The sequence below is a fragment of the Notamacropus eugenii genome, chromosome 1, assembly GCF_028372415.1.
Source record: "Notamacropus eugenii isolate mMacEug1 chromosome 1, mMacEug1.pri_v2, whole genome shotgun sequence".
Taxonomy (NCBI): Eukaryota; Metazoa; Chordata; class Mammalia; order Diprotodontia; family Macropodidae; genus Notamacropus; species Notamacropus eugenii.
The window spans coordinates 212,835,225-213,057,190 of NC_092872.1; the positions used below are offsets into that span (position 1 = coordinate 212,835,225).

Genomic DNA, 221,966 nt, shown 5'->3' on the forward strand with positions numbered 1-221,966 from the left:
GTGTTAGTGGAAGTGGTTTTGGAATAAATTATCCTTTGTGGCTTATAGAACAATGGCAGAGTTGATGTTTTTTCTTTTTTATTAAATAACTTAAAAAGTCTGGGCCTTATTGGTGTGTGTGTGTGTGTGTGTGTGTGTGTGTGTGTGTGTGTGTGTGTGCATCCTTCACCAACCTTGGCTGCCATCCTTCTGTGCCTTAGCAAATGTTTCCATGAGTTTCTGTAGGCAAAAACAATTCACTTTTGGTAGCCAATCTTTTGTGATGATGCTTTTTGATCTTAAGTCCTCTAATAACAGACACAGAGTAGGTTAATGGATCTAAACTTGAAGCATTTTCATCTCAGAAGAACTCACCAGAATTTGTTGCCAAGAACCCAAGGTTAACTCCATTCCATGGTATGGCATCAAACAAAGATTTTAATAGGAATTCTTCTTATATATTGTAGCAAAAATATAACTAATTTAATTTCAAGGTACTAGCCCATAGTTTCTTTCCTCCCACATTCTTAGTTATTTCATATATAATATCGGAGCTGGAAGGGACCTTACAGGTTCTGTTGGTCCTGTTTTATAGATGAGGAAACTGAGGTGCTGAGAGGTGAGTGAGTGATATTGTGGAGTAGAAAGAACACTTGATTAAGATAAATAATAGTTCCAGTTCATCCAGTAGTTATGTAACCTTGGGTGAGTCATTTCATCTTCCAAGGCTTCCCTTTATTTGTAAAATGAGGTGGTTAGACAAGATAATCTCTAAGGACCATTTGGCTAAAAAAATTTCTACAATTCTAAGTGATTTGCTCAAAGGGTTGGCATCATAGCCAAGACTAAAATCTATTCATTGTTGTTGTTATTGTAGCCACGGTGACTTATCTGCTTTCTCCCTCCTCCCCTGGTTCTTTTCTTTTAATGGTGAGCCCTTCCCAAAACCACCTCCATTTTGAGGAAGGGCCTAGAAAAGCCATCCTCATTTTTTGGACTTCACCACCATGTTGCTGGCAGGTTCTTCCCTTGCACCCTACCTCACCCCTCCTTCCTTCAGTTCCCTTTTATGTTGTTGTTCAGTTGTTTTGGCCACATCTTAGTCTTCGTGAACCCATTTGGAGTTCTTTTGGCAGACATACTGGAGTGGTTTGCCATTTCCTTCTCCAGATCATCTTACAGATGAGGAAACTGAAGCAAAGCGGGTTAAGCGACTTGCCCAGGATCACATAGCTAGTAAATGTCTGAAGCCAGATTTGAACTCAAGAAGGGGAGTCTTCCTGACAGAAGGATCAGTACTTTATTCACTGTGCCACCTTTTTATATTTTGTCTTCCAAATATTGCTTGCCTAGCATTGCTTGGAACATACGATGTACTTTTAAAAAATGGTAGTTGAATAGAACCTATGTGAGATTGTACTCTATCTCAGGGAGGGAGTGGGAAGGGAAAGGGGAATGGGGGGTAGGGAGGGGAAAAAAAAAATCTAAGATATATGGAAGTGATTGTCAAACACTGAAAACAAGTAAAATAATTCAATTTTAAAAAAATGGTAGTTGACTTGCATATAACTCACCAATTTGCCTTAGTTCTAGGTAGAAGAATGTCATTAAAATATTCCTATCCTCTTTTATAGCTTACTGCCATGATACTATTTCCTTCCTAGGTCCCAAATCAATTCAAGATAGATTCAGAAATGAAGTCATTATGTTTTCAGAATATTTTGCTATACATGTTTTTCTAAATTTTCATGGTCATATGCTTATTATATTAAACGAAATAATTTATACCACTCTGGCTCTCATTGATTGGTCAACAGTAGGACCCAGGTCAAGCCCTACTCGGTCTTGGTTTGGGCCCTGGTTAGCTCAGAATGAATGTATCTAGCAATTGTTTCCCTTTTGGCCAGAAACCCTGAGGGTCTTCCCCTCCCAGATAGTTTTTTTTTTTTTAACTAGGTGAAGAAGCCATTCTCTGCCTTATTTCATATTAATCCTTAATCACTGAATGAGTATTTCCTCAATCATTCTGAGGCCTGTAACTTGAAAAGGCCAAGGTCCTCCATTGCATCTTGGGTCATCTCCAGTTCTCCTAATTTAGATCAGGCCTCACCACCCAGTTGTCTTGGGAGGAGAGAGTAAGGCTAGTGACTTTACACAGCCCTCTCTCACTTAAATCCAATCCACTTACATGTCATGGTGCTCTTGGAGAATGAAGGACAAATAACAACAAAGTGCTTTATAGTTTAAAGCACCATATAAATGCTATTTTTATATCCAGATGTCTTCTTTTTGCTCATTTTTAATTTTTTTAATTTTTATTTTTTTTACATTTTCAACTTAGTCAAGTTGCATAGAAGAATTAAAATGAATGGGAGAAATCATAAAACAAACCAAAACGTAATACAAAAGAAAATGATCTGCTACATTCTGTGGTCAAATTCCATAGTTCTTTCTCTGGATGTGGAAGGCATTTTGCCTTAAGAGACCACTGGGAATATTTTAAGTCCTTGCATTGCAATGAAATTCTAAGTCTTCCAGAAAAAATCCTCACACTGTGGTTGTTGCTATGTATAAAGTTTTCCTGGTTCTGCTCCTTTCACTCAGCATCAGTTCATATAAGTCTTTCCAAGCTTCTCTGAAGTCTTCCTGTTCATCATTTCTTACAGCACAATACTATTCCATTACATTCACATACCACAATTTATTCAGCTACTCCCCAATTGATGGGCATCCTCTTGATTTCCAGTTTTTGGCTACCACAAAGAGTGCTGCTATAAATACTTTTGTACATATGGGACCCTTTCCCATTTTTATGATCTCTTGGGGATACAATCCCAGAAGTGATATTGATGGGTCAAAGGGTATGCACATTTTTTGTAGCCCTTTGGGCATAATTCCAAATTGCTCTCCAGAATGGCTGGACCAGCTCACAGCTCCACCAGCAATGAATGTGTTCCAACTCTCCCACATCTTCTCCAACATTTATCATCTTCCTGTTTTGTCATGTTAGCCAATGTGGTAGGTGTGATGTGGTATCTCAGAGTTGTTTTGATCTGCATCTCTCTAATCAATAGTGATTTAGAGCAATTTTCATATGACAATAGATAGCTTTAATTTCTTCCTCTGAAAACTGCCTGTTCACATCCTTTGACCATTTATCAACTGGGGGTTTTTGCTCATATTTAACCAGCAATTCTCTATCCCTTTGTTTTCATGAATATGTTTTGAGGGGGGGTATAAGTATTTGATTCCAGATTCACATAATGGAGTTAATAATGTCTATTATCTTCAAGTAAAATTAGACTTTTTAATTGGAAAACATTCATATCATAGGATTATGAATTTTAGAACTGGAAGAGATTATGGAGGCTATTTAATCCAGTCAACTCTTTTTACATATGAGAAAATGGAAGCCCAGGGTAAAGGGCCTTGGCTAAAGTCACACTAGTAGTGGGAAGAGGCAGTATTTGGATCCTTGGTGCTCTTTTGCACTCAGATTATGAGACACTTTAGGTTGATATATTGCAATGGATTACATATTGTTTTAACGTCATTTAGATTTTATGCAACTAATTCATTAGAATTTTACTTCTAGCTAGTATATACAGGACCATTTTAGAGCTCCTTGGCTAAGAGCCAGCTGCAGTTCAAACCATAGAAATGGTTATAGCCCTAAGGTGGGGTGGGTGAGTAGGTGGGAATGGGGGGGGTGGGTGGGGTGGGAGCTGGGGAAAATAATCTTCAGACTCTTGTTGAGTAGATCAGTCCCACAGATGTCTTCTAACTATTTACTAGGGACTTGGTACCTTTCTGTTATCAACGAGACAGTCAGTCCACAATTATTTGAGTAAAACTGATAGTACAAATCCCAGGCTTTCCATACACTTCAAAGGAAAATAATGCATTTACTGTCTCTAAACTAGTGACAGTATCTGAGAAGACATCTTTATGTGACTCAGTAAATCTAGCAAGAGAATACCTGCAGCAATGATAGTTGAGCAAGTTTGACTGCTTTAGTCTTCAAGAATCCTATAATCAGTGGGTAGAACGTAATAATATAGCATATTTTAATATGGATCATTATACTCTAATACGCAGTAGTGTATGTGTGTGTAACCAAGCACAAATTCTTTGCCTATATGCTCAGTCTTTCTCGCAATTGTTTGGTGTGGGGCATTTAAATGCAAAAACGACACTTTGGAAGTTTATGAGTTCAGATTCCTAATTGTTTGTTTTTTTTTAATTTTTTAGGACAAGGTAGAATTCCTTTCCTCCCTCCTCCTTTTCTGAGTCCGTATGGTCAAAATGATAATGAAAACTAATTGGACAACAAGTCTATTATATGCATTTTGGGGGTTTTATTTTTTTCCAGGAATGCCTCTAATGGGTAAAATGAGGTCAGTTAGCACAGCTGCTTTTGGCATCTGATAGAACGTAGGAAAGAGGACGTATGGGTCATTAAAAGCCCCCGGATAATAACTGTTTACATTTAGTGTGCTTTCTTCAAGACAACTTTTTGAGGCAGACCTGGCAAGTACTATCCCGACTCTACCAAGGGTCAGAGGAGTCCGGAGAGCTGGTTAGCTTGTCAGGTCCCAGGTCTGGGAGCCGCAGAGCCAGCCCTCGGGGTCCAAGGTTGCTACATTGTCTACAACGCTTGCAACAATTTCACTTCCATCCGCACAAGCACTACGCCCCGGGTACCGGGTCCGGACCTTCTCCACGCTCTCCTGGGCTGGGGACTGGACTTAATCTAGGGAACGTGGGCTGAAAGATCTTGAATTCCTTGAGCCCCAGGACAAGTCGAGTCCAGAGGTGTTTATGCAGGGCCTACTTCGTGCCAGGCACAGGGAATCAAAATGCAAATGCCCGGTCCCTGCCCTCAGGAAGGTCAGTTGTTCGGGGAGATAACCTAGAGAACTATGCACATACTAGATATAGACGGCTATACCTCTAGCTCATCTATCATCATTCCAGGCATGGGAGGTAATCTCAAGGCGAAGGCTCCAGCTTTGGGGGGTGGGGGGTAGGGGAAGGGGCGGAAGCTTTGGGGTGGGGGTCCGAAGGTCCCTACTCTGCCTAGCGCGCTGCCAGCTTCGGGGATGGGTTTTGGAACGTGCCCGATGACAGGGCGGTTTGAGAGCTCCCCAGAACGGAGGCGCCGGGGGTGGGGGCGACCCCCCATCAACCCGGGCACACCTGCGCCCTCGGGTTCATCCCTGCACCTCTGGGTGAGCAAGGACACGGCAAGGACGACCGTTTCCTTCTCAGTCTCGCTGGCAGACACAAAGAAAGAGAAGAGGCATGGCTGCGGCTCTGCAGCTCACGGGGGCTCGCTGCCGCGCGAGGCCCCGGGGCACGGCCCAGCCCAGCTCACCCCAGCTCAGCCCAGCCCCGCAGCGAGGAGGGCTCTCTCAGCAGGGGGCCCCCGTTCGGCGGCCGCGGGCCCCAGGCTGAGTCCAGGGGCCTCTTCGGCCTCCGTCCCCCTCCGCCGCTCTCCACCCCCCCCCCCTCAGGTGCTGTGCGTATCCCTCCGCCGCGGCGAGCTTTCCCTGTATGTAGCCCTAGGATCGAGCTTGTCGGCAATACCCGGATGGAAGGGTTATGGCCGCCATCGGGGACTCGCCCGCCATGGAGCTCACGCCAGGTATTTTCCCCAAGCCGAGGCGGCAGGGTCTCCGCGAGACGCGGGGGCTTTTGAGGGGGGGGACACTCGGGGGTCTTGAGGAGGAGTCGGCGGGGCTGCGGGGCCCCTGGAGCCGACCTGGAGGCTGTTCAAGACCAAGAGTCCGTCAAATAGTTCCCGCTTCCGTGTAACTCGTCACAAACTTAATTTAAAAAAAATTTCTTTTTGGAAATTAATTCCCCAGTAGAGTTTCGAGGCAGCGGCAAGGCCGGTCTCGGAGTCTCCGGTCTCCCCCCATCCCATTCTCGCTCTACAGACCCCCAGGAAGGCGGGCGGACTGGGCGCGGCGGCCTATGCACTGTGTGCCTCCGCGCGGACGAGCCCCAGGGGGTCCGGGGCGGGGGGGGGGGGGGGGTTGGCTCTCCCGAGGTCTCCCCGGACGCCCCGCGGCCCGCGCAGCGGCCACAGGGGAGGCAACGCGCCCCGCCGCCCGGCGGCCGTTCTCCGCAGGGCCAGGGGGCTTCGGGGAACCCCGAATTGCCGCCGCCTTGAACTTGGGCGCGCTCCTCCCCGAAGCCCCTGGCGGCGCGCTGGCGCCCCCTCCCCCTTCCCGGCTCCCGGGGTGTCTGCACAGCCCCGGCTGCTTGTCAGGTGCGGCCGCGGCCGGGCCCTGGCGGCTCTTTAGGCGCTTGGGGAGGAGTTTGGGGGGCGCGCCTGGGCGCCCCGGGTCATGCGCCGGGTGGTCCATCCGCCCCCTAGCGCCAGGGCCGCCGGGACCGCTGGAAGGTCGTCTCCGAGGGGTCTTCCCCAAGCCTGGGGTGGGTGAGCGCCGGGCTTTAAGGGGGGCCGTGTGGTTGTCCTTGGAGGACTAGTGAAGGGAAGCCTCCTGAGGGCAGGGCAGCCCGCCGCTGGGAGCGCGGTGCCCGGTCAGCGCCCCCTGGGTGCCGGGCTCGGGCCGAGGGCCAGGCCTTCCGAAACCCCCCGCTTCCCCCCAAAACAAAAACATATGGGGAATTGAATTGTGCGCTTAGCCTTTTCAGTACCACCAACGGGCCTACCAACCCATTTAGACCGAATGGGAAGATGGCCGAAATCTGAAGGCGCCGAGCGGTCACGTGGGGACAAAGGTTGAATTTGGGACTCCATAAAGCTGGCTTTTACCGTGGTGGGAATTCAGAGACTCCACCCGGGGCGAGCCCTGCCCTCCGGAGCTTGTCTTCTCCATCCGGTGACTGTGGGGACGCGCCGGCCGGCGTCCGAGCGGGCCCCGGAGCCCTGCGTGTTGGGCGGGTGGCGTGTGTGCGGCCGGGCCGAGGAGAGGGCCGGGGACGGACGGGGGACGGACAGGGGACGGCCAGACCTGGCCAGACCTGGCTCGTCCTGCTGGGCCTGGAGGCCTTTCCCCAGCCACGCCGGACTTGTGTAATAACATTTTGTAATGTTCCGGTGCCCAGCGTGCGGATGAGAGTAAACGGGTTCCGAGACTTGGGTTTGACTTGTTTTCCGTTGGGGAGAATGCTTTGTTTGGAGTCAGACACACGATGTTAACTTGGGTTAAGTCACTTAGCCTCTCGTGTAAGATGAAAGCGTTGGACTGGGTGTCGTGTGAGGGTCTTACCAGCCTTAAACGATCTCAGGATCCTGTTTTCTTAAATGGTAACCAAGGCTTGAGTTGGTGTTAATATCTTGACCCAAGATAAACCTGAACCGTATACAGTATATTTGTGTTTCTGTATGAATGTAAAGAGATTGAGTCTTTGGGAACATCATATCAGTTGATTTTTTTTAACATATATTTTATTTTTTCCAATTACATACAAAAATTAACATTCATTTTTAAAAAAATACTGAGTTCCAAATTCTTTCCCTTCTTTCCCTCCCTCTTCCTTGAGAAGGCAAGCGATTTGATATGGATTATACATATAGTCATATAAAACATATATCCATATTAGCTATATGAGGAGGAAGGAAACAGACCAGAAAAATCCCAAGAAAAATAAAATTTAAGAGAAAGTGTATTTTGATGTGCGTTCAGACCCCCATTAGTTCTTTCTCTAGAGGTGAATGGCAGTTTTCATCCTAAGTCCTTCAGAATTGTCTTGGGTGTTGTGTTGCTGAGAAGAGCTACGTCTTTCACAGTTGGTCATCACGCAGTGTCTTCCTGGTTCTGCTCCTGTCACTGCATCAGTTTATAGAAGTCTTCCCAGGCTTTTCCTTTAGTTGGTTTTGACTTCACTGAACTCTTACAGGTGAAATTAGTTGGTCCTAAGAAAGCTATAAAAGTAAATCCTGAGCTTCGAGGGTGTGAGGGCATAGATTTTAGAGCTAGAACAGGATTTAGAGTGGTTCAAGTCCAGTGCCTTAATTTTTTTTTTTTTTTAATGCAGATGAGCCCCAGAGGGGAAGTGACTTGTCTAACATAGGTAGTTTAGTAACTGGTAGAATTGAAATTTGAATTCAGTCTCCCTGACTGCAGATCCAGGATTCTTTCCATTATACTCTTAAAAAGATAATACAGTCTCATTGTACAGAATTTGGCAGTTGATTGAGCACCTAGGACAAAATTACTTTAAAAAAAAATCAAATATTTGAGTACCTACCATTTGTAAAGTGCAATAAGAATGAAGTAGAAAGTGTGTTGAAAAGGATAATCTTATGAAATATGGAGTATTCTTACTACCACATTTCAGGTCAAATCATATACCTTATCTTAATAGCATATTTGTCAGTATAATACAAAAAGTTCATGAAGAGATTATGCACATCTTTCTAATTTGGTATAAAACTTAACATACAAATGTTTTTGTACATGTTGAATATTTTTTACTCATTTGGAATTTTGTTTATTGTCCCTATTTCCATTGGAATACTTAATTAGTATTAATTGGTTGTGAAAGACTTCCCTGATGCATACATCTCAAAAAGCTACTACTGAAACGCTTTGGACAAAGTATTATGATTAAGATAGTAACTTTTAATTAGCAGAACTAATGAGTTATTAAAATATGAACAGCTTATTCTCAATATTGCCTTCATACTGAATAATGTGAGATACTTGATTATCAGTGAAAAATTAAGATATTTTTTGCTAGGTAAGAAGTGATTCAGGTTTTTTAGATATCTTAATTTTATATTATGCATATAAATATTTCTTAATTGGTTTCTTGTTTTAAATATTAAGTATAATAATGTCAACAGTGTAAAAACATTTTGTTGCCTTTTGGGATTCATAATTTTTAAACTCTGATCTTTGTTTCCAGATTTCATCTCTTCTTTTGGTCAGTGTTCCTGATTGTGGCTTTTTTTCAAGCATTGTATTGTGTGCCTTTTGTTCCTCGAAGAAGAGGGGTGCTAAAGATTGAAGTACTGGAGTATAGTCTTTCCTTAAATAGTAAGTTAATAGTTTTATTACTGATCTAAGTAAAATGAACAAGTTGTTTAACCTAAAATGAAAACATGGAGAATTGGAAAAAATGCACATTTGAAAATGTTTAAGTAAAATAATGACATGGAAGAGAAATTTCCAATGCTATCCCCAGGTTTGTAAATGACATTAAGGTTTATGAATAATGAAATTCTAAGATAGAAATAGCAAGAGACTAAACTGTAATGAGAATGCCTTCCCAGATTATATTATGAACAGAAAAATGATGATGAATTTTATTGTGCACAAGTTCAAGGTGATGTTCTCAGGGGAAAAAACCCAATATACTATAGATGTATGGACTCTGAGCTACTAGTTATAACTCAACAAAAGGATTTGGAAGTTATTGTAGAGTTATATAGACCAGTGGTGTCCAACTCAAATAGAAACAGATTCCTGTGGGCTAAATTTTTACTTAGAAAACCACAATTTAATGTTATCTGTGATCGTGTATTTTGTTAAACATTTCCCAATTGCATTTTAATCTGGTTTGGGCACTCTCAAGATTGCACCTGCAAATTTGATACCTCTGGTATAGGCCATTCCAGAAGAAGGGAATCTTACGATATTCTGCTGTGGGCCAACAGAGTGTAAGTATTAGAAACAATAAAAACTAACCTTTCCAAACAAAACCATGGGCCATCCACTTCTAGAATACTATATTTGATTTTTGTCACTGTAATTCAAGAAGGCATTAATAGAACTGGAAGAGGTCCAAAGAAGTATAACTAAAATGACTCAGGAGGTGGAACTGTTTACTGTATGAAGAGAGATTAAAAAAGATTATGGCTCTTTTAGTCAGCAAGGTTGAGAGAAGATAGGATTGAAGTCTATAAAATTATGAATAGTGCAGGTAAGGTGAACCCATCTCAAAATTAGAGAGAGACTCCGTGAAACTTGGAATAAGGTAAGTTTAAGACAAAAAAAGGGAGTACTTGTTTCCATAGTTGATAGTAAACTGAAAGAACTCACTCCCTCTTCTGGGATGGACTGAAAATATAAATTTAAAATATTTATATAAATTCAAGGACAGCAGGCCTGTGGTAGGTTAGTAAGTGAAGCTAACATGTTTTGGAATGTGTTCCTAACCTTTAAAGTTGACTAGAAAATGGTAAATGTAATGTATTATTTTTATATATACATATACATACAAAAATGTGAATAATTAAATGTTAAATATAAAATGTATACTTTTAATATGAAACGTACATATATTGGTATGTTTCATAGACTTATATATGATAAAATTTCAATATACACATGTGTATGTATATAAGGATGCATACATACATGTGTGAACATTTATGTATATACTACAAGCGATCCAGGAAATGCCTGTATCCAGATACGTATATATCACTCATTTATTAAGTGCCTAGTATGTGTCAGGCATTGTGCAAAGTGCTAGGGATACCAAAAGCGGCAAAAGACAATTTTAGCTTTCAACAAGTTGATAGTCTGACAGGAGAGAGACATCAAATAAATATATACCAATAAGCTATGTACAGGATACGTAGGAAATAATTAGCAGAAGGAGACACTAGAATTAACAAGTGTGGGAAAGGATCTTGTTGGGACTTAAAAGAAGTCAGGGGCAGCTGTGTGTGTGTCTGTGTGTCTTGTGTGTCCTTTCCCTATCCCTTATATAACTTCAGTCATTCCCCTCCTTCCCATCTTCAACTCTGTGTCTATATCCTCCTTCCCTGTTGCCTTTAAACATGACCAAGTCTCTTCCATCCTTAAAATTTCATCCTTTGCTAGACCTTACTTTATGCTCAAGCCATTGTCCCATGTACCTTCTTCCCTTCTCAGTCACTCTTCTAGAAAAGTTGTCTGTGCTGCATCTACATCCTTTCCTCTCATACACCTTCATTTTTTTTTATTCTGGAAAAAATAGCAGAACACAGGATGCTCTATGAAACCATGGAATTGTTTCATACTACTTAATTTTATAAAAAAGATGTAAAAGGTTCTCCCATAACTTCCAAAACACTCATGCTTGTTTGTGGTTCCTTTTGAATTTTTTTCTCTTCTCTTTTTTGGGAAGTTTGGAGAGGGCCATCACTCTTACTAACCTTCCCCTTTTGTTCCCTTTCCTTTCAAGAAATAGTAAGATCCATTCCTTTCTTCCTTTCTATTTCAGTGTATTCCTTTAATCCCCCCTTTTTTTCCCTCAAAACTCTCAGAACAGAACCAATCCACTGCTAGGTCCTGGGTTTTTCTTACTAACTTCCTTAATATCTTTTGTCCTGAAGAGACATTTATTTCCTTATTCCATCAGAGAAGGAATTAATTAACACTACATTATCATACAGTCTCTTCTACTTCTCAAATAAATTTATTTTTCTAGATTTTTGTGGACTCTTGTGTTTGTATTATAAAGTTCCTATTTGAATCTGGCCTCTTTTATCAGAAATATTTGTAAGTATCGTATTCCGTTAAATATCCATTTTATCCCAGTGAGCTTATACTCAACTTTGATGGGGAAATTATTCTTTATTGTGTAATCCTATCTTTTTTGCTTTTTGGAATATTGTATTCCAATATCTTCTCATTTAGAGTGGAAGTTGTGGGGTCTTACGTGATCCCCACTGTGATTCTTTGGTACTTAACTACTTCACTGTAGATGCTTAGAGTACTTGTGCCTTGATTTGGTAGTTCCAGATTTTGGCTAGATCATTCCTTGAACTTTTTCTTTTGGGGTTTCTTTCAAGAAAGGATGAATGCATTCTTTCTTTACTTTGCCTTCTGTCTCTAATTGGTTTTGTTTATGGTTTTTTGAAATATAGTATGCAGAATTTGAAGGTGAAAATTTTTATTTAAAAAAATTGTTTTTTATTCTTCAGTAAAACAAACCATTAGTTGCATGATTTGTAAAAAAAAAAAAAGAAAACTAAATTACCAGTGTGGAAAATGAAAAATTATTTCACAATTAATGAAAAAGAAATAAAAGTGATTATTAATAGCTGTTCTGCCCAACAAAAAGTCAGTAAGACTAGCAATTTACTATTTACCAAAAATAAAAAGTAGAACAAAGCATAAATGAGGTCCCAAGGAAAATACCCCAGAACCATATTGATTTTACAAGTGAATTCTACCAGACATTTAAAAAATTACTCTAATACTTCACAAACTGTTTGAAAAAAATAGGTGAAAAATGGATCTTACCAAATTCATTCTATGAAACAAATATTATCTTAATACTTAAATCAGGAAAAGTCAAGACAGAAAGTAGAACACCATCCTTAATGAATATTCATGTAAAATTTTAGATTAAACACTATTGAGACCACAATATAAGTGCAAAGGTTTTTACACAAGGACCAAACTGGGTTTACACCAGGTATTCAGGAATGGTTCAGTTTTAGGGAAACTGAATACAGTTGGCCATAGTAATAATAAAAACATTAAAATTTATATGATTGTATAAATTCAGAAAAGCTTTTGATATGATATAATACCCATTCCTATTAAAAACACTAGAAATTCTAGGAATGGAGCTTTCTTTAAAAACAAGAATAAGCATTATCTGTAATGGGGATCAAGGAGAGGCTTTTCCAGTAATATCAAGAGTAAAGCAAGGATGTCCATTATTACTTTTACTATTCAGTATCGTACGAGAAAACGTTAGGAGATAGAGTAACGAGACAAGAAAAAGAAATGGAAGGAATAAGCAAAGAAGAAACAGAATTTTCATTGATGATATGATTGTTTACTTAAGAACTTTAGTCAGCCAGAAAAACTAAAATAATTTTCAACATCAGCAAAGTTTCAGAATATAAAATAAGCCCACACCAATGATTTATAATTTTTTATATTACCAGCAAAGTCCAGCAAAAGAGAAATAGAAATTCCTTTTAAGATAACTGCAGACATCATAAAAAATACTTGGGAGTCTGCCTACCAAGATACACACAAAAACTATGTGAACATAATTACAAATCACTTTACACAAATAAAAATATCCAATTGCTTATGAGTAGACTGAGGCAGTATAATAAAGATGAAAACATCTTAGTTTACTTATTTTTTTTACCATACTAATCAAATTACCAAAGGATTATTTTGTTAAAGAGCTAGAAAAAATTATAACAACTCCTCTGGAGGAACAAAAGTCAAGAATATCAAGGAAATCAATGAAAAAAAGGGAAGAAGAGGGACTAGAAACATCAAATCTCATACTCTTCTACACAGCCATAATTGTCTCAACAGTTTGGTGATGGTTCAGAAATAGATTGATCAGTGGAACAGATTAGGTGCCCAATATACAGAAGCAAATGAGTGCAATAGCCTAGTGTTTGTTTGTTTTAGCATGTTTTGTATGTATGGCCCTTTTCCTCTTTTATTTCTTTGGGATTTAGACCTAGTAGCCATGTAGCTGGGTTAAAGAGTATGCACAGTTTAATACTTTTTTTTTTAATAGGTCTACTGTCTCTGAATTTAATAGCTTTTTAAAAATAGCTTTAATAGCTTTTTGAGGAGAGGAGATGATGTAGATGCAACAGCATAGACAACTTTTTCTAGGAGTGTAACTGAGAAAGGCAGAAAATACATAGGACAGTGGCTTGAGCAGAAAGTAAGGTCTAGCAGAAAGTAGTTCCAAATTGCTTTCCAGAATGGTTGGAATAGTTCATAGTTCTGCTAGTAGTGCTTTCGTGTACCTTTAAGCATTTGTCATTTTCATTTCTATCATCTTAGCCAGTCCTGATGGGTGTAAGGTGATATCTCAAAATTATTTTAATTTACATTCCTCTAATCATTCGGGATGTGGAGCACTTTTTCACATGACTACATAGCTTGGATTTCTTGCTCTGAGAATTGCCTGTTCATATTCTTTGATCATTTATTAACTGAGGAATAGCTCTTATAAATTTAACTCAGTTCCCTGTTCATTTTTAAATGAGACCTTTATTTGAGAAACTTGTGATGAAGGATCTTTTTTTTCCTTCCAGTTCCATGGTTTTCTTTTAATTTTACCTGCATTGGTCTTATTAGTGCAAAAACTTTTAAATTTTATGTAATCAGAATTACTCATTTTACTTCTGTGACACTATCTGTTTGGTCTTAAACTCTTCCCTTTTTTCTAAATCTGATAAATAATCTCTTCCATGTTCCTTTGAGCTACTTAAGATATCATCCTTTATGTCAAAATTATGTATCCATTTTGAACTTATCTTGGTCTACGTTGTGAGATATTGGTCTATATATAGTTTCTCCCAGATTACTTTCTAGTTTTCCTAACAATTTTTGTCAGATAATGAATTCTTTCCCCAGTAGCTAGGTTTCTGTGCTCATTTGCTTTTGTATATTATGTACTTAATTTTTCCATCAATGAACTTCTCTATTTCTTGCCCAATTCCAAATTGTTTTGATGATTGTGGCTTTGTAGTAATGTTTTGAGATCTGGCATTGCTAGTTGCCTTTCCCATTTTTTTCATTAATTGTTTTGATGTTCTTGACCTTTTTGTTCTCATGGATTTGGTTGTTTTTTTCTAGCTCTACAAAATAATTCTTTGGTAATTTGATTATCTCATCATTAAATAAGTAAATTTTTTTAGGTAGAATTTTCATTTTAATTGTCTTAGCTTTTTGTTGTTTTTGTTCAGTCATTTTCAGTTGTGTCCGACTCTTCGTGACCAGTTTGGGGTTTTCTTAGCAAAGATACTGCAATGGTTTGCTGTTTCCTTCACTAGATCATCTTACTGATGAGAAAACTGAGGCAAACAGGGTTAAATGATTTGCCAGGGGTCACACAGCTAGTGTCTGAGGCTGGATTTGAACTTAGATTTTCCTTATTCCAGGGCTGGGATTCTATCCACTGCACCACCAGCTGTCCCCTGTTTCAGCCTACTCATTAGCAAATTAATACTTCTCTAGATATTGAGAGCTATCTTAATTTGCATGTTGAGCATTTTGTAATTATGTTCATATAGTTTCTGTGTGTGTCCTGGCAGGTTGACTTCCCAGTCCTTCATACAGTCTGTAGTTATTACAAATTAAATTTCTCTTTCTATCTCTTCCTGTTGGGTTTTGTGAGTCTATTTTAGCGATTGCAGTTTTATTGAAGTTGTTAGTTGTTTAGATTAGTTTTTGAATTGACTCAGAGGTTCTTTAAGTAAATCATGATATCTATGTGGTGATTAAAAAGATGTGAGAGACATAGTTTCTAGGTAATTTAATCATTTTATTAGTAATGCCAGCTTTTAAATAAAAGAATGGTCATTTGCTCGTACTCTTTTAGATCAAAGACAGTCATGGCCAGGGGTTCACAGCTTATATGCCCATATTCCCAAGGGTAGCAATTAACTCTGATTGGTTCACAATTATTGAGAGAATGAATATTGCAATGAGTGGTTGTACCTGAACTTGGATTATGTCGTTTATTTGTAAGTTAGCCCCAACTCTTATGTTTATTAAATAGTCATTGTTTCTCTTTTACCCAGGAACCCCGAGGGTCTTCCCCTCCCAGTTTGATTTTTTTTTTTTTTAAGGAGCCATCCCTGGAATAACTACTTAAAGAAGCCTATTCATTGAATGGGATCTCACTGAAAGTGAGAATGTGATAAGGCCTTAGCCTGAAAGGGGCCACGTCTCATACTGCATCCTGGGCTGTCTCCAGTCTTCCTGATGAATATCAGGCCACTGGACCCAGATGGCTCTGGAGGAGAGAGTGAGGCTGGTGACTTTGCACAGCACCCCCTCACTGAAATCAAAGTCAACTGCAAGTCATGCCATCATCTTGATGTCATGGTCCTCTTAAGGACAAACACAGCTCCAGCCTTGGACAATCTATTAAAAATATTTATCCCCACCCATATCTGAGTAGAGCAAAATGATTGCCCCACCTGGGTGGGGTCTGGATAGAGGAGAAAGTTAGCCCAACCTTCACAGACTGAGGTCTTGAAATGAGGATAAAAGAAAAAATCTCCTCAAATCATTGGTTATTAATAATCATATCTCTCATCTGCAGAGAGTATAGTTTTGTTTCCTCATTCTTTAAGATTATTCCTTTAATATCTTTTGTCTTAATTGTTAGAATTAACATTTCTAAGTATGTTGTTAAATAGTAATGATGGTAATGGACCTTGCTTTGTTGCTTATCTTATTGAAAAGCTTTCTAGCTAATCCCCATTATAGATAATGCTTGATCGTGGTTTAAGATAGATACTTAATCATTTTAAGGAAAATTTCATTTATACCCGTGTTTTCTAAATTTTTTTAAAAACAAGAATAATAGGTGTTGTATTTTGTCAAAAGCTTTTTCTGCCTCTGTTGAATTTAATCATGATTTTTCTTGTTAATGTTATCAGTTAGACTTAGAATTTTCCTAATATTGAACCAGCCCTGCATTCCTGGTATAAAACCAGTCTGGTCATAATGTGTGATCTTTCTGATATATTACTGTAACTGCCTTGCTACTGTTTTATTTAAATTTTTTGCATCAGTATTCATTAGGCAAATTGGGATCTGGTTTTCTTTCTGTTTTCTCTCCCTGATTAAGGTATGAAGACCATATTTGTCTCAGAGAAGAAATTTGATAGCGTTCCTTCTTTTTTACCTAATTTTTCAAAGAGCTTATGTAGCATTGAAATTAATTGTTCTTTGAATGTTTGGGAAAATTTATTTGTAAATCCATCTGGTTCTGGGGTTTTTTTTTTTTTTTAGGGAGTTTATTTATGGCTTGTTCAATTTCTTTTTCTAAAATAGAATTATTCTATTTTGTGGTCTGTTAATATGGGCAATTTATATTTTTGTAAATATTCATTAATTTTATTTAGATTATCAATTTTATTGACATTTAATTGGGCAATATACTTTCCAACAATTGCTTTTATTTCTTCATTGGTTGTGAATTCGTCTTTTTTATTTTTTATATTGGTAATTTGATTTGCTTTTTTCTTTTTAAAGTCCAGTCAATGTTTCACCTATTTTATTGTAAAGATTTTCCTTCTGGGGGGTAGGGAGACTCTTTAGATTTGTAATAACTTTTGATATTGTTCGATGTTTTCTTTGGCTTAGTTTTTTAACTCATCAGTTTTAGTTATTAAATTGGGCTTTGTTCCACAATCAGGTTCTTCCCCTTGCTCTGCTTTTAGATGGGATTGTCTGCTTCCTCTCACCCTGTATCATCTGAATTCATACTCTGACATCCACCTTCTGGGATTATGCTTCCTTGAATCTTTAAGGTTGAGTGCTGGAGATTTCAAACCGCTTTCTGACATCTCAGGAGAGATTGCTAAGGCTCTCTGGACCCCTGGGCCTGGGGTGCCTTGGTTTGAGCCTTACTGTACTGTGCAGTAGTTGCTGCTGCTTCCTAGTGCTGTTCCTGGACACTTCTAGAGTCCCTACTCTAGGACTTTGTAAACTGCTATGTATCCCTGGAAATATCTGGTTATGCTGAGGGCTAGAATGTGCTGGCAGGCCCCCTTCCCAATTACTGTTGAATTTCCAAATGAAAAGAGCCACTGTAGTTTCTCATTGGATTTCTTGAACATTATTTGGTCTGGTGTGTGCTTCAGGGTAGAGTAGATATATTGGAATTGGGTGATACTCTGTCTCCTTAGGCAGCCATCTTGGCAGTAAATACTCTCACCCTTTCCTTGACCCTTTGCAATTCCAAGCTCCCATGGTTATAATTATTGTTTCTATGCTGTTAACTCCCAAATCTTCATATCCAGTCTCAGTCTCTCCTCTGTTCTTCAGTACTGCATCACCAATTACCAGTATTGTATATTTTATACTGAATGTCCCAGACACATTTCAAATAATAAACTCTTTACTTTTCCCTATCTCATATCTAATCATTTGTTAAATCTTTCTGTATCTACTTCTACAACATACCTCTTGGCCTTTTCTCTCTACTCAAAACAGCTCCCTCTTTGGTTTGGGACTGTCATGTCTCTCTAGGTTACTACAGTGCTTTCCCTTATTGGTCTTCCTGCCTCAGGTCTCTCTCCACTTTAGTCCCTCCTCCACAGTGCTGCCAAAGTTCTATTCCTTAATTACAAATAGAGCATGTCACTAGCTTACCTGATAAACCTTTCTGACTGCCAGTTGATTCTGGAATCAAATGTACGGGTCAACAATCAGCAAACATTTAAAAACCCTTTAATATGTACTAAATATGGTAGGTGGTGCTGGGGATATAAGGATAGGAAAAAGGCCCTTCATAACCTTGCACCAACTCATTTTTCCAGCCATATTGTCCAGTCCTCTTCCTCCTATACTCTTTGATCTATCCCAGATGTCTCATACGTGATTTCTTATCTCCTTTCTCCATTCTTTGTACTGGCTATCTCTTGTGCCTGGAATGCACTCTCTCCTCAGTCCCTCTTAATAGAATCCCTCTTTCTTTCACATGCAGTTCAAGGACTACCTTCTCCACATAGCCTTCCCTGATTTTCTTATGTCCTACTAGTATCCTCTTAATCTACTCTAACTACTTTTAAGTTAAACTCTTAACTACTTTCCAATTATTTGTAGTTACGTGTCCTTATTGCCTGCCATATTACAATATAAGCTCTTCACATTTAGAAATTGTTTTATTTGTTGCTTTGGTTTCCCTGATACCTGGCACATTGCCTGGCACATAGTGAGTGCTTAATAAAATTTTAGATAGTACAATGCCATCTGTAACTAAGGCCGTTGAGAGAACATCACTATTACTGAGCTTAAAGGATTCGTACTGCAAGTGCTTCTGTAACTTAGAGAAGAAAGAGATTAAGAAGACTGAAATAGTTACATGGAGGACATAGGACTGGAGGGGTAGTCTTAAAGAATGGATCAGATTTGGATAGGAAAAGGAGGGACATCACTGAAGGCCTGGAATCTGGTATGACCATAGCTTTCTCAGGTAGTGAAGAGACTGGCTTGATTTGAAGAGATGGTAGAGGTTGGGCAGTAATGAGAAAAAAGGTAAAACAGTTAAGTTGTAGCTAGGTTTTGTAATACCTTGAAAGGTGGGAGGGGAATTTTATTTTTTATTATAATTCTTTTAACAAAATTTTGGGTTTTTCTTGTATGGAAAACATTTTCATGTACTATGTGATCAAAAGTTAATGGTTTAAAGTAGATAACTTAGTGGAATCAACTAGATTAAATACCTTAATAGCAACAATAATATCATCTTACATTTATTTAATGCTATGTTGTTAATAGAACACCTGTACATATATTATGTTTTCATGGTACGTTTACTAGAAACCTGTAGTAACCAGCATCCTGACACATCCAGGATGACCTACTAGCACAGGTTCTTAGATCTGCTTTTCTAAAAGGAAAGCAACTTTTGAGGAGTCAACAATATTGTTTAATCACATATACCAACAGAGAAAATGCAAACAGAGAAATAAAGACCAATAGACAGAGTTTCTGTCTGACCATAGGCAATACATACATCACAGATCAACAGACAGATCCAGCCACCTGACCATACAGTTACCAGAGAGAGAAGCACCAACATCTGGGTTTTCAAAGGAGGGTAGGGGGGAGCAGCTCCTTAGGGGGCTTCCCAGAGTCTCATCTGGCACATGAACCTTGTTCCAAAGAGCAAGCCCCTAAGGCAGACCCTCACCTCAGAGTATTTATACACTTTTCAGAGCTGGAGGGTCGCCTCATGACTCAGTGCCTCATTAGAAATTAACAAAAGGTGTGGGCTTTTCTTCAAAACAAGCCTCCCCTAATCAAGCTTCCCTTAATGGGCTCCACCTAAGGCCTATTAATGGGAGGGGGGGAGAAGCTTTACAATACCGAACCACACAGCTGTTTTGACAGATTCAACTTTCACTACTTTGAGAAGCAGGGTGTTTAACTTTGAAAATAATTTGGAAAGGTCATCCCTGGGCTATAAACTTTGTATTTACCACAGCTACATGCCTAGCTCTCTCACATCTTTCCTAGTCTTCCTTGGAATACTTCAATTTCAGTGGCATGCCTGTGCTAAGATTAATAGTCAATTAAAATAGAATAAGATAATAGATATAAAAAACACTGAGTCAAAAACATTGATCTGATATATAAGGCAGTATACATTAATCTGAATGATATCTGCCCATAGAATATTAATTTCTCTGCTATTCCTTTTTACTCTGCCGGATAAATATTTTGTCATACACATAATGCATTTCCCCAGGTCTCTCTCTCTAGAGCATGAGACAAGTGGCTAATCACAGATACATTAGAATCATCAAAATATTCCCTGAGACCTTAGGGTAGAATTTCTAGAAGGAGATTAAGGAGCTCTGGTTCAGTGCTAAATAATTGACTACTCAACAAGAGGATATACCTTTTGGGGTTATGGTGTGTTAGGGATGTTGAGAGGCACTGAGAAGTGTTAATGCTGTAAATGGAAATACAAAGTACAGGATAGTGCCCAGGTATGGAACTGCGGCACAATTGTTTCCTTACCCATTCCAAACACGCAATACTGCTTAACCTAATAATGTCTTGCCTAAAAACCACAGCCGGTGTCAAAATCTACAATAATATATCCTGTTCCTTAGAGAACTCTGATAAAACTTTTCTGGATAAAGAGGAAATAACTTCTTAAAAACCAAGAGACTGGACAAAGGACCAAATTATTTCTTTATTGGAATAAATCAGGGGTTCTAAATCTGGGATCTGTGAACTTAAAAAATATTTTTGATAGCCTTATTTCAGTATAATTAATTGGTTTCTATTGTAATCCTGTGTATTTTATTTTATGTACTCAAAGATATTCTGAGAAGGAATATATTAGTTTCACCAGACTGCTAAAGAGGGTGGGTGAGTCTGTGATACAAAGAAGGTTAAGAACCCCTAGAATAGTCTACCAAATAAGAGTTCCACTTGACTGGTTCTGATGAGATGTATTCTTTGCAACTTGCCAATATAACAGTTTCTCATTATGACCAAGGACCTGATAACAGACACAGAATCTGAGTCGTGAGGGACCTCAGAAGCCATAATACCTGATGGAAAATTCCCTCTGTAACATTATTGACAAGTGATCATCTGGATTCCATCTGATTTCCGTTGAGAGGAAATCCACTACCTAGTAAGGCAGTTCATTCTACTTTCCTACAGCTTTAGTTGCCAGGTTTTTCATTACATTTTACCTTATTAATATGTGTCTCTACAGCTTCTAGCACTTGATTTTAGGTCTGCCCTCTGAAGCAAAGTAGAGCAAACCTAATTTTTCTTCCATATGATGCCTCTTCAGATACTTGGACAGTTATCACGTTCTTCCCTTTTTACTTCCTTATGATTCTTCTTTGAGCTAAACACCTGAAAGGAACTAAACTTCTTTAACTGATTCTGGTATGTAATGATTTCCAGTTTCTTCACCATCTGGATCACTCATTTTTGGATATTCATCTTTCACCCAGAATTTAACACAGCACTCGAAAGGTCTGACTGTGGTACAGTACAAAAGAACTGTTACTCTCCCCTTTCTGTAGGTTATACATCTTTTAATGCAGCTTGGAATTGCATAAATTTGTTTCCTGCCATGCCATACTATTTCTTCTTATTCTTATTTCAATTCCTGAATCTATTTCACAGGCAGTATCCTATACTTGTGAAATTGATTTTTTTTTCAAACCAAAGTGTAGAATCTTATTTGTTACCTAATCATTTTTGTCGTATTAAATTTGGTCTATCCTCGTAACCTGTCAAAATTCTTTTGGATGTTGACTGTCATCTAATGTTTTAAGTGTCCCCATCAATTTAATGTCATCTGTAGATTTGACTAATTTGACTTACCAGGTCATTGAGAAAAATCTTGAAGAGTTTAGGGCCATGGGCAGCTATCTGCTGCATTCCACTAAGATTTATCTATTGACAGTGACCCATTAATGATTACACTTTACATTTGATAATTCATTGAATTCCGAATCTTCTTGTTTTGTAATTTAGCCTACATTTTTCTCTTTTCCATAAAATCTAGTTTTATTATTTTTACAGTATTTCCTAAGTACTCTTTCAAAAAAGGAAACGAGTTTGTTTTGGTTTGGTATGACCTCCTGAAGTAAGCCATACTGAACTTTATTTATCACTGCTTTCTTTAATAATATACTGTTTTGTCAAGAAATTGAAGTCATACTTATTATCCTGTATTTTGATACTCTCCCTTTTTCCTGTGGCATCTCTACTCTTAGTGTTTTAAAGACCACTGGTAGCAATGCAGGAATGATATCTGCCAGTTCTTTTAATACCCAAGATATAGCTTGTTCAGGTCTGGGGACTTTGCTGCCATCTACTCATTTACCTTGAATTTAGCGAATGTTTTGTTTTTCGTTGTTCAAATATTATTCACATTGTAAGAAAACAAAAGAAATAGAATACAAATCATCATTCAGCTTTCTCATTTTAATTCATTGTTATCCCATCAGTCCTAGGTAGTGTGGTTTTATTCCTTCTCTGAGCCTCCTCTTGTCCCCAGATAGCTAGTGGGAAGCCCTCTTTTTGTTGTCCTTAGCATTCATCACCTGCCTTGACCATTCTGGGCTTTAGCTCCCTGACGTAATTTTTACAGAACTGGGGTATTGTTTTTTATTTATCTTGAGTTCCTCCTATTGTTTAAACCTTCTATTCATGTCTTAAAAATCTGAAATAATCTCTAGGCATCTTCCTCTTTTTCTTTACTTTGGAAAGATTGGTGTTTTATATTTTAATAGAGATGAGAAGGAACTGAGCTGATATCCATCATCAAATAACATTTATGGATTGGTTTTCCTGTCGTTTTCATAAGTAGTTCCATTCTTAAAGTAGCTGATTTCATTGCTGTGAGTCTTCCTTAATATAGAGTATAACCTTTGTGTAAAGCTGTAGGTGACCAAAAAAATTAATGTACCTCATATTGTGCCTCTCCAAACTTAGCTAGTTTGGGCTTTGGATAACAGCTGTACAATTCATCACTGGGTTTAGTGCTCTTCTCTGAAGCATTTCCAGCTTGTAGGATTGACTACAGCTTGAGCTCTGCTGAAATTGTATGTTCAAGAACCCAGGGTCACCTTCATGCCGTGATGAAGCATCAAAATATTGATACATAGCTATGTAGGAGGTAGTGTATGTTTCAGAAAACACATTTCTGATTAAAATCACAGCAAGATTATTTAAAGATACCTATGAATGAATGGGAAGAGGGAGGAAGGCAGAAGATCTATGTGCATGTATATAACGTTTCTCCAGCTATTGGATTTAAGAGCACTAGGCTTAACTTTGAATAAGTAGAATATTAGTTTCATCTCCAAAATTTATAGATTAATAATGTCCTTTAGCAATGTATTAACTTTTTAACGGAATTCCTTTTCAGTGAAACTTTTGACTCATGGAATTGATTAAAGAAGGATTTTAATCAGTAGTGTCAGTTTGTCTAGATATTTGAGCAAAACTAGAATTAAGTCATCCGTAAATATTTAGGCATTAGTGCTCAGTAAATACTGAAGACGAAAGTAGTAACTTCTTGTTTAGTAAACAAGGAACGTACTAAACAATTCAAAAACTTCACTCAGAGAAACTATAGATACTGTTAGTGTATCTTCAGGAGCCAAATAGATTGTTGAAAAAAGCGGTTTAACTAACAGTGTTGAAGTGATGTTTGAAAAAAATTTTTCATACTGCTGTACTTCATACAAAATTAGGGAGAAAGTGTGTGTTTGTGACTTTTGGTCCTTGGTGATTTATGAAGAAGCTGAAATGTTCTTCCCTGTGATTACTAATAGGACAAAGTAAAAGAGCTGATATAGAAACTGAAGTTAGCTCTGATCTTCAAAAACATGAGTAGAATGAGGGGTGTAATTGTGTTTGAGAAATAGAGACATCTACTGTTATATTGAGGGAGTCTTCTCACTGACTGTGGTCTTCCTCGTAGTCAAAATATTGTATCTATATTTTAATGTTTATTACAGATTTCATTTGTTAATAATGTGTATAGAATAGTGATAGAGATTAGACCTATAACTTCTTTGATATATAGGTTATTTCCCTGCTTCTTTCATATACATTCAGGAAATTGAGATTTTTGCCTATGTAGAAAAATAACAGCTACTATTGTGAATTATTGAGAATTACTATCTCAGTTACTATTAAAGAATGAGTTTTCTCTTATTCACTAAATAATATTCAGGGGGGCTCTAGCTAATTAGTTTAAAAGATTACAGTTTTATTAATGAGAAAGAAAATATTCAGATAGATCATTTGCTTTTTCTAGAGAACCAGAGAATAAAAATTGAGAGAAAAGGGGTCAGGGTAGGTTGAGGGGGTGACAATTTTAAGTGTTCACAACCCTCATAAAGCCTTGCTACACATGAGGGACCACCTTCATGTACTTTTCTACACAAGTTAGAAGATATTTCCGTATTCTAAGAGTGTACTATATAGTTTGACCAAAAATATTGAAATAATAAAAGATATAATACAAACTCTCACAACCAAATATGGCAATCTAGTAAGTTTTCCCTCAAAATTTGTTTGGTTGAACATTAGATTTTCTAATGGGCACTTCTCCCTCTCCATATTTCCTAGCTTGTCTGTGTTCTTTGTCCTGCTTTTCTTTTAGTGACTTGGGAACAGAAGAGAAGTGAGGAAGGAAAAGTTTTCAGTTACTGTCCAGTTTAGCCCTAAACCAAATATATAATTAAAGTACATACATAATAAGGTACCTGAATTGTTTAATGATCATAATTGGGAATATATTGAGCATTCAGTGGATCACAAAATCCCTAAGTTGCAAGGACACTGGAAACCATCTAGTCTAATGTGCATCTGAATAAGAATTCCTTACTACACTGTGCGTCTTCAGTGGTCATCTAGCCTTTCTTTGGGGAAAATCCCTTTCCTCTTGAGGAGGCCTGATCCACTTTTGGGTAATTCTCATTCTGAGGATGTTTTTCCTTACATCAAGGCTAAGTTTGTCTCTTTGCAGCTTCTACCTGTTGTTCTTATTTCTGTCCATAGGGCCAAGTAGAAAAAATCTAATCCCCTTTCTGTATGGCAGTTCTTTAGATACGTTACTATATCTATGGTATTTTAGGTTTTAACTTTTTCTAGGCTAAACATCCCTAATTCAATCAGTCAATCAACTAACATTTAAGTTCCTTAAGTCAATCCTTGTATCTCATGAAGATCAATCTCTTCACCATTCTTGATGCACTCATGTGGATGCTGTTCTGCCTGTTAATTTCCTCCTTCAGATGTGTTGCCCAGAAGTGAGTGCAGCATTTCAGGTATGGTCTGATGAGGGCAGATAACAGTGAAATTCTCTCCCTAGTCCTGGACCTATACTTCTTTCAGTGTAGCGAAAATTATGTTAGCTGTTTTGTCTGCCATGTCACACTCATATTGAATATATTTAATAAAACTCCCATAGCTTTCTGATCAATAGTAATAATAATAAGTAAGAATAGCTAGTAATTATACAGTGCTTGCACAGTTTGTAAAGTGGTTTGCAAATATGCCACTCTATCTTCACAACAACACTAGAAGGCAGGTGCTGTTATACTCCCATTTTGCAGATGAAGAAATGACAGAGGTAAAATGACTTGCTCAGGGACATACAGCTAGTGTCGAAGTTTGGGTTTGAATTCATGTCTTTCTCATTCCAGGTCTAGCATGTTATCCACTGTACTACCTAACTGCTGTCAAGTTCTCTTAAGTTGAATTTTGGAAACCAAATGTAAGACTTCACATTTATTCCTATTATGTAGGATAATGGTTCATCTCAGTGATCTTGCCTATGAAGATATTTTTGAATTCTTACTTCATTATTGAGTGTGTGAGCTATCTCTCCCAGCTATGTGTCTTCCTCACATTTGATGAAGATGGTGGACTTGATGAAGATGGTGGACTTATGTGTATGACTGGTTAAGATGACCAAGTGAAAGCAGTGGAGCTCAATGATTTTGAAAGATCACTAGATTGAAAAATGACCCCCAGAAGTCAAGATTTTTTTTCTTTCAGTAAGCTCCTTTATCTACCCCAGGACTGATTAAAAAGAACCAGAAGCTGTGGAAACTGGAAAAAGGATCTTGCCAAAGAAGCTGGCACAATGACTGGGAAAACCCCAGGGGAGGAGTATTAGTGCATGGCAGTGCCTTGACTGGGGACAACTAACCTCAGAGAAATGGTGATGGAACTGGAGCTTTCTAGGACTCTTGAATTCAGACACACAAAGTGTGGAAGTCAATGCCAGGAAGACCAAATAGGCTATAGTCAACCCATTTAAGATTGTCACAAGGCAAAGATTGAGGCTGAAACTGACATAACTCTAAAATCAGGAACTGAGACTAAAGATAGGAGAAAATAGGAAGACATTGAAGACTATGAAGAAATATGAGTCGAGTCACCCAAGAGAAAAACTACAAAGAAGGAAGTAATTTCCCAATAACTGTAGGCAAGAGCGTCAGGAAGAAAAAAAAGCCATCACCATAAGAAATGAAAGAATTCTTGGAAGAAATTAAGCAAAATATAAAAAATGAAGTTAAAGCTTTGAAGGGAAAATTGGAGCTTGAAACAACCTAGAATGGAAAGTGAAAGTATTATCCAAGTACTGGACTCCCTGAAAATCAAAATGAACCAGATAGAATTCAGTAACTCCATGAAGTGAGAGAACAACTTTTTTTAAATTGAAAAAAGCTCCAAGAAAATATATGTACTATCAAAAAACAATTTGACCTGGAAAATAAGGAGAGACACTTTTCAGAATCATAATAATCCCTGTAAACAATGACTAGAATAAAAGCCTGGACACAAAAGTTTGAGAAATCTCATGAAAATTGTTCTGATTTATTAAAACCAGATGACAGGATGAAAATGGAAAAATTTTGCCTCTTAAAAGAAACCCAAAGTGAGAATTTGTAGAATGTTACAGCTAAAATCCACAGCTCCCAATTCAAATAAAAAATTCTTTAAACACTCAGAAAAAAAGTACCAAGGAATTGAAATGGGATTAGATAAGATCTGGTAGTTGTTACTTAGAACAAAGGAGAGAAAATACTGGAACACAATATTCCTGGAAGCAAAAGAAAAAGCTTGCAGTCAAGAAACAACTTTCCCTAAAAAACTGCATTTTAGTCCCCCGTGGGAGGAAAAATGGATCTGTAATGGAATTAAAGACTTTTAAGCATTCCTTATGAAAAGGCCCAAGCTAAATAGAAATGTTTTAATTTAGTGAGTCAGTTAAGCATTTAAGTACTTAAAATGTTTAAGTACCTAGAGCACATTGTAAGTATTTAAATGTTTAACAACTAACTCACTGAATAAGTGGAGGTATAAGGTGTAGGAAGACTAGAAAGGAGGGATCCAAGTTACAAAAAACTTTGCATGCCAAATAGAAGATTTCTGTTTGATCTTGGAGGTGATAGGGAGCCACTGGAGTTTATTGATTAGGAGGGTGATTGCTTTGATAGCTGAGTGGAGGATAGACTGAAGCAGAGAGAGATGTACATTAGGCAGACCAACCAGCAGTCTATGGCAATAATCCTAGAGTGAGAAGATGAGGGCATGAACCAGGGTGATGTTAATATCAGAGGAAGAAAGGAGAGCATTATTCAACAGATGTTATAAAGATAAATTTGACAGGTAATCCTTGGTAACAGGATTGGACATGGAGTGTGAGAGAGTGAGAAGTCAAGAATGACCCTTAAGTTGTAAGCTTGGTGGTTTGGGGAAAGACAGTGAGTTCACTTTTGGCTATGCTGAGTTAAAATGTCCAAAGGACACATAATTTGAAATATCTAACAGGCAGTTGGAGGTGTAAAACTAGAGAGAGATTAGAGTTGGATAAGTAGATTTGAGAATCATCAGCTTAGTACATTTCATGAGACTTGTAGTTAGATTTTTTTTTTTTAATGAGGTTACAGAAGAAATGCAGTCATGGTCAAAGTTTCCCCTAAAACATACTAAACTGAAAGTTAATATTCTGATCTTGGATCTCCATCTATGTGGAAGTGTGACCTTGACCAGATTAACCTCTCTAGATCTCATTTGAGAGAATTCAAGTAGATGATCTCTAGAATTGCACAATTCAAAGCTGTATGCACATGTATCAGTATTTAAAAAATTACTCCATCACAAACCTTTTGATGCTCCTCCCTGAGAATAGGTTTTAGATTTTTGTGTACTTTACCCACTCTCATTCTCTGTGTTTGGTTCATTTCTTCCCTCTCATTAAGCAGAGGTGTTCAGAAGTCTTAGCGAAGTTTCACAATGCTAAAACTTCTCAAGTTTCAAACTCTTTACTCTCTCTTTTTGACTCCCACCTTCTTGTTTGTTGTTTCTCCTACTGTGCTACTCATGTGAAACCTAACTCTTTGCCCACATTAGAATCTCTGTCATTTAACTGTTTTTTGTTCCGTCAATTCCTCCTTATTTTAACCCTCTGTGCAGCATATACTTCATGATTGGTCACTTTAGTTTCACCCTTACTTGATTAATTCTTGATTTTTCAATCCCTTCTATTAAATATTTTCTCTCTTTTCTTCCTGAAACTGTAAAGATTTAAGAATTTCAAGTTTCTGATTTCACTTGGGACCCTCCTATTAACTTTTGTTGACTTTTATAATGAATTTTCTTAGTAGTAGATTTCCAGGCATCTTCCTTTCTCCCTAGACTTCAAGTGTCTAGTGCCACCATCCTTTGATCCACTTACCCTCAACAGATGGCCTTATTTTTGAATTTAAAACGAGTTACATTTACACCTTGACTTACAGTGTACTTGCACATAGGTTTTAATCCCCACCCTAGTCCTGTGAGGGAGATGCTGCATGTGTAGTTGTATCTTCATATTACAGATGAGGAAACAGACTGAGAGAAGGCAAGTGATTGCAACAAGACTCAAATGCAGGTATTTCCAAACCCAGTGCTTTTTCTCTTGCACCATGTCATGAATTTCTGCATTTACCCTTGCCTGCAGCTTGAGCTATCTTTGTCTAAGTCTTTTCTCTGATCCTTTCACTTTGAAGCTCTACTTTGTTTTCTCTTAAGCTAACTCCACTAACTGAGCCCCTATCCTACCCTTTTAATAGTGTCATAGGAATTTTGCTCTTTAATTCTAGCTTTATTACTCCTGCATTGGTTTCTTCAAACGTGTAATTCTCTCTCTCTTTTTCTGACAAATCTCTGTCAAACCCTGTTGATCCTTCAATGACTGACCTATTTTCCTGTTCTTTTCTCCACTGAAGTTCTCAAAAGAACGAATCTATCGCTTCAAATAACTTCTATTTGTTCAAGGAAGTATAAACATAAACGGGCAACTATAAGCAAAATTATGGAGTTTGCTTTCCTACAAAATTTTTTTGTAATAAATAAGATATTTTGTAATCATTTTAGTAAAGGAATGTGTAGTGTTAAGATTATGGATCAATTCTAGGAAAAACTGGAAAAATTGTATATGTGTAGATTTAGCTAATACTTAATAGTATGGTCTTGAACTTATCAGTTAAGGAAAAGGGACTTAGAAATCATTGGAATGTAGATTGTACCCAGAAGACATTTTTCTAGGGTAAGGGTGGGGAACCTGCAGCCTCAAAGCCACATGTAGCCCTCTAGGTCTTTAAGTTCAGCCCGTGAAGTTTAGATTCAGTCAAAGGGCCACACTTGAGGATTTAGAGGGCCACATGTAGCCTCGAGGCCACAGGTTCCCCTAGTAGGATGCTACTATAGCCTGAATATCCAATAAAATGCAAGGAATAATCAAAGATATTCAAAATAAAAAACCCCAAACATTCTTGTACCAAACTATGTGCTGTTTCTACACTTGTAAATCTGTGTTTAGTCTAGTTTTAGCACTTTAAGAGAGGAATTGTAGTGATTCTGCCCCAGAAAATTAATTGTGATTTCAGGGAGTGATGTATAGATACTTTTTATTTTCTCCCATGAGGTATGCTGGTATTCTGAGTAGTGTCCACTGAGTAGTATCCACTTGTAGAGAGTGGTCTGTGCTAAAAGTCGAACAAATAGTAAAGTTTATTCAGGAGTGGACGATGGGGGTGAATATGAAGGGACTAGTTCATATCGTTACTTTTTTTCAAAGAAATGTTTAGATAACACATATTCTTATTTTTTCTTTTCCTTACAAAGTAGGATTCTTGAGGGTAGGGAATCTGTCTTGTTGATATGTGTTAAACACATATAAAATATATAGCAGTATGCAATCTTGGTATGCTTCAGTGAATTTACGTTCTCATTGATTAGGGTTACATTCTCATTTTTGCTGGTGCTGCATGTAGTCAATCTGTTATAGAAGTTCTACCTGAAATGCGTTAGAACCCTTATTTTGTTTTTTGTAATATTTTGGTACCACATTAAAGCATGGGCAGTCTGCCTTCTGTGGTTCTTTGTTTTTTCTACATGACATTTTTCATCCTATTTTCCGTTTATACGTAGCTTTGGTTCTTAATACTGCTTGTTGCTTGGAAGTGATCGTTGACAGTATACTCAATATTCATATATCCTTTTATGCTTTTTCAATGCCGTTGACAATACAGTTTTGATCCTTATATCATGACTTTTTATGATTCATAGCCATATGACATCACCAGGATTCTATTAGCATTAAAAAGATGAACTTTGGAGGAGTAGGCAACTTGGAATCATTGAAAGCCTTTTCACCATTTCAATATTCCCAGCAAGTGATCTTCTTCCCCTTACTGTGCCTTTATAGATGTTAGGTCAGTATCTTTTGAATGATTAGTGATTTCATTTAACAAATCCTGTAGGATTTTGTAGAGGCAGTGTGGCATAGGGGATAGAGAACTGGCTCCCACAGACAACAAGAGTTGAGTTCAAGTCCCTCCTTTGACCCATCCTGGCTATGTGACCCTAGGCATGTCCTTTAACCTCTTACAATTCTAGGCAGCTTTGTAGGAGTATAGGTTGTGCAGAAGGTGCTGACCTGCATTTGGACTTTTTACCTTGCATTTCCTTTTCTCTTTTTCTTAAACTGTTCTGTTATCTTTGCTTCTACGAGGTTCAGTTTCTTGTCCATTTGATTTTCTCTCAAGATAGTTTTGTCTTTATATATCACAAAGGAAAATTATTTTTCTTTTGGAAAATACTACACAAAAAGTTAAAGAAAAATTTCAATTGTTGAAAAATTCTAATTATTTGTAATTGTTATTGAGTTACTTCATTTTTTAAAATTCGAAGTTTTTTAAACCAGTTTATTATATTGTACTTGACAATATGAATGATACGGAAATATAACAGGTATTGTGGTACTTTTTAACTTTTAAAGATTGTTTAACTTTGAGTTATATACATTTCACATTAAAATATATCAAGTAGCATGTTGATATAACCTTTCTCTGTTATGAACCTGTGCCAGCAGATCATACCCACATTGAGATTTGACATGTACTAAGTCAAATTTGACCTCTTCTGCATATACATTATTAATTAATTGTGCTTCATTCAGTGTCAGTTGGTGAATTTTCTGTGTTTTTTTTTTTGACTCTGATTTGAATGTTGTTTTCATTGAGAAAAAAGTTATTTTTATGCAGAAGTTATATAAAATATATCAAGTAATTTTGACTGCTCTATCCTTCCCCACTTTCCTCTCGCTACTTCTTGCGCCATTTGGAAAACTTTTGTTTTACTATGACTTGTGAACAGAAGGCTCAAAGAAATCAAACACTTAAAAAAATCTGGTTGATGAAGATAAGCTACTAATTTGGGTCAACTTATGTTTATTCACATTACTTTCTAGTCTTCTTTTACAATTCTTTTTGAAAAGAAAGTCCTTTTGACAGTAGTTCTTAAGTTTTTGAAAGCTAAGTTTCTGTGTTTGCTTATAAACCTTGCATATGCAGCCTAATCCAGCCTATTTCTCTTTCTCAAATGATCTTCTGTTGGGGAACCCACCTTCAATATTAATGAAGAGGGGACTGGTGTGGTATTATGGGGGGAAAGAGTTCCGTATCTAACGTCACTGGGTTCAGCTCCTACTTGCCTTGCCCTTTCCCCCACTACCTCTCTGTCTTGATGTCAGATCATTTTGCCTTCATTTCTTGAATTTATTTATTTTTTATATGTTTTTCCAGAGGTTCTTGAAGAATCTTCCTTTGGCATTTTTGGGGCGTCTTGAAGAGTTTATTAGAAAATTTTCTTCTTCCTTGGAGATTTTCAACTTGAATTTGACTCTGAACTGCTTATTCAGTTTTGGGACTTCTTTTGTAGCTTGTTCATTTTTCATGAACCTCTGTTGATCCTTCATGCAGTTGGATGAGTCCTAAGAGGTAGGATTCCTTTTCAGAAAAACATCTTCTGTAGATAACTCTTGTTCCCTATTATGAAGGTCATTGCAATACTTATTATTCCCTCTCCCCTTTCTTTTCTCTCCTTCTCATCCTGGCACCATATACTGTAGTGCCCCAGAACATTCTTCCTCCATGGAAAGACCTAACCCCAGTTCCCCTCTTTAACTGGGATCTTGTCCCTATTCTCTGAACTCCCTGAATCTCTTAAGACAGGAAGATATTAAAAAAAACATTTATTTTTCCTTTAGTCTTGGCCAGATGGTGATATTTAACCTGGTATTCCATGGTATTCTCTTCTACTGTCCCTGGGTTTTCACTGTACTAACCTACTCCCCCAAATACTGATTTATTAATGAGGGAGCATAGTTTTTTGTTTTTAGAAATAGTAATTCACTTCTTCCTTCTTGAGATGTTTATTTTTTTACTCTTTAACTCTTGCCCCTTATATTCTTTGTGTACAGTTGCCCTCTCTAGTTTCTCTATATTCCAAATGATATGATAGTTTTTAAGAGAAAAAAAGTGCACAAACAATATCAATGTCTAACCCTATGGACATGAACACATTGTTTGCACTTTCTAGTCTTTTTCTCACCAAATTTGCCTATTTACCTTTCTTATATATCTTTTGTTTGTTAAGATTGCATGATACACATCTTGCTTACGTTGATTTTTGTTGATAGAATTTCTTGAATTCTTCCCTTTTGTTGAAACTCCATCTTTTTTCATTGGTGACTAAATTCAGTTTTGCTGAATATGTTACTTCAGAGTACAGTTTGGTCTCTCTTCAATTCCAAACTGTCATATTGAAATATTTTACTAGGTTTCTAATAAACAAGAAGTAGTCTTTTGGTATTCTGATTGATTTTCTATGGCACGTGGAAGATTTTCTCTTGTCTGTGTTATTTGTTGTTCACTGTATTTCTAAAGTTTGATATTTCTTAATGAGATACACTTGAGTTGTCTGTTTTTCACCTCCTTCCAATAATTGTAGGCATGGTGGTTTTTTAAAAATGATTTTAAGTACAGTATTTCAAATTTTGTTGTCATTGTTGAGTTTTTCTGGGAAACATAAACCTTTGATTATTCCCTCACAGCCTGTCTTCAGTGCTTTGAGTCTCTTCCCTACTCCAGTTCTTGACTCTTCCCAAAATGATTTTTCTAAAGCACAAGTTTTGACTGTGTCAGCCCTCTACTCAGTAATCTCCAGTGGTTCCCGATTACATCTAGTATCTCTGGTGTATTCTTATAATTATAGATAAAATTGTAACAAGCCCCATATTTCTGGGCCTTTCCCTCTTCTATATAGTCTCCCATTTTTCTTCTGTCCTGACTCGTCAAGTACATAGACTTCACCTCACTAAGGAAATGTGTATTGGAAGGATAGGGGGAATCCAGGGTCCATTTAAAGACACTATTTGTCGAGACTGATAATAGGGCAAGGACAGTGAGACTGTCTATGAGGGGAGAATGTTGTTGGTGTTTGTATTTTGGTGTTGTCTATTTCTTATAAGATTACTTTGTGGTAACTTGTTTTCTTCTCTTTTTTACTCCACCTATTTTTTCTTACATCACTTCATGCCATTCTTGTTTAGAGGAGGTGAGGGAAGATACTAAGGTCATTGTCTCACTTCACCATTTTGTTGAAATTCCTTTCTTTCAAACTCATTAATAAAGCCATATGATTCAGCATTCTGTATCAACTTCTCTAAAAAAGGCCTGTCTTCCTCAGTGAACAATTATATTCAACTGCACTAAAATCAGTTGATCTTTATTATCCATAGAAAAATATCGTTCATATGTGGTAATACAAAACTTACCAAGGGTTAGGTTTTACCACAAGGTATAACAGTTTCTTAGTGGTGCCTAATATTTTTCAGGTAAGCTAAATTTAGAAAAATACAATTTATTCTTCCTGCTCACGTGTATTTGTGTTCTCCTTAATTATTTCAGTGAACCCAAGAGCTCATCAATATGGATACTTTTCATTGGTGCTGATCTAGCCCATCCACACTTTCTCATCATGTGTGATGGTTGTTTGTATTCTTCCATAAATCATCTCCAGGGATTTCTCACACTATACCAGCCATTTTCTAGATATCATGACCTTATGTCAAATCAAGTCAACAAGCATTTGTTAAGCACCTACTCTATGTCAGGCACTTTCTATCCTAAGGAATGACAATCCAAAAAAAGGCACAGACTCCAAAAAAACCCTACCAGTTCTTGCTCTCAAGGAGCTTACACTCTTAATGGGTAGGGGGACAGGGGGAAACTTGTAAACAGCTATGTACAAACAAGACAGACTAAATGAGAGATAATCTTAGATGGTAAACATTTGCATTAAGGGAGATTGGGAAAGGCATGTTGCAGAAGGTAGGATTTTATTTTATTTGTAATTATTTTGTTTTCAGTTTTCTACAATAACTTGTATATATCTTAGATTTTTTCTCCTCCCTTCCCCTCTTTCTCCCCTCCCTCCCCACTCTCTCTCCACTCCCTCTCCAAGACATTGTGCAGTCTTATATAGTTTCTATACATACATTCTTATTAAATACACTGTCACCTTAGTCATGTTACATAGAAAAATTAAAATGAATGAGAAAGCATAAAATATAACATGAGAGAAAATGGTCTGCTTCATTCTGTGATCCAGTTCCATAGTTCTTTCTGTGGATGTGGAAGGCATTTTGCCTCAGGAGCCCATTGGGAATTTTTTAGGTCCTTGCATTGCTATGAAGGGCTAAAACTACCAGGAAATTCCTCACACACTGTGGTTGTTGCTGTGTACAAAGTTCTCCTTGTTCTGCTCCTTTCACTCAGCATCAGTTCATATAAGTCTTTCCAGGCCTCTCTGAAGTCTTCCTGTTCATCATTTCTTGTAACACAATAGTATGACATTCATATACCACAACTTGTTCAGCCATTCCCCAATTGATGGGCATCCCCTTGACTTCCAGTTCTTGGCCACCACAAAAAGAGCTGCTATAAATATTTTTGTACATGTGAGACTCTTTCCCATTTTTATTATCTCTTTGGGATACAGTTTGAAGGTGGGATTTTGTGTGTGTGTGTGTGTGTGTGTGTGTGTGTGTGTATGTGTGTATGTGTTTGCCCTTCGTTGCCGAAGAAGACCATGCCATCAGAGAAATGGTGACATGACTTGCACTTGACTTTGTTTTGAGTGAGAGAGGGCTGTGCAGGTCACCAGCCTCACTTCTCCTCCAGAGCCATCTGAATCCAGTGACCAGATATTCATCAGGATGACTGGAGATGGCCCAGGATGAGGCAGTTGGGGTTAAGTGACTTGCCCAAGGTCACACAGCTAGTGAGTGTCAAGTGTTTGAGGTGAGATTTGAACTCAGGTCCTCCTGACTCCTGCACTGGTGCTCTATCCTCTGCACCACCTAGCTGCCCCAGAAGGTGAGATTTTAGCTGGAATCTGAAGGAGGTCTAGGAAGCCAGAAGCCAGATAAGGAGGGAGACCATTCTAGGCTTGAGGTAATTGCCTGTGAAAACAACCAGTCAACTTGTATGAACTGATGCTGAGTGAAAGGAGCAGAACTAGGAGAACTTTGTACATGGCAACAACCACGGTGTGCAAGGAATTTTTCTGGTTTAGTTCTTCATAGCTATGCAAGGACGTAAAAAATTGCCAATGGACTCTTGAGGCAAAACACCTTCCACATCCAGAGAAAGAACTATGGAATTGGATTGCAGAATGAAGCAGACTATTCTCTTTTGTGTTCTGTTACATTATGTTGTGTTATGTTTTGCTGTATTTTAAATTCATTTTAATTCTTCTATGCAACATGGCCAAGTTGAAAGTGTATTTAATAGGAATGTATGTGGTAGAACCTATATAAGATTGCATACCTTCTCGGGGAGGGAGTGGGGAGGGAAGGGAGGAGGGGGAGGGAGGAGAAAAAATCTAAGATATATGGAAATGATTGTAAAACACTGAAAACAAAGTAATTTAAGAAAGAAAACAAAATAACCAGTCAGAAGTTATTGTGTGGGAAGAGGAAAAAGTTATTCAGTGTCACTGGTATATCATGGGGTGAGGAGAGTAAGGTGGAAGGGGTTTAAAAGCCAAACACAGGATTTTATATTTGATCTTTATATTGGAGGCCTAGAGCTTATTGAATGGGAGGAGGGAGGGGCGGGCAATGTGTGACATTGTTAGAGTGCTGCTTTAGTAAGCTCTTTGAGAGCTGAACAGAGGGTAAACTGAAATGGAGAGAAGCTTGAGACAGGGAGACCAATAAGCAGAATATTGTAGTGGTCTAGTCATGAAATAATGAGGTCCTGTACCAGGGTCATGGCAGTGTCAGAAGAGAGAAGGGGGCATATACCTGTGAAGGCAGAATCGATAGGACTTGATAACTGATTGGATATGGGGGGAATGGGGGACAGTGAGAGTAAGGAGTTGAGGATGATGCCTGAGTGACTGGGAGGATGGTAGGACCCTCAGTAGTAATAAGGCAGTTAGGAAGAAGGGAGGATTTTAGGGGAGGGGGAGGAAATAATGTTGAATTTTTTATAGGACATATAGTTAGAAATATCCAGTTGGCATTTGGAGACATATGAATGGAGATGATAATTGAATAAATGGGCATCAGTTAGATCACCAAGCAAATTAATATTGAGGGAGAAGAGAAGAGGGCCCAGGACAGATCCTTGTGGGACTTCTACTATTAGCAGGTATTGCCTGGTAAGAAGATCCTGCAAAAAGAGACTGAGAAGGATCAGTCAGACCAGGCAAGAAGAGAACTTTAAAAAATACAATACAACATTGGTAATGTTAATTTATAGTTTTCTAAAACAGTATGCAGCTGCACGGACCTTCAGTGTCAGAGGCTGTAGAGAGGTCAAGAAGGATAAAGACTGAGAATTTTTGGTAATGAGATCATCAGTAACTTTGGAGAGAGCTATTTCAATTGAATGATGACATTAAAAGCTAGATTACAGAGAGTTAGGGAGGGAGAGGAAAGGAAATAAAGACTGTGCTTATAGATAGCCTTCTCAAAGAATTTAGCCATGAAAGGGAGGAAAAATATAAGACAATAATGAGGATGGATGGATCAAATGAGAGGCTTTTTGTGGAGGGGGGATACATTAGCATGTTTGTAGGCAGTAGAGAAGCAATCAGTAGACAGAGATTGAAGATTAGTGAGAGTGTGGGGATTATTATTTTTTAAAATTTTTTTATTATTTTATTAAGAAAGTGAGGATTATAAAGTGGCAATCTGTTGGTAGAAGATGGGATGAAATGAGATCTCTTGTAGGGGTGGAGGGGTTTGCCTTAGTAAGGAAAAGGACCACTTTATGGAAAATGGTTGAAGAAGGAGAGAGTAGCAGGACAGCATCTGAGTGAGATGAGAAACAGGAGAGAAGAGGCCTTGATTTCTGTAGTGAAACATGAGGCAAAGTTCTCAGCTGAGAAGGTGAGGGGAGGGGAAGTTGTGGGAGGTTTGGGAAGTGATGAAAAGGTTGGGAAAAGCTGCTATGGTGAGTGGGAGAGTGAATCAATAGGGGAATTGTAAAAATGTTACCTTACCAAGTTAGGAACCAGTTGAGATTATTTAATATAAACTCAGAGGGGACCCAGTCATTGTGATGTGATTTTTCTTTCCCCTAGTTTCATTCAGCAGCATTTGGGTAGAAGTGAAGATGGTGGATGGAGGTAATAATCCACGGTTGGGGTTTTATAGGGCAAAAGTAAAGGGTCAGGGGACTTAGAGCACAATGTAGAGTTGAACTTGTTTAAACAAGGGTTGAACATGGAGAAGGGAAGAGAGTGTTGCCAGTATAGGGATGATGGACCTGTCATACAACTAAAGGGTGAAAAGATTGGAGCTTGCAGTGAGGACAGAGAAATAGGATTAGGGGATGCAAGGCAGAGGGGGAGAGGCGGTATGACAACAGATTATGATCATCACATAAAGGAATTTCAGAGTTCATAAACATGGATACGGAGCAATTATGGGTGATGGCATAATCAAAGGTATGACCAGGGAATATTCTAGTAAACATTTAACAAGTGGCTCTCTGAAGAAAACCAAAAATAAAAAGAATGCCACATGCGGTTTTCAGTTATAACGTTTCTACCCTTATTTTGTTAAGTCTGGATAATCCATAAAACAGTGAGTCAAGCCCTGGTTTACTAGTTTCTGAGGTATAAATGCTTATAAAGTAGTGAGGAAAAAAATGTTCAGAATAAAAACAAGTTTGTTACTTACGGAATGGACATGGAGGTTTTAGAGTGGGACTTTGGAGAGGTAGGGGGTTTAGATTGAAGGGGGAAATTGGAATAAGGGAGTAGTCAATGGTAGATAGAGAATGGGGCTTGAATAATGACAGCTGTTCAGACTCATTGGATGAGAGAATATGATGGAATGGAAATATTTTAATCATGGATAATAAGTTCAGGTAGGTTTTCATCTTCCTATGTGTTTGGCTTAACTTGCTTCTCTCTCCCAGTCTTTTCTCTTCTTACCACCCCACCCCCAACCCTGCCCCAAACTAACACATTCCCACATGTGACCCTCTAGGTCCTCAAGTGCGACCGTTTGACTGAATCCAAGCTTCATAGAACAGATCCCCTTGATAAAAGGATTTTCCTGTAACACTTGGGCACAGTCTAAAGGGTAACACTAGGGCACAGTCTAAAGGCTGCACCCAAGGACCTAGAAGGCCACATGTTGGCCTCAAGGCCCTTCCCTGGTATAGTGGATTGAGGGAATGGCCTTGGAATTAAGGAAAACTACACATACCAGCTGTGTGATCATGGGTAAAATAACTTAATCTTTTAGTGGTACGATCAAATTCTATGTAAATACTATAAATTATTGATGAGTTTCTGCTTTCTGCCAGTGGGGGGATTTCCCATATTGTGAGTCCCTTGAATTGATGAAATCACAGTTATGAATTGTCATCCACCAAAAAGAACAAAATTCTGGTGTGACTTCCTTTGTTTCCTTAAGTGTTCCTATTCTGGAAACAGATAATTCAGAAGCTATGGAAGTTAGTTCTTGGGTTGAATGGATAATCCACATTTCCATAATCATGACTTACCTTTTCCTGTGGCTATTTTGCTGAATTTTAAAAAAAGTTTTATTAAAAATTTTTGAAGTAGCAACTTAACAAATCATAAGATCTTCAGAGTGTAAAGGAATCTTAGAGGTCAGATTAGTTAATTGCAGATTAGTGAAAATTAGAAACCTTATCCTTTACTTGGCTATAGTTTCTTCAGTTTTAAAATGAAAGAGTTGGACTCAGTAATTTTCCTAGGTATTTTATTAAAAAATATCTACTTTGTACTGTTTTAAAATACAAAGTTCATATATATTTAATGATGATAATTTCAGTTCTTTCTTTAATTTTAGGTAAGTTAAAGTGGGGAAAATTCTGGAGTTTTGAAGATGTCTCAGCACAGTATTCTAGTTTTCTGCATATGACTTCAAGAATTTGCTGAATAGAGGACACCAGGATCAGTTTTTCAAATCATGCCATCTGAACAGAAGCATTTTTGTTGTGATGAAAAACCAACTACTTTAGAAAAAGATTATGATGTGGAAGATATAATAGTTATTGATGCTGTAGAGTCAGAAGAACCAAGAATTTTAGAAGATAATTTTCCTTTTGAACTGAAAAATGTGAAAGTCGATTTACCCAAGATAAGTATTCCAGATGAAGCCCTGCTGACTCATGAAGTTGACATATATAGACAATTATTTGAGAGTAAACCACAAACTGCCAGAAAATCTGTTGGCAAAGAGAAAGTAGAAGAAAGTCCTTTAAACTGTATAGAGGAGTGTAATTTGTGGCATAAACCCAATATAGGATATGAAGAAGAAGGAATGAAAATGTCTGCAAAAATACTTAATTTCAGCTGTACAAAATGTAGAGACAATGTTCGATATAGCCCGAATGATTTGCAGAAACATTTTCAGCTTTTGCACTGTGGAGAGTTACCTTTATATCCTTGTGAAATGTGCAGTTTTTCTGCAAATGACTTTCAGTCATTTAAACAACACAGACTTATCCACCGAAGCACTTTAGTAAAATGTGACGTTTGTAATGATGAGAATGTGTATTCTTTATTAGACTTAACAAAGCATTTTTCAATTAAACATTGTGTTAATGGTAATTTTCAATGTGAAAAATGCAAGTTCTCTACCAAGGATGTTGGCACATTTGTTCAGCATATTCACAGACATAATGAGATTCACTATAAATGTAGTAAATGTCATCATATAAGTTTCACCAAAGGAGAGTTTCAGCAGCATCTCTTTGTTCATTCCACTACTTTTCCCTTCAGTTGTCAATATTGTAACTATAGTGCTGCTGGGAAGGACCAACTTCTAAAACATGTTATAGCTTTGCACAAAGATCAATTATATGCAAAAGATAAACTGGAAAAGGAAAAATGTGAAAACAGGATAGTAAAGACTACAGCTGGACTAAAGCTAATATTAAGACGATACAAAATAGGAACATCAAGAAAAACACTTTGGAGACAGAAGAAAGAGAACAGTGGAAATGACAACTATGTAGAAAAAAACACACAGGTGCTTAAAAATATTAATAAAATTCAGATTAAGTCTGAAGAACAGAATAATGTAGGGGAGCATTTGAATGAAGATAAGGATGAAATTGTACATATTGAAAAGCAAACTCAGAAGCAAGATGAGTCAGAATCAGAAACAAGAAACCTCTTACCTACCGGTCAGTGTAGTAGACCTGAAGAGGGATCAAGTTCTAGTTTTGGAGTTTTAAAGAATGCTATACAAGGACCCACAGTGCTGATGATGAAAAATAATAAAATATCAGTTCCTGCCAACTACAGTGCTAAGTTCATGGGGTTCAAGATGGTAGACGGAAAACAACACATAGTTATTAAATTGTTGCCTACCAATAAATTGAATTCATGTTCTCCAGGTCTACAGCCAGATATAACAAAGGACAACACTACTGATTTGCAGCATCATACAGCTGAAACCACTGGATTATCTACAGGTGCTACACTGCATACATCTGATTTAAATAACACAGTTTGCACTAACACATCTAATTCATTATCATTTTCTACTCCTCTGTTTTCAGGAATTGCAACATCAGAAAAAGAAAAAGCTGCCTTGGCTCAAGCTAGGAATAAATCTCAGACAGTAGGTGCTGAGAAAAGTACACCTCACTTATCAGCAAATTCAGAATTGACTGCAGCTCCTTTGAATTTGACCACTAAAGTTAGAATAAGTAATAATGTTGGAGCATGGGCAAGTTGTGTTACTCAAAGTCATCCTCAGGTATTGTGTGCCACAGTTAAGAATGCAGCTAACTTGGAATCTGTTGAAGTAAGTTCTGTTGAATCAAAAGCACAACATAGTGGAATGTTGAATAACAGCAGTATTAATGATCTCAGCTATGTGCCATCCTTTAATCAAGGATCATTACCTTTTCATAATTACTCAAAAATGGACATTTTCGATAACTCATGCAGTGTTTCAGTGACAGCACATAAAAACTCTGAAGACTCTTCATCAAGCAAAACAGCTATACACCAGTATAGTTTGAGAAGTGAATCAGACTTGTCATCAGTGGGGAAGAAAACAAATCCAAATCTCCATCAAACATCTCCATCAAAGATTTGTCAAACTTGTTGCTCTTTAAACACTAAAGATACTTTTGAATCTTTGAAAAACCAATGTGAAGTTGACAGAGAAATGTTAGAAACAGTACAAAATATTGATACACCGAATCTTCATACTAATATAAATCAAGACTTAGAAAATGTAGCTGAGAAATCAGATTGGGAGGATGTCTCATCTTCTGATTCATTCACAATGCCTAAAATCACATCTGTTTTCTCACTACAGAGTGAACAGGCTTCTGATTTTTTGTCACCTGAAGAAAACCAGTTATTACAAGATGTGTTGAATGAAAAATCAAGTGTGGAAAAAGACTCTGATATGATGCCAAGTAAAAGAGCACAACTTCATGATGAGCCATTTTTGAAAAATGAGGAAAAGAGCAACATAACTGAATGTTGTAAAGGTTCAGAAGGTCCATGCACTTTACCCATTTTATCTAGTAATATGGATTTTGGTGTACATACAAAAGATCTCGGTGCCAGCAACTGTACAACAAATATGGAAATAGATTGTGGGAAAGAAAAACAAGTACTGTCAACACCAAATGATTTGGGAGACTTTGAGAAAATACCCAGAATTGCTAGTGTTGGCACATTAGTTAAAACTCACTCTGATGGAATAACTCAGCAGCTTGTAAAAGACAAAATACAAGCTACTCCAGAAAATTCTAATGGCCTAGGTTCTTTTCATGTTCAGAGCCCACCAATAAATCCTGAACCAAAAAAAACAATTTTAGTTCAGTCATCTCCAAAAGGGTTTATTTTACCTTTGCATCTTGCTAGCAAATCTGGATTACAGCTTGTTTCAGGAAGAAGTCTTTCATCAACTAATCCACCAGGTATTTATATGACTCAAGGTGTACCTTCATCTCTCCTTTTAAACAAGAAACCTGGAATGATTCTAAGGATAAGTAATGGAGTGCTTGGAAGTGTTACCAACATCACAGGTGAGAGTTCTCAAGTTTTTGGTGGAGCTGCAGCTAAGGAGCATGACAGAATACCTGTAAGGGCAGAATTGAAAAAGGATAATCCAGCAAGTATAATTTGCCCCTCCACGTTTGATAGTAGGCCTGAAATGACAGTTAGTTCAGAAAATAGTGTGCCGTTTAAAGGATCATATATTATTAGAAACCCAGTAGAGTCTTCATTCAATAGAATTTCTTCTCAAAATCTACAGCCTGGATGTCAAGGCACTATATCACGTACTTTGGGTTCAGTAAAACAGCCAACTGATACGCAGCAGAAACAGTCTCTTTATGCACTGTTGCCTGATGGCCGGCAGGCAGTTCTCCTAAGATGTATTGCTCCCAATAAGTCACAAGTAGGGCCATCTGATTTATCACAGAGTAGCACTTACAATCTTCAAAATCATCAACCAAAGAAAACTGGAGCAACACAGCAAAAAATACTGCTGAAAATTATTAAGAACCCTGCTTTTGATAACAGCCAGTCAGTAAATAGTCCTAAGTCTTCATTACAGTTAGATATCATACAGCCTCATCAAACTTCCATAGCAAAGGAGAAGCAACCAGTCTCTTCTAGTGATGCCTTACTCTTAACAGATAGATTGATGCCAGCAACTGCAACTATCGCAACCTCTACAACAATATGCCCTGTACCTACTCAAGGGACAGGATGTACCACCAACCAACCAGAGACACAGCTATTAAGGTGTCAAACTGATTGTTCATTTAGGAGCGGCTTCAGTAATAGAAAGTCTACCAGAAGACAGATTTCAAAAATAAAAACTCACATAAGACATAAAACTTCTGAACCTATGATTACATATAAAAACAGGAACTTTGGACCAAAATGGAGAGGGAATTTCCAGGAATGGCCTAGAAAGAAAGTAATGTTGCATAGGAAGAGTAAAAGAAAAACTAAATCTGAAGATTTTCGCAACACATTTGACCTTTACAGACCAAGGTTTCCTAAGCATATAGTTAGGACTTTGCGACTTTTCCCTTTCAGTTCTACACAGCTTGTAAAATGCCCTAGAAGAAATCAGCCAGTTGTGGTTTTAAACCATCCTGATGCAGATGCTCCAGAAGTGGTAAATGTAATGAAAACTATTGCTAAGTTTAAAGGGCATGTACTCAAGGTTTCATTGTCAAAAAGAACAATTCAGGCGCTTTTGGAACCAGCATATTGTAACATTTCTAAAGCAATTACTGTTGACTTTTCTGCCAAGAGGCATAAAGTACTTAAACCTGTGAAAGAAAGATTTGTGTTAAAATTAACGCTTAAAAAGACAAGCAAAAATAATTATCAGATTGTGAAAACTACCTCTGATAATACTCTGAAGGCAAAGTTTAACTGCTGGTATTGTGGTAGAATTTTTGACAATCAGGATGCTTGGGTGGGTCATGGACAGCGACATTTAATGGAAGCTACTCGGGATTGGCATATGTTAGAATAATTTACCTTGATTATTAAAAAATAAAATTATTTTAAGAATGAATCAAAATACGATATGCAGATGTTTTCTATTTCAGTGTAGTACCAGAAGTTAAGCTTTTAAATGTTGTTTTTCAAGCTGGTTATATTTTAATGGAAAAACAGAATTGCGGCATTTGAAAATGCAACCGTAACATGCATGCATTTAAAAATTATAGCACAGATGTACTTTGTTTTGTGTTGGGCTTTTTTTTTTTCAAGAATATGTCCTGGAAAGTTAGGTTAACAGGAAAAATTTTGAAAAGTAAATCTTTTTCCTCAGTAAGTTATGTTGAAAAATTATTTGGGAATGTGTATTACAGTGGAGGTTGGCATCTCCATCAACACACACTGCTTTGGCTGTTACCAGTCCTGTAAAATCTGGTAAGTATTTACCCTCTAAGTATGGCACCAGCCTCCCACCAAGAAGCTAAAATTTCTCTTCCTGGTTTCCTTTCCAGGATGTTTATCCTCAGTTCATATTATTCAGCATAGAGAGGCATAGAGAGGAGTATAATCCTCTAGGCAGCGTGGGCCAGTTTAGCACTGATTTGGAGTCAGAGATCCTATTCTCCAATGTCAGCTCTGCTGCCATTTTATGTCTGTGTGACTTTGGGCAAGTCACTGCGGACTTCAGGTTGCTCATTTGTATAATGAGAGTGGAACTGATCATGACCCCTAAGGTCCTTTTCAGTTCCAATCTATGATCCCTCTGAAGGAAATAGGTTGGATAGTATATTTGACTTACAGTTAACTCATTGCAATTAGCATACCACTGAGTACCTCACTTTTGTAGAAAAGATATCTCTGAATAGATAAGTAAAGCAAATCACTAATTTCTTTTCCTTTTAAGGTTTACATTACTGAGATGTGCCCTGTAATGGGTGAAGGTTGATACTACCTTTAGAGGTTGATGATTTAAAGGCCAGTATTGGGCTGTATAGGAAGGCTGGAACAGAAACAAGGAAATGACTTTTTTAGGCCAACTTTAGAGAATCTTGTTGCAGAGCTGGTGGCAGATTTCTTTAGATAAATGCATTTTCCAGAGTGTCCAGGGAGCTTTTTTACTTGCCTGATTTAGATGCCCTCTGCCATTCTGTTTTTCTTCTGGATGTAAAATCTACAAGTAGGCACTTCTCAGGGAAAATTGGTTTTTCTACTTGATTAAAAAAAAAAAATATACACACAGCAACAATCTGGTAATCTCAAAGCTCTGGGAAAAAAATGGCCCCATTTCCATGACTAACAAAACATCATTCCACATCTTTCACACATGCCTTCAGTGGAAGTGGCTTTCATAATATTTAGTGGACTGAAAATCCAAAGCAAAACAGCCAATTGATGTCAGGGAGGTAGAGAAAGACAGCAGGAACAGAACTTTAATCAGTGGCAGAACTCAGGACAGCTCTCTAGTGGATGCCTCAATATGAACAGACTTAAAATGATGTTGCTGCACAGAAGAATCAGACAAAATTTCTGCTTTATAAATGTGGTTTGACTTTTATTGGGTCTTTGTATAATGGAGCTCATTTGTACTATAAAATTACATGATCTAAGGTTTTTTTGTTACATGGTTACTCTAAGTATTATATATTTTTATTGATTGGAATAAATCTTCAGGGCTTCTCTTCTGTACATAATTAAGATTTTAGACGTGTACATATTTTTGTATATGGCTTATTTGCTATAAACCCTGCACAGAAATTTTTTGGCCTAAAAAGTATGTTTTTAGTTCTGGGCATGCACTAATAAAACTGGTTGTAAACTTTAATACACACACACACACACACACACACACACACACACACACACAGAGCTTTTACCAGCATTATTTTCTTGGTTTTAATTTTAGTTTTATTAAATTTTTTTTGTACATTTGTTTTTCAGGGATATGAACACTATTGTTAGCAAGTGCCTAAAAGATGTGAAAACAGTTTACATATATATCAATTGTAACAAAAGGTCCAAAATGGGCCATTTCCCCAAGAGGTTTATTTTAAAGAAAGCCATATGTAGATGCTTTAAGCTATCTTGCTATGCACATGACACTTGTACTATTTCTGTGCAGTTTGTCTACTTTCTTAGTGAAGTATTTTTCATATAAATAAAACGTTACAATTGTGTTTATTAAATTGAGCCTAAGAATGGAATCAATTGGAAACATATAATATATATCCATAATGCGTAATGGTGTTAATTCAAGAATGGTAAGCATTGCTAATTTCTGTAATGACTTTCTCTTTAATATTAAATTTATCTTAAATTGTGTTTACACAACAGTCTTAGTCTACTGTATTAATATCTAATGACAACTTAATGTTGTGCATTTTTAAAGACTTAGTTTTTAAAATCTTCTATGTCAGTACCCTATACATAATAAAGTATGATTTATTCTAAAGATTAGAAATTTATCTCAGAGTGGTATGTGACTTTACCTCCATTTGCTAGGGTTATTTTGCTAGGGCAAACTTTGTAAAGCTCCTGTTACTTAATAGGCTAGGCAATATGCTTACCATTCCATTAGCTGCCACCAAAGTGATTAATCTTGGGATTATTCCAGTGATAGATAATTGGAGAGGTAAAAGCACAGCCCAGTTAACATTCCTTTTCTTCAGTTGGTCACTGTTAAAATCTGTATAAATTTCTTAAATGCTTAAGAAAGTGATAATAAATATAAAAAGTTGTGAGATCTAAGAAATCTGTCATGTCGGTGCTCTTCTGCTCTAGGTTGTCTTCCCTGGCCAAAGTTGGAAACTGCCCTGACTCCCTCCCGTGTCAGAAGTTTCTTTGCTCAGACAAGTGTCTTAAAGATTTGTCCTTTTGGGTGGGAAACATCTTTAGCCTAATGGGGCCATTTGTGCTTGGGAGCTCAGCTATTACTGTGTCTGGGATTATTACTCTCACTGGCAAATCTTTTTGGAGCTTTCCTTCACAATTGAAGCAGAAAGTCCCCTTTTGTCCTTTTTGCTCACCTTGTGGCTCAGACTGAAGCAGGTACAGTCACACTTTCAGGACAATCTTCAAGTTAGAAGAATTTGTATTTTTGTCAACAGTTACTAACTCCTCATACATCTTTTGATGTTCAATGAATGAGCCTCAGAAGCATTTTGGCTTTTTTCCATCCCCATTTTTAAAAAAACCTCCTTTGTAACAATTTAAACATAGAACAGTTTTTTTAAAGTCTGATGGTTTTGTCATAATATGATGTAATAATTCATGCTCATAAATTCTCAAATTATCAAAACATTTTTAAGCCCCAAATTGTGTGCAGTACTGTGATATGCTAAGACTGCAAAATAAAACTGCTATGCATAAACAGGTACAAGATAGAGAAAAAAAGTGAATGAAGAGTAAATTCCATTCACACCAGGGTAGGGAGGAATTTCCTTGTTGTAGTACAATTAGGCTAAACTGAGTGTGGGAGTCAGCACTACTAAGGATTTTACCATAACTCTGCCACTAGCTGTGTGACATTGATCATTGTCTCTAGGCCTCAGTTTTATGTAAAAGGAGGGAGTTGAAGTTCATTGTCTTTAAGGTGCCTTCCAGCTCTAAAAAATCATTTAATTTTCCAGTGAATGTCTTCTGTTTTCACTCCCACTAAAATGTAATTGAGGAAGAGAGTAGGATTTGGGCAGATGGCAAATAATTGGGTTTTACAGGTTGTGTTAGGATGGAACAACTATAATTTGACAACACTTATTAAGAGAACTGGAATTTTTAGGACTTTTTGAAATGAGTTGAAATAAAAAGGGAGGTAAGAAACTTTCAGATGAAGATAGAGCTATATATGTGTGTATAAAATAGATAATGTGAATGTGTATGCCCCCCCCCCCCCCACACACACACAATGCAGAAAAACTTTCCTGCATATGGATTATTTTAATTAAGAACTCAACAGCAGGAAATCTTCCTTTCTAGATTTGATTTACCTTGGGATAATGATCCTCATATCCCTAAAGAATTTGGTACTTTTAGGCAAAAGACCTTGGCATCCACTTGGGCTTATGGCATTTTAGAGATTTCAACAGAACCTATTCTCAGCTAAGTGGTCAGGCTTCTGGAAGAAGCCTAAATGGTTTTACCCCAAATGGTTTTACCCCAATTCAACATGCATATACTTATATTATGGTACTAAACACTGGAGATATGAAAATGAAACAGTTCTTGACTTGGAAGAGCTTACATTCTACTGGTTTCTTCACAATGGAGAACAGGACTACATGCCCATGGCAGCTAAGTAGATTGGTTTTTGTTTTGTAATTGTTGGTGTCATTGTTTCCTTGCACTAAAACTGGTATTTGAGAAGTGATGAATCACTCCAGTAAAACTGTTGGTGAAATGGATTTTTCTTATCTCTGTTTATTTATTAAATACCCTGAATTTCGGAACATAACTATTTTCTTCAAAAAAAAATAAAATTAATTTTGATATTTGTTTAAGTCATGTTTTTTAATTAAGAAATATGGAAAGTATGACTGGTTTTTCTAGAGTCTCCATACATCCTTTTTAACATTAAGGTTAAAAAGTTCTACAAATGTAACAAAGCAGCATCGTATAAAAATAATTTTATTCTAGTTTATTAAAGTGTTTGCATGTTTTCCAGTGAATTAAAACATTCTACATGTGATTTTTTTTCCCTAGTAGAGGAAAACACTTTTTAAAAAATAATTCATTTTATTTCTAGAACACATTTACCTCAAGAAAGAATTTGGTCACAAAAGTCTCAAACCTTTATAAATTCACTGGAGTTTTTTCTTGGAGGGAGGTGGCGATGCAATTGGGCTTAAGTGACTTGCTCAAGGTCACACAGCTAGTAGGTGTCAAGGGTCTGATGTAATATTTCAACTCAGGTCCTCCTGACTCCAGGGCTGGTGCTCTATTCACCTAGCTGCCCCAAGGGTTTTTAATTTGGGGCTATTTTATGAAACTTAGCCTCTGAGAGTCTAAAAACTATAGTAATCTATATTCACTGAACCAAAAGCCTTAGAAGTCTACAACAGCCAGATTTGGAAGTAACTAAAGCTGTGATTTTGAAAAGGGAAAAGAGTAAGATAAGAGGTGAAGGAAGATTGGAGAACAGAAAGGGCTGGTGGGCATTAAATGACATCATTTGTACTAAAACAAATGTTTATTAAGCTCCTGTTATATATAATAAATGCACTTTGGTCCTGAGGAAACAACTCTTCGAGATAGTTTTTGCCTTTGCCTGAGTTGACCGTTTTTCCCTCTCTTGCTCTAGACCCTTTTTTGTGGATGTCATGGACTCCTTAAAAATAGTCTATATTTACAATTGAAGGACATGGTAATTTTCAGCTAGATGACAGTGAAAATCAAGATACTAGTCTCCCGTCCAAGTTCTTGGATCTCTTGGTCTGTGGACCCCAGATTAAGAGCCCTTATGGTTTAATCAGTGTAGGAAAATCCTTATGCGAAAGTTCCATTTACTAATGCAGACCAGCAGGTTGTCTTCAATGTGAAGTCCCAGAGTTGTCTGGAATGCTGAGGGGTGACACAGACTGGACCATAACCTCAAAGCTAGCTTGGGTCAGAGGTGGAACTGGAATCATCTTTCTGGAGCTGCGCTTCTATCCACTGCACCAGTAGAATCAAACTCAAAATAGAAGCATCCCTATGGCTGTGCCCAGTGACTTGGAAAACTGCTAATGAACATTATGTTGTATTTTTGTTAAACTTTTCCCAATTACGTTGCAAGTTCTTTGGGGCAGTGTTTGATACCAGGGCTGCTTGATGCCACCTCACTCCAGTGGTAGAAATAATTATAGGATAAATCTGATATTTGTAGACATAAGCATAATAACGTGCTGTGAATAAAAATATCCAAAAGAATTTCTGGCAGGGGGTTGGGAATCAAGGGAAACCATGGAGGAACAGATATTTGAATTGGACCTCAACAGGTAGCATTTCAACAGATAAATGATGTATGTGAAAATCCTTTGTAAACTGAAGAGTTACATGAATGTAAGATTATTTCCCCTTTTGTTGCCTCCTTTGCTCACTATTCACTAGAATATGCTGCCATTTTGTTATTGCAGATGCAGTTAGGAAGTATCTTGGTGCACTGAGGATAGCACAGCAAAAGACAAAATGATTCTGGGGAACTGCGCCCTCTATAATTATGTATACCCTATATACAGCTGGCATCACATACTCTGCAGGTAGAGGGAAGAAAGCAGCTGGGTCTGTGAGGGTGGCCCTTACTGAAGATGGCTCCATGTATTTGAGGAAATAAGTGGATTGCTAGGGAGAGATTCATAGCACAACTCAAATGCTGAGAAGTATGAAAAGGGTTTCCATTTGTATGAGGGTAATTATAAAGAAGTAATGACTAATTTGAAGAAAAATCTTTGGAAAAATGCATGCTAAATATGGTTTAACAACAGAAAACTACTGTGGAAAGCCTATTTTCCTGTAATGTTTAAAAATGGAAGACACCATCTCCCTAGATAAATGCAGGTGCCTCATGAGACCCGTGGTGTTCTCACACATCTCTGTCTCTTTACTCACAGTGCTACCACCTTGGTTCTGGGTCTTCTCCCCTCTCAGATTACTATTGTAGCCTCCTAACTAGTCTCAAGCCTTCCCTTTCCAATTCATCCTCCATACTGCTGCCGAAGTGATTTTTCTAAAGTGGAAGTTCAACTTGACTCCACCCTAAATCAAATGCAATCCTTTCTACTTGTCTTTTTCAGCCCTTCACAGCAAAGGCTCCAGCCTTATCCCTTCATGTGGTCTGCAGCTTAAACTGGCCTTACCGTTCCTGTTACCTTCAAAAATATACTCTCCTTGCCTTCTCTAGCTAATGGCGTCTCTCCCCACACATGCCTGTACACACAGATTCATAAGATAGATGATTAGAATGGGAAGGGATCTCAGAGGCAATCTAGTCGATCCAATCCAATCCAGACCAGATACACTGAAGTGATTGCCCAAGGTTGGTTAATAAGTGTCTGGTGGGATTTGAACCCTAGTCCTCTGACTTCAGGGCCAGTTATACGAACGCTGCCTCCATGTTGCCCATTTGGCTCTAATGAGGGAAGGCAGGGACTGTTTATTTATTTTTTTCTTTCTCCTTAGTGCCCTGCTCAATGGCTGTCACATTTTAAGCACTTAAAACTTGCTTGATTCATGTGTTGTAAAGAAGTAACATTCCAGAGGAATTTAATTTCTTTATTTCACACTACATCATATTTATTTAATTCTTTTCCCTTCCCATCCTAACATTTCTTTCTATTGGAACAGCTATACACATAAACCACATGTATAACAATTTTTTAAAACGGTAATCTCTTGCCTTTAGTGTAGGGGATCTTCAAACCTAAGTGAACCCCAGAAATCTTTACATTAATCTCTAGATACTTGGTAGCCAGCAGCTCTTTTGTCCCCTAACCCGCTCCCACACCCTACACCCCCCAGCCAACTTCTAAAATTAGAAACAAAGTTCTATTGCAGCTAATTGAGGTGAAAACTAAAGGCCTTTGCATCTTGGCTGTGACATTGGTGTAGATCTGAGACATCCCGCGATACTTTTAAGTAGATAGAGGAACTAGATTTGGGGCACAGACTTTACTTCTCTGGTGCTGGAACCAGTTTGACTCCCATTTCCCTCTTTAGTAGCCTGTCCGAGCAGCCCAGCAAGATCCCAAACCCCAGCTTGTACAATTTTTTTGACGAAGACAAACTGAAGATTTTCCCAGGCTCCCACCTGCTTTGGTGGGGCCAATACTCCAGGACAAAAGTGTTAAACACAGGACCCACCGAATGTCTCAGAATTAGATTAAAATGGAATTGGGAAATATTTAAATAAAACTATGACAAAACAGATAACATTGCATTTTAAAATTATATCAATATACAGCCTGCAGAGATCCTTATGTGCAGATTGATGACCCCCATTTCTATTTGAGTGACACCACTGCTCTAAAATGTCTAAGGTACAGAGGCGGGGGAAGATCAAGGGAGATCTCTTTTTAATCTCTGGAGAGCCAGATCTTTCAGTAGGTTGAAGGTTCATGTCCTAGGAGTTAGACCTGGAAGGGACCTTAGAAGTCATCAAATCCAAATTCATTATACAGATGAGGAAAACGAGGCCCAAAGATGTTAGTTTACCCAAGGTCATATAGCTAATGACTAAGACAGGATTTTAATTTAGTCTTTGTGACTCCCAAGTCTATCAGTTAGAAACCGAGGGCCAATCGACTTTGCTGCCATTATTAATCTTTATTAATAAGACCCTTTTGTTATCGACAGTGAAAAGACAAACTTTAGTGGTCCAGGTCAGGTTGTCACAGATTCAGACTTAATGAGATTTTACTGCATAGAAACAACCTTACTTAGAAAACTGAAATGATTGGTGTGGGGTAGATGGTTGATTGGGAAGGAGAGGATTCGTAATTCACATTAGGAAAGGACTTTGCTTAAAAAACTTTAAACCAAGAATTTCCTTACCTGGTGAACCTCTCTGCTGGATTACACCAAGGATGCTCAAAAATTCAGAAACATGTTAATAATATTTAGAGCAAAGTCAATAGGCATTAACCATAGCAGGAAAATGTATGAAAATTAAGACATCTTATTAAAAGATAGTTATTTTCAGTGGTGAGTTGCCAGTTTCTAAATAATCACTGTCCAATTTTGATTGTCACAACCCCTCCTCACCCCCTTACTGGGGAACTAATCATATCTCTAGGAGAAGGTTTGCTGTGAACTTGCTGTTTCATTCATCCTGCTTTTGGGTCCAGCAATAGACACATGCATGAGGAATGACTATCTCTTTAATGAGTAAAACAACCCCAAGCCAACCCTGAAGTGAACAATGATTTCTTAGAAAGCTGACCCCATGATTCAGGTACATCCACACTATGGTCCTGCATGCCCTGTGGGAGGAACTGAGTGTTGACAGGTGATAGCAACTGCCCAATCATGCATGACTGCTATATATGGTCTAGAACATATCATAACATTTTAATCTTTTTTTCTTTTACATTAAAAGTTTAATCAAGAATTGATTGTCAGGGTTTGAGAAAAGATGCCCGGGATGTCTCAGCCATGTAAGTTTTAGTGCTTTCTTCCCAGCCTCAGTTCTTAGCAACCTTGTTTGCTACATGGTTTTGTTTTCTTCTGCTGAAAACAGATCAGTAGAAGAGAATTTATAATGGAATGATTGAAAATACTCATTGTCTAACTGCTTCTTGCAGTCTAGTTTGGAGTCTATTACAACAATGGTGATAACATCTCAACCTCGCTGTAAATAACAGCATTATCTTCAGAAATGACAGACAGCACAATCTCCATGATCTCCTTCTAAAGGAATGGTGTCTTCTGTGCCAACTGCCTCAGTCCATGGTGCATGAGCTGTGATCCAAGAGTGGCCTTGAGAATGTTTCTCATGTCACTAAAAAAGTGGGGAATTGGGGACATCTGAGGCAACTATACTAATCTTGTTTCACTTCTTGCTTCCTATGAAACTTTAACAGCATATTTCAGTCTAGTGGAATCTTTGGTGTTGTTCTGACTGTCGATAAGAACCAGAGGTGTATGTTGGTGATTCTTTATTATATCAGCCACGCTGTTAAAGTGCTGGAGGAAGAAAACAGAGACACATTAAAGCTAAACTTGAATTCTGTATGAGAACCCAGTCCAAGCCCCGTCTCTTTTACAGCAACTTGTACAAGTGAACTCTTGTTCCAACACAAGTACTATCCTTATGAATTTCTTCTAAAAAGATCACTTGCCTACAAACTGGAGGACTTGGATTTTAGTCTCAACTCTTCAGCTGTCTTAATGTGTGACTTCTGAGAATTCACTTTATCTCTCTGGACTTTGGCTTCCTCATCTGTGTGGTTGGACTAGGTGACCATTAAGTTTCTTTCCATAGTTCTAACATTCTTTGATTTTATGATTTCTACTTGATATTTCATTGAATTAGACCACAAAGTGTCCCAGAAGGTAGGGAACAATAAATATCTCTATTATACTTGCAGATTAGATAGGCTGGAGAAAGAAGCCATGTTCCTAGCATAGTGCCTTACTGGGAGTAAGACTTGTTCATTCAGTGAGTCAGTCAGCTAGCATTTAAGCGCCTACTATGTGCCAGGTACTGTGAAAAACTTTGGAGATACAAAAAAGGAACAAAAACAGGCCTTTTCTCAAGTATCTCCTAGTCTAGTGGAGGAGACAGTAGGCAAATAATTATATCCAAACAAGTCCTACACAGGATAAATTGGGGATAATCTCAGAGAGAAGACACTAGCATTAAGGGGAATTGGGAAAAGGCTTCTTGAAGAAGATAGGATTTTAGCTTTGCCATGAGGGAAAGCTAGGAAGCCTAGATGAAGGAGGAAGAGCATTCTAGGCATAGGGGACAGCTAGTGAAAATGCTTGATGTCTGGAGACGGTGTGTCTTGTGGGAGGAACAGTAAAGGGGCCCATGTCACAATCTAGATGTGATATGGCTGTTATTTAAGAGCCTTAAAGAAGGTTCCCAGGTAAGTGACAGGTCTTCAGAGTCAGACTGGAGAGAGACTCAGTCTTCCAGAAATGTTTACAACTCCTGACTGATTACACAGCCCACATTACATTTACATAGCCTTCAGTTGGTTAGTCTGGAATCACTTTAAAAAAAAAAAAAGGTAATAAGTCCATTTTACCCTTTGATTTCTACCTATTTACCTTTACAGTTTGGAGCTAAAGTTAGAGGACAATAGAAGCCCCCAGCCACTCTTCTCAAAGAACAAGATCATAGCTGGGGTGTGTGTGTGTGTGTGTATAAATAAAACATTCATATATATATATAAAACATTCAAAAGCAACTCCCAGAGAGAGAGAGAAGAGCCTGAAGAGATGTCTAGAACAAAGCTGGAGAGAGAGGAGAGAAGGAGCAAAGAGGAACATGGTACACATGGGTCTCCTGAAAGCTCAGACAGATAGAAACCTGAGATCCTCCTGAAGATCATGGGCTTAATAAATAGCATTTTTAAAAACCTTGCTATGACTTGTTATGTTATAAAAGTATTTCCTTCCCAAAGTTATATAAATTTCAGCAATAAAGTGGATTGGTTTACCAGAAAAGAGGTTTTTTTCTGAATTTCCTTAAGATTTACCAAGAACTACAAGAGTTTCAAAACGCTTTTCATTTAGAATGCTACCAGATGAAATAAATGAGAGCCTGAAGGAGTGGGAATGAGTCAGATGTAGCATTCTGAGCACTCCTTGCAAGACCTCCAGGACCATGGACAGTTGAATGGAAATATTTAGACTGGATTAGAAGAGACTTAGGGGAAACCTGATAGCCAAGTTGCTTTCAAGACTGCCATGTGGAAAGGGGGCTGGATTTGTACCCAGATGATAGAACTAAGAACAAGGGGCAGAAACTGCAATGAGGCAGATACAAGCCCTTTAAGAAAAGCTTCCTAATGATTGGTACTATCTCAGATTGGAAGAGGGAGCTGCCTCAAGGAGCAGTGGATCGCCCCTCAGGACTAGGATGGATGACCAATTGTAGAGGATACTGTAGAAAAAGGAGTCTTGTTCTGCTAAGGGGTGGGTTAGAAAGCACCTCAGGACCATGTCCACTTTGAGATTCTGTGATTCATTTCTCTGGGACTTTTTCAAAAAGAAATGGACAATGTGAAATGGAGTCCATGGTCACTAAATTTTCTAGATCTAACATGTCAAGGGCACTTATGCCATCTAGTGGTCAAGCTAAGGAAATGCTGTAGAAGTAGAGATGAGTTCACAAGGTCATCTCATGGCCAAACTGGCAATGTCCTTAGAAGGAGCTGAGATTTGGTGAAAGTCTGATGAACTGCAAAATTACTTTTATAATTTCTATGATGAAATTTTGAAGGAATTACATTATATCACATGCAGACTAGCTGCCTTCATTTGTTTGACGTCTGATCACATAAAGGGAAAGGCATATTTACTGGGACTGTTGATCCAGAAGGCAAAATCACAACCAGTGGATGGAAGTTACTTGAAGAAAGCTTTCAGATTAACATATGGAAAAACATTTTGTTACTTAGAACTACCTAGCAGGAAATGAGCTACTTTGAAAAGTAGCGAGCTCTTGGTCCCTGGTAGTGTCTCAGCAGAAGCAACAAATGACCACAACTTTATGTCCATATAAATTTTATCTAACACCCTTCAGATCACATTCTGGCTCCTCCATGCATTTTTTTCTTAGTGTTCCAAGTCTGTGGTGATCTTTCGGTGAGAAAGCAGATTAGATAAGCAAATAGGAATGAAGCTTTAACACTTTGTCCAGATTGCAAAGGAATTAAGACAGTTTTGACCCTGTGTTTAGGCCCTCCAGTTGTTCCCTTCCTGACACCAGTTTGGCAAAAAGACCTTCAGTATTTCTGCACAGGCTCTGAGAACTTGAGCTCTGTGTTTCCAACCTTGTCCTGGTAATTCAATTTCTTGCCTTGCCTAATTAGCTTTTTGGAATTTGGATCTTGAATTTTGTGTTTCTGGTCCAGAATTATATCCCTGACTTGAATGAACTTCATCATCACCCTTGTCCTAGTCTGACCTTGGCCTTTATGTCTCTTGTTCCTGACTGCCAATAGAATCTGTAGCACAAGAATATCGTCCTTTGGTTCTCTAATTATGTCATATCTAAGTTGTTTCCAGGACAAGACTGTAACTCTCCTGAGGTCTGGGGCAGGACTTGAACAGTGCCTATGTTTACTTCTTTGATATACCCTAGAGCACCTTATACAGGGCTAAACTGCAGCGCAGTTGAGTTGAACGGAAGGAATTACTCACCTCTTCACCATTTTTCTTACTTCCCAAAGCATATTGTTTTGTTGATTCAATATATCGCACAGGGATGTTATAAACCCTTCTGTTATAGAATACAACTAATGTATATGGCTGCTTGGAGTTGTGACCCGAACTTTTCCTTATAAGAAAAGATCCATCCTAGTTATAGAAGAAAATAAAAAAAAAAACATTATGGTTAGTATTGCTGTGGGAAATAGAAAATCACCTTTAAGGATAACTAAAGAAAAGTATTCATGACCTTTGGATATCTTTCCATTGGGAAGGGCACTGGACTGCTCAGGAAACCTGGTTTCCAATTTTGGCTCTTTCAATTAGGATCACAAATTTGGGGGCTGAAAAAGACTTTGGAATTCTAGTCCAACCCCTTCATTTTACAAATAAAGAAACTGAAGCCCAGAGGGATGGTATAACTACCAGTATCACATAGCTAATAAGTGCCCGGGATAGAAACTGAATCTAGGTCCTTTAATTCCAAGTGTAGTATGCTTTCTGCTGCTGACTGTGTGACCTGGAGCTAGTCACTTAACCTCTGTTTCCTTATCTATAAATTGGGGATGCTGCTGCTCCCATCCCTACCTCACATGGTCATTGTGAGGGTCAAATAAAATTAGGTGTGTGGATATAATTTGTAAATTGTAAAACACTATTGAAATGTGAAAAATTATGAGAATTTATGGTCTACCATTTTCAACAGCATTCCAGTGTGGTATAATGGATAGAGAGGTGGCCTTGAATTTAGGAAGACTTGGGTGAAAGCCTCCCCTCTTGTATATACTAGCTACGCAACCCTGGGCAAATATGATTTAAACTGAGTGTCCTGGGCATCCTTTTAGGACATTGGTAGAGGATATTTCCTCATCTGAGAATACTAATGAAATAAAAAATATCAATCCTAATGAAGTCACAGGTCCCTATATTTGGTATCAGTTGAATACAAAGTGAAACTGGAGGGGCCTAGAATCATATATCAAATGGCTACACACACACACACACACACACACACATACACACACACACACACATGTGCTTTTCAGATCTTAAAGTCCTAATGAAATGGAAGCTATTGTCATTGTAACTAAAGAGAACCTAGAGGTCATTTGGTCACTCCCTCAGTTTACAGAGAGGGAGACTAAGATGTAGAAAGAGGGAATGACTTTTCTAAGGCTATTCACATAGTGAAGTTCTGGAGGTGGGTTTTACTCTAGAACTTCTGGTTCTACCTTTTATTATCTTTCCATGGTACCACGGTGTTATAAACTGATGGAAGTAAATAGAACAATTTGGTTATAGGAATAGTAAACATGCATGAAAGAATGTATTAATATTGTCTCTAAATATTTTTAAAAAGATGTCTTAAAATTTTCATTTCCTGTAACATAAAGTCAATATAATTTATTTAAAAAAAAAACATTTTGTAAAAATCAGCCAGGCATTATATTGCCTCAAAATGATTTCTAGTCTCTTTTTACAAAGAATGAAACCTTGAAACCTTAGAGTAGGGGTAGGCCAGATGGATACCTCTTCTGTGTGCTTTCTCATTCTTGCCCCCATTTCTCCTAGGAATCCTCATTACCAAAAAGGGGAAGAAGACCTATCAGAATTCAAGATGTAGAGCTCTAGTCAAACTGCTACCATCTGCCTCTGGTCTACAGAAGTCTCTGTTCCCTCCTCTTCCTTTCTCAGGGTCTAGAAACAGCACTGAATGCTCTGAGGATGAGGCATTCTGGTTCATAAGTAAAGCCTGAAGAAACTTCTGAGTGGACATGTTTCACTTAAATAGGATGTGGTGAAATATGAAACAACAGAATATTAGAAAGTATATGAGAACAGAGGAAGCAACTGCTCTCTGGTATCAGCACCTATCCATTACCAGGAATGGATAAAATTTTATATAAGGTGGAACAAGAGAACAGGCTAGAGGAATTAAATAGAACAGAGGTAAAGGAAACTATTTCCATGGGTTTTTTTTTTTTTTTTGGTCTCATCTGCATCCTATACAGTCCATCCTGGTCTCCTGCCTTGACTACAGTCAACCCCTCCCTACCAGAGTAATCTAAAAGTACAGCTCTGATTATCTCACTTCCCTACTCAAAAACTTTAAATGGCTTTCAATGGCTTACGGAATGAAGTCCAAACTCCTTCCCTTCACTCGGCATTCAAAGCTCTCTATGTTCTGACCCCAATCTGTCTTTCTGGCTTTAACTCCCACTGTGCTCCCCTCCAGTGGGCTTATCTCCAGTTTTCCTCTATACCTTATTTGTACATAGCTGTTTGCATATAGTCTCTTCTGTTCAGCTGGAGAGATTTTCTTTTAGTCTTTCTTTGTGTCCCCAGCACTTTGCTGGAACATCCTGTTTTATTGTTCAGTCCTGTCCCACTCTTTGTGACCCCATTTGGGGTTTTCTTGACAAAGATACTGCAGTGGTTTGTCATTTCCTTCTCCAGTTCATTTTACAGATGAGGAAATTGAGGCAAATAGGGTTAAGTGACTTGCCCAAGGTCACACAGCTAATTTGAACCCAGGAAGATAAGTCTTCCTGACTCAGGCTTGCCACTATGCATTATGGTGCTACCTAGTGACCCCACTAGTAAGTGCTTAATAAATGCTTGTTGACTCTAAGCAACCTATATTCCAGGCAAATCAAGCTGCTCTTTGTTTTTCCAAATGCTCTACATTTTCCTCCCTCTGTGCCTATGTTCATGCCTTCCCTTTTGTTTTGAAAGCCCATTTTTGCTTCTAGCTATTGGAATCCATCTCCTCATTCTTGAAAGCCCCGTTCTGATGATGCCTCTTCTTTGAGTACTCTCCCCAAAATGGATGTGATTTCCCACCCCCGTGGTATTCAGGACCTCTCATGTCCCTTACCTCATCTCGTCTGAAGGTAACTAAGCCTATGGATAAACACAGAGAGATGGGAAGGAGGAGAAAGATACTCAGAAGAGCAAAGCTGAAGAAGGAACAGAGGGAGAGACGGTGTGGGTGAGGAACAGAGACAGAGAAAACAGCCCCACAACAGACGTATGAATGCTCTTCATTCACCCTACTGGTGACAGTTACTATTCTGAGGGGAAAGTCATTCTTATACCACAGAAGCAGAGAAAATGTGAATCAAATAATAATGGATTACACAGGGCTTTCCAGTTTATAGATCTCTTTATGTATAGTTCTCATTTGAGGTGGGGGACTCCATTTTACATGTGAGGACATGGAAACAAAGCTAGGTGACTGGCCAGTGATCAAGCAGCTGGTAAGCACTGGAATTGGGCCAGGTGAGACAGACAGAAGTGTGAAGTCCAAAGTCACAGGCCCATGCACTGACAGACAGAGTGGTCATGCCATGCACAGAAGTAAAAGAAATTGCAGCAAGCAGCAAGTTCTGGGAGAAGAAGCTCCCTTTGGTTTTGAGAACGTTGAGTTTGGGGTAACTTGTTACATCTAAATGGTACTGACTACAACTTGCTGATGCCAAGCCCAGCTCACCATCTCTTGTATCTTAGAGCGAAGTTGTTTCAGTTAGCATCTACTTCTAGGCTCTTGACATGACTTTTCTAGAGAAAGAGTGGGGCATGGGAGAAAGATCACTGACCATGGAGGTAGGAGGCCTGAGTCTGGCTCTTACCCTGACCCCTGAGCTGCTGTGTGACCTTGAATAAGTCATATATAGGAACTAAGCCAAAGTCTCCTCACAACAACAAGAATGGTTGCTGTGCTCTGTGCCAGACTGGGCTAAATGCTGGGGATACAAAGAAAGGCAGAAACAGCCCCTACCCTCAAGGAACTCCCAGTCTACTGTGGGAGGCAACATGCAAACAACTATGCATGACACATACACACACACATCTATATGTACATGCATACACATATAGGTGTATTGTGTATGTACATATATACATATATGTCCTACATGTGCACACATGCACACAATACACATATATACAGGTGTATGTGTGTATGTATGTATATATATATAAATCAAAATTATATATATAAATTTGGAGGTAATCTTAGATGGAAAACACTAACATAAAGGGGGAGTATGAAAGGTGAGATTTTAGCGGGGACTTGAGGAAAGCCATTCCACAAGATGGTCAGTGAACCAGAGATGGCACAGTCAGTGAAAATGCACAGGGTGTTACATTAAAGAAATGGCAATGGTAGACTATACATAAATTTTGGGATTAAAAAACACACCTTGTTGGATTTGTATAATGCAGCCTCTGCCGATTTTCGATCACAGGAACCTGCGTACCATGGTCTGCAGTAAACTTCAGCTTCCTGCAAAACCAAGAGCACATTAAAAACGCTAATGCATAGGAGAGACTGGAGAAAACTTTGTCTTTTAGATGCCCAAGAAGAGTTCATTGAAAGAATGCTGGATTGGCACATTCCTCAGTTTATATACTAACCCTGCCCCTGAATATTTATATGTGAACTTGGAAAAGTCTCTGAACTTCTCTGGCCCTGGAAACTGCTCAGTTTCTGTGTAAAATAAGGGGGTTGGACTAGATGACCTCTCTAGATTTATGATCCTAGGAAATGTGTGTGTGTGTATGTGTGTGAGTGTTTAAAACAGGAATAGAGAACTTATGGAAGGAAAAAAAGGTGTACCAGATGGTGATGTCAAACCCTTCACTACCCTGGTATGTGTGAGAAACCCAAGAAAAGGGCATTCTTCCTGTTTGTTAGAGAAACAGGAATCACCACTTAGCACCTTTGGGACCTCAGAGGTACCCACAGTCAGCTGCAAAAGGACACACACATCCACCATTGGGCTTATCTCCTTCCATGACTTCATTTAGCACCTTTATGCAATCAGTTCCAAATCTCTCTATTTCCCACATCTCTGCGTAGAGCTCCCATTCCATATTTCCAGAGGCTTGTTGGGTTAGCAACATCTAGATTTCCCACCATGACCTCAAACTCAACATATCTAAAACTCAACCCTCTCTCTAAATGTGTTCTTCTCCATAACTATATTTATTTTTAAAATTAATTAATTTTTAGTTTTCAACATTCACTTCCATAAATTTGAAATTTTCTCTGTTTCCCTCCCCAAGGTGGTATGCAATCTGATATGGGTTCTACCTATACATTCTTATTAAACATATTTTCACATTAGTTATGTTGAACAGAAGAATTAGAATGAATGGGAGGAACCATGAGAAAGAAGAAACAAAACATAAAAAAAGAGTAAATAGTCTGCTTGGATCTGCATGCAGACTCTACATTTCCATACTATCTTTCTGCTGATGGCATGATCATTCTCTCTGCCTATAACCTAGACTTAGATCCTTGGACTTTAACTCTTCATCCAACCTCACCCCTCCCCCTCTCAACATCATCAGGTCCTAAGTCTATTTTGATAATTCATATCTCCCTCCTCGCTTTCCATTCCTATTGTAACTGCCTTAGTTCAGGCCCTCCTTATCTCTTGCCAAGACTGTAATCATCTCCTAGCCTGGCTATCTGCTTCCTGTCTACTTACTCCTCTTCCATCTGCCTTTCATATTGCTGCCCAAAGGAGCCTCTTACATAGCACAGTGCAGAGAAAAGAACCCCCAGAACTGGAATCAGGATTCGGGAGATAGAAGAGTCAATCTATCCCTGTGTTACTTCAGGCAATCTGATGCAGTCTTAATCACCTCCTCAGTAAAACTGGGTCTATGATATTTGCACTGCCTACCTTACCATAGGGAAAGTACTCTGTAACCTATAAGGGCTTTTTTTCAGTTGCTAGAAGTCATTATTGGTAGGAATCACAAGAGAATACACTTTGATCACACCATCCCTCTATCCAAAAATATTGACTTTTTTCTTTTTTTTTTAACATTGCTTTGAATAAAATATAACCTCCTATTTCTGTGCTTGAGGTCCTTGACAAGTGATGTATTCCTACTCTGTTACTGCTGTTCAGTTATTCAATTGTGTCCGACTCTTCATGACCCCATGGGCCATGCTGTCTATGGGAGTTTCTTGACAAAGATTCTGGAGTGGTTTGGCATTTCCTTCTCCAGTGGATTAAGGCAAACAGAAGTTAAGTGACTCAACCAAGGTAACACAGCTAGTGAGTATCTGACGCTGGATGTGAATTCAGGTCCTCCTGATTCCAGCCTGCACTCCCTGCAGCTAAGCTAGACTCCTCCCTTCCCTTGCTTTCATTGTGCTCTCTGTGCCTTTGCTTCTGCTGGGGTGAGCCTTAGCTTTACTACCTGTTGAAGTCTTTTTCTTCAAGGCCTCACTCAATCATCACCTCTTCTATGAAGCCTTCTCTGACCTTCCCAGTGAGAGTCAACCCAAATTTTGAGCAACACTTTGGATTTCTTCTCTGCATTTATCTCAGCCTAAGCTATGTCATGTGTATCTTCACATCCCTAGTGCCTTGCATCTAGCAGGTTCTTGGTAAATGTTTGTTAAATGGAATTAAATGGAAGAGCTTATTAAATGCCCACACATATAACTCCATTCAAGTTCTGTCTAGAAAACTCTCCCTCGTCTATTGTTGTACTCATCTACCAGATGAAGAGTTGATACTTACAAGAATAATTTCATACCTGATCTGACAAACAGTTGGGAAAGTTGGGTAATGGAATATCCATATTGGGACTTAACACCTCTGGAGGCTCTAAAAAGAATTTGAGATCAGTCAAAAAGAGAAATATAAGACTTAGTCTTCTAGGAGCTTACAGTCTGGTTGGGAGATTGGGCAGAAACATGACAAGCAATGACAGAGCTATATAAAAGATTATATAAGGGAAGGTGTACAGGTGAAAAGTGCAAGAGATGGTTGAAGGATGGATTGGCAGAAGCCAATTGGGACCTGAGTGGTCAGAGAGGGCTTCATGGAGGAGGTGAGATTTGTAGATGTTGAGGAGATAAATGGGATGGATTGAACATTCCAGCCTGGGAGAGAAACACAGGCAGAGAGAGGCAGGGATCTCATGAGGTCTGCTCAGTTTTAGAACTGAAAAGTTATTTGGAAGGAAGGGAAAAGGAAAGAGGATGGTTTTAAAATATGTGATTTGCATTTATTAACATTAATAGTAGCAGATAAATGAACAGAATGGATGAGTCTTGCCTTGCTAAAAAACAAACACACAAAAAAACCCATCCCTAAAACAATATCATTGGTGTTCCCCAGCCCCAACCAGGATTTGAATAGACTTCAAAACATGACCATAAAATTTAGGTCAATCCATCCTAATGTGCACTGGTATCCTCGTGATTTCTCTCCCACTGTATCTGGATAGTGTTGTCCTTAATGACAAAGTCTGGGAGACAAATGAACAAAACCAGTCTTCCTATCATGGGAAGAACACATGGTGATCTGGGACCATATGAATGAGATTAGGGTCAGGTTCTTTGGATAGGTCATTATATATTTGAATCTTAGAGAATCTCAGAACTGGGGTGGCCTCACTAAACATCTACTCCAAAATCATGCCTGAATGAAGAATTTCTATTATAACATAACAATGGTCATACAGATATTGGCTTGAAGACTTCCAATTAAGTCTTCTATTAGCTCATGAGCAGCCCACTTTTAGGAAGGTTTTCCTTATATCAAGCCTAAATTTGCCTCTTGATCATTTTTACCTAGTACTCTTAGTTCTTCCCCCAGGGCCAAAAAGAACTAATTCATTTCTCTAGATTCCTAATCTATTAAATATGACATATTATTTAAAAGTTAGCATGAGGTGATCATTGAATTTGACATAAAGGTCTTCTACAAACTTTCAATAGAAGTCGCAGCAGATTTGGAATAATCTGAAATCCTTGCCTCTATCTTTTTAATAAGTGTAATATAAATTTAAATATCTTTCACAAATTTAACAATGACCAAAAGGTTTTTATTTATAATTTAATTATAAAATCTAGAATTTAGTGAAAATTGCATTTAGCTAACATGATTTCCAGACCCATTAAAATCTCTCTCCCACCCTGCCCCACCAATTTTAGTATAAATGTAAAAGATGACTTTTATTACAAATAATCCTTGGTTTAATGGCAAGATAGCTGTACTCAGAGCCAATATGTGACCCTGAATAAGTTATCAGACACTGCTCCCTTCCCCTCAACTTTCTTCATTTCTAGAATGCAAGGAACAAGGGAAGGAGTGCTGAACTAAATAATTTTGGAGGTTCCTTATGTCTCTAACCACCTATGCTTTTGTATATTCAGTGCTCATATAATACTCTCCAGTTACTTCAGGACAATATTCTTTTTTACCTATATAAATTATCAGGTTGTTCACACAAAGAATGAGGCAAATTAAAGATTTAGCATTTACTCACTATGGAGCTTAAGTTTGTTTAATATTAGACTTATCATTTCCTCTATCAATGCAGACCAGAACTCTCTCTATAAGAGAAGCTGGGGCACTGAGGTCACACAACTAGTATATGGGAGCTAACCCCAGGTCTTCTTGATTCCAAGGCTAGTTCTCTAACCGCTACATACACCTCTGCATCTCATAACCTTTACTGTGCCTCACTATTTCAAGGACCTCTGATTTTGTCACAGAGCATATTCCTTGTTCAGAGGCAGATTCCAGTCCTTCCATGATTTAGTAAATTTAGAAGATGACCTTTGAGGGTTGTTGTGCCCCAGAATATATTGTCCTGGAGTTGACTTAGTGATGATCATTTTTGATTTATCTAGACAGGTCCTCATCTGACGGGTATACATTGAAAAACAATATTCAGAACTGTCCCAGCCTTGAAGAACTCAAGGTGACTTTCATGCCTGGATAAGAAATTGAGGGAGGAGCCTGAGCTCTCTAGGTTCAATACTGTTTGTTGGTTGGTTGCTTTATATTTAGTAAATTAACCAGAAAATGAATGGCCAGATCTCTTAATTCTGTACAATCTTATTGTAAATAAAACTTCCTTTAATTTTCTTGTCAGTAGCTCATTGCACTTACTTGGTGGAAGTACAGGTTTCTGTTGGATTGGTCTGAAATAAAAGAGATTCAGTTAAGGATGAAATGGAGCATGAATTGACCTTTTTTTTTTCTTCTTTAAATAGCAAAGATTTAACTAAAGAGTATAAATGCAGACAGAGGCAGTTATTAATAAGTGTGTCTGGAGTATGAGCTATTTGACCTTGAGCAAGTTACTTAAAACTTCTGGACCTCAGTTTCTTTATCCTTTATAATACATAACAATTATTTGTATATATATATTATATATAATAATAATTTATACTAATAAAATCCCTTTATAATAAAGGGGTTGGGCCAGATGGTGTTTAAGCTGTGTTCTGATTGAACTATTCTGTGGTTCTCTGAAATTCTGGTTCTAAAGTATTAGCAGGATCATGATTGCTCCACAGGAAGACTCTTGATTCTAAAGGCTTAGCAAGGAGAACTTTTTCAACATGGTGGCTCAAAAGACTATGAAATGGTTAATTTAACATCAGAATTCCACAACTATGGACCCATTCTAAATTACCATACTAAAGTCCATTAAACAATTTGCTAAATTGATGTAGATTTGTAGTAAAATTATCTGGGTACAATTCTAACTCTAGTTCTTAATTACACTGGGCAACTCTTTTAACCTCTCCAGGAGTCAGAATTAATAATTTCTAAAGTTCTTTCTCCCCCTACATATTATGATCCCAAGTAATTAAACAAAGGAGATAAGGTAAAGTGTTTGGTAATCATAAAATGCTATGTCAATAAAAGTGACCTTCGTTACTATTATCAATCATTTTTAATGCTCTCTACAATCTTGTTTGCAAAATTAATTTGTTGTGTAAACCTTTTCTTTCTTCACAGAGAGTTTAAAGATAAATTTTCATCCAGCCCAAGTCAAGATCATCATGAATTCCCCTGTGGACCTCATAGAACCCTGTTTTTCAAGATGGAAACATCTTGAAAAAATGGAACAAGCACAAGCTCCAGAATGAGAAAATCTGGGTTCAAATTCTGCTTCTGATGCTTTCTACCTTTTTGACCTTGGACAAGTCACTTAACTTCCCTGGGACTCAATTTACTTATTGATAAAAGGAGAAGGTTGGATTACATGACCTTTTGGGTCTCTTTCAGCCCTACAGATGTGACCTCTCTGGGGTCATACTTATTCTGTAGTATTGTACATAATTGATGGACTTTCAAGTCATCTGTTAGACTGTAGATGATGGACATGACTGTCCATGAGGGCAAGAACTATGTGTCATCCCTCAACTTCATAGCTGTTTTCTCAGGATATAGCACAGTGCTCTCTCTCTGTGTCTCTCTGTCTCTGTCTCTCTCTCTCTCTCTTTCTCTCTCTCTGTGTGCCGGGTGCTAAATAAAGATTTGCTAAATGAATGAAATCCAGGAAACTATTTCCTTCCCCTGCCCTAGCCTCTCACCTATACTCTCCATGCCTTCCCTGGTCTATTGTTAGAGCTCCATAGGATCTTTCTCCCTATGCTTCTATGAGGATTTGTCTTAGCTCCTTTCCTTCACAAGGTACTGCTAATGACATCCCTGTGGGAATCAGGAGACCCCTATCTACATCCAGCTCTGCTACTTGCGAGCTATCAAGACCAGTAAAAGTTTTTGTAGTAATTCTGGTGTGAGTGACAAGGGTATACTAGTATCTAGGGTGGTGACCATGGGAATGGAAAGGGGAATCATATATGGAAAATATTTTGAAGGAAGAATCAACTTGGTTTAGTGACGCACTGGAAGAGGAGAAGGAAGGTTGATGGACTTCCTTCAAAGTGGGCTTCATGAGTCAAAGAAGACAAGCTTTGGTCCTAAAACCCCAGAATCTGGGAGAATGATTCCTCTACCATTGTCAGAAACATGAATTTCAGGGAAGAGAGCCCATCTGGAGGGAGAAATGAGTTTGGTGTCGAGGATTGTGGCTTTTTGGAGTTTAATTGGCCCAAATTCTAATCTTCCTAACACTCATTTTGGCTTTGTAGAAAGAATTATCTAAAAATTATAGGACCTTAGACTTAGAGCTTGGACCTAAGAGGCCATCTAATTCAAGCCACTCTTTTTACAGATGAGAAAACTGAGATTCATGGAAGCTAAGTGATAAGTGTAATGTCATGTGGTAGTAAGTGGAATAGCTGGGATATGAATTTTAATTCTCTGATTCTAAATCCAGTGTTTTTCATATTACTACACCATAACAGCTGGTCCTTTTTCATTGGTAGATCACCCTGAAAGCTGAAGGAATTACCTCAATAATTCAAGAAACAAACAAACCCACTTTCTATGTTATCTGGATAAATTTGCGTAAAAATTGTGGTGTTGTGGTCTCAACTACCTTGACAATAGCCTCTGTTTTCTTCATTACTCAGTTCCATGAATAGAAGACTAGTGATATAATTTTCATAGAAAGCTCACCATCTTGATGCAGTGGCTAAATGTTGGAATTTTATTTTATTTGGGTCCAACATATGCAACGAAGGATCAAACACCTCCTTATTTGCTAGAAAATGCCCATTTTAGGTCAAAGTCAGCCCCAGCTCATGACAAGGAAACTAGCCTGGACCCTCCAGATTCACTGTAGATACCACTTACTTATACTAAATGTAAGTTCTTATAAAGAACTCTGTAATGAGATGAGAGACAACACAAAGAACAAAATAATTCTTACTTGTTGGCTGTGGGAAATGCAGATGAGTGTGGGAGGTCCAGCCTCGGACCCGGGGCTCGGCCTCGGTGACGTTCAGCAGGTATAGGCTTCTCTACAAGGGGAAAGTTCACAGTTCAGGATTATAAGAAAAATGTAATTTTTCTCTGCAAAACAACAAAACCAAGTGGGAAGAACTAATCCATGACCTGTTTTTGCCGGGACTTAATCTCACTATGCTGTGCATCTGTCTGTCCCATCTGAGCTCTCCAAATCCGTGGGGACATGGAGAATGATGCCCTGTATCCATTGACTCAGTCTCCATGTTAGCTCCTTGCATAGACTATGTTCAAACTACTCTGTAACTAGAGATCTAGGGTCCCTGCCTGACTGGTATAATCCTGCTTGCACCAATGTGACCTTCTCAAAAGTAGGGCATGTGCCGCATCATGAAGCAGAAACAAGGATCTTTCTGCTTCCCTAATTTTCCCTTAGCACAAGTCCCTATGCTAGAATCAGGGCTGCATTTTTTTACATGGAAGAGTGGATGGAAGTTCCAGGGAGGGTGATTTCAGTTCAGTATAAGAAAGAACTCTGTAACAATGAGAACCGTCCAAAAGTGAACTGAGGGGGCAACTCAAGTCGCAGCTCAGCTACTTAACCTGTTCAGGAAAATCACTGAACTCTTCTGGGTCTCAGTCTGACCATCAGTTAAAAAGGGGAGAGGGAGGAAGGTTAGATTGGATTACACGGTCTCTGAGGTACCTTCTCACTTTAGCTTCTGCTCTTTCTCAAGGTACCCCAGCAGAAGCTGGGGATGTTAGAGAAGAGTTTCCCATTTCATAGGATCACAGATTTAGAGCTGAAAGGGACCTTAAAGGCCAATTAGCTCAACCTCCATCTCCAATTTTACAGATGAGGAAACTGAGGGTTAGAAGTGTTTAGTGCCCATGATCACACACCAAGGAAGTGATGGCAGAGTTACAGTTTGAACCCAGGCCCTCTGACTATAAGGTCAGTGACCTTCCACGGTGCTCCTGTGTCTTCAGGTAGAGGCTAAACCAGACAATCTCCTAATGTCCCTTCACATTCTGAGACTTGGTGAGTGCATTTCTCTTCTTATCTTGGTGCTGTATTGATCCTGGTATTCTAAAGATGCACATGGGTGAGCTCCAGAGGGGACAGAGTAGTTGAGTCCTTGTCTAGGCTTCCAGGCTACTCCTATGTGTTTTGCTTAGCAAGGAAACAAGTGAAGAATCAACAGCTAAAACCACTGAAAAACAGAGAAAGGGAGAACCATGGAGATACACAGAAATAGGCTGATCAAAAAAAGATACACACAAAAAGAAGGAAATCAGGAGATAGCCAGTGACAAACAAATGCACAGAGACAGGAAATAAAGGTCAATTTATACATGAGCCATGGTCTAGAGTTAGAAAGGACCCATTTGCTAATAGCCCTGATTAAATTCAGAGTTCTATAATGGGGTCATTTTGAAAGATGGGTCATGCAAAGTTAGCTGTGACTTGTGGCAAACACAATAAATAGAACAGTGGAAGTGAAGGAAGGTAAGACATGCGAGTCAGGCTTTGAAAGCAACACAGGAGTTCTTAATCTTTGTGTCACAGACCCCTTTGGCAGTCTAGTGAAGCCTAGAGACCTCTTCTTAGAATAACATTTTTAAATAATTGAAGGAAATGCTGAATTTCAGTTAGAGGTTAGTAAAAATAAAGATGTGGTTTTTTCCTCTAAATTCTTGGAAAGGTAAAAGAACAAGCTCTATTTGAACTTAGATTTGTTTATTCAACTCACTTCACATTCTAGTTTTGAATAAGTAATTCTTCAATTACTTTGAATAGGCTTTATTCAATTATTTCAATTCCTCTGAACCTCAGTTTCCCATCTGTAAAATTTGGATCACAAGGCCCCCTCCTGTGCTGACTTCACTTGGAAATCAGTATGGCTCTCTGCAAGGGGGCCAATTACGTTATAAGGGTTGGGACATAGTCATAGCACCTCATAATGAGAAGTATCTGTGGTTAAAATCTAGCTCCTCACTGCTGTTTGCAGAAGGTAACTTAGTTTGGGTTAAGAAATGAATACTCTGCTTACAATAATTACACACGTAGTAATCTCCAGAGTGCACCTCCCCAACCCTCCCCCACCAAGAAAACAAAACAAAACAAGCAACACGAAAAACGAGTTTTATACTTATTTACCTTCATGACCACTCAAGGTATTGGGTGGAGGGAGGCCTGGGGCCTGAAAAAACAAAATAAAGTCATGCAACTTGATAGAATTTGAAAACAATTTATAATACAGTGAGAAATACAGGCAACGTTACTAAAATAGACATTTTAATGGAGCGTTTCTCCCTGTGTGTGCTGACAGACAATCAATCTTGTACAAAAATACTATTTTTAAGATTGCAAAGATATTCATCAATTTCCCTACCCGTATGTGCCCATGTGCTTATTTATTTTATATATTCATGTATATATACATGTAGCATAAATTTAAGACTAGAATACAGCTTTTCAGTGGCAAGTGCAATGTCTCTATTTATGGCAATTCATATAGTGCTTTGCACCCAAGGGTGGGGGAGGACAGTGGATGCTGGTAACTGACACCTAAAAACACATGGACGATGATAATTATCGGCAATTGGTCTAACCTAGGGGTTCCCAAATGACAGTCTAGGCCCCTGTGGGAGGAGTGGTTATGTCACAAATCTATAAAAAGCAAAGATCATTTCTGTATGTTGAATTAATAATAATATTTCCCAATATTTATACAGTATGTTAAGCTTTGCAAACTACTCTACTTTTGTCACCTTACCTGATCCTTACATCAACCCTGTGAGGTAGGTGCTATTATTTATCTCCATTTCACGGATGAAAAAAACTGAGACTGAGAGAGATTAAGTGATTTGACCAGGCTCACACAGCCAGGAAGTGTCTGAGATAGGAGTTTAACTCAGATCTTCCTGATTCCAAATCTAACACTCTATCCACTGAACCATATAGCTGCCTACTATGTGTATGTATTACTCTTTTTCAAATATGTAGAGATAGGATACTGATTAGTTAAATCCAAATTCATTTTTAAATCAGTGAGGGGCATTAGTGAGGGGCAAAGAGAGGACAGGCAGGATAGAAAAACTGTCTCACAAAAGCAGAATGCATGAACAGGAGTCTAAAAACAAAGAGGAAGGAGTGGGGAGAGCATTGAAACTCATGCTCATCTGAGACTTCAGAAGAAGGAAGAACTCAGACATTTGGGTAGAGAAATACATTTTATTCAACAGGGAAGCAGAAGGAAAATGGGGAGAAGGAAAGGGAGGAACAAGAGAGAGGGTAGGTTAAGCAAGGGATTGGTCCTAAACAAAACAGACCGTAACTCAGGATTACAAAAATATTGATAACAGCTCTTTTTGTAATGGCTAAGAATTAAAAGCTGAAAGTGGAGTACCCATTGATTGGGGAATGACTGAACAAGTAATAAATAGTATATGAATATCGCTGAATATTATTGTGCTGTGAGAAATGATGAAGACAATGGTGTAAGAAATACCTGGGAAGACTTGTATGAACTGATACAGTGTGAAGAGTGCAGAACTAGGAAAACAATTTATGTAGTAACAACAATATTGTAAATAACTTTGAAAGACTTAGGAACTCTGATCAATGCAATGACCAAGCACTAAATGAAAGGGTTTATGATAACATATGTTGGATAGATAGATAGATAGAAAGACAGATAAAGTGATTATCTTGATATAGAGGTGATAGATTCAAAGTGCATACTGAGACATTTTTTTCTTGGACATGTCCAATGAGGGAATTTATTTTGTTTAATTATACATATTTGTAACAGGGATTTTGTTTTCCCTCATCATGATGGGTGGGGCAGTTGAGAGCTAGAAGGTAGAAAAGGTGAATTTTCATTGATCAAGAATTAATAAAATTGAAAGCATTACTGAACTTATCATAGCTTTTACTTGTATATTTTTCTTAGTCAATGGCTTCTTATAATACATAAATCATCATGTGGATGTTCATAAAAATTTTGATGTTAAAAGAGTTCCTCATTTTTGTAAATGTCAAGATGATAGGCCCAGTGGCTCTAGACCATGTTGGCTATCATGTTGGCTTCCCAGATCTCCTCTGAATCAGTATTTAGGCTTCATGTCTGTGTCATCTCTTTTCTCAGAGATGGCTATTAAACCTTCTAGAGAGTTTGGAAGGAGCCAAGGTAGGTATTAGTTTAACATATGGCATTGATTCATTGCTGCTTGGGTAGGATCCTAGTTTTGTTCATGTCCAGGTAATGCCAGTTATGCTACATTCTGTAATCAGCTGTATAATTAGTTGATAGGGAATGTACACCCCAGCACATAGAAAAGAATTTCTGTGAAAGAAGTGGTCTCTTTGGCAAGTCTGTTCTAGAGAGTAAAGATATTTACACAGGCCACCATGGTTTTATACTCATTATAAAATTTTACCATAACTGTTCTCTCCTTAGAAGGCATAACTTCAACTAGCATGTTTACTAGTGCTGATAAGTAAATTAGCGATTTTTTTCCTGTTGCTAAGTATGTTCGTTCACCTTAAGAAAGGCTCTTTTTGTTTTTACTTTTATTTGGAAATTACTTCATCTTTTAACTGGGGTCACATTATATAGTGGGTTACATCCCTAGAATTTTGAAACAAGGTCAGAAATGTGCCCTACAGTTGAAGCTGAGGAGAATTTAATTTTTTAAAAAGGATGAGATTAGTCAACTAGCCCAGTAATCTTCCCACCTTAGAACTCATATGTTGATGAACTTCTGTCAAGTACAAGATATCTTTCTGAATTTCAAAGGTAAAATAAGCCATGCTCTAGCCAAATGTATACTGATACTATCTGAGATGTCAAAATCTAAGGGCTCTGCACCGGGTCTAGAAAAAGTAGGCACAAGAGAGATGGCCAGTATTTGTCTAATGCTGTTGGAGGAAGAAAATCCTCTGATTTCACTAACTGGTGCCAGTTAGTACCAGTTAATAAACTATTAAATATGTCATTTACCCTAGAGTTAGGAAGGCCATTAATCCAGCTATCATAGTTTGATGGAAATGTCTCTTGAGGACATCCAGTTCCTTTTGTTGTGATTCTAGGATTACCAGTCAATTTTCTAACCTATACTTTGGTCTCTGAACTGAACCTACTAAGAGTGTACCATGCAAAAGGGTAGCATCAACAAAGCTAACATTATTATTAATTAATAAATTGACATTTTACTTTGCAAATTAGTGTCTTTTTCAGGTCTCTTGGCATATACCAGGAATCCCAACTACTAGGGAGGCTGAGCCTGGTGGATCTCTTGAACTTAGGAGTTCTGAGAGGGAATGGGCTATTAATTAGGCGTCTGAACTAAGATTGATATCAGTATAGTGAGGTCCTGGGAGCAGGGGGCCACCAGATTATCTAAGGAAGGATGAACAAAGCCAGGTTGGAAACAGAACAGGTCAAGTAAAGCTTCTATATAAACAATAGTGGTAATGAATCCATGAGTAGCCTTTGCATTTCCAGCTTGAGCAAGATAGGGAGATCCAGTCTTACAGAAAACAACAATAAATCAATGCTTCTTGAATGTGATCAGTGTGGAGCCATCCCTCAGAGTTTGATCACCTCTGAGTGAGCTATAAAATATAACTCTTGATCACTAGATTTGACTGGAGGAGATTCCATCGAGGTGTGACCAATAAGAATGGGCCAGTCTGAATTGCCAGCTGGACTTTCTCCTCCGCTTCTGGCCATCTCTCTTATAACTTCAAGGTAAAGCTGTCCAATACTAGTAGATGTTATAGAAAAGATAATACCATCTTATATCAAAACCACAGATTCAAAATCAACTTACTGTCTTCAGTTGGGTTGCTGTTTTCTTTCTGGGGGATAAAAAGAAATTAGTAATAGAGAAAGTTCTTATGAAATGACTCAGGTAAATTTAAAGCAGATCATCAGAAGCCATTGTCTTGGAGAGCTGTCTCTTTTGGACCATGGAAGGGGGAGTTAGTTATGCCCTCCTGGTTTGTGGAGAGTTAAAGGGAGCAGAGTTGAATACCTTTAGTAGACTAGGAAACAAATTGAAGCTTTTGGAAAATGCCTGGCAGGACAATATTCTGAATACCAGAAGTAGCTGACATCTGTGTAGGATCTTTATGGTGTGTAAAGACCCTTGACACACATATCTCACTGGAATCTCACAACCTTCCTGTTAAGTAGCAGCACTAAGATTATTATCTCCATGTTAACAGGTATGAGAACTAAGATGCAGAAAAGTACAGTGACTAGTCCAAGGTCACACTACTTGTAAGTGGTGGAACCAGGAATCAGACTCTACTGAAATGTACTATGACAAAAGGGGTGTTATGGTACAGTGGTTTTGCATCAGAAGACCTAGCTCTGCTGCTTATTGAGGGGATAGTGAAAGGACTTGGGCAAGTCACTGCACATGTGAGTCTCAGTTCCCTCATCTATAAAATAGGAATGATAAGCTTTCATGGGATTGTTATGAAGATCAAATGAGATAACAGTGTGTGAAAGCTATGAGCTGATTATCTATACTACTAAAATAATAATGATAATTATAATAGTAGCTGAAGTACACAGCAATGATAATAGCCCATATTTCTATCATATTTTAAAGGTACTTTAAAGGTAGTTTACTTATATTCTTTCATTTAATCCTCTCAGTGTCCTATTAAGTACACATGATCATTATCCCCTTTTGAAGAAAGCACTAAGCTCAGTGCCTGGCTTACAGTAAGTGCTTAATTAATGCTGGTTGACTTGTTGACTTAAAGATGGGGAAACTAAGCATATAATAAGTGCTTAACAAATGCTTGCTGATTTACTGATGAGGAAATTGAAGTTTGGAAAGATTGAGTGACTTGTCTAAGATGGAATAGTAAGTCACTGAGGCAGGACTTGAACTCAGGTCTCCCTGAACCTATGTTCAGAACTTTATCTAATGTGCCACATTATCTCTTTTGGATGAAAAGTATCCTTACTTTTTAAAGGATGTTTGTTTACTCACCATTTATTACTTAAAACAAAGGTTAAGTCTCAGATCTAAAGATTAGATGCTATTGAAGACTGAAATATGACCAGAAATGCTGACACTGCCTAACAGAAATAATATAAATCTCCAAGGATTTAATTTCCTCCTGACTTTTTACATAAAATGGGGTGCCTCTGTTGTATCTTGGGTCACAATGTCTTGAGGAGGGCAACCAGTGTGTTTTCCTTGGTAGTGACTCTAAACTCACAGAGCAATCTTTAGATCTCTAATGTAGGTTCCTGAGGAAGCTTCCCCATGAAGAAGATAGGCCATGGGCAAATGACTGGCATTAATTATCTGATTAGACTTTGATCATGTATCATATGTAATATTCCCTATCTCTTGACTATTGGGACTATTACCTCTACTTTATGAAAAGATCTGGGAATTCGTCGATGTGAAACAGTTGGCATGCATAGATTCCCTGGGACCTGCTTCAGGCATCAATTTAGGCATTAATTAATAGGCATTAATTTAGTTCTTACTGTGTGCTGGGCCCTGTGCTGAGCTGAATTCCTGAGGCTGAGGTGCTAAGAATTCCCACTCACCTGAAAAGGCTTCAGTGAAGTGTAGTGAGTAATAGAAGCCCAGCCTCTGACCCCCAATGGCTTTTCTCTGTCCTTGCCATCTCCCTTTTAACTTGGAGAGGAAGCAAAACCAGAAGAGCTTCCTTTTATTCTGCCTGGGGCAGAGCCTGCTCCCTTTAGAGAATGTCTCTCCCCCACTTGCATGGAGGCTGCTGCTCTGACCCTCAGAGGGAAGTTAATCAGCCTCAGCATTCTAGTGGTCTTCTTTTAGTGCTGGGTACTTACATGGCTCTTGGGAGAGGTGATGGGGCTTGGATTGAGGAAGGAGGCTTGGATTCCCGAGCTGAGGCATTGCTGCTGTCACCTGAGCACAGTGGACATAAACAAAGTCAGTCCTAAATCTCAGATCCTTAAATAGGATTTTCACAGTGAAATAAAATCACCTTTTAGACCGGGGAAGAAAGATGGTTTCACTCTTTTGTTGCTTTTTAAATAATAGTTCACCATCATCCCAATCATCAAAGCAAACATTGATATGGCACTTGCAAAGGACTTTACTGATGGTGTCTTGTGTAATAATAATAATGATATCAAACACTGATATAGCACCTGCTATGTGGCAGTCACTGTACCAAGCATTGTACAAATATTATTATTTCTTTTTATCCTCACAACTTTGGGTAGGTGAACAGTCTCATGTTTTCAGCTGTGGGGCTTGGTCTTGGCTACCAGGATGCAGATAGCAAATACAGTGCAGAGTCGTTCCCCAACTGATAAATGATCAAAAGATATGATCAGCTTTCAGATGAAGTAATCAAAGCTATCTGTAGTCATATGAAAAAAATACTCTGACTCACTATTGATTAGAGAAATTCAAATTAAAACAATTCTGAGGTACTACCTCACACCTATTAGATTGGCTAATCTAAGAAAATAATCTAAGAAAAGGTGAATGACAAATGTTGGAAAGGATTTTGGAAAAATGAGATAATAATACATTGTTGGTGGAGTTGTGAACTGATTCAACCATTCTGTAGAGCAATTTGGATTTATGCCCAAAAGACTATAAAATCATGCATATCCTTTGACCTAGCAATACTGCTACTAGGTCTATATCCCAAAAGAGATAAAAAACTAAAAGAAAAAGGACCTATGTACACAAAAATATTTATAGTTTCCCTTTTCAGGGGGCACAGAATTAGAAATTGAGGGGAAGCCCCTCAATTGGGAAATGGCTGAACAAATTATGATATGTGGTTGTGATGGAATACTATTGCACTATAAGAAATGACAAACAGAATTCTCTCAGAAAAACCTGGGAAGACTTGCATAGACTGATGCAAAGTGAAAAGTGCTGTGTACAAAGTAACAGCAATATTGTAGGGTGATCAGCTGAGAATGACTTAGCTAATGCAATGATCCAAGACAATTCTGAAAGGCTTATAATGCAGGATGCAATCCATCCCCAGAGAAGGAACGGATGGTGTCTGAACACAGACTAAAGCCTTTTTTCTACTTTATTTTTCTTGAGTTTTTTTTTTGTCTACGTTTTCTTTCAAACATGACTATTATGGATATGTTTTGCATGATCACACCTGTATAACCTATATTAAATTGCTTGCCTTCTCAACGAGGGGAGGGAGGGAGAGAATTTGGAATTCAAAGTTTTAAAAACAAATGTTAAAAATTGCTTTTACATATAACTGGGGGAATATAAAATACTAGGAAAAAGAAAAGAAAAAGAAAATATGGTGTACACGGGTGGGAAGGCTCCTCCCAGGAGTCCCTCTGACCAATGGTCTTAGCTGGCTAGAGGTGAGAAGGGAGGTAGGAGTCTATGAACAAGTCTCTGTTGGGTCAGGGTAGGAATCCAGATATGGATCTTGCTAGGAGTTTCCTAGCAATGTTTTTCATGGGTTCATCTGTTTGAGGGTAAAAGGAAATTCACTAAGGGAAAACAGAGGGACCTAGGACCAGAATATCAAAACCTTATGTCACCTGAGGGTCACTCTCTACCCTTCCTGCTACTACCTCTTTAGTCATCATGAGATGCTGAGGCTGCCACATGCAAGACTGATGGCAAACATGGAAAGATTTCCAGGACAGTGTAGAGAAGACTGAGCTTTAGGGCAAAAAGAAGAATCCCTGACCTAGTTACTTTAGGGGACAGTAATGGAAGCTGGGAGGAGGTGAGTGGAATAGAGTCCTAGTCCTGGTCACTTTGTGATATAATGAAAGAGGAATCCTGGTCTTAGTGTGTGAGAAAGAATAATGGGGGTGCTAAATCCTGGAAAAGACAAGGCTAGGAATATGGAGGACATAATTGTCTAAAAGTATTTACGTAGCTGCAAAGTCAAAGAGGGTTTAGACATTCTATTTTGCAATACTAGGAACAATGGAAAGAGGAAAGGGAGAGTTGCAAAGAAGCTGGTTTAGACTTGCTTTCCAGGAAGATTTCTTAACTATCAGTTATTCTAAAAAGTACAGTGGGCTTGATAGCAGGTTTCACCTGAGGGAGTGGAAGGTTCTGCCGCCTTGGAAGTCTTCCAGCAGAAGCTGGATGAACACTTATCATCTATGCTGTGATAGGGATTCTAATTCTGTTATAGCTTAGGCTAGATAGGCCCCAGGTTCTCTTCCAGCTCTGAAATTCTGTGATTCTATGAATCTTATTACTTATCCCTCCCTGGGATAATGATGGGGAATCGAGACCTCACAAGGTAGGACATGGTAGTTTTATGGTGACAATTGGAAAATAAAGAAGTTAGACAAGAAATGAGAGGGAGGACATGCTTGAAAGCCTGCTCAGTGACCAAGGTGGAGAGAAGACATGCTTTCATAATGGAAAGATGACCACAGGAGCATCTGGACTTATTCTGAGGAGAGGAGAAGACAGTGGAGCTGGGCTTGAGTTGTAAGGAAGGAATCTGGGATAGGGGAGATCAAGGGAGGAGAAAGGAACTGATGAGGAAGAGAAATTAACAGAGGATGTCTACATGAATCATAGGAACTCTTGCAAGGATTTTCTGCATCTTTTCCTATTTGGCCAACTGGCATCTAGAGGCCAATAGGAAAAGATGCAGATGCTCCTGTGGTCATCTTTTCATAGATATAACACGAGCTTGTTTCTATTTGTTGAATTAAAAGATTCCTGAAAGAGTGACCAATTGATCTTTTACTTAAAATACCCAAAACCTTTCCATAGATCTTTGTGGTCATCAGTGGCTACTCACAGGTTTTGATGGGTGGTTTTTGGTGTGGAGAAAAAGGTGGTGTCTGAAAAACAAAAAAAGAAAAGTAGCCGTAAGCTGAGAATTTTGTATCAGTGATTTCATTTGAAAAAAAATTCCAAGGACTTCTTTTGTGATTTGACAAAAGACTTTTGTCAGATCTCCTTTTAGTTTTTATTTCTAAACTTCCCTTCTTTCATAGCTTGCATCTAGAATCTCTGAACTCTTCGCTTTCTTTTCTGATGCTCCCTCTACACAGGAGAAGCAGGAATTTCTTCATTAGGAATCAGGACCTCAGCTCTCTACTGCTGTGGCATATATAGTTCCTGGCCTGTCTATTTGGGGACAGAGAAGGAAGGCTGTGTGACTCAATGGAAAGCATACAGGTTTAGATTTTAAGAAACCTAAGTCCCAATTCTCTAACAATGACTGTGCCTCAGTTTTCCTCTCTGGAAGATCAGGATATCATGTTCACTACTTACTTTATATTAATAGAAAATCAGATAACTGCTTTGAAAAGTTCAAAGGTTCACAGCTCTAGACATGGAAGGCATCTCACAGGTGCTTTATCAACTAATCTAGTCCAACATTATTTACTATTTGAAGAAATTAAGGCCTAAAGTGACTTGCTCAAGGTCATGAAGACAGTAAACATCTGAGGTCATATTTGAACTCAGACCTCCTGACTCCAGGCCTTGTGGGAGGTGGTCTATCCACTGCACCACTCAGCTGCCTCCCTGATCTCCATTTTATAGATGTAGAAAAGTATTTCACCCTAGATTACACAGCTCACAGAAGTCAGACATTAAACCCAGGAATTTCTGACTTCAAGACAGCAGTCACTATATTATCCACGGCACTATGCTATCTTATTAGGTATATTATGATGAAAATAGAAATAATCAACAGTCATAATTTGATCTTGAGCATAAGTTTTACATAGCATACCATTTTCAATTCTACATAAAAGATTGGTGAACTGGTTTTTTTACTTTTTTAATTTTAAAATTTGTTATTTTGAACTTGACAGATATCAAGAAATATGAACTCTTTCATAAACACAGAAAATAAAAACAGGATCATATATGAACTTTTTTTCTTTTATATAGCTTTACAAAAGCTTTTCTTTTGTATAGACCATAGGCTTTCGAACCTGCAACAGAAATCTCCACTTCAACAGGAGTATTTGCACATTGAACTAGATCTTACCTCAGTCACAGGAACTTCATACTCTTCTCCTAAATAAGAAATAGAAATTTTATTTGTTAAATTGGATGAAGCTCGGGTTTTATGCAAAAATATCCATTTGTTTGTGGAGATCAAATAAGATGACATATATAAAATGCTTTGTAAATCTTAAAGCATGATGTAAATGTTGCTTCTCATTGTTATGCGCAAAGGTATTCGTTAAGTACTTACTATACATCAGACACTGGGCCTGGTGCTGAAGATACAAATGAAAAACTGAAACACTACCTGTTCTCATAGACCTTCTCTTCAGATGTGGATGATTTTTGTAGTTGCATTATGATCTATAAAGGATATAGTCAGTATTTCTGCTTTCTTACATTTACTTGTAATTCTCCTGTATCTTAATTTATAGTCTGTTTTTCTAAAGGTACTATGTGGTGCTCAGAAATATATATGTATATGTGTATGTGTGTATGTACATACACACACATATGTATATATCCTTCTTAGTGTTCCCTTTCAGAAGATGTCAAAATTCTTTTAGCTCTAAAATTCTTGTGTCTTAATCTTTGTCATGATATGTGATCCATCGAAATTATTCAACTTAGTTTAATTTTTTAAAAAGTCTATACCTGGTGCTAAAGCAGGTACAGGTGGAGGCGAGGTTGGTGATGCAGAACTAGGTTTGATGGATCTGTTCACCTTGGGAGCTTAAAAACAAACAAACAAATAAATATTAAAGACATGCCCCACCTAAGAAAAATCCATATTTATAACAAAAATGCATCATGGAAAGATTATTTCATTAGTACCTGATAACCTACTGAATGGGTCAAATATGTTTCAGTATTTTACAGATAATACCAAACAACAAAGTAGATAAATTATTAAGAAAAAAAATAAACCTTTTCAGAAAAAATGCTAGTAATATCATATTATAACAACACCATGGAACATTAAAATTATTTTATTGTAATAGAATTTTGCTAGATATAACAGTACTAATATTGCTGGACCTGGAGATAACATGGGGTTAACTCCCAACATTTTTATTTTTGTAGCTAGTGTTTCTCTTTGTCTCTCTGTCTCTGTCTCTGTCTCTGTCTCTCTCTCTCTCACACACACACACACACACACACACACACACACACACACACACACACACACTTTACCCCTCTGCCACATCTACAACTTATTTTTGATGGTGTTTTTTTCCATGTGTGTTCTGGGAACTCAAGCAGATTTTGTACAGGTTATTTTGATGTTTGAGGAGACAAAGGCCATCAGGAGGTAAGAACAATTACTGCTTTATGGCAGAATAAAAGCTAAGGTTAGGTCTTCTTTTAAAAAAAACTAAATTATTACATGACCAGGTCAGACAGAGAATTTAACAATATTTACTCTCTAGAATTGTTGTTGTCATTCATCCTTCATTCTGGAAGAGGACCGATGGCATCATGAGGGTGACATCCTGACTTGCACATCAAGTGTATTTAAGTGAGGCAGACCTGTGCCAAGTCATCAGCCTCAGTAGTCATATGAAGAAAGAAAGGTTTCCAAGAATTATCCAAGGAGGCATGAAAATGACTTTGCTACACAGAATGCCTCTTTGTCACTGCATTTTTCAGAATGGAATTTTCTAAATGGGAGTTTTTACTTTTTTTCAAAAATATTTTAAAAATTTTATTTTCAATTTCAAATTCTCTCCCCCCCCCCCAGTGAAAAGGCAAGAAAGATGATACCAGTTATACATATTAAGTCATACAAAACACATTTCCACATTGGTCATATTTCAAGGGGAAGAAAGCAAGAAAATAAAGTGAAAAAAATTCCTTTACTCAGAGTTCATCAGTTCTCGCTCTCTCAAGCTGGCCAACATGTTTCATTACGAGTCATTTGGAACTGCTGTGGATCACTGCATTGATCAGAGTAGCATAGTCTTTCATAGCTGACTGTCTTTATGATATCACTGTTACTATGTACCATATTCACAGAGTTCTGCTCACTTCACTTTGCTTTACTGAGAATTTTTAAAAGAATATTTTCCTTGAGATAGAGATAAAGACAATTGGAACAGATCATGCACGTAGGGACCATTGTACTCTTCCATGAATCTGGTCTCAAGAAAGCAGAGTCTCTAATAGAATGTTTTCAGTGTCTGTTTAGAATGTGCATTTTGATATTTCAAAAATAATAAAAATAAATCATCATAATCAATCCACAAACATTTATTAAATTCTTATGATGTCCTGTACTTTGTAGTGGAGACACAAACACAGAAGCAACACATGTATTTCATATATTAAAATATATTCTTATTGAAATTATAATTAAAATGTGTTATTTAGTAATAATTTTATTAATGTATTCTAAATTATAAAGAGAAGCATCATTCACTCTTTAGATATATGATTTTAAAATGCCTGCTGATCAGATTTTTCATTTCATCTTCATTCTGGGTCAGCTTTTGATATCTTACCTGCCACTGGTCTTGTCCAAACCTCCCACCCCTGAGTTTTCCATCTGTTCTGTGGTTGTTCAGTCGTTATAGTCAGGTCCAACCCTTCATGATGCCTTTTGAGATTTTCTTCACAAAGAAACTGGAGTGGTTTGCCATTTTATTCTCTAATTCATTGTACAGATGAGGAAAAACAGGGTTAAGTGATTTGCCCAGGATCACACAGCTAGTAAATGTCTGTGGTCAGATTTGAACTCAGGAAGATTAGTTTTCCTGACTTCAGGCTCAGCACTCTATCCACTGGGCCACCTAACTGCCCATTAAATCTCTTGTACTAATGTGTTAGGGCAGCTAGGTGGCATAGTACATAAAGCACCAGGCCTGGAGTCAGGAAAACTTGAGTTTAAATATGACCATGGACACTTACTAGCTGTGCAACCCTGGACAGGTCATTTAATGCTGTTCGCCTCGGTTTTCTCATCTATACAATGAATTAGAGAAGAAAATGGCAAACCACTCTAGTATCTTTGCCAAGAAAACCCAAAATGGACTCACAAAGAATTAAGACAGGACTGAAATGACTAAACAATAGCAAAAACTAAGGCATTAATGGAATTCATATTGCCATTGCTTTTGGAAAGGGCCCATCAGTCTAAGGCCAATTGCTCTACTTGTCATCCCTGTTACTTCCTAGATCAAAAACACTTTCCCCGGGGCCACCACTCCCCTATATGTGTTGTATTTTCCCATTAGAATGTAAGCTTCTTGAGGTTAACAACTGTATATTTGTAGCCCCAATACTAAACAAAATGACTAGGATATAGTATTCACTTAACAAATAAAATAATTTAAATGCAATTTAATTTTAAAAGAATTAAACTTTATATAACTATTCATGAAACCATTCCTCTCTTAAGTTACACTGGATGAATCTGTCAATATAACTGAAAGTTTATTTGCTAATGTGAAAATACCATGGAGCAGGAAGAGGGCATATTCTCAACATGATATTGACCTACCTTCTGCTCAGGGAATTAGCAGTCAAAGAAATATAGGTGCTCAGGTAAAATAGCTGTTTTTAAGCAAAAGCTTACTACCTACTAGCTATGTGTGCACTGATCAGGTGCTAGAATTTATCTAAAATGTCTACAATCTTACCTTGCTCAGAAGGCGGTGAATTGCTTTCTGTAGGATGGATGTAGTTTTCATCTTCATCCTCAACAGGAACCACATAATCAGTCTTTAAAAGCACAGAGATAAAAGCAATCATTGCTTAGTGTTCTCTAGGAGACAATCCAACATTGACAAGAAAGACTCTAGGGGAACCACAAAAGTCCCTTCTGTCTTAACACAACTCTTGGTTGCCCACCTTCCTTGATGTGACTGTCACCCTTGGTACTGGAACCCTGCCTCAATCTGACATGAGATTATGGGATTTATGGACCTAACAGATAGGGGTGGGATGGGAAAAGAACCTTGAGACCAAGAGAAATAACACTCTGAAGTCTTGTGGTTGGGCCAAGGGAACCTGGGCACTGAGCCTACTTTGGCCTGGAATTTCATCATCCACAGCCACAGGTCTCAGACCCTCAGGCTGTGGTAAGAGCTGGTCCCTCATCACAAATGCCACTATAGCAAAAAGATAGTCCTGACCAGCTGGGCTTCTGCAACTTTCTCTACCACCATCTTGTATCTCCTCCTGTTCCCTTCATCCCATCTTTTCTCTCTTATTTTCCCATACTGACTTCTTCCCATTCTACATAGACTGATAACAAATATGGTCATTGGAATGTACCCCCTTATATTTCTACTTCTATGGAGATATTCCCAAAAGCTACCCCAAATTTGTTTTAATGTGCTACATGGGCCAGTCCCCACTCAAAATCATTGCTCATGATCTCATACTGATGTGGTCATGAATGTGTGTCAGAGGACGCATTAATTCAAAGACGTTTAGTCCAATAGCATGGCAATTGAAGTGAAGTGAGAAATTTACCTGTTCTCCCCTTGCCCCCACAATGACAGGCACGCACAGAGGACATTAATCCACAAGTGGGTGTGTTATACATTATAGGTGATACATTATATCACCAGTGGAGGGGGCACACAAGCTCCTTACGTGTGTAGCCTTCTTACTTAAGGCACGGTGCCCTGGGGAGAGCGTGCCCTCATACGCACATAAAGGGAATCTTCCCATGTCATTTTGTTGGCTTTGCTGTCAAACAGACATTTGTTTTATTTGAGCTAACGTGTTGTCTGGTTGGCAAAAGTACAAAATCGGAGGAGTACGGTGGAAAGAGCATTGGCTCAGGAGCCAAGGGGCCTCAGTTCAAATCCTGCCTTGATGTTACTCCTTTGAGACCTTGAGCAAGTCATGTCCTTGGCTTCTGTTTCCTCATCCATAAAAGGATGGAGTTAGGTCACATGGTCTCTAAGGTCTTTTCCAGTTCTAGCTGTAGGATGTCCGGATCCCATGGCTTTGAATGGATGCTGATCCACAGTGTAATTTGAAACTAGGCTAGATTTTCTAGGACACCCACATGTGAGAAAATGTACTAGGGAGTACTAGAAAATAAGTAAACCTTTTCTCTTAGTGATATTGTCTGCATTACATTACAAAGAGAAAGTAACAAAAAGATCACCCCTAGAAATCTATTACTTTCCCTTTAAACCAGAATTTCAAAGAAACCCATATTTCCTTGAAAATTAATGTGAATTTCAAACATTGTAGCTTATTGCTTAAAAAGCACAGACTATTTACCAGGCCAGAGACAAATTAACTTTCTGTTGATGGAACACCTTTGGAAAGAAGCCAATGTGTGAGGGATGATGGGGAAGGAGAGGGAAAGAAGAGTTTTTAGAGGAGATGGGAAGGTACCTACTTCATAATTGCTCCCAGAGATACCTTTTAAAGTGGACACCATATCACAAACTCCTCTTTCCCCATCTTTTCTTCTTTTTCCATCTCGGAAGAGAAAGCAGACAGTCAGAGGGTCAGAAAGAAGAGGAAACAGATTTAGAAAGAAATTCAGTGGAGCAGCAAAGCAAAAGGGGAAGAAGGAAAAAGAAAAATGGAGAAAACAAGAAACTGGAAGGTGATAGGATGGGGACAAAGGGGAGGGGGACTGATCCACAACTGGCATCATACCTTTACTCAGAGCCATAACCAGTTGCCAGGCAGTAGGTGAGCATTTATTAAGTTCTTGGGAACCCTGCCCTACTTTAGGATGTCTAGACCCCAGCTGTATGTCCTCAAGCATCAATTCACTATTTTTTTTTTCAATAGTTCCATAACTATTTCTGGGGTCCCATAAGAACAAAATTTCTGCATATGGCCTGCTTCTAAGTAAGCGTTAAAACGAGATCCTACATAAGGGTTTTCTTGTGCATGGAATGTTCTCCTTTTTTGTCTCTGTCTCTTAATTTTCCTGGCTTCTTTCAAGACCCTACTCAAATCTCACGTTATATAGAAGGCCTTTACATGCTCCCCACCCACCCACCCAGCTGGTAAGACTACCTTCTGTCTACTTGTAATTTGTATGTTGCCTCCCCATTAGAAGGTGAGATCATTGAGGGCAGGGGCCATGTTTCTGCCTTTGTATTTCTAGCATTATGACTGTTTGTAGGAATTTACACATTCACAAGGACTGAGCAGTTAGGAGGATGAGGACCCAGAGTGGAAAGACCCCACCCCACTTCACTGTTTACTTTGTACATATGTGGTGTCTCCTTTTGTTTTTGTCTTTGTATCACTTGTGTCTAGCACAAAGTTGTGTTTAATACGTTTGTTGACTGACAGAGTGTTTTGCAAGGGTCAGCCCAGAGACACAGGTGACCTTTGCAACTAAGTGTATGGAAGAACTTTTGCCATTGCTATGAGGATTACCTCATCTTCTGTGCAGTTTTTTGGCTTTGACGAGAGCTGAGGCTTCTGCGGAAGAGGTAACTGCAAAGATGAGTGTTTTGTTTTCTGGGAAGGCCAGTTTGCTTTATTTGGAAGTGTCTTGCTGAAAGGTGGAGAGTGTCTCTGGTTTGATCGATCATCTTTAAAGGAAAACACACATACATATATACAACATAAATTTAATTCCCAACTATTCAGTGTTTGGAATTCATGTAAGAGCTTTTTAAAAAAAGTTTTAAAATACAAACTATTTTTGACATGATTTTATACAACACAATTCCATACAAAAAAAAAATCTTATTTTGTCATTGCCTTATATCATAAAGTTATAGATGCTTCTCTATGAAAAAAAAATCTACTGATTGAACAGAAAACTTTAAGTGATTGGGGTTTGAACCCAGGCCTTCTGTCTCCATGTCCAACACTCTTTTTATACTTCCTCTGGGTATAGGATTTTATGGGAACTAATGGAACCATGGGTCAGACTGGACTACTGCTCAGAAACAGCCTGTGTTGGTTATAGTGAAGAAATATTTTTCCTTTTCTTTTACCAATTTCAAAATCGCATGGAATTTCATGGTCAGTCTTAATATACGCTACCCCCAATGGGAGTTCCTAGTGTCTTGGGGTTCAGGAACTATTCAGAATTTGAATGCAGATAGTCCTGAGTTACACATAATAATGGCAAAGAGTTCTAGGACTGCAGATCCAAAATGGAGGAGGATTTAAAAAATCAGTTTTTAAAAATGATTCTCAAACGTGGCTTCAGATGGGTATGTGAATACGTTATGTTTGGTATTCTACTGATGCGTACAACAAACCCAATAACAAAGTCTCATTAAAAAAATGATTCAGATAGAACTGGAAAGCCCTCTGGTTTCCCCAACCTGCCCCTCTCCATCCCAAGGATGATCAGAATCACCTTTTCTATCACCTCCCCAAGACCTTCCTTTACAGAGGGCTCATAACCTTCCCTGTTACTCCCTTCTCTATCAGCTGCTCTGCTTGGCTTTGATTTCACAACACAAGTTGCCCCATGCTGGGCCCCTAGTGCCCCTTCTCTTTAAAAATGTGTTATTTCCTTCATTAAATTGCAAACTCCTTGAGACCAAAGCCAGTTTCTTTATCTTATTTGTAGCCCCAGTGTTTAGCATAGTGCCTGGTACATAGTACGCACTTGATGAATGTTTACTGAACTGAATTATCCTCTGATGGTGCTCACCTTGGTGAACAGAATTTCCCTCACTTTAAACTAGTGCTCTCATGCTCTCTCTCATGCTCTCTGCCTGTCTGTCTGTCTGTCTGTCTGTCTGTCTGTCTCTCTCTCTCCCCTGTTTCCTTTGGAAGGGGAGATAAGCATTTCATTTTCAAAGACTTTCTCTACTAGGCTGCCAACTGAATATGGAAGTAGATATCATATTCAGTGTCTCAATAAAGCAGAATAAAGGAACATTGTAACTACTTAAAAGCAAGATTTCTGACAAATAAATTATTTTCCACACATAGGAGGGGAAGTGAGATAGTGTAATGTAGTAGAACACTGGGCTAGGATTCAGTAAACCTGGGCTCCAGGTCCTGCCTCTGGACCTAACTTAAAAGTAAATCACTTGAGCTTCCCTGGGCCTCTGTTTCCCCACATGTAAAACAAGGATACTGTAGACAATGATTTCAGAAGTTCCTTCTACTATAATAACAACTTATGAAATGTGGGTCAACTGGAAATAACTGAGAACTGACTATAATGGAGAGTTCATATTTTTTTTCAGCTATCACTTTAAATGAAAGTCACCACTGCAGGGCGACCTTACTGGATGTGTGTAATTATATTAGCCTTGTTTGCACTCTACTTTTTCAGATGAGGATTTGAGAACACACAGGAATGTTTGTATTATGCAACCAGTGATTAATAAGGTTGTGTAATCTTGTATTTCCTTGTCAAGAGATATTAACATTTAACTTCCATTTCAACTGAACTTTGAAAGAAAATTTCCCTTTGGAGCAAAGAGGTGGTAGAAGAAAAGCTAATGTGCACTTTGTTAAGTCTTAACTTATTGGCATCTGGGTCCTTGTTTTATACTCTCCCTTAAAGATCTGTGTTATTCTAGTTTCATTTACAGTTTTCTTTGGCAGTATTTCAAAGTGCCCAGGTGATCTTTCTCGTCACCTGTGCTGCAAATACCAGTAGTTTCTTTGTTTTTCTTTTGGGATTGGGGGAGGGAAGAGGGTTTCCTCTTTAGTGAAAAAGAATACTGGAATTGAAGTATGAATGCTTCAGTTTGAATTCTACCTGTGCTATTTCCTAGCTATAAAGTCATTAGCAAGACACTTAACTTGTCCCAGTTTCCTTATCTGTAAAATAGGGATAACAATAGCACTTCTCAGTGTTGTTGTGGGTCTCGAATGAGATTATGTATGTGAATTGCTTTGAAAGACTTAGGCTTGGAATGGCTGAACAAGTTGTAGAACATGATTGTGATGGAATACTATTGTACTATAAGAAATGACAAGTAGGATGCTTTCAGAAAAACCTGAGAAGACTTACATGAACTGATGCAAAGTGAAATGAGCAGAACCAGGAGAACATTGTTCACAGTAATAGCAATATTGTAAAGATGATCAGCTGTGAAAGACTTAGCTACTCTCAGGGATACAATACTCCAAGGCAACCCTAAAGGATTTAGGAAAGCTATACATTTCCAGAAAGGAAACAGAAGGATTATGGATGCAGAAGGAAGCATACTTTTTAAACTTCCTTTATTATTTTTTGTCAGTGTTTTCTTTTGCAGTGTGGCTGATATGGAAATGTTTTGCATGACTGTATATGTATAACCTATATCAAATTGCTTGCCTTCTCAAGGGGATGGAGGGAAAGAGAGAATTTAGAACTCAAAATTAAAAAAAAGAATGCTACAAATTTTTGTTTACATGTAATTGAAAAAAATTAAACAAGAAAAAGACAGAGTGCTATACAAATGTCATCTATTAATACTATTTATCAGTAATAATTATTATAAACTATGTTTTCTTTAATAACTCTTACTTTTTTATCAAAATTTAGATAAATTGGGATAAGTTCAGAAGAGTACTGAGTTGAGAGTCAGAAGACCTGGTTCTAGTTCTCATTTTTGTTACTTATGTGGTCTCAGGGAAATCATTTGACTTTCTAAACCTGTTTCCTTCTCTGTAAAATTCTCTGCTTATCTCATAAAATTGTTGGGAGATCTTTTAAAATGAAGAGAAAAGGTTTTTTAAGCTAGGCCTTTTCACATACACTGACTTGAAGGGAGATAATACCCACTGAGTGAATAGGCCTCTTGAAGACGTAGTCATGCTTACAGAGTAAAGGAAAGTTAGCCTTAGTGGGCTGATAGTATTAGTAGCTGGGGGCAGGAGGAAGGGATGGGAAAGGTCTCCTTCAGGAGGTAGCTTATCAGCTGAGTCTTAAGGCAGAGCACATGAGGTCTATGGGGGAGAGGCAGAGCAAAGATCAGGATGGCAGATTGAGCATCCTGTGAGAGGAAAGCCTAGAAGGTGTACAGGTGAGTCATGTGTAAGAAGACTGGAAAGATAAGAAGGGGCCAAATTGTGAAAAATTTTAAATGCCTGAAATACCTGAAAGAGAAGGAAAGATAAGGATCCTGTTCCTGTTCCTGCTCCTTGGGTATATTGGAGGAGGATGACACTGTTCAACCCCTCTTAATTCTCATTAGTGAAATGTTTTCTTTCCCAATGAGGGTAAATGACTGAAGGAAATGAAGCAGGATTTTTACACTTCCCTTGAATGTCTCCTAGATTGGACTCTGATTCCATCTCCTCTCCACTTCTAACATCCTCCTTCTACAACCTGAATGGCCAGGTCCAGAATCAAATAGGAATTAAATCAATCATGGATCACTAAAGGTCATAGTCACAGGATCTCAAAGTGAGAAAGATGTCTGATTCCATCCAGTCCAATCCATATCTGCATCTCCTTTATCATTTCCAGCAAGTGGTCCATTATCTAGGTTTTGTTTGAAGATGTTCCTTGAGGTGGAATGCATTAGCTTCTAAGTTAGCCCATTCCATTTGGGGATAGCTCTTAATGTTAGGAAGTTTTTTTCTTATGTCAAGTCTAAATATGCCTCTTAGTAACTTTCACTCAATGCCACAAGTTCTATCCTTTGGGGCTAACTGTGATAAATTTAATCTCTCTCCTACCTTCTAGCCTTTCAAATACTTAAAAACTGCTTATTCACATTCTATGCCTCCATCCTAATGTATTTCTTTTCTCCAGATTTTGGATACTTTTCCAAACCAGTTTTTTTTTTAATATCTTCTGAACATTTTGTCTTTAAACAAAATATCCAAGTCATAAAACAGTTTTTTAATTTACAATCATGCCATTTTCCCTACACAGAACAAGGCATGTTTGGGCTACAAACTAATTCTGACCTTCAGATCTTTGTCTCAAGCTACACAAACTAATAAAGGGAAACATGGGAAGAGAATGTTCATTTAGAAGCAGCTGTTAGAAAGGTTCAAAGGGAAAAAAGGTTTCTGGGAAGAGATACCAAAGGAGATAGAGAAGATGTATACTGCTTGGCAAACTTTTTTTAAATTTTTTATAAATGCTAGTTTTATTATTGTAGAAATAGGAGGAGTGCAGTGGAGAGAGCTCTGTATGTTTTGTTAGAGTACTTAGCTAGGTTTGAATTCCAGTTCTGCTGGTTATGTGATGAGCCAAATCACCTCTTTGGGCTCTTTCTGTATCTGATATCTATATCTGTGAAATAAAGCGGTTACACTACATGATCTCTAAGGACCCTTTGACTCAAAACCCTGCTTGCGGTGGTCAAGGTGTTTTCTGGTGTAAGGTTCTAAGAGGAGTACTTGATAGAAAGAATGAATTGATTTGTCTTAAAATAACATTGGGTGAAATAAATTCACCATTAATTAAAATACGTAAATTCTCCACAAATCTCTTGTATATCTTCTGCTGTCTCCACTCACATGGCCATCATCCTAGGTCAACAATCTGCCATCAGCTCTCACCTATCATATTCTTCCAATTTTCTTCCTATTGCAGTCTGTCCTCTGGCACATTTACCAAAGTGATTTTACTAGACAACACACCTGACCATTCTTGAACTCAGGACAGTAAGTCTTCTAGGACTGGAATTTGCAAGATTTGTGTTTTTTTGGACTCAGACATTTACTAGTTGTGTCACCCCAACCAAGTCACTTAACCCAGTTGTCACAATTTCCTCATCTGAAAAATGAAATAGAGAAGGAAATGGCAAACCACTCTAGTATCTTTGCCAAGAAAACCCCAAATGGGATCACAAAGAGTTGGATATGACTAAAGATGGCTGAACAACAACAACGTTCAACCACGTCATCACTATCCCACTTACTGCTCCCTCCCCCCATGCTCTAATAGCTCTCTATTATGTCTATAAACTCATCTGTTGGGCATTTAAAATTTTTCACAATTTGGCCCCTTCTTATCTTTCCAGTCTTCTTACACATGACTCACCTGTACACCTTCTAGGCTTTCCTCTCACAGGATGCTCAATCTGCCATCCTGATCTTTGCTCTGCCTCTCCCCCATAGACCTCATGTGCTCTGCCTTAAGACTCAGCTGATAAGCTACCTCCTGAAGGAGACCTTTCCCATCCCTTCCTCCTGCCCCCAGCTACTAATACTATCAGCCCACTAAGGCTAACTTTCCTTTACTCTGTAAGCATGACTACGTCTTCAAGAGGCCTATTCACTCAGTGGGTATTATCTCCCTTCAAGTCAGTGTATGTGAAAAGGCCTAGCTTAAAAAGGCCAAGATCTCCCATTGCATCCTGGGCCATCTCTAGTCATCCTGATGAGTATCTGGGCACTGGATCCAGATGGCTCAGGAGGAGAAAGTGAGGTTGGTGACCTTGCACAACCCTCCCTCACTCAAAACAAAGTCAAGTGCAAATCATTTCTCTGATGTCATGGTCTTCTTGGAAAACAAAGGATGAACACAACAGCAACAACAATAAGCTTTTAGGTAGGTGTTCTCTCCTCAATTAGAATGTAAATTCTTAAAGGAAGGGGCTATTTTTCTTTTTCTTTAAATCCCCAGCTCTCATCACAGTGTCTGGCACAATTAGTGTTTGTTTTAAAGGTTTATGGATTAACTGATTTTATTTGAAGAAAATAATAATGATACTTTATATTTCTAAAGAAATTTAAGATTTATAAAACATTTTTTACAACATTATAAATATTATTATTCTCATTTGATAGATGGAGAAGCCAACGCTCTTAGTGGTTAAATGGTTTACCCATAATCACCCTGCTAAGAAGTCTCAGAACCAGAACTTAGAACCAAAGTCTCTAGTCTCCACAAAGACCAGGAATAAACTTGGTCCTTAATTTGCACATATATTCATCTACTAGCATGGATACTAGAGAGATGACTATTAGTCTTACCTGCATATTCTCCCTTGGAAAATGGAAGCGGAGGGGGGAGCTTCCTTTTTTCTTTTTCTGTAGGAGGAGGTTCATAGCTGTCATCTGTAGTTTCTTCCGCAGGTACAACATAGGTCTCTGAATCAGAGGGTTCATCTGGATTTTCATAATCACTGTCCTAGAAACACAGTTGACTTTACTCAATGGAAAAACTGTGATCATGAAAAAGTTAGCCATAAAATGAATTTCTGTTAATTGTCTTGTTCTCCATTCATGTATGTTTGGACATTGGGAGATGGAGTCTCAAAAGAAAAATAATGCTATTTCCATGACCAAATTTCTAAAAATCCCACATTCACAAAATAAGAGGGTATTTCAGAGCAAACATTTATTGATGATCTTCAAAATAAGGCATAGAATACAATTTCGGTGTTGAGGAAAAACTGCAGAACGATGAGAACTGCCCCAAAGTGGCCCTTCCTCAGAGGCCTTCACATAGAGACTAGAGGACCTCTCATCCCCTTGTCAGGTGTGTGATAGTGGAGATCCCTTTCAACCATGAATCTGACTAAATAGCTGCTGAGGTCCTTTCCCAAGTGCTGACTCTGAAAACCTATTGTACTCCAGCATCTTTGTCAAGGAGTCTACAGGATTTTTAATGACCACATTCAGTTTTTATAATTGTTATTTAACCATTTAGTTCCTTATTTTAGTTAGAATTTAAATCAGGGGTGGAAACCTCTGCCCTTGAGGCCACATGTGGTCCTAGACTGCACCTGAGGACCTACAGGGCCACATGTGACCTCGAGGCTGCAGGTTCCCCACCCCTGATTCTTCTCTTACGATTGGGATATGCTCCATAATTGGCCACATCTCAGCTTTTCATTACTATTATAATTAGTGATCATACTAATATTAACTCTCACTTACATAGTACTTTAAGATGTATAAGGTACTTCCCGAACAACTACCTTGTGGAAGCAGGGAGTGAAAATATCTCCATATTAAAAGTTGGGCAGCTGAAACTCAAAGAATTTAGGTATCTCTTGCTGCCTCATTTTAGAGATGCAAAAAAAGAAATTAAAAGCTTTTGTCTTTTCACCTTCTCCTATCATGAATTCCTGCCTCTATGATACCATCCTCCCAAATATTTCAGGGAGATGAAATTTTTTCGGGTTTACCTACTATTTTGTAGAAATTTTCTGGCCACTACTTCAACTTTTCTTTCACTGGAGCAGCCTAGGATAGCATAAAAAAGCACTGCATTGGGAAGCAGGAGACTTAGGCTCTCGTCCTGATTCTTATGTGACCTTAGCAAATACTTTTCCATTTTTCCACCCCTTATAATCTGGCTTCCAATCCTTCCCCCATTTTGCAAAGACTACTCTGCAAGGTTACCCAGTTACGTTTTAGTTGTTGAATCCCACGGCCCTTTCTCAGTCTTCCTTCTTGGTCTCTATGCAACATTTGATACATTTGCTATGTCAGTATGTCTACTGACATACCACTGCCTTCTGGTTCCCTCCCAACCTACATAATAGTTCCTTCTCAATCTCCTTTCCTGGATTTTTTTTTTTTGGTGGAATCTAAGGAAAGACAAATTGCACTTGCGGTCCCTAAAAGGTACCCAGTTAGAAATTACAATAAGCAGTTAGGATTAGACTGGAGCTCAGAAAAGACATTAGGGCTAGGGTTCATATGTACAGAAATAGTATTTAAACTCATGATAACTCATGAGATCACCTAAGAAGAGAGAAGGCCCAACATAGAACCTTAGAGAATACCCATTGTTGGTAGGTCAGACGTGGCATGGAAATATCTATCTCTAGGTACACTATATAAAAGTGTGTTACGTATATTAATGTGTACTTGATTAAAATTAGACACATATTTTCTTAAGCTGAATCTACCTAAGGCAAAAAGAGTCAATTCAGGCTCTCAGAGAAGCACAGAATTTTCAAGTTGCAAGTGACCAGCCTACAACCAAAGAATTTTTACTACACTACACTTAACACTATACTCAAATTGACAGGAGTTGCAGAGAGACAAATTTGGACTTGATTTCTTTGTAAAGGAAAAAAAATCCAAACCATTTGAGCTACTCCAAAATAGAATGGGCTGCCTGAGGAAGTAGGGGGTTGCCCCCTTCAGGAGGGATTGTCAGATAAAGGCTGGAGGCTCATTTCTCTAGTGTGTTATCTGGGGCATGTTATCTATATTTTTAGCTATGGGTTGGATCCATAGCTACTACTAAGGTCTCTTCCAACTCTGAGATTATATGATTTCATAATTTTGTGAATGCTATTTAAAAAAAACTGAATTAATGAGTAGATTTTGCTTCAAGTGGATAGTCTTTCAAGTTAATGTGTCTGGCTTTAACCAAATATATAATAACACATGACAAGTATATGGAGTAGGCATGTAAATATCTTTATAAGTCATGAAAATCTAACAAAAAGGTAATAGGTCAGAAGTCATTACCTGAAGGAGTCAGAAGAAGTAATGTGGTATAGGAGAAAATTAGTTGAACTTAGTACGTCACTTCCCATTCAATGACCCAGAATGTATAATTTGAAAGGAAGCAGCTATAATTGTGTTCTCTAGGAGCCAAATAGACAGAGAACCTTCCACTGACCAGCAAGACATACTTACAAAGTCATCTGACCACTGTTCCTCTTCATCGACCGGGCTTTCTAAAGTTGACATCAGAGGGGAAAGATCACATGAGCACACATAACAGCCAGTCTATTTCAGTTAAAAACAAATGCCCAAATGACTCTTTGCCCTCCCCACTAAATATAGAACTGAGGAAAATCATACCATAAAGCCCATCTTGGTAAATAAAATCTTTTTCCCAATTCAATTCAATCAGCATTATTAATCAAGTGATTTGTGCAAGGAACTGTGCTAGGCACCAAGGATACAAAGATAAAAAAAACCTATCCTCAAGAAACTTATATTCTACAAGTGGATTTAATGTATAAACATATACATAAATACAAACTGAGATGGAAAAGGACACTAACAACCAGAGGTAGAGGTCAAGAAAGACTTCTTTTAAGAGGTGACACCTGAGAATAACAGGAAAGGTAACTAAGGATCCTTAGAGCCGGGTCTAAGGAGAGAAGGCATTCCAGGTATGGCCTCCAGCCTGTATTCCTGGGGCACCACCCTCTGATTAGAGGGTGGAGGACCCTTCCTATCTCTGTTATTTAAGGAGAGTACTCAGGCTAGTGATCTCTTCATTTTCCACCAGGCTGCATGTCTTTGGCTGAATTTCTCTATCATGCCCCAGAAATGTTTCTTCTTAGACGATCAATTCAGCCCTGGAACTCATAGCTCAGAAGCACCTTCTGCCCTGAAGCCTCTCCCTCTGATTGGAGGCTGGAGGGCTTCTCCCAGAACCTCAATTAAGGAGGGCTTAAAAGGGGTACACAGATCAGTCGTCTCTTCATTTCGCATTAAGCTCCACACTCCTGGCTAGGTTTCTCCATCATGTCCTGGTCCTGAGTACCTTCTTCTCTTCTCCCCTTCCTTTTCTGTGTTTTCTTTCTCACTAGCTCCTAGAGGGTAGGGACTATCTTTCTTTTTGTTTGCATTTGTATTTCCAGTGTTAGCGCAGGGCCTGGCCCATGGTAAACATTTAATAAACAGTTGTTGACTGTGTAGAGAACGAAGATAATAGAGACTAGGAGAGGATCTAGGGCTAGGCATACATCTACAATTAGAGGGAATAATACAGATGATGCCGCAGTAAAGAAAACTGAAAGAATGGTCAGGAGGGTAAGAGGGGATTAAGAGAGAGCAGTGTCAAAAAAAACCAAACAAAAAACAGAGAAGTGAGAGGAGTCAAATTCTACAGAGAGGTCAACAAGATGGGAATGAAAAAAAGGCTATTAGATCTGGCAATTAAGAAATCATCTGGTAACTTTGGAAAGGGCAGCTTCAGTGGAGTGATAAGGTAAAAAACATTACAAAGGGTGGTGGCATGAAAGAGAAGGTAAAGAAACAAGAATAGATAGTATTTCCTAAGAATCTGGCTGAGAATGGAAGAAATGAGTGAGTTTGTTTTTTTGGTTTTTTTTCTCAAACAGGATGGGCAAAGACCTGGGAGGGTTTGTAGACATTAATGAGGGAATCAGTAGCCAGGAAGAAATTAAAGATTAGTTAGAAAGGATATGTTAGTGAGTGAAATCTATGGGAAAAGATGGGGAAAAGATGAGAACCAGGGAAGCTATAGAGGGATTGGCCTTGGAGAGAACTATTTCATTATTAGAGATGGAGTAAAGGAGAAAATGAAGGCTATCAAGAGGTAGTGAGATATAGAGATGGGATGAAGAGGGAGTTTATGGCAAAATCCTTCTATTTAGAAACGAGGTACTATCTTCTACTGAGAGCAGAGAGGATGGAGTGGGAAATTTCCAAAGGGAAGGACAAAATTTGGGACAAATCCTATGTAGCAAGAGATAGAGAATCAATTTTGGAGGAGTGAAAAGATTGCCTTTCTGCAATGAAGATCCAGTTCAGATTAAATAACAAATTTGTGATGGACTTGGCCCAGCTGTATGACTTCCGAAGAGCAGAGAAATTACGTAAGATATCTTGCTAGATACAACTCAGTGATTTTTCTGTTATTGTTGAGTGAGGCATCAAATAGATAGACATCAGAGATCCAGAGGTGTTCATGCCATGGAGGATGTCTTAGGCCAAATGCATAATGTATGGTCTGACTATGATAGCTGGATCATAGATGGATCAGAGGAAGGAGAGGCTTGAGGGAAGGAGATCAAATTGGAGGCTACTATTATGTAGCATATAGTTCAGGCAAGGGTGAAGAAGGACTCCAAGTGGAGACTATTTGAGTGGAGGGGTGGGGGACTGATGGGAGAATGGCTGTGGAGTCAGAAATCACCACAGGCTCCCACACTGGGAATCACTGTTCTGAAGAAGCTGAGAGTGGGGACAGGTAAGGCAAGGTAGAAGCAGGAGGACAGACTTAGGAACTGTGACACACTTGGACTTTCTATGGAGTGGAGGGTAATTGAATGTGAATATAATTGTATAGGCTGTGGTGGGAAGTTGGCATTCTGATTGTACCACATGCTCAAAAAAAAAAAAAGCTCCTTACCTTCATATTTACCTTTTAATAATTAAGTCCCACAAAATAAAGAAAGTTGAATTTCTTATCTTGGCCCAAATTATGTTTTACCACATAACCCTTCTCCTTAATCTGTCACCTCAGACCCACTTTAGGTCACATGACAGCAGAGCATCTGCTCTGAACCCAGCACTGAGCAAAGTCCACTGTGGAGGGGGTAGGGTATAAAAGAAGAATAAGATGGGGTCTGTGCCTTCTAGGAGCTTAAAATATAGTAGGGGAAATTCAAGTAAAAATGTGAAGCTATCACAGAGTGAATAAAGACAGCATATAATTAAGTGTTTGAAGATGTAGACTAGATTAAAAGGTTTAAGAAGGGAGAAATCAATGTAAACTTTAGCAATCAGGGAAGTTTCCAAAAGAAGGTAAGCAGAACTCAGATCTGGAGCTTGCCACAAGTCTCTCCCTCCACCAGTCCATTCTCTACTCAGCTGCCAGAGTGATCTTTCTAAAGCATAGAACTGACCATGGCATGCATATTCATGTTCAGTTGTTTTCAGCCCTGTCAGACTCTTGGTGACCCTGTTTAGGGTTTTCATGGCAAAGATATTGGTGTAGTTTGCCATTTCTTTCTCCAGCTCATTTTACGGATAAGGAAATTGAGGCAAACAGGCTAAGTGACTTGCCCAGGGTCATGCAGCTAGTAAAGTATCTGAGGCCAGATCTGAACTCAGGAAAATGAGTCTTCCTGATACTTTCTGCTGCACCATCTAGCTGCCACCCCTCTATCCCCATAAATTTCAGTGGTTCTCTATAACTTTCAGGATCAAATATAAAATTGTCTGTTTGGCATTCAAAGCCATCCATAACTTATCCTCTGTCTTTCCAGTCTTCTTACATTTTACACCATTCTCCACTCCTCCCCTGGGTCCTATTCTCCAAGACCCAGTGGTACTGACCTCCTTGCTTTTCCTCACATGAGACACTCCATCTCCCACCTGTAGGCTTTTTCACCATATATCCCCCATGCTTGAAATTCTCTGCCTCCTCATTTCTGCCTCTTGGCTTCTCTGGTTTCCTTTAGGTGCCAGCTTTTGGAAAATCAGACCCTCTACAGCAAGCTTTTTTTCCTGACCGTCCTCAATTTTAATGCCCCCCCCCCCCCCCACTGATTATGTCTGCTATATCCTGTCTATATTGAGTACAGACTTGTACATCAATGTTTTCATTGATAGATAGATGAATAATAGATGAAGCTCCCCAATATATGAAGCTCCTTGAGAGCAGGGACTGTCTTTTGCCTTTCCTTGTATCCACCAGCACTTAGCATAGTGCATGGCAAATGGGAGGAGCTTAATGAATATTTATCGACCTAAATACATTTCACATACTAATTTTTACTGAAATGAATGAGCCTTTAAAGCTTATCAAATTCACTTCCCTCATTTTATCAATCAGGATGATGAGATTCAAGTTAAGTGGCTTGTCCAAGGTAACTTGGTTAACAAATGGTTAATTTAGCGCTTGAACCCAGGCCTCCCAACTCCTGGTACAATGGTTTTATTCCTAAGTCAAAAAAAGGAAAAGATTTAGCTAGATAAAAAGGAAGAAGAGCAGCAGGAGGAGGAGAGAGCTAAGAAACTCGAGTAGTAAACAAATACTTAAGAGGCCAGGAATAGGGTGGGGGCATTAGAGAGATTTCCTAGAATCGATGATTGGCTTTGGAGAAGACTGAGATGCAAGATTAAATACATGAATGAGATCAGATTGTAAGAGTCTAAAGGGAGTGTGCCTGGTTCACTACAGCATGCAAAAGAGAATCATTGTAGCTTTTTGAGCAAATCGACATTTTTAAAAGATTAGACTAGCAACGGTAGAAGGGATGGAGAGGAGAGAACATAAAAGAAGGAAGGACAAATAGAAAATTACTGCAATCATATGGAAATAAGGTGATGAGGGCATGGACCTGATTTGTGGAGAAATGATACATGTGAGGAGAAGGAAAATCTAAGAGCTGTTTTGATGGATTAATGAGATTTGGTGACAGAATAGAGAGAAGAGATGAAAGAAAGAAAAAGACCAAAGACCAGAGGGTCACAGATCTGGAACTGAAAGGGACCTGAGACATTGTCAAGTAGAAATCTCTCATTTCACTTCTTTGCTTCCCAGTAATTAAGGGAAGGTGATGGAAATCCCACTGCTAAATTTCCCAGAGATGGCGATGGTGGTGGTAGGGGTCTTGTAACATTAGAAAGCTCCAGCACAAGACTAAACAGATACTAAACTATCTTCAGGAATAAGATCCCCACCTTCTCCCTGCTTCCTGCCATTTTCCCTCTTTCTATCCTTTCCCTTCTCTGCTCACTGGCCAGGATGTGGTTGCTTGTGTAGGGTGCATTAGAAGAAGTATTATTATCTAGAACATGGGAGATGATAATGCCCTTGTAGTCGTCCATGGCTCAGTGACCTCTGGAATATTGTAGTCAATTCTGTATTTAGGAAAGACATTAGCAAACTGGACAATTTCCAAAGGAAGGACACTAAGATGGTGACAGGACTAGAAGCCACTCTGTCCATGTGTTGGTTGAAGGAACTGGGAGTATTTAGCCTGGAGAAGAGAAAAACTGGGGAGGGATGACATGATAAATGGCTTCAAGCCACTTTGGTGTAGAACACAGTTTTTAACCTGGGACCTGTAAACTTAAAAAAAATTTTTGATGACTATATTTTAATATAATTGACTTCTTTAGAAGCCTATCCATGTTATTTTACACACTTAAAAACATTCTGACAAGGGCTTCATTCTTCACTAGATTGTCAAAGGGTTCCATCACACATGCACACACACACACACACACACACGTTTGGCACATCTGGTGTAGAGGATAGAGCATTTGACTTGAAATCAGAGTACATGTGTTTTGAGTCCTCACCCATCTTCTTGCTTTATGTATATTCTTGGACAAATCATTTCATCTTTTGTAATTGCTTCTTTTCCTTACTCCCTTTTCCTTCCCTCCTGGCTTTGTCCCCCCTCTCCTTGCCTCCTTTCTTCCTTGGGTCTCACTTCTCTCATTAATGGAATGGGAGGAGTGTTAGATGACTTCTGAGATATCTTCTAGCTACAAATTTACATATTTCAATGAATTGCTTTCACATGGTAGAAGGGGCTAGCCTTGACCTTTTTGGCCCTGGGGGGGCAGAACTAGAGACAATGGGATAGAAGCTCCAGAAACAGATTTTGGCTTGATATAAAGGAAAAAAACATCAAACAATTGTAGCTTTCCAAAAGTAGAATTCATTGCCTCAGAAAGTAAAGAATTCTCAGTCCCTAGAGGTTTTTTAGGCAGAGGCTGGATGACCACTTGTAAGGAGGTGGTGGTAGCAATTCCTATTTAGATACCACTTGGCCAACTCTAGAATTCTGTGGATTGTCTTCGTTTTTCCTGCCTTGACCAATCAATGTTTTGATCCTGTCCAAAGGTTGTCCTCCTCCGGAAATTTCCGAAGTTCAGGCAAAACAGAAGTGGTTTTTAAAGAGTTTGGGAAAGTGGTTATACTCCTGAAGGTCAGAAAGGAGGACCCAGTTTTAAGGCTCACAGGAAACAAATGGTTGTCGTGGTTTCCAAGGGCCAGGGCTCACCACTTGGGCTGGCTTCTAGAACTTGAATTCCCAGCAGGCAATAGTCTCCAAGGCTCACAGGGACTTGCTATTGCTGGGCTCTTCAAGCTCTGGTTCTACTGATGACCTTGGTGGTGAGGAGTTAGAACATCTTGGTGCATCTGGGACCTGGGCTTGGTGTGAATCATTACCAACTTTAACAGATTAGAAGATACGGAGACACCTCCTTTTGATTCTAATGAAGCCAAAGGGAAATATCTCTTCAAATTTTTGAAGAAACCACAGGAGGGGCCTTTGGGAGCTTGTGGGGGGATGGGACAAGAGAGTTTTCTGGGAAAACAAAGAAACAGATTTTACTCCTCAAACTTCCACATTTCTGCTGGGACGTCAGAGAGATCTAATTTTTGATCAGTTGGATCTGTTTAGGCTATAAACCTGCTTCTTAGTTAGTTTGCTTGTTTTATTTCTTTGTTTTTTTTTCCCAAAGCACAAATCAAGAATTCCTGTTGTTATTCCCTTCTGAAAATGTTGCAGCTTTCTTTGGAGTATGAAAGGATTATAACAATGGGACCATAGAGTACATGATGACTTTGTTTCCTCATCACCATTTGCCAGGACCTTCTCTAACTAGAAAAACTGGAGGATTCATGATAGTGCCTGTTTGATCTGTCTCTGTGGTGAGATACTAAGAGTGATGTTTGGAAGGTGTGGACAAGTAAAAAATAAATTTGTCCTTTTCTTTCCACAGGCTCTAACATTTCCGAGAAATGTGGGGATAGCTCATTATTCACTTTAGGGACTATAACCCTGGAAATGTTTTATTTCATTTTTCTAAACCTCAGTTTCTATATCTACAAAATGAGAATAATGTTCTACGTGGACTTATTGTGAGGAAAAGTGCTTGGTATACCTTAACGTAACAGATCATCTCCCTTTGCAAGTCTGTGGTAGCCATAATTATAATAGAGTATTCTATCTCTGCTTTCCCTCCCCATGTACAGGGAACTCTGGGACTCACAGGTAAGGGGCCCCATCATACTCAGAAGCATCTCCTACCAACCTCACACCAACCAGGTCTTGTCTTTCAAACTGCAACTCAATATAAATCAACAAGCAATGATTAAACTCCTGCTGTGTCAGCCATGGGGATATAAAGACGTACACAGGAAACATACAATACACTCAAGGAGTTCCATTCTATCAGATTTAGGTACATATTTTCTATGATACACAATGATCAGAACATTGATTATTGTACTACTAACATGACTCCCTACTCATCATATATCTAGTACACAAAGTGCACCTCTTTCTGTCTCATCCCTGCTAGCGACTTGGTCACAGTTGTGCAGTCAGGAGAGGGTAATGGTGACGCTTGGCTAGAGGGAGGGTGCAGCTAGGAACTAAGGGTTGTTTTGGACAACAAATGGCTTCCCAACAAAGAGAATCCATCCTCCAACTGAGCTTGCCTCTCTGCTGTACCACAAGGCAATCAACATTGTCATGCAACACAACAGGAAAATACAAAACAAAGACAATATAACAAATCTCCCCATGATCTAGCCATGCCTCTTATCACCTCCATCAATCAATCAATAAGCATTTAAGAAGCACCTACTGTATATCATGCACTAGAGTGGGCATGAAACAAAAGAATGAAATTTTTCTGGCCCTTGAGGACCTTGTATTCTGATCGGGGTGAAGAGCAACATGAACATTAATAAATACGTTCAAATATACGGAAAATAAATATAAGGAAAATTTTGAGTAGGTGAGCTGGTGGATCAGGAAAGAATTCCAGCAGAGTTCAAATCTGGTCTCAGACAGCTGTGTGACCCTGGGCAATTCACTTAACATCTGTCTGTCTCAGGTTTGCATTTGTAAAATGAGAACTAATAGCACCTACCGCCATGCTGTTACAAAGATCAAATGAGATAAAATTTGTAAAGCACTTAGCAAAGTGTCTGGCATGTAATTAGTGCTTAATAAATGCTTCCTTCCTTCCTCCCTCCCTCCGGTCCCTCCCTCCGGTCCCTCCCTTCCTTCCTTCCTTCCTTCCTTCCTTCCTTCCTTCCTTCCTTCCTTCCTTCCTTCCTTCCTTCCTTCCTTCCTAGTTCCTTGAGCTGAATTTTGGAAGCATCATATCAAATAACTGCTGATTATTAACAGTTTATCATTCTTGACTCTTCTCCATTACCAGATATTGGTTATGTTTACTATGTCAAGCAATTAAATCAGATACCATTTTTTTCATATTATATTGGCATAGGCAATGTCTCCCCCATCCCAAGATAAGCACAAGCCAATGCTATTTAAGAGATGCACAATTAAAATTTCATTAGGAGACTCTTACCTGAAACGTAATCTCTTTGAGGCACACTAGGTGGTGCTTTGTTTTTTAACCTGGGGACAACAATTATTAGATACATAATTAATTAGACAACTATTTCTGAGGCCCATTATAAATGCTGATAAAAAATAAAAATATTCACACCTCAAGACAGCGGTTAGTCACATGTTTACAAGTCACCTTTATAAGACTAGTCACACATTTATTTAGACCAGAAGTTTTTAATCTAGCATTCAAAGACAGATTTCAGGGGGCCCATGAATATATAAGAAAAAATTTGAAAATTGTATTTAATTATATTTGACTTCCTTGGCAAGCTAGAAATAAATGTCAAAGCTTTTTAGACTATAGAAGAAGCCCCATGCTAATATATCATTCATAAATTTTTATTGATATTTATTATTGTTATATTCTGAATGCATCCTTTCCTTTCTTTTCCCCAGCAAACCAATTTTTGGTAACAAAAACATAAAAAGAAAGAAAAAAAGCAGTTTGGCAAAATTAAGCAATATATCAACCAAGTCTGACAGTATATGAAATGTTCAATACCCACAGTCCCCAACCTCTGCAAAGAAGGGAGCTAGATAAGTTTTCTCATCTCTTTTTTTAGGATCGAACTAGGTCATTATAATCACATAGTGTTCAATCAAAAGCTTATTTTATTTTGTCCTTCCAATTTACATTGCTTTTAGTTATTACTTATATTGTTTTCCTGGTTTTACTTACTTTACTATGTATCAATTCATAGAAATCTTCCCATGCTTCTCTTTTCTTCATAGTCACTATCTCTGATGGTATATTCATGTACATTATTTTATTTATCCATCATTCACTTAATGGGGATCCACTTAGCTTATATTCTTTTGATAATACAAAAAAAATGTTGCTATGAATATTTTGGTGACTATGAGACTTTTCTGTTCTTAAATATCTTGGGATCTCTGGGTCAAAGACATGACATGTTCCATAACTTTTTAAAAAGCATGATTGTAAATTGCTTTCCATAATGGATGGATCCCTTCACAGTTCAACCAACAGTGTATTTTCATCCATTTATTTTCCAAGTCCCTCCTACACTGAGTACTTTAATCTTTTGCCAATTTTGCCAGTTTGCTGAGTATGAAATGAACTCCCAGAGTTATATTTTGATGTGCATTTCTCTATTTTTAGTGATTTGGAGCAATATTTCAAAGGATTGTTAATAGTTTTCATTTCTTTTGAGAACTCCTTCATGTTCTTTGACCTTGGTCTTAATATATCTGTGTTAGTTCTCTATCAGACTCTTACTGACAGCTTCCCTTCTTATTGAAATTGAGTGGATTTTATTTGTGCAAAAGTTTTTCAAATTTGTGTGATTGAAATGATCCATTTTATCTTTTGTGATCACCTCGGTTCCTTGTTTGGTTAAGAATTTACCTTCACCTCATAGATATAGATAGCTATGGAAGATATTTGTCCTTATTCTCTTCTAATTTTTTTCAGTAAGTTTAGAGCTGTTGAACTTCAAAAATAACACCACAAAATGAAATTGTCTTAACAAATAAGAAATTAATTTTAAGGAGTGAGTTTCCTGTCCAGAGGTTTAAGTGTAGACTGGATTACCATTTGTTGGGTATGTCAGAGTGGAGTTTCCTTGGGCTAAATGGCTGCTGAGGTCCCTTCCAGATTTCAAATCCCATGATTTTTTGACTGGTTAATAATGTGAGAGTCTTTTTAAAATTAATTTTAAGTGTAGAGTAATATCATAACTGGGTGGGCCAATGATAAAAATCAAGCAAAAATTCAAAGAATAAAAATGAGATGTAGCATGCACTTAAGACTTTGCCTATTCAAACAAACTATAGCGGGAAATGGATAAATAGACAATGACACAGAAGTAGTATCATTTTCTAGGGAAGTTTCACTGTTACAAATTAATCACCTAAAATGAGGAAATCCAGTGAACCTAGAAATTACATGTCAGCAAATACTTGATGTCTTTCCAAGAGGAGCTAGGTGCTATGTAAATAGAATCAGTTTAGAATATGAATCTATTTGTAAAATCTTATAGAGAGGGATTGTGAGAGCTGATAAGCAGTCATTTCATAAAAAGAGTAAGAAACAGTAGAAGGACAAACAAGGGAAAATACATTATCAGCTGCTATCTGCAAGTGTGCATCCTCTTCTTGCCTTCTTTCTACATACTATGTAAAGAATCCTTTCTCTTCTCTTTAAAAAAAAAAAAAACTTTGAAGATTATCTCATTCCAAAAAAGTTCCTTTCCCTTTCCAACTTTTGTGGCTGAAACATGGCAGCCCTGCAGCAGTGTGTTTTGTTTTTTAAAAAGACGCCTTTTCCCTATAACTAACCAATTAACCAAATGCTACTTACTTTTTTGGTCCTGAAATCAATCAAATATATTAATTATTTTAAAAATATGTCAAACCTATCCGGCTTTTTTGTTCTTCTCTATCACACAGTCTAAGATAGAGAGTTACTTCCTCCTAAAAGTTCCTGTCATTTTCATTCAAGCAACTAGTTCCTCCTTAGCGGGTAAAAATCTGGTCCAAAATAGAAGTTCCCCTCATTGGTGCCTCTTCATTTGAAAGGATGACATTATCATCAAGACAAATCCAGAACTTGATTCTCTAACTGCTCTGCTAGAGATGGAGCTATAGCAGATGTCTGGATAATTAAGGTCCTCAACACTATACCATGCCCCTGTGCCAAACTTGACACCTCTTTTCTGAAAGTTTTATCTATTTTCTCTTTTGGTCCAGAGAGTGCATAGTATACCTAGGAAACATAATTTGTTTCTTTTGATCTTAGCCCAAATACATCCCCCTCCCTCACATGAGGATATTTTCTTAATGTACAATGCTATTTTGTCCATCTTCCTTTTAACTTATTCCCTTCCTCTTGAATAATACCCTTTCGGAGCCATATTTCAGGCATGAGTCTCATCTAATCAAGTGTCAGTGATGCCAGTGACAACAAAGAGATCAAATTTGCCTCTCAGTGTTAGAATCTTTAATCTCCTTTGCTTTTTGCCCATATTTGTGTCTTGTATGTTGGTGTCTGAGGAGACATCAGCTCTACTTTTGTTCTTATTTGGTAGGTTCCAGCTTTTTGGATAGATGTAGGCAGCCTGTTCCTTTCTTTTTTAGTAGAGGAATCATGGAACAATAAAAAAGACATTGGGTTTGTAGTTCAAAGACCTGGGTTCAAGTCCTAGCTCTTCTACTTCCAACATGTGTGACCTTGGACAAGACACTTAACCAATCTAAGCCTGTTACCTCATGTCAAAAATAAAGAGATTAGAATATATTAGAATATGACTATATATAAAGAAAAATTTCTGGCTACTGTGGCAAAACAGGAAACTCTTTGTATTCTTTCTCAGAATGTCTCCTTCCCTTTGGGATTTGTACTGTATTCCCAGGCAATGTTCTAACTTGTTGAAATGAAATCTGAGATTGCAGCCCAGATGACAGCTTAGTCCAGAACACCTATCTAAGTCCATCCCCAATCACCTAGGAGCATTCAGGGAAGAAAGACAAGCCTTTCCTTTTTGGTCATTTAGGAATGGGACACTTTGAGGTGAGAGGGATAGGGTTAGGGATAGGGACTTCTCTTGGGTAGATGTTAGCTCAGAAGGCTACTTTTGGATTCTTGGGAGGCATCTTGTCTCTGTTGGGTAGAATCTTTTACAGTAGATATACTTTCAACTTTCTGAATTTTATTATTAATATTCTCTAGTGAATAAACTCTATAGAAAGCTTCCTTTTAGTCTGGAAAGTGTGGGGTCAGTGAAGAAGTAAAGGGAGAGGGTGGCATTAGAACTAGGCATTAAGATGTATTAGCACACTGTTGGTGGAACTGTGAGCTGATCCAACCATTCTGGAGAGCAATTTGCAACTAAGTCCAAAGGGCTACAAAAATGTGAACACCCTTTGACTTAGCAACAGCACTTCTAGGATTGTATCCCAAAGAGATCATAAAAATGGAAAAGGGTCCCATATGTACAAAAATATTTATAGTAGCTCTCTTTGTGGTGGCCAAGAACTGGAAATCAAGGGGATGGCCATCAACTGGGGAGCAAGTTGTGGTATATGAATGTAATGGAATACTATTGTGCTATAAGAAATGATGAACAGGAAGACTTCAGAGAGGCCTGGACAGACTTATATGATCCGATGCTGAGCAAAAGGAGCAGAACCAGGAGAACTTTGTGCACAGCAACGATCACAGTGTGTGAGAGTTTTTTCTGGTAGACTTGGAACTTTATTGCAATGCAAGGACTTAAAAACAATTCCCAATGGTCTTCTAAGGCAAAATGCCTTCCTCATCCAGAGAAAGAACTATGGAATTCAGTCGCAGAATGTAGCAGATCATTTTTGTGTGTGTGTGTGTGTGTGTGTGTGTGTGTGTGTGTGTATTACATTTTGCTTTGTTATATGGTTTCTCCCATTCCTTTTAGTTCTTCTGCACAGCATGACTACAGTAAAAATGTATTTAATAGGAATGTATGTGTAGAACCCATGCAAAATTGTATGCCATCTCGAGGAGGGGAGGGGGATATAAGGGGGAGGGAGGGAAAAATAATAATCTAAGTTATATGGTAGTTATTGTAGAACACTGAAAATAAATCAAATTAATTAATAATTTTAAAAAAAGATCTATTAGCAGCTACAACAACACAAAGGGATCAAATGTCACATGCTGCTGATCCCAGGAATCCAACAAGGTTTAGAGAACAAGAAGAGCAGGAAATTTGATGCATCTGGTTGGGGTTTAAAGATCAACCAAGTTTAGAGTAAGGACAGACATATCTTAGTATTCTTACACCACAAAAGGGCAAAGGTTCTCTGGATCAGTTCCCAGAGGAAGCTGAGTCTCTGGGGTAGATAATATGAGCTACAAAGCCTTGCACGTCACCCTTCAAAAACCAGAGATATACTAAGAATTTAAGAAAAAGCTCCCGGTGCTGTGCAAAACTCACCATGACAAAGTTATTTTATGATCAAAGTTCATAATAAAATGTATCCAGTGAGTTTTCTGGCATTTCTAGCTCTTCCTCCTCTCCCTCCCATTAAAAAATGGAAACAAGCCCATACATTTAATCCAGGGGAAAAAATGTAAATCCAGTTACAAAATGGAGAAAGATTTTAAGACCTTTAAATAGAAGGTTTGTTGGTTTTAGGCTATAATTAAGAAGGAAAATCAAAATTTGGAAAGTGGACATGAACCCTTATGGCTGTGGAAACTAAGTTTGAGCTCTGTTGTTATCTTTTCTCACCTGTTTTCCTGCTCCATCCCTGCCTTTTATTTGAGTTTGGGCAAAGATACCCTGAATTAAGAAGGATGGCCACTGGCTAAATGATTATGGCGACTCTTTTTTCTGATTTTTAGAATGTGAGTAGTTCCAATTACTGCATCTTGTTCCCTTCTCTTCAGTGGGAAGGAAAAAACAGAATTGTGTGATTTTTTACTTCACCCTTTACCTCTTCACTTGACAGTAAACGGCTTCAATTATCCAGAGATCTCTGCCTGTCAACAACAGAGCTGATAACCAATGCTCTGATTTGTCTTAATGATAATGTCATACTTCAAAAGAGACAAGAGCAACAAGGGACAATTCTATTTTGGATCTGACCATCATCATGACCAACACTGAGCATTAAGGGAATGTTGACACAAAAGCCCTATAGTTTTAGATTTTACATCACCCCTTCCTTCAGGAAGTTTATAATCAATTAACTTAGTGAGAGTTTCAATGCACAGAATTTGAGGGAAAGGAAAGTCACAAATATCCTCCCTCAATATGGGAGAGCAGATTTCAAAGGGTATGGAGAAAGGAAAAATATGAAACTCATAAATTTAAATTCTACAGGGGATCTCAGACCAGGAGAAATGAGAAGCAAACAAGAATGAAATTATGTAAGCACAAAGAACAATTCCCATGACGAGTGGTGCTTAACACACAGTCGACAATAAATGTTGATTGATTGAAATTATATTAAGAGGCTTACGTGAATATATGGGAAATATCAACATACTTTTTTTTTGGTCTGGATCTATGATTTCATTGCTGACAAAATTGCCAGGGAGGAAACTCTTTTCTTATTCAGATCAACAACTTCTATGTAGTTTAAAGTCTTAGAATCACATAGCCAGTAAATGCCAGAGGCAAGATTTGAGCCCAGGTCTTTCTGATTCTATGGTGAGTGTTCTATCCACTGCCTTTCACTCACTATCTTAGATTTTTTAAGAAGATGAAAGCAAGGGTCCGTAGATGAGGATGGATGCAAACACACATCACACTTCTGTAAAAATTGTGTCAGGAGTACAAAAGCTCAGAATGAGCCAAGATTCTAAAAAAAAAAAAAAAAAAATCCAAGAGTAACAAAAATGATTGAAAAAATACTATATTCAGATAAAGATGAGGAGGGCGCCGTTGCTGAGGGTGAATGAAACTAGAAAGAAGAAATTGCTCAATTCTTGGGTTACTTCTGTTTTCTTCGATAGGAAGAAAGGCCTTGGGACTAAAAAAGACAGAACAAAAATAGTTAATACGGAGTTGATACTCAAGATAAAGAAGAGAGCCTTTAACTGCCTTCGACACAATCCAATGCAAGAAGAGTTTTTTAAGCACTTGTTGTATGCCCAGAACTGATAAGTTCAGATCACCAGGCTTTGATACGCTTCATCCTAGATTACAAAGAAGACTGGTAGATGTCATTGCTAAATCACGGCCAGTAATCTTTAAAGATGATGAAAACTAGAGAGTGATTGAAGAACTGGGACAAAGGGGCCAGCTGTTCCAGTTTTCAAAAAAAAAGAGAAAAGAAGAGAATTTATAAATTAGAAGTCAGTAAGCTTCATTTTTGGTTCCTTGAAAAATTCTGAAATATAATTAAAAGATAGTTAGTGAAAAGGAAGTGCTGAAAACAGAGACTCAGCATAGCTTCATTTAGGGTCATATTCTTTCCTTTTTCAACAGGTTACTAAACTGGAAGATCTGGGGAGTGGTATAAATCCAATTCATGTAAATTTATGTAAATTGTCTCAAAATATTTGATTAAGTCTCTCACGCTATTTTTACAGAGAAGATGGAGAGACGTAGGTCAGACTATAGTATAAGGTGTTGAATTTAGAAATGATTCAAGGAACAGTCATTAATGGTTCTACGACTCCAAGTATCCTGTCTTTGAAATTAATGTTTTCTTTCAGCACTATTGTATTTTCCTACTTTTCTTCCAGAATGTCTTTTACTTCTGTGTATTTAAATCCCCAATCACTTATTCTATCTTTTGTTTTGTTTTGGTGCGGTTTGCCAGTGTGGATTCAAGTTTTTATTCTCCTAATTATTTTTGCTAAATGTTTTCATAAATGTTGCTTTCATAACTTTTATTTCTGTCTGAAATCATACATTCTGCTGTAGTCCCATCCTCTCTTGGGAATCCATGGGATTCTTTGCCTTGTTGGGTTTTGAATCATTTTGTTTTATCTTGTAATATTTATTTAGAGATATCTGGACTCATTTAGATGATCTAGAGGCCATCTCCTCTTCTTTTATTAATATCATCCCTTTTAGTTTATCTGCTTGCATTCAAAGTCTTTAATGGAGTTTTCTTCTTTCTATTTGGTAATTTCAGCTCCCCCCCCCCCCCTTATATTCCTCTATCACTCCATCTCTAATGATGGTTTCTTCAGGTATTTGGCTGTCAAAGCCCCCTCCTATACGGGGCAATTCATGTTGCACCAGCCTTGTCTTCTTCCCCAAGGAAGGGGGAAGTTTCTGAGAGGGCACAACTGATCACAATTAGGTACTCTAGCTCTTTTTGGTTGGTAGCTTCCCTTCGTGCATTCTGGCATCCTGCCCCAGTTCCCTCTTTTACTCATTTCTCTGGATGAGCACTGTGGGAGCACAATGAGCTGCCACACTTTAATCCCACTCAGAGCAAGCTTCTGGCCTTTGGCCTTCTACGTTACTCAGAAAGATGGGAAAAGAGTTGAATTCTACTGCAAGTTCATGGATTGTCTTGTACAGCCCTGCTTAAAGGAAGTGCATCAGGGATTGGGGATTAGCCTTCCTTGCTATTGGGGCTTTAGGTTGTTACCTTAATAGGGTTCTTGATGTCTTAGACCATGGAGACAACTGAAATTACTTATCTGCTGTGCATAATTCCTATTTTTGAGAGGTCTGAGAGGTTATGAAGATCTGAGGATCATAGAAAGTTGTCTAGTCCTCCATCTTGTTGGTTATATGACTTGGAAAACTAATGGTGCAAATATCACCTTGGAAAGAGGTCTCCAGTGGAATGACCTAGGGCTATGTTCTTGGTCCTGTTCTATCTAGCATTTTTATTAATTATTTGAATGAAGATATAAATGACATATTCATCAAATTTGCAAAAGACACATAGCTGGGAGGGATGGCCAACATGTTTGATGATAGAATCCAAAAACATCTTGGAATACTGGCCAATTAAGAAGATGAAATTCAATAGAGATAAATGTAGAACCTCATACTTGGGCTCAAAAATATGTTTCAGAGGTATAAGGTAGAGGAATTATGAGTCAGAAGAAATTTACCTGAAAAAAAAACTAAGAACTTTAATGGATTTTAAGACAAATAGAAAACAACTATGACAGCCAAGAAATCTTGCATAATCCTCAGTTGCATTAATTCAATTCAATTTGCAAGCATTTCTTGAATACTTCCCATGTGCTCATAGTACCTACACTGTGTTTGGTAATAGGGAAATAAATACAAAGATCAAACAGTTCTCATTCATAAAGTACTTGCATTCTGCTGGGGAAAATTAATATCCACACAGATTAAGATATATAAAATACAGGATGTTCCAAAAGTCTTGGTGTAGTTTGAAACTTTAATATCTTAATATCAATGAGACTTTGGGGAAGTAGAAAATAGAAAAGATACAAAGGTGAATAAGAAGAATGTTTTAGGTATGGGAGAAGAGTCTTTGAAAAGGTACAGAGGTAGGATACAGATGGGAAATTGTAGAACTTGAAGGGGAGTAATATGAGTCTGTTTGGACAAAGATGGAACAAAACTGTGAAGGGCCATAAAGCCGAAAAAGGAGTTTATATTTCATCCTAGGAGCACTAGGGATTCATCCAGGATATCACTTAAGAGTCCATAGGAGAGATGATGAGGACCCAAATTAGGGTGGTGACTATGGGAATGGAGAGAAGGGGATAGAGAGTGGCTGTAGAAGCAAAGAAACTTTGCAATTGGTTGGATATAGGGGAGATAGGAGGGGAGGCTGGCCTTTGGGAAGGGTGATGAGTTGAAGGCCCAGAATTTAGGACCTCAAACAGTGTCAGTTAATGCAGTTCATTAAAAAAAAATCCCTAAAGTAAAGAAAATAGAGCTAGTAGAATGAAACTTTTTAAAGTAAAATTATAGTATGTACTTACTATGATTTGTATCTAAAGTACACTTGCACAGATGGAAACTATAATAAATGAAAATAAAATTACTTTTGAAACTTTGCATCAATTAACAGAACCTGGTACTTGTAAGGAGAAGGACAGTATTCAGAATTAGAAAGTCTTCTTGTATTCTGCCTTGATCAGCCCATATTTGTCACATATGCTTAGTGTGGAGCATCACATTTTAGGAAGGACATTAAACACATGGAGATCATCTATAGAAGGGCATCTAAGATGATCAAAGAGCCTTGGGTTCATGTTGTTTTGGTTCAGTTTTTTTCAGTCATGTCTGACTCTTCATGACCCCATCTGAGGTTTTCTTGGCAAAGAAACTAAAGTAGTTTGCCATTTCCTTTTCCAGCTCATTTGACAGATGTGGAAAGTGAGGCAAACAGGGTTAAGTGACTTGCCCAGTGTCACACAGCTAGTAAGTGGGTGAGGTCAGATTTGAACTAAGGACGATGAATCTTTCTGATTCCAGGCCCAGCACTCTATCGACTGTGCCATATTATAATTGACTGAAAGAAATGAGAACGTTGATTACACAAAAGAGATTTCAGATTGAAATGCCAGCTGTCATTTGAAGGGTGACAAAAAGATTAGACTGATTTTCTTTGGCTCAAGGGGATAAAATTAGGAGTAATAGTGGGGTAGGATGGGGGTGGGGTGGGTTAATGTAGAAACAAATTTAGGCTTGATGTCACAAAAATTTCCTCCCAATTAAAGCTATCCCAAAGTGGAGCTGCCTTGGGAGATAGTTTGGTTCCCCAAATGGGTGTCTTCCAGCAAAGGTAGGATGACCACTTCCCAGGTATGTTGTAGAGTGGATTCCTGGTCATGCATATTCAATCAAACTCCTGGAAGTTCCTCCCAACTCCAAGGTTCTGTCATCCATCACTAGGAAGGAAGAGATGAGGAAGGGGCACCTTCTAAAGAAGACTTAAAACCATTCTGGTAACACTGATCTTTCCCTTCCCGTTGCACGTTTTTCAGGAAGTAAACCACACCCCTTCCCACTCATTATCTGTGAGTACAATAAAATTTGTGAAGATTCCACTTACTTTTTGAATTTGTTCATTATTCCACCTTCGTTGTTTGTAATACCATGGAAGACTCTTTGAAGTTGCCTATAAGAAAACCAACCATAAAATAAAATTATCAGTTATCATAAAATAACAATTTTATAGTTTGAAGCTCGTTTTTGGTTTTTTTTTAAATTCTTTCTTCAGGAGTCCCAATCTCCCCTGTGACTAAAGAAAGGAGAAACCAAACCCCACTTTGGGCTAAACTTTGTTTAAACAATGTTTGTTGGTACCTACATGTTTCTTTGGCCTATTAAATGGGTTTAGAAATTAGGTGCTTTGGTGTATGGCTCTATAAAAAACGTGGCCTTTTAGAATGAACCATTAGCCTTTGTAAGGAAAGGGAAGGGCTAGCTCAAACTGTGAGGAAGAAGGGATGCTAGAGGCTGTGGGAGAAAGGATCATTTTGAGCAAGGTCTGGGGTCAGCAGAGTGCTAATTCTGGCCTCAGTAAGCTGACCTTGATTTGTGAGGGGGTCTATGCTTCTAAAGAAATTCAGTGAATGACTTTATTAGCTGATGAGACCATTTTTCGAATGATGAACAGTAAGGCAGAATTTCTGCTTGAGACTCTTGAGAGACAAAGAACACCCTGAAATGGTCCTTAGAGTAAAGTACAACACGAGGCAGAGAAGGACTCCAGACTAATGAAAGATTGGAACTGAAAGGCAATTTTTTAGCTCAGATAATTAACTAATTAATCACTACTTAGGAGTAAATGGAATCTTAACTTAGAAATCTTCTAGTCCAGGGGTGGGAACCTGTGACCTTGAGGCCACATGTGACCTTCTAGGTCTTCAAGTGTGGCCTTTGACTGAGTCCAAGTTTCACAGAACAAATCCTTTTATTAAGGGGATTTGTTCTGTGAAGTCTGGATTCAGTCAAAGGGCAGCACTTCAGGACCTAGAGGGCCACGTGTGGCCTTGATCCAGTCCAATCTCTTCAGTTTGTTGGGCACTGGGAAACACATTTATTTAAGCACCTACTATGTTCCAGGCACTGTGCTAAATGTTTTATAAATATTATCTCACTTGATGTTCGCCACAACCCAGGGAGGTAGCTACTATTACTATGCCCCTTGTATAATTAAGGAAACTGAGGCAGACAGAAGTTAAGTGATTTGCTGAGCAACACAGTGCTAGTAGATATCTGAGGTCACATTTGAAGTCAGGTCTTCCTGACTCCAGGACTAGTAAGTAGGCCAGGTCCAGATCTCTCTGTCCACCAGTATAAAACACTGTGCAAAACCTAAAGCCCTGTATAAATGCTGGTCGTTATTATCATCATCATCCTCCTCAATTCAGTGACCTAATAAATTTAGGAGAATGAGATATCAAAATAAAAAATTGAATAAATAAACCATTGAAAATATATGCAAACATGAAAATCTGGAGGCAAATGATCTCTACTGAAGCATCATCCTACAATGCTAACCTGATCTAGGCAGAGAACCCCCTGAGGGAGAGATGGGAGATGGCTCATGTCAGGCCACGTCTGCCATCTTGACTATTCTCTCCCTGTTCGACTCTGACAGACAGTTCAAACCCTGGGCCCAAGAATCTTGAGAATAGCAGTGTTCCCAAACCACCAGACCTAATAAATGTTTCATTTCATTCATTCATTCATTCATTCATTCATTCATTCATTCATGTCAAATTGCAGATATGCTCATAATCCTTGGCAAGTGGTGACCACCACTATGTATAAGCTTCTAATCTATTGCCTCCTTCTCCCTCAGCCTTCATATTCCATAATAAACATGAGCAACATTACATTATTTTAAAAAATCATCTTATTCCCCTGCACAGAAGCCCTTCACTGTCTATCAGTCTAAAGTTCAAAGTCCTCTGCTTAATACTCCCAGTCTTAGACAACCTGACCTCCTGCTCTTGTCTCTGGCCTCATATTCCCTCATTTCAGTCAAGTTTCCTACTCACCATCTCCCTTACATGACTTGCATGCTAGCTGATGGCTCACAGGTTCATAGATGTAGATCTGGAAAAGAGGTTGGAGGCCATCAAACCTGACCCCCTCATTTTACAGATGAGGGAACTGACTCACAGGAAGATTAAGTCAGTCAGTCAACAAGCATGTTATTAGGTGCTTGTTATGATATGCCAGGCGCCATACTATGTGCCCCCCCAGAAAGGCAAAAGTTGCCTGTACCCTCAAGGAGTTCACATTTTCATGGGGGAGACAACATGTAAATAAGGATATGAGAATTTCCTGTTGGAGAAAAAAATGCTTTAGTTTAAGGGGATTTTTGAAACTGTTATCTGGATGTTCTTCCCCTCTGATATTGTCTGCTCATATGGTGGGGCCGCTAGGTGGCACAGTGGATAGAGTGCTGGGTCTGGAGTTAGGAAGACTCCTCTTCCTGAGTTCAAATCTGGCCTCAGACACTTACCAACCGTGTGATTGTGGCCAAGTCACTTAACTCTATTTGTCTCAGTTTCCTCATCAGTAAAATGACCTGCAAAAAAACATGGTGAACCACTCCAAGTACCTTTGCTAAGAAAACCCCGAAAGGAAGAGTTTGTCATAAAGAGTTGGACATGACTGAGAAATGACTCAGCCACAACTCATATGGTGCATACATATTGCTTTCAATTTTGGTCCATGTGGGCTTCTTGACTCCTAACTGCTTTCAGTTCATTTAAATTCAGTTTTACAAAGTTCTTAAGCACCTACTACAGCCAGTTACTATGGCAGGCAATGATGCTATGGAGACAATATTGTAAATAGTCCCTAGGCTAAGGAGCTTCCATTCTCCTGATAAGAAGTAACGTATGCCTAGGTAAGGAAAAACGAACTGCCGGAACAGGGACTAACTGTGATTTCATTGACATAGGAACTCCTGGATGAAGAAGTTCCCTCTACCAAGGTAGAATACCATCACGTAGTATCCAAGTCTTTTCTGATCCCTCAGCCCCTGTATAGTTTCCAGTCTCCTACCTTGCTTTCACTTCTGGAAATCATGCATTTTGCAATGGTCTTGAAGATTTCAGGGCCCAAAGTCTATCCCAGCTGATGGCTTCCAGACACCTACCAGACTTGGCCCACCCCCAAGCTTGACCCCTACTTTGTGTTCCCAATCTCACCTTGCCTTACGTGGTCTCAGGCTATCCTATCTCTGTGCCCACAGATCTGATATTATGGCCCTTGACTTTTCTCCTACTTTTCACTCACATGGATAATATACTCTGGCCACCTGGAAGCATTCTCACCTAAAGATAGATACCTTGTACATTGATGGCCCAATGCCTTTGTTCAAGCTCTAACTCCTTGCCCAGAATGCTCTACCCCTTTGCTCTATTTCATCTTTCCAAAACCCACTGATTCTTTAAAGCCTAGCTCCAATTCCAGCTCCTCTAGCTTGCCTGCCCTAAGCACACAGCCTAAAATGAACTCTCCTACCTCCACACTCTGGTTGTGGGTGTTGTTGAGACATTTTTCATTTGTGTCAGATTCTTCATGACTTCATTTGGGGTTTTCTTGGCAGATATTGGAGTGGTCTGCCATTTTTTTCCCCAGCTCATTTTACAAATGAGGAAACTAAGGCAAAGAGGGTTAAGTGATTTCCCAAGGGTCACACAGCTAGGAAGTGTCTGAGGCCAGATTTGACCTCAGGAAGAGGAGTCTTCCTGACTCAAGGCCCAGCACTCTATCTATTGTACCACCTAGCTGCCCTGCCTCCATACTCTGATAGCATTTGATTCCTATATATAATTTATTTGACCCAGATTTCACACTCTCCCATATTGTTTTATTTTTCATATAAATGCATCTTCCTGTTGTGAACTGATCCAACCACTCTAGAGAGAAATTTGGAACTCCTCAAAAGGCTATAAAACTGTGCATTTCCTTTTGACCCAACAATACCACTATTAAGTCTGTATCCGAGATTTAAAAAAAAAAAAAGAAAAAGGACCTATGTGTACAAAAATATGTACAGCAGATGTTTTTGTGATGGTGAAGAATTGAAAACTGAGAGAATGCACATCAACTGGAGAATTGCTGAACAACCTGTGGTGTATGATTGTGATGGAGTACTATTGTGCTATAAGAAATGATGAGCAGGCAGATTTCAGAAAAACCTGGAAAGACTTATATGAACTTACAAAGTGAAATGAGCAGAACCAGGAGCACACTGCACAGAGTAACAGCAATACTGTGCGATAATCAACTGTAAATGACTCAGCTATTCTCTGAAATGCCACAATCTAAGATGATTCCACATTGTCTTAAGACTCACATCCAGAGAAGGAACTGATGGAGTCTGAAGGCAGATCAAAGCATACTTTAAAAAAATACAACACAACTTTCTTTATTTTTCTTGAGTTTTTTTTTGGTCTGTGTGTTCTTTCAAAACATGACTAATATGGAAATGTTTTGCATGACTACACATGTATATCCTGTATCAAATTGCTTGCCTTCTCAGTTAAGGGGGTGGGAAGGGAAGAAGGGAAAACATTGGGAACTCAAAAATTTTTTTAAATGAATGTTAAAAATTTTTACATGTAATTGAGAAAAAATAAAATATTCAAAATATGAGGAAAAAGAAATATATCTTTCTTTCTCAAATATTAAGTTCCTTAGAGAATAGAGACCTTGTTTTATATTTATTTGCATCCCTTCAAAGTGTCTAGCACATACAGATGTTCCATGAATACAGCTGGCTGATTCTTTTTAGATCATAAATTTTATAATTAGAAGAAACTTTTGAAATCATAAAACTATAAGGTCAAAGACCTGAAAAAGCTCTCCAAGGTCATTTAATTCAACCCCCTCCTTTTACAAATAAAGAAACAGAGGTCACAGGAGGTGAAATTTCTTGTTTGAGGTCACACAGGTGGGTAGCGTCAGAAGTCATCTGACTTGATGTAGTGCACTTTCCACTGTACCATACTTCCCCCCTTCAAAAGGACATCTGAGGTGGGATTCAGCCTTTTGTTTCCATGACTCCAAATCTAGGATTTCTACCCACTAATCCATAATTTAAGAGAGGAAGTAGCTGAGCACCAGAAAGGTAATTTCTGAGATCACAAGTCAGGAAGTAGATTAGAACCATACTGCCAGATATGGTTCTCAGCATTCCCCCAGCAGTCAGACTGTTCTCAGCAGTCCCTTTCCTAGGCCACAGTTTAAAGATGGAAATCTGTCACCCTTTAAAAACTGTTTAGATTTCTTTTCCTCAAGGAGATCCTTGCTCTTACCCTGTTGACCACTTGATCAGCCTATCAAAATTTTTCCTCATCACTGGAGAATGTCACTATCCAGAAGAAGGCACTTACTGCCAGCTCCATACAGGAGGATTTCACTATATAATCCACACACCAATTATAAAAACTTCACAAAGATCATTTCCAGCTCAGATTCCTGGGGAATACCATCATCCCTTCCCCCTTCCAGCCACAGACATGCCAACTTAGCCCTCTCTATTTCCCATATCTGAATTCCTATCCATGACAAGGTAGTACAATTCAGTTTATTTTTCAAAACTTTTATGTGGACCCTTATCAAAGCCTTTAAAAAATCTAAACATAATATGTCCAATGATTTACTTTTGTCACTTACCTTCCTCAAATGAACATTCGTGCCTCAGTCAGAAATCCATTTTGCTTTTGCTTCATAGAAAGTTACAATTTCTAACTTTTTCCCCCTTTGGACAATAGCTGTGATTTCACTGATACAGAAACCTCCCAACAAATAAACTTCCTCTGACAATAAAGATCTGCAACTGTTTTGCAACTAATACTTTTTAGAAAGTTGCCCAAGGACACTGAGAGGTTGTGACTTGCCTAGGGTCACACAGTCAATATATCAGAGATAGGATTTTTAACCCAGGTGTTTCTGACTCAGAGGCTGGTTTTTTGTTATGCCCCATGGCTTCTCTTTTATTATAAATTATACATGCAAATAATCTTCTACCATTGATTGCCTGGACATGAGAATCATTTGTCTGTTGTTATCTAGGTACCCTAGAGCCCCCTAGGGATGACATTGGCCATCAGCCAAGCACTTGGCACAATAACGTTTATAAGGTCAGATGAGAAACTTTGATCAGCTTTGATCAATTTCATCCTTGAATGCCTTGAGAACTCTCTTCTGGACCCTGCTGCCCCAACACCGTGCTTTAGCTACTTCATTTTGTCAATTAAGTCTAGAACACCCTGTGCATTTCCTTCTATCTGATCTGGTGCCTCCAAAACGTCCACTTTTAAGAACTTATGCAAAGCAATTGAATTTCAGCACGTTCTTTATCTCTGAGTACTCACTCACCCAGTAATTAAGAATAATTCCCACACTGTACTTTGCTTCTCTTTAATCTTTTTGAGTCCTATAATTTATTTTTTGTTTTCCTCAGGCCATGTAATATATATATAATATATATATAGTAAACTTAAAAAAAATCCCACATACAATATACACAAAATGAAAAAATAATAATCTTATAAAAGTTCTCATAAACAGTCCTTTACTCCCCTCTTCCTCCCATTCCCCTCCCCCCAAAAAAGATGGGGTCAGGGCAGGATTTGTGGCTTTTTTTAAATGGTGAAGTAGAACTATTGGGTACTAATTTAGCACAGACTCAGTGAAACTGTTGTAAATTTATAAGAAATATTTTGAATTTTCTTCATCTTATTGCTAACCCAAGAAAACAATCTTTGTCCTCCAGAAATTGCCTTGTGTATGGGGTCTGTAGCTTTACATCTTTTGGTTTTGGTATGCTTATTAATATATAATATATTAATATTGAATATTAATATATTATAACATGTAATATATTAAAATACATCATACTACTTTCTAACTGGATTCCAACCTAGGTTGAAAAGTTTTCTTGTGGTTATTAGTGTAGTTTCAAACATGAAAAATCTTTTCTGCTTTCATGAAAAAAAATGGCAGAAGGGAAGGAATAGATCTCTTTGTAATGTTCTTCTTTGGTTATTACAAGGGCAAGGAATTCATCCAATCTTTCTAAAAACCTCTTTTATCATCCTTTTGCACAATGATCGTTAAAAGATCCCACTGATTCTCTAGTTAAAGAATCTGTTTTTGACTTTGAAATCAGTTGCAAGATGAATATCCAAGTCTATTCTGTAGCTGAATTTCTGGTTTGTGTTTAACCTGCCAGAATTTGGGGGCTTCCCTGGGCTCCTAGGTTGAGTCATCTTTCCAGTGTTTGTGAAGATGCCCTTGCTATAAACTTTGCTCAATGGGCTATGAAGAATAGTTTTGTTACTGTTCTGTGAGTTTTTCTTCTATACCCCCCCCCCCACCAAAACACTTGGTAACTGATTTTGAGGACACATTTCTCCTTGGTTCCCCAAACTTGAGCAGATCTGTGTTTTCATTCTTCCCTGACATAGACTGCAACCTAAATTATTTCTTAAGGAGATAGTTTCCTAGGCCCTGGCCAGGAAATTGCAAGATCTAAAGGTTTTTTCTCAATCCCACATGGGGGAAGGGAGGGAGACCTTGTTGTTTCCAGGAGCCCCTCCTTCCCATAGTCATTCATAGGCTCTTTCCTGAACGCCTCCTGTGTGCCATGCCCAACCATACTACAGGATACTGCCAGGAAGATGGAGGACTTAGCCCCAGCCTTGTGAGCTCATGTTCCAGCTGCTGGGGTGGGGCTGGACAATGGTGGAGATCTTGCTTGTAATGAAGTTTGCAGGTTTTTCCTGGTGGATAATTAGATGTGGCCAGAGTGAGCTAGCAAGAGCTAGGTGGTGGAGAGATACCTTTCTGGGAGGGGGCGGTGCTTGAAGATGTGTTCATCCTTGTATGTACCTAGTAATTTACCTGTTATCTCCCCCAATCAGATGTGAGCTCCTTGAGAGCAAGAACTGCCTAGCATATAGTAAGTACTTAAATGTTTTCTGATGGATAACTTAGCTAGAAGTGTCTTACTGATAAATAAATCCGCATTTAATTGGGTTAGTCCTTAGACAACCAACTGTCCCACAGGAAGACTTGCCATCTATACGTAGGACCTGGCAGACCTTGAGTCCTCCTGGTACAGCCTTCGAGAGGCCAGAATCAACTACACACTATATTGAGAACTTTTGTTGCTGAAGTTGGTGGTAGTAATGTGATTACTAGACAAATAGTTTATTTGTCTAAAAGTATGTTTTTATTGGACCTATCATCCCTTCTAACCAACCACCATGGCATAGAGGAGTTCAGTGGGGTGGGTTCTTAGGTGATCTTTGGCTACCTTAACATACATACAGTCTAGCATGGAGGACATATTCCCATTCCACTTTACTCTGTTCACTCAGTCAATAAACAAACATTTAGTAAGCCTTTAACTATGTGCCAGGCATTGTGCTAAGTGATGGGGATGCAAAGGCAAAAAACCTTATCCCTGACCTCAAGGAGCTTACATTTTAATGGGAGAAGACAATATGTAAATATCTAGGTAACATGCAAAATATATACTGTGTAAATGAAAGGGGATCATACCACATCTGGGGTGGGATTGTGTTCATATTTTAGGAAGATCATTGACAAATGGTGGAGCATCAGACGAGGGTGACCAGGATGGTGGAAAGTCCTGAGATCATTCCTCATGAGTATCAATGAAAGGGAGGGAAGGAAGGGAATAAACATTTACGTACCACCTACTTTATGCTAGGCAAGGCACTGCACTAAGTGCTTTTTTACAAATATTTTCTAGTAGGGAAGAAGATACTTAATAGAGACTTGATAGGTAAGTATTTAAAAGTCCGTTCTGTAGGAGGCAGATTAAACTTGCTCTGTTTGACTCCAAAAAAGCAGAACTAAGAGCAATGAGTGAAAGACATATAGAGACAGATCCATGTTAGGAGGAAAAACCCTTCGCAATTCTGTTGAAAGATGGGAAAATGTAGCAGCTACCTCAGGAGGTAAAGATTCCTCTCATTAGAGGTTTGCAAGAGAAGGCAATCATCCATTCTAGAGGGGGTTTTAGTCGAACCAGATAATGTCCTTTAAAGTCTATTCTGGCTCTAAATGTAAGATCCTCTGAGACATTCCCATTCTGAGAATCTGTAGTTATGGGGAGGGTTTTCTTTTATTTATTTTTCTCCTAGGAATTCAGAAAGTTTCTAAGTATGTTTGTGGATGGTGAAATTTCCTTGTGTCTTCTATAGAAGATTAACAGTTGGAGGAGTAAAAAGAACATGAGTTCTGGAGTCTCAGGACCCGTGTCCTAATTCTAGTTCTGCTATTTTATAGCTGTTGGACCTCAGTCAATTTATTTAATTCTCTGGTCCTCAGTTTTCTAATGTGTAGAAAGAGAGAGGATTGAACTAGATGATCTCTGAAGTTATTTCTAGCTTTAAATCTTATGGTCCTGTAGAGGGTGAAGGTCAGGGTTACTCTAGGACAGGGGTGGGGAACCTGGGACCTCAGACTCAAGGACAGGTCCTCAAGTGCAGTCCTTTGACCGAATCCAAACTTCAAAGAACAAATCCCCTTAACAAAAAAATTTGTCCTGCAAAACTTGGACTCAGTCAAAAGGCCACACCCAAGGACCTAGCAGGTCACACAAAGCTAGAGGCAGCAGGTTCCCTACCCCTGTTCTAGGAGATACCTACTGAATGATCCCATTATTTAAACCCATTTTCTTGGCATTGATGGCCTTCATCCTGGAACCATGGAGATGGTCTTGATAATGACCATGTCTTCAGCCAGATAGTCAGGCTGAGTTTCAGGGCAAGTCACACACACCTATAAAAGACTGCTTCAGGAAGCCCCCAGTGGCATCCCAAATTTGATGAGATTGTCACCTTAGGTAAGCCACTCCCAGGAACCTGCTCATCGACTAGCTAGCCACTGAGAGCCACTGCATTCCTCCTTACTTTAATTAGATACACTTACTTAAATAAGTCCTGTCATGAAAAGACAAAGTCTGGCTCATCATTTCGGCATTCTATAAAGAAACTATACAGAATCATAAGTTTTCCAACTACAGGAATTCCAGGACACTGTGAAATAGACCCATAAGTAATAATATTTCTAACACTATACTTTAGGAAAATTCTGACTAGAGGGAAATTGCTTTTTCTTCTATAATATGAATTTCTCTCATACATTCTGATCTGTAAAGGTATGGCAAATGACATAAGCACAGGTCCAGAGTCTGAAAAAAAATTGGCTTCCTTTAAAAGAAAAATCAGGCAATAAACAGGTGTACAAAGTATTTAGCTTGAAAGTTAGGAAACAAGCTACAGAACCTTGGACAAGTCAATTCCTCTTCTGTAAAATGTTAGGCTTAGACTAGATGATTGCTACAGCTCCTTCCAGCTTTGACATTCCCAAGTATAAATTATTTAATAAAATTGGAAATTGTTACCATTGCTCATGACTTAATTATCACAGTTGAGGATTGCTTCTCTTCCCGTCACATGTTTCATATGCAGGAAAGATTAAAGATCTTGGTCCCATAGATCAGAAGTAGGACCCATGGATAGAACTTTCAGAAAAGATTCTAATCGTTTGCTACTCAGTTGCTTTCAGTCATATCTGACTCTTTATGACTCCATTTGGGGTTTTCTTGGCAAAAATAATGGAGTGGTTTGCCATTTCCTTCTCCAGCTCATTTTACCGTTGAGGAAACAGGCAAACAGGGGTAAGTGACTTGCCCACGGTCACACAGCCAGTAAGTATCTGAGGCCAGATTTAAACTCAGGAAGATGAGTCTTTCTGACTCCAGGCCTGGCATTCTATCTACTGCACCACCTATCTGCCTGACTTCTAATAATTAAAGTTATCCAAAAATAGAATGAGTACCTGGTAAGTAATAGGTGGTCCATCAATGGAGGTGTTTAAAGAAAGCCTAGGTGATGTCTTGTTAAGCACCTTATAGACCTGATTCTTGCTTTGAGATAGGCTAAATAACTTGAAATCCTTACCAATTCTGCAGTCCTTTGACGTAAATAACAATAGTGTTCCTATAAGGTATTTTCGTATGATCCACAGACTTTTCATAAGTTGCCTTTTTTGTTGGTTTTTAAACTTGATACTTTTCCATTGTTTTCTTTCTCAATACTTTATTCTAGCCAGAGTTGCTAGAAGCTGAATGCCTTTGGTTTCCCCTCCCCTACCAACAGACTCAAGCTAACTGTGCTGTGATCCCATCTACAGAATGGCACACCCTGAAACAGTTCCTGTTCACTCCTGAGGACTGTGTCCAAAACATTTCCTTCCTGAAGCCTCTAAAGTCGCAGAACCTCCAACATTGTCTCCCATCTGGTCTTGAGTCCCTCCCTCCACATTTTGTCCCAATCACATTCTGTCCATCTCCGCTTACTTATAGAATTTGGTTTCACTAAACCAGAAATTCCACTCTAATATCACAATCTCCCAGGTTCAATGAACATTCCTAGAGTCTTTTATTTTATTATCTCAGCATATGCTATCTTTGTTCTTATGACACAAGCCTAGAGAAGTCTAAGAGTTTTTTTCAGACATTACTGTTTTGCAGGTAAGAGTGGAAAATGGATGTGATGATGAAGAGGGAGAGAGAGATGGGTCAGAGCTGGGATTTCATCAATATAATGAACTTCTGGTGTGGAAATTCTCTTTATCAATGAAGATCAGCAACTCTTTGCAACTCATTCTTTGAGTGTTGCCTGGGATGCTGAGGTTAAATGGTTTCCCAGTGCTCACAGGGCTAGTATGTGTCAGAGGCAGAACTTGGCCCCAAATCCTTCTAACTCGGAGGCTGTCTTTTGATCCACTGTGCTTTGCTTCCTCTCTATGTTACCTAAAAAAGGAACCTGCTTAAGATTTCCATTCTACTACTGCTTGTTGCCCTTACACACATGTATTCTACCAGGGTCCCCCAAACCAAATCTCTGTTCACATTTGATATTCTGGAAGCACAATGTCCCGTCTGGTACCCCCTTCCACAAAATCTTTCAAATGCTAGTTATGCAAATAAAATTCCAAAACCCAATGATCATCAACGAGCATCATTTATATGATAATTAAGAGATTTCACTGATTCTTCAGCTATATTCCTTCTTTTAAGACATTTAAAGTCTTTCCTCTCATTGGCCTTGAATGTTTTCACGCAGTTACTTTTTATTTAGTTAGTATGCACCATATACGTTGGCTCTTTGGGTGATGGCATGAGCAAGGAAAACAAGTGTAAGACGTGGTCCCTGTTCTTAAGGACTTCTAGGCTACGAACAGCCAAAATGCCTCTCAAAGCACAACATGAATGATACAAAGATGAGGAGTAAAACTAGTCACCCTGAATTCAGAGGATGGAGAGACTGCTTGATTGGAGTGAGCAGAGAAGATTCTACGGAGAGAAAAACTTAGCAAACCTCGGAAGATGATGCCAGTATGAGCTCTGTGAGCTAGGAGTGACTTGAGCTGGTCTCTTGATGGATGATTAAAATTCAGATAGGTTGTGGATAGAGTACTGACCCTGGAGTCAGGAGGACCTGAGTAAAAATCTGGCTTCAGACACCTACCAGCTGTGGGACTCTGGGCAAGTCACTTAGCCCTGATTACTGCCCCCCCCCCCCCCCAATTCAAATAGTTTAAAAGGAGAGCAGGATAATATTGCAAACTGCAGCATTGAACTTGAAGAATGCAAGATATCTTGAAGGGCAATAAATAAACCAGTTTGGCTGGAGTAGACCATTTGTATACAGGAACAACAGGAGAAAAACCAGAAAAATAGACCGTAGAATGTTTTGAATACCAGATTAAACAATAGAGACTTCAACCTGTAGGCAAGGTAGCACCATTGAGGGCTTTTAAGCAAGGAAATATATGACAAAAATGAGATATTTTAGGAACCTTAACCTGGCAGGAATATATGCAATGAATTACAAAGAGAAGATTGAAAGCAAGGAGTTAGGAATTAGGAGGCCACTTAAGAAGTTAAGACCATAAGAAAATATCTGTAGGAGAGAGGAAGTATTTGGATTGAGAAGTACTGACAATTATGGGAGACATTACAAAATTAAAGGACAAGATCATGGGATGGGGAGACGAAAAGCATGGCTGCAACCCAACAGTCCTATCTTCATATGAGAAAATAGACCCAGAGATTTGAAGTGATTTGCTTACATTCACATAAGCAATATGAGTTTGGTAACTGATTGAATGTGAGAGATGAAAGTAGAACACTAAGGGAAAAAAACAAACCAAAGAAATCACCATTCAAACCTAGGTGCCTTGGAGGAACCAGAATTCATGCCATAAGACTTGAAACTAGAGGTGTTTAGCCTGAAGAAAAAAAATTGAGATGTTAATAATGGCTGTCTTCAATTATTTAAAAAGTTGTAAGATATAAAATGGACCAGGCATTTTCTATTTATCCCCAGGGGCAGAAGCAGGGAAGGAAATTGTAAAAATGCAAATTTAGACTTAGTGTAAAGGAAAAGAAAAAACTTCCTAAGGATTGGAGCTATCCAAAATTGTAGAGGCCTGAGACATATGGGTTGCCTGGCCCTTACTGGGTGGAAGTCTTCAAATAAAGTCAAATTCTCCAACTAAACCAGAATCTCCTAGGGGACAAGGGCATTTTTTTTGGTATCTATCCTAGACCCTAGAACTAAATGTTTTGTTTATAGTGGCAGTCAATAAAGGCTTCTTGAATTATGTCAGAGGAACACTTTTTTCACCCAAATGACAAGTGAATATACAAGTTGATGTGTTCTGACTTTCTTCATTCATAAGCAATGTGGGAAGATCATTTGCAAGTTTTCCAGACATCTTTAAGCTTCAATAATCTGAGTGATGCATAAATTCATAACATGGGTAATCAGGCCCCAACTTTCCTCCAACCACCTTCCTCTCTCCCCGCAACCTTCTCTCACCTCCTCATCCTGGGCAAGTCATGTCTAGGATTTTGCTGAAATTCTCCAGAGAAGATTCAATTAACACAGTAAATACTTTCCTCTTGCCCTTTTTCATTGAAAGTATAGCTCTTTACCACTCAACTTGTCCATTTCTTGTCTCATTCTTGTTATACGACTGGCTCACCTCCCTTTCCAGTTACACATAACCTCAGTAATGTCTTTCACTAGCATTCAAGTAGTCATTAGTGACATATTGTGACCTGCTAACCCCTATCAATATACAAAACATCATTTTTAAGATAAAGTATTTGAGGAACTAACACAATGACAAGAACAACTGATTTACATGCTACTTCTTTCACTTAACAAACACTTACGTACCTACTATATGCAGGGTTAAGGGAAATAGAAACATTTAGATAAGATATGATTCTTAGCCTCCCAGAACTTACCATCTAGAAGAAGGTTAAGACACAAAGAGGCACACTGAAATACACATATTTACATAATAAATGCATAAGTGAGGTATGAAACAAAGAACTAAGGTCCAGAGGGGAAGGCCATTATGGATTAAGAAAGAGAGGAGTGATTTCATGAACGTGGCATTTGAGTTGGTACTTTGAAGGATGAGTAGCATCTTTACCGTTATAAAGTTCTTTACCTTACCTCATTTGATCCTTCTCACCAATCCTATGGAAGCAGCTAGAAGTATTATTCCCTTTCTACGGACAAGGAAACAGACTAAAACTTGCTCAGGTATTTTGTCTTTAAAATGGAGTCCTTTATTTGATAAACCATCGCTATCTTATAACATCCAAAAGAAAAGAAAGAAAGTCAACATCATCCCCATCTGCTGGAAGAAAGCAGAAGTTACTAAGAGCATGTACTAGAACCCAAACATGGTGGTGGAAGTGGAGGAGAAGGCTCTGAGCTGTGATAGTCCCTTAGGAATTTTGCCTCTTTCCTCCCCCTCAACACAAAGAGACTTTGCCTCTCATTCTTTTTTCTTCTTTCTACCCTTCCTTCACATACCATTTATATGAGAAAGGATGGAGAGAAACATTATAATGACTCATCTAGAACATTATGCTTTAAGATGCTGTAGAAAGCACATAAAGACTCCACAAACACAACCTGTCTCAGCTTGCTTTCCTCCTCACATAGAAAACTGTGCTACAGTCATGAATCTGACTGGTTGGTAGCAATGGAGAGCTTGAATGGGTGGTAGTTACCTCTTCTATAATTCTATGTGGAAGACTCTGCTTACTGTAGGTGCCCAAGTTAAATTTTTGTTCGTTTTTAAGGTGAACAACAGAAAGTTAAAGATAGACTTGATAAAGTTTAAAAAAAAGGAAAAAAATCTAAATTTACAGATTGATTTACAATTGACTCAGAATAGATGAGAGGGAAGAACTATCAAACAGAGACAACCTGGCATTTCTAGACAACAACAAAATATAAGCTTCTTAAAGGCAGAGGCTGCTCTGAATTCCCATTGCTTGGTATAGGATTTGTCTTCTTAAAGGAATGAAAGTAGTGTTATGGAAATTGAACTGAATTTGTCAGAAGGTACAGATCTACTGAACTCAAGATCTAACACTAGGTCTTACTTACATACTCACTGGGACTATGGGCAAATCACCTAAACATGTTAAACTTCTGTGTTCTCATGTGTAAAATGAGCACAATATTTGCTCATATTTCAAATAGGGCTCTTTGACTACCTACCTCCACAGGACTGTTTGGAAGACCAAATGAGATAACGTAAGGGACTTCATAAAAGTAATATGAGCATGGACAATGTGAACACAATGCCTGCTAATTTTTTAAAGCCCACAACATAAAAATGAAAATGAAAAAATAGCCTTGCTTAAAAACAGAAGCTATTAATATATTTCTCCTCACTAGACAGTTAACATATTTCCCATATTTCATATCCTACTGGCCTCATACTCAGGGCAACCCAGAAAAGAGTCAAACAGCCATGGTTCTGATCCTGCTTCTGACACCTGCAAATATGACCTCGGGTATATCATTCATGTGGTTGGAGATCTACAAGGTGAGGGTACTGAATTAGAGGATCTCGTAAGTTGCCATGGTTTTATCTAGATAATACATACAACTACTAAGTGTTATATGAATGTGAGTGATGGTTATTATTGAGTTCTGTAACAGGACCATTGTAAGAGCAAAGCTACAAAAGCCACTTCTGAGCTAGCTGTTGGACTGGGATCATTCAGCAATTAATTTCTATATGTCATGAAGCTTCATAGGCTGCTCTTTGCCTCCTCCCATGTAAATTTTAATCCAGAATCTTTGGAGAGAAATGAATCACAGGTGATTCAGGAGAATTACAGGTATTATAACAACCCTGAGGCAAATAATGGTTTGGGGCCGGTAGCTGTCTACTCTGTCTACTTAGAAGATCAGTTACTGAGCTAATCTATAATTGCCATCCTCTCCGATTACACAAACTCTTGTGGGTATGGTTTCTGAAAAATATAGAGTAGTATGATACCAAATGCTCTCTAAGTCAGCACACGATGCAAGTTTGAACTTAAAAATGCCCAAATAGTCTGGGATGCTGATTGAGTCTTGGGATCCAACACTCCATTAGGACTCCAAGCTGGTCAGCTGACTAGATTTGCCTTTTGAAAAGTGTGGGCCCTTGCATACATGCATGTGTGCATGTGTGTGTGTGCATGCGTGTGTGTATTTATCTAGAGAAAGTGAGCAGCATTAAATGAAATTGTCAACTAGAATGCTACATGGACCATGATGAGAAAGAAGAGAGAGGCTGTGTCCTCCTTTTGTCCTTCCACTTTCCCTCCATGTTCTTCTCTACTCATGTGGCTATACAGGATGAGTAATTCTTCCCCACAGAACTGTGGTCACAATGGCCCACATAGTCTGTGAAAGAAAAGGGTAAGAAATCTGACATTTCAAAGGCATACACATCACTGGTAGCTTCAAGACCCTCTTGCTTAAGGAAAGAATGGAGAGATGAGAATAGAGCCTGAGTTTTCTTCTCCCTGGGCAAGGTAGGATTGCTTAGAACACTTCTCTCTTTTTCACACATGTAGGAGAGAATTAGATGAACCAATTCTAATGTTTCAGCAAAATTTGCATAGTTTAAACCCAGCGATTCTCAATCTTTTTGTGTCATTCATCCCTTTGACCATCTGATGAAACCTATAGACCCTTTCTCAGAATGATATTTTTAAATAACAAAGTACATAGGATCCAATTATGTTGAAATAAAGAAGTAATTTTTTCCTATCCAAGTTCACAGACTCTCTGAAATCTATCTATTGACCTTATGGGGGTCCTTGGACAGCAAGTAAAGAATCCCTTATTTAAGCTGTTTTGTCCTTTTAATCTATGATCATTAAGCAACAGACTTGGAATAGATCATTTAAAAAAAAAATCAATTTGCACCCCAAATCCCAACCATCAGTATCAAAAAGGAATGTCACTGTTCTTGAAGGGATCCAGGTAAAAGAGTACATAAACCATGCACATTTAAATGGAAAAAAAAATTCAAAGTACATGCCCTGCTATGGAAGCTAATGCAACATTGCTTTGATATATATATGAAGGAGAGTACATTAGACAGAATTAATGAAAATCATATGCTATGTTTTTCCCACTTTGTTTTTTATCTGAATTCCCCAACCATCATATTACATGCAAAAAGCAGTTTTAGTTTTTTATTATGAGGCATTTCTACCTCTAACTAGAATTTTGTCACTGGCTGAGGTGCCTTTTGTATTCTTCAAGAATCTTAAAGAATTATTTGAGGTAACCCACCTCTCCCCCCCCCCCCCACATAGACATACACTAATTTGCTTTTCATCATAACAATGAATTTTATTTGCCACCTGCCTTGGAAATTTCAAAGATGCTTAAATTAAAAAGAATGGCAGAGAGAAAATTGTCAATGTATATCAGCAAGTTAAATACCATCCTGACTAGCTTCATTGAAGGGAGAACAGCTGAAACACCCAGAAATTTATAGGAGCCAAAATATAAGGAAGGAGCCAGGGGCAAAACCCATCAGTTCAAAAATCTATACACAGAAGCCCAAAACTTAGACAATAATAATAATAACTAGTTAGCATTTATATAGCATTACATTTTGCAAGGTGCTTAATGGAAATGATTTTATATGATCATTATAGCAACCTTGTGTAGCAGGTGTCATTTTTATCCTCATTTTACAGATGAAGAAACTGAGTCTGAGAGAGGTTAAGTGATTTGCCCATCGTCATAAAAGTTTGCAAATATCTGAGATATAAGAAAGAGGAATGAGAAGTTCCAATGCAAAGAGGCAAATCTGACCTCATAGGTAACACCAAGATCTGATGGGATGAAACCTGTAATTGGAATATGGTTCAGAATTTGAATACGTAATTCAAATGAATCACAACAGGTGTATTCATATGAGGAAAACAAGGAATGGGAAATGGGAAAAGATGATGGAGAACATTTGGGTGAAAGTAAATGGAGGGAGAAAGAGAAGTGACTTTGTTGTCCATGTACACTACAAACCCCTGAGACAGAAAGAGGAAATAGACGAGGAGCTTGGCACGGAGGAATGACGCAGTTGTGATGGAAGATTTCAATTACCTAGACATGTGCTGGAACTCTCTGACAAAAGCAGAGCAAATAATAATTTTTAATTTGCCTTAATCATTCCATTATTCAAAAAGTGGAGAAATAAACAGGAGGAAATTGTGTTCTATGGAACTAGTTTCTATGGTTGAAATAATGAGAAGGTATTGACCACTCTCTCCCAGAATTTGTGATCGAAAAGAAAAAGTAAATCAGCCTAACATGACCCCTAGATATTGTTTAAAAACAACAACTTATTTCAAAGTAGATGGATAGGTAGGTCGCCTGGAATAACATGTTTCAGGGAAGGTTAATCTCAAGAATGAAATTCTGAAGACAGAAAGGAAAACAATTCCCGTGGGGAGGAAAAACAGGAAGTGCCTGATGAGACCAATGTGGATGCACAGGGAACTCAGTAACCAACAATTTTTTTAAAAGAAATGTAAAGGGGAAGGAAGCAAGAACAAGAAACAAAAAGATGGATATAAAAATAGTGACAGGAGCGTTGAAGTTCCTGAACTGAGGCTGGTTTGGTCAGTTATAAAATTTGTTGTTTGTTTATTCTGTTTTTAGTTACAGAAGGATCAAATGTGAGAAATGAAAGAAAAGATAGGACTCACTGTTTGGCTTGTATGGAATGAAATTAACTGACAAGAGTGAGAAAACAGAGCTGCTCAATACTCATTTTGTCCCCATTTTCTTTGCCAAAAAGAATCTATATGATGGAAATGTTAGAGCAAAAATGGCTCACAGAAAATTGAATATCCAAGATGAAGAAATCTAGAGAGATAACAAGACAATCAATATAAATCAATAAATCGGAAGGCATAGCCAGTTGCACGTGGTAGAATTGCAGTTTTATTTGCAATCATCTTTTTTTATTGTACTGTGTTATGGAAATACTTGTTTTGTTCTGTGAATTCAAAATAAAATAAAATTTTAAAAAATAAAAAAGAAATATAAATGCAAGAAATATCGATAGGAACTTATTTTTAAAAATAAAGAAAATCAGTGTAAGTAACCAACAGCCAGGAGACTGAGTGACCTTGATTGAGAGGCATGGTTCTAGCCCAGTCTTGAGTTTCTTACATATATCATTTAAGAGCGGAAACCCTTCTGAAGGCATGAGCTCCAAAATAAAATACATAAAAGACTTGTGGCTGGCCTGGAACCATGCCTTATACTGATTTTATGGCTGTCGTTCTAGATTCCTGACTCATTCTACTTTAACTTCTAGTAATAGTGAACTTCTTACTCCTCCCTGGTCTTGGGTAATGTTCTCTGTTTGTGGACTGTCAAATTGCTCTCCCCCTTGGATCCAGTCTTCTTGTGTCATGCTTGGCCACAATCTTAGTGGCTCCCAGCTTGCCTTGACTCTAGCAGGCAGGAGTCCCCAGACCAACTCAGGGTCCCCCAGCTTTGATTTGCCTAGTCTCTATATCCTGCCTCCATGCCATTCTCTGCTACCACTGGAGGAATCCCTCGGGCATAACAAATCAAGTCATTCTCCTCAGGTGTAATGATTGGGAGTAGTTCCGGCGCCATTGTTAGAACCAGTGGTAGAAGCGGCATATGGTGGAAGGGAAGGAAAGGGACCTGTCTGCTACTGATAAAAGAGAAAAGAAGTACACACACACACACACACACACACACACACACACACACACACACACATACACACACACACCTTTTCCCTGGAAATAGTACTCTACTCTCCCCTTTTCCACATATCCTTCAAGTTGCATGACATCCATCTATACAATATGACTTTTCTTCTTTAAGGCTGCACATGACATTAATCTTAACCAGGTTTAAAAACAAAAAACCAAAAAAAACCTTTTGTGGTAGGGGCACAAGCAATACAATTTGTCCTGAATTCCTCTAGGGACAGAAGAGTACTGCTTGTGAAGAGTAAAGATCCTCTTAAATCAAAGAGGCAGTAGGACTTCTGGAGAACAGACTGGCAGGAGAAGGCCAGCAAACTCTTGGTGAGGCTACTACACAATCAGACAGCCACAGTGCTAGTACTTAGAAATAAGGAGGCTGGGGCAGGGAGAAAGGGAGCCTAGGTCAGAAGGAAGAAAGATCTGATGGCATAAATAGGCCCAGGTAATCCCTCTGCACGTCACCAAACATCTCTTTCACTCCCTGCTTCTCTCCCATAGGACCCATTGCCATATCGTTACAGGAGCCACAAGAAGAAGCAAATCTCCTCTGGCGATCTAGTGATCAAGGTTCCCTAGGTTTCCATACTAGCAACAGCTTGCTTGTGAGTCATCTACATTTGGTCATTTTGATTTTTGTTCTGTTCTCAACAACTGAGGGACTTCTCCTATGTAAAAGTTGGGGGCTCTCTTCCTCATCTGTGTCTCCTTGGGTTCCTGGACCACACACACTAGTCCCAAGGCAGAATCTTGTGCAGGGTGGGTTCTTTTAGGAGAGGCCCTCATAGTCCGTGCTAGTGGGGAAGAAAAGGGGTGAACCAAGACATTGACTGGAGCTATTCAGATTACAGTGGTCATGAGGTTATGATCAAATCCTGCAGGAGACTCCATAAATAGAACATAAATCTGATGCCACGGGAGTCTTCCTTCCACTGGGAGGAATCCACACTTAAGGAAGTGAGCAATTGCCCTCTACTTCTTGTGATCCTGATATGACACTTTCTAAAAAAAAATTATGATGTGAATGGACAATAAAACTTAAGAAATGCCATAACTGTTTAGACCAATGGTCCACAATAACCACTCTGACCGTAGTATCAAGGGAAATTTTGCAAAAATTTGTTCTTTATCCTATTTATCCCTAAGTATTCCTCCCTTTCCTTAACATAAGCAGTAAAATAGAAAGCCTTGTAAAGCATAAATCCATGGGTATATTCAGAACACTACATACTTCTCTGGCCTCCATGAGAAAGACAACTCAAATGATCGGGGTGATCCAGGGATTTCTGTATGTGAACAGACTAAGGGCAATCAGAGTTTTAGGTTGAAGAGTACGGAAAGCTACAGCCTTAAGGTTTGTAAGAGTATGGTGGTAGATAGAGCAGGAGAGGTACCAAGAAAGTAAATTTAAATTTATTTTCTCAATAGTAAAATATAAAATGAAGAGAATCCCTGAAGAGTTTGAAAGTGCCAGCCTGAAGGCAAAGGAGGACAGTATTGTTGCAAAGGACATTTATGGAATTTGTTAGCCCCAAGAGGTGGTACAAGGGAAACTAAAATAGCTTCATAAATATTTGTCTGATTTACCCATAAATATTATACCTCTTGAGTGATTAAATATATTATGGTTTATTAATCTTGAGAAGCATACTCATGCTGGATTGAGAAGAAGGATTCAGAGCCCAGAAGGTTTGGATTAAAGTCCTGTCTCTCTCACAGACTAGCTATATGACCCTGGCAAGTCACTTAATTTTTCCAAACCTCAGACAGTTCTCTAAAGCCCCCAACAGGGATTAGCAGAAGGAGTTTTTCACTACACCAATGTAATCATGAAGCTGGTTTTAAAAAACAGTCAACATATTAATTCAATGAGCTATCATACCATTAAGACTGATGAGTACAAGAAATCTGGAAAAGACTTTCACGAAAGAGGGCAAAGACAAAAAAGTATAACTAGCAATATAATTCATGCCTTGGTAGACTGCATTCTGGACTTTCTCTACTTTGCCCCAGAAACCTCTTCAACCTGGAAACTAACTCTAACCCTGCAATTCACACGTTGGCAGTACCCACCAGTCCCAACGGCCTCTTCCTCTGATTGGATACCTCCTCACAGAACCTCCTTTTAAGGAGAGCGTCCAAGTCATCTTTGTTATCATTCCTCTCCAGACTGTGCCTCACTTTCTCTCCTCTGCTCCCTTGTGAGATTCCCACCCCCAGTCTTAAGGTTTCTTTTTATGTATTGTCCTCCTCTATCAGATTGTAAGCTTCGAAGGGACATCTCTCTTTCTCTTTCTCTCTCTCTCTCTCTCTCTCTCTCTCTCTCTCTCTCTCTCTCTTTCTTTCTTTCTGCTTGTATTTGAATTTCCAACACTTAGCACAGTGCCTTGCACATAGTAAGTACTAAAAAATCTGTTTGTTGATCACAAAAATGGAGGGCACATAAACTTCCACATCCATGGAAGAGGAAAAGGGAATGAGAATAAATAGAATTCTGATGGGAATGTTTTGAGGAAGTGAATGAGAAGTCATACTTTCGGTTGAAATTAACTTAAATGACAATAGTTACCAAGCAAGTTTAATGGGATGCTTAACATTCAATTTTTAAACAAGAGGTTTAATAATAAAAGTTATTTTACAGAACGATTCCTACCCTTTAAGGAGTCTGGAATGCTGCCTGGAGTGATTACTTCACTTTAGGCAGCAATCTGCAGGGACTCCTGCCTTAAACACTTTCTCTCTAAACTCGTGACCTTGCCTTTGCCCAAGAGCAGGATTCTCCGCCATTTTCTGCTCCAGGCCCAGTCTGGTGGTAGCTTCCTGAAGTTTGTCCTTTGTTAGCACAATCATTTTCATTACCTGAGAGCCTTATCTGCAAAGTTAGAGGCCATTAAACTCTCTCTTCTGGATCAGTTTTGCCAAAGTGGAAGAAGTTAGACTATACTGTTGGCTCTGGGGCAATTACACGAGTTGTATTTAGTCGATGCTTATTGATCCCTAACATACCTGTTTCTAGGTTTCATTAGTTCCTAACCAGGACAAAATATTGCCCCAATCCTACATAATACTTTCAGTTTTCTTTTCTTCTTAAGTCATACTTTGATGTAGATCCTTGTCAAAGTATTTTTTTTAAAAATATAGACATTCTTTTCCACGAATTTTTCTTTATCTGTGTATATTTCCTTCAAGTAACTCTCAATAACTACATTAGACTTCTTTTTCTTTTTACAGAGTAAAAAGATCAAGAAAATTCCAGCTGAGCCTTGAATGTCCAGCTCACTTGAGTTTTTAACTAAACATAGCTATGATAATGCATATTTCATACAAAAGTCTCCAAATTTATTCATTATAAATCACACTGAATATGAGTTTTACACTTTTTGGACATTTTGAATTAATCTGGAAGGGAAATACTTGTCTATTGGCTCAACAACCAGGCCTTCTCTGTGCCTGTGTATTGACTTTTGTAGTATATATAAATACCTTTGTTTTGTATCCATGGATAAATACGTCCTTGAGAGGTGAAACCATCAGCGTGGATCTGCCCATGCACCTGTCACCATGTGTCCTAGGAGGTGATGTCATGGCCCCAGATTTTTTCCACGAAGAAGTTTCACTCATGGTACAAAACCTGCCCAGGAAAGCTCCAAAGCTCTCTTCACTTCAAAGTCCCCTCATCCACACTGAAGCCTTCTGGGAGACCCAATTCCTTTCTCATTCTGTGCCTCTTCCCCTATGTCCTTCCCATCTTTTCAGTTCTGCTAAATGTACCCGTGGGATGGTACCCACCATGAGTGGCATTCACCACTACTCTCTATTGCTAAGGTCTAGAAGAAGATCTTATGTAGGCTTCTAAAAAGCTAGCACTTTGCTAATGATTATTTATTTTACTGCCACCATGTGCTAGCAGGGGAGTTTTTATGAAACATACTGGTACACTTGAGACTTGTATGAACACAGAGAAAACATGCCAGTGACTCAATGGTTCATATCCCTAAGCAAAAAATAAGTTCTTTATTAACCAATAACAAATTTTAAAACTGCCAATTTTTATGTATAGATGTATGTATAGAGAAACTATGCAACATGATGTTTAAAGTTATTGGCTTCATTTTCATTTACTGTAGTCATTTTATTATAATTGAAATCCATATAGTACATTTAAAGTTGCAATTCTCACCCCCACCCCCAAAATTAACCTCCTTTGAACCTCATAGCAACCCTGTGAATTATGCTAGGTACTTGAGAAACTATTTTTTCTCATTTCAATGAGGAAAATGAGGCCCTGAGAAATGAGAATCATCCCTCTGCCCAAAGGACTCTTTTCATTGTCTGAAAGGGGTCTGGAAATAAAACAACAAACTGTTCTCTCTCGGCACTGTCTTTCAGAAAGATTCAGAAATGATTTCCTCAACAAATCTGAATTACTTAAGGAATATACTCACTGCTAAATTAGAAGTTAGCATGCTCACTTCAGGGATATCCATACCTTCTGTTTGCACTGATATACTTTTCTCTCCCAGGGCAATATGGTGTATGACAAGGACTCTGAGGATAGACTTGGAAGACCTAGTTTCAAAACATACCTCTGCTACTGGCTACCTGGGCTTTTGTGTCCTCATCTATGAAATGAAGGATTTAGGCAAACCAATCTCCAAAATTCTCCTGGTTCTACATCCAGGGACTCACCATATCTCTCTTTTAGCCCCCCCTAGAATTCTCTTTTGTCTTTTCACACATTCACACCTCTTTTTACACATTTAATATCTTACATTATCTAATTTATAGTGGACTCATTCATCTAAGCAAATATAATAAAATGTCTACCATATTAAGTTTCTTCAATTGTCTCATCTTGTTTATCTGCTTAGCCAAGCTGTTTGTTTGTTTTGGTTTTTTTTTTTGTTTCCTCCATGACAGAGACATATATTGCCAAACGTTCTGTCCCTCCTCTCATATCTCAGGGTCAACCTCAGAAAGAACTCTCTGCTATACTTTCTTTAATTCATTAACTTCTTCTGTGCTAGGAGACTGGGAAAGTTCTCAGGTGCCCAGTAGGGGCTTGACCCTGCACACAGTTCCATCTCCCAATTCTGGGCATTTTCACTCACTATTCTCTATGCCTAGAGTACTCCCCCTTTTCATGTCCACCTCCTGGCTTCGTTCAAGTCCCAGCCAAAATGCCACCTTCTACGGGAAGTCTTTCTTGACCCGCCCTTAATTCTAGCATACTTCCCTCTGTTGATTATTTCCAATTTATCCTGGATATAGCATATTTGTACTTATTTATTTGTATGTTGTCTCCTTCATTAGACTGTGGGCTACTTGAGAGGAGAGACAGCCTTCTGCCTTTTTGTGTATCCCCAGATCTTAGCCCAGTGCCTGGCACATAGTAGGCACCTAATAAATGTAGATTGACTGACTGACTGTGGCAGGAGAGCAGAGAACTGTAATTATGTCTTCAGTATAATGGAGGAGAAGAGAGGCACTCCTTCACTGCCATTTCTCCTCTATGCATAATTCTCTCTCTTCACTTAGTTTTCTCATCTTCAAATTAGGGGCACTTAGATCACTTACCTACAAGGTAGATGTAAGAGTGAAGTGAGATCATATGTAAAAAAACATCCTAAATGCCTGCTGTTAGTATTGGCATTCTCCCACTCTACTTCCTTAATGGCGCCAAGAAAATCATGATGGATGCAGAGAGGAGAAAAACAAATTTAATTTTTATCTAGGTTGGTTTTCCTTCTGTCTGATCTTAGAATAGTCATGAATGCCATCTCCCTGTTCGGGAAATGCCCCTCCACTTTCCAACAGATGATTTCATTATGTGACCAGATCTACTAAGTTATCATGGAGATTTTGTGAATTTGGTCTAATAATACTAGTCACTGTACCCCAAAATTCTTGCATTATTTACCCTGAATTAGTGATATACTAGATCCTATGTAGATTGGACAAGCCTCTTAATGTCACCATGCTTTAATTTTCCTATTTATAAAATTGGTAGACCACCAGTTTTCCCTAATTCACAATGACATTGAAAACTAACTCTTCAAAGCTGCTCCCAGAGGCCTCCAAAAGTAGGAATATCATTTAATAGGCTCAGCATTTTATCTGCACTGTTTCCTTACTTGGCAAGTTATGAGGAAATGAATGGATACAATAAACATAATGAAATATAAAATGGATGGAAATAGGTAGACATGTCCCAAGCCTTCATTTCAAATGAACATGAACTCTCAAAGGGTTCTTAATTCAGCAAAAATTTTAAAAATCATTTGTGAATGATGTGAGAACAGATAAAGCACATTCAATAGCATGTTTACTCAATCACAAGTGACCATATTTCTATCATATACAATATCTATCTATTTAGCCATTTATCATCTAACTATGAAGGCCTACAATGTCTATAGTGGTCTCCTAAGTGAAAAATTCAGGTCAAATCCAGCTTATGTATTATTCACAATAGAACTACCATTTACTACACAGGGCAGCTAAGTGGTACAATGGATAGATTTCTGGGCCTGGAGTCAAGAAGACCTGAGTTCAAATCCAGCCCTAGATACTCACTAGCTGTATAATCCTGGGCAAGTCACTTGGGGCAGCTAGGTGGTGCAGTGGATAGAGCACCAGTACAGGAGTCAGGAGGACCACAGTTCAAATCTCACCTCAGACACTTGACACTCACTAGCTGTGTGACCTTGGGCAAGTCACTTAACCCATATTGCCTCATCCTGGGCCATCTCCAGTCATCCTGATGAATATCTGGTCACTGGATTCAGACGGCTCTGGAGGAGAAATGAGGCTGGTGACCTGCACAGCCCTCCCTCACTCAAAAAAACCCAATAAAACAAACGCCAAGTGTAAGTCATGTCATCATTTCTCTGATGGCATGGTCTTCTTCAGCAATGAAGGATGAACACACACACACCATGTACTACCCTGTAATCTACAATAACATATCTTCCCTTTTCCACTCTGTAATCAAGCTAGACCTTGTATTTGAAAGGGAGGGCAGGGCACAAAATGGTAGAGATTTAACGCCTTTTACTTAGTCTCTTATCTGAATTCACTGAAAAAAACCCCCACCAGTGATTGCTTAAGGTAGCTCTTGAAATCCCTCATTCATTTCAGAGACATCATTAAAGATGATTTCTTTATATTTATCAGGGCTTATCTAATCTCACTGGGAAATATCTCTCACATCAATGCTTGTCTTTTTATTCTCTCTGCTGCTACTTTAGTCCAGGACATCAAAATCTCACGGCTAGATGACTATGACTGGCCACCCAACTAGGTTCTCAGAAGTTATCACCCAGCGATTTATCCCCCAGGCTAAAACCCACATGCTGCCAGGTTAATCTTTTCTCCACTGTTCAACAACCTTCAGGGACACCCTTTTGTATACAGCAACTGTGGCCCAACCTTATAGTAAGAGAACCCCTTTTTAATATTAAAACATTTTCATGGATCCACACGACATTACTATTAGCATCCACTGACTAAGAATATACACAATGATGTAATACTAGTGCTTAGTGCACACAGATTGGGGTCTGATAATTAATAGCTTCCCAATGATCTGTAGGCCATACAGCCTGGGAACCACTGGCATAAAGGGTAAAGTCTAGATTCTCCATTGTTTTTCAAGACTCTCTGTAATTTATCCTTACCCATCTAGTCAACCTTGTCTCCTACTATTCTCTAACTTGAACCCTCTGGAAAGGTCATAAGGTCTTATTGTCCAGCAAATACTTCATGTCCATGCCTCTGAACATTTTGTTTCAACTTCCCAGCATTCTCTCTCCTTCCTCTTTTCCATCTAAATCCTCCTTGTTCCTTAATGTGCGACTCAAGTGCCACCTTCAGGAAGTTTTTCTTAAACTTCTTCAGTCCATTTCACATTGATGTCTACTTTCTCTGAAGTCTGACAAGATTCTCCATCTGTAACCTTCACATTTGCATCTAATCCTCCCTTGTATGAATTAATCAATTCATTTATGGCTTGTCCTTTTAGTGAGAGAATAGGTACTATAGAGACTTACGTTTATTCCCTCTTCCTTTCCCTTCTCCCTCCCTTATTCTAGGATTCTGTTAGCCTATAGAAGCTTTTCTGTAATTACTATTGAACTGAATTACTGTCATTACTGAATCAGTATTTAAGAGACACAAAGGTCCTCCATAGTCCTAAGAACTTCAGAGAAGTCCTACTTTTATTGAATTGCCATCATCAGCAGTAATGACTATTTCTCTTGTGTACATCAGAGCATCCCTAAGATGGGAGGAGGAGGATTTCTAATATGTAATTTCATCATAAAAACCCATGTGAAGTTTGCTAGAATACACCCCTCTTTAAAATGCCTTTCTCTAGAGCCAAACTGTAAGCAATAATTAGTGAATTGCATTGATGTTAAAATATCCTTATATAAAAGTTTTTAAAACCAAAGCTTGGAATTGTCTTTTCCATAGTCCAGAAAAAATTTCTATCTTTCAAGAGACCCATTTTTACTACATCAATTGATGATATTTGGACTTTAAAAAAAAATCAAACACTACAATAGGATTTTGCCTCCCTGATTTTACTTAGAATGGTGTGATGTAGGAAAAACTACCTCTAATCCTAAAATATATGAATATGTAAAGAGTCTGTAATTAAAAGAAGGCAATCCATCTATGATTTAGTACTAGGGAGTTGCATGAAACACATGGAGGATAAGTGACTTGCACAGGGTCATGAGGTTGATAAGTGTTATAATTAGAATTTAATTCCAGATTTTCATGATGCCAGGCCCATTTGACCACATGATCTCTATCATCCTAACACATGTGTAGAATGTATCCATATCTGGACTCATCCAACATAGCCCACAATCTAGCCACAGAATTACAATCATCATTATAAAAAAACCAAACCAGAACCAGTGAGTGAACCTCTAGCAGAATTTCTTGGAATCAGAGAGCGTGAAAACCAGCTCTTAAAAAGCGCCTAAGTCTCTTTAGCTTTCACTTTGTGCTCTTTGTCTTCTTTTGCTTTTAAAGTGGCCATGGACTGAAGGCCACTTAGCAGATTCACTTGGACAAAGATGAAAAGAAACCAATGTCAATAGAGAAGATAGGTAGGAAGAAAGCAACATGGTAGGTAGAATAAAAAAAAAAATAGGAAGAAAATAATGTAGATAAACTTTTAAAAAGATAGGTAGGAAGAAAACAGCAAAGAAACTTTTTAAAAAGATAGGTAGGAAGAAAATAGACATGTAGAATGAAAAACGATAGGAAGGAAACAGCATAGATACAACAGAAAAAGATGAGCAGGAAGAAAAAATAGATAAGGAAGAAAAAACTGCCAGGATAAAAGAAAAAAGGAAGAAAGAAAAGAGAAAAAGAAAAATGGAAAAATAGCAAAAAAGAAAAGTAAAAAAAAAATAGGTAGAGAGATAGAAAACTTTTTCCCCTATGGGATTTGTCACTGTCTTTAGATAACAGGACTTTAGTATCGGGACGAGCGAAAACTTACCTCAGCTTCTGCCCAGCTGGCACAGCTATCCTATTAAGCCTCTCCATTTTCCTTTCCTTTTCCCAGTCACAAGGTGAACCAAAACCCCTCCAGGGGCAACATTAGCCTGTCTTGACACGAACAGCAAGGGTGGCGGAGAGCCTCTGGTTAAAAGAGCCAAGGAGGAGCCCGGGGAGTCTAGCCCGACAGTGAATGCGAGTCCCTCCGGGAGCGCTCCGCTCCGACTCTAGGAGAAGTAAAACTGGCTGGAGCACACTGGCAAGTTTCATGTTTCTACACAGTCATGTGATCTCATCAGCCTTGCCCACTCACTTGGCATGGTGTAAACTTTAATTCTGAAACTGATTGGGCATGCAAATTTTCCTCCGGTTGTCTTCCTCCCTCCCTCCCTCCTTCTCTCTCCCTCTCATACACACTGAGATTTGTAGCCAGAGCTGGGATCTGTCTGTTTGCTGGTCAGCACTTCTGGGCACTGAGGCTCTGCTGCGGGAAATTTTGGAGGAGAATGCAGAAGGGGCTCTTCTGGTGGAATGTCAGAAAAGTCTTGAGCAGGAGGGAACCTCTGGTTCCACTCCCTCCTGTTACAGTGAGGACATTAAGGTTCAGAAAAATCAAATGATGCTAGAGCTCACCAAGGTACTAACTAAGTAGCAAAGCTGGAATTATGCTAGATGGGTTTTTAAATACATCTATATAAATCGATACTCCCTTTATTGCAGATGGTCTGTTTACACAACTCTGGTTTTCCCGAAAACCAAATAAAATTTTCTAAAAACAATACACAAAAAGACAGCGGTGATAGGAATTTTTAATGTAAGTAGCTTATCGAGCAAATGCCCTTGAGAGGTTTTTGAATTGAATTGCCCTCCCTGTGTTCAAGATAATTTAGGGGTTTTCCTCCTGGGCTGCAGGCAGTGAGATAAATACAATGATATGCTTATGTTTTCCCTCTTATATCTGGATGGAAGTAGGTTGAAACTGCCAGCTGCTAGCTGTACTTTTCAAAGACAAAATTCCACTAAAAGACCCCAAAGAAAACATTGAGCTTCCCCAAGCAAAGGCATTTTTATCTGAGGATATTTTTATGTCTCTGTGCAAGGGTGGGCACCTATTCTCCAGAAATGAATGGATGGCACTTTTCCAATCTACCTGACCCTAAGCACCTGGGCACAGATAATAGTCAGGGCCCACTTCTGCCTACATATGATTTTAGTTTCTACCACCTGTACTAACTGCTCCACTGAGGGCTGGGCTGAAAAGAGAGAGGAAGGGATTGGGGTGATGTTAACTTCCTTCCCTGGAAACAGAAATGGGGAACCTCATCTAGCAGAATCTCAGTAGGATTGAGTCAATCCCCACTGGCTCTAAATCAGGGCTGGAGGTGGAAGGGGATGGGTGAAGAGGGATGAGAGATTGAGAATTCCACTTCATTTTACTCCTTCAGAAGGAGTGAAAAAGTCTTTTGGGTCCCTACCCCCAATTTTTTTTCCAGAGGTGGGAGGATGGTTTGACTTCAAAAAATCATGGAGAGAAGAAAGGGGGAAAAACCATCCTTTTTTCCATTTGGGCGCTTCAGACTTGGGATCATATATTAAGTGCTAAATGAAATCTTAGAGGCCTGTAGGTCCAACCCCCTCATTCTACAGATGAGGAAATCTCTTATTAAATTTTTTTCCTCCCCATCTGCTTTGCATACATTCAACTAAGAACATCTTACACTTACTATTAAGAAAGAGAGCACTCCTAGTGATGAAGGTGTTATGTTAATATTCATTTTCTTCCCTCAGGACTTGTTTCTGGGATTAAAGGATGAGTAGGGGAGAACTGTATTAAACTGAATTACAGAGAGGAGGTTGAATGGAAAGCTTCCCTCTCTAAGAGTTTCTAATTCTCTTCAAGGAAACTTGGAAACTTGGGCAGCCTTGCTTAGTCACATCCAAACTCTGCCTCATTTCTTGTTCAACCGGAAGTTCAGGAGCACATTAGAGTTTCTGAGGGGTGGATCCCCTGTTTTCTACCTAGGTTACCAGCAATAGAGATGATTGACAACCCAAGGTTATTAAGCTAGCCATCTCTGAACAGTCTTGCCTTCTGTTCCATTCTCCTCCAAAAAAAAAAAAAGATTCCTTTCACGTAGTTTTGAGGGAATACTAAGTCCTAAATTGTGTTCAAAATTTGTCAAGATGCTCTTTCAATGAAAAAGCAAAAAACAGAAAAATGTTAAAGAAAAGTAGATAAGTTCCTTTAGGGCAGGGACTTTTTGCCAATAATTTGCTGCTATGCAATTCACCAACTACTTGGAGCCTCTGTTCCCTCATCTGTGAAATGGTTCACAGGGTTAGATGTATCTACAACACATAAAATGGAATACTTGCTGGACTCTTTGAAATAAGTTGTTGACAAGAGGCATTATTAACAGCCTACCAGACTTTGTTGCTATATTGCATAATGTTTCTGAATAGCTTCTCCTCCTTCCTCTCTTTCTTTTTGATTCTTTGCTTTGAGATATGACTCTCTGGCAGGGCAGGAGCGTGGGATGTATTGGAAATGAAGTTTCATAAAAAGAAAATATATCAATGCACTTTATTTTTAAAGAAATAAGAGGTAAGAAAGACCTTGCTCATCTGAACCCCACTACTAGATTTAGAGAGGCAGAAAGCTAAATTTCAACTGAATCACTTTGAGAAAGAGTCAGCCAGCCTCCTTAAACCAAGTCCCCTGTTGAGCACCTGTAGAGGCAGCCTTCATTTCCCCAGAGAATGAAACCTGATGTTGAAGGTCACACTTCTGCTTTTTATTTTTTGCCTTCATTTGTCTTTCTTATTTTTACTGTTATAAGTCCTGCTTGATGAAAATGAAAGTCTGAGTTTTCAAATCTCCAGTTAAGCATGGAATGGACTTTGTCAGAACATGAATGAGCATCACAGTGGACTATTGTCCACTGCAGTCATCTTTAATGATCAATCAGCAAATCATGAAAATGAAAACTGAAGACACCAGAAAATACACTTGGCAATCACAAGGTAGTAGATTCAATACATACAGGTAATCAGGTCATGTTTCCATCTGAACAGAGTATGAGGCATATAAATCAACTCAATATTCATTAAACACCTTATAAATATGCAAAACACTGTGCTAGACCTCTCCCAAAGATAGGAAGTAACACTTTGTCCCTGCCCTCAAGGAATTTTTGATCTAAGAAATGAACTTTGAGGCTGTGTCTTCATAATCTTCACAGACTACAAATAGGAAATGTATAATTGAGTGAATCGGATCATGGAATTAAACTATAATTTTGGCCTCAAAGATGGCTTGATCAAAATCTGTAGCAATGTGAAAATTAGATTTGATGTGTATATGAGTTAATAGTAATTCATTTTTTAAAATATTTATTTTATTTTTAATGTATGGAATAAAACACGCATTTCCGTAACATAGTATAATTTAAAAAGATGACTGCATAGGAACCTGCGAATCTATTATGTGTAACTTGCTATTATTTTTAGACATATGATAAAATTATCAAGTAAATTTTTCCCCCCATTTTTTCTCTCTCCCTACCTTAGAGCTGGCTACCATTAGACACAAATAAGAATATGTGTATATACATACACATATATTTACGTGTACACATACATATATATAAATTCACACTGTATGGGTTACTAAATGTTTTAAATATGAATTGTACAAGTAGTAAAATATCATTTATATTAATATGGAAGCAAACAAACATATATTAACTTACAGTAATCCTCCCAATTAGAGGTAGTTAGTATAAATATTATCATTCAGATTTTATATACCAGAGGAAACTGAAGGTCGGAGATGAAGGGTCTTGTCCAAAGTCACACAACTATTAAACAAGACTAGAACTATGTTTGGGGATTTTCCCACAGTGCCATGCTGCTGTATACTGTTGTTCAGTTCCTTGAAACTAGTAAGAGATCCAGGAGGAGCTGAAATGAGGTCAGTTTGCATCTGAGTATGCTTCTAAGGCCCTGCCTGTCTACACTGTTAAGCAGTGAATGCTAAGTGTGAGGAATACCTCACATTAAAATAAACCAGGCCAGAAAGAAAAGGGCCCAAACCAGACTCACATCCCAGTTCTGCCACCAACTTGCTATCATGCAGTTCACTAACCACTTGGAGCCTCTGTTTCCTCATCTGTGACATGAAGGGGCAGGGTTAGATGAGCTCCCAGTCCCCTGACAGTTCTAGCATCCTGTGGCTGTGTTTGGTGACCCAGTTCCAGCTGTGTAGACAGTTTTATGGCCAAACAAGAGCACACATTTTCAGAACTGGTGTCACTGCCTTCATAGAGGTGGGGTGTAGCTCCCAGAAGACAATCTCACTCTTTTTTTGTCTTCTACTCCCCATATGTCAAGAGCCCTGAAGAGCCTTGCTTCAACGCAGTCCTTGGAAGCTGGGTCTTAAGAGCCTGAGTCTGGCTAGTTTGGGCTGAGGCAGAAGGAGAGGGGGTCATCTGGAGCTTCCTGCTTGGAAGGTCAGCAGAAGCATGACCTCTCCCACTCTTGCCAGCCACAGCCTTGAGGAAAATGAGGAAGTAGGCAACATGTGTCTCCAGGGTTCTCCCTGCCCTTTGCCTTACTCCACCCTTCCTATCCTCATACTCAAACTTTATTACAGTCTTTATGGAAAAGTTCATGTAAAAAAGGGTTTTTTTTGGTCTCACTTTTCAGGATATACTTTCGATTAATTGGGGGTATTTGGTGTAACACACACATTATATTCTCCTGCCTCCCTCCTTCCCCCTTCATTTTCTCTCCCCCTCTTTCCTTCCTCTGCCCCCATACTTCATTTTCTAGTCCTCCTTCTTCACTAGCTCCTCTTCTCCTTCTCTTTATTCCCCCTTTGCTTTTATCTTCTGAGAAGGAACCTCTTACAAGGCTTTTTAACTATAGCATCCAAGATGATAGCTCTTGGTGCTGGCTGCTGGAAATAGGTGTACACCAGATCAAAGGTCTGTCTGGATGGAGAGAAGCAAGCAGCAGGAGGAAGAGGAGGAGGCTGCCAGGGAAAAGGGGAGGGAGAAGGGAAGGAGAAGGAAATGGAGTAGAGAGCAAGCATTTTCACTTTCCTGTTTTAAGGGGCACAATTAAAAAAAATAAAAGAAGACCCACTGTCATTTTAGTAAAGGGAAGAGAGAAGAGGTATGGCTTTTAAATGACTAAAATGAGGGAGTATATGGGATGGATACTATCCAAGCAAAGGACTTAGTCTACCTGAAGAAAGGTAAAGTAATTCCTACTTTATCCATTCTAGTTATTTAAAATTCTGTGGCCTAAGTTAATATCAGCCTTAATTCACTACGACAGCCAAAGAAAGCCCCATTGACCAAGTGCATTACAGTAACTCATTGATGGAATAGAAATCTCTCAGCGACTTGACAAGTATTTAGAACAGGGATTTTTAAACTTCTTGGATGGTCTGGTAAAGTCTATGGACTCCATCTCAGAGTAATGTTTTAAATAATTGAAGGAAATGCTCAATTTCAGTTGGTAGTTAGTGAAAATAAATTCCTTCCAATCATGTTTACAGACCCCTGGTAGGGGGACTTTCATAATCCTATTCTATAAGCATTTATTGAAGATCTAAGAATCACATGACCCTATGCTGGTTGCGGCATATACAAGGTAAAAACTGATTTCAATGACAATACATTTTTGGTTCTCTAAGACGTCTGACTTTTGTCATAGGACAAAGATTAAGAATTGGAAGGACCTCAAATTCAGAGGTCAGTCCCCTCACTGAACAGATGAGGAAACTGAAATCTAGGTAGATTAAGTGATTCTCCCAAAGACCCAGAGTTAGGAAGGATATGAGGTAGGATTCAAACTCAGGCCCTCTGACTCCAGAACAAGAAAAAATTTTAGATTTGGAAAGGAAGTGGTATCATCCAATTCACTCCCCTCATTATATAAAAGAGGGAAACCGAGACCAAGTGTGTAGAAGTATCTTGGTCAAAGTGGTTGAATCTCTTTTTTGGTGTGAGTCAGGCATCAACAAAGTTAATAAGACCTCCTCATACTCTGGCAGAATTGCTCTATCACTACTCAGTATCCTGCCTATATGTCTATCTATGGATTGGTCAATTGATCAATCAATCTGTTGAGCTATCTATATCTTGTATGTATATTATTGTTTGTTTATTATCTTCTATTAGACTATAAGCTACTTAAGGGCAAGAATGTTTTTTGCCTTTCTTTGTATCCCTAGCACTTGGAACAGTACTTGGCACATAATAAGTGCTTAATCAATGTTTGTTGATTGACTAACTTAGCAGAAAGAGAGAAGAAATCTCAGTCTCCCAAAGACTTGATAGGATAAAGTTCATGTGTCCACAGCAATATGAGTTTTTGTCCCTTTTTTTTCTTCTTCCAAATGCTCCTTTCAGAAATTCCATACTCTTTCATTCAGAGCCCAAGTCCTCTCCGTACTAAGCATCTTGGGAGGAAAGAGCAATAAAAAGTTTATCAAGCATCAACGTCAGTCAGTTAATAATTATTTATGAAGTACTTGCTGTATGCCAGACACTGTGCTAAATTCTGGGGATACAAAGAAAGACAAAAGACAATCCTTACCTGCAAGTAGTTTTTGCTCTAATGCGGAGGAGGGAGGCAGAAGAAAGGGGAAAGCACACAGAAACAATTATGTGCAAACAAGATAATAAAAAATAAGAATACATACACACACAAAGATGATATGTTTGAGGTAATAAATAGAGGGGGGCACTAGTGTTAAGAGGGATGAGGAAAGGCTTCCTGTAGAAGATGAGATTTTATCCAGGACTTGAAAGGAGCCAGGAGAAATAGGAGGTAAAGAAGAAGAAGGGGAAAGGAGAGGTGGAGGGGGAAAGGAGAGGGAGAGGGAGAGGGAGAGGGAGAGGGAGAGAGAGAGAGAGAGAGAGAGAGAGAGAGAGAGAGAGAGAGAGAGAGAGAGAGAGAGAGAGAGAGAGAGAGTTCTAGGCTTGCAGAATAGCGTGTGGAAATGCCCAAAGTCTAGAGAGGGGGGGTCATGTGAAAGGAACAAGAGGGAGGTCAGAATCACTGGATCACAGAGTACATAGGACAGAGCAGAAGTCTGGAAAAGTAGGATGCTCCCTGGTAGTGAAAGGCTTTGAATCTTCTAAGCAGAAGGTTTCATATTTGATTCTATAGGTGACAGGGAACTGCTGGTACTTGTGAAACAGGCAAGTAACATGGTCAGATCTGTGCTTTAGACAGATTAATTTGACAGCTGAGTAGAGGATGGACTGGAATGGGGAGAGACCTAAGACTGGGAGACCAATCAGCAGGCAGCACAGTAATAGTCCAGGGGTGAGCTAGTGAGTGTCCAAGGAAGGTGGTAGAAGTGTTAGAGGAGAGAAGGCAAGGAACCACAATTTCTGCTTTACAATTAGAAGTAACAAGGAAACAGATTTCAGCTCATATAATTAATAATTGCCTATTCAAATAATTAAAAGCATTTATTAAATGTTAAGCACTGCTAAGTTGGAGGGGGAAGGGATACAATAGCAAGTGAGAAAATCCCATCCCTCAAGGATTCTACAGTCTAATGGGGAGACATGAATACACACACACACACACACACACACACACACACACAATGTATAGAAAACAAATGGAAGGTAGTTTGGAAAACCAGTATATTAGCAGCTAGTGGGGGAGGAGAGCAGATGAGGAAAGACTCTAAGTAGAAAGCAGTCATTGAACTGAGCGCTGAAGAAACCTAGGACCTCCAAGAGGAGAGAGTATGTTGGACAAACAGAGGAAAACCAGTTCGAAGGCCTCTATGTGGATCCTATGTGCAGAAGGGCTACTTGTACAATATGGCTTAATCACATAGTGTGAGGAAGGAAGTACTGTGTGGAAAGGATAGAAGGGTAGAAAGGGACAAGGCTATGAAGAGATTTAATTGTTTGTATTTGATCCCAACAGAGCTCTCTGAAAATGGGACAGGTGGTTAGGAGGTAGTAAATTCCTGATCACTGGAGGAATCTAAGCATACATACACTGGATATCTATCTTTTGAGGATCTCATCAAAGAGATTCCTGCTCTGGCATGGATTGACTAGACAGAGACCCTTCCTGCTCTGAAATTCTATGATTCTTAAAGCAAACTTACCTTCATATGTTTGGTTTTTAATCTCTCTTATTTCCCAATATTTCCTCTCTCCCAGTTAGAAAGGTACCACTTTCTTAGTTAACTGGGTTTTACATATGCCCAGATCACTTAAGATGGAAGCACCCATGGCAAAGGTGGCAGAGACCTGCTTCTGAGAGACAGCCCAAATTCCCCTATCATACCAATGGGAGCAGCCTCTTTCCATTGGCTTTGTAGCTGGAACAGAATCCCTCTTTAAAACCATCAGACTGGGCCAGTTTCATTTTCATTCAAGTAGTATCTAGGGGATGAAGGCCCTGCTCACTCAAAGCATGGACATCATGCACAGAGTAGGATGTAGAGGAAAGGCTATCTCTCCTCTTTTCCTTTTAGGCTCTGAACACTGACAATCAGGTTTGGGTGTTTGTTTTTGTTTGTCCTTAGGCTTAGGGGGCAGAGTCTGGACCAGGCTGCCAGCCTAACAAAGAAATCCTAAGAAACCAAGGTGCCAGGATGCCAGCCTGGGAGAGAGAGTGGCTTTGGAACTTGGCAGGACCATGCTATATAGGAACTGAGATACAAATTTAATCTCCTATCCCAGAGACTGGGATAGTATAAGAAGGGAGGTATTATGTCCCCCAGGTATGGAGGAGGGTATTTTTTTTCTTATTATACCTTTGAAATAAATATTCTTTTGTAAATATTATTTTGATTAAGCTCTTAAATGGGCCTGGGGTGGAAGGGACCCCTAAAATTGAGTGAACATACTTGGTGTGGTCTTGAGCTACTGGCAGAGACTAGGCACCCCAAAGTCTCCTTTCTTGGGGGAAAGGTGAAATGTAACATATTTGATCTTCAGGAAGTAGAGACCAGGGGCCAGGAGAGTAATGGATACACTTAGAATAACGAATAAAAAAGAAAGAGGGGAAAAAACCAGTTTAAACAAACTAACCAATATGTCAACCAAAGCCAACAGTATGTGCCATGTTCCATGTCCATAATTCTGACCTCCACAAAGAACGGAGGGGACTACACACTTGTTCTTTAGGGCTGAGATTGGTTATGATCATTAAACAGCATTCCATGCCAAGATTTGTTGTGACAGTTGTGTCTGGTTTCGTTTTTAGAGTCATTGTGTATAATTTTCTTGAATCTGCTTACTTTGCTTTGTGTCAGTTCATATATGCTTCCATATTGGTCTGTATTTTGCATATTCAAAATTATTTTAATGGTGCAACAATACCTCATCTCTGTAATTCTTTAAAAGTGAACAGAGGTCCAGATCCTCTGCTGCTCCCAAAGTTGCCAGGAACATAACCCATTGCCCTTGACTGTGGTCTTACCTACTGTGGATACAGGGGATGGTGTTCAGGAGGAAACCTTGCAAGAGATCTGGCAAGACCTGGGTTGGACAAAGTCCTACAGGGATCTTTGAGAATCCACCATAGTGGTGTCTTCTTCCCCTTTCTTAGGAAGATGAAGGAAACTGGCTGCTTCTCATGCCAACTGCCTGTCCTAGTGCAGTGAAAAGAGAGGTCAGTGCGATGGAGTCAGAATTCCAGTTCTGCTACTTGTAAGTTACCTCTAGGACCTTGGAAAAAGCACTTCATCTTGTGGTTTTCAGTTTTGTCATCTGTAAAATGTGTGAATCAATTATCCCTAAAGTTTCTTCTAGCTCTAAAGTTATAGCCCTGTGTTTAACGATCTCTGCAGTATAGCCATCACCTCATTTTTTTTATACGGCTTTTTTTTCCATTGGTCTTATGAAATTAAATGTTTATCAATTACGTCCCCAGCCCTAGGATGAGCTCAGGGATGCGGCAGTACAAATAGAGCTGGGATGAATTATAAGGTATAGTCCCTTTCCTAAACAACTTTTTGCTCTCACTAGAGAAAAAACCTAATACACAGCAAATAATGAAAACAGATACATGATAAGTGCCTACTGTGTGTAAAGGGAAAAGAACTGGCCTTGGAATCATGAAGGCCTGGCTCCAGATCCTGCCTCTGAAAGATTATATGGTCATGGACGAGACACTTAACCTATCAATTTATTGTAGTCATTATATAGTTGTATCCAGTTCTTCATGACCTCATTTGGGGTTTCCTTGGTAGAGATACTAGAGTGGTTTGCTGTTTCCTTCTCCAAGTTATTTTACACATGAGGAAAATAAGGCAAACAGGATTGAGTGACTTGTCCAGGGTCACACAGCTAGTAGGTGTCTGAGGTTGGATTTGAACTCAGGAAGATGAGTCTTCCTGACTCCAGGCTCAGTACTCTATCTGCTGTGCCACTTCTCAATAATCCAGGCAATTCTCTAGCATACAGAGGAGTTACTGATCTGAATTGGTAGAGGAGATTTTCAGACCAAAAGTTCTCTCTATAATTGGTTCAAGTTCAAATAGAAATGGGACCATTAAACAACAGATTAGGATCTCAGAGGACCACATGTTGACTTAGAAAACCACTTATTAACATTATCTATGTTCAGTTATATTTTTTATTTATTTTGTTAAACTTTTCCCCATTACATTTTAATCTAGTTTTGGCCATACTTGGAAATGTTTCAGTGCACATTTGACCCACTAACTGAATGTTTGACATCTACTTTATCCCAGCAAAACCATGGGTCTAGATTTACTCTGGGTGATGTCAACTCTGTATCCACTTTGTATTTCCAGGATGGATGAAGAGTTTGATTTCTTTTCTGGGATCCTAGAACTCAAGGAAATTCAATCAACTCCAAAAAGTTCTCCTCTTATATATGCTTTTCTTTTCTTTGTTACATCTGTGACCACCAAATTTTCCTTAACTGTGGCTGACAGAGAATGACTTGGCTATTCTCAGCAATTCAATGATCTAAGACAATCCCAAAGAACTATCGATGAAGCATGCTATCTGCTTCCAGAGAAAGAACTAGTATTGTTTGACTACAGACTGAAGCATGCTATTTTTCACTTTCTTTTTTTCATTCTTTTCCTTTTCTTTGAATCTTCTTGTACAAAATGACTAATATGGAAATGTTTTACACAATTGCACATGTATAACCTCTATGTGATTGCTTACTCTCTCAGGGAGAGAGGAGGAGGTAGAGGGAGGGAGAGAGAATTTGGAGCTCAAAACTTTAAAAAAATCCAAAAGTGGTTTTAATTTGGGGGAAAAATAAAATATACATTAAAAAAATATGGCTGATAGGCACAGGAATTATGTCACATCTACATCAAGAAGAAAACAAAAGGCAGAAGGGTTTTTTGTTTGCTTATTTTTTGCTTAATTGATAGCTTTTGGTATAATATCAGACATTTCTAGACATTTCTCTGTATTAGATCCTCCTGCCTTCCCATGTTGCCAAGAAAACACTGAAGTGAAATTAAGCAAAACCAACCAACAGAGCAGTTGCTACCCACTAAGTCAACCTTCAGTCATATGGTCCCTGCCTCAAGGTTCCCACACCCATAGTCCCTAACAGGAGGGAGACACATTTCCTTATCAGTTTTCTGCAGGTAAGATTGACCATTATGATGGATTATACAACCTTTGACTTCATTTGAACGTTCCTGTCATTTGCTTTTCCTTGTTCTGTTTGCTTTACTATGAATTAATTCTTACAGATTTTCTCATATTCATTGCTTTTTATGGCCCAATAATATTTCATTCCATTTACATAGCATTTTTTTTGGACTATCACAATGGCCTGCTTACGGATCTGCCTGCCTCAAGTCTTCTCCCCTCCAATCCATCCTCCATTCAGCAAGCAAAGTCCAACGATGTCTCCTACCTTCCTACTTAATAAACTCTAGTTATTCCCTCTTGCCTCTAGGTGCAAATACAAACCTAGCCTTCTCCTACTTTTCCAGTTGTTTTTTTTACACTTTACTTCCCAACACACACTCTTTGATTTAGTGATACAGACCTCCTGGTTGTTCCATGAACAAGACACCAATCTCTTGGATTTAAGTATTTTCTGTAGCTATTGTCTGCACACTCCGTCATCCCTGGCTTCCTTTAAGTCCCAATCAAACTCTTATCTTTTACAAGAAGTCTTTCACAACCCCTCTTAATTTTAATGCCTTCCCTCTTTCAATTGCTTCCTATTTATCCTGCATATAGCTTGTTTGTACATATTTGTTTGCTTTTCTCCCCCGTTAGCTTGTGAGTTCCTCAAGGGAAAGGATGTCTTTTGCCTCTTTTCATGTTCTCAATGCTTAGTGCCATGCCTGGAATACATAGGGGTTTAATTAAATGTTTCTTGACTGACTGACTGACTTTATTCAACCATTCTCCATTCAGTGAACCCCACTTTATTTCTGTTTCTTTGTTTCCGCAGAAGCCTCTACTATGAACATTTTGGGAATATATTTTGAAAGTCTTTGGGATCTTCTTTTCTTTGGCCTCCTAGGGGGAGTAACCAGGAGTGAGATTGCTGGCTCAAAGGTTATCAACCATTTAGTTACTTTTGTCTCCCAATCTCAAATTCGTTTCTTCTGTCATTGAACTAACTCACAGCTCTGCCAATAGTATTTCAATGTATCTGTCTTCCCACCCTCCATCTAATATTTGCAAGTTTTGTCTTTTGTTAACTCTGCCAACTTGATTTGAGTGAGGTAAAACTTTAGAGTTGTTTTTATTTGAATTTCTCTATTAGTGATTTGAAGCATGTTTTTATGTGGTTGCGATTAGTTTTTGTTCCTTTTTTGAAAATTTCATATTCTTTAAAAGTTTTGTTCCTAAATGAAATTAGACAAAATAAAGAACTTGAGTTTTCAACCTTGAAAGCCTTCGGAGGAACCCGGAATTTCTAAATTTCCTTCAATCTTTTCATTTCTTTCAAATTAAATCTGTTTGCCAGAATTTTGGATCTACTCAAGTTATTTTATTCAACATTATGATTTTTATTTTGTTGAATACCATTTTCTTCCATTCTATTCAGTCTGTCAGCTACATTGGCAATGAAATAGCCATCCGCTGTCCATTGGGAGTTGGCATGAATTTTCCCACAGAAACAAGCAAACAGTGAACAAATGAACTTTTTGAAGCACAACATGTCTGTAACTTGGGGTTTTCCTGTATAGCTCTGCACACTTCAATGCTAAAGGTTTGCCTTATTTTTTAAGACAAATTTCTAAATTTGGGCACCAGGTGCAGCCTTTACAGATTGACCAAGTGTTAACTTTTTTTTCCCCTTTTAAAGCAGCAGAACCTTTTATTTGGCCAATGAAAGCTTAGTTAAGAGGAAAGGAAGGGAAGCAAAATGAGGGGATGATTAAGAGTACTCCATGGCCACAAAGTGCTCTGTAAAGTGTTGTCAAAGTGAAGTTGTTGAGACTGAGAAACTACAATAGGGATGGAAAGTATAACATCACCTGAGTTTTTATGATGTGAAGACATGGGTCAAGTTATTTTGTGTCCCCTTCATTATAGATTTCATGACATCTCAGAGAAAGGGAGAGATAGTTAAGTCCATGAGTCCATAATGGTCTGGATTGGATTAAGTTCAGACATTCAAAGATTGGACTTAGAGTTAGGAAGATCTGTGTTCAAGTCCTGTCCCAGACATGGGATATGTGACCATTGACAAGCCCCTTAGTGTCTTCACTTCCCAGGCAACTCTATGTGACTAGAAATAATGGGCAAGTTATCCACCTGTATTGGTGGAGGGAGATGAAATCCTGTCTATATCTTGTTTGTACATATTGGCTTACATGTTGTTTCCCCCTTTGTAAGCTCTACAATAGCAGGTATTGGCTTTTGCCTTTCTTTGCATCCCTAGTGCCTAGCTCAGAGCCTAACATATTGTAGGCACTTAGTAAATGCTTATTGGTTTGACTGGACTTGACTTAGGTTCCCCACAAAATTCTTAAAACACTAGAGGATCAAGAATTTCATAGGCTGGTTCAAAGCCCTGCCCTCCCTCCTCCCCCACCCCCTACGGATACAGAAAGACATGACAGCTTCCCAAATGATCATCTGAAACTGTGGGCTTCCTGCCAATCAAGGTAGCCAGGTTTGACAAGAGAAGGGAAAGATCAAGTTCAGTTAAATGAGGCCATCAGTGCTATAGTTACTTCTGATTATTAACATAGAATGTGGCAAGCCACTGAATGAAGCACAGGAACCATTAAAAAACTTCAGTTTAACTCACATTTGCTAGTTTTCCCCATGCCATGGGTCTGGAAGCGAGAAGGCACCACTGTCTGACCTTTTGACACAGTGGGCCAGGAGAAGAAATAATTGTACACTTCAGTCATCAATGCCACTTCCAGAACATCCCTTTGTTCTCATCACTCACCATCTTCTCCTCCTTTGAATTTCAATCTATCCATCTAAGGTACCTGGGCCAGATCTTTGTTACAGTCACCTACTGGGCTCTGGGTTATTCTTTCTTTCTTAGAGGATTCCACACCTCCCTTAGTGTCTTCTCCATCCTCACTTGTGACCTCATTCTTGGGATTTCAATATACATGTTGATGTCCCCTAACATACAGTCCTATTCTCTCATCAGCTGCCACCTCCAACTCCCATCATCTGCATCTTTATTCCATCTCACAGGAATATATGAGGTCCCACCATAACTTGTAACTGTGCTGATTCCTTGATCCTAAACTCTGAAAGTTTTTTGTTCTGACCATGAAATCCTATACTTCTATCTTTCCTTTGGTCTCACTCTTGCTTAATCTATTTTTCTCACTTTGACCTCTAGTTCCCCTACCCCTTTTCTATTGCTCTAGTTTATAACCTCTGTCCTGGCCTCACTGTCTTCCCTTCATATTTTCACCCTATAGTAAATCCAGTCAGCTAAATACTTTCTCCTGCTTTTAATTCCCTTGTTACCTTGTCTAATTGCTACCCTGAGCTTATCAAGCCCCAGGCCTGAGTTACCTCATTCACCCCTACTCATGTGCTACTGGAGAAATGTCACAAAATCATATTTTATGGGTCTGTTATAAATTTGTGCTACCCAATGTCAACGGGGCCCTAACTGAGCCCATGATGATCTTTTATTCTTCCCTTCTTGACACATTTCCCAAAGAACCTATTCTAAACCTTTTCTAATCAAGGCCTGTATGTTACCCTGATCCCCTCACTCTCAGCAGAGGCCATTGCCTCTTCTTATACTCAGGAAACACAGGCCATCTGCATGAGCTCCCTTTTCTGCCCTATCCTACATCTCCAACCGTCTCTACATCATTGTCAATTTCTCCTTTGTTATTATTTCTGAGGAAGTGATAGGTTTGCTTCTTGAATAAATGTTTATTGAATGAATGAAAGATAAGACCAATACCAATACTTATGTTCATAAATACCATCTTATTGGAAGAAAGATTCCCTCTGTATCATCTTCAGTCTCTCCATTCTCTATGCTGCCTACAAATATATTCTAATCCCTCCTGTTCTTAAAAAAAACTTCACTTTGCCCTATCATCTCTTCAAATTGATATTCTTATGTCTTTTCTCTCTTTTATTTCTAGAAAAAGTATAGTACACAATTTACCTCACTAATCAAACCCTTACAATCTGGCTTCCAATTCCACCATGCAATTGAAACTACTGTCTCCAAGATTACCAACTATCAAGTGGTGACTAAATCATAGTCACAGAATTTTAGAGATGGATATGCTTCAGTGACCATCTAATCCAATCTGTGTCCTAGAATGAATCCCAACTGTAATATCCTTAACAGGTATGTTGTCCATCCTGTATCTGCTTGAAGACCTCCAGTGAGGAGGATCCCATTATCTGCAATGATAACCTCAGTCAACTTTGGACAGCTCCGATTGTTAGGATGTTTTTACTGAATCAAACTTGTGTGCCTTGCTATATTTTCTATGCATTTGTCTTAGTTATGACTACTGGGATCAAGCAGACTATGTTTAATTCCTCTTTCATATTATAGCTCTTTAAATACCTGGAGATAGTTGTCATGCTCCTTCTTACTCTCTTTGACTGTATTATCATCTAATTCCTGACTGCTAAGCATGGATATTACTCAAGACTCTATGAAAAGCCCACTTTCCTTCTTTCTACGCTTTTTCTTGGTGAAGCTATGTACTCTTAGGAGTTCAATCATCTTCAGGCAGGACTCTCCACTTTCCATCAATGGCTCTACTTAGTTTGACTCCAGGGAACATCATGCCTCCCCCAAGACAAGCTGATCACCTAACATTTCATTATTAGCCATATTGACCGAGCTTTTCATATTCAACACCTCAATTCCCTCAGTTTCCTCTCCCTTCTGATTGGATGGCAGGAGGCTGGAACAATAAACTCCTCTTTAAGCTTTCTTTTAAATAGAGGGCTCAGAACCTCCCATGTTATTCTCCATTTCCATCAGTAGCTATTTGGTTTCCATGGAACATCATGCCTTCTGGTGGTCCCCCACTTCTGCTCTTCAGTTTCCTTTTATGTCTTTCCCCATTACATTGTAAGCTTCTTGAGGGCAGGGATTGGTTTTTTTTTTCTTATCCTATCCCTTGTACTTAGTCCAGTGCCAGGAACATAGCACTTAATAAATATTTATTGAATTGAATTAAATTGAAAGTGACTTCCAAATCTACCTATCTAGTCTTAATCTGTTTCCTGAACTTAAGTACCATTAGTCTTAATTACCAGCTGGACTTCTCACTTGGATGACTCATAAGTATCTCAAACTTGACATATCCCAAAGAGATATCATTATTTTCCTCTAAACCCACTCACTCCAAAATTCTCTTTTTCCGGAGAAGGTTCCAACATTTTTCTAGTAGTTCAAGTTTATAACCTTAGTTATCCTTGAAATTTCCTTCTATTTCAGTCACCATATCCAGTCAGCTGCCAAGCCTTGTCAAGCTTACCTCATTTATTGTCTCTCACCTCCTTTGCTCACTCACCACCTCTTTCCTGCCCTCTTGCAATAGCCTCCAGATCAATCTTTCTGTTTTCAGTATTTCCTCTCCATTTCATCACCTACATAACCACCAAATTAATATTCCTAAAGTGCACATTACTCCTCTGCTCAAAAAAAAATTCAGTAGTTCTACTTTGCCTCCAGAATAAAGTACAGATGTAGCCTGACATATAAATACCTCCACACCCTGGATGCCTCCAACTTTTACAGACTTTTACAATATTATTCATCTTCACACACTTCAGTCAAATTTGAATAGACTGTCCGCTATGCACAAGGTTATCCCCAACCATCTATCTTCTCTACTATTCATGTGGTGCTGGAGAAAAGTCACATCATCATATTTTCTGGGTCCGCTATAAATCTGTACTGTCCATTGTTAGCTGGACCCTCACTGCTGCATGAGAATCCTTTTATTGTTCTCTGATTGTGCTCACTTTCCCTAAAGTGCCTTTTCCAAACATTTCTTATAAAGACTTGAATGTTAGCCCTGATCCCTTCCCTTTCAACAAAGGACTTCTCCCTTCTTCTCCACCCTTCTGAGTCCCAGATTGCTTCAGTGCTTATCTCAGGTGCCACTTGAACTATTTCTGCTCCTCCACTTAATGCTCAGGGTATCTTATCCTTATCTATCTCTGCACATATTATATTTCCTCCCTATGAGAGCTTCTTGAGTGTAGGGGCCATTTTTTTCAATCACCAAATACCATAGTGCCTTGTATAGAGTAGGAACTTGATAAATGTTTTTGAGCTGAATGTATGCCCCTGATCCCGTGAAAAAATGATTCTACCATGTTTTCCTCTTGTTGGTATAATAAAGACATGACCTAAGGCAGTTCTAATAATAGCACAATAAAACCTCTTTAGTTCCCAACACAAATGGGAGAACATCTACACATATACAGTACATCTATATCATTTTTCTCTTTGTCTCTATATTTCTCTGTCTCTGTCTCTGTCTCTGTCTCTGTCTCTGTCTCTCCCTCTCTCTCTCTCTCTCTCTCTCTCTCTCTCTCTCTCTCTCTCTCTCTCTCTCTCTCTCTCACACACACACACACAGACACAGACATACACACACAGATCTTCTTCTTCCCAAACAGTGGTTTGTACTATTTTTAAAAAATGAATTATTTTGTACTAGTTTTTATTATGAATTATTTTGTACCATTACTTGGCAGGCACTGTCCCAGATCCTCAAGAAACAAAGACAGAGAATGAAATTCTATGCCTTTGAGGAATTTACATTCTATAGGAGGAGTAAATATGTACACCATATCCCTTTAGCATCCTTTTATGTGAAGGTGGAAGGTATATTGAATTAATCAATTAATGACCCAAAGTTAAAGTAATTACTTTAAGCAGAATTAGAACACTGCTATTGAATCAATCAAACAAAGGTATTTATGGTGGGGGGAGGCAATTGGGGTTAAGTGACTTGCCCAGGGTGATACAACCAATCAAAGGTATTTCAATCAAGGACAACAATAGAACAACTATATATATATATATATATATATATATATATACACACACACACACACACACACACGCACACACATACATGCATACATACATACACATACATATATATATGTATATGTATAGGTTGTGTCCTGTGGGTGCTTGAAATCAGCAAGTTACTTCAAGTTCAGGGATTTGAGTGTGTGGCAGGATAGAGGAGAGATTAGTTGTGGTTAAGCCCTTGAGAGAATCATTTGGTGGAGAAAGTAGAGCCGCTGTGTCTCCTCACTCCTTTACCACGAACTTTGTGAAGTTCATAGGGTCAGAGGACTTATACTTTTCACTGGCATATTGGCATCGTCTCCAGAACAATAGTCATTTGTAGTGTCTGTATGGGGAGCCAGGACAAACTAGATACAATTGAGGAACAGCAATTTTAAGACTCTAAAAGGAACCCAGAAGAAGGTTACATAGTACCCAAGAGGGAATATCTTGAAGTCATCATCAAAAGGACTTCCAGGAGCTATGTTATCCTATCCCTCTTTTGCCACATGTTATTTCTATGCTTGAGTCCATTTCCCCCCTGTATATAATGGTGGGACAGTGTGGCACAGACCTTAGGGGAGATTTTTTGTACTAACTATTGACACTAATAAACATCCCTTTTGAAAAGCTAATGGAATCTAGATAATTGGTATAAGCTGATAGTTACATATAGAAGCACACTTGTGGGGGCTCATGGTCTCTATCATTAGAAAAACACTCTAAAGTTCCTTTTGAACTTTAAAGGAACAAGCAGGTAGCCTTGCTCTGGGGATCTGGTCTATCATTTCAAGCGGGAGTTGGGAGAATAGTGCCAGAATATGTGATACATTTTTACAAAGTAAAGTAAGAATTTTTTCTCTGCTCTCTCTTGCTAGACCAGCCAAAAAGTTGCTTTTGAAATGTCAACAATGTGGTTAAAAACCACATTTTTCTATTCGTTTTAGATTTTTTCCCGTTTGTTAGAAACATAGTAATCATGTACAATGCCACAGTAATTTCAGCCGTATTTTGAAAATACCATTGTGAACTTTGTTCCATCTGGGAACGGTTAGAACGAGAGTGTTTTGTTTTATGAGATATTTTGATTTAGATATTTGCCATATGCTATATGAGTGCATGTGTGCCCTTCCATCATAGGTCAGTAGTTCTCAAGTAATTAGAACAGGAAATACACTTCATATCAAAACTATGCAGAACTAAATTTAATCTTTCTGATAATCATAATCTATTGTGGAATCTAGTAGTATCAATCAACATGCATTTATTAAGCACCTAAGGCACAGCCTATGCTCTTAGAATAAAATAACAAAAATTAAATAGTTCCTGGTCTCAAGCTAATATTCTTCAGAGAAAGGCAAAATGTATGTGGGCAGAAGTATAGGTCATCCCATTACAGGCATACAGAAATATAAAATTAGAGAGTTAGAACTGGAAGGAACCTTAAAGGTTCAAGGCACAAATTTTTATAGGAAAGGAAACTGAGGCACAGAGAGGTTAGTGATGTTCAAGGTAATCTAGGTGGCAAATAGCAGAGGTGGAATTCAAAGCAAGGTCCTCTAACTCTTTTTAAATTGTAGAACTTTGGATAAGTTGTTTTACCTCAATCAATTAAACTGATAGCCGTTATATTTCCCTTCACTCCATGCTCTAGGCAATACCAGAGATGCAAACATTCTGGTGGTGATTTCTGTACTACCATAATAAACTATACAGGTGTCCCAAAAGTCTTAGTGCAGTTTTAAGCTTTAATAACTTCAGAAGTATAAATGCTACAAATAAAATATTCATAAATTTCTCATGAAAATTCAACATAAGCACGATGTTGTGCTGTAAATCACATAAGTGATTGCATTTGTAGTCCTAGCCTTAAGATTATCCAAAGTATGAGGTTTTGATGCAATTGTGAGTTTCCATGTGATTCCACAAGAAAAAGTCTAATAGAAGATAGATCAGATAACTGAGGTGACCAAACAAGAGGACCTCCTCTACCAATCCAATGCGTGACAGGGTGCTCCATCTTTTGAAAATGAAAATAAAAATGTGTTACCTAAAATTCATGAAACTAAATAAGTGTAAAATATTTAAATTGTTAAACTGTCAAATCATGTTTTGTAAATTTGTAGCACTTACATATCTGAAGTCATTAAAGGTTTAAAAATGCGCTAAGACTTTTAGGACATCTGCATTATTTGAAAAAAAAATGCACAGGGAACTTTGTCTGGAATGCCTGGAACTTTGAGAGTAGGCGACTTTCCTTGGGGAGCTCAGCCTTTGAGTACTAAGTCAGGTTTGGGAAGTAGCCTCCGAGATGGTGTCAGACTGTAAAAGCTACATATTTGGATGCCCTTTGTATTTGCTGGGACCCACAGGAGAAATTCTCTATCTGGGACCCTTGTTCTTGGAAACTCTAGTTTTCCGGGGATTTGCTGGAGAAACATGACTTTCTATTCCCCCTTCTTTTATTTTAGATGAGAACTGGACAATTATTTTTCTGTGTTTTCTCTACAAGTCAGACCATAACTTTTGCTTGCTTGAATGCTTTATATATTGAGAACAATAGTATATTGTATATTGCATGAGTACTGAAACTAATAGAAGCACTATGTAAAATGGAAATTTGCCAAGAGCACACTATGATAACCTTTAAATGTTCATTTCTAATTTTTATCTTAAGCAAACCTAGATTATATTCATTTCACAAGGCAAATAGACATCTTTTCTGAGACTTTTAGGAGCTGCAGATCCAAATGTTAAGGTTTTTTACAGTCCTAGAGACCCTGAGTAAACCACACCAAGTGCTTAGTCACTTTTAGGAATGCAGGGCATTTCTGAGATTGCTTTCTTGAGGCAGCTAAGTGGCTCAGAGGATAGAGCAGTGGACCTGAACTGGAGTTCAAATCCAGTCTCAGATACTTATTAACTATATGACACTGGGCATGTCACTTAACCTCTATTAAGTGTACTTGGCAGGTACTTCGGTAAAATGGGGACAAAAATAGCTGCTACTTCTCAGGATTGTCATGAGGACCAAATGAGACAGTATTTGTGAAATGCTTTACAAACTTGAAAGTATTTTATAAATGCTAGCTACTATAATTTCTTTTTAATTTAGTCTTCACATTCTATTGAGGGTTGAGGTTATATCTGCAGGTGGATTCCCAAGGATGTTAATGATCCTTAAAGAAATTTCAGTGGTGCAGGCATCCAGAGGAAGTCTTTTTGTGAACTTCCTTACATATGAGATCACCTTATTTATGAAAAGATGCCTGAAGAGATTTTGACGTATCCCGTATATGAAAGTGACACCTAGAGATGATTTTCAGGATTCTTTATTTGGGGGGAATCCCTGGAGGAATTCTGAATTCACTGTGTTGATGAGAGACTCAGGAATTCTTATTGATGCAAGAAAACTTTTTTCCAGTGTTAAACCTGGTCTGTAGAGGCTCCTTAGTGGGAGAGATACTCAGAGATAATATATCAGTTGGTTGCTACCCCAGTATAGTAGTCCCCTGTCTTCTCTACTCAGAGGAGAAAAGTCTTTGATTATCTTTTCCATTGGACTATCATTAGTTTTTTCAGCGATTTATGCTTCCTTTTAGTGATATTTTCATTGACATGAGCATAATTGTTTTGTGCATTATTTTTCTTCGGCTTATTTCTATTTTAAAATTTTTATTTATTTGTTCAACATTAGCTTTTGTAAGATTTTTTAAAGAGTTGAACATTTTTGCCTTCTCCCTCCACTCCCTCCTCCTCAAGACGGCATGCAATCTGATATAGGCTATACATATGAGGACTTTGTAAATAGATATTTGTTAACTTGTATAGTCAAGTATTTAGAAGTATGGAAAAATTTTGTTCATCTCCCTCCCAACTCTTTTTGTCAGCTGTGCTACTCTGACTTTTCTGGGCCTCTTTAGAACAAGAGATTGAGCAAGGTATTAGAAATGTACATTTCTAGAACCTCTTTATTAGAGAGATACCCAGAATTTGAGGTAATGGAAAAGTAAAACAAGATTCAGAGCTAAAGGAACCTTGGAGATTTTAGAATCCAATCCTCACCTTCCCCTACCCCTTTTAGAAGAGGAGGAAACTGAGGCCCAGTGAGGTGGGAGAGGGACATAGCACATTGTAGTGGAAAGAGCACCTAGGATTTGGGTTCAAATCTTCATCTCTGCTACTCACTGGGCAAAGATCAGATCTCCCTTGGGCTTCAGTTTCTCATCTGTAAATGAGGGGGTTTGAAGACATAACTGCTAAGTTTCCTTCTAGTTCTAGATCATAAGCATATATATACTTTTATAAGAAGTAACTTGCCAAAGGTTACACATTAAGCTAGTTGGAGAGCCAGGCTTAGAACCTAGGCATGCTGACTCATATCATGCCTTCCAAAAAGTCTTTCATTCACAGCCATTTCTGGAAATACCCCCTCCCTTTCCCCCTCTCAAAATAGAACACTCCCTTCTAAAAAAGAAACACAGTGAAGTAAAAACATCCAACTCTATCTGCATCTGATAATGCGTATAATATTCTACCATAGTCCAAAAGTCCCCAGTCACTCTGCCAAGAGAAGAGAGGTAAGGTTTATTATTTAGCCTCTGGGTTGATTACTGATTTTTCAGGTTCTCAGATTTCATCTTCCTTTTTCTAATCTTTTCATTTGTATGGTTGTAGTCATTGTTTTTTGTTGTTGTTCTGCTTAATTCATATATTAATAGTGTACGATATTTATTCATATATTTAATTCATTGTTCTGTGATTTAAGAATCACAGTTTATATCAAATTTCCCATCTTTCTTTGAATTTTTCACATTGGTCATTCAATGACATTTTATTATATTTCTATGCTATAGCTTATCAGTCATTCTCCAGTCCAGTTTGTTTCAAGTTCTTTGGTTCTGCAAAAAGTGTTTCTGTGAAAATGTTGGCATATATTTAACCTTTGACCAGGTTACAGCATTTGAACACCTTAGTTTCTTTTCTTGCATAATTCCAAATTTGTATCTAGAATAGTTGGATCAACTCATATCAATTTAATAACTCAAGCTTTCCACAGTCCCTTCAACATTGTTTGTTCCTGATTTTTGTTATCTTCTCCAATTTGAAGGACCTGAGATGATACTTTTGAGTTTTGTAAATTTGCCTTCATCTTACTGATTTTTCCAGTGTTCATTTCATAAGTGATCTACTTTAATGGTTTTATGGTTTGACCTGTTTGTACTTGACCTCCATGTTAAGAGTGTTTCTTCTATGTCTTCTAAGGGACTAGCATAAGGCACAGGGATTCTATAAAGTCATTTATTAGTTAATTGTTCGTTGACTCTCAATTCACAGTTTTTCTCTTGGAAATAACCTACAGCAACACTGTCACAGACAATGCTTCACTGCTCACTGTATCACATGTTATTATTTCCATAGTTCAAATATTCAGAGAGGAATTTATAGTTATAGATGAAACCTGCTGACTAATAGCCTTATTTTTATATTTAAGAGTCTCAATTACACAAACAAAAAAAGGAAATGAAAAAGCACAAGTATCAGAATAAGATAGCTCACTAGAATTTTACTCTGATCTAAATTACTAAGTAGAATCAACTTGGAATGAGTTATTGGTTAAATTATTATGTATGGAACTTTAATATTGGTTTTCCGTTCATTCAACATTCAATGAGCATTTAGTAAGCACATATCATTACATGCCAGACACTGTGTTAGGCACTTCAAAGACAAAAAAAATGAAACAGTCCTTATCTTCAAAGAACTTCTTCTTTCCCTATATTCTCATGGCTGTTTAATGGAGTGGAAGACCTGACTCTGACAATGATGCCTCCTAAAATAATCAGGTTAGACTAGGTTCTCTCTAGCTCTAAAAACAATGCTAGTCTTTTGAGACTCTCCTGGTCTTTGGATAATCTCTTTGGACTCCCATAAAATTTTCATTTTCTTATTTCTCCCTGTTCTCTTTCTTTCATGCTTTAAATTATGAGAAACCAAATAGTCACCCTAAGTTGGCAACTGATAAGAATCTGCCTGCCTCCAAAGGGCTACCACTTAAAATTTTATGATACAAAACTTTTATCCACCCCATCCTACTCTTCTGTAATTGTTTGATTCTATTTTGATGCCCTCTCTCATTCCTAGCAAATATTATTTAGTAATTTTTCACCTTTCCTCAAGACTTCTATTGTAGCATTTCCCCCATTCCTTCCTCTCACCATCCCTTACAGTACATGATTTCAGTCCCACATGCATATGATCCCACATCCTTCACCACACACACACACATACGCACATGCACACACACACAATCTGTGTGTGTGCATGTATGTGTGTGTGTAAAATGGATCAATGGATCCATAAATCTTCCATAGAGGATTAATCTAACACCCTGAAGGGCTTCCTCTTTAAATATGTTATGAACATCTTAGGTAACTTGGGTCATCCACCTGTCATCACCCATTCTCCCACCATCATAATCTCACCTCCTTTTTTCTTTTATCAAACATCTTATGAATGATTTCTTTTAAAAGCCCATTTCCCACTTCGTAGTCATGATAGCCATCTGCTGTAGCCTTCTTACATTCAGCATTCATTCATTGTTTTAGGGATCATTTGTACTTTTGATGCCTTAGACATTATACTCTTTGTTATAAATCATATAACATCACCCAAATAATAATGGTGCTGAAAAAAATGGGTTTGTTCACCTGGGAGTCATTTGGGATCATTAAAAGTAAAGTGGAATATGATTTTCTCGATGCAATCTAATCATCTATCTTTCCCTTATTTAGTTTTGGGTCTGACTCCAATACAACCTGCCAATTATCCAGTGACTCCATTACTGTAAATGAAATGAGAAGACATAACAGAAATTACAGTTAAATGGAAGGATATCTCTTAGACTTAAGTTCTCTGAAGTGCAAACTTTTTCAGTTCAGTCTAGTATAGCAGTAGGCACTTAAGAAATTCTTGTTGACGGATTGATTTGATTTCTGAAGAGTTCATTTTATAATGAACTACACTATTTAATGGCTAGAAAAATCTCACTTAAGTGTTTTTTCTGCATTGTGATTGCAAATTCCAGTCAAGTATGTCAGAGAGGTACAAAATGATTTTTTTCTGAAATACAGTAAGGAAAGGTAATTGTCAATGGGACAATTGGGGCATAGTGAAGGAGGAACCAGGGAAGGATTCACAGAGGATATAATAGCTAATATTTATGTAGCGTTTTTTAGTTTTCAATGTGCTTTCCACACAATTCTGTAAAAGTCACCTTTACAGGCATGAAGATGTTCAGAGGAGGACTTTCCCAAGGTCACACAATTAGTTGCATAGATAGGCTGGGACACAAGTCCTTTGACCATTGGTCCATTGTGTTCCCTTATACATTACTATCCCCATATTGATATGCTGGGGATGGTGTAGCTGAATGCATGGGGAATCTTCAACCCTCATACTTAGATCACTGAGTACTTCATTCCTTGTCAGAGATAGTATAAACTAGACCTGCCAGGAGGTCAGGGACTCCTCAGTTCTCCATGACCTTTACCTGGACTATCCAAGTTTAAAATATCTTCCAGATAGCATTAGGGCCATTTTGCTCTTTGGATGCCCATTTCAGAATAGCTGGTGTCATAGAGTTCATGCCCTTGGGGCAGAGCCAGCATTCTGCCCACATCTGCCTGCAGGATGATCAAGCAGCTTAGGCCACCAAGGCCACAGGGTGGCACCAAAGTCCATTTTAAAAAATTACTTAACACCCCACTTTCACTTTATTCAAATTGCCTTTTTCCTTCCCTTCATACTCTATCTTCCAATGATGACAAAAGTTATAACTTCATCCTGATGAAAACCCTGATAGAATCCAATAATGTTGATGAGAGCTGGTGATAATATAGCACTTTAAAAATTTCACACATCTTATTTGAGCCTACAACAATATTGTAAGGTAGATACTTGTCCCCACTATAGAGATGAGGAAACAATCTCAGAGAAGTGAAGTGACTTGTCTGTGATTACATTGCTAGAAAGTAGAAAAGGAAGGATTCAAACCTAGGTCTTTCTGACTTCAAGTCCCATTAGTTACTATCCACTATGTTAGTATCCAAGAGGTGGACCTGGGATATCATCTGGTCCAATCTCTTCATTTAGCAGATGAGAAAATAGGTCAATATGGTGGTAGGATGGCCTGCCCAAAGTCATTTACATAGTCAATAGCACAGTTGGGACTGCAGACCAGATCTTCTCCTTTAAAAGAAAATGATTACAAAAAAAAAGCCAAGGGGAAAATGAGAGGGAAATTAAAAAGAAAGCAAAACAGGGTTTCTATCGTTTAAGATCAAGATTTTTTTTTGCCAAAAAGAAGAAAAAAAAGAATTTAGATTATAAAAGCAAAAATTATTTTCAGAACCAAAACATCAACACTTAATGGTAGGAAAAATAAACTGAGATAATGAGCTCTCTCTTTTTCTCTCTCCACGCACACATGCACACATGTACACATAGATATATACATATACACATATACATATATTACATACATGACCTGGAAACCTACATTCTGATTCCTATTTTAGGAAGTCTCATGCCTTCCTGACAAGTGGGGATCAATTTAGTCTGTGTGGATTCAGCACTATGAAAATGTCAGATGCTAATATCATGTAGGACTTCTCATCTTTTATGATGGAGTTCAGATAGAAATGGTCTTAGGACAAGTTGATATCTGCAGTTTGTGGGATAATGGAATTGAAGTAGCTCAATTGAAACACAAGATGCACAGATTTAGAAAATCCACCCCAAATGTTCACATGGACTATTTGTGCCCAACCAGTGGTAGAACATTCCAAGATCATATTGATCTGGTCAGTCACAGTCAGACATGCTGAAATTTGATTCTAGCATAGTGATACTATTTTGGTCCTTTTTGAGAACAAAGGACATCAACCAACCAGACAATATGCAATTCATGTACATTCTGGACCAAATTTAACTAAGGCCAGTCCAGTGTTTAGAACTCAATGAACATTCAAGGATCATAAATTGTGATGAAAACATCTTTACTTGACATTTAAGATCGAAAAGGATACATTGCTTAGTTGCTGGTTCAAATAAAACATTACTCTTCTCCATCTTCACATTCACCAAGGCAATAGTAACTATGCATCAGAAATATGTCCCTGCAGAGCAGTGGGAATTACACTAAACCATCAGATGGATAAAGCAACTGCTTTTTATAAGTAAATAAGTATATTGAAATATAAGCTCATGACCATAGACTCACTGAAGCCTTTTTCAAGCAATACAAGTAGCAGGCTGGATGACAGGGATAACATGTACCTTGTCCTATTCCTTCAGAGTGTGCATTTCTTCCCCTAGGTCTCTATGTTTTGAAAATTTTTTTTCTTTCAGTGGAGTATATAGATTTAGAATTAGGTGTGACTTCTGGGGGTGGAGCCAAGATGGCAGAGTAGAGGAAACGCTATAGCCAAGATCTCCCAACATTCTCCTTCAAAAAAATTTAAAATAATGCCTCATATTGATTTCTGGAACAGAGCAGAGTCAATAAAATGTAGAGGTGAGACATTTTGCCAGCCAAGGACAATTCAGGGCATTGGAAAGAGAAGTCTTTGACACTGGGGTGAGGGCTGTCCTGGATCCCATGTGGAGGCAACATTAGTTTTGGGCTTGGAGACAGCAACAGTACCAGCAACTGCTTTGAGATCTCTCAAAACAGAGATAATATGGGGATTGGGCAACAGGTAAGAAAGAATTTATAGGGGATCCCTATACTTTTACTGGACACACAACTGGGTGCTTTGGCAGCTCCTTTGCTTATACCCTGAGGTACTACTTCAAATCTATCAGATCAGCTAACATGATAGAAAAGGAAAACAAAAAATGCTAGAAGGGATGTGGAAAAACAGGTACACTTGGTAGAGTTGTGAACTGATCCAGCCATTCTGAAGAGCCATTTATAGCCCAAAGGGCTATAAAACTGTGTATAACCTTTGACCTAACAATACTATTAGGTCTCTTCAGTCTCCCAAAGAGATCAAAAGAAAGGGAAAAGGACCTATAAATACAAAAATATTTATAGCAGCTCTATTTGTGGTGGCAAACAATTAGAAATCTAAGGGATGCACATCAATTGGGAATGACTAATGTGGCATATGATTTTAATGGAATTTTGCTTATAAGAAATGAAAAGCTGGATGATTTCAGAAAAACCTGGAAAGACTTACATGAATTGATGCAAAGTGAAGTGAACAGAACCAGAACATTCTACCCAGTAACAGCAATATTATTCAATGAAGAACTATGAATGACCTAGCTATTCTCAGCAGAATAATGATCCAAGATCATCTCAAAGGATTAATAATGGAGCATATTATCTACCTCCAGAGAAAGAACTGATATTGCTTGAATATAGAATGAAGCATTCTCTCTTTCATTTTCTTTCTTTCATTTTTTCTTTGTTCACATCTTATTATACAAAATGACTAATATGAAAATGGTTTACATAATTGCATATGTATAACCTACATCTAATTGCTTACCATCTAAGAGAGGGTGGAAGGGAGAGAGGAATAGACTGGGGAATCGATAATTTTAAATAAAAATGTAAAAAAAAAAAGAAAGGAAAATAGTCAAGTACATCCCTAGTATTTGATGCATCAGTGTGAAACACCTGAGTCCATAATGACAACTCTTACTTGGATCCATTCTTTCAGTTTTGCAGAAAAGTTAGAGTTTCGTTCACCTCCCTTGACCTAGTCATTATGCATTTCATGAATACTTCATAAGATTTTGGTTCCATGCTCGATCCAAATTATTTACTCATTTTATTGAGATAAAGAGGTGACCCTGGAATTTTGAAGACAGTTGCAGAGTAATACAAACTTCCCAGGTAGGAAGATCTTGGAGCAGTGACATCCTACTAATTCTGAAATGGCTTATCACTGTAAATCAAACCAGAAGATATAAGGAGGCTACAGTTACACAAAAGGATGGCTCACAGATTTAAGTTCCTTGAAAACAAGGATTTAAAAAAATATATAATGCCTTGCACATAGTAGGCATTTAATAAGGGGCTGTTTATTCATTGATTTCTGCAAAGAGAGTGAAATAAAGAAGTTAACAGAGTTGGTTTCATTGGGCACCCAAGAGCTCCAAGAATGTCATTTCATGAAGTGCTTAGTCATCTTCATTTGGAGCAAAGAGAACCATGAAATAAACTATAGTTTAGACACCAGCATTTGTAGCATAGGACACAAATATAAGGCTAGCTACCAATGATACCTAGCAATTACTCAGCACTTTAAGCCTTGCAAAATGCGTCAGATTTATTACAGTAGTTAATCCTCACAAGAACCTTGTGTGATAGGTGCTCTTCATTTTACTAAAGAGGAAATTTAGGCTGAGTGACTTATCTAGGGTCTGTAGTAGATGTCTGAGGTAAAATTTGAGTTCAAGTCTTCCTAAGTCCATGTCCCACTCTCTAAACATTATACCACCTGGATGGAATCCTACCAGAATCTGACAAGATCCTCCAAACCAATCCAACATAGAGAGGTAGGATGGCAAAAAAAAATTTAAAAATGATGACTCACAACTAATGAAAGAAAGAGGTCAGATCTGTTTGACTACTCTGAATATTAATATTTTTCTCCAATAAAGAGTTGGAAGGTACTGGACATAATGAGCACTAAATGTAACTCAAAATATTTGACTATATTTTAATAAGCAGGCACTGCCAAGTTACTGATAGATGGATCATTTTGTGAAACATCTGTTTGGGTATAATCAGACCATTGGCTAGTGATAGCAAAGATCAAAACTAAACACCAACACTGGAAATTAAACTTTGGAATAAAAGTGAAAAGACACTGTATGCAAGTATCATAACTTGAACCTGACCCATTTGAATTAGCTTTGATATTGAAAAATGGGAAGTAGATAAGACTAAAGATATTGCTGCTAAATATAAATTCCTAAAGAACCTTAGCCAACATAAAGCAGTGATAGCAATGAGGCTAACAGTACTTAGAAACTGCCTCAGTCAGCAAATATTCGATCTGCTTGCCATTAGGTAAAGCATTGGAGCCAAGGGCAATGCTGGTTTAAAATAAATTCATGTGCAAAATGTTGTAGAGGAGGAGGATGGAATATGCAAACAGTATCACCTTCTAAAACTGTGAAAAGTAGTAGAGGAAAAAAAGAGGCTGCAGAAAGCTTGGCATGAAACCTAACTAAGCAAAATTTCAACAACATTTATCGATTAATCCATCTCAAAGGACATAATCAAAGTCAGATTGTTTTTATCAAACACTTAATGGAATGAGGTGAAACAATGGTTTCAACTTAAATGATACCTAAAAACAATAATAAAAGAGACTTGTGCCACCAACTTCCCTGAAGATGCTAAAAGATACATTTATCATATTGTGCAAGAATACTGACCAATGCTTGACTAAGTTGACCCTCAATTTATTAGGGGAGAGACACTTTTCCTTTCAAAAACAAGTTTCCATATTACTATGATAGAGCTCATGCAAATTGAAGGTTCTGACATTCCTTCTACACTAAGAAACACAAATAGTGGGAACCTTAGAGATGGTTTATCCTTTAATGAGTCTGGACCCTTCACTAATACCTTCACAGTGAAATTACTGTCCTTCAGGAACCTGAAAAATACCTGATCCTAATGATTCTTAGGCACAAAGTTCTCCCTTATTTGTGCCTATTTCTTAGTGATTTTTGCCCCGATGGAAATATGATGCTGTGATTGTAAAGGTTAGATTCAGTAGTCTCCTTGAAACTTTATGAATTTAGAATGGGCTCAAACCCTGAAACTGCCTACAAGTCACAAAGACACAGAGACAAATATATCACTGCATCAATAAGTTTTTTCTTTTTGTCAGCCTAGAGATCTGAAATCTCTTATTCTCCATTTGATTTTATCAAGTACCTGCACTTCCCTTTTATTCTTTGTGCTTTGTGGCTAATCATGCCACATCCTCAGCAATTCTACAACAGCCTTGGAATGACTAATTCCAGTTTCTGACAATTGCCTGGAGTTCCTAGAAATTTACAATTAATTTTGACGAACAACTTATTGTGTTTGTGTTCTTATACATACACCAATAGGGTGCTGGAGTGAAGTTTTGGGGAAAAATATCCTTTGAAAAATGTATACAGAATCTGCTTCTGAAAGGCCAAGCATGGGCTCAGCTTTTACTGGGCAACTGTAGTAAGGTCTATTCCTTACTACACATGGGTGGTACCAAATGTTGCCAAGAGATACCAAAAATCTAGGGAGGAAATATGTAAACACATTTGCTTTCCCCTGGCTACTTTCTTGTCAGTTATTAATATGAAAGAAACAAAAAGACCCATCCACAATAAGGAAGCTTCCTTTTGTGAAACTCCATTGAGACAGTAGCACCCTTCCCATGTCTCAGAAGCTTACCTCAGTCTTATACTTACTCTGTGAACAATCTAAAGGGATGATTATATGTACCAGCACTAGTAATAGATCTTAAATATCCCTGGTAATGCATCCTTCCTCACTTTCCCCATGCAATCATAGGCAATAATAGATGGTCCTATTGTATTAAATCCTCTGCTATCCACTGAATCAGTGCGGATCGAGCCGTCTATACTCAGTCTAATAAACCCACAACTACTGACCCTATTAATGACTGTTTCTCTGATAAACTTTATTTTTTCATTGAACAAAAATCTATTTTATTCTCTCACTATTTCCTCTTCTCTCATTGAAAGAAAAAAAGAGCAACAGAATTTTGGTAACATATATGCATAATCAAGCAAAACTAATTCTGGAATTGGCTGTGTCCAAAAATCTATGCCTCAATCTGCACCCTGAGTTCCACATCTGTCTATAAGGTGATAGGTAGCATACATCATCATGGGTCCTCTGGAATCATGGTTGGTTGCTTCCTTGACCAGCATTCTTAACTCTCTGAAAGTTGTTTACTTGTACAATGCTGTTGCTACTACATTAATTATTCCCCTGTTTTTGCTCTCTTCACTCTGTATCTGGTAACAATTTTTATTTACCATTTGGATCATGGTTTCCACCCTCCTCAGTACTATCCAGGAAGCCCTGTATTCAAATAAGACCTTGTAGTTGTCTATAAAATTTCATTTCTAAAATGTATAGTAGTGAAGGAATTGACCTACTACCTCTACTTTGGCTACAGCACTATCTAATACAACCCAGAATTCAATCTCTTCCAGATGAATTTACTTTTTACTCCTAAACTCACCAATATGAATAGTGAGAGATTACTTAGGACATTATTTACTTTCCTTTTTCAAGAATCAGAAAGTGTAGAAAAACTTTGCAATAGCAAAAGAATCAAAGGAGCATTCAGTAGAGAACCTGGTCAGAAAGAGGAAATAAATGAGGAACTTGGGAAACAGATCACAAGCCTGGCAGAGACATAATAATAACAAGGCAAACATTTTGACATCTGTTTGAGCTCTCCCTCTACTCAAAGCAGAGCAATAAGTCATTTCTTCATTTAGACATTTTCATCCATTAAAATATAGGTGAGCTAACAAGGGAAAATTCTGTTATGTCTCAGAAGGTTTTTGGGGTAGAAATATCCATCTTATCTTAGAATCCATGATAGAAAAGGAGAGTAAAGTCAGACAGAATTGGGTATGTACTTTAGATTTTTCAAGAGAATATTCCAAAGGGTTCAAACAACAGATAAAGAAGACCCCAGGGACTAAATTTCTGCAGAAGTAAGCTCAGGATAGAAGCATGTCTGAAGACACAAAGAGAAATATTTCCACTTAGGAGGAAAAAAGGGAATTGCCTGTAGAAACTAATCTTGATGCACAACCAATGAATTAACCAATTAAGTTGTTTTTTAAAGTCATTCTGTGGAAGACAGAAACAAGGGTAGATAACAGGATGAATACAGAATTAGGCATGTTCCTTTAAGTGGAGTTTCACGACTACTTAAATTCAGAATAAACTGAAGTTGGTAAGGAAAGTTTGGATCTGTGAGAGACCCAAACTAAGAGATAGTCTACTGGGAAGGGAAGAGTGAAGGGACATATTAGGAAATAATGGTGATATAAAAGCAAAATTGTCAATAAATAACATGGGTACCCTTAAAACTGAGGGCTGCCCAAAACTGGCATGTCCTGCTTCAGGAAATAATAAGACATCCCCACCCATTGGAGATTTTGAAGTCAATATTTGATGATCATCTGTCTGTTCTATTGGAAAGGGGATTCCTTTTCAGGTGTGTGTTGGTTTAGATGGCTTCTGGGGTGTCTTCCAATTCATACTCTGCTATTCTAATTCTGGAAAAGCATCCACTGAGGTTGTTTAGGCTGTATGGAGGCTCCCTCATCCCTATGTAAAGGGGCAGGGCTATTCCCAAGCCCAGCCTTTAATTTATGTAGATATTTGGCGAAAGAAGAAGCTATTTCCAACACATGAGTCCAAGACAGCTTAATGAACAAGACTCACATCACATTATTTTGTGATGGAAAAACCTGTTCTTCACTATTGACTGTTGTGGAATGTAAAATGTCCTAATCTGTTTGTTAAAGTGTTTCTTTGTGCTACTCTCACAATGACCATGGAGAACCTCTAAGTTACTCTCAAAGGACATATTTTGATTGACTCTATAAGGTCTATAAGGTTGCAAAACTTAAAGTTCTGTATAAATATGTTGTTGTTACTTCTATCCATGTAATCCTTGTCATCCCTATGTAAACCAAAGATGATTTACCATGATGCATTTAGACTCACAGAGGAAAATGAGTTCATTTAAATTTTAGCTTTGGAAAGGACCACAGAATCCATCTTTTCCAATTGTACGTGACCAAAAATCTATTTTATATTGCAAATAGGCTGAGAAGGAAAGGACCAAAGAGGATAGTCTGTGGGAATGGTTTCATTTTATTATTCTGTGTGTCTCCCTGGCAAATCCAGCCTTTGTATGAAGTCCTCCAGTAATAAAGAGCCCACTAATTATCAATTCCAGCTATTCTAACTTCTTATTGGGTAGCTCTAATCATTAGAATGTTTTCCATTCCATTTAGCAACTTTTAACATTCTCTCCTAGTTCTGCTCCCTGAGGTCATCAATCAGTCAGTCAATAAACAATGATTAAGTGCTTACTATATGCTAGGTATTACACTAAGTGAAAGGCAAAAAAACCATTCCCTGCTCTTGAGAAGCTTAGATTCTAATGGAGGAGATAACATGCAAATAACTATAAGCAAACTATATATAAACAAACAAGGTGTGTATCTGGATTTAATTAGATAATCAACAGAAGAAAGGTAGATTTTTGGTGATTTAGAAAATCCAGGTCTCTTTCAAATACTTGAAATTAAATCTGAAATATTCACTCAGATGATCTACTTAATGGAACAACATTTTATTTTCTGATATATTGGTTAGTTTTACCAAATTATTTTTCTTCTTCTTCTTTTTTTTTTATATAAGAGATCACTCCCTGGAAGGGGAGAGGGATACCTTGAGAGATGTAGGTGATAAAAAATAAAGGGTATCAATTAAATTTATTTTTAAAGAAAATTATTTACTTACTGACAGGTTGATTCCATCTACTCTCAAAATTCCCCACAACAACAGTGTAAGGGGAGAGAAGGAAACAACACGAGGAAACTCAGTGGATGAACTAGAATACTTTTTTTTAACTTATCAGCAATTTCACTGGTATTTGTTGAGAATAATGTTATGTGTAAATAATGTTGAAGGCCTTGATAATGATTAAATTGTCTTTGTAAGACCATCCAAACAATTACAAAATACTTTTTTTTCTGCTTTGGCTAGTGAAATACTTCCTCAGCAAGGAAAGTATTCTCCTGCAAGGTTATTGTGACACTCCGGTCACTGCTTGAAGGATGGAACAAGTCCCCAAGAGACTGGTTAGTTCCTCCTGTTCTCTTTTCTCTAGCCAAAACCACAAGGGGATTGGATGCTATTGTTTGCATAGCATAGCAGGCACAGCAGTTTAGGTTTGAAAAACTAAGAATGCCCCTACCACCCTCAGGGCCCTCTTGGGAAGTGCCAAGACAAGCGTTTACGTGTTTTAAAAGAATTTTTTTTAATTTTTAGTAGTAAAAAAGTCATTTGGGGAATACAAACAGGCTAAACCAAGCACAACCAAGCAGAACAAGGAGAGTATAGTAGAGTAAAATGAAACTATTCCCCCAGAGAGTACAAAATTATACTCAATCACTAAATTTTGATTCTTTCTTTCTCAGTCTATTTTCAATGAAAATCCCAATGTTCAAACATCAGGCAAACATTTTTTTTTTGTCTACTCACTATGTGACTCAGGAACATGATACCTAGAAGCCACTTGGTGTTCTTTCTTGTTTCTCAGAATCACTGGCCCCTCTTGAATTCTTCTGAAACAACTTCCCTTTGAAACAGGCTGTTCCAGAACTTTTCTTCTGGACCAAATGGACAACCTCCACTTTCGGTTGTACTCCTCTGCCTTCGGTAGAGACAAATAGTAATCATTAGGTCTGCCTCCACTGGTTCCTTTTGACACCCTGTTTCTTGAGTAATTCAGCAAGTGGACTTTTTAAAGGGGCCAAACTCTTTAAATCACTACACACTCGATCACTTAAACCTATATTTGTATATAGTTACAACATTCAATGCACAACTCTGAGTTAAATAAATTAAATTAATTTCTTCACTGTTTTATTATTTCATCTTTATTTTTTTCATATGTATGTTTTTCCAGGAGATGGTCAGTAGCAGACAAACTATAAGAAAAAAGACTTTTGTATTGAAAATGTTTGTCAAATATCGATTTTTTTCATGTCATGCTTTCATACCAAATACATTTCTCAATTTTGCCACATTGGCAAGTCACTCTGGTACAATTCTTGCCAATGTGAGACTGTTTCTGCCTATCATTGATTTTTTCCTTCCAGGTGGCTAAGAAAAGAATATTGACTTCCTGGCAGGGAACAGAAGAAATTCTGTTTGAATATTCAGCCAACCAACTTTTTTAGATTCTGGTTTGGCAGACAAACACTTGGTGTACATTAACTTGTGTCTTGCGCCATTGAGTTTGTATATCCTCAACATGTCAAAGTGACTTGCTCATGGGCACACACTTGGACCCAAATATTCTTGACTCTCTAATGACTTCCATCCCATAGCCCATGCCAATTCTATAAATGAATGATCAAATTATCAAATCAAATATAAGAATTCAAGATATAGGCAAATACATTTGAAATAAAATTATTTTATCATCATCATCATGATTGAGCTGGTTACATCTAATGTATTACCCTTAAGATTTTAAGACAGAAAAACATGTTACATCAAGAAATGAACATCTGATGCATAATTTTGTAGGCAATTTTCATCTCATATGAGAGTGTGGGCACAGGAGACAAAAAAAATGGTCTTGTAATCAAGAAGACCTGGGTTCAAGACCTGCCTCTGAAACAGACTGGGTCACTTTGGGCTTAACTCCCCAGTGCTCCTATCTAAAATTATTAAAAGCCACCTGGGTCACCAAAGGTAGACTTTATCCAAGAGTTTCCTATGCCAGTGAAATCTTGGCTCCAGTCTACATCAGTTTCCACATACATTTTCAAGATGTTGCATTGTTAAAATATACCAAAGAAATTGTAGAAAGCCTGCTCCCACTCTCCCCTACAATGCCTGAGATTACCTAAACAGGTACTTTCACATTAAGAGGAACAGAAAGGTCTATTCCTTGAAACGGAGGGGACAGGAATAAGGGGTGATTTGAGTACTACATTCTAGAAAGAATAGCAATACTTCTTCTAGTCTAGCTCCTGTAGTCACCAACCTGGGAGTCAGCACCTGTGGTGATGTAGCTTGGCAGCCATTCTTGCTGGGGTTACCAAAGACCTTAAGGAAAAAGCCTTTGTCATTGTCAAATGAAGAAAAGGCATTGGCATATGCTGTGCCATGGTACATTAAGGACCATAAGAACTTTCCATATGACTTACAGTGAGAAAGCCTGGCTTCACCTAAGGAAAGTTGCCCCTTCTATCAGTTTGACTCCACTGAGATACACCCACACATACAGATACATGTGTATGTGTGTATATTTATGTACATATGTACATATATACATATATACATACAGACATATCCAAGGAGAAGGGGGGGGGGGAAAGAATGAGCTATTTGGAGAGAACGTCTCTCCTTACCAGTCTGTTGCTGAGAACATTAGCTTTCCTGTGGCTCTCCCAATCAGATCAGCAGAGAGTTCCCAGCAGAATGAGAATGCTTCTCTGGCTCCATAGGGGCTATACTGCTGCAGAGACGCCTTTAACAACTGACTTGGATAGTCTAAGGAGAGTATTGAATGGACCTTGGATTCCAAAGTCTTTGGTAGCTGTCAAAGCAAAGTCTCTCACAGAGAGCTATCCAGGGTACTGGATATTTTCTCTCTGAAACTCTTGTTCTCTGGGTCTGACCTACTCATGGCCTTTGCCTGTTTTGAATCAAGTCCTCCTAATTTCATTTACTTTGAATATCAGCTGCCTGCTCTGAACCTATGTCCTGCTTGGTCTTTACTAACTCATAAATCAGATGCCTACTTGAATCCATGTTCAGTTTGACCTTTGTATCCACCAGTGGGAGACATCTGCCCTGAGTGTGTCAAGTCTGCCTTTTACTATTTACAGGCTGCTCTTGCTCTGGCTCTAGACTGGCAGTCTAGTTTTCCCGTTCCTGATAGCAGGGTTCCTGACACTAAGGAATAGTCAGTGACTATTATGAAGAAAACATTTAGGATTTAGGAGTAGAATGCACTTTAGAGATCATCTAGTATACACACACACACACACACACACACACACACACACACACACACACACACACACCTTTTTGTAGACAAGGAAACCAAAGCCCACTAAAGGGAAATTATTTGTTTAATGTCATGTGGTTAGTAGTAGAGTCAAGTTTCAAATGCAGATTTTCTGAACCCAAATCTAGCACTCTTTCCCAGAGTATCATATTGCCTTTTCAATAAAGACAGATGAACATGAAAGCACTAGGGAAAGATAAAGATGTGAGCCTGGTCAAGAACTAAAGGGAAACTAATATGATCTCCTAAGGGCAGGAATTGTAGCGAACCCTAGCAAAAGACAGGCAAGGTGCCTGGGCTCAGGTATTATCTAGGTCTTAGAAGACCTAAAGCAAAGGAATCTTTAGCACCTGTCTTGGAAAATGGCTGAGACTAGGTCACCATTTTCTACCATGGACGTAAGTGGCTCCCAAGAAGCCAAAGAGATAGTTACAAAGTAAGTGTATGCTGGTCTGGCAGCTGCAGGAGAAATGTTCCACCATTAACTAATCAGGCAGCACATGATAATGAGAGTGAGGGAAAAATAAGGGGGAAGATGTCACTGTTTATCTGGCTGAAAAATTGAAGATGAATATCATGTGAAGAAAAGTGGAGAGATATGATTTTGATAGGTATGGGTAGACTTCAATATATAATAAATGAAGGACATGATCAAAGAAATATATAGATAGAAAAAGAATATGGGCTGGTTATGTGCAGAGGGTGACAAGTGGGTAGTCTAAGTACTCCTATGATATCCTCATAATATCAGAAGAGAGCAAGAAAGGCATGCAGCAAGTTGGACAGATACCCCATGATAAACTTCAGGGAGAACAACAGAAGAGTTGAATTCATCAATAGGTTGTAATTATCAAGATCACATGTCCATTTAATAGTAACATGAGAAACTTTTCCATCTGGTAAATAAGCTAGCATCTATTAAGCACCTACTAAGTGCTAGTACTGTCTTAACTGTTGGGAGTGAAACTGATAGAGTCAACGGACTGTGGTCTGAAGTCTAAAAGATAATTATCATTTCGGGGTCCCCACATTAATGTCCAGTGATATAGATCTACCCATCTTCTTGTGTGTACTTTGAAAATATACAAATAAATTTGGACATGTATTTTATTAGGATACAAAGGAAAATAACAGGTATTTTTCCTAGTTAGATCCTAAAGATTCCTTGTATTGCCTCTCTTGTCATCTCATCAACCTTTTGCTTGAATACTAAAGTGAGGGCTACTAAATGCGATGTTCACATGCAATTCAATTCAATTGACTGAAGTGACATTTTCCATACTAACTTTCGACTCTGGACTTTTCCTCCATGTCTCCACAGTCTTTGCACTCTGAAAGATCCCTGTTTCTGCAGCCCTCTGTCCTAACTGGTGAATTACTCCTGGAAGCTTTATTTTGAGGAAGTATACAAGCCACCCACGCTCCCTCCTTTGTCGCTCTTCTGGTTCTGCTTCTGATTCCTCAGACTTCTTTCCCCTTACCTCCCCACCCCAACAATTTCCAGCTCCTTTTTACGTCTTTTTATGCCCAACTAGAATGTGAGTTCCTTGAGGTCAGGTCTTTCTTTTTGTTTGTTTTCATATTTCCAATACTTAGCACCTGTGCTTGGCATAGAGCAAGCACTTATTAAATATTTGTTAACTTGACTAGAATGGAATTCAACTTCTTAAGAATTTCTTAAGCACCTACTCTATGGAAGACATCGTGCTACTCAATAGATATACAAAGTTAAACAATAAAAACAAAAATAAGAATGAAGAACAGCCCTTAGTCTCAAACTTACATACAAGAAGGCAGAACACACACAGAGGTCATGTCTATAACTACATATAAAAGCTATAAGGGTCACATATAAGTCTTTGGTTTGATTGGAGAGATGTTTCAGAATTCTTTATCATAGATCATAAAAAAGGGAAAAGGACTCAGATGTGCAAAAATATTTATAGCAGCTCTTTCTGTGGTGGCAAAGGATTGAAAGTTGAAGGGATGCCCATCAGTTAGGGAATGGCTGAACAAGTTGTGGTACATGAATATAATGGAATACTATTGTTCCATAAGAAATGATGAGCAGGCAGATTTCAGAAAAACCTGGAAAGACTTGAATGAACTGATGCTGAGTAAAGCGAACAGAACCAGGAGAACATTGTTTACAGTAACAGTCACATTGTGTGATGAGCAACTTTGAAAGATTTGGTTCTTCTCAGCAAGGCAATGATCAGACATTTCCAAAAGATTCATGATGGAAAATGCAATCCATATCCAGAGAAAGAATTATGGAATCTGAATGCATATTGAAGCATACTATTTTCTCTCTTTGTTTTATTCTTTCTTGTGGCTTTCCCCTTTGGTTCTGATTCTTCTTTACAACATGACTAATGTGGAAATATGTTTAATATAATTGTACATGTATAGCCTATATCAGATTGCATGCCATCTTGGAGAGGGGGGTGAAGAGGAAGGAGGGTGGAGAGGGAGGGGAAAAATTTAGAACTCAAACTCTTATAAAAGTGAATTTTGAAAACTAAAAATATTTTTAAAAATTCTTTCTCATGTCTGACACAAACATTTGAAAGACTGGGGCAGAGGGAGTGGGGAAACACCAGAAAATTGGTGTCTCACAGCCTCCCCTTCAGAATTTGCTACTTATCCATGCTCGGTGACCTCTTCAGAGAAAATAATTTTTCTGGCTTTTGAGTTAACCTCTACTTTATAAAGTGACAATGTCTGTCATCCACAATGGTAGTCAGGTACTGTGCTAGCTGCAGAAAAGGGGACATAGACAAGAGATGCTGCAGAAGCAGAAAGAATGAAATTTGGCAACTGATAGGATATGATGAGTAGAAATGAGACATCAAGAAGTACATCAGTTTCAAATCTGGGTGATTGGAAGGATGGTGCTGTCCTTGATAGTAACAGGGAAACTCAGAAGAGGAGAAAAATAAGATAATGTTATTTGTGACCCAGTTCACAACCCCTCCATATCAGCTCATCTTCTACCACTCATTCTTTCCCACCCAAACATGAAAAAACAATGGAAAAAGTCTTATTAGCTATTACTCCACAGTGTAAAGCCCTCAAGGGATACCTATGGTAGCTAAGAAGAATGGATATGCGCACACTGTTGGGGATGATGGGGAATTTTACTTATGTACCTTCCCAGGTCCAAGTTAGGTTATAATTTCTATAAGCAGCCAATGTCAATTTAGCCACACTGGAAGTAAGAGATAGGTGGATTCAGAGATGGGAAATGTGAGCTCTGATGATTGAAGAAGTTAGTGCTGATGTCTTAGAGAGTCCATGATAAAATGTGACCCATATTCCCACCCTCTGATTACTTGATCAGCGGTTATTGAATCCTTTGGGATCATACCATACTCCCTACTTTTATGACCACTGTATCAGAGCAGCTAGGTGGTGCAGCGGATAGAGCACCAGTGCAAGAGTCAGGAGGACCTGAGTTCAAATCTCACCTCAGACACTTGACACTCACTAGCTGTGTGACCTTGGGCAAGTCACTTAACCTCAATTGCCTCATCCTGGGTCATATCCAGTCATCCTGATGAATATCTGGTCACTGGATTCAAATGGCTCTGGAGGAGAAGTGAGGCTGGTGACCTGTATGGCCCTCCCTCACTCAAAAAACAAAGTCAAGTGCAAGTCATGTCATCATTTCTCTGATGGCATGCTCTTCTTCAGCAACAAAAGACGAGCACACACGTGACCACTGTATAGGTGAGGAGCAAAAACAGTATTGTGTATGGTAAGAAAGGAGGTTGTGACTGTGGGATCACGGAAGGCTTCATGGAGGAGAAAATATCTGAAATTGGCGTTAAAGCATGGGTAAGGGTTGAACTGGTAAAGATGGGGAAAAAGGTGCACTCTGGGTAGGGTTAAGCAAAAGTACAACACAAAATGAGTTTGTAGGTAGAGGGTGGTCCAGGTTGCTTAGAGTACTAAGTGCTATGAAGAGTAATTTTAGATAAGTCTGGAAAGGTAGGGCAGTAGCAGATTGTGGAAAGCATTCAAAGCCAGGAAGATGAATATAAACTTTAGGCAATGGGAATAATTGAAGATTTTTGAGCAACAGAGTGACAGGTTTTATTTTTGTAAAAATAAAGATTATTTTGAAAGGGGCATGAAGGGTAGATTAGAGGGGGAAGGGAGGAGAAACAAGAAGGCCTCTAAGTGGGCTACCATAAGGCAAGTAATCATAAGAACTAAGACTAGGGAGGTGGCAGTAGAAACGTAGAGAGGGGTATGAACGGACTTCACCCATGGCTAGATGAGGGAATGAATGAATGGATGGCTGAGACTACCCCTTTAACTCTTCCTTTTTTCCTATTGTTCTGGGTACTTTCTGCTATATACAAGGTAAGAAACAGATTGTGATTAAAATTTTCAATTAACTTGACACTGCAAATATCATTTACACATATCTAGAGGTCATTACTAAAGACCAAGGGACAGATTCACTAGGATTTGGTGATTTAAAAAATAAAAAAAACAAAAAATAAACCCCAAACTTTAAACTTGTTGCTCTATGAAATTCTATGCTTGATCTACTCACCACAAGCACCAAGCACAGCTGTTTGAACAACAGAGGAAACTGGTAAACAGTAAAAAAAAAAAAAAAAAAAAAAAAAAGTCACTCAACCTACTCAACCACCCCAAACGTGCTGTGTGCATTTGGTGATGGCAAAGTTCCCAGACCTGAAGCTTGGTACAAATAGTTTATAGATGACTATTTGATATAAAAAACATAAAACTGCAGGAAGTAGAAGTTTTAACTCCCAAAGTCTGTTAAGTTTGTTTCTAACACAAACAGAAATGTTTTGTTCTTATAGCAAATAACGGCTTAACATTTATTTAAGTGATAGTCTGTGTATTCCCAATTCTCCCCTGACACCTGGGACTGTGTGAAGTAGCCACTTCTGTATTCTTTCTAACCCCTCTCCTTCACCCTATGACAGAGAACTTATAAATGATTGTAAACTCCTTGGGAGATCATGAGATTTAGATCTGGGAGAGACCTTAGAGTTCATTTAGTTTAATCCCTTCATTTTGTAGGTGAGGAAAAGGAGAGCCAGGCACAGTGGAGAATGATGTCAGGGAAGCTGAGGCTTGTAGATCTCTTGACCCCCAGAATTCTGAACTCTAGTGGGCTAATCCTATTGAATGTGTCTGCACTAAGTTTGGCAATTAATGCCAAACTTATGGTGAAACTCTGAGAATGGGGGAAGAGTATCACCAGGTTTTCTACTAAGGGGAAAACTGGGTCAGGTTAGAAAATGAAGCAACTTAAAGCTCCCATACTGATCATAGCATGGCCAAGCCTAAGGGACACCTCATTGACCAGGGTGATACAGGGAGACTCCATTTAGGCAGGAAAGAAGGAAGGAAGAAAGGAAGGAAAAGGAAAAAAGAAAGATAAATGATAAGATAAAAGAAAAATAAAAAGAAAGAAAAAGGAAAGAAGAAAGAAGGAAAGGAGAGAGGAAAGAAGAAGAAAAGAAAAAAGAGAGAAAGAGAGGAGGGAAGGAAAGAAGAAAAAAGGAAAAAGAAAGAAGGAAAGGAGAGGAGAGAGGGAGGAAGGAAGAAGGAAAGAATGAAAGAGAAAGAGAGAGGAAGGAAGGAAGGAAGGAAGGAAGGAAGGAAGGAAGGAAGGAAGGAAGGAAGGAAAGAAGGAAGGAAGGAAGAAAGGATGTTGAGGTAATTTGTTAAAGGTTCTTAGCAAGTGAATTGAGAAAGTGGCAACCCTGGGCTTTAAGCCTAGGTTTTCTGTTTCCAAGGCTTTTCCCACTGCCTTCTGCCTTCTTCTATCAGACTTGATTCTATCTAAACTCAATCAAATCTCTTCCATAGAAATCAAGGGGCAAGGCAGAAATCAGTCACCAGGCTCCACAAATCAAATATGGATTGAGTACACACTATATGTGCACTTTGATAGATGTTGGTTGGGGGAAAAGCAAGCTACAAAATAACTATTGGAGCTTCTATATTAAAAAGGATGCTGGATTTATAATCATATAGATTTGGGTTCGCTGTCTAAGACTTAAGGTTGCACACCTGCATTTTCAAGTAAATTTCCTAGGAGTTCTTTATTGCAATGTAATAAAAAGTTCCATCCCTATTCCTATCCTCATATATTGATAATGAAAGATAAGAGGTGGATAGCTTTAGTATTATCCTTGCAATCCATAAAGTAGTGAGACATCCAGAGCAAGGTTCCCAGAACATTGTATAGAAAGATATGAGCACATGTCTTGGCATAAAGGGACTACAATCTGCACTGGTTGGGGGATTAGCCACACCAATGAAATCATAGATCTGTCAAGGTAGCTAAATACATCTATAAGTCATGGATGCAATTATGATCACTGGACAGATGACTTTCAGACCTATGTATCCAGCCCTTTCTCTTAAGTTTCAGTCTCTCATTTGACAGCTGCCTGCTGGTTGACTTCACTTGAATGTCTCATTGAATTAAATATATTCAGAGAGTGATTTGTATGTTTTCCCTTCCCCTCCTCAAAACATCCTGGTTTTCATAAAGGACACTATCAGCCCTCCAGCTGAGAACCTTGGAGACATTCTTGGTTCTCCTCATTCCTTAACCTTCCCTTTATGTTCAACAAATTGCCAAGTCTTGCATATTTTTTCTAACATCTTTTGTGTCCCCTTATCTTACTTAAATGGCCATCACCATAGTCCATGTCCTAATTATCTTTGAATTGACCAGTTTCTAGGCTTTCCCTTCTCTAATCCATCTTCACAAATAAGACTCTCTAGTTGTAGATTTGACCACATCGCTTCCCAGTTCAGCGGCTTTCAATGGTTCACTATTGCCTTTGGGATAAAATTCAAACTCCTCAACATAACCTTCGAGGCCATTCAAAACCTAGCTCCAATCTGCTTTTCTAGTGTTACCTTCCTGTCTTGAAACTATTCTCTAGTCTCCATCTTGAACCAAACACTCCAAGCTCCGTTCTTAAGACTTCTGATTGGTGAGTATTCACAATATCAAGAGTTCTTAACCTTTTCTTTCTTTATTTTTGGTCTCAAGGATCCTTTTGGCAGTTTGATAAAGCCTTTGGACTTTTCTCAGAAGATTTTAAAATGTGTAAATAAAATACATAGGATCATCAAGGAAACAAATTATATTGAAAAAGTCATCAAATATTTTAAAAATTTCATTAATCCCATATTAAGAATCCCTGCCCTGTATCTAGCCTAGACTCAGAAAGGACACTCTACTGCCCATCTACCCTTATGCCAAGCTACCATCCACAGACTCTTCACACCTTTCCACATAACCCCTTTCAAACTCTGATTCTTGAAACTGTAATCAAATAAATACTTTCCAAACTATCCAGAGATAAAAAGAAAGAGAAAGAAAAAAGGAAAGAAGGAAGAAGGAAAGGAGAGTCACCATTCCCCATATGTTCTGTTTTCCCCTGTTAGAATGTAAGTTACATAAAAGGAAGAATGGTCTTGTTTGCTTGTATTTATATCCCCAGCCTTTAGTGTAGTGATTGGCACATAGTAAGCACTTAACAAATATTTTTTTTCTTTCATTCATTCATTCGCTCACTCATTCATTCATTCATTTACTCACTCACTCACTCACTCATTCATTCATTCATTTACTCACTCACTCACTCATTCATTCATTCATTCATTCAATTCATGTCCCATACAAACTGCACTATTGACTAATCTTCAAACTCAGCACTCCCGTATCACCTGTACTTAATCTTCCACATTTAGTTCAGGTGTCACTTTCTCTATACAGTCTCTCCTGGTCCACTCCAATTGTCAATGTTGTCTCCCTCTTTAAATATGCTATTTCTTCAAGCTTACTCTCTCTCTGCCCCTCCCTCTCCCCATCTCCTTCCCCTTTCCTCTTTCTATCCCTCCCCTAAATTATGTTGTATTTATTTTGTACCTATAACACACCTTTTGGCTACCATCAAAAGGCTTGGACATGGAACAAGGGGTTACAGATCATGCTGGGCGATGGAGAACAGTCCTCTTTCCAGTCTTCCCTAAGCTAACAAAGGGATTTTAAAGTTGACCTGAGGGCATTCTACTCCGAGTATCACTCACCATGACCTTTGGAGAGTTGGTTGTGGGTAGGAGATGTAGAAGGTATGCTACTGAGAGGTAAAGAGACAAGCAGAAGGGAGCAAGAAATGGACTCTAGTGTTAGTAGGAGGTACAAGTGTAAAGCCATTGAGATTTGACAGGAAGTTGTGAAGAACTGTGAGAAATACTAAGCCAGGGTGCTGAGGCTGATGCAACTTCAACTTACGTTTTAGCTAAATCCTGATGTGCTCATTCAGTTCAGGCAGACTAGTGACCTTTACTTCTTCCCAGAGAGGGTCATATGTATGTTAGCTCTTTATTTTTAAATCACTTCCCTCTGGTCCAGTGTTAACACCTTTGTGTTAAGTATTTATTTCATTTCTAGAAGTAGTAAATGTGATAGTTTTTGGTCTGCAGAAATTCAGAGCTATATGTTATGTCTTAGTTAATTCTTACAGCTGGAGTGGGAGAAATGGGACAGGATAGAGTGGAGGGGTGATGCTAAGGCATGGGGAGGAGGGGAACTTTCTTCATTCTAGAGAGACTGAATGTTTGATTCAGAATGAACCTGGGGGCTTGGAGCTAATTTAGAATAGTTGGGCAACCGTAACTGTTTTGCAAACTGTTTTTTCTTTTACAACGTCACTAATGTGAAAATAGGTTTTACATGACTGCACATGTATAACATACCAAATTGCTTGCCATCTTAGGAAGGAGTGATGGGGAAGAGGGAGGAAAATTGGAACTCAACATTTTATAAAAAATCTAATGTAAAAATTGTCTTTACATGTAATTGGAAAAATAAAATATCATTAAAAGAAAGGAAAAAGAAAGAACAGTTGGACAAAGCGCAAGATTAGTGTTAATTGTTATAGGCCTGGTCAAAAAAATTCTGAATTCATATACTTCTAGATGGAAAGAGAGTAAAGTACAGATATTTTCACTTTCTTTTTTATTGGCAGCAACCAACCGTCTGTGAAATGTATACCATACGCCCAAAGAAGAAAGGGTAGTGAGTCACTTTGAAAGGCAAAACCCCTCTCTTGATGGGATGTAATGGTCCATAGAAGCTCTGCCCTCAACCTGATTGATAGGTGCTCTGGTTCAGGGGATGATTGACAGTTCAGCCAGCCTACTTCCTAATGCCAGCTGCTGATTATTTATCTAACCTTTATTTTTCTGTGCATAACTTGTATCCCCACCCCCAGGACAATGCAAAGCCCTGGAGAGTACAGTACAGACTATCTCACTTCTGTATTTGTATCTCCAGAGCATAGCATAGTATCTGGCATAAAGCAGGCATATTTCATAAATGCTTTTCCATGAATTGATACTAGGGATATCCTTGGCAAAATATAGAAGAGAACAGGCAGACTTTTGAAGATGATTCTCTACAGCCAATTACATCTTTATATCCATACAAACTGTTGGAAAGAGAAAAAGAATACAAGATCTTGTTGGGTTTATTTTTGGTTGATTATAAGCACCATGTGACTCCAAAGAGCAAACTTTAACCCTATGGGCTCTCCTTCATCAAGGACTCTCCAAAGTAATTAATTCTCCTTGGACAACTAAGAGACACATGAGTAGACATTTGGATTTGAGGTCAAGAAGACCCAAGTACAAATTCAGTCTCCAACACTTACTATCTGTGCGACCCTGGGTGAGGCATTTAATCTCAACCTTCCTCGGTTTCCTCATCTGTAAAATGGGCATAATAGTAATAGTACCCACTCAGCCGGCTTGTTATGAGGACAAAATGAGAGAATATATGTAAAGCCCTTTGCAAATCTTAAAACGCTATATAAATGCTTAAGCTCACACATGAAATAAATGTTCAGTGATCCTACACTCAATAATTTTGAGAAATTATGTCAATTTGCTTTCCATTTGAACAAACTCAATAGTTTACAAAACAAAAAGTCTGGTTCAGTTTGTGTTTCAAGGAAAATTTTAATGAATAATTGGGACCATTTAAGATTTATAGTAAACAAATTCATTTTGTTCTAGCTTTTTCTTTCTTCATGGTTTAGTTCAGGTCTCTGTCACACATGCAGAAACTGGGCTAGAACAATAAGAATGGGTCCCTCTTACAGTGCAGTCTATGTAAACTTCTCCTTTTTAGATGGACAGGTCTATGCCGGAGTCTTATTACAAGGCTGTCCCTGGGGTCCAGTCTGGAAGAATACTTTCTAGATGAAACCACCCGATAAAAGGCCCTTTGGTTACATCAGTAACTAGACCTCCTTGGGGGGATCTACTTCATACCAAATCACATCCGAGTGTCTGCTTTTAGGCACAATTTTTTCAGGAGGAGAATAAACCATGGTCACAGATTTGGTTTTTTTTGGTATCACTATAATATTTTTTGACTAGGAGGAGCCTGGGAACTTTTCAATATATTTTGATAACTGTGTCTCAATGTAATTGGTTCTGTTTGTCATCTTATTTATTTCATTCACTTTATTTTATTTTTAATTTATGGAATAAAATAAGCATTTCCATGACATTATATTGAAAAAAAGATGATAGCACATGAAACTGCAAATATATTATGTACAACTGGCTATTCCTCTTAAATATATCAAGTTATCATGTGAATATTTTTCCCCTTCTCCCCTCCCTCCTTCCTTCCCCTGCTTTTAAAACATTCTTCTGTGAAGAGGCCCATAGCCTTCACCAGACTTCCAAAGGACTCTAAGACATGAAAAAGATTAAGAATCTCTGGAAAGAGTTACTTTTGGTACTCTCTCCCTACTAGCATTCTCTAGTTAGGAGAAAGAAAATGTCTCAGAAAATACTCTCAGGTCCATGTTAAACTTGAATGTTTGGGACTGATCATTCTCATTGACCCAGAAGGCATTCTGAATTATGATGCTATGAACCCACACAGACAACTTAATTCTCCCCAGGTATCTTTGCCTTGGAGAACAAACAGGTACCTCTCCACCCCTGTGCTTGATTCCACAATGAGCCACCCAAAACCCACCCAAGGCTACATGTTTTAATCAAGAAGGTCAAAAGACCTGGATTGAGTCTCAGCCCTGCATCTTAATAGTCATGTGTCCTTGGACAAATCAGTTGAGTCTTAGTTTCCACAACTACAAAATGGACATGACAGACTTGTACTTTGCAAAGAAAGTGCTTTAAGAATGGAAAAATGGCATCTATGAGGGGAAAGAATAAATTAATCCCAATGCCACTGAGTTTGCAGATGATAGGCTGATTCTATGACCCAATTATCATGTCTTTTGACTGAATCCAAACTTTTGGGCCATACTTGAGGACCTAGAGGGCCACATGGCCTCAAGGCTTTAAGTTCCCCACCCTTGATAAGCTCTCACCTGCCTCTCCAGACTTATTACTATTCCCTTTCACACACTATGTTCTACACTGGACTGAACAAGTCATCTCCCAAACTCATTATTTCACCTCTCACCTTTGTGGCTTTGAATAGACTTTCTCTCATGCCGAGAATATATTTCTTCCTCATGAAATTCCTAATTTCTTTCTAGTCACAATCTGTCTGCCACTACTCTACTCTATTCCAAACCTTTCTGCTCCAAAGTACTACTCTAAAACCTTTCCTGATCTCACCAATTGTTAGTGTTTTCTCCCCAAGTTACCTTGAATATATTTATCAATGCCTCAGGAAGTATAAGCAACTTGAGGGCAGGGACTGCTGTGGCTTTTGTTTGTATACACTCAGAAACTTTTACATAATAGATTCTTAATAAATATGGGGCTATTGGAATTCAATTGCAAGATGAAATTCTCAAATGCTTTTATAATAATTATGCTCAAAAAAAGAACTTGTAAGTTACGTGAAAATTCCGTAATTCTCATAGTCCCACAGTGGGAGACTATGGGTATGGAATATTGTATATGATGTCAGACTTGGTCAATGTATCGAATAGTTTTGATGGACTAATTCTTTTCCTTTTTTTAAAAAAAAATTCTTTCTTGTAAAGGATGTCTGACTGGATAGGGTAGAGAGAAGACTATTATGAAATGAAGGGTGAAACATTCCTCACTTCTTTTTCAGTAGGAATGCATCCATTCATTTATTCATTCATTCAACTAATGCTAGTTGAAAATAGAGCCTACCAGGACTTTGTTTCTGCCTTCAGAAGGAAGGCAGTAAGATGACATCAAAGTTCCTGGTAACCAGAAAGACTTAGCATTCTCTGTTCACGGTTGGAGATTCGAGTTGGGGTTTACAGCCAGAAGCCACAGCTCCCACCATGCATAGGATCAGGACCACAGAATCAGACCATGGGAAGAAAAGATCAAAAAAGATGAATGCTCTTATTCCCTCCACAGTTTATGAAATTAAATTTCATGAATTAGTCCTTTTCATTTTGGAGAAGAAAATGGGGGCAACCAGGAGAACATTCCTGATGGATCTGGCTCGAAAGAAAGGCTTCAGGGTTGAAAACGAATTAAGGTAGGATATTACTTATTTTATTTTTGAAAACTGTGATTGGCTTAAAAAAAAAAGAAACCCAATTTATTTAAAGGTCTCCTTATTAATCAAGCTTCTCCTGATCCTATCAGTGGGTTACAGACATACACAGACATATTCTGGGCTAAAATTCAAGCTCTAAATAACTATCATTCAAGGAAATCATTAACTTTTCTAAGATACATGATAAACAAATCAAGAAAAGTTAAGTTTGCTCTGAAAGGCAGTAAAAAAGAGTTCTTTAGCTTTTCATGCCAGTGAAGAGCGGGGAAAGGGTACGAGCTAAACAGTGATTGGTTTGTGGAGAAAGTAGTGGCATTTTTCAGTGCTTAACTTTATCATTGATACAAACCCATCAATTTCTCTGCATTTTCCCCCACTCAGACCAAAGGGGTTCGACTACTTTAACGCAGAAGCCTGGTCTTCCTGTTTTTCTTTCACCTGGGCTCCTGTATGTGAGTGCAGCTTTATTGGCAGATGCTGGGAGGACTGACAGGTGCATCTAGTCTGCCTACACACTGCCTCTAGTGGGGGTAGGCCATTAAGTGTGGTCAGGAGAAGGTTTCTCTGGAGGGTGACCCTTGTAGGGAATCCTCAGGGGAATGATAGTGCCCTCGAATCCATGGGGACCACAGGATGCATTTGCTGAAAGGGACACTTAATAAAGGAGAAAGCTAAGAACTTGGAGAGGGGTTGGGACTTGGTCAAGGCTACATAACCAGAAAGTGGCAGATTGAGAATGAGAACCTATGTTTCCTTACTCAGGCCTCACTAAACACAGGCGTAATGGATTGCACTCTCAAATGTGCTGAAATCAGAGCCTGGGAAGGCAGGATAACTGGCAATTATTTTCAGCAGGTAGATAGATATACCTCCAAATTAGTCACTAAGGGCTTTCTGGCATATATTATGTCTATTAATATACAACTAGACCAAAAAGCTCAGTTTAATGGGGAGAGGGGCAGGGGGATGGGTATTGGTGATAAAGGATCCAAATGCAGAAATAAATCCTGATTACAAATATGAACTTTGGGATATGTGAGATGAACAAAGAGAAGGCAACCTGAAAGATTTTGAATAACAAAGGTATTGATAAAATGTGTTCCAAACTTACTTTATAGGTATGGAACCCAAATCATTATTTCACACACACACACACACACACACACACACACACAAATAAACACATGCTCTAATGCATTTACACACATAGACACTTTGGAATTTTCTGGGAAATCTGTCACTTAAAAAAGGTTTGAGAGGAAAAATAAATAAAAAAAATTCCCCAGTGAATACAAGCCTGTCCTAAATTATTGAGAAGATAATAAATATTTTTATGATAAGTGATAGTAATTTGCTCTAATGTCCTTCAGCAAAGTGAAAAGTACAAGATAGGAAGAATGTGTCATCTACTGAAACATTCACCTGAGAGGCTTTTGAATCCCCTTTTGTCTTTTTCTTTCTCATTTTCCTTTGCCTCTCATGGTCTCTCTTCTTTTCTTCTCCCCTGTTTATCTTCTTTACACCTTCTTTGCCTTTCCTCCTTTACCCTTTCTCTCCTTACTCATTAAGATGTGCAACTGAAGTAATTTTAAATAGATGTTTGTTGTTACATGTTATTATCCATGCCTTTAATTTTGTAAGGAGGCAAATTGAACATTTTCTTTTTCTCTCTTTTAAGAAAACCCCAATTTGGTCTTTTAAAAATTAGTGTAAAACATTTGATTCCTATTTATCTATTGTCAATTATTATATTGTATGTGGAGGGGTTGGTTTTTGGGTTTTTTTGTATTACTACAGATCAAGGGTCCTTTCCGTCAGTTTGGATAGAATCTACTCCTGCTTAAAATAGTTACAGGAAAATGATTTCACCATTAACTTCAATTTGATTTCTGTAAGATCAAGCAGTTCTTGATTTTGGTCTCAAAATACTGAATTGAACAGCCATGGCAACTTGGGGTTAGTCATTTACTTTTCCGAGGGGAAGGGAAAGGAAGGGAGGGGAAGGAGGGGAGGGAAGGGAGGGGAGGGGAGGATGTCCTCTGGGATTTTATATTACAATTGCCTCAGTCAAATGAGGCAGCCAGACTAGGTGATTTCTAAGATCCTTTCTAGGACTAAAATCTAATGACTTTCTATGAGACAGAGAGAGATAGAGACAGAGAGAAACACAGAAAGAGAGAGGGAGGAAGGGAGGGAGGGAGGCAAAGCAATACCGAAAAGACAGAAAGAAGTTTTTAAAATTGCTTTTGTTTTTTTTTATGATCTATTTTTATGTCATGTATATTTCCAAATAGATCCCTTTCTCTTTCCTACTCAGTGAACTATGAACCCTCCCTAGTAACAAAGTTTGGTGTTTTTTTTTCTCAAAGAGAGAAAAAAGCAATTGAATAACAACAACAACAACAAAAAACATCCAACCAAAATATCAACCATATCTTGCAGTATTATAGGCAATAGAGAATAATTTTTAAATGTTATTGAATAATGAAAGTTGACACTTATATCATGATTTAAGTCTTGCAAACATCATATGTATGCACACACACACAATGTCATTTGATCTTTACAATACTTTGAGGTGGGTGCTATTATTAGCCTAATTTGAAGGTGAAAAACTTTAGCAAACTCTTAGCAAGTAACTGATTTGTCCAGGATTACACAGCTATAACTGTTGGAAGTGGAAGTCAAACCCAGGTTTTCCTAGCTCCATTTCTAGCACTCTATCCATTGTGCCAGGCTTATTCCTTATGAGTACATCAGAAATTTAAAAACAAACAAATTACCTGCCTTTTATTCCAAACTATTGGGGTGTTTTTTTTTAAAGTGTATAGACACATGAAAATATTCTTCCTACGATCTCTAAACCTCCTGAGAAATTAAATATAAAGACTCAACTTCTTTGGCAATGGAGCCCTTGTTTAGAGTGAATCTATAACTCGCTGACTCAGAACAAGCTTTTCATGATGCAACTTTGCCTGGAGGGAGAAAGTGTATGTGTGTGTGTGTGTATGTGTGTGTGTGTGTGTATGTGTGTGTGTGTGTGTGTGTGTGTGTGTATGCTGAGAACCCAGCCCAGCTGCACACGCAAGAGAGGAAGCTGACGTACAGTGGCAAGTCAACTGCGGCTGTGCATTTGATGATGGCAAAGTTCCCAGACTTAAACAGTAGAACAAGTACATCTAATATGTCTTTTATATAAAAGTAAAAAATAAATGTATATCAACTACCGGAAACAAAAGTCACAGTTCTCAAACTGAATTTTCTTTTGCAAAAGTGGCACCATAGTCTAATCAGGATTGGCAGGAGTAGGTCTTATGCTGCTTAAAAGTAAGATTGTTCATTTGGTGGATTGAAGATTTAAGAATGGAAAGGGATGTTAGAGATCATTTAGTCCAGAGTTCTTATTTTATAGATGAGGAAAATATGACTCAGTGAGAAGAGAAATGACGTCCTTGTCATATAGGTCCTAAGTGGCAGAGCTAAGATTAAGGGTATGCTTATACCCTTAATGTATGGGACTGAGTTCAAATCCTGACTGCCACTTATTAGCTATAGAACCTTGGGCAAGTTACTTCTTTGGGACTCAGTTTTCATTACTATAAAATTTCATTATCTCTCATTTATAAATAAAAGAGAATGTTGTAGAAACTTTGACAGTATTTTTCCATTTTTTGTCATTTTCCTACTTTTGTTTCTTCTTCAAATGCTTTTGGGATAATATTAAGTCTTGGACTTTTGCCTAACTTTCCATAAAATTATCTTTCTTTCCATGATTAACCTATTGCTTTTTTTATGTTTTATGAGGCATTACTACTCACAATATTTTATCACCTTTCTCTGGAAGATTTTATAAATGAGATTATATTATTGGCCAATAGTACCATTGGCTGCCAAGTCTCTTTGATTTGTTGGTTCTAGGCTTTTTCTAGGCTTTTTTTTTCCTGTGGAGATTGATTTAATTTGAACTTCTCTAGGAATGATGAGAATCTGGGCTGATATCTCTTATTGTATATTTCCCATTGTTTGGTGTCAAAGGCCTTTAAAAATAGGTTGCCTGGAGTATTCTCAATTACCACCACATCTTCTCATTTGTATACTCTTTCTTCTAATTTAGTATAGACTTTGATCTTTCTTCTAACAAGTTCATAATTTATACATAGAGAGTTGATTTGAAAATGGTTCCCACATGCCCAAAGGGTTATAAAACTGTGCATACCCTTTGATCTAGCAATACCACTACTAGATTTGTATTCCAAAGACATTTTTAAAAAGGAGTGAGGTAGAAAGGAACTATATGTACAAAAATATTTATAGAAGCTTTTTTTTTTGTAACAAAGAATTGGAAATTGAGGGAATAATCATCAATTGGGGAATAGCTGACCAATTGCACTGGAATACTATTGTGCTATAAAAAAATGATGAGTAGGATAATTGGGAAGACTTATAAGAAATGATGCAAAGTGAAGTGAGCAGAACCGGGAGAACACTGTACACAGTAAAAGCAATATTATGTAATGATCAGATGTGAATGATTTAGCTATTCTCAGAAATACAATGATCCAAGATAATTCTGAAAGACTTAATGCTACCCAGTTTCAGAACTGATGGAGTCTGAATAGAGATGGAAGCATACTTTTTAAAAAATGTTATTTTTTTGCAGTTTTTATCTGTTTTCTTTCATGAAAAGGATAATTTGAAATATGTTTTGCATGAATGCAATGTATAATCTATATTAAATTGCCTTCTCAAGGATGAGGAAAGGAAGAAGGGACAGAATTTGGAACTCAAAAATTTTAAAAATAAATGTTAAACATTTTTTACATGTGGTTGAAAAAAATGTAGAAATAACTAAGAAAAAAGAAAGTGGTTCCCACATCAGTATTAATTTCCTATTTGTTAAAGTACGGTTGGTTTAATTTATGATGAGTTACTTTGTGTTGATCATGTCCCATGGCTTCCTCATCTCATTTCAAAGATTCATGCTCTATGTGATAGTCTATAAGCCTTTTTTTCTCTCTCTCCCAATTCTTACTCTGGAACCATGTTTTCTAACACATTCCCTTATGCCCTCATGTTAGCTTTGATGTTGCCAAATATTGGAATATATGTTGATTTAATTTAGAGAGTCTTGTTGAGTCCTTAATAGAATTCCTCTACTTTTACTTCTTCATTCTCTGCAAAAGAAGTTGATTCCTAAGTTAATAAGCTAATTCTTTTCACATATATCTTTTTGTAGATGTTTATTTGCATGGTCAAGAATAACCATGAAATATCTTTGGATTCATGCAAAAAAACCAAATTTTATCAATGCATTTTTTTACCCCTCTCATGAGAATTACTGAGTCATCTGAATCATTTAGCTGAAATGTCTGGTTTCATTATAGCAGAACTGTCAAACTGATATCATTCCTTTAGTATTGTATCTGTTCATTGATCACTGGATAAGGATTTCATATCTACAAGTGGCAATAATGAAGTTATTGTTTATAGAAGATATAAAAAGATTGTGATTTTTAGTACTCTCAAGTACATTTTCTTCTATTCTACCTCTATGATACAGGACCTCTTTAGTAAATAATCCCTGTATACGGCTTTGGGACCCCGTATATTTCATGGTAGCATCTAGTGCATACAGCTCTTCTCCAAGAAATGAAAAGTCTACACTCAGAAGCATTATGCTTTTCCCTTAATGGCACAATAAGTGGGAGTCCTTGCTAATTAGAAGACAACAGCATCACGCTTCACTCCTTTGTCATCTATCCCGCAGCAATTCAGTGACTCACATTGTAGCAGAAAACAATTCTGGTTCAGATGTCCTGGCTTGGCTCAAGGAACATGAAATGGAAAAGACAGCACCGTTTGAGCTCCTTGATGTCTCTTGGCTGATTGAATGCATGAAAGCTGGAAAACCAGTGGAAACGAAAGGAAAATATCAGCTTGTGGTAAGTTAGATAGAAATAGTTTTCACTGACAAGAATAATTTCTGCAAATGAGAAATAAGTTCCTTCTCACTTTGATATTTCCCAAGACCTATGATTTTAATGGTCTGCATACTCCAACTCAGAATGCTATCCTGCTATAGTGAAAATCTTCACTGCCTGATGACCATTGCCTCTGGTCATGAGCACTTTTCTTATTTTTTTTGTGAGATAATCAGAGTTAAGTGACTTGCCCAGGGTCACACAACTAGTAAGTATCAAGTGTCTGAGGCTGGATTTGAACTCAGATCTTCCTGACTCTGGGGTCTCTAGCCATTGTGCCTCCTAGTAGCCCCAATGAGCCTTTTTCTTACTTAGCTGAGCTCTGACTACAGACATACAAACTCTTTGCTAGGACTGTACTCATCATTGTGTACGGTAGAGATAATCTAGCCCAACCTCTCACATTCAGAAGACTGTAAAGAATTTGGTCCTTGAAAGTCCAGGATCTAACCAACAACAGGTGTTTAATTCAAAATTTGGCTACATCAGGTGATCCTTTTATAAAGGGTGAACAAGTCCTATAAATGAGCCATTATGGAGGAATGGCAAACAATGATCACCTTAGTCACCTTATCTCCCTTATCCATGACTCTGACTGTACTACATGTCTAGAATTCATATCCCATTCTTAGATCCACTTGATTGAGCCCCTTTATTCCTTTAAGACATAGTTCAAGCACTATCTTCTATATGAAACCTTTCTTGATCCCCAAATGCTAGTGCCCTACCTTCCAAAGTAGTTTGTATTTAACTACTTCATATGTATTTGTATTTATTCCCTTTATATTTATACTGCTTATATTTATATGCACACTTATATGCACACCTTGTCTTCTTCATTAGAATGGAAGCACTTTTCAAGTAGAGATTGTTTCAATGTTTGTACTTTTTGCACTGTAGTATTTAGCACAGTATCTGGAATATAGTAGAGTTTTAATAAATTTATTTTTGTTCGATTGAAAAATATACTGTCCCATTGAAGTACTTTAAATGTACAAACCCTGGAAACTATCAGTGAGTTTGGAAGTCTAGGAAGTTGAAGAGAGAGTCAGCAATTGAGTTAGAACCCAGCTCTTCACTTCTTGGTGATGGGGTAGCATGGAAAGGCAGGGGAAAAAAAAAAGATTTTCTTTCTTCTCCATCCCCATTTATCATAGTGTTTATCAATGGAAATAATTACTTAGAAGGAGAAACTGAATCCAGCTGGAGAATATATTCAACAGAGTTCTAGGCAAAATTGAGGAAGACACATGGATATAGAGAGACGCAGTCACTCAAGGATAGAAGGAAGCTTGAAGTAGTATGACGCATGGCAACAGAAAAGAGAGATGGAAAAGGAAGCAGGGGAGATATAGCCCTGGCAATTGAGAGCTGAGTTTCCTGAGGACTCTACAAGAAGAGAAAGAATGTCAAGGCTTTATGGCATAGGTGTTATGAATTGCCTTGGCCATATGTGTTTTCTACAGTATGATTCTCTACCATTGTTCTGGAAATTTTTATCCATTCTTATGATGGATATTATGTGTTTGTTGGAGAATACACTCCAGGATTTTTAGGGAAAGGCTCTACAGCAGCTGTTCCTCTATACCATTTTAGTAAATGCCTCTCCTAAGAGCTATTTGTGTTTACTGGTTGACTATTAATAGGAAGCACACCACTGGGGGCTCATGGGTTATAGTTTTAGGACTGGGCCTCTCAAAGCTGAGGTAAAAGTGATTCTCTGGAAAACCCATTCCAGGTATGTGAGTGCAAGTTGGGAATATCCCAGAATGGATGTTATAGTATCAGATATAGGACTAAAGGTCATTGAGTTTAACTCCCTCAGGAAATCTAGGCTCAGAAAAATTAAGTGACTCGTTCAGAGAGAGTATCTGTGGGGGGATTTGTACCTAGGTCTCCACATCCAACATACCAAACCCCTAGAGCTTCATGCTCCCATCTCCCTCCCCACCTTCTCTCTTCTGTCATCTCTCTTTCACCTCCCCTTGTATATATTGCTATGCCATTACTGTGTGATAGGCCAACCTGGGAGCCCCAGCCCAGGGGTTGTAAGGCTTCTTGCTTTTATCTACCACTTCCAAACAACCTCAGAGAAGAAAAACGAATATGTTCATTAAGGCAGCGTCTTCTGCCTTCTTGCTACCACAGGTTTATTGTCCTGCCTCCCAGTCCAGGATAACAGGGAGTTAGATTAGATGATCACCAAGGTCCCTCTGGCTCTAAGATTCTACAATTTAAAATATACTTACATTAAATTGAAAATATTAAATTAAAGCATATTTCTTCTGAACACCTACAAACTTGGCACCATTTTGATTAAATGTTTTCTGCTAAAATTACTGTGGGTTCTAAAAAAAAATTGAAACATTTTCTACTTTCTTGCATAGGAGAGCAGGGTTGATTCAGCTAAGCCAGACCTAAATGTAGACACCTTGAAGACTTTACCACCTGCAATGAAAGCCATCTCCCAGTATGCTTGCCAAAGACGGACAACTTTAAACAACCATAACCAAAGATTTACGGTAAAGTAGTTAATATGAAGCAAAATCTATAGAAAACAAACACATTATAATCAATTTCCATTTATCCACAAGCAAGTTAACCAGATTATAGATTTTCTAGGGCATCTTGGGCATACCACATTCTCATTGGTCCTCCTTCTGGTATGTTTTAGCAGGTTCCCTTTCCTCAAGTAGGAAAGAAAGACTGTAAAACTAGTGTTTGGATAATCGCCTTGGGAACTATCCACAGTATTGATCAGATAATTAAGAACTTTCTGTGATTGGTGCTGTATAATGCTAATATAAATGTGGGAATGAGTACCAGTCAGCATTCAGTATAGTATTTGGCACATAGTAAGCACTCAATAAAAACTTGTTGACTGACTTATTGACTGACTAGACCTGGACTTGGAACTGGGAAGTCTTGGCTTCAGAACTTGACTCTGACCATTGCTAGTCACATGATCTCAAATAAGTTCTTTAACCTCTCTATACACTTCAAGCAACTCTCCAAGACTTATCTACTAAGTCACAAATAGATTGCAGTCTTGCACTGGTGAGCAAGTTCCCTAAGCTGATAGAACTGATTATAGTAATAATAATAGTTAGCATTTATATGGGACTTTAAGGTTTACAAAGCACTTTTGTCCTCACATGGGACATGTTATGGGAAGTAGGGGCTATTATTATCCTCCTTTTACAGATGAGGAAACTAAGGCAGACAGGTTAAATGATTTGCACAGGATCATACAAGTAAGTATGGTCTTAACTCAGGTCTTCCTGATGACTGTGCCACCCAACCCATTAATAATTACATATTATAGTCGCTCTGTAGTCACAACGGTATACTGACAGCTGTTTACTAATTTCCTCAGTAAATTAACCTCCTCACATCAGAGTTGGGGTATTTACCTACTCTGACTTTCTACTCTAGGAAATCAGATGAGTCTTTGAGAAGCACCAGTTGATAGATACTTGCAGTCTTCTTTCCAAATGGAGGTGTTGCCTCTGGTGTAGAAAATAGAGTACCGACCTTTGAGACCACTAGGTAGCTCATTGGATAGAATGTTGGACATGGATTCAGGAAGATCAGGAAGATCTGCCTCAAACACAAGCTATGTGACCCTAAGTAATTAACTCAGTCTCAGTCTCAGTTTCCTCATCTGTAAAATAGGGGTGATAAATATAAAATAACATGCTTGTAGTACTTTGTCAACCTTAAGGTGCTATATAAATTCTATTATTGTTTGTTATTATTAGGCAAGAGAAGGGAATAAGCATTTACATAAGGCCTATTATGTACTAAGCACTGTGTTTTACATAGATTATCTCATTTGATCCTCACAATAACCCTGAAAGGGAAGTGCTTCTATTAACCCCATTTTACAGTAAGAAAATAGAGGTAAAGAGAGATTAAGTGACTTTCCCAGTTACACAATTAGTAGGTGTCTGAGACCAGAACTGAACTTGTCTTCCTGACCCCAAGTCCAGAGCTCCATCCTCTAGTTATTAATTTTCCTCCTCCTTTTCTTTCTCCTCCTCCACTACTACTGCTACTGCTGCTGCTGCTGCTACTGCTACTACTACTACTACTACTGTTACTACTATTACCAATCTCCTTTTCCCCATCTTCTATAGTAGTAGCACCTACTTCACAGGGTTGTGAGGAACAAATGAGAGAACATATATAAAGTGCTTTGGAGATCTTAAAGCAGCTAATATTATTATTGATCTCCATTTTCCCATGTGCAAAATTGGAATTATAATTGTGCCTGCCTCACAGGACTGTTGTAAAGATCAAATAAAAGAAGCAGTGTAAAGCACCTGAGAACCTTAAAGCCGGATATAAATGTTAACAATTATTTTTTAGCTCTTGAATGTTGACTTTCTTGGTGACATGAAATGCTTCAGCATATTTGCAAATCTGGATTTACTTTTTAGGATGCTTTTGAGATACTGGCAAAAAACTATGAATTTAAAGAAAGTCATGGCCCTTGCCTGACATTCTTGAGAGCCACCTCTGTGCTGAAATGTCTTCCATTTGCTATCGTCAGCATGAAAGACACAGAAGGACTGCCGTGGATTGGAGATGAAGTTAAAGGTATCATGGAGGTAACACAGAAATGACTTTTATTCATGATGTTTGATATGTACATTTAGTTGACTTGTCTATCATGTATGATAAGTGTGTTATGTGTGCACATGTGTGTGTGTGATTGTGTATGTATATGTATACATGGGAGAATCTTAAGATTCTGTTTCCATGGCCAGGATGAACTGGTGAGGGGCGAACTTACTGGGAGACAAAATGAGAAGGAGTGATATGTTATAGGAAAAGAATAGAAGATCCTGGGTCTTGTCTTCCATCTGCCATTGACTAGCTAAATGAATTCAGCAAATCACCTTTTTTCTCTGTTTCTACTTTTCCTCATCAATAAAATTAAGGGGTGAATTTAGGGACCTTTAACATCCCTTCTGCCTCTAGAACTATGAGCCTAGTTGATCCCAGGTTTCTTATAGTTCTAAAATGGTAATAATGAATTCTTTTGAGACACTTCTCCATACTGAAATAGATAAGTATAGATAAGTTTCTTTTCCTGGTTGTAATTAGTAGTTCAGAACCCACCATTCTATAAATATATGTAGAAGGAGCAGTAATTTTTGTCATTAAAATAAGTACATACCAAAAACTTCTAGTACTTCCTGGTTCTGGTCACAAAAGTTGACTACTCAGTCAGTTAATATTTATTATCAACACATTAAATCTTAAGTAATATTAAAATAAATTAAATATTAAATACATAATTAATTGATGTTAAATAAATATTGTCAATATTTATTAAACACCCAATGTACCAAGCACTGTGTTAAGTGATAGAGATACAAATATGAAAGAAGGCAGTCTCTGCCCTCAAGGAACTTATAATCTAATGGGGGAATGCATTGCACAAAAGAAGCGAAAAACTAGGGGGTGGGGAGAGGAAGAGAGGGTACCCAGTGGAGGGAGGGGGAAAAGAAAGGGGGAGAGTAGAGAAGTCAGAGGAATCCCAAGGTATGGAAGCCAGGTGAGAGATGAGAAGATATCTGAGCTGAACTCTCCTTAAGTGGAAGTTTGGAGTTCATGTCCCCAGCTCGTATAATGGGAATTCCCATTTCCATGTATAATCCTCTTTTTCTTACTTCTACATTTGGAATTTGTTAAGCTCAGAATTTAAAAAAAAATTTAGAAAGAAGTACTGTATTAGTATCCCTTGGGTATGGGGAGAGAATGGAGAAAGTCTTATGAAGATTTTCAGGGTGTTCATGAAAAATCCCTGGCAATATCAATTTCCTCAGTTTCAAATTGTGAATATGTGTGTGGTGGAGGTTGAGCATGGATGCCAATGTAATCGCAGATCCTCCAAGTATCAAAACTCGATCATTAAATTAAAACTTCCAAGTCGTCAAACCAGAGGCTTCTGAGATTGTTAATTGCATAACTAAATGAATTCTGACAAAAGATTTTAACTGTTCCATGCAGGAAATCATTGAAGATGGAGAATGTTTGGAAGTTCAAGCTGTGCTAAATGATGAGCGCTACCAGGCTTTCAAAGTAAGTTTTCACTTTATTCTTCCTGCAACTGCGTAAGAGTTTAGAGATGGCATAATGTGAGGTGAATGGGGAGGACACAGAGGCTTCCACTCACTCTCCCTTCACTGGCTCACTCATGGCTCACTTACTCTACCCCAGACTAGCTCTGTAGCCACAGACAGCTCACTCCACCTGTCTAGATCTGTTTTCCCTGCTTTAAAATAACGGATTTAGACTAGATTAAAGGTTATTAACTTTCTTTTGGTGTTCAATGGGCCCTTTTGTCAGCCTGGTGATGCCTATAGACCCATTGTTCAAAAAATATTTTTTATAATAGCTAACGTTTACATGGTACTTTAAGGTTAGCAAAGAGCTTTATAAATATTGTCTCATTTTATCCTTATAACGACCCTGGCAGGTAAGTGCTATTAGTGTCTTCATTATATAGATAAGGAAATGGAGCCAAACAGAAGTTAAGTGACTTGATCAAGGTCACACAACTAGTAGGTATTTAAAGTTATATTTGAACTCAGGTCTTACTGACTCCAGGTTCAATGCTCAATCCATTGTGTCCTAGCTGCATAAAAAATGCATAAAATAAAATACATAGGATTATAAGGAAAACCAATTATGTTGAAATAACAACAACTAGTGTTTATAAAGTACTTACTATGTATCTGGCACTGTGCAAAGCCCTGTACAATCATTATTTCATTTGATCCTCACAACAACTCTAGGAGGTAGATATTATCATTATTATTATCCCCATTTTACAGATGAGAAAGCTGAGATGAATGGAGGTTAAGTGACTTGCCCAGGGTCACACAGTTGGTAGGTGTCTGAGGCTGTATTTGAACTTAGGTCTTCCTGACTCTAGGTTCAGTGCTCTATCCGTTGTGTTACCTAGCTATATAAAATACATAGGATTACCAAAAAACAAACCAAAACAATTAGGCTGAAATGCAGGTATCAAAATACTTATTTTTTAAAACAAGTTCACAGATCCTAGACGTAGAAATTACTTTGAAATACAACTAAGGCAGCTAGGTGGCACCTAGAGTGCTGGACTGGGAATCAGGAGGATCTGAGTTCAAATCCAGCCTCAAACACACTAGCTGTGTGATCCTGGTCAAGTCCTTTAACACCATTTCCCTTAATTTCTCATCTATAGGATGAGCTGGAGAAGAAAATGGCAAACCGCTCAAGCATCTTTGCAGGAAAATCCCAAATAGGGTCATGACTTAAAATGACTTAAAAATGACTAACAGCAAAATGTGCTAGGATAAAAACCCAATCAATAAAATAATCATGGAAAGAGATTTATGTTCTAAAGAGGCAGGTATGCTTAGACAAATCCTGGACAGAAGGGACAGGATCACCAAGACATGGATTTTAGAGCTGCGAGGGACCTCAGAGGCCTCCATTTGGGGCAGGGTCCTGACCAACCTTCATTCCCTTCCTCTCTCTCCTGATTCTTCACTTGAGTTGCCTTCTCCCCTGGAGTGTTCCTTTGCATTTGGGTCCCATTCTCCCATTGGTGAGCGAGTTCTAATGCTCCCATTCTGAGGAGGGGCCTAGGGGCCATCCTTCAATCCACTCCTTCTGCTTCTGAATCTCCAAATTTTACTACCATTCTCTGACCATGCTTCTCATCTCCCTTTTATGTGTTGTCTTTCCACATCAGAATGGAAGCTCCTCTAGGACCTTTTTGCTTATACTGAAGTTCCCAGCTTCTAGCACAATGCCTAGCACCACAGTAAAAGGTTAATAAATGCTTCTTACCAGCCTCCCTCTCCATTCCAACCCTGTCATTTTACAGATGAGGGACCTGAATCACAGGGAAATGAAGTGACTTGTCTAAGATCATACAGGAGGTAAAATGGTAGAGCCAACATTTGAACCCAGAGCTCCTGACTCTAAGTTAGGTTTTGGATGCTTGAAAATATTATCTTATTATGTCCACAAATCTTTACAGCTCCTTGTGACTCATGTCTTTCTGTTTGTTTTAGCTGTTTACATCTGTGTTTGGAGTGGGCTTAAAGACGGCTGAGAAGTGGTACCGGATGGGCTTCAGGACATTGAGTAAAATTCGATCTGACAAAAGCCTGAAATTTACCAAAATGCAGGAAGCAGGTAAAGGAGTGTCTATAAGGGACTGTGGCTCTAATAAGTGGAGGCCATTGCTGGAAGTGAGAGGAAGAAAGGGAGACCGAAAGTCTCAGAGAGAACCATGTGAGCTGTCTAGATCTGATGGGTCCTTCCTTCCCCCTTTTTGATGGCTACCTAGGTCTAGGGTGGGAAGAGGCTGTGCCCCTCGCCAACCTGCTGTTGTGCTCTGGGACCACCTGGAAGAACAACTGGATTCAAGCAACCTTTTTGAACAAAGGAAGTCAGTAACAGAAAGTTTGGATGGAGATAAAAGAGGTCATAAGAGCATAGATTTAAGTCAGTCCAACCCATTCATTTTTAGAGGTGACATGAGTCTCAGAGAGGTTAAGTGACCTGCCTCAGATCATAGAGCTAATATGTGTCAGAGGTGGAATCTGAACCTAACTCCAGGTTCAATACTCTAATTTCTCATACTATGTTTTCTCTCAGTAGGCACTGAGGGAAAGACACCAATATAATGGCCCCATTCTCTGTCTCTAACATGAACCTTATTCCCAAGTTTCAATTCTATGCTTTCAGATGCCTGCAGGCCCGTGGCTACCTCAACCTCAATGCATACAAAATTCGCCATACAACCAGCTCCACTTCCTTTCATAATTTTGCAAACAGAGCCACAATTTTCCCAGCCAAATTGGCTGGAAAGTTTGAAGTCTCTGGTTCTTCCTTTCCTCGAGTTCTCCATAGTTAATCAACACTCCTTTCATAATCATTTGCATCTCTCTCTCTTCCTTTTCACCCCCACTATTGCTACCTAGAACCAGCCCCTTAGGAATTCATACTTTCAATAGTTTGTGTGCTTGTGGAAATATATTTTGCACAATCTTAAATGTAGAATTAATATCATATTGCTTGCCTTCTCAATGGGGAGGGAAGGGGTGGGAGATAGGGAGAGAATTTGAAACTCAAATTAAAAAAAAGTTAAAAATAAAGCAATACTTTTAAACAAGTAAAAATGTCCTTGTCCTTTTGACATTTTGTTCTCTGTGAAACCAGCCTGCGTGCCACCAAACAAAAACATGACTGTGGTCGCATCACTTCCCCACCCAAAGACTTGGAATAGGTCCTCATTATATAAGGTATAGAGGGAAAAAAAATGCAAATCTTTTTTCTATTTTAAGGTCTTCTATAGTTTGACAGTCACAGTCAGGCTGTAGAATCTTTTTTTTTTTTAAATCATTTTTTCAATATGTACATAAAGAAATAACTTAAAAATAACCAAAAAAAATCTCAGAAAAGCATCGTATCTCAAAAACATGAATATTATCCCTAGTCTACAAACATACTGAAATAGATCTCTGATCCATTGGATTGATCACAGCTCCTTGAAGGTAGGAATTGTCTTCTCCCTTTCTTTGCATCTACTATGCTTAGTCCAGTGGTGCTTAATAAATGTTTGTTGACTGACTGATCTCATCAATTCAGGAGTTCCCTCCAATGATGGAACTCACCACCCATCCATATCTGCCACATCCTCATAACTCACTCCTGGAGATGCACCCAACTTGTTTCTGACATCATGATAATACCAGTAGTACCTCTGGCTGCCCATTCACCATCCCTATCTCTTGCCACATGACCAGCCCATCATATATTGCCCTATAATATCTTTTACTTCTGTTCTTTGAAGTTCTTCTTTGGTGTTTGTATGTTTCAACCTCCTCCTATCCACTGCGCCCCTGCCCATTGTCTCTCCATTGTTAGCTATAGTGGGCATTCCTTTTGTGTATATTCTGTGATTCTGCCCTCTGTGTGATATTAATTTTCAATTCTTCGGAGACTGTGAAGGGTTTGTGTCTCACAACCACACAACCTGCACAGGAACTTTTTAAAAAATCCCTCCCACCCACATCATATTCAAAGTTGTATCATAAGATGCAAGAATGTTAATGGAGCAACCTTGAGGCATCAAGAAAGACAATGTACAAGCAAACAACAGCTCATCAGTAAATGGTTTAAACTTGTTTTTAAATGTTAAGGGGGTAATATCTGATTGACTAGAAATGATCACTCTCAATACTATTTTTGTCATCCAGGAGAGTTACAGGAATGCACAGTTCACTTCCAGCCTACACTGGGATATTTCACACACCGTCTGTAGCATTTTTTTCAATTGATGTGTCAAATTGTTTTTCAGGGTTCCGCTACTATGATGACCTCATTAGCTGTGTGTCCAAAGCAGAAGCAGATGCAGTGAGCTTTCTAGTTAAAGAAGCTGTCTGGACCTTTTTGCCTGATGCTTTAGTCACCACGACTGGAGGGTTCCGAAGGTAAAGTTACAGTTTAGTTCAACATTTCACTAACTGTTGCCCTAGATCCACCCATCCCCAAGACCTTCTGGCAAATTAAAAATATATGCTCTTGACAATACCATAGCATCCTGTGGAATTAAGCCCTCTCACTGTGTTTTTCATTACTTTCTTAGAGGAAAGGAGTCTGGGCATGATGTAGATTTTTTGATAACTAGCCCAGGAGCAGAAAAAGAACAAGAAGACCAGCTTTTACAGAAAGTTACTAACTTATGGGAAAAACAGGTAAATCATTAAGCTAAATATGGAAATGCCAACTTATGCTGGAAAAATGCCTCAATGTAACTTTCTCTTGGATTCCCCTTTCAGGATTCTACCTGAAGCATTTTCTAGATCTATTTGAAAGAGTAATTGGGGGAAAGAGGATGTATTGATTCATATTATTCCAGCTTCTTGGCTCTTCCCAATCTTTCCAGCTTCCATTATCCATTCCTCCCTTTCCTGCACTATACATTTCAAGCAACCCAACTTTCTCTGTGTTCCCCACATGATGCTCCATCTTTCATCCCCATCCATGCTTTTACCCAATACCCAAAATGTACTCTTTCCTTACCTCCAACCCATAAAATGCATCAGTTCCTTCAAGATGCAACTCAAGCATCAACTTCTACATTCAAGTTTTTCTGATCTGGTCTTTCTATCAACTGCTAATTCCCTTCTTCCCTAATTATCTTATATTTAACTCACTTTTATTGATTTTCACCTATTATTCTGAATAAATATATGTGTACAAGTTGTTTCCCCCAGTAGAATAATCCCTCGTGAAGAGGAACATTTTTTGTCTTTATTTCTCTAGCACCTACCACACTAACTAGCATGTAGTAGGCTTTTAATAAATACTCATTGATTTATTGACTGCTAAAGCACTTTAGAAACAATAAAACCTTGAAAAAGTAAGCTATTATTCTGAATCAGCTAGTGGATTGAACTAGTTGACCTCCAATGTCCACTTCAAGTCTGGAGTTATATGATTTTCAAACTTTTTTTTAAGAAAAAAAAATGCAGAAAATGCTTTTGACAAATACAGCACCCATTCCTATTAAAAACACTAGAGAACATAGGTATAAATGGAGTTTTCCTTAAAATGATAAGTAGCATTTATCTAGAACTATTAGCAAGCATTATATGTAATGAGGATAAGCTAGATACTTCCCAGTAAGATCAGGGGTGAAACAAAGATGTCCATTATTACCACTATTATTCAATATTTACTAGAAATGTTAGCCTTAGCAATAAGAGAAGAAAAAGAAATTGAAAGAATTTGAGTAGGCAATGAAAAAATAAAGCTATCACTCTTTGCAGATGATATGATGGTATACTTAGAGAATCCTAGAGAATCAACTAAAAAACTACTTGAAATAATCAACAATTTTAGCAAGGTTGCAGGATATAAAATAAATACACATAAATCATTGGCATATCCATATATTACTAACAAAGCTCAGCAGTAAGAGATAGAAAGAGAAATTCCATTTAAAATAATTCCAGATGATATAAAATATTTTGGAGTCAACCTGCCAAGACAAATCCAGAAACTATACAAACACAATTATAAAACACTTCACACACAAAAAAGTCAGATCTAAATAATTGGGAAAACAGCAGTTGTTCATGGGTAGGCCAAGCTAATATAATAAAAATGACAATTCTACCTAAATTAATTTACTTATTCAGCGCCAAACCAATCAAACTACAAAAAATTATTTCATAGCACTAAAAAATAAAACAAAACAAAATTCATCTGGAAGATCAAAAGGTCCAGAATATCTAGGGAATTAATGAAAAGAAATGCAAGGGAAGGTGGCCTAGCTAACCTGGATCTGAAATTGTATTACAGAGCAGCTATCATCAAAACTGTCTGGTACTGGTTAAGAAATAGAGAGGTGGATCAGTGGCATAGATTAAGTACACAAGACACAGTAGCCAATGTTTATAGTGATCTACTGTTTAATAAACCCAAAGACTCTAGCTTCTTGGATAAGAATTCACTATCTGACAAAAACTGCTGAGAAAACTGGAAAATAGTATGGCAGAAACTAGGCATAGACCAACATTTACACCATATCCTAAGATAAGGTCAAAAATGGGTACATGGTTTAGACATATAGGGTGATACTATAAGCAAATTAGGAAAACAAGGAATAGTTTACCTGTCAAGTCTATGGAGAAGGGAATAATTTATGACAAAACAAGAGAGAGAACATTATGACATGCAAAATGAATAATTTTGCTTACATTAATTTAAAAAGGTTTTGCACAAATGAGATTAGAAGGGAAGCAGAAAGCTGGGAAACAAATTTTATAGCCAGGGTCTCTGATAAAGCCTCATCTCCAAAATATAGAGAGAAATGAGTCAAATTTATAAGAATAAAAGTCATTCCCCTATTTGATAAATGGTCAAAGGATATAAACAGGTAGTTTTCAGATGAAGAAATTAAAGCCACCTATAATCATATGAAAAAATGTTCCAAATCACTATTGATTAGAGAAATTCAAATTAAAACAACTCTAAAGTACCACCTTTAGAGTGCTAATTATTATAGGGCTAATATGAAAAAAAAAGGAAAAGGATAAAGGTTGGAAAAAATGTGGGAAAATTGGAACACTAATGCATTGTTGGTGGAGGTGTGAGCTGATCCAACCATTCTGGAGAGCAATTTGAACCTATGCCCAAAGGCTATAAAATGGTGCATACCTTTTGATTCAACAATAGCACTACTAGGTCTGTATTGTACAAATATATATATATATATACACATAGCAGCTCTTTTTGTGGTGGCCAAGAATTGTGACGGCCAAGAGGGTATGCCCATCAATTGGGGAATGACTAGATAAGTTGTGGTATATGAATATAATGGAATACTACTGTTCCATAACAAATGGTGAGCAGGAAGACTTCAGAAAAATCTGGAAAGACTTACATGAACTGATGCTGAGTGAAGTGAACAGAACCAGGAGAACACTGTATACAGTAACAGCAACTTTGTGTGATGACCAACTTTGATAGACAGCTCTTCTTAGTAATGCAAGGCTCTAAGATAATACCAAGGGAATCATGATGGAAAACGCTGTCCATAGACAAAGAACTATGGAGTCTGAATGCAGATTGAAGCATACTGTTGTCTCTTTCCTTTTTATTTTCTCATGGTTTTTCCCTTTTGTTCTGATTCTTCTTTCACAACATGACTAATGTGGCAATATATTTAATATGGTTGTACATAAATAACCTATATCTGATTGTATGCTGTCATGTGGAGGGGAGAGTGGAAAGAGGGAGAAAAAAAAATGGAGCTCAAAATCTTGTAAAAGTGAATGTTGAAAACCATCTTTACATGTAATTGGAAAAAATAAAGTACTGTGAAGTGGGGAAAAAAGAAAAAGGAGAAAAGTGCATTGTCTGGTAGCTGAGACAATGTAGGTCTGCTAGCCCTACATTTACATGCAATCTCTGTGGTTTTGGTTGAGCATTTATTTTCTCATTTCCTTCTGTGCAAAGTGGGAAAAAGACAGTGACCACTTCCTTCCTCTTTCCTGGGGATGGAAGAGGGATTCATGGTACCTAAATGAATAGCACTTAAAAGATTTTTTTAAGTCTTTTAGGTTTCTTCCAAGTAATTCCAGTGTGAAATGTATGGTTTTCCCATTTACTTTGGAAAAAATAATGAAGCTCTTTTACCTTTTGTTTTTAGGGGTTACTTTTGTACTATGACCTCATAGCGTCAACATTCGAAGACTTCAAACTGCCAAGCAGGAAGATTGATGCTTTAGATCATTTTCAGAAATGCTTTCTGATCCTAAAATTATACCATCAGAGGGGAGATAGGAGCAAATGGGAAATACCTGCAGGGTCTAATGTTCTGGAAGCAAAAAAGTGGAAGGCCATCCGTGTGGATCTGGTGGTGTGTCCCTATGATCGCTATGCGTATGCTCTGCTGGGCTGGTCAGGCTCAAGGGTAAGTGCTTCAGGAGCTTACAGAGACACTATGTTTTAACTACAAATTCATCTTTAATCTTTTCAAGATTTTGGTAGTTTCCAGTTAGGCACAGAGAAATGAAGATTTGGGGAGAAAACCCTTCTAAATAGGATTCTTTTCAATCTTAAGCAAGACGTAAGCAAGAGGGACAGTGCAATGACATGGATGGCCTCTTGGACTAGTCCTAGCTCTACCCCTTACTAGATGTGTGACCATTGGCAAGTCACTGAAGCTCTCTGAGCCACAATTTATTCATCTTTTAAATGGAAGTAAACCTTCATATTTCACAGAGACACCCTGTGAAGATCAAAGGGGCTAATAGATGTGCAAACCCTTTGAAAACTGAAGAGCACACTACAAATGTAAGGAATTATTACTTTTTCTAGTCATAGGAATAACACTGGACCAAGGTCAAGAAACCTGAGTCTAGCTGACTAGTATGAAACCCTGGGTCAGTCACTTAACTTGTCTTGCCCTCATCCTTCCAACACAACTCAGAATGTTGGGACTTGAAGGGAAATTAAAGATCGTAAATCAAAGAATCATCTTCTAATCCTGTACCTTATTTTACAAATACTGAAGCTGAGACCCAAAGAAGTAAACTGACTTGCCAAGGGTCACACAGCTCCTTAGTGGCAGTGCAGACACTAGAACCCCAGGTGTCACCATAAACCCTAGTGGGATAAAAGAATAAAAGTCATTCCCCAACTGAGAAATGTGTGACCCTGTGTCCCTTAACCTCTGTTTACCTTAATCCACTGAATTAATAGGAAACAGCAAACTACTCCAGTATCTTTGCCAAGAAAACCCCATAGATAGTATTGGTGTGCTAGGTCCATGGGGTCATGAAGAGTTGGACACAACTGAGCAACAGCAACAAATCTTTCTCCAACCCCATTTAACATAGACGCATCTTTTGTCACCTTTGCCTCATTGGTACTTCCCTCACTCCATCTGGGCTTCTGTGAGGTTTCCTCACTGAACAAAATTTGCCCCAAATGCTACATCCTCTTCTCTACCTCCCTGTCTTTCTGTTTCATGGCTGTACCTTTTTCCCTTTTTCTTTCTTCCTTTCTTTTCTTTTCTGCTACAGATTAGAAAATTAGAAAATACAGATTTTGCTACACATTAGAAAATACTTTTCATTTCTATGATTGTCAGAGATTTTATTCCCTGGGACTCTACTTTGCTGGCCTCATACTCCTGACCTCATCACTCCGTGTGGCTACAGGGGAGCCACTATTTAGAGAGTTAACCTTTTCTCAAGCCCTGAGGTATCGTACTGAATTGACCTGGAACCCAGGAATTAAGACTTCCTGAGGTGCTTGCTACTTGTGTGATCCTGGAAAGGTTACCTAATCCTCTGGTCTTCAGTTTCCTCATCTGTAAAATCGGTGTGCTAATACCTATAGCATTCAATCTTACAACGTCATTGTAAGAATCAACTGAGTAATATATTCAAACGTCTTAAAATCCTATACAGGCTGCCCCACAGTCTTCATTTTCATGGACTTTTACATGGCTCTAGACCTAGATAGGGCCTCAAAGGTGATCTGGGTCAACTCTGTCATTTTATGGATGACAGAACTGAGACCAAGGTCTCAGGTATGGCTAAGCTAGGGCTAGAAGCTGCCATGCTGATTTCAAAGCACCTCCTTAGAACACTGATATCATCAGGACAGAGAATTCCTGTGGTTCTGGTGAGTCCAAAGGGATTATCACCTCCCTGGGTCTGGACACTATGTTTGTACTGATGCAGTCTAAGATCACACTGCTTTTTTGTGTTTTTATTGGATACTGTATCACACTATTGACTCATGCTGACTCTGGGTCACAAACTGTGTGCCCTCTCCCATATTTTTTTAATGTTAAGAATTTTTATTTAGCATTTTAAATCAACACCTTGGGTTAAGGCATAAATGGCATGCTTAACAAACTTATAGAGGTCACAAAGGGAGAGTGGGTAGACCAGGATCCGGACAGGGGCAAGTTAGAAAAAAAGAGCCAAATCAAGGAAAATGAAACTTAATAGAGAGAAATACTAATTCCTACATCTATATCTACATTAGTGGTGTCAGAAAGCAATGGGGGCCACTAAAGAGCTGTACATCCCTGCATCTCATATTGACTTAGAAAACCACATATTAACATTACCTATGTTTTACTGTATTTTTATTTATTTTATTAAATACTTCCCAATTGCATTTTATTCTGGTTTCAGTCACATTCCTGAGAGGTTAAATGACTTGTCCAGCCTCATACAGAGAGTTTGAGATAGTATTTGAACCAAAGTTTTCTTGATTCCAAGAGCACTACTCTATCCAAGATGCTGCAATCCTTCCAAAGTACAGGAAGAGGGAGACAACTAGAATACAATTTATTTGGGGAAGGTCTACAAATTTTAGTGGACAGTATATAAACTCAGGGCAGTTAGGTGGTGCAGAGGATAGAGTGTCAGGCCTGGAGTCAGGAAAACTCATCTTTCTGAGTTCAGATCTGTCCTGAGACACTTACTAGCTGTGTGACCCTAGGCAAATCACTTAATCCTGTTCATCTTAGTTTCCTCCTCTGTAAAATGAACTGGAGAAGGAAATGGCAAACCACTCCATTATCTTTGACAAGAAAACCCCAAATGTGGTCACAGAGAGTCAGACTTAGCTGAAAACAACCGAACAACAACAACATATAAGGTTAGAATGAGTCAGGAGTGAGATGCAGTAGGCAAAAAAAGCTGATGCCCTCATGGACTACATTAAGAAAGGCATAGTTTGCAGAATGAGAGAAGTTTGTGGAATGATTGTTCCACTGCATTCAGATTCAGACAGCCCATACCTAGACTCACTGTGTTCAGCTCTGGGTGCTACTTTTTAGGAATGGCACTGATAACCCAGAGAGTCTGTACAGAGTCTGTACAGAGAAGAGAAACCAGGAAGGAGATAGAGAGCCGATAAATTTAATTGACAGTTAAATCAATGACGTTTATTTGGGAGAAAAGAAGATCTCAGTCTTTGCATATTTACGAGACTATGAACTGCACAGGATAGGTTGCAATCTGGACCATTGCAGGGAATAATCACAACAGGGAGATAATGACACAATGAAATATTAAAGCACGAGCCCTATGGAAGGGGAATTAAAAATGTGTCTTCTTGGCTACAGCACCTGTCCAACTGAAAAAAGATTCTGCAAGTATATGGTTGAAACTTCTCTTTACCAAATTTACAGTAGAATCTATTTCTATTCTTCATTGGGTATCCCAAAACATTAATAATTAAGTAATGAAGACATTATGAATATGATTTGAATTTATATCTTATATATAATTCACAGCAATTTGAAAGAGACTTGCGGAGGTATGCTACCCACGAGAAGAAGATGATGCTGGATAATCATGCTCTGTATGATAAGACTAAGGTAGGGTTTGTCCTTTGAAGTGAATAATGTTCTTCATAATCTCTGAGGTTATATATTTTGACTATCTGTTTATACAAGTGTATATACATATGTGTGTTTATAACTATCTATATATATGCATATTATTTCTAAGTTACTGATTTCTCATACAGCTTGCCAGTGCCAATTATTTATGGGGCAAAAATTTCTGTTTCTACAAAACATCCTAATTATTAACCTGAAGATGTCCTTGGCATTTCCTTGTGGATTGATATCAAATTAGATGACATCTAAAAGAGAAAAGCAATCCTCACTTTCATAATTTCACCCAGAAGGGATGTGTGAATTATGTTTTTTTAAATAAATTCTAGATTCTAAGAAATTCAACAATCCATGATTCTTTTACACGATGATGCCTTTTCTGCAAATACTCTATCCACTATGCCAGCATAGAGTTGCCCAGTAAGAGTGTACCATATTTTAGAGTACTGGAATTTCACTTCTTGTTATTTTATGGTTTTCAGAGGATTTTTCTCGAAGCCAAAAGTGAAGAAGAAATTTTTGCGCACCTGGGATTGGAGTACATTGAACCATGGGAAAGAAATGCCTAGAACAAAAATGTGTGAATATCTCGCTGTGACTTGATCTATTTCTGCATCATAAAATGTGGCTCAATAATTCTGCTGTCTTTGTCCTATGGTAGTAGATGCTGAAGGAAAGCATAGAAACCGGTAAATGTAGCTGAAAAATCTATTGTTTCTGGTAAGGATTTTTCCCCATGCAATGTCCAGCAGGTCCAAACTTTTGAACAGATTGAGTTTCAAAAGTTCATATGTAAATCAGTCATTTTGCTCTCAGGATACATTCTCTACATAGTGCATGCTGCACTGATTCTCAGGTCAGCTTATAAAAGCCTATTTAACCCCAAAACTGGTGAAATCAAAATGCACAATAAAAACGTAGTAGAAAAATACATTGTAATGTAACCTTTATCTTTTACAATGATAAGAACTGGTAATTATACATTCCTCTGAAATTTGCAAAGCTCTTTACACGCATTATAGATTATCTCACTTGAGCCATACAATTATTCTGTGATGTAGGCAATATGAAAATTATCATGTCCATTTGATAGTTGGGGAAACTGAGGTTCAAAGCAACTAAATGATTTCCCCTTGGTTACATTCTTAAGGACCATCAGATGTAAGATTTGAACTCACATCTTTCTGATTTGAGGCCAACATTTTATCCTCTGCTCCATGCTGTTCCAATGTAAATAAACAGCACATAAACTTTTAAATGCGCAATGTTTTCTAATCAAGTTCCTACTCTAGGCTAGAGGTTACAACATTGACTGAATTGTATGAACTCAGACTTGACTGATTCCAGGAGGTATTTGGTAGATCAATTACACTGAAATGCAATTATTAAAAAAAATTTTTTTTTAATGTCCAAGAATCCCAGGTGAAGAACCCTTACGTTAAATAAAATTTTGCTATCAATGGTTCAAAATAAGGCTGAATTTTGTTGTTATTGTTGTTTGGAAAGGTAACATGGTATATCAGAATGTGTGCAGGAATTTAGAGTAAGAAGACCTTGCTGCAAATTCCAGCTCTGCCATGTATAGCCTGTGTGGCCTTGGATAAGTCACTTAACTTTTCCAGGTCCAAGTTTCCTCATCTGTAAAATGAGGGAGTTATATTGAGGTACTCTAAGCTCTTTCCATCTCTAAATCTATTTTTTATCTTTTAAGTGCTAAAGAATCTCCACTAAATAACTAGGTAGATGGTATTACTAAAGTCACTCTAAACAGTAATCTCTGGTTTTTGCCAATCACACCAAAGGCAGAGGAATTAGATGGGGAAGCTATGCATTCTGTCAAGAGACAGTTATTGGATGTCATCACCAATATGGTGGACTGGACATTTTTTGTAATCCTCACTGATTCTCTAAAAGCACACATAGTGCAATGATGTACTGGATATAGAACAATTGTAGCTAAATCTACAGACCAAGATTGAGAGATAACCCCTTCCTCCATCAATGTAAAAATTTTATGAATTAACTTAGGAGGTAGGTAACTCTTAAAGTGTAACCCTTAACTCAACATCTCTGCCCTCTCCCTACCTCTGCCCCAGCCCCATACGTCTCCTAGGCACACAAACTGGTCCATAGGCTTGTGTCTGGAACCCACATGGAAATTCACCTCTTGATGTAGAAACTACAGATATACTCTATACCCTGTCTGCTCTCCACTAGCTGCCTCCTCTATGGTAAAATCATTAAATTAGGGGGCTCAAAGCTACAGAGATCCTCTTTGGAACA

The 221,966-nt window shown here is 38.3% G+C and overlaps 3 protein-coding genes across 6 annotated transcripts; 2 read left to right on the plus strand and 1 right to left on the minus strand.

The window, feature by feature from the left end:
• Positions 1–5,253: 5,253 nt before the first annotated feature.
• ZNF518A (zinc finger protein 518A) lies at positions 5,254–48,790 on the plus strand. 4 transcript variants are annotated; one of them, XM_072626416.1, is made up of 4 exons: positions 5,507–5,626; positions 8,866–8,996; positions 39,649–41,281; positions 41,369–48,790. In XM_072626416.1, exons 3-4 carry the CDS (start codon positions 39,769–39,771, stop codon positions 44,329–44,331), a joined length of 4,476 nt encoding a protein of 1,491 aa, XP_072482517.1. In that variant the 5' UTR covers positions 5,507–5,626; positions 8,866–8,996; positions 39,649–39,768; the 3' UTR covers positions 44,332–48,790. The 4 variants fall into 4 exon arrangements, with proteins under 4 accessions (XP_072482491.1, XP_072482517.1, XP_072482508.1 ...); XM_072626390.1 differs by having other exon boundaries at positions 5,254–5,626; positions 39,649–48,790; XM_072626407.1 differs by lacking the exon at positions 5,507–5,626 and adding an exon at positions 6,090–6,256 and having other exon boundaries at positions 39,649–48,790.
• A 2,735-nt stretch (positions 48,791–51,525) lies between these two features.
• Positions 51,526–145,060, minus strand: BLNK (B cell linker). The gene is made up of 19 exons (XM_072626427.1): positions 144,784–145,060; positions 115,152–115,217; positions 104,650–104,699; positions 96,229–96,269; positions 93,598–93,754; positions 87,130–87,287; positions 84,402–84,483; positions 81,418–81,495; positions 80,804–80,832; positions 79,598–79,640; positions 76,650–76,728; positions 74,635–74,662; positions 70,955–70,997; positions 68,760–68,850; positions 66,080–66,111; positions 63,711–63,781; positions 61,351–61,434; positions 57,141–57,296; positions 51,526–53,948 (listed from the first exon to the last, which is right to left on the minus strand). Exons 1-19 carry the CDS (start codon positions 144,828–144,830, stop codon positions 53,829–53,831), a joined length of 1,455 nt encoding a protein of 484 aa, XP_072482528.1. The 5' UTR covers positions 144,831–145,060; the 3' UTR covers positions 51,526–53,828.
• Positions 145,061–195,522: 50,462 nt separating this feature from the next.
• Positions 195,523–221,131, plus strand: DNTT (DNA nucleotidylexotransferase). The gene is made up of 11 exons (XM_072639194.1): positions 195,523–195,725; positions 201,514–201,688; positions 204,115–204,249; positions 206,170–206,340; positions 207,749–207,820; positions 209,809–209,932; positions 212,103–212,235; positions 212,391–212,499; positions 215,964–216,227; positions 219,579–219,662; positions 220,166–221,131. Exons 1-11 carry the CDS (start codon positions 195,523–195,525, stop codon positions 220,250–220,252), a joined length of 1,557 nt encoding a protein of 518 aa, XP_072495295.1. The 3' UTR covers positions 220,253–221,131.
• The last annotated feature ends 835 nt before the right edge of the window (positions 221,132–221,966 follow it).

Excerpts from the sequence above, each read along its gene's own strand:
- ZNF518A (XM_072626390.1), top strand. The coding sequence starts at position 39,769 with ATGCCATCTGAACAGAAGCATTTTTGTTGTGATGAAAAACCAACTACT.
- BLNK (XM_072626427.1), bottom strand. The coding sequence starts at position 144,830 with ATGGAGAGGCTTAATAGGATAGCTGTGCCAGCTGGGCAGAAGCTGAG. Across the intron at positions 104,700-115,151 it reads ATAATGAACAAATTCAAAAA|GTTAAAAAACAAAGCACCAC; the intron begins GTAAGTGGAATC and ends TGTTGTCCCCAG. Across the intron at positions 61,435-63,710 it reads CCAACTGTTTGTCAGATCAG|GAAGCTGAAGTTTACTGCAG; the intron begins GTATGAAATTAT and ends TTGGTTTTGCAG.
- DNTT (XM_072639194.1), top strand. The coding sequence starts at position 195,523 with ATGCATAGGATCAGGACCACAGAATCAGACCATGGGAAGAAAAGATCA. Across the intron at positions 201,689-204,114 it reads AAGGAAAATATCAGCTTGTG|GAGAGCAGGGTTGATTCAGC; the intron begins GTAAGTTAGATA and ends TTTCTTGCATAG. Across the intron at positions 206,341-207,748 it reads AAGTTAAAGGTATCATGGAG|GAAATCATTGAAGATGGAGA; the intron begins GTAACACAGAAA and ends TGTTCCATGCAG.